This window comes from Gobio gobio (genome assembly GCF_949357685.1).
Source record: "Gobio gobio genome assembly, chromosome: 6".
Taxonomy (NCBI): Eukaryota; Metazoa; Chordata; class Actinopteri; order Cypriniformes; family Gobionidae; genus Gobio; species Gobio gobio.
The window spans coordinates 41,445,556-41,708,055 of NC_137102.1; the positions used below are offsets into that span (position 1 = coordinate 41,445,556).

The window sequence follows — 262,500 nt, forward strand, 5'->3', positions numbered from 1 at the left end:
GAGGATGGATAGAGGATGGATGGATGGATAGATAGTGTGAATCACTGCACTGGATTCCACTGGATGCTCATCAAGCCGAGTCCATTAGCCAGACTCTGCTCTAATCTGAGCGAGAAGCTTTGCAGCATAATATACTGTCTAAAGAGCTGCTTTCTCTTTATCAGTCAAACCAGGCTTTCACTCTGCCATAAATGGCATTTTCCATTGTCATATCCGCATGGATTCCAATATTCGAGTGAAGAAAAAAGGATTTTTGGTTCAGAATGGATTCTCATTCTGCAGGAATCAGATATGCCTCGCTTTACTGCACACTAAAGATACTAACAGAATATGGAGAGGCATATGCATACACACATTAGTGTTCACATGTTCAGTGAGCTGAGAAGAGAACCACGGCTGTGCGCACAGCACACTTGTGTCTGAGACCTATTGCTCTCTCAGTGCTCTGGGAAATCAAACTTGGGTAAAGTGTTTGGTACTGCACGCATAGACTGAAACATTTCTAAATAATGACCAAGTCAATAAAGGAGGAAAAACTGAGTTGAAAAAAATTATGAGTGTTTCTTTTGGTTGTTGTTCAGATATAATATTCAGCAGGCAGACGTCTAATAGCCATCCAAACACAGCCCTGACATCTAGGCTAAAACAAGGCAAAATTTGGGCTGTCAGTGAAAATTTAATAGGCGTCTAACCATTGCCCAAGAATAGACAAGTCATCAATTTCAAAGAAATGAAACCAAACACCTTGTACTCACTGCTGACTTTGTTTACGTGATGAAATATCATCCAGTTATTTTGGCAAATATTTGACAAAATTCAAGGTTGTTTTGGCTAGAAGTGGCTTAGTCATAGCCGGACTATATCGGGTCTATAGTTAACCAAGATGGTGAAATGATGGCGATTGCTTGCTGGGAACATGGTGAATAGATTTTCCCTTTTGGGTGATCTACCCCTTTAAGATCTTCCATTTAAATGCCAAATGCCTAACGCTCTACACAGTTATTATTGTTCTAGAAATCATTGATGGGTCTTTATACCACAGATGTGTGTTTGTGTACACAGCGTTTACAGTATAGCAGCTAAAAAATCGGACTCTTAGGGGAAGCAGGGCTACGGCCTAAAAATACCCCATATGCCATCTGCCATCTCTCTGCGCCAAATGTTGCTGGATTAGCCCAGACTCAATCATTCAACTGTGCAGGGGCATGAAAAAAGGCTGTCTTAATCTAAAACAGTGTCGTAAATAAATACTGGTCAGGCTAAAACACTCGCCTTGCAGCAATCAGATTATATTCAGCAAACTATCTTGAGAATATTCAATGCAAAACATTCCCAAATATATCTAAATCATTGATGCATATCCTGACTTCAAAAAACATATTTTAATGACATGCTACATTTATCTTAAAGGGACAGTGCACTTAAAAATTACAATTCTGTCATCATTTTTAAAATACGTATCAACTGTTTTTGTTCATACAATGAAAGACAATGGAGTTTAAGATAACGGATTAAAAAAAATTGTTCCACAGAAGAAAAAAGTCATTTTGGAATGACATGAGGATGAGTAAATGAAATGATGACAGATGTAATTTTTGGGTGAACTCTCCCTTTAAATACATCCTTACAATAACACCAAAGGACAATGCAAAAAAAAACAGTTAGGCACAAGACAGCAAGAAAGTAATCATTAAAAAAAAATGTAAGTAACAATATATAAAGTCAATGCATGCCTGACACCATATTGTGACACTCTAGCCTCATGAACTCAGAACAAATGGCTATAGCCTACATGACGGCTTCAGCTGACTGGCTAATCACTTTGTTGCATTTTACCTTACCATGAGTGTTCGGTAGTTTTACTGTGTCCCTGCCAGCATTACGAGAAACATCTCTCTTGCTCTTGTCGATCAGTCCGTCAAACAGATTGCTCCTCTGTGGACTGGGCTTAGAGGCTAATCATTGCGCTTTACCTCGTCTGTCCTGCTGGATGTGCTTCCAGTGACCCAATTCAAAGGATTTAAAACTGCCAGCATGCATCCACGCCACAAAGCAAAGCTCCTGTGATACGAGGCCGTAGCTGAGGGACAGAGTGCATGAAGGTCTGATATATTAACTATGAGATCATGCGAGATCTTTGAAATGGATATGGATCACTGCAAAGTGCAAACTGCAGTTTATAATGAGATAATAAGATGTGTGTTTTTTTTTTAAAGAAGCTTTGCGTTTCATCTCATGGCCTACGGACTGCCAAACAACTTAAAACCTTAATACTGAGACTTACATTTAAACATATGCTCAACTATTACAAGACCTCAGCGCTAAATCAACTGTATGGATTGTCCTCCACAAATAAACTTGATTGATTTACTAGCTGCCCGAGAACTTGAACATGCATTTGGCCTAAGACGCTTAGTACCTTTTTCTATATTAGCTGCTATACCTGGAATTAATTGTTAGTGGCATTGCATCTCTCTAGGCAGGAATTTTATTGGCTTAACTGGTGGGGTTATGTGGGTGGTAAACTGTGTGAGTTTAGATACTTAATCAGTTAATCTCAAATGAGCATGCTTATTAAACTCATCAGTGAGCATTTTATCATTTTCAAGGATAATCACAGCCTTTACGTGTGTGAAACAGTCGCATGGCTTGTTCTTTGAGCTACATCTGTCAGGTAAACTTTTAATATATTTAAAGAAAAAACAAAGTTAACACATATTTAGATTCGATTTCTAATAGGGGTGTAAATCAGGCTTTTCGTCACTATATGATTTGACATCGATTCTCTTAGCTAGAGATACAATAGTCGCAGATACCTCAAAACAAACTATTAGATTCAGGAGCCGCTGATCTATATATCGATATCTGTCGCTATAGATTTGATTTCTGAGAGAGAAGAACAGGCCTAATCTAAAGTGAACCCACCAGAATAACGCCTGACCCCCTCGATTTAGCAATACTGTCTTAAAGGGGCACTCAGTAAGGCTGTGTCTGAAATCTCCCCCTATACTCTAATATAGTAGTTGATATTGAGAGGACAGCCATAGGGGACAGGACATTATTGAGTGCGCTCTTTTAATCCCAAAATGCACCTCAGTAACGAGTGTACAGCCAACGTACACTCAACAGCTGGCAATAACCGAGCACTATGAGCATTGCGGCAAATTAATTCCTGCTTTTCGCAGCATCCATTGCACTCAGTGTCTGAATTCACTCACTCATTTTCATTCAGTGTACAATATTAGTGGAGTAATCATGAATGTGATTTCCTACAATCATGGGGGGTTCCTATACAGCGGCTGCGTTTAAGGGGGACTCTGACTTTTTCCATGTTTAAGTGCTATAATCGTGTCCCCGGTGAATCTACTAACCGAGAAAACAGTAACTTTAGCCGCGTTTCCACCGCAGGAACTTTCCCCAGGAACTAGGGACTTTGTTTGCTATTCGAATCAACAACAGGGTTTTAAAAATGTGACCGATGGACCGACGACGAGGTTCAGGCTTTATTAAAGGGTTACTTCAGCGATTTAGCATTAAGCTTTGTATCAGTAGAAATCCGGTAGTATATTCAAATGATGGTACTTTCCCCCCTCATATCCCACTGAGACGAGAGAATTATGCATTTTATTTCAGGAAAAAATCCTCTGATGACGCAAATATCGTCATTTTGCGTCATCTGAGGATTTTTTGGCCAGAGGCTAGAGACTACAGCCAGTAAATGGAGCCAGTTCTGCATGTTTTCAACCTGCCCATAGGGGTGGGATCTCACTCACAGAATGTGAATGCGCACTGCCGCTCGGATCGGGCATTAATAACGGAGCGATGCGGAGCAAAGTGAGTGTTTCAACTTTTCAATGAATTCCTATGAGAGTTAAGCCTCTATATGGGATCTGAAGACGCGCCAGACTGGACACGTGCCGAGAATGACTGCCGCGCTTACCTCAGCTCTTCTCGTGATGAATGAAATCTGACTCCTGCTGCGTCTGTGCCGTGACTTTCTTTTGGCTCACTCACACGTTATTGAAAAGACACGTTCAGTTTTTATTTGTAGTGTTTATTCTCTAACTGAACGAAATGATTGTATTATTATGAAGATCAAAACGACGGTGGGGGCGGTGTAATGGTGGGCAAGTAGCCGTGGCTTTGCGAATGGCCTCGTAGGGCAGGAAAGCAAGTGCATTCTGGGAGTTGTTGTCTTTCATCCACATGAGACAAAAATATATTTTCTGTCTTTTCTCAGTCTAGAAGGCACCAAATTCAAAAATAATTTCAAATTTCTACTACATAAATGACCCAGTTTAAATACACATTCATCTTCCTAGCGCTGAAGTACCACTTTAAGTTTATTTGCGGAAGACAAAATAAGACAAAAAAAAGTTGCGCGCAGTCCTACGTCACAGGACTTATCTTCGCAGTACTTTAGACCGCGATGGAAATGCAGACAGCAGCAGGTCTGGGGGGAAAAAAGAGTTCCTGGGAAGAAAGTTCCTGGGACAAATTGTTCCGGGTAATTTTGGTGGAAACGGGGCTTTTGTTTTAGTAAGCCTTTCTTTGAAAGCACGTGAAAAGACGAGCCACTCAGATTTATCTCCCCTTCTGATGTAGGAAGGGGATCTCATTATAATATTACCGCCCCTTAATCTGCACGTTTCCACCCAAGGCGCCACTATTTTGTTTTGGCAAGCGATAACGGTGAGCAGGGGCGTAGCTAAGGGGGGGAAAGTTAGGACGATTCTAAGGGCCCACACACTTTTGGGGCCCCCAGAGATCGGTTTTATTAGTAGTTACAGTAATAGTAGTAATGTATAATAAATGTATAATCTACCAAAGAGTTACAAATATAAAAAAATGATGGCGCATTTCCAGCAAAATCCAGCAAAACGCTCCACTCATGAACCGCTCACGCTCACCGGTAAAAACTACGTTCACTCATATCCCACTCCGACATGAAAATTCTCTGTGCTATAATTGTTGCAGCCATTAAGGTATTTATTTTTATATTTATGTTTAAATATTTATGGGGTTTTTTATTTCTATGTTGTCAATCTATGTCGATTATGAAAAGTGAACAGCATGAGATAGGACACATCATAAGATGAATGGAGTTGATCAGACATGATTGTGACCACTTCATTAAGTTTTGTTTTCTATAAATTGTATCTTAATTTTAATCAATGTTTCATCAGCCAATTGGGGCATTCTGGGTTGAGCGAGCGGAGCTTAATTGGTCAGTATTTTTAAATTGCAGACAAAGATTTTGGATAGCTAGGTTGGTGTGGTAGAGGGCCCAACATCAAATTCTTTCATAGGGCCCAAAATTGCTGACGGTGAGCAAGAACCTTGTGTGTATTTGACAGTTTAAACACAACAAGAAATGTGAAAGAGAAGTTACTCACAAGACTTGACGTCTGACAGCCAGTTGTCTGTGTGCGAGTGCTTCAGTGTGCTCAGAAAACGATCCATTAGAAGTTTAAACTAATATAGCTTTGAAACGCATGGAAGTAATACACTTTAATGATGAAAGAAGAACTAAGCTATCCGTGAGAGTGATCGCGATATAGATGATAATCAAAACCAAGCAGATGTCTTGTAAGTATTTGGCAGAGAATCCGATTGAGGCAGTAATTGTGTGGAGAGGGGGCGGCGCGCAGCAGGCAGCAGCTCATTTGCATTTAAAGGCACGCGGCAACGCATGAAAACGTGTGTTAGAAATGGGTATTTACAGCATGGATGATCTGTGAGGTATTTTAAGCTGAAACTTCACAGACACATTCTGGGGACACCTGATACTTAAATTACATCTTGTAAAAATGATAGACATGCACTCGCAAACTTCCCTAAACACTTCCCCTCAAGGGAATCCACACCGCCATTTTGAAGTGCTGGACATTTGGACAGACCCTTGACTCCTTGATTTTGAACGAGGGAACGAATCTACTCAAAATTTACATTTTTACAACACTACCATAGACCAAAATGCACCACAATTGTGACCTAACAGCATGTCATGCTTAATTTATCCCCACTCCACATAACTTGTTGTAGCTACCTTAAGATTAATGTTTTTTTAACACAGTTATAGTTCATTTTATTGTTATCTTTTTGTTTATTTTAATATTTAATATTTGTTTGTATTTAATTTAACAACCCAGGCATACATACAGGCCTATAGAATGGTGCATAAAACAAATTCATGAGGAAAAAAACTGTAAATAATAAGTCAGCTCCAAAGCAGCGTTCCATTTAAACACATTTCAAGGGTTCCGCCAAGGCACTCGTGCAACATAAGCAATGACATATCTGAGTGAACGAGACGGAGGGAAGTTAGTGAGGGAAGGGCATAAAAAATTGGCATAAAAAAGCTTTATGCAGCCTCTTATTCGTCCCAAAAGCGTGATTTTCCCCCAAACCAGTTCAGGGGAAACTTGTATTAGTCATGTCAATCAATGATTGGCTATAGGCCTATACCAAACACTGATCCCTAAACCTAACACTACCCTTAAAGGAACACACCGACTTTTAGGGGCTTTAACTTATTCACCGTATCCCGCAGAGTTAGATAAGTCCACACATACCATGTGCCATAACTCTGTCTGACGCACCCACTGCTAGCCTAGCTTAGCACAAAGACTGGAGGTAAACGGCTCCAGCTAGCCTACTGTGACACAATAACGCCAACATTTTCCTATTTACATATTGTGTAGACATTTTCCATTTGCACCTTTAGTTTATTTCTTTTTTTCTTCATATTTTTGTATCACACTACACACATTGATTCTCTGACTATGATCATAAAGTAAATGCAGGCCTTTTATTTATTTAGCCTAGTTAATAATAATTTTGTAAATTGAATGCATCATGTGATGTCAACATGGTGGGCATCCACAAGGGAGGACCCCCTCTGTGTGAAACATAACAGGTTTTTTTTTTTTTTTTTTTTTTTTTTTAGAAATCAGATGTGGCTGATGTCATCTCATGTGATTGTACATCATTTCTCAAATGTAGCCTACAGCTCATTTAAGTGTGCAAAACTTTAAACCTTTAAATCCCATTAAACCATGGGCCAGAGGAGGTCTCAAAAGGATTTAAACATGACTACTATTAGGCTACTACTTCTGTTACTTTAAAAAGCATAGAAAAGTGTTTCGACTTTCTCATTAAGCACGTTCAAGCATCCTATTATTGTCTCTGGTGCAATACTAAAAACTGATGCACGTCTGCGAATTAGTCTCCATATAAATTGCTGCATTAGATTCCATTATGAGTCCAGCCTGCATCATCTTCCGCAACAAGACTGCCATAAGAGTCATGCATTGGCTCTATACGATGATATATTATTATACTAATGCATTATGCACCCAATACGACGTCAGCAGCGCGCGGGTCCTCTTTCTCAATGTTCACGTTGCACAACCTAATCTTTAGCCCGTTTTGTCAACAAATTCTACAAATAATTCCATAAAAGGGTTTTTAATGATCCAGAGAGACATGAATATACATAGCCTATATTTCCCACTAAATGGGTGACTGGTCCTGTGCATGTGCTGGTTTACTCTTTGTCGCACACACACCTACATTTATCTAACGTTGAAAATGTATATGCTGCTACATATGCACAAGCTCAAGCGGGTGTAAATGGAAATCTTCACGGTATAGTATGTATCTTATTTATATCCTCACGGGGCCGGTTGTTGGACACAGGAGTAAACTATGAGTGCAGCATCACGGTATCATACGCAGCCCGTTTCATTCATAAAGAAGAGACACCATAGCACTGGTGGTGCGGCGATTCACATGCTTTCTTTGACGGATATATGTAGGCAAACCGCGTTTTGTTTAAAAGCATATTTCCTTCTCAACATTTTTCGTTTTCATTACTATTTGTTGTCAAAAGAAAAAAAAAATGCCATCATGACAGTTATGGTCCTGATGTCCACACAAAACAGAAAATGCTGCAAGTATTCAGCAGTTAAAGTCTAAGTGAAATGTGTGTAGGCTACTGCTTGTCCGGGTTGCTTATGCTGTGCAATAAAGAAAAGAAGAAAAAAAAAAGACACAATATACCAGGCGCTAAAAAAATGAATTGATTTCATAGCCTACATCGGCGCGCGATTCGACTCACCTACCTGAACTTAACGTATCCCGCGAGACTGATCTTTGACTGACAGCACAGATGAATGGCAGACTGCACTAATAAGATACTAAAGCATTTTAGACTAATAATGAAGACGTGATAGAGTCCAATCTCAACGGCAGTCCTCTCTCTCCCTCTCTCTGCATCGCACTCACTCGTACACACACACACATACATACACACACACACACACACACACCCTCCTCAGAATCACAACTGGCTTCAGATAGAAGGTGGGAGATTTTTAACATATTGCCTACAGGGGGTGGACAAATTTGCTCCTAACAAAACAGTGCAGTCTCTCATTTTACCGACTTATAATGAATCTATTCAGTAAAATATATGAAATTACTGAAACTTAAAATTTCATATAAATGTGAGTTTCATACTACTAAAAAACAATGAAAAAAAAAAGACATTTTTGTTACACAAATAAAATATTTTAAAAAATTGTATAATAAAATGTAAATAAATGTAACAAAAGAAAAAATCAGAGGCGGACATGCAGTGAAGTATTTTTACTTTTCAAGTAATTTTATTTTTTCAAGTATATGCACTTTATCAGTGATTTTCTTTGGAAAACTTTTACTTCACAACATTCCAAAACATAATATTGTATTTTTTACTGCACTACGTTTCATATTGAATATCATTTTAATACTTACTTACATTAAAAATGTAGTACTGTATACTTTTACTCAAGTAAAAGTAATTCAAAGTTTTACTTGAGTACCAGTAAGAAAGTACATTTTTAAAGTCACTCTAAAAAAAAGGTTCTATATGGCACTAAAAGTTGTTCTTCGTCGTAATCATAGAGGAACCACTTTGGTGCTATATAGCACCATATCTTAACATGTTCTGTATATGGTAGCGGTGCTATATAGCACCTTAGTCAGGGATGTTATAGCACCTTAGTCAGAGAATCGCTGAAGCACCAAAATTGGTGCTATACAGCACTTAAAAAGGTTCCCCTATGATTACGAGCCAAAACCACTTTTAGTTCCATATAGAGCCTTTTTTTTTTTAGAGTGTATTAAAGGGGGAAAAAATATCATATTTCATTTATGAAACGTAGTGCAGTAAAAATTACGATATTATGCTTTGGAATCTTGTGAAGAAAAAATTTTCCAAAGAAAAAAAGTGATAAAGTGCATACACTTGAAAAATGTACTTAAAAAAGTAAAAAATACTTCACTGTCCACCTCTGGAAAAAATACATTACAAAGCTAAATGTTTTTTTTTTTAAATAAACACTTAAAATGCATGTATTAAAATGTATTTTTAAATAAAAAATAAATAAATGGGTAAATACAGGGAGGGTGCACAATATCACCAAAATATTAAAAACATGTAGGGTTCTTTTGAATGCAACTATATGGCAGAACCGTTTTAAAGTGGCCTCTAATATTTCAAATACATTTCAAGTGCCTTTAAAAGCATGCCTATAGGTTCTCCATGAGGGTTCAGCCAGCATGGCAATCTGAGGACACACCAAATGGTGCCTCAAGTACTTCTTCATTGTTACAGTGTTTTGCACACCGTCTCGCTGAGCCTGGAGGGGCTTTGGCTGTGCCTACGTGGCTAACAAGGCAGACAGAAAAGTGTAGAAGCGTCCCTGTCACAGCATCTGTATCTTCGTGTTGTGGAGGGTAATGGTGCAGAGCTCCTTGAGGGAATTCAGTTTTCTCCGTCTGGGAAGGGTTGTCCATCTTAATCTCAGATTTATATAATAATCCTTCTCGAGGCACAATTCTCATAACAGTAATTTACAGAATATTGTGTAAAGGTCTTTATAATACTTCACCGGTATCGGTATCAAACAGCACAAGTATCAAACAAAAGCAAGGTATAAGTCAAGAACATGAACTTAAATGCGTATAAACGTACACTGGGAGTTCATTAAACATGCAGAATCTTTTTTGTGTGGAGAGATGGAGGCGGTAGACAACCCAATATAATCACAATAGACAGGCTGGGCTGTGCAGTTTGATAATAGCTTGCAGGAAGCCAGGCCGCAAACAGCGCGTGGATATTAGTCACCTCATAATAATGTCTGTATATTCAATACTCTCTGCTCGTTGTATTTCTTTCCCTTGCAAATGAAAAGAAATTAAATAGTAAAAACCCATGTCAGATACTAAGAAACAGAAAATTAGGTTAGGCTTTAGAGTGGATGATTAAAGTGATCTGTTCGTTTCTGAGACATTTACATTTATTTTCAATGAGGTTTTCAATAATTGTATGTATTTGTATTTCTCTCTGCAAATGCATTACATTGTTATTGAAGTGTCTGATTAATTGTTGGTGTTTTGTCAGATTACATCAGACATCACATTAAATCGGTGGTGCTGTTTGTCTCCATCTTCCTGTAAGAATCAGTACTGCAGTCAAAGAAAACGCTCGCTATTATATTCAGAAAGAGAGTAAATGCAAAAGTAGGTAAACATTATTGTCAACGCTAATAAATATGTTCGCTTTTACATTTATTTCAGAACAAATGCATACACATTTTTGTGAATTTATTTACCAAGCACATAGAAGTGTGCATTCAATGCCCTATGCTCAGATGCAGTATTCATAGACATGCCATTACAAGAAGTGTCATTAAACTTTTTGGGGTCCCTATCAATTATCCCTTGCTCAGGCTATTTTATCCACCTGGTTAAAGACAACAACTACTGAAATAAAAAAAAGAAGACAATTATGTTTACATGGAAAGTCAGTATAAGTGCTTCAACAGAATGAACATGGCTCAGATAGAGAACCAGATCTCAGGTGAAAATACAGTTTGCTTAGTGTACTAACAGGTGCACTGAGAACGCCATTCACATAGTCCTTACAAAGGTAACCTGAGAATGCTGTTCCGCTATAGCTGGGCTTTTACATGATTAAACAATCAGACAGGGCTTCACACCCTTGTTTACTTCTTGCGCGGAGTCCCTGTGATATACTCGAACTCCCACTTGCACTACAACTTGCCTTCCTTGAACAAATATTGCACATACTCAGTGTCATTGTCCATTTAAACAACATTTCACACACTCTGTTATATGTGTGCACATTTTTTCATTACACTGTATATATTAAATATTACGTGTATATAAATATATATTAAATGTTTGTACATGTAGTTCTATTATTTTCATTAAGGTCACCAAGGAAGCAAAGGGATAGTTCACCCAAAAATTTAAATTACCCCATGATTTACTCACCCTTAAGGCATCACTTTTATATGACATTCTTCTTTCAGACGAATCCGAGTTATATAAAAAAAAATGTCCTGGCTCTTCCAAGCATTATAATGGCAGTGAATGGCAGCCCATGGCAGCATGGCTTGAGGGTGAGTAAATAATGGGATAATTTTCATTTTTGGGTGAACTATACCTTTAAGATCTTAATGCTTTTGCATTTGATTTCTTAAATACTAGTGTAATGGCCTATAAAAAAGTAAAGTTTTCTTTAGAAAAAAAATAAAGCTTTGAAAACATACACATTGTACCGCAAGATATAATATCCCAGCTAGTTATCTCAAGCTAAATATTGAATCTATGTCATTTGGTTATCACATACAGTATATACTTTATGCAGCATGAAAGTACAGTATTTCAAGCACTACAAATGTTACGATGTTGCTTTTAAAGGGAAGGGTGCACAGACTCGTTTCATCAATCTTTCAACATAGCCATCAACATTCATTTAATCAGATCCTTAATAAGTTACTTAAATTATTTCAAGATTGTAGACATCAAGGCTTCACAAATGATAAAAATTGATTCTTGATACGAATCATTGACAGCTCTGACGATGCGAGTCATGCGACAGGTGGAGGAAAAAGAGCAAAAGTACGCAAATTATCTTTTTGATTACTGCCTCCAACATCTCCTGTTATAAAGAATGACTCATGAAGCCATGGCCTTTTTTCTTTCACTGATACGTGCAGCTTGAGGAGGTATAATTAGTCTTCTCAAGTTCAGCATACTGAAAGGGTGTAAAATGGCTTCATATTTCTCGGTCCACTATGGAAAAACAAACTGATTAATACAGCTTTGTTACATAACAGCTTATTAACCAAAAGGAAATATTATACTGTGTTTCCTAATACCCATGTATAATGCATTGACACCCTAACCCTTTAATATTACACTGCTAATAGTTTTTCAGCAAGGGTAAACCTGGAGATGTACTGTATAAAAAACAAAACAAGGACCATGTGAAGATAAGGTGTTTATCTAAAAAAAAAAAAAGAAAAAAAAAAAAAAGATGCTCTTAAAACTCACTCACTCAAATTCTTACTGTAACTGTCCATGACTAGACGGGCACTGGACAACGGTTTCAAAACAACAACACCATCCACTGAATCTCCAAGTTTGTTCATGGAGTTCATTTTTTGGGTCTCATTTTCTGACCTCAAACCCACAATACAACAAGTGCCCAACTACTCTAACAGCAATCTACAACATCAACCATTGACCCCTCTAGTCTGACAACATCTTGGATTCGTCACCCTCAATCTGCATGAAGAACCAGACCGGGGCTGCATCCGAAATCACATACTTCCCAATTAGGCGAAAAACAGCAGGTCACAAAAGTAGTATGCCCCATTAAGAGTAGGCAAAAATTACCCGGATGGCCTGTGAGATTTTGAAGTGTGCATAGAATGGACATTTTACTGTCCCATGAGGCCACTGGAAAGGACTTGTGAATGACAATGAAACGACAACTGTAGCTGGTAGGATACATGATAAGGGCAACATGGCGAATGTCCAGATCACATTCATAAAACACACATTCACACTACATAGAACACTTTTTAGCAGTCAAAAAGTAATTACTTATTCAAAATAAGTACCTACTCCGAGTATGCTATTTCGGACGCAGCCAAGGTGAGCCGTCAAGCCCAGACAGTTCAGCAGGTGGGGGACCCTGGGTGAGATGTACACTCAATTACTTGCATCACTGAAGCCATAAGTGGGCCACCTAGACTCCTAAATAAAACTGACCCTACAGGACACAACTTCAAAAGTCTGAAGTTCAAGGTCACAATTTAAAATACATGCACCTCAGCATCAACCTAAATACACTGACCTTGATCTTACAGAAAGGGGGATATGATGCATTGAGCACAACTTTAGTTATCATCCAGAGCTAGATAACAGCAAATGCCATCCTATATCAAAACATATGTTGGTCATGCTTGAAACTAATACACTGAAAAAGACAAAATTATGAAAACAAGCCTATTTAACTTTAGCCAAAACAGAAGCAACTTAAAGTTCAACTTTAGGTCATATTTGGTGAGAATAAATGAAGACTACTAATATAAATGTGTAGAAGGTTTATATTTAGGCATAGCTCTTTCCAGTTTTATTTATTAAAATACAGTGACTTAAACATTTATTTCATTGGTCAAAGTGCTAAAATAATGTATAGGATGCACACACAACAGAAATGTGAAGTTGAAATAAATAGTATCCCAAGAACAGTTGTGGACCATTTGAGAAATGTAAGAACTTTTAAGGGCCATTTAGGCTGCCTGGCTCAGATGCAGTAGAGATGAATCCTTTTTAGTTGGTTTTAGTGGCTAAATAAATGAAAGAAATGTAAACACATGGCTCCTGGTAAAATGAATCTTCACATCCCCACCTTCAAATCATTTATTCTTATCACTGTTCAGCAATGTCAAGCCTGTTGGAAAAAGGCAGAGGAAAATTGGACCATACAGATTGCTGACAATGCCCAAATATTGATTAGTTTACACCAATACAAAACTGAACGAATTATATAAGACATAAGCACGAATTTAACAACAGACAGAAACTAAACAGATGATTTCTGAGGATTGAGAGCTATTGTTTACCTTCCTTTGCCACACTCTCTGCCGCACTCTTGGCCTTGCCACTCAAATCGCTGACAACGTTGTCAAATGCTGCTTCATGCTTGAGGAAGAAAGGTCTAACCACACGTGTGTATATGATCTGAGAGCCATTCCATGAGACCGGAGCCATGCACCACAGCAGAAACAAGCACTGAAAAATATGAAAAATGCAATAATTTTATTTTTCTTCATAAAGAAATCAATAGTTTATTCAGCAAGGCTGCAATCAATTCATCAGCTGTGACAGCAAAAACATTTATACAGTTTCAACGATTTCTATTTCAAATAAATGCTGTTCTTTTGAACAGTTATAACAAGAAATGTTACTTGAGCACAAAAATCAGTATATTAGAATGATTTATGAAGGATCATGTGACACTGAAGACTGGGGAATGAAAACTCTCCAGAGATTGAAAATACAGCATTGCCAACACATTAATAAATTACATTTTAAAATATATTAATGAATTCGAAGTTGCAACCGACTTTACTTCAGTGTTATGTTGTGTCCAAGAGAAAGGGTTTTATTTTAGCGCACCTCCTCTCCATCCCTCGCCCAAGCCATCAAATCCATCATCAGACAAGGAACACCATTCCAGAGTGGAAACAAATTTTCAGATTTTGATTAAAGATTACCACAGATTAAATGTTCTACAAAAGACTAATAATTAGTCTAATTAGTTAAAGAAACCAGTATTCAAATTTCAGTTTTAAAGGGGTCCTATAATGCCCCTTTTTAAAAGATGTAAAATAAGTCTCTGTTGTCCCCAGAGTGTGTATGTGAAGTTTTAGATCAATATTCCCCACAGATCATTTTTATAGCATGTAAAAATTGTCACTTTTTGAGGGTGAGCAAAAACACACCGTTTTTGTGTCCCTTTAAATGCAAATGAGCTGCTGCTCCCAGCCCCCTTTGAAGAAGAGGCAGAGCTTCAAGAGCTTGAGTTAGCAGCTCCGATGCAGACTCAATGAAAATGTCCGAAACTGTTCCTTTTATGTTCAAACCGGAGTCGTACAATGATGGAGAGACTCAAGAAGAAGTGACAACATGTAGAATGTAACAGGATGTTTCTGAATAACTAACCATTGAGAAACATCCTGTTGCATTCTAGTCTGCACAGTAGCGATCTCGGGACCGGAGTTGCGCAGTAGAGAGCAGGAAGTAGAGGCGCGATTATCAAAAGCCCGCCCACACTCTCGCAGATGAAGAACAATTCATTATGTTGGTGTCAAATAAACAGTTATAGAAATTAAAGCTAAAGATCCAACCTCCTCCTGAAAATCCCGAAAAAAGTCTGTTAGTGCCTCAGTGACAACTTCACTCAGAGAAGCCGTCAAACTCAGTTGTCAATCATGACGTCACACCACCCCCTTTTTATAGCATCAAATAACTAACTAAAACTAAGCTTAATTAAAAAACGAACACTTGAAATTAAATCATCATAATAAAAACTTCCTAAAAATGACAGAAACCATCTTTATGAAACAATTATTTAAAGTGTAAGTGAATTGTTTAGTTTGTCTCGCGTCCATTCTAATACATGGAGAGGTGGGGTTTAGGAGCTATACTGGGACCGGCCACCGGGGGGGCGATCGAGGCGCGGAGGCTTCAGTTTCTGACAAGAGTGCTACAGGCATGGGTCTAACAGCGATCGTCAATGTCAAAATGACTGAGATGGCCAATCAAATCAAAGTAGGCGGGGTTTACGTTCTCTTTTGGCTCGTACCGGTCTATGGCTCGTGCACACTGCACAGTCTTCACACACAGACGAGTGCGTCAATCTATTGCTTAATGCCATTGCTGAGAGAGACTATTCTTTCCGGTCAAATCACAAAACAAAATGCACACAAACGTGTCCATGCTCTTAATATACAATCATTGATGAACATTTTTGCTTTTAATGAAGAAAAACTATATGAGAGCGGATTAGAACCCGGAACCTTTGACACTGTTGACAAAAATTCTACCACCAGACCACTAGGAAATTCGAAAAATTAATTGTGAATCTATATGTTTATTCACTCACTCATGCGAAGAATATCGGGACTAATAATATATTTGACGCAAATTAATGCAAATATTGTTTACAAATAGTCCCAAAAAGATTATTTCCCAACTAGAATTAGACCTAGAATTTCGTTCACTGTTCTGTTTGACCTGGTTACGGCCTTGCTGTGAATTAGTCTATTATTTAAAATAAAATTTAAATAATTCATTATTTCATATTACATTTCATATTACATTTCTATAGGCTATAGTGAGGTCACTAACCCGTGAATAATCCTGTCTCTACCAGCTGTTTGTTGTATCCTTAAAAAGCGATTTCTTTAAAGTGGGGGTGAAATGCCACACGTTTCGGAAAGCTTTTTTTTATGGGTCTGCGTGACATCAACAAGGGCGGAACGTCCTTGTACGGGCTCTTCTCCCGGAAGAGCGTGTGTGCAACTAGAGCGAGAGAGCAAATGCACGCTTATTAACGCGCTGTGCTCGGCTTTAGGGAAGCCGGCTGCGCTACAGTCACAGGGCTTCACAAAATCAACCAAAGAAGTGTGTTTTTGGTTGTCAGGGCAAGACAACCCTGTACAGCTTCCCAAAGAAACCAGCGTTAATGGGACAGTGGATGGAGTTTGTCTTTCCGGAGCAGCAACAGAGTTGTGCAAGTGTTTTGTTTGTTCCCTGCATTTCGGTGACGATGGTTATAAACAAGGCCCAGTTCGACCTGGTGGTTATAAACAAGCCCCCACCCCCCTAAAAGAAAATTTTTTGTTGCTTTGAACTTTGAGCGTATAAATATGCAGATGTTGTTTATGTTCAAACAGCAACATTACACACTAACATAAATAACAAAAATTAAATCATAATCAACACCCCATGAATAACTGAACATTCCTTGTGGTTTACATCAACACAGCTGGTTATTGACAATTCAGTGCTCGAACAGTCCCTTGGCTTTGACATAAAATCTCAGCTACCTCTAGTCAAACTAAATAATCAATACAACCTGTAACACTTTACACTAAGGTCTCATTTGTGAACGTTGCTTGATGCATTAACGAAAACAAACTAAAAAAATTTTTAATTTATTTTATAATACTTATTAACCTTTGTTAAAGGTTCAGTGTGTAGTATTTATGAGGATCTATTGACAGAAATGAAATAATATACATAACTATGTTTTCAGTGGAGTATTCTATTACCTTAGAATGAGCCATTTCCATCTTCTGTTGGTGTGAAATAAACAGTTATGGAAATGTAGAAATGAAAGCTAAAGCTCCAATCTCCTCCCAAAAATCCAGAAAAAAATTCTGTTAGTGCCTCAGTGACAACTTCACTCAGAGAAGCTGTCAATCATGACGTTACACCCCCCGTTTTTATAGCATCAAATAACTAACTAAAACTAAACTTATTTTAAAAAACGAACACTTGAAATTAAATCATCGTGATAAAAACTGACTACAATGACAGAAACCAACTTTTGGAAAAAATTATTTGAAGTGTAATTTGACTGTTTAGTTTGTCTCATGTCCTCCACGAAAAGGAGGGGGTGAGCACTGGGGGGTGCAATTCACAACCTCACCACTAGATGCCACTTAAAATCACACACACACACACACTGCAAGTGTGTTTGTTTGTTCCCGGTCATGAGTCGAAACCAGAGCGTGTGAAATTGCCATGATGTAGTGTGTGTGTACGCTCGTGACTCTTTAGCTCCGCCCACTGCACATCGCCACAAGTTCAGCTGTTTTCGGAAAGAGTCTGTCTAGCGTATCTCCCTTTTATAAATATGATAAAACTAAAGACTCTTCCGAGATATGAAGGATGCAGTACTTATTTATAGGTACTCAAGATTAACATGAGGTTGGCAAAAACTGTGTGTTATGTACCCTTTAAAATATATTGCATGATGGAGAAAGTGCTCTCTGATTATGCTATGTTAGCTACAAAATTTGCCTGAGGCATGGTAAAAACATTACTCGCGGTGAATCAAGAAAACAAGCAATTCAAACATTAAGACTAACCGTGTTGTGCTGTTTAACAATGACTAGTTCTGTTGAAAAATGTATATCCAAACAGTTGCTCTCCTGTCTAAAAAATCAAATTAACAGGCGACGCAAGGATGTCCATAACACTGGTTAAAATAGCTGATTTCTCTGGATAAAACATTGTTGGAAATTTTTGGGATAATGCAAGTACACAGGTAAAAAAAATATATATAACATTGTTAGTGGTTTTTGGATTATTTTAATCTAAAAACCTCACATATTGCGCCTTTAACAAATTAAACCTTACTAGTACTCTTATAAAAAGTGTTACCATCTAACCACATCCACACCAAACTATCCAAATTAATTAGACATCTCATTAAAAAGTATATTTTAATTAGGAATTAAAATTGAAAAATGCATATAATGCAGGACCTCAGCTCAACTTAGTCAGCTGCTATTTCATTTGTATAAATTGGCTATAAAACACTCAGTCAAATTTAGAACAAGGATCAAAATTGAAATGAGGCGGTTGGTCAAGTTGGCAGTTAGTCAGGCATACTAAATATACACTATGCAAAACCTTTCAGCATGACCTACATACAAATACATTTACAGTCGTCCTCCTACAGCAACCTACAACAAGGTGGATGGTTTCTAAAACAGATCTCCAACATACAAATCTGAAAATACAACCAATGAAATATATTTTGATACTGAAACACCATACCTTCCCAGCATAGTAAAAGGGAAACCAGAAGAGGAAGATATCAGAGAAAAATTCAGCCACACTAAAGAGTCCATAAACCACCCAGTATGTTAGCCATTTGGTGTCATCTTCCTTATTGTTACTCTCGATGGCTTTGATGCTGCAAGAGGAACAGAATAAAAACAGGCAGATTCAGTGTGGGTTGTTCTCATTATTGTGCTGTGGTTTCATACAAACACATATATTTGTTTGTGTGTGTGTGTGTGTGTGTGTGTGTGTGTGTGTGTGTGTGTGTGTGTGTGTGTGTGTGTGTGTGTGTGTCCAGGTCAAGAATCTTCACCAATAAGCAACTACATTTGTGAAATTTGACATGTCACGTATACTTACGAGACATACGCTGGGTATATGAATCCAATCAAGTTGCAGAGGAGAGAGGCACCATATCCAAATATCAAATAGAGTGCCACAATAGACACAGCACCTGCAGAACAAACAGAGAGACATGATAATGCCATTATTCAAATTAAGAACGGCATTTAGGAGCACAAGCACTGATGACTTTGCATTTGGTGTCATTGTTGACACCTAACAGGATAGAACAAGAACAAACAAAGGCTGCTCAGATAAATATTGTTTACATCATGATAAATGAGTCCTAGTGTCCTCTACAGAGGACATAGCATAAAATATATTCTTTCCAACAACAACAAACACCACAATTTGTTTCTTATGCACCAAATAATGCAATGTAACATAAAAAGGTTCTTAGGGGGATATGTGAATGTAAGAGAGATTGTCATATTTTGTCCCCAGTCAGGCTATCCACTGCAATTCTGAAGAGACACTTGAAGACATACTAGATGTTTAAAAATAACCCTTGGGAGTGCCAATTGGAAGAAGAAATTAGACCCAGAGAGGTCTTACAGGGAACAACCACATCACGATTAGAAGGACATTTCCGGTAACCAGTCAATGCAGTTGAACCACAACCCATTAACGCACCTGATAATGGCACTTGATAGATGTTTGATGATTCTTAAACCAGCATGCGGATAAAGAGCAATAACAGATAAACAGATGTAAGTGCACCAGGGAAATGATAGATAACCCTCGGGGAAAACTGTGCGTGCAGCATCTGTTCTTGACACACACACACACACACACACACACACACACACACACACACACACACACACACACACACACACACACACACACACACACACACACACACACACACACACACACACACACACACACACACACACACACACACACACACACACACACACACACACACACACACACACACACACACACACACACACACACACACACACACACACACACACTTGATTCGTGAATGAATCAATTAATCATAACGAATTGGTTCAACCGATTCTCAGATCCGAATCGGTTCAAACGAGTCAACAACCGCCTGTTAAACACTTCAATCTAAAACCGTAATTAACAACAGCATGTGCTACAAATTACTTTAATTGAACTGAGAATGCAATAGGCTACCATGCCGTGATGTGGGAAACCGCGTAAAGAAAGTTACGTCAAAAGAACCTCTGAATCGGTTTAAGAACAGGCACTTTAAAGGAACCGAAACAAATGACTCGGACTTCCCTTTTCAACTATCAGTATGACTCTCAAAGCCCTTTGCACTCTTTTGCAACATTCAACAACGGCTTTACATATGGGTCAGTGTAACTTCGCTTGTTATGAACTCAAAGAAAAGAAAATCAATATTCGACGGTAATTTAAACTCACGGAAGCCCAGCAAACAGCTGACAGATGATAGCAAACAAAGCTTGAATAGGCTACATAATGTACGGTTTACTATTCCTGACTAAATAATTAAAGCTGCTTCCAAACGAAGGATTAAAAAAGGTCACGTACCTGTTGCAATGTACTGTTTCTGAACTCCAGTTTTTTTCTCTAAAACCGATAGAAAATCCGTTACCACGTTCTTCTGCTTAAAAAACGCTTCGTAACGTTCTGTTACAGTGTTTAACATTTTGTCTCCTTAATTACAGTACGGCAGACCGTAGTGACCAGAATTGTAAATAGTTTAACAAGCCAAGCAAACTAACAGTATACTTGGGGAAAGTTTGTCCCCTCTCAGAAGCAGCACTGGACTGGCTCGACACAAGCGGGCGCTGCGCACAAACTCTATGACAACCAATCGAATCTAATAAAAAATATATGATTCCACCTCCCTCACAGGTGATTACGATTCTGCTGAAATGCTGACCAGGGAGCTGCTGCGCCTTTGAGAGAGCATTGAAAGAAGGAGGCGTGTTGGAGAGTAATGAAAGTATGGCTTTGTTTCTTTTTCAGGAGAATAAAATGTGCTCTCCTACTATTTCCTCCTACTATTCATTTTACCCCCTAACTGCAGCCTGCAGCCCTATAAGATGAATGCCATGCCAATAATGCAAATTTTCCCATGATAAATTTCAATTTGTTTAGTCATGAGTTTTTAGGCCAACTCAAGTCAAAGCTAATTCGCAGGCAAATGTAAAGACAAGTCATATCAGTTAGACCTAGTTAAAAAAAAAAAAAACACGCACAGCTTCTTCACAATTGACGTTTGAGTTTTGTTATGTTATATGATATATTGATTTTAATCATTCATTCAAAAAACTCTCAGGAAATTCAAAGGGAACCCATGGCTCTGATATGCTGAACAGCTTGGCTATAGATTAAATCTTCTTTCATAATGTCAATATCAAAACTAGTCTTTATTAATCTTTAATTTTAAATACCATACAATTTTTTTTTTTAATAAAATGGCCTAGTAAGCACTGGTCTTTAGCTGTTTATTTCAAACACATCTGACTGACATTTTTAAAATGTGCCAGGGGAGGGCACTCTTCTCTTCTGTGATAGTTTCGCCATTCAGTTCAGTTACAACAGCTGTGTACTGATCTCATTTTATGTTGCAGGCTGTTTTGAAATGTTTGCTCTTTTAACTGTTACATTACTACTTTGACTGAACTTGCACTAAATTAGTAGGGTGAGTTCAGCAAAGATACATGGGACAAAGATGAAGTTTCATTGATTGCCCTTTAAACATCAGAAGGCAATACATCTTTCCAGCCATTAATAATTGCCACAAGACTGTTTCATTCTGGAAATGTTTTTTTAGTAGATCAGACGTCAGTAGATATCTGATCACCCATCTTTGTAATATAAGTCTTTATTAAGAATATGAAAAAAAAATGTTTTAATGATTGGATGCTAAATTACAAAGTAATCTATAGCCTATTACAACATTTATTTTATTAAGGGTTTCAATTTTGCTTTTCATTTACAAAATATATTTTTTGGCCCATATGCTAATATGGAAACACATTTGACAATTTATCACTCATATTAATCTTAGTTGCTTCTATCATAACTCATATGGAATTCCAAACCTGCCATTATTAAAAATAAATAAATACATAAATAAATATACAAAGAAATGTAAAAAAAAATATATATATATATATATATAAATACATATACATAGAAAAGCAAAAAAACGAAAATAAAAAATTATTTATACATTTCTTTCCTTATTTATGTATATTTATTTTTTTCCATATTTATTTATTCTTTTATTTATTTCCACATTTATTCATTTCTACATTTATTTATTTTTACAATTATTTATTTCTACATTTATGTATTTCTACATTTATTTATTTATTCCTACATTTATTTGTGCGTAGGGTAATGAGGAGGGCGTGATTTACCTCAGACATAGCAATCGAGCTCAGAGTAGGTGAGGGCGAAGGGTTGAGGCCACAGTGACACCCTGTGGTCGACATACAACAAGTATAGCTCACTGACGTTCATACTGTCTGTGACTTCGATAGGTATATGGTCAAAATCTTAAATTTTACTGTATGACATGGATAGGCTACTCTTTATTCCGGACATGGCCGTAGAACATCGTCTGGTCTGGATTTGTAAAATGTCCTGGGCTAACAAACATGATCAGCAACATCTTCAACAGACAGGGACTCTGAAATGGAAGCGCTTTTATTTTCCATAGCGGTCAGAACACACAGAAAGGAAGCTGCACATATATATAGGCTACAAATGACACAAGCTTATTGATCCGCATTCCATGGAAAAGTGTTGAATGTTGAAAGTGAAACTCAAGATGCGTACGTGACGTCATGACAAAGCGTACCTGGTCGCGTTAGTCTTTTGATCGGCAGGGGAACTTTCAACAATTTCTCCATAAATTGATAATGTTTTAAATATGGATATTTTTCTTACACAAACGCATCAATTCGCTTCAGAAGGCCTTTATTAACACCCCAGAGCCGCGTGGAGCAGTTATTTGATGGGCAGATGCACTTTTTATGGACTTCAAAAACAGAGCAACTATGAATCCAATTCTAATGCTTGGATTAGCCTGGACTTTTGTAATATAACTCAGATTTTATTCGTCTGAAAGAAGAATGTCATATACACCTAGGATGACTTGAGGGTGAGTAAATTATGGGCTAATTTTCATTTTTGGGTGAACTATCCCTTTAAGCCGCCTTTCCACTGCACACGACATTCGGACACGACTGTCGGAATTTGCCCCCTAGTGGCAGTCGCACGGAAATTTCATTATGATCGTACATGGCAACATGGGAGAGAAGCTTATCTTCGCGGTAAATACCATAAAGCCATTCTAGATATATTTGCCATGTGTGCACTGCAAAAAATGCTCTTATTTAGTCATTTTGTCTTGTTTCTAGTCTAAATACATCTAAAAAAAAAATCTTAAATCAAGATGCATTTACTAGATAAGTTAAATGACATAAGATATTTTTTCTGGAAAATAAAATGAAATTGAAGTGAGTATTTGCTTAAAACAAGCAAAACTATCTGCCAATTGGGTTAGAAAAATAATCTTGTTTCTGTCCCAAACAGAAATAAGATTATTTTTCTGACCCCATTGGCAGATTGTTTTGCTTGTTTTAAGCAAAAACTCACTTCAATTTCATTTTAACATCGAATCTGGCCCCCTTTTAAAAAAAGTTTGGACACCCCTGTTTTATATACATTACATTTACTTAAAATGAGTTGAATCTTGTATAATGATTCAACTCATTTAAAGTATGCAGATTCAACTCATTTAAAGTATGCAGATGACACCACTGTGGTCGGCCAGATTGACAACAATGACGAATCGGCCTACAGGGAAGAGATCCATAATCTGGCAGCGTGGTGTGCCACCAACAACCTGACTCTCAATGCCACAAAGACCAAAGAGCTCATTGTGGACTTTCGGAAATCCAACAGCAGGAGACATCTACCTGTCAACATCGATGGAACTGAGGTAGAACGAGTCTCCAGCTTTAAGTTCCTGGGAGTTCACATCTCTGAGGATCTGACATGGCAGCAGAATACTTCAGCCCTGGTTAAAAAAGCACAACAGTGCCTGTACTTCTTGAGAAGTCTCAAGAAATCTCATTTGTCCCCAGGGATTTTAACAAGCTTCTAACGCTGCATCATTGAGAGCATCCTGACCAACTCCATAACTGTATGGTACGGAGGCTCGACTGTGAGGGAACGAAAAGCCCTGCAAAGGGTGGTCAAAACCGCCCAACGCATCACTGGCACCCAACTACCTGCCATTGAACACCTTCACCACAGCAGATGTCTGCGCAGAGCTCACAACATTATCAAAGACTCTTCACATCCCAGTCAAACTGTTTAACCTCCTTCCATCACGAAGGAGATACAGGAACTTGCGCACCAGAACCAGCAGGTTCAGGGACAGCTTTTTTCCATCCACCATCACACTACTGAACTCTACACTACACCGCTAATCACTACAAAACAAAACACAAAAACACTGTATATAACCTCTGTACATGTACATATTACATTTTTTATTTTTATTCACTTTACATATGTTTAAATTTTTATCTTGCTGTAAATATGTCATATATTTATCTGAACTTTTGCACGACTGCTACATTTTGCACTTCTGGTAGATGCCAAACTGCATTTCGTTGATATCTCTATCTATCTATCTATCTATCTATCTATCTATCTATCTATCTATCTATCTATCTATCTATCTATCTATCTATCTATCTATCTATAACTTATAAAAAAAGTAACTTATTTTGTTGAGTTAATGGGTTAGTTCACCCAAAAATTAAAATGACCCCATGATTTACTCACCCTCAAGCCATCCTAGGTGTATATGACTTTCTTCTTTCAGACGAACACAACTGGAGCTATATTAGAAAATGTTCTGGCTCTTCCAAGCTTTATAATTTGTTACATTTATATAGTGTTTTTCTGGGTACTCAAGGCGCTTTACATATAGAAGGGGGGAATCTCTTCAACCACCACCAATGTGCAGCACCACCTGGATGAAGCGACGGCAGCCATATTGCGCCAGAACGTCTACCACACACCAGCTGATTGGTGGAGAGGAGACAATCATACCAATGGGCAAATTTGGCAAGGATGCCGGGGTTACACTCCTACTTTCTTTATAATGGCAGTCAAGATTTGAGATGGGGCGGTTCTAGACCCTTTTTAGGGGAGGCTTCGGCTTCGTCCCGTCTTTTAGTCAGTGTGTAGGCTACAGTTCTTCAATCCGCAGCGGCGTCGTCGAGAAGAGCGCACGTCAGAAGCAGAGGTGTGTGTGTTGATCTGAGCCTCATTGGTCTGTCACCGCTCGTCAATGTCAAAATATTTGAGAAAACCAATCAAATCAGAGTAGGCGGGCTTTATGTTCACAGAATCTGCTGAGGCTGAGCGCCAAGCCGCCAATTTTAGCTGCACAACTCGACGTCAAGTGAGAAATGTAAGCTAGCTAAGACAGCTGCTTCTTTAAGTCAGAAATTTTAAACAAAGACAAAAATATTCAGGTAAATGAATAAACTTTTGTCTAATTTCTCCATTTTGAATTGAAAATAGGCCAATGTGATTCATAATGTAATTAACATACAAGAAATATTAACAAAGCCGTTTTCTTCAGATTAGGCATAAGATTAATAATGAATGTGTACATATTGTAAATTAATATTATTCCATTTTAGAATAAGATTAGTAGTGAATGTGTTAATATTGTGAATTAATTTAATAAACTTAAAACTTTAACCCTTTAAAACCGCACGTATCATATTTGATACACGAGTTTCTAAGACATATATTGAATCAGTGAGAGCAATACTTTCTTTGAAAACCTATTGTATCTATTTTGGTACGTGTATTCTGCCATCTTGTGGAATTTCACTGTACCGCAGGCAGTAGAGGGGTGATTTTTTAGCTTTTCAAAATGGCGACTGCGATTGGATCAAGACAGACGCTTTCGGCAGGAAAATAAAGGCTAATTTCAAGTTGTTAAGGTAAAAAATTATATTGGATTGCGCCTGATATAATTAATTTAACACTTTCTGAATTGAAATAATGCATAATTACTTAATAATTGAATCGTTAAATTACAAGTAAATCATGTTGGAAATTGTGTATCAAATTTGATACTGCAGGTATTAATGGTGCTACCACAATGCAAACACACACAATATTGGGATGATTCAATTAATGGTAATAATGACTGAAATGCCATATTAAAATATATATTGTGTTAAAAATGCACATATTAAATTTAAAACTGCAGGAATAAGGTTCTTTATCCCTGAATAGTAATAGATTTTTTTGTATATAAGGTCTACACTGTTGTAAGCAAAACGTTCCCCAAAAGCCTGATGTATCAAATGTGATACAAAAAAATATATCATAAACAATTTTTTTTTTTTTTTTTGATTCAAGGCTTAATAAACATCTAATTTCCAAAAATATATAATTTTCTGCCATTTTTTTAATGTGTCAGGCTTTAAAGGGTTAATAAACAGTAAATTAACGTGTCTAAGACTATAAAACATATAAATATCAGTATGTTAATATGTATACCATTACTTCACTGACGAAAATGTAAAAACTATATCAGTCAAAGCTCAGCGTTAGGAGGGGAAGAGACTGGGCAAGATAATAACAGAGAAAAAGAGAGATGTGGAGATAAGAAAGACAAATAATCTACTGCCCAGTGACATGGTTTTCAAACTATTGTTATCTCATTTTTTTTGGCCTCAATCAACATTATAAAACTGTCAAAATGAAGAGACATACCCATAACATGTATTGTGTGGTAACGTTAAACAGGCTGACTTTGAGCACGTGACAGCTAAAACATTAAGATGAATTTAACTTACTTAAAATGAAGAAAAAAACAACAACGAGTAACTAACAAGCTTTCACAACGAACGTAATACAGTTGTCTTGTGCTGTCACTAAGCCAACACAAGCTTTCATGCAAGTTTAGTTATGTGCTAACCATTAATTTACGGAACTATTAAACGAATGTGCAAACAATTCATTTACAGCACTATCGACTATTTAGCACATCACGATCACTTCGGCTACGTTAACTTTCCAATGAAATGCATCACGATTGTTTTTAATGTTAAAATAAAAACTGATTCACATGTGATACTCACACACTGATCACCCATCTTTGCTGGTCCTCTAATTCACTAGGTGGCGTTGTCAATAAAAACCTAGGGTCCTAGAAATGCGGTCCTATGAGTGCGGTCCTGAAAATGCAGCAGCCTCCGGTTGTGCAGGCAGATGCTACTCTGACTTTAAGGCTTTATATAATGTAAACGAATGAATTATAAAACAAAATTCACAGTTGTCATGAAGGGCAAAATTATATAGACCAAAACCTCAAATTGTACCATGCTGTAAACATGTTTTTTTTTTTCTTTTTTTCTTTCTGCTGTAAAGATGGCCATTTTAACAATGGGCTCAATGAGATTCTGCTCCCTTTTGGAGCCTGTCCCTAGCGGCCAGTTGAGGAATTGCAGTCTAGGTCACTTCCGTATTGGCTTCAAGAGAAACTACGGGGTGTTATGAGATTTTCGGGGTGCGTTCCATTCGACAGGGTCCCTACGCATTGTTCACTGCTCCCTACTCCCTGAGCACGGTATATCAATTGAAGTGGACTTTGCTGACAATAATCACTCATTTGGAACGCCCTGCAACGTCATCAAAGAAAGGTAAAGACGGGGTCACGCAGATTATGATATAACAAATTAATATTGTAATTTACTTTACTTTCAAATTTAAAACCATATAATAAGCATATACATTTAAAAAACACACAGTATAAAAAATATAATCAAAACATTGTCCATTAGTTTACATATAAGTTACCTGTATTGACTATGAACAGATATGAAGCTGCACCTGTCATTAAATATGAAAATACATTTTGATATGGTTAACTATGTGTAAATGTAGGCTTATCTTAATCAATTGTCTTTGTAGCGGTCTCATCCCTTGCGCTTTTTTTCCCAAGCATAGTAAACATTCCTGAAGTAAATAAAGTAAAGTATAAAAAAAAAAGATAGCCCTCAGCTGCTTCTCAAACTTTTAGTTTGTTTACATAAAATATAATATGCAAATGTAACAGTTATTGCTATAACCATTCATAAATAGGCCTACTCTATAGTTTGTATAATAATTATGCCTTTGGTCCTTCTGCCCCTGCCCCTGAGGTCTGTGCACACCACTGAGGGTGAGTAATAAATTACATTATTTAAAATTTCAGGTGAACTAACCCTTTAACTGACAAAAGTGCAAAGAAAAGATTTTCCAGGGTTTCACTGACCAGTTTTTTTTAATCTTTTCACTTTTATTTAGTCTCTGTCCCAACTTTTTTGGAGTGTGTTGATACCATAAAAATAATTAATTAATTTGGCCGCAGTGAAAACATTGGTATTTTTTTCTTTGTACTTTTGCCAGTCAAATAAAGTTTAAAGAGAATTAACAAATCACAACCCCCAAAAAATTGGGGTTGTTTACCTAACTCACTAATTTATGATTGATTGTGAATTAATGTAAACAATTTAGTCATAATAACACATTAACAATAACACACAATTTTCTGTCCTCCGGTTATCCTTTTTTTTTATTTTATTTTTTTATTTGCAATTAGGTGATCCGTAGTTGGGTGCCTTAGTTAAATGACAGCACCATCTGCACATCTCCTGACTGCTCGCAATGCAAGGTCACTAAATGGGACAGGAATGTGTACCCTAACTCTCAAAAAGTCATCAAACCAAATTATAATGGATAACCACGCCATGCTGTGCCTTCAGAGGATGTGCTAATTGTCCAGAGGACTTAATCCTCTTTTCACAGAATTACGGAAGACTTTATACCTGATCATTAGCACAGCCATGCATTGGACATGTGTGAGAAACTGTCATGCCATGTCATTCTGTATCTCTTTATATACTAAAAATATTTAGAGCATATGTGTACATCATGGTCTGGACAGCATTTAATTTGACTGAGTACCATACCATGTGTGCTATAGTATATTTTATTAGAAATGTTGGATATATTTGCAGAATATATGAACAGCCTCTGTGGTTTCAGGCCTCTGTGATTTACAACATTTGTCTCCCTTTAGCTGAACTTCCCATGAACCTGCACCTGCATAATGATAGTAAGCTCTTCTTTTTTTGGCCTACAAGATATGAGTAACAGCCTGCACAATGACACTGTATTTGTACCTGCATAATAGTATTCACTTCTTTGGCCTTCAACATAAGATAAACAGGCCATGCCACTATTAGGGAGAAACTAAAAGGTTTGATAAAACTAGATGTGCTAATTAAAAGAGTAGGAAAGTACCTAACCGTATGTTTTTAGGCAGACTGTTTGAGGATGAAAAGAAGTGGCAAACACCTGTATATAAGATAATTGGTCAAAAACAGTATAAAAATTAGAGTTACGAGTGTAATTGACAGATTGACAGCTGTTGTCTCGCTTTTTGGCATCTGGAACTTCTTGACTCTGAGGAATTTTTCTCTGACTAATGATTATTTGGCGTCTTCCTATACATCAACATCACACAGGGTGAAATGTTGTGACGTCAAAGCAGTCGCAGTGGTTATTTAGGTTGACGATGTAGTCAGTGAATATATCCGCTCCCAGTAAATGGATTAGCATTTGATAGCACCTAAGACACCGCTGTTGTTACCTGTGATGGTCTTCGTTACATTTAGAGAAATTCCAGCCTCTCAAATCTGATTTCACATGTGGTGGGTGGGTCAGCTTCCAATCAAGAAGTCACATGTTTAATGATTTTTGCATGTACACCATAAGTAATCTATACACTGTAAAATAAAAACTGAAATGTATTTAAATACAAAGATTTAGGCATACTTATTGTAGTATTTTGGGTCATTTACTATTTATTTACCTTCAGGAACATATACTAATGCATCACAGCTTTTGTAAATCAGACTTTGTGCAGTCGTTTTAAGTAACTGTAATGGTTTTGGGTGTTGTTTCTTGTTCACGCTTCGTGTCTTTTATTTGCAAATTTGTTTCGGTCATGTTTTTGGTTTTATTCATGTTTCCTGGTTTTGTCATGTGTTCCTGTTTGTCATGTAATTCCCATGCCCACATGTGAACTTGTGTCATGTTCTGTCATTGGTTCATTGTTTGATCATTGTTCACAGGTGTGTCTTGTCTAGTCAGTAGTCCTTGTGTATTTAAACCCTCATGTTTGCTATGTGTCCTTGTCTGATATTGATTGTTGTAACCAGGGCCCGGTTTTTCAAAAGGTTTAATCCGGATAAAATTTATCCGGATTTAGTAATGCTTTTTTTGCGATCCGTGATCACGTAATCCAGCTTACTTTTGGAGCCAGTTTTTTAAAGCAACATCGGATTAGATCAATCTGATCCGGATAGGAACTTTTTAGGATCACCAAATCTGGATAACCAGTGCTGGATAACCAGTGCTCAAACAGGATAGGAAATCACAATGTAGAACTATAGATATGTAAAGAGCAACAAGTAGATAGCAGTGTGGGGTCAATATAAGTTTATTTTTATTTGAAATGAAAACACACACATTTAAAAAAAACTAAAAACAAAAAAAACCCTTGCCTGTATTGTCCTGCACAACATCGCTACTAAGCGCAATGTCCCTCTCTGTGCTGACAATGATGCACCTGAGCCCCTTGGAGACCCTAACCAACCTCCTGCATTCTGCCAGAACGAGCAAACAGGACGTGCAACAAGGGACGCAATAGTTAGACACTATTTCTGATTTGGATTTGTTTTGGATTTCAAAAATCAGTGATTGCCATTCTTTGCATTTTTTGGGTTATTCTGTAATCATTGCATGCATCACTAATAAATATTCTAAAAACAAAAATATTTTTGATTGTAGTGAATATATATATATATATATCAATTAGTGACAGAATAAAATGTATTGTTTTTGCTCAATTTTAACAGCTGTTTGGGGGATTATTTTATAAGGCCAAACTCTTTCTACTTTGCTGTAGGCCTATACTGAAAGGCTGAATACGTTAAAGCCTACATAATCACTGTAGCCTTACGGATGAACAGATAAAATTAAAACCTTTTGAATAAAAGGATATCTTGTAAGATACTGCATGATCCAAATATAGTATTATTTGATACATTTTTTAAGTTTTCATTACATTTTGGGCATGAAATCCACGCTGAATCCACCCTTCTGATGGGATCAGTTTAATCCAGATTTTTTGGATCAAAGTGATCCAAATCCTACAAGAAAGTTTTGAAAAACCCAAACTAAAGGTTTGATCCGGATCAAAACCAAGATTGGATTACGTGATCTAATCCGATTATGTAATCCGTTTTTTCTTTTGAAAAACACATTTTCAAGATTTGATCCAATCCGTTATCCAAAATCCTAGTGGATTACTTTTGAAAAACCGGGCCCTGCTGTTGGTGAGTTTTGTTTAGCCATGCCATGCCATGCCTTTGTTTTATGTTTTGCCAAGTTAAGCCAAGTCTTTGTTTTAAGTTTTGTTTATTGTAAATAAACTTGCATCCAGTGCAGTGTTTCCCACAGATTAGAAACCAATTTGTGGTGGCGGTGGCAGGGGCGGGGTTAGTGGGGGTGGAATTTGGGGGTTGGTGATTGGCACAAATATCGATTTCGATCTTGATTCGGTATCAATTCATATAGCTTACTGTACATTATAGGGAAAAATAAGTTTGCCTTTTCAGCACTATTTTAAACTTTTCTTGAGTCAAATTATATTTGCTTGCATTCATTAATATTCGTGTGTGTGTGTGTGTGTGTGTGTGTGTGTGTGTGTGTGTGTGTGTGTGTGTGTGTGTGTGTGTGTGTGTGTGTGTGTGTGTGTGTGTGTGTGTGTGTGTGTGTGTGTGTGTGTGTGTGTGTGTGTGTGTGTGTGTGTGTGTGTGTGTGTGTGTGTGTGTGTGTGTGTGTGTGTGCTTATATAAGTATCATTAAAAAATATTAGGATGTAAGTTATTAACGTTTTAAAATTTCACATTTAAATAAATCTAGTGTTTGATCATGACTAAATATGTATTCAAATGCAAAACCTAAAAATAAATAAGCAGTTATGATCTGCAATACTTTTTTGAACAATTGGATACATGTAGGCTATATTTATTAAAGAGCCATATAGGCACCTATAGTGGGTAAACCATGGCATTAAAAATTTTTCCAGCCACAAAATGACTCTAATTTGCCTCTTTGCATTGGAATTCTCTATTTTAATCTTAATTACATTAATTGTAATATAAATAAGAAATATTTTAATTCATTAAATGGTCATTAATGGACCATAATTATTGCACAAATAGTAGGCCTATTTAGTACCAAAAGATCTCAAAATATTCAATAACTATTATTAAACTAAAATATAGAACATTTATTTAATTGAAAAAGAGTTAAGGTGTATGATCACATTTGATCACCTATGAGTGTGACCAATTAGTAAGGAATACCTGAGGGCTAAATACAAGAAAAACATTAACATTAATGTGAACAATGTTGCATCTCTGTCACTCTCCATAATAAAATGATACTGTAAATGGTTGACGTAATAATGCACACTAAGCTGTAGCCTACTGTTTACCAGAAAATGCTGCAAATACCTGTATAGTGAAACTATCGTCTAGCTCTGGCTTTTACTGCCTCATTAGCGGCAAAACGCTATTTCTTGTTTGAATTTCGTATTAAAACGTTAAACATTTTAAAAGCTTAGACTTTGTTTAATATCAAAAGCAGGTTTGGCCATTTGAGAGCGAGAGACGCGCGTGAGTGACAGAGAGAGAGCAGGGAAAGGAAATGCGGCTGAACGAATATGCTGCATGTTTTAAACATGGTTTTAAATAGCATAAAAAGAAAGAAAATAATAACGACGCGCAATATGTGGCGGCCGGTGTTGATTCTGTGGCGCACAGCCACGAATTAGTAGGCCTATGTATGGGAAACGCTGCAGTGGAATACGTTACAGAATACTCAACACCCAACATGTACCCATCAGTTTCCTGTCTCCTGCGCCTCCGTCAAGGCAATCGATCCATAGAGAATTATGTTAAGGATTTTTTATGTTTTATGGATAATTTGCCCAGGGACGAGGTACAACTTAAAGGGTGTTTTCTTTCTGGATTGGATCATGATCTTCTCATGCCCTCAGCGGAACACCATTGCACCTTCAGCCCACGACCAGCGAGGGATCCAGCCACTGACCTGCGCCTCTGTGGCCTCCTGGAATATGTTACAGTAACCAACATGTAGGTGAGTTTTGGGCTTTAAAATATATATAGTGAGGAAAATAAGTATTTGAACACCCTGCTATTTTGCAAGTTCTCCCACTTAGAAATCATGGAGGGATCTGAAATTGTCATATTAGATGCATGTCCACTGTGAGAGACATAATCTAAAAAAATACAATGTATGATTTTTTTTTACTATTTATTTGTATGATACAGCTGCAAATAATTATTTGAACACCTGTCTATCAGCTAGAATTCTGACCCTCAAAGACCCGTTAGTCTGCCTTTAAAATGTCCACCTCCACTCCATTTATTATCCTAAATTAGATACACCTGTTTGAGGTCGTTAGCTGCATAAAGACACCTGTCCACCCCATACAATCAGTAAGAATCCAACTACTAACATGGCCAAGACCAAAGAACTGTCCAAAGACACTAGAGACAAAATTGTACACCTCCACAAGGCTGGAAAGGGCTACGGGGAAATTGCCAAGCAGCTTGGTGAAAAAAGGTCCTCTGTTGGAGCAATCATTAGAAAATGGAAGAAGCTAAACATGACTGTCAATCTCCCTCGGACTGGGGCTCCATGCAAGATCTCACCTCGTGGGGTCTCAATGATCCTAAGAAAGGTGAGAAATCAGCCCAGAACTACACGGGAGGAGCTGGTCAATGACCTGAAAAGAGCTGGGACCACCGATTCCAAGGTTACTGTTGGTAATACACTAAGATGTCATGGTTTGAAATCATGCATGGCACGGAAGGTTCCCCTGCTTAAACCAGCACATGTCCAGGTCCGTTTTAAGTTTGACAATGACCATTTGGATGATCCAGAGGAGTCATGGGAGAAAGTCATGTGGTCAGATGAGACCAAAATAGAACTTTTTGGTCATAATTCCACAAAACGTGTTTGGAGGAAGAAGAATGATGAGTACCATCCCAAGAACACTGTGAATGGGGGTGGTAGCATCATGCTTTGGGGGTGTTTTTCTGCACATGGGACAGGGCAACTGCACTGTATTAAAGGGATAGTTCACCCAAAAACGAAAATTTGATGTTTTTCTGCTTACCCCTAAGGCATCCAAGATGTAGGTGTCTTCGTTTCTTCAGTAGAACACAAATGAAGATTTTTAACTCCAACCGTTGCTGTGTGTCACTCATATAATGCTTGTCAATGAGTCTAATTCTATTAGAGAAAAAAAACCATGGACAGACAACTTCAAATTAAATCCCGCGGCTCGTGACGACACATTGATGTCTTAAGACACGAAACCGAGAGAGAAACCGAACGGTATTTATGCAATTAATTTCACCTCATATCAGATGAACGCTTTAGCTCTCCAGGCTGCCATCACTTCCCGTAGGTGAGGTCAAAATTCCGGCCGGGTCATAGATATGTATACGTAGATTCCTCATTCGAGCATTCTACGCCATGATCCACGCAGGCACTAATGAGGTATCTATGTATATATCTGACCCGGCCGAAATTTTTAATCGCAAATTGAAAATTGCAAACAAAGGCTACTGTACCAAATATTAACATTGATTTTCTCAGGTGTTCAAATACTTATTATAAAAAAATCATACATTGTGATTTCTGGATTTTTTTTTTTTGATTATGTCTCACAGCGGACATGCACCTACGATGACAATTTCAGACCCCTCCATGATTTCTAAGTGGGAGAACTTGCAAAATAGCAGGGTGTTCAAATACTTATTTTCCTCACTGTATATATATATATATATATATATATATATATATATGTATGTGTGTGTTATAAAATATAAGGCATGACAGTCCCAGAATAGTTTAAATAACAAACAAAAATCTGTAAAAAAAAAAAAAGTCTAGTAAACTATAAAGTACACTATAATTTCAATAAAATAAAAACAATATTTTAAATAATCATAAAAATATTCAAAACAAGGGACCCAGCATGCACTGGTGCATGAATAACTAATATAGATTCAACTCTGCCATTTCTATTTACACGATTTTTTATGGTTGTGCTGTCACTTTTAGCTATTTGTTTTCTTCCGTCTTATGTTGTCTTGCAGGAATCATGTATTCCTCTGCTCAATATGATCAGATCACTCACGTACCCATGTCTGTCTGATGATGAGGTCCGCATATGGCAAATTGTAAGGCAAGGTATGATTTAGTAACGTCTTTATTTAGAACATTTGCATCTTGTCTTTTTAAAGGGATACAACTAAAGAAATCACTTAGAATTACAGTTTACTTTGTTCTACTGTTTACTTTGGTCGGAGTCTACATTTCAGATCTTGTTTTCCATTGATATAAAGGCTCTTTTACCTTTCAGAACCAAAACACACCTTCATTTCCGAACACATGGAGTCCTTCCAATGCTCTCTGGTCATTAAATCAATACCTGCTGTACACGCTAGTGTCGGAAATGCCTGCAAAGTGCACCGGCAGAAATCCTATTAAGGCATGACGTTCAAACTAATAAGGGGCATGTCCTTCATCTCCGAATAGCCTCCACCGCATGTGTTCTTAAAAGCAGTGCAGCCATAAAAAGCTGTCAAACTGAGAGAACATCCTTTTTCCATGTGAGCTAGGAATGCTGTAGAAAAAGGATAACTTATTATTTTAATACATTTTAATTCATTCTTCTGAACTGCTCCTCTGACTGCAAATGGTTTACTTGTTTATTTGTTTTATCTTGATGAGTAGGCCTATCTTCTATATTCTGAATTCTGAGGAGATGCTAGCTTTCACTCAGACGATCAATATTCTTTAGAATATGACATGGAGTAAATGGGTTTTATTGTTAACTTCTCTATTAAACTTAAACCCGGTTTTACAGACAAAAAAATGCTTAAGCTAGTTCCAGACTAAAATGCATGTTTGAACTGTTTTAACTGAAAGCAACTTACACTGAAATATCTTAAAATATGTCAGCGCCATTGTTTTGTCTCGAGATGCACACCAGGAATGTTTTTGCCAAAGCACGTTTATAAAAGCTACTTAAATGCCCTAATTGAACTAAGGCCTAATCCTGGCTTAATCAAAGCCCTGTCTGTGAAACCAGGCCTTAGACTTCATGCAATAATACACTTTTAATGATTCTGTATTTTATCTAGATCAGGGGTGTTCCAACCCTGGTCCTGGAGAGCTACCAACCTGCAGATTTTAGCTCCAACCTCAATCAAACACACCTGAACCAGCTAATCATGGTGTTCAGGGTGCTAGATAATTACAGACAGGTGTGTTGGAGCAGGGTTTGAACTGAAATCTACAGGACGGTAGCTCTCCAGGACCAGGGTTGGACACCCCTGATCTAGATAGACATTCCCCGAACGTTCCGAGACGTTCACAATGTGGAGTTCTTTTAAAGCTTAGGGGACTTTATTTAGTGGACCTTCAGGGAACAATCAGGATGTTCTGGGAAAATAAAACTAATGACATAGCTCTGTTCTCCTTGAAATCAGTCAAGGACATTCACAAAATATAACGTGCGGTACTTATATAATTCTGAATATGAAGTTGGACAAACAGTTGTTATTGATCCATCTTTGAGAAGCAACTTTTGTGCAAAGCTTGTGTTTTAGCAGCCCAGTGTACATTGATTCACACAATCTTGTTCTGAAAACATTCAGTAAACGTGATGGAAGGAACTAAATAGGACTGAAAAATAACATTCTAGGTTGATCCCCTAAAGATCCTGCAAATGTTATAGGAATGTAGTGTAGAGACCACTGTACTGAACAAGATATGTTGCAGTGCAGTCCCGAATGAAACACCCCGATCTGACTTACAGGGAAACGTATGGGAATGTTCTGTTAATGTCCCAAATGTCCTCTTCGTAACGTTGCTGTGTGACCATAGAATAACCAATATGGAACGTCCCCCTAAAGTCATATCAGGAACGTTATTATATGACCAACAGAGGACCATGTGGGAACATTCTGTCAATGTCCCAAATGTCCTCTTTGTAACGTTTTCAAAGAGGACATATCGGAACGTTATTATATAACCAACAGAGGACCATGTGGGAACGTTCTGTTAACGTCCCAACAGCCGTGGCTTGTATGGAAATATTCATCCAAACATAGACCTCTATATACACTGAATTAATAATAAATTGTAAATATATTTAGAATTCTGCAACAAATATTACAAAGTCGTGAAGTGAGCAGGATATAATAAAATGAAGCGCATGGATTCGACTGGCATGTATTCGTGATACTACGTGGGGCAGCCGGTCTCTGCACTCTCTATAGCTCTACAGCGCCCCACAAATTTCCAATGTAAATCTGTGGTATAAAAAAAATGGAACTGCAGTGCGCTCCCATAGAGAGCCATTGGGGCAGATTTCTGGCTGCCCCACCTGTTTTCACGTGACCTCACGTAGACCTCGCTCCAGACCAAGACGATATCAGTCCACGTCAGCTAAGTGTCTTTATCAGGTCTGTAACTAGTTGGCATGTCTGTTCTTCCTATGTGGAGTAGGCCTAGCATATCAAATTAATGACAGTATAAATCCTTTATTTTAAACATGCTCATGTGAATAGCCTTTATATACAGTAGTTCTGTTATGTTTGACATGACTTTTCTCACTGGAATTCCTACTCACCTTGCAATATTCTAGAACAACATCTGAGGCAATAAATACTACATTAAGGCAATTCTAAGATGGCATTATATGCGTTAGTTGTGTGTACTAAGTCTGTCAATCATCATTAGAGCACCGCACGCCATCCCCAAGAGAATATAAAGCTTACAAAATGTTAATCATAAACCAGAATCTGCCCTACCTAAATTTAAGACCAGGAGCCTCTACTGCTTCCCAAATGTCCTCTGTGTAACGTTGCCATGTGACCATAGAATAACCAAAATGGAACGTTCACCTAAAGTCATTGAACTGCAGCATTTTCATAACTAAAAGAGGACGTTTTAGGAATGTCCCTAATGTTATATAAAGGTCACCTTTAGAGAACTTTTAGGGAACGGCAAGGTCGCGTACCCAATGTCACGAGTGCAAGGTCACGAGAACGTCCCCTCCTACATGGGGTCATACTTTCATTGTGTTTCCAAAAATAATTCTGAAAATGTAACTTTAAAAAAAAAAAAAATCTTCACTTTTTAAACTTAAATTGTTTTTAAATTGACCCCACACTGACCTTGGCCTCTTATTCTAGGATTAGTGCTTCATCACTTTATCTTTCCACAGTCAATGGCCTCCACACTCTTGTTTTAATACCCTTGTAATCGCCTCCGACTTTGCTGTTGTGAAGGCAGTGGTTTGGATCTATACTTGATTGCTTAATCTGTTGTTAGAAAAGATTTTCACCGAAAGGCTCTCGCAACACTCCCTGCCCACACAGGTCTAAGCATGGAGGAGAACCAGAGGCGAACTAGCTCAAGGCCGGCATCTTCACAGTGCCATTCCCCTCCCGCGAGTCCCTGGAGAAACATGGTGGAATTTTTCAAGAAACTTATCAAGAACTCAATATCTACAAAGTTTCGGCATTGGGTAAAGGACTACTGCAAAAGGAACGGCTTGCTCACCTTATCAGTGTTAGCAGTAGTGTCAGGCTGTGTGGTGGGATTCGGATTGAGAAGTTTGAACTTGTCAACACAGGTAACTTGGCTTTTATGTTATTGCCTTTATGAAGAAAAAACTGTTTAGAATTATAACATTAGCAGTGGCTTAATGTTATTTTGAATATTCCAGACTTTAAATGAGATTTTCTGTGCCAAGTACAGCAAAAATAACTGCCTAAAGGAAAATTCTTGGTTCAAAATAAGTGAAGCTACACTGGCATGTTAATTTATAGAACATAATTTAGTTTTTAAATAAAATATAGTTCTAAAATAATGAAAACGTTAAGTTATACATTATTAAGTTATAAAAAAAAATCACCATGTAAAACATTTGCATGATACACACAAAAAGTCTACATTTTAGTTGTCTATGAAAGTGATATATGTGCTATCAATAGAGCTTAGCGTATTTAGAAGCTGGAACATTCCTTTAACCTTTGTTGATGACTTTTCCTCTTAAAGAAGTCACATACACATATTTCCCAGCCTTAAAGGGATAGTTCACACAAAAATGAAAATGCTGTCATCATTTACTGACCCTCAAGTTGCTCCAAACCTGTACACATTTCTTTGTTCTGTTGTATACAAAGGAGGATATTTGGAAGAAGATCTCTTCCCCCATTGAACACCAAAAATATACTATGGTAGTCAATGGGGGCCGAGATCTATCATTTACTCACCCTCAAGTTGTTCCAAACCTGTATAAATCTGTATGACAATTTTCATTTTTGAGTGAACTATTCTTTTGAGAATTATATAAGGTACTTAAAACCTTGTCCTAAAGATGTGAGCATCTGGCTTTTGTTATCTATAAATAAACTCCAAACAACTTAACAGGTTAACTAAGGAGAAACACGCATTACTAAGAAAAGACAACTGATGTAATTCTCCAGGGCTTTTAGTGAAATAGTATATAATAGGTCGTTCTATTAGGGTTTAAATGTTGGAAATGAAATCTTTCAATAGCAAAGTCACTCAAAGTCATGTTTTCCCTTTTACCTCAGGCAAAAATCTACTTTTCTTTTCCTGGAGAACTTCTAATGAGAATGCTGAAAATGTTGATTCTTCCTCTCATCACATCCAGGTAACTCATCATGTCAGTTCTGTTTAGTTGCACTTTCATTCAAGATGTCAGCAGAGGCTAAACATAAAGGCCCGGTTTCACAGACAGGGCTTAGACTAAGCCAGGATTAGGCCTTAGTTCAATTAGGACATTTAAGTAACTTTTATAAACGTGCCTAAGAAAAAAACATTACTGGTGTGCATCTTGAGACAAAACAATGCCACTGACATATTTTAAGATTTGTCAGTGCAAGATTCTTTCAGTTAAAATAGCTCAAAGATGCATTTTAGTCTAGGATTACCTTAAGCATTGTCTGTGAAACCGGGGGACAGACTGTACTTTTTGAGAAACCAACAAAAAAATCCAAGTAAAATGCTTTACTTCTTAAGTTCGACTGTTTTTTAAACCCTCTCAATAAATAGTGGCATAACTGATTGTTGTAGAGGGTAGGCCTAAACACTAGACAATTCTACAAATATATTATAGAGAAAATTATCTGCCTACAGGAGTGAAACTGTAATACTAATAGTTATGTTCGTCTTGAAGCAGCGCTGCACAGACCGATCGGTGTATGACATCAAAGTTCAGCGAGAACGATTCGAAAGCACACGGAACCATTTTGCCATTTTTCTAGATACACCTGCTGCTTCAAGTCGATCACACCTATTGATTAAAATCCCTACACTTTCCTTACAGTTTAATGTCTGGCTTGTCTGCTATGGACACCAAGGCCAGTGGACGCCTGGGCCTTCTCACTATCACATATTACCTGTGGACTACCTTCATTGCTGTTATTGTGGGGATTATTCTGGTGCTGATCATTCATCCCGGAACTGGTACTGAGAAAGAGGCTCATAGAGCTGCAGGAGGGCCAGTGATGACGTCTGCCGATGCCCTGCTTGATTTGATCAGGTAACTTTACAGTTATATCAGAAATTAGACACTTTAATTGGCGGCTGTAGGAAAGGAATTCCCGCCCTTCAATTAAAAGAGCCAATCAACTTATTGGTAAAAGCTGCACTTTGTTTTATTGCTATGCGAATACACATTCGGTAGAGGAACCTGAAAACTAAAATTTCAGCATTTTCTCAGATCTGATTGGTTATTTCAAATGTGTTATTGATGTTAAGTTCTCCATTCAAGCTGAAAAAAACTGTGTGTGCTTAGTTCCTAGACAGAAAATACATGCCCAAGATCATTGCCAAGATGGCCATCGAGTGGACTGACTTGGCTTGAAAGGGACTTGGTTGAAAAATGTAGACAAACAAGCTCTTTATTTCTTTGTCATCATCAAATGGCTTTCAAGTCAATATGAAATCAAAATGGGCCCTATTTATGTTCTTAATTCCTTAATATTTCTTTCTTGGTCTTATTGTGATTCATCAATGTTTGTATCCATAATGTTAAATCGAAATTGTAACAACTTGTTCATTGTCTACCTTTTCCACCTTACTAATAGTGAATAGCCGATAGTGTTAACCAGTAGCCAAATAGCTATGTAGACATTGTTTTAGCAAACTAGCATTCTGGTATAATGCACCAAAATCCAATCAATTCCACATGGATAAAGTCAAGTTCTGCCCTGCATGATGTCTCATTGATTATCATGTTTCACTCTGAAGTTCACACTGACATCTCTTTTTTACATTATTTATATGTGGGGAAACGAATCCACTTGTTTCATTTGATAAAAAAGGCAAACAATTCTTAGTATAACATTTGAACTACAAACTGTACGTTTTATTGATCAATCTAAGAAACACATTGAACTTACATAACCACTTTCGAGCTGCAATCAAGTCTGAAAGGCTTAAGCTTCACCTTTTGCACTATACCGTCACTGGACAGAAAGATTAGAATTAGGTATATTTAGAGAGCCTCTCAAGAGGATGTGAATGACACGGCTTTTCTCAAGTGCGAAAGATGCTCCTGAGCTCTGGACCAGATTTAATTGGGTTTTAGTCAGGGACACTGCAGTAGAATTTGTACTTTATAAATAAAGCATTAGCCAGTAGCCTCTGCCCTCCAAGTCTTTAGGTTGAGCTAAAGCATATCTGCTTTTTTTTTTACTTAGCAGGCTGTGCCACAGCCTTGTACAGTACTCAAATCCAGTGATTCTGATAACAAACAATGTGTCATTTTTGCCATGCCGTTGGCCTCAGAAAACAGGCTAATAGCATATACTTTGGAAAATGTGCCCTTTTACTGAAAGGTCTATGATTGTGAATAGTCTTAAATATATGGCCTCGCGTATGATGGAATTTGTTTTCCCAACAGGAACATGATTCCTTCCAATCTGATTGAAGCCACATTTCAGCAGGTGAGAGAAACGCATGAAGAACAGAGGCTAATCCTCTACAGGTTTTGTACCTAATCCTTGTCCATCTGTGCTCTTCTGTTTCAGTATAAGACAGAACTTGTGCGTAATTTGAAGACCAGTGAAAAATCATCGCAAGCCAACTTTGTGTACATCATGCCAGACTATGAAAACCCCAAGATGGGTCACCCAGTGTTTCTGGAACTCACTCCTCCTCCTGAAATCCACTACAAGATTGTACCAGGGAGAAGCAATGGGATGAATGTGCTAGGAATCGTCATTTTCTCCGCCACTATGGGTGTGTATGGATTAGAACTGTTATATATCACCCGCAATCCTGCTGAAAAGATCAGCTTAGACCAGATTATGCTCGTTAGTGTTGCTTTGGTGATGGTCAAAAGGTTCACCAGTAAACCTAGCTAGTTAACCTAATTAAAAAGCCTGTTGGAAACACCAGCATCCCATGTTAAGGACTCCAAAATATAACATATAATGGTGAACATCAATGTTGATCTTTTCAGCAGGGAAGCAAAGATTATTGTACAATTTGAAGCATTTAAGTCAACATGAAAGTCAAAGAGCAGCCCATTTACTAAAGTAAGACATTTAATGAGAAAACGTGTAGAGCGGGACTTATTGCATTAGGAATTGACTGGATTTTGAAATATTGTCTCAATATGAAAGGCTGGTGAAAACGAAAGAGCGTTGTGATGTCTATGTATAAATTAAGACTTTTTAAAAGGAGTTTCTCATGCTCACCAAAGCTGCGATAAAAATAAAAAAAAACTGTAAAAACTGTAATATTATGAAATATTATTACAATTTAAAATAACTTTTTTATTTGAATGTTTTCAGTTGTTATTTGTTTTTCGTGATGGCAAAGCTACATTTTCAGCAGCTATTACTTAAGTCTTCACATGATCCTTAAGAAATCATTCTAATATGCTGATTTGATGTTCAAGAAACACTTATGCTTAACAGTGTTGAAAAAAAGTTGCATTAATGACTAGAATATTCAAAAGAACAACATAGTCACTTTTGATCAATTTCCTTTTTTTTTTGCTCCCCAGGTCTTCTGCTTGGTAGAATGGGATCCAGAGGTACACCCCTGGTGAATGTGTGTCTTTGTATCAATGAATGTGTCATGAAGATCATCAATGCTGCTATGTGGTGAGTAGATGTGGATCAGATTGCCCAAAATGACCTAACTGGGACTAGAGATTTGTCATTTCAAATATAGGACAGAAATGCTGACTTTAAGATACAGTGGTGGCCAAAATTATTAGAACACCTTACAGATCTGAAAATATTGACCTTTTTTGACCCATTTCATAATGATCATGAAACATGCAGATGGTTGCTCTGACCGTCAAATATCAGATGAAGCGAGTCGTACTGTTTGTATCCACTTTTAAAGGGTTAGTTCACCCAAAAATGTAAACTAGCCCATTTACTCACCCTCAAGTCATCCTAGGTGTATATGACATTCTTCTTTCAGACGAATAAAATTGGAGTTCTATTCAAAAAGTCCTGGCTCTTCTAAGCTTTGTAATGGCAGTGAATTTATGTCTCATTTTTTAAGTCCATAAAAGTGCATCTATCCATCATATAACTGCTCCACATGGCTCCGGGGGGTTAATAAAGGCCTTCTGAAGCGAAGCAATGCGTTTGTGTAAGAAAAATATCCATAATTAAAACTTTATAGAGTAAAATATCTAGCTTCCGCCAGATTGGAAAAAACGTATAACTGGTGTGCAATGTCGTCAGACGTAGCATAAGCATTTTGAACTGCAAGAGGTACTAACACTTTTTCCATAAGTTGAATACGGAAGGTGATCTAGTGGAAGCTAGATCATTTACTTTATAAAGTTTTAAATATGGATATTTTCTTGCACAAATGCATCACTTCACTTCAGAAGGCCTTTATTAACCGCCCGGAGCCGAGTGGAGCAGTTATATGATGGATGGATGCACTTTTGTGGACTTGAAAAACAAAACAACAATTCACTGCCGTTATATAGCTTGGAAGAGCCAGGACATTTTTTAATATAACTCCGATTTTATTTGTCTGAAAGAAGAATGTCATATACACCTAGGATGACTTGAGGGTGAGTAAATCATGGGCTAATTTTCATTTTTGGGTGAACTATCCCCTTAACTTTAATATTTGGTATGTCCACCTTTCGCAGCAGTTACAGCAGCACATCTCTCTGGCATAGTGTTAATATATTTCCTCTATTTCCTCTGAGAACTTCAACACTTATGTTATCCCATGCTTTCTGCAACTGAAGCCAAAGGCTTTCCTTTGAATGTACAAAAGATCTGTCCAGTTTATAAAATAAATCCAGGCCCAATAAGACGACTCCCAGATGCCAAGTGTTCTAATTTTGGCCACCACTGTATTACATCACTTCTAGGACAGTCGTCACGTTTTGTCAACCTGTGAAAGAAGCATGTGACTGGCAAAAATAAAGCAGCATCCCAGAGCAAAACAAATGGAAAGCCAAGCAATCTCTTTAATACACTCTACAATACGCCAGTGTAATAGTTTAAAAGCAGCTCTAAGCTTCCTATTAAACGTTGGCAGTGGAAATGTGCTTTGCTTTAAGAGTTGGGTGAAATGAAAAGCTGATTTAGTCTGTCAGTAATGCATTTAAAACTCAGTGAAGTGCATGCACCTTCAATAAGCAAACTACTGCTAATATAAATATATATATATATACATACATACACACACATTATATAGTTTTAATACTCCAGTCTCTTTGTACAGGTACTTCCCATTTGGAATCGTATTTCTGGTTGCTGGGAAAATCCTGGACATGCACGATCCTGCTGTCCTTGCAGAGAAGCTGGGAATGTACTTCATCACTGTTCTGGCGGGGCTGTTCGTGCATGGTGTGATTTTGCTGCCAATGTTCTTCTTCCTGTTCACCAGGAAGAACCCCTTTAGCTATATTCGTGGCCTCCTCCAGGCACTTGTTATCGCATTGGCAACTTCATCCAGGTAAGGAAGCCTTTTAGCTCACTGCAAAATAAACAAGGGTTAATCCACAATCTATTTCAGGGAATAGTTCAGTTGAATCAAATTAAATTGAATAATTTAAGAGTTTAGTCTACCAAGGGATTCCATGTGAAAATTCACAAAATTAATCTTAACCAGAATCTTTACATTTGAAATTATAACATTTGAAATACGCAACTAATGGTTCTATTCATCTTTCTCCAGTTCTGCTACCCTGCCCATTACAATGAAATGCTTACTGGAAAACTGCCGTGTGGATCGTAAAATTGCTCGATTTGTACTTCCTGTGGGTGCTACTATCAATATGGATGGCACAGCCCTATATGAGGCAGTGGCAGCCATCTTCATTGCACAAGTCAATGACTACGAGCTTGACTTTGGACAACTTGTTACTATTAGGTAAAGTATTTCGGTTACATTTAGAAACATGTACACCAGTTGTCAAAGGTTTGGAATAATTATGATTTTTAATGCTTTTAAAGAAGTCTCTTATGCTCACCAAGGCTGCATTTATTTAAAGGTGCTGTATGTAAGTTTTGGACTGTATTAAAGCATACAAATATCATACGTTTGCAGATATTTAGGAAACATTCCTACTTCACATACTCGTTTCTCTGAAAAAGTTATTTTACTTTGAAATGTGCGTTCCATGTCGGAACGTCTGTTTTTGTTTTGGCGAAACCGCACGTTGCCAATTTACCCAATGGTATTTCAACATCCCGGGTTGCCATTTGGCGGAAAACAATCAATCTTACATACTGCACCTTTAAAAAGAACTGTTTTCTAATTGAATATATGGTAACACTTTACAATAAGGTTCATTAGTTAACATTAGTTAACTACATTGGTTAACATGAACTAATAATGAACTGCACTTTTAAAGCATTTATTCATCTTTGTTTATGTTAATTTCAACATTTACTAATGCATTATTAAAATCTTGTTAACATTAGTTAATGCACTGTGAACGAACATGAATAAACCATGAACAGCTGTATTTTTATTAACTAACATTAACTAATGCTGAACAGAGGTGTTGTTCATGGTTATTTCATGTTAACTAATACAACCTTATTGTAACGTGTTACCGAATATATTTTAAAATGTAATTTATTCCTGTTACAGCAAAGCTGAATTTTCAGCATTAATTACTCCAGTCTTCAGTGTCATATGATCCTTCAGAAATCACTCTAATATGCTGATTTGACAAATAAGAACAATGAATATACAGGCATACCTGATCGTAACAGTGCTCAAGAAACATTTCTTATTATATATGTTAACGTTGCTGCTTAATATTTGTGGAAATCAAAAAATTTAGAAGTTCAAGGTTTTTTTTTTTTTTTTTAAATGAAAGAAATTAATACTTTTCTTCTGCACAGATACATTTGATCATAATTGATCAAAAGTGACAGCAAAGACATTTGTTACAAAATATTTATATTTTAAATAAATGTCGTTCTTTTGAACTTTCTATTCATTAAAGAACCCTGATTTTTTTTTTAAATTTAAAATATTTAAGAGCAAAAACTTTTCAACATTGATAGTAATGAGAACCATTATTAATTGAGCACCAACATTCTGAAAGGATTGTGTGACACTGAAAACTAGAGTAATGACTGCGGAAAATTACATCACAGGAATTAATTACATCTTAACAGTCCTGAATTGAAATATTTCATATTAATGTCTTACTGCATTTTTGTTCAAATAAATGCAGCATTGATGAGCATCTTTCCAAAATTCTGACCGATAGTGTACAGCGACATATGTGCCAATGAGCGCCTCATGTGACTCGACTTTTTCTCAGTATCACAGCTACGGCAGCAAGCATCGGCGCAGCTGGAATCCCTCAGGCTGGTCTTGTTACCATGGTTATCGTCCTTACCTCAGTTGGTTTGCCTCCAGATGACATCTCACTCATTGTAGCTATCGACTGGATCCTGTAAGTACAACACAATTAATGCACTTACATACTGCAAAAGTACTACATACCACAACAGAAATATTCAATCTCATGCATCTTTTTTTATTAGGGACCGATTTCGAACAATGATCAACGTGCTTGGAGACGCCCTAGCCGCAGGAATCATGGCACATGTGTGCAGGAAGGACTTTCAGAAAGACATCCCATCCACAAACAACTCAGAGAGAGTAAGACATATCCACTCTGTGCTCATTTACATATTTTGTATCATGCAGTAGTGGTCTATTGCTTACCAGTAACAATAAGAGTCAAAACTGTCATATTTGACAACTGCGTAATGGCTGTATTTTGTGTCTTGCAGAGAGATACCATGATATCTTTTGGAAACCAAAGCGTGCAAAGTTTTCCCACATCTGAAATTCCACTATTGGCCAATAGGGACTACATCTTAGAGGTTATCGGCGATCAGGTGATCGAGAGGCCGACTACATGTTACAACCTCTGCCAAGTCTAACTCTTGACAGATGAAACCAAACAGGAACAGAATCTGCCTTGATTTCACAAAAACCTTCCCCCTTTTGCTCCCCTTTGTTATATATTTGTGCCATTCTGTCTTTTTACATCACAGATGTTACTGTTACCTCAACAGTCGCCTTTGGTGAACTTGAAAATTGAGGAAATTTCAGTGCTTTTGACACCTTACTTTGGGGCTTTTGTAAATTACAAAAACATTGTAGAATTGAACATAGAATTGCCTTAATGCAATAGTTAATAACAGTACAACTAAACACTAGACCAAAATAATAAAACCATGTTCAAACTGGAAACATTATGCAACTATTAAGTCGACTGGGCCTAGTCAACTATGGATCAGCAGTTGCCTTGTCATACAGTGTACTATGACAAAATTATTTTTTAATGACTAAGAACAGCGATCGTGTATCTCTTCATTATGTTCAGAGCATACAATCGCTGTTCATTTAAAGTGGGATGGAATATGGATTATCATGCTTGGATATCATGTTTGTTTATTTTCTTAAATACATTTTTAAAAATGTACCTTGTGTTATTGGTCTTCATTATTCATTAGTGTATATGGTCTTCATCTTCATAAATTACAATATGGTTAGTTTATATCTTCTAAAAGTTCCACCTCCTGTAATCCATTACCAAAAAATGTGCAGAAAATACTGGCTCAAATTCACTAATACCAAGACACAAATTTCGAGATTTTGCAATGATGCCCGATGTTTTATTTCACAACTACATGTTAGACAGTAGCTCATAACAGATGTTCACTGTAGAATCAAAAAGTATTAAAAAATTAAGACACTCATCAATATCAACACATAAAACCATACACAAGCTATATAAATAATTCCACCATTCAATAATCTTCCAGTATATTCTACATAAATTAAGGCTTAAAACGAGCAACCATCCAGTAAATTCTATTTGAGATTTCTTACAACTGGCATCTCAGATGACTCAAACATAGGGCGATTTCTTTTCTTCTTTTTTTTAAACATCAGAATGTCAAAAAAGATGGACAGGGAAACGGTTGCTATAATAATTACTACTATTCATTACGAATCACTTTTCAATATTGCACATATGCCAAAACGTGCACAGGAAGAGAATGCCAAGTGTTTCATATAAATGACATGTAACCAACAGTGGCTGTAAAACTGCTAAGAGGTTCACATGAACCATAAAGTAACAGATGAGGCAAGTATAGTAAACTGCTGCTTATTACAAACCTGACGAATACGGTGAGTCACTGTACAAAAACATTTAGGATTAATGTCAGTCACTGATAATATAAATATATGCACACGCACACACAATACCAACCTTAAGTCTTGTAGCAGAGGGAGCCTAAGAACTGTCTGTGCTGACAATGATACATTTACACAAGAGGAATCTAGGGAAATTCATGGGTTTGTCTAACTACAGAAGAACCTATGTGGGGTTTTACAAACTAATATTTGGAAGACCTCAAGAGGCATAGAAGCTGAAGAACATGACTGTACAATTGTGAGATTGAGTTTCTATCTTCCCTACAAGCTACAGCTGAAAACCTCTGGAAAAAGGTGAACATGAACCACTGAGAAAGGCAAAGTAAATGGCACTCCATTGGCCAAATCAAATAAGTTAATGGTTGTCAGACTGTATATTTAGGTTTTGGTCCGATGCCTGAAAAACATAGATCTCATACTTAAAATTAAAACAATGAAATGTGGTATTTAGTATTTCTCATGAGGTCTTTGTAGACCCATTTGCACAAAGGACGATAACTATAACGATATAAATATAGTTCTAAAAATAAAATAGAAGGGTCCACACCACAACTATAACGATAAAGGCACAGAGAAACAATATCGTTGGAATCACTTTCAGAATGATTTTTTCCAGCTGATAAATGATAAAAACATCGACAGCCAATCAGAATCCACCTGCCGACAAACACTGCAGCACACGCTTATAGTAAACACAATATTATTGTCCGCTAGTGTGGATGCTAATATAGTTATCGTTCATGGCGTAAATGAGTCTTAACTCAGCTGTCCGCATCTGTATAAATATGGAAATAGTCTTAAGTTGACTATTAACCGATAAAATTAAATAACTAATTAAAAGATAAAATAAAGAAACAAAAACAAAAAGTTGAGCAAAACAAAATAAAATTTAATGATTGTAAATGCCATGTGAAACAAAATGAAAGGTTTCAAAAGGAAACACAAAAAGCAAAAAAGAAAAAAACACAAATAAATCACAAGGCAGTCTTAAAAAGCATATGCATTAGTATTGGATATCCATTTTCAAATAAACAAACTGTACTTGATGTATTAGCCTAGAGAAACAAAAACAAAAGAAAAACGCAAACCATAAACAGAAGATGCTGATGCTCAAATGTGATTACATTTTACATAAATACTCAGTACCTAGTATTCAGATGTCCAAATATTTTTGGAATATTCTTAGGGATGTGCAACCTGCACCTCTGCCGGGGGAAACTAAACCTTCCATTCATGTCTTTGGTCCTTCTTAGTTATCAGTCTTTTCAGAGGGTCCCTTACAAAAGATTAACAAGTTAGTTAAAGACTTTTCCCCTCACTAAAACGGGCATTTCCTTTGCCATTACCTCTTCTTTTCTATAAAACACTCGGCATGCTGGATTTAAAACTCAGATTTTAACAAACAAATTAACTGTTGCGAGATGGGTAATGAGATTCCAGCCAAACCAAAAAGTGCTACATTATTGAGGGCAAAGTGGAAGAATGACATCAAATTAAGGCATCGTAAATACTGAAGAGCTATGTAGGATGTAGATACTGACAAAAGAAAGATAAAATCGGAGTTTAAAATCCAGCATCTGGTGAATGAGGTGTCCGACCACATATGGCACATAGCAACAATACCAGGCTAACAGAGACAAATTTATATTAAACTCAAAATTGGTCATATATTGGGATAAACCAGAACGCCTAAAACACTTGCATTTGAAGCATCCAACAGCTTGAATCTTAAAAGAAACTGTCTAAACGAAACTGCGTAACGTGAACATTTGCAAAGACTTGATTACACTAAAAATAATAGTTTTCTTTTTCAAAACTGCGCCAATTTCTCTGGCTTCGCAGAACACAGCCCTCTCCTTCATTTTCCTGCCTTCTACTTGTGCGACTTGCTTGTTTTGAACGACACTTGTAAAATCTTGTCCCCAAGCCGGTAGCCGTTGAGGCTGGCGATAGCCATGGCTGCCTCTTCATAGTTTGTCATGGTAACAAACCCAAATCCTTTGCACTTGTTGGTGTTGAAATCACGGATCACTTTGACATTTGTGACTGCACCAAAGGGCCCGAACATCTGCCACAAAATGCCCTCATCTGCATCCTGGCCCAGGTTGTAAATAAAAATACACCAGCCTGACGAGGAGTTTCCAGGCATGTTGACGCCAGACATGCCGCTCATGTGGTCTACACTCATAGGAGAGAACCTGAAGACAGGAAATGGCATCATTTAGTTAATCAGATATGTACACATTTTTGGAACTGAAAGAATTTACATTTTTGGGTGAGCTATCCCTTTAAAGTCACCATGAAATCAAATTAATTCTTGTTTTTTTTTTTATGAAATACTGTGGTATTCAATATAAAGGATTCATTTGTGCACTTCATTTAATCTAAATAACTCCCCCTCCCACTTGCAGTGACATTTCTCTAATGACGTTTTTTTCGGCAGGACAACCTGTCACTCACGAGATCACAGCAATTGCAAAGTCCTGCCCTGTATTTTTTCTAGTTTGAGAAGCCGTTTCTCTCGGATATGCAACCCAATAGGGAAGAAAAGACTATTGCAACGTTTCACGCCGACTTTATTCATTTCACTGTGACTATAAAGGGATAAATCTGAACAGAAAATATGATATTTTGAAGAATATTCTACTTCTTCCATAGTATTTCCCAACTTTGGAAGTCAATGGGGTCAATCAACTGTTTGGTTATCCATATTCTTCAAAATATCTTCTTTTGTGTGTAACAGAAGAAAGAAGGGAACAACTTGAGGGTGAGTAGATGACAGAATTTTAATTTTTGGGTGAACTACCCCTTTAAGAGCAATATACTAACCAGGCAAATAGAGAAATACAATCTCAGACAATCACCTGAATCTCTGGGCCTGGTGGTGGACGGGCCCCCCAAAGCGGCGAGGCTGTGTGTGGTAAATCTGGGAAATAATCTGTGAGTTTTTCACTTGGTTGGGACTGGCAGCAAACTTGACAGTGATAGGCTCTGCAGCGCCTGGCGGTTTCTGGCCATTCAAGTCCTTAATTGCGTCCTCTGCCTCTGCCCTCTTGTCAAATCGAATGAAAGCCACACCACGAGAGAGTCCTGCAGGGAGGATAAAAAGGTGAGCGTTTAAATACACACTAGCTTACAGGACATTCCAGGTGTCACAAACAACTTCATATCTACCAACCTGACGCTTGATCGACGAGGACACGTGAGTTGATTATTCTGCCATAACGTGTAAACATTTCTTCTACGTCCTTCTGCAACATTGTTTTAGGCAGCCCACTGATGTAAAGGTTGGCATCCTTTATGGTGTCAGAGCTTGGCCTGGCAAATGACACCTGTCAGAAAGAGCAAAGTTAAAAGATCAGATCCTGAAAAAATACCTCCCCTGGGGGTCTCTTAATAAACTATGGCTAAATTAAAAAAAACTAAGTAAATACTAACTTAGATTTTTCAAATTTTTTTTTTAAATTGTAAATTCTTTTCAAATAGGGAACACCCAGCAAAAAATATTTACCATGGGTAATTTCCTTTCAAATATTTAATTTGATAAAAATAGAAAATTAATTGTAAAACTATATTATAGAATTCAAACAGCATTAAAGCAACATGTTTGCAACCTGTAAACCATAGATCATAAAATAAATCTTTAAATAGATGAATCTAAATCTTGAAAAGCCTGATAAAAAGGCCACAACCAAGATTCCATCAGGTCTGAGGATTTCTACTCCAACAACTTTACTTTGTTCTCGCTGCCTTGTTCTCACAACCGGTGGTCTGAAGCAATGACACAATTTAACTTTACACAGGAGCACCTTTTGTCACATTACCTTGATAGTTTTAGACTGTAGTCTCAGTCCATTGAGAGTACTGATTGCTCTTTCTGCATCATTAGGGTTAAGATAGTTAACAAATCCGTACCCTAAACTGTGGCCTAGAGAAAAAAAAGGAAAACAATAAAACAAACAAAACAAAAAAAAGTTGAAACGTTCCAAATACAAAGGAAAAAAACATCCTAGTATCAAATGTTAAACTTCTGGGCAAAAAATTTGATGCCAACAAACAAATCAATCCACGCTGACTTGGGACAGGCCTGAGAAGGGAAACTAAAAATATGTAGGTTTTTTTTTTTCTGTCAACACTGAAATGAGGGCTACACAATTGTGAACAAACACGTCCAGTGCTTCAGAGTTGTCTAAAAGCGCAAATCTTTTTAATAAATTCATTTTGTTTTTAAAAATGACATCATGGCTACATGCAAACCCTGCAAAATAAAGACACTATATCCCTAAACCAACAAAGACAAACAATATTTTCCTCACATCTTTCTCTCAACATTAATTCATGTGTCTGATTTGAAACCAGTGTTCCAAGTGCTGATAAATACTTGCCTGCTACTTTGTCACGAATCAGTTTAGCAGACTCCACCTCCCCAATGCTGCTGAAGAGACTCCGCAGCTCATCTTGGCTCATATTCTGAGGCAAGTAGTTGACGATGAGGTTTGTTTTGGCATCTTTAGGCTCATCGGCCATGTGATCTTCGTAACCGTTCGACATGTCATAGACCTCCTAGAAATAATAAAAACAAGTTTCTGTGAGGGTTATACATTTTTTTTTGCCAATAAAAGTTGAATTGGACAATGTTGAATATTTAACGCAAAGTCATTATGCTCTTTTAGTGTTAATAGTTATGTGGTTTTGATACCCGGCTGCACATGCATGTGTAGAGAGCCTAAAAATGTGGCCTAGATCTTGCTGAAAAATTCAATTAAAATTTTTTTATCCAAAGCGACTTACAAATGAGAGCGAGATCATTTGTGGGAGATTACATTAAAATGTAAGGGAATTTAGCCATTTACAGTAAGAATAAAGTCAGAAATGCATCAAATTTGTGAATTAAGGGTTTTAAATTCTTGCCTAGGGAAGAAATAATGCAACTACAAGCATCTGCAAGACAGTTCTTCTAATGACTTCAAAATGCCTCAATTACAAACCCCCACTGAAACATTTTTATTACTACGCCACAGTTTGGCTGCATTTCCTTTTTGTACATGACACAAATGAACAAAATCGCACTACCAAAAAAATAAAAAAAAACCTTAAATCTTGTTGACCAGGAACTGGAACAATAGAACAAAGCAATACAACATTCACTTTCAGAGCATATTTTACCTTTGTCTTAATATGTAAATCTACAAAATGTAGATGTAATGTAAATCTGCCCTAAACCACAGTGTTTGTTAATCACCAAATATGAAAGTTCAATATACCACAAAAATGAACTATGAGTGATAAAAATATGTACCAAGCTAAAGCAGTATGCTGTTCTTTTACATTCGATGATCAACACTGCCTCCAATGGAGTTTAGATGAAAATGCACATGATCACAATTTATTCAACACAAAACCAATAAAATATGCTAGTGCACATTAAAAAGGTGATGTCGGATGTCTAACCCCATAAAGACATTTTAGGTGAAGGAAATGATCACTGTGGTCTCCATGATTATTCTGATATCGGACAGTGCGTTCCATTCATGTTAGAAGAGAGGTCTTATTGTGTATTCCACGCGAGTAGCCAGTCAACCTTCAAGGCTGAAACAAACAGGCATTATTACGGTCCCTCCCACACAACCCATCATTGGAGGTTTTGATAAAGTGGTCTGAATCACTCATTGACAATTCCAGTCCCTCTCTATCCGACTACTTCAATCGCGAACTGGTCCCTATAAACATTGTTTAAACTTTGCAGCATTTGCAGGCCAGATACCCTCAGTTGACATTATGTAACACCTAATCATATGTCTAGTGCATTTAGTGAAAAGTCTACCTCGATGACAGAATTAAACCTTAAGTATTACTCGCTTCACACAGGCTACAGAACTACATGGACAAAAACAGCCTACAAGCACTAAACACTACTAACTCCAGCTTACAGGTTCAGTTCATTTAGTAAAATCCACATTCAGTCCCTGATGGACGCAAATTCTACTCACTTTTAAGTATCTAACGTGTCCCCTTCTGACTGCCATGAAGAGCCGTCACAGATCCCAACTCTGAAGATACCAAAAACAAAATAAGGTAATAAAAATACACGCTGACGAAAAGGGGTGGTAGGGAAGGCAAAGGCGGGTTTGGGGGTTCAGAGTAAAATAAATAAACTAAAATAAAAGAAGGGCAAAAAGATAAGATGAGCCACCTTCTGATATAACCTGTGGAAAAAGAATAACAACCATTGGCCATTAATTTCAGCGTGTATTTTTAGCACCTCACTTTGAGTCTGTACTGCCTTTCCAACATCTCAATGTTGATATTAAATAAATGGGAGTGCTTGTTACATTTATTTACACTGTAAATTTATACATATCTGTATTTGTAGTTATTAAAAATAGAAAGAAAACACCAAGACATAAAACACTACAGTGTAAATACATATTTTAAATCACTTTGTTAAATCTACATGCCATAAAACCTAATTGTGTGAATCTATTTTGGGCTGCATGATTTAAAGAAACAACAATATTAATAATAGGTTAAATAAATCTTTTTTAAACACAAAATGGCTGGTTAACCCCAACCTTAAACTATGACATACTACGTCTGACTTATAAAAAAAATATTCTATGTAACAGCCTTGTAACATCTATGTAACATGACAGAGGTCGAACTACAACCGTTCCGGGGACAGTTCGGTTTCATCTGGAGCATTTCATAATGTTCATTCAATCACTACCAAATATTTGCATGTATACGACACTTATACAGGCGGTCTTATTAAACTTATCAGAACAAAAATTTACTACTATCATAAAGACTGCCTACACTGTTCAGGATTTAGTAGGCTGTTGAGAAAATGGGATAAACGGCATAATTCTGCCTAGTCGTGGGGGCGTGAAATTTACAACTAACGTTACCCCGCAGCAGGACATCACTCATGCTTGTCTAGATTACCTCGCCATTGTTACGGTTTGGTATCGTAGCTACAGGACAACAACCTTGCGGCATTACACAGCATGTTTGTGCAGAACCACTGATTCAAAATACGTGTAACGTTAAAAATACCTCACAACACGAGGCCTCGTTCCCCACACACCGACCCCTTATTTTCGCGATGACTCGCTCGGTAAATCCCATGGAACTCTCGAGTTCAAACTCGAGCAGGCTGCGCTAAGGGGCCTAACCCAAATAAAGCCAGGCCTCAAACACCGAACATATTTATAACCGTTACTACATCTTAATAACCCCATTTGAATGCAACATAATGAAAAAAATAATACGTTGAATTTTATAGGTGGCTCCTTACCAACTTCAACGTCTCTCCGATTCTGCAGTAGAATGGATGCACGCGGAGCTTTAGCAGAACGTGGCTTTTTGGCGCTGCGCTCTCGTGACACAAAAAACACGCCACAATGGAACTATGCCGAGGAAGCGGAAGTCTTAACCCCTCCCACCCACTTTCATAACCCATTCAAATTCAGATCAACAGTCACTAATAATAAAAATCAGACCTTTAATTCGATATTAACATATTTATTGTGCAAAATAAAGTGACCTTGCTGTGAATGCATGTAAAATATTCTTAGAACAGGTATTTTTTAGATATACTCATTTGGGAAAACGTAAACAGGATGATATATCAGAATGATTCATAACAGTGACAAATATACATAAAATAATTGTGTACACATTCATGAGAAACGTCACAAGACATACAGTAAATTCCATCAGTGGCTTTTATTCTTTGTCCAGAATTCGATACTCTTGTGGGGGTTGATGTCTCATTAGCTGTGCCACTGTAATCCAAGAAATTACCTGATATGGGAAGGGTCAGAGATGACATTATAAATCTTATAAAAGATCAGGGCGCACATTAATTATAATTCAAGTCACAGAGCTCACCAGTACAAAGAGAACCACTAAAGATGTTATTGTGATGATGTCCACCACAAGTAGTAACTTCTCCTCAAGTTTAATTTGACAGCCCTAGAACAGAAAAAAAAACAATGTTGAATTTGGCTGATAATGCTCACATGCAAATCTAATTTACATGGATTAATAAATAAAGCCTACAAATAAAATATAGCTCAACTTGCATTTAATCCATAATACTCCTTTTAAAGGTCACAATGAAAAGGACAGATTTTTTTGTCCATATTGTGACGTACATCTGAGTGTAAAGGCCCATTCACACCAAGGATGATAACTATAACGATAAAGACATAGTTCTAAAAATCGTTCTATATATAAAAGAATAGCAAGGTCCACACCACAACTGTAAGGATAATGGCACAGAGGAAACGATATTATTGGAATCACTTTCAGAACGATCTTTCCAGCTGAAGAATGGTAAAAACATTGAGAGACATTCAGACTCCATCCTGCTTTAAAGAGCTTGAGCATTTAAAGCGGCAGACGACAAAACTGCAGCGCATGCTTAGAATAAACAGAACAATATTGTGCGTTGATTATTTCATATTTATCGTTCTTGGTGTGAATGGGCCTAACAGATTATCAAAAAGGATAAATGTGATTGGACTGGAAGGTCCAAAAAAATGAAGAAACAAACACACATGGATGAATCATTCAAACAAGATATTTAACATGCATTTAAAAAATGATTTTGAATTTTCATTTAATGGCGACTTTAACGTAATGGTATATGCTTAGCTGTAAAATATTTAAAATTTAAAAAATCTCATACATAGGGTAACTCAAATGCAATTAGTGTTTGTACCTCATTATTGATAAACAGGGGAAAGTCTAAAGTCCCATTGCAGAAGTGAAAGGTTTTGTTGCAGCAGCTCAGAGGAACTTCGTTTTTACTACTGTGATTAAACCAGGGTGTTTCCAACCAGTCCGTATAGTTGTTTACACCACAACACTGCAACTGTAACAAAAAATTGTTACATTCTAATTTTGCCAAACACATAGAAATCTTAGAGATTTCTTCGAAATACCTCAAGCTGAAGGGCATTCACGTCCTTGGTATCAGGATCTTGACTATTACCACTGTAGTTCTGAAACACATCTTTAAGGGGAGCCAAGTCCACATCGAGCTGAAAAAAAAGATATTTAATGTTAAAACCATTTAAATGAAATACATTGTTGTTTAGCCAAGTATAAAATTCCAACTTAAATTCCAATTTCAACTTAAAATTCCAGTTACCTTCTTTTTGTGAATGTATGCCAATGCAGCAGTAGTAACCACAACGCAAAAAACCATAATGAGAAAATACACAAACTGAAAGACAAAAAATATACACATATATTATTAAACCACACCTCATTCTTATGATGAGTAAATTATTATTGTTCAGTCCTGATTTCACAATAAAAAGACAGTTTTGTAGCTTGGAAAGAAATACAACAAATGTTTAAGCTAACAGGCGATTTCTCTATTTTGAGTTCAATTACTTATATTCAAGATTTTCTTCCATTGAGACTTGATATAGGATTCAAAAACTGGAAACTTTTGAACCTTCATTATGTACACCAATTATTTAGTAATAACTTCAAATCATTTGAACACCTGAGAATAGAGTTTAAACTACCAAGAACAGACTTTTTCAGGTACCTACAATTAAGGGGTTTCATACTGAAACACCCAAACTGGAACAGATTAATAGAGCCCTCCCTTTAAGAACGGTATTTATTAAAAAGAGAACATATGAGGAAACCAATAACCAATGTTTATAAAATCATTGCTTCAATGACGAGATAATTCATTCTATGTGAAAGACAAGTGGACTAGGGAGCTACGGCTCGAAATAAGTGAAGAAGTTTGGTTGGAGGTATGTACTCAGGCTCATAAAGTCACGAACGCCAATTTGTGGAAGGAATTTCAATGGAAAATAAATAACAGATTTTTCAGAACACCACAAGTTGAGGCTAAAATGAATCCGAATCAATTCAGTCAGTGTTTGAGGGGGTGTGGAGAGACAATGGCTACCCCATTGGAAATCCATTTTTACATATATTAATAAAGTATTGAATGTTGATCTGATAAGAGACCCTCTGATAGCAATCCTAGGGATTAAACCTAGGGGTTGTGATACACAGTAGGGAAAAGATGTATTTATTACAGATATTACTGATAGCAGCAAAGAAAGCAATTACAATAAAGTGGCTTAAGAATGAGCCACCAAACCAAGCTGAATGGCTAACAATTTTGAGAAATATTTACACTATGGAAAAAATTACATATTAGTTGAGATTACAGAGGGAATTTTTTATTGAATGATGGGCACCATTAATGACAGTGATGGAGGACCATTCAAATTAACTGGTTATATTTGCCAGGGGAACTTGAATACAACCCAAGTTTTATTTTAAGTTGATTTCAAATTGTTTACTTTAAATGTTGTTAATCATTTCTTATTTCTTCTTTTCCTTGCACCTTTGGACATATTTTTCTGCGGAATTTATCATACATGTAAGGATGCGTGAATGTTATTATCCCCTGTAAAGGATATTGTTTCTGTGTGCAAGTAATTGTTGTAAAAGGAGATTTGAAGAACATTCAAAATAAAAAAATAAGTAACAAAAAAAAGACAGTTTTTTTCGATCTCACCAATCCGTGTAGACATGAAGGTTTTTTGTTGGACATCAGACAGCCAATGCTTCCACTGATAAGGAGGATGGCTCCTCCGACAACAGCCAGCAATGCAGGGAGAATTATATAAAAGCTGCTAAAGAACGGACTGTAAACTCTGTATTTATGCAGCAAGAATGAACCAGTCAGACCTGTAATGCCAGCCAGCTGGATGCAAGTAAAGAACGGTGAATTAAAAACAGGAGGAAACAAAACAGCAGATGTATTTCCTAAAAGCAATTTCTTGTCATGTGCTGTGCATGTGAGCAGTCATGTCACCATCTTGAAAAACACTTTTTTAAACTGTAGTAACAAATAAACCTATACTTTGTTGCTTATACATATTACATAAGGTGTAGGCCTATATAATAGGCTATATCCACCAGTGCTAGTTGTCACACTTTAATTTTTCTCAGGGCCATTTATGAAGAACACATTTAAAAAATCATGTTAAATCTACTTCCATCATAGACCTATGTCTGTATTGTGTTCACTTGTTTATCCTACAGCTATTACAAAAATATGATGGTATTGAAATTTAATTTGGATTAAAGAATTCTCAAAAGGCAATTCAGCATTTTTGAAAACGTATAGGCCTATGTTTTAAACCAACATACAAAACTACATCTAGAGAAAGCATGCTATTATATATAAGTAGCTGTGCCAAATGCATTAGTATTATATTGACAAACGAAATATACAAGTGCATGATGCTGCCTAAACTCACCGATAAAAGAAGAGACGCAATTTTAAGAAAACATCCGAAAGCTCTTCTTCTCGTTAAAGCCATGGCTCTGCTTTAATCGATTCGCGTGTACGCGTAGGCCCAATCTATACACACATATTTGAATCGCGGCTCTATAAGATCTCTCGGTCCAGGTCAACTTCAACAGTGACAAACACTGATATGATATGAAAGCGGACTTGATAAAAATCGAAACCAGATAAAATTGCGGAAGTGACTGAATTAACGTGTAAACAAGTAGGTGGCACTGTACCAGAGAAATAAAGAAGGCCTCCCAATTCGGTAACCATTTAACAATCCTCAGATTTTCTTCAGTCTGATATGAATTGGTGATGTTTTAAAACTTATAGACAAATAGCCAACATTTTTTAAAGTCTAATTTAAAACAGCTTAGTATAATTTAAACATGTTTTATTTATTTATTTTTAAGTAGAACATAACAATTAAGAATAATACATCTTCAAAACGCATAACAGTAACTGTAAAAAGTCATAACCATAAAGATATGATATGCTCATAATTATTATTGAACGCGAACATAATTTTTATATATATTTAAATGTTGTTATATTATAAATTACACATTTAAAAAAAACGTTTAAAAAAAAAACCTTTCAAATATGTTTTTATTGGACGTCATTATTTTGCGACAGATTTGATGGTCTTGTCATTGAGAAGCAAGATGGCGTCAGCATCAGACCATCAGGGTGCTCCAGACAGCGAACTGGACGAATTATTAGACAGTAAGGTTTGAGGATGACTTAAATATAAAAACATCGACAGTTAAAATGTGCGAATGTTTGAGCTCTTTTATAATGTTACTCTTTAGTGAGCTGGTGTTTAGAAGGCGGTTGTCACAGATAGTGCAGTTGCTGCTCCGCAGCTAGTCTAGTGCTCATGCTTGTTTTTAGGCATGTGAAAACATTAACAGTTCATCGGTTAATTAATTTGACATTTATCTCTTTTATGGTCCCATAAAAAAAACTCGTAAGTTTTGTACAAACTGGGTTTTGAATATAAACGGAACTTATAGTAGCTGCCTGCATGTTTATAATGGATTACTAGCCAATTTTGCTATTCATGCCGTGTGATGAAATCGGTCACCTGATAATATATCATCAAAACAGATGCACATATCCCTCTGATACACCAATTTTTGTGTTTCCTCAACCTCAATTACAGATGCTCTTGATGATTTTGACAAGACCAATGTACCTCCTACGGCCCCTGATGCCTCCACTGCCACTGATGCAGGAACGAGTGACGAGAAGGTATAACATATTAAAATTTTTATAACAATTCAAGTAATAATGACAATAACAATTGTTATAACAATTATAATTGTATCGCCATTTTTGCAGTTCTACAGTAAGTTTGTTTCATGATCGTTGCTGGATAGTTCTCCCAAAAATTAAAAATTGTAATTTACTCACCCTCAAGTTGTTCCAAACCTGTATCAAGTTGTTCCAAACCTGTATAAATTTGTTCTGCTGAACACAAAGGAAGATATTTTGAAGAATGTTGGTAACCAAGCAGTTGTGGGGCATCATTGTCTTCCATAGTAGGAAACAAAATTATATAGAAGTCAATGGGGTCCCAGAACTGTTCCTCAATATCTTCCTTTGTGTTTGGAACAACTTGAGGGTGAGAAAATGATGAGAGAATTTTCATTTTTGGGTGAACAATCCCTTTAATGTTTTGTTTTCTGTGCATTTCATCCGCAGCCCCCTCTGCTGGAGGACAGTAAGTTCTTTGAGTCTCTCTTTGATGGTGAGATGGCCAATCAAGCACGTGATGAGTGGGAGAAAGCCATGGCTGAGCTAGCGCAAGAAGAACCTGAGCTTCTACAACATTTTCATAAGTTGTCAGAGGCAGCAGGTAAAGTAGGTGAGTAATCTGAAATGGAGCACTATTGCAGTGTTTCCCATACATTGATTTATTTGTGGCGGCCCGCCACAATATCAACATTGACCACCACAAATAGATTTCAGTGCTTCCCATTCATTAACTATACTTTGGTGGCCCTAAAATATATTTAAACATCTCATAATAACACAAGTTCTTTAATGATGTTTTTTGCGCAATTGCTATCAAACAAACTAAAATCGAAAGCTCGGTTTGTAGAGTGAAATTCAAGCACTTTTCAAGGGTTTTCAAGTTTTTCACACTTTTTCCAGCACTTCAAAGCTCTAAATATTAGCCAATTATTTTAATGTTATTTTTAATGTGATGATTTGTCAAATTAAAGTTTAAAGGTATAGGCCACTTTGTGGCAAAAAATAACTTTTATTTTAAAAAGACATGAATTTACCACTATAACCAGTAGATGGCGACAGAGGAGCACTTATTGACTTTTTAGCCATTTCCACTCCCTAATATATGGACAAAAGTAGGAAGTCACACAGTCTTAAGAAAAACAAAAACTTTTCTTCAAATTGTGACTAAATTACCCAGAAAAAAAGTAAAGAGTGCTCCTTTTATAATCACTGAAGCTGTCGGTCAGTTCTGTGTGATACTATAAAAGAACAATAGTAGCAATTGTAACAATAGTAATTTAATAAAAGCAGCATATTTAAATTTTCCCTAAAAAAAATATTTTTTGCGCATTACTGTTGTTAATAAAAGTAAAATTTATCTGCATATCAATTTCATAAACCTTTGTTTGGCTAGATTATTCTGAACCCGCTCATCAAACTCTGCGCCGAGCCACTCCGCCCTGCCCACCGCCACAAGTAAATTCTCAACCTATGGGAAACACTGTATTGGATGAATATACACAAGTTTAGCTATTATCCAATATTCCAATTTTTTTTGACAATTTTTTTTTTTTTACATTTAGGCACAGATGTAGCTTCACAGCAAGAGTTCACCTCCTGTCTTAAAGATACCCTTAGTGGTTTGGCAAAAAATGCCGACAACCTGCAGGTAAACCCATTTTGAGTTTCTCTCTTTGGAACGTTATTAGAACAGATTTTATCTGAGAGAGAAATATTTTGTAACATTATAAAGTATTTGCTGTCACTTTTGATCAATTGAATACATTTTTGCTGAGTAAAAGTATTAATTTTAATTTTAAAAAAATTATATTAATTAAAAAATATCTTACTGATCCTAAACTCTAATGTCAGAAAAAGTGTAAAGAACTGCAGAGAAAATGCTCACTGCAGAGCCATGGGTGGAGCGTGAAGTCCAGCTCCCCCTCTCTAGAGCCCCTTTCACACAGAGCGTTGATCCCAGAAAATTCCCATTGAATTGCTAGAGTGCCTTCTGTGCACGCAAACACGTCCCAGGTCCATCCCAGGATAGGGACCTACTGACATTGCTGGATCAGTCTCGGAACGCATCCTGTACAAAAGGCAGGACCAATGCCATAAGGGGTGTGTCTGTCGTCGCAATGACATAGTTATCGTGCAAGTCTTTAACCAGGGGTTTTAAATGCAGATCAACGTTCACATTGCACATTAAAAAAGAAAAAAGTTTGTTTTAGTCTAGGAGCAAAGAAATGATGGCATTCTGATGTCACGTGTCTTTACAGGATGTGTGAATGCACGCACAAATTCCAGAAAATCACTGGCAGTGTGAATGACCCAAAATCAAACGATCCCTGGACAATTTTATGTTTTTTGTATGTTCTGGAATCTCTGTGTGAAAGGGGCTTAGATGTAATTTGGGCAAAATGGGTGGAGCTAGATGGTCCAACCCCACCCCAATCCTACCCATAACCCTATGCCTCCACCCATTAGTTCCACAGACGTGGAGCTGGACTAGGTCAAGCTCTACCCATGACGTCCAGCGATGGGCTCTCGATGCCATTTGACTCTGAAGTGAGCACCACTTGCTTTTAACTCTAAATGCAGAGTGCAGGACTGGCTGGAGATGATCTGGTAAAGACTTTGGAGAACCTGGGATTAAATGAAAATGGGGAGGGAGCAGGAGAAGATGGCAATATTCTTCCAATTATGCAGTCCATCATGCAGAACCTTTTGTCTAAAGAAGTTCTCTACCCTTCTCTTAAAGAGATAACAGAGAAGGTGAGTTGTTTTCTTCTTGCTGATTGTTCAACCTTTTTCTGGTGCCAAATATTTATTTTCAGAAAATCTTGCAACACATTCCATTTAATACTTGGTCAAAATGTAATTTTTTTTATAACAATTTGCGCACAGTACCCTGAATGGTTGGAGGGCAACAGGCAGTCCATCCCCCCAGACCAATTCATGCGGTATGAGCAACAGTACAAGATAATGGGAGAGATATGCAGCCACTTTGAGAAAGATGGAGACCAAGACAGCACATTTGAAAAAATTCTAGAACTCATGCAAAAGGTAAAAAACATATCATTTTAAAATTTAGTAATCCGTTTTTTTTTTTTTTTCAAGTTTGCATAATATTCATGAATTACTTAATAATTTCTTGTACCTTTTTACTTAAAACGTAATATAACTTAATATAACCTTTCAGTATCAGCACTGTTTTATTTATGTTAATAATGTCTTTATCCCTTAGCTGCAAGACTTGGGTCAACCTCCAAAAGAGCTTGCTGGAGAGGCAGTGAGTATTTCCCTTTCTTTTTTTTCTTTTCTTTTTTTTAAATAAACGTTATGTCATATTTACCTAAAATGTTTTTTCTCTTATGTTTTCAGCCTCCTGGCTTGAATTTTGACCCAGAAGCTCTGAACCTTCCTGGAGCACAAGGGCTTCCTGGAGCAGAGCAGTGCTCCATCATGTGATCTCAATGAGGTCAAATTTATGTATGTTTAAAAACGATACAATTTGGAGCTAATTATCTGAACCTGAAATGGACACAGTTGATCATTCTCCGCTTTTAAAGGAGTTTGCTTTTGTGTCTGCACTGAAACTGTGAACTTCACTACGTTAATTTTACCTTGTAGTTCTTGTCCACAGAGGTTCTTTTCATATTCATCCCTAATCCGTTTACTGTAGAGCAGCTCCCAATGTTTTGAGTGAAGCTTGATATCTCAGTGTGCTGACAGCTTGGTAAGAATCAAGGTCTTCTGAATTTACTTCAAGCACATTTGACAGGTGGTGCGGTGAATTGTGTTTTGAATAAGTAGAGACAAATGCATGGAGCTCAAAGTGACAGGAAAAAATATTTCCCGTTTAGTTTTACTTTTTAAATCTCAGAAGAATGGTCAGGGTCTACCAAAAGTTTTCATCAGATTGATGAAATCATTTTAATATAAAGTGTAATATCTATCTATTTTCACACTATATCACCACAGTTTCATTTGTGCGATTTGATTACTAATCAGTGACAAATGGATCTCTCCGATTAAGCATTTAAAAGAAACTAAATGCAGACACTTCAGAACCAGGTTTATAATTTATCCATAATATAATTGTCACACATAGGCTGCATTTGTGTTTGAGTAGAATAATTATCTCTACTTGTGTCTTCTAATGTTTACTGTATCTGTCTGCATATAGAGCAGTTTGGAGTAGTGAATTGCCATGTAGATCTAAATTCTTCCCATCATTCCTGTGGTGGTGCCTCTATGTGATGTGCGATTGTCATGCTAGTCCTAAATTGCCTTGATTAAAAGAATACTGTTTCATAGTTCAAAATTAATACTCTGTATTAACACTCAAAGAACATCACCTTAAATCCCAGGATTCCTCAAAAAGGTAAAGTTTGCAGTCATTTGCTTTTGAGGGGATGTATATATATGGTTCTTTTGCGAACAGGTATGAATGCTTGGAAATGGAATCTTTTCACAGGATTGTGTGGAACTGATCATCAACTTTCTTGACTCATGTCATTGGTTATATGTTGTATGGTATTATGTGGCCAATATGAAAAATATGAGAAGGATAGAATTGGTATAGATTAACAGTACACAAATATTCAACCGTTACAACACTCAGGGGTTGCTCAAACACCCAAGCACTTAATTCAGATCATCAATATTTATCATGTTAAATGTTCCCTTAGATGTACGGTATTGGTCTTTTCAACACATGAAAGTACTACGATTTGCAAAAATCTAAATAAATGTTACAAACTTATATTCTTTGTCCACTCGATTTTATTCCAGTTACATATCTAATTAAACTAACGCAATTGTCTATTTATATATTTTAACCATTTTACAATTTCTGTGGCTTTAACACTTTAAAAAGTTTAAATAACCAGCAATATTTTGTGATGTGTGTATGGATTGTGTCTACTATGAATGATTATTATTACGTTGTTCTGCACCAACCAATTTATCATTAAAAAATAATTTGACTTTTATAGCATTTAAATTGTATTTATTTTAACATAAATCGTTATTTAATCTTTTAATATCTTGATTCAATTAAACAAATAGTGGGAAAATATTCAGATGTTGGATTTTTTCCAATGATCCTGATGAATTTGTAAATGCTGCGACAATAGCGGCTGGAATTGTAACATATATTGTTTTATATTTAACTCAAAATTAAAATATTTATTTGGGGAGCTAGTGACTGATTAAAATGCGGATGACGAGGGCTCAATGACGTGGACTTTGCGATGTTGGCGTTTGAAACATCAAACTTTATTTGTTTGCGCACGGGAACACGCCACGGTCCGGGCTGAGGATTCAGTAGACGTGTCAGCTACGGAAGTGGATCCGCAGAATCATACACGCAAAATCCCTTCCAAACGGGGGATGATTTTAGGATTTAAATTAACCTAAACTGATCTACATCTTCATACATAACGCATTCCTGTTCGGTTATTATTGTCAGTGGAAATGTTGACCAAATTCGAGACAAAGTCGGCCCGAGTGAAAGGTAAGAGGATATCTGCTCTGGCTAACTTCACTTTGACTGCTGTTTAACGTAACGTTAATAATAAGTTTCTCTTCGTGTACGTTTGTCTGATTTGAATATCTGCTTAGTATCTGTAGAATACCGTCTTTTTTTGCAAGCATTCACATCAAATCGTGCTAAATACTGTATGTCGTTCGGCGTTAGCACAACGCTAGCATTTGTTAGCCGTTCAGACGTTGCAGTATATTATCTTCTCGGATGTTTCAGTATTTTTGTTTCTTTGAGAATGCGCTGATGACATTATCTTGACCAGATTATTATAATTTATCAATTCATGGGTCAGTGACATGACGTGCATATTTTTGTGTCCACAAGTGCATTTTTTTCCTTTGACAATAATTTAAAAACAATTCATGACATAGATCACTATACACTATTCTATAAAGCTTGATTTTATAGTTTGAATTAATTTGTTGTACATTTAAGTAATACATATTATATGTTTTGTTACTAAACCCCCAAAACGTCAGGTGGTGCAGCTGTCAGAACAAATTAACAAAGAAAAGAGACTAAGAAAACTATTTAAAATTGTGTCTTAATAAATAAAAAAACATTTTAAACTATACACTTTGGCATCATTTTAGGTTTGAAACCCTTCATATAAACAAATTAGATAAATATCAGTAGTTTTAAAGCTGTTGAAATCATTGAAAAACGTTATGTGTATTCTCAAATGTCAGGGTGGCACAAGTGCAAACATGGCTCTATTATTATGAATTTACAAGGTAATAACAGTAAGTATTACAATGCAACTGATCCTTGTGGCAGAGTGAAAAGGTATCTCTCTCAAACTGGTAAAAACTGCTAATTTCAAATATGAAATTTGGTTGGTTCACTTTCCATTTCAGGTGGTACAACTATTTGGTTGTACCGCTTGACATTATAAGTTAAAAAAAAACTTGTTTAATTGTTCATGCCTCAAAAAATATGCATTACATCAGTTTTGAAAAGATTTAAAAAAAAAAAAAACTTTTTAAAGCTTTATTTGTCAATGACCATAATAATTAATATGGTACAAATTAATGTCAATATGATTGTTCTCGATCTATAACACCATCTCGTTGACACTTTTTTTTTAATATTAATCAATATTGAATTGGATTGTTTTGTCTTTTTCTGTAGGGCTGAGTTTCCATCCGAAACGGCCCTGGATTCTCGCTAGTCTGCACAATGGTGTCATCCAGCTGTGGGACTATCGCATGTGCACTCTTATCGACAAATTTGACGAGCATGATGGTATGAAACAGCTGATCAACTATTCCATTGCTCCATGTCATTTATTCTGCGGTCTCATGATGGTGTGAACTCATTTAGGTCCAGTCAGAGGTATTGATTTCCATAAGCAGCAGCCGTTGTTTGTGTCAGGAGGAGATGACTACAAGATCAAGGTTTGCTTGCCTCATTCTTAAGAAATTTCTCACCTGACTACTGCTATTTTTTCGTTTTAGTTATAGGTTAGAGTTTCCATTTGTTATTAAAGCATTTTTTGCATTTTGGCGTGTTTTAACATCAGTTAAATGTGCACTATGTGACTTTTCAGTCCGCTAGAGGTCGCCTATTCAAAAGAAAGGCGTAGTTTGATGACGCAACGTTTGAGCGCAGAATCTTGGGACATGTGGTCTTCACCTCACAGCCGGTGGAAAAGAATCAGGATAGGACTCGGGCAGAAGTTCATGGATGCGATTATTAACGTTACTGTAGTATGAAGCAGAGCAGGGCCGAGTGTTGTGGAGCTGAGCAAGGCCGCTGGAGCGATTGTTAATGAGATGAACGCAACACCCGTCTCGCGAGCATCGGGACTTTTTTTTTATGAAACACAGTCGCCAGCGCCACTTCCGCTTTTCCGGTCATGAGTATGAGGTAACGCAGCTCCGTTTATCATATTAAATACATTTGAGTGTGTTGAAAATGAAGTTATGACGTTACTCTGTGCGTTTGCTCGGCGGCTGCTATGACACTTGTTGCACACTGCAGTAAGAGTAAAGCGTTTCTGCAAAATAAAACCGGAAACCGAGGGTAACGCAGATATGACGCAATCGACAGGCGACTCCCTCACACGTCCCGGTTCCTTGGTTAAAATAGCAATTTCTCGCTATTTACAAATAGTTGGAAACATTTGCGATATTGTAAGTACTCAACTGATATATAACTCAAAATATATAACACTGGCCTAGTGGTTTTTGGATATTTTACTGAAAAATGTTTACATAGTGCACCTTTAATGGACCTGAGCAAACGTGAATAAACAAAGATTAGTAAACTGTAACAAATGCTCATTGTTAGGTAATGTTATTTAATGCATTAACTAATGGGAGTTTTTGTCACACGTTTTGATTTACTGACAGTTTATTTGACTCTGATTATTAGGTGTGGAACTACAAGCTGCGTCGGTGTCTTTTCACTCTTCTTGGACATCTTGACTACATTCGTACCACATTCTTCCATCATGTGAGCCCTATCAACTTTATGATGCTCTTTAATAATTATTTTAATAATATTCTTTTAACAAATGCAGCTCTAGACTAATAGCCTGTCTTTTTCAGGAGTATCCCTGGATCCTGAGTGCTTCAGATGATCAGACCATTCGCATTTGGAACTGGCAGTCCAGAACATGTGTCTGGTGAGTTTGTATGTAGGTCATGAACTAGTGGATGTACACGATAAGTCCGATAATACACTATAGACATTCTACTAATTATAAGTAACATTACAACTACATGTCATCTAACTTTGATTAGACTATTAGGTTAGAGTCAGGTGTTTGGGTAGGTAGAATAAGCTGACATGCACCTGCAAAGTAAATTATACTTTTTAAAATGTACCATTGAAATAGTGTTAACAATTTTTTAAATTAATTTAATTATTAGGATATTGAAGTTATTTTGGAACCATTATTAATGATGTAACTTTTGCAAATAAAACCAAAAAATAAATGTCAGGCACCAAAGTGACCTGAAAGTACTCACCCCTTTTAAAAACAAATTGTTTGTCAAAGTATTTTTTCTGACCTGAGCACGACTGTTATTATCTTTAGCTATGTGAAACTGACCTGTACATATTCTCTGTGCTGTCTCTTCTCTGTAGTGTGCTGACAGGGCACAATCACTATGTGATGTGTGCTCAGTTCCATCCCTCTGAGGACCTGGTGGTGTCGGCCAGCCTGGATCAGACTGTGCGCGTGTGGGATATTTCCGGTGAGGAGGCTTGGGACAGGATTGAGTGTTTTGGGAAGGCTGGGGAGGTGGGAATGGAGAGAGAGGATGGAGGAAGATAGAGGCCGCCTAATGGCATTCTCTTCCTCATGTCCTCTCTCTACAGTGTGTGCAGAACAAAACTCTGTGGGCTCGAAGCAAAAACACCTCTCACACTCATGCTTCTGTCTAGTGATTTAATACTCATTTTTGTAATTTTTTGGGAAGATTTAATACCAATGTTGAGACGACCAAATCACTGAGAGAGGTGATAATTTACACAGAACAAACAATTAATGAAACGCTTAAAATATAGGTAAAAAAAAAGTCATATTTAAGAAAAGGTGAATGTGAGAGGTATTTTTTTGAGATTCTGCATGTTTTAATGATGTTGTCAATGTCTGTGTCCTTTGCTTTCATTGCTGAACCTCTTTCTTGCTCATTAACCTTTAAAACCACTGTTGTCTCCACTGACTGAGAACATATACTCATTTCTTTTCTAAACACTATAGATAATATACAATCAAAGTTCTTGCTCTCTGCCCTTTTCCCTTCACATAAAATATGGAATGAATATGTTGCTGCATGGATAATATAAAAACATGCAATGCAATTGTATGAGAGGTCGAAAACTAATAATTCTTCTTGAATTCTCTTTAATTTAACACCGTGGTCTCAGCTTTTTTTTAAATGGTTGTTTTGTCTTGTATTTATGTAAATCATCTTTCTTCCCCCTTGGAAGTTTGCTGAGGCCCCCTAGTGCATCCCGGCCCACTTGCTCAGAACCATGTTTTTAACATCTTTTACATCGATTTAACATCTTTTGGTTAAAGTCTCATCAAAACTATAAACCTTTTACATTTACAGGACCCTAGTTCATATCTTGCCTAATGGCATTTGTCATCCATAGATAATGTTAATATTAAATAGGGCTGTTTAACGATTAATCGCGACTAATCGCATCCAAAATAAAAGTTTGTGTTTACATAATATATATATATATATATATATATATATATATATATATATATATATATATATATATATATATATATATATATATATATATATATATATATATATATATATATATATATATATATATATATATATATATATATATATATATATATCTGTGTGCACGGTTTATAATTATTATGTATATATAAATACACACACATGCATGTTTATATGTAAGATTTTTTTTTTTTTTTGATTTATATATATATAAAAAAATATATATATTTGAAATATATATAATACAAATTATATAAATATATATACAGAACATGCAACTATTTCTTAAGTATATACATGCATGCGTGTGTATTCAAATATACATAATAATTATACACAGCACACAGATATATTATGTAAATACAAACTTTTATTTCGGATGCGATTAGTCGCGATTAATCATTAAACAGCCCTAATATTAAAGACCTCCAAGTTGATGCATCTACGTCAATGCAACTTTTTAGATCATGAAAATGTAATCATTAAATTGTCTCTTAACACAACATGAATGCATGATTGAAACCATCCTCACTGCATTACAATATGCAATAACAAATGCATGACTTAACTGGAGTCTTCCTCACTCCTCTAACATCCAGCGCCCCTCCAGAGAACATTTTGACACGCTCCACCCCCATCGATCCACCAGTCAGTGCCATCCCTGCTCACTTCCTATACAGCTCCTATGCCCCCCTGGAAACATCCACATCTGTACATTGGTTTCTAGTGCCGCTTTTGTTGGACTTTTATTCATTTAGCAGACTTTTGGAGTGCTAAGATTTCAGACACACATTCTGCTCTCCTTTCCTTTTCTCTGCGTCCTGACCTGAGTTAAGCCATTCATCTCCCTGTTGTTGATTTACATGCATCCCACCCAATCTCTAGTGATTTTAAGCTCTCTGTGATCACATTTAACCTTTTTTTGATTGATTGCTGTCTTTGCTGTCTGGTGGTGAAGTTTACTATACTTCCTTAACTCAGGTTTAGACCTAATGGAGGACATATGTTGTGTTTGTGTTCTCAAGCACCAGCGAATGTTTAGCAGCCCAACAAAATGTTTGTGTGTTTGCTGTCACATATCACGTGTCTTTTTGAGTTTTTGAGCTGTTTTAATGTTGTTCCTCTGTTTTCCCTCCCCGGTATGTGGGTGTTCCTGTGTAATTTTCAAACGGGTCTCGTGTGTGTCGGACTGTAAATGTTGCTTCCAGGTCTGAGAAAGAAGAACTTGTCTCCGGGTGCTGTAGACACAGAGGTGCGCGGAATCTCTGGTGTCGACTTGTTTGGGGCCTCTGATGCTGTAGTGAAACATGTTCTGGAGGTAAGAATATGGTTGTAGTGCTGTAAAGTGGGATTGACTTTGAATGAACTTTGTTGTTTGCTTGAATGAACGTTTGTGTTCTCTTGCTTTGGTCTCAGGGTCACGATCGAGGCGTAAACTGGGCAGCCTTCCATCCCAGCATGCCTCTCATTGTGTCAGGAGCAGATGACCGCCAGGTCAAGATCTGGAGGATGAACGGTATGTGTTCTTGTACGGAAAAATGTGTCATTTGTTCTGACATTGTAAAATGTAAGATATTTTATCCTGTTCCAAAACTTAGTGAACTACCTTGCTGTCTACTGCATGCATAGACAGTTGCAAGGCAGCATCCTAACTTTCCTGGTCCCTCATGCCAGGTTTCCAGCCTATCCTTAAAAGTCTCCAATGTCTTAAATGGTATAACAAAAGTCTTAACTATTATTTTAAGAGGTATTTTATTCAATGAATACCACACACTTATGCCAAGCAGTTTTTTATGTAGTAAAGCAATAGACATTTTAAAATAATCTCCAGTGTATTTCAGACTTGTTTATAATTAAAAGTCCTGCATTATGGATAAAATCTTTTTTTTGTCTGGATATTATTGGTGTTTTGGTTACACAAACTAGAATTTACTAGTTTCAGCCCAATAGTCTTTTTTATTGCATTTGTTTAAACATTATTATTGTATCAGCAAAACCCAATATCGATCAACCACTGATTTTTCTGTGTTGCTATATTAGTACAAAAAGTTCAATACATATGTATAATGTATACAATTTGAAAAATTTGCTTTTTATTTACATTATTTTATTTTGTGAATTATCCCTTCTTCTAGAGTCTAAAGCGTGGGAGTTGGACACCTGTCGGGGGCACTACAACAATGTGTCCTGTGCAGTGTTTCACCCTCGTCAGGAGCTTATCCTGTCCAATTCTGAGGACAAGAGCATCCGTGTGTGGGACATGTCCAAGAGGACAGGCGTCCAGACCTTTCGCAGAGATCATGACCGTTTCTGGGTGCTGGGGGCTCACCCCAACCTCAACCTGTTTGCTGCAGGTAGGTTACTATTAATAATAGACAAGTGGTTTTGGTGATGACATGACATGATATGCATTGACGTGTTATTCTGTAATTTCTCAGGCCATGACAGTGGGATGCTGGTGTTTAAACTGGAAAGAGAACGTCCAGCTTACGCCGTGTATGGTAACATGCTGTACTATGTGAAAGATCGCTTCCTGCGCCAGCTCGACTTCAACAGCAGTAAGGATACAGCAGTCATGCAGCTACGCAGGTTTGTAAATTTTAGTGTCTTTTGTATGGATGCTCCGATTGATCGGCCGGAGATCGGTATCGGCCGATAATCATATTTCATGATTCGATCGGTACTCACTAACTTGGCCGATCTCACGAACCGATCGCATTTTGATGACGTCATTGCGTGAGGACGTACATGACACATGGGGTAGGTAGTAGCAAATATTCAAACGAGAGCTTTGAAGGCAGAAGTGGAGAAGGGTTCCTTGTGAACAGCAGTTGAACACGGGTCAGTCGGTCCTAAGGGATGGGGGAACGCCGTTCGGAAGTATCGATATACAGTCGATTGATACGAACGCATATGAAAAATAGCGGAGTATGCAGAGTGAGCTGATGCAGGGAAAGTGCATGATACAATTTTTCCTAAACATGACACATGCTTTATATTAAGGGCTTTAAAATAAAGGGTAATAAACACGTACAGTTTGAAGCAGCTTGCCCTGTCAGATGCTCTGAGAGATAGGCTACTTGTGCTGACTAACCGATAAATACCTGCGGTGTTTAATGCGTTTGAAATGTGGTGCTTTCCTCAGTGCATAACTTAAATTTCACAGAGATATTCTCCATCTGTAAATGTTAGAAAGTCATGCAAATATGTCAATTTTGCTGTCAGGAGACGACGAGCCTTCTGCATGTGAATCTCCGCTAAAATTCAGACTTCCGCGAGCGCCGCCGCGCGCATCCGCGCCAAACAGACGGAGCGCAATAGAACGCAATAATTCTGACTAAAGTATACATATTTCTAAAATATTTGTTGTTGGACAATAAATGTGCCATATGTAGAATTTTAAACCTACAAGTATGTATATTTTTATGAAAGTGACCATTATAATTGGGTAATCAAATATAGGCTAATATGCTTTTGTTTTTATTTTCATTTTTAGTTCAGTGAATTAAAAAACTAAATTATTGATACATGCCTTCATTACATTCACTGTATTTGTTTATAGCCTTCAATATCAACATTGTTTTTAGGACATCTTTGGGCAGGATGTAAAATAAATTAAAACATTTAAATAAATTAATATTAAAATAAATACAGGTTTTTTTTTAATCCAAATAGAAAAACGTTTTTCTATTTGGATAAAAAAATAATCTATTTACTTAAAGTATCCTGATATGCATAGTGTTATGCAGAAACCCCATTTAAAAGGCATATTAAAATGTTCACTGTATAATGAATATTTTTTGTGATTTAGTACACTGTTAAAACAATAGTTACATTACATTACATAATTACCATAAAAATATAATAAAGGCAACATCTATAGTTTTTTTTTTTTTTTTTTATCTGAAAAAAAGGTTAACAGTGATCAGAGAGTTTACAAATCAGTGAAGCATTGGAATCGGGATCGGTATCGGCCGATCACCATGACAAGAAATCGGTACTCTGTATCGGCAGCAAAAATCCTGATCGGAGCATCCCTAGTCTTTTGTAGCTTTTTGGGTTCGATGACCCTAAATGGGCATCTACAACCGGTTTAGTGAAATTTAACTTTTCAGTTGAACTGTTTATTTTATATTCGCAGTGGATCCAAGTTCCCAGTGTTCAGCATGTCCTACAACCCTGCAGAAAATGCTGTGCTGTTGTGCACTGTGAGTATTGTTGACCTTTATCAGTCTGCTCAATTAAATCAAGGTACTTTATTTTATTTGTGCATTTCTTCCTCTTTCCCCTCCAGAGAGCTACTAACCTGGAAAACAGCACATATGATCTATACTCCATTCCCAGGGAGAGCGACTCTCAGAATCCTGATGGTAACATTTTATCTTTTCTCTTTAGAAGTCCTTAATCTAATGTGCAAAATGTAAACGTTCAATTCCTCTGCATTTTTACAGCTCCTGAGGGAAAGCGTTCCTCTGGTCTGACTGCAGTTTGGGTGGCCAGGAACCGCTTTGCTGTCCTTGACCGCATGCACTCAGTAAGTGAATCAAGCTACATTTATCTGAAGAGAAACGTGTACTGCACTATTGACGTATTTTTGCAGGCCATCCCTGAAGTTAGCAACACTCTAGATCCCTCGATGAAACCCAATAGGGCTTTTGGATTATTGCTGAAAATAAACTCTGTGAAAAGTTTGATTGCACATTTTCATCATGATAATATTCACAAATGAACACAACTTTTATGAATTTTGAAGCCTAAATACAAATGCCAGAAGTAAAAAGCTAAACTTAGGCTATAAACAAACTATGGTTACTCTTTCAGACTTTAATTAAAAACATTTTGCATTTGAGTTAGAATAGTCTCATTGCAAGCATAAAGTCAACGAGGCTGTAAAAGCGGACTAGTGAGTTGATTCGTTTTTCTGTTCATCGTGATGTTTAATGTTCCCGACAACCTTTGTAGTCCTGTTTAGCAACAGTTTTTTTTCAAGACAAAAGCTTTAAAAATCACATCACAAGGGGGTATTACTGATGTATTTCATATTGTAGAATAAAATCTGACACTATCTTGAGCTTGTGTAAACCTCAGAGCTTAATTAAGTCATTTAACCAAAAACTCATTCAAAAAACCCATTGACTTCAGGAAGATGGAATTGAAAGTGCTGAAAGGCTAAGTCTTTTCTGGGGTTTGCCCTGCACAAATGTCATCCCTGCAGCACTCTATAGTATTGAATAAAGGAGTTATGACCATGTACTCATGTCCTCAAACCTCAAGTATCATCCTCACTCTTATCCCACTACAGCTCCTGATTAAGAACCTGAAGAACGAGATTGTGAAGAAGGTCCAGGTACCAAGCTGTGAGGAGATCTTTTATGCTGGAACTGGGTCACTGCTGCTGCGTGATGCTGATGGAGTCACGCTTTTTGACGTGCAGCAGAAGCGCTCCCTTGCCACGGTCAAAATTGCTAAAGTCAAATATGTGGTGTGGAGCTCGGATGCCAACCACGTGGCCCTGCTGGCCAAACACGGTACTGCAAACTCACTTGGATGTATAGGCTTCCGTTTTTTTGCAATAAAAAATCTTCATGCTCAAGGGTTGGACAGGCATTTTTGCCTTGTATCAAACAAAATAATCCCACATCATATTATCACACACATCTGACCCTACGCTCTTGCTTTTTCAGCCATCATGATCTGCAACAAGAAGTTAGAGAGCTTGTGTAACATCCATGAGAACATCAGAGTGAAGAGCGGCGCCTGGGCCGAAAACGAAGTCTTCATCTACACCACCTCCAATCACATCAAATATGCTCTCACCTCCGGGTAAAGCTCCAGTAGTCTGACACGCAACTATTTCAATACTAGCAAAGCCATAATGTTTTGCCTAACCTGATAATGGCATGTTATTCAAATTTTTTTCTCACAGTGATCATGGTATAATCCGAACATTGGATCTACCCATCTACGTGACAAGAGTCAGAGGCAACAGTGTGTACTGCCTAGATCGTGAGTGCAGACCACGAGTGCTAAATATTGACCCCACTGAGTACCGTTTTAAACTTGCTCTGGTCAATCGCAAATATGAGGAGGTTAGTGTGTATTTTCAGCAATGAGACTTGCGTTTTGTGTATTTCAAACAAAAGTATTACTTCTAAATTTTCCATTTTTAATTTTATTTAAATTGTATATAACTTTTTTTAAATGCCACACATAAAATGTGCCTATTACCTGACCTTTTTATTTTTTTTATTTAGTCAAGAACTTTGGCTGTCATTCATTTTGCACATTCGGATTTGCCTTTAATGACTTTTCTCTACCCAACACCCTCAGGTTCTTCATATGGTGCGTAATGCTAAACTGGTCGGCCAGTCCATCATTGCCTACCTACAGAAGAAAGGCTACCCAGAGGTTGCGTTGCACTTTGTCAAAGATGAGAAGACTCGTTTCAGCTTGGCACTGGAGTGTGGAAACATTGAGGTATACAGTTGTGACATTTTATTGAGGTTAAAGGCTTGCAACACTTTTACCTGAACAGATGTTAATTCTTGATTTGCTTGTTCCTGCAGGTGGCGCTGGAGGCTGCAAAAGCCCTGGATGAACGAAGCTGCTGGGAGCGTCTTGGCGAGGCTGCGCTTCTACAGGGCCATCACCAGGTGGTGGAGATGTGCTACCAGAGAACCAAGAACTTCGACAAGCTCACCTTCCTGTACCTCATCACTGGCAACCTGGCCAAGCTCAGGAAGATGATGAAGATAGGTGAGTGACGATGAAGATGGCAGTAAACTACCAGTCAAAAGTTTGGGGTTGTTACGATTAAAAAGACGTTTTTAAAGAAGTCTTGTATTTTTAATAAGAATAACAAAAATACAGCAAAAACTGTAAACATTGTGAAATATAAAAATTTTTATGAGCTGTTTTAAATTATTTGAAATTAATTTATTCCTGTGATGTCAAAACTGAATTTTCAGCAGCAATCAATCCAGTCTTCTGCGTCACATGATCCTCCAGAAATCATTCTCATTATTATTAATGTTGAAAACAGTTGTGCTGCTTAGTATTTTTGTGGAAACTGTGAAGACCCCGATATACTCACAGTGAAGTTCTTTTTCGTTCTTTTTTTTTTAGGGGTAAAAAGAAGTTCGAAATACCTTTGCAGCAGTATACTCTTAGCGAACATCCCGATGCCTTGAAAGTGGCGTGTAGATGAATATGTTAATATGTGCTGCGCGCTTTTCTCTCAATAACACAATAAACATGCAACTAAAATGTCAGCAGTGAGAAAACCGCAGTTAAGAAAGCATCTGATCATAGTGATGTGGATGGTTGCACAAGCTTCGACACTCCAGTCAAGTAACATCACATTTATTTATTTAGCACTATATAGCAAAACATTACTTTAAACCAAACAGCTTTACAGTAAGCATGAAAAACTAGAAATTGAATTTCTACTATAAAGCAGCTCTCCAGTGTTTTTCACTCATGGACGTCTGACCTCAAAACACTCAACAGAGGAAATGAACCGAAGAAAATTTTCACATCAATGGGCGGAGCCCTAGAATGCACCTCTATATCTATAACATAATCGTTATGGACCGATGATAGTTTGAAGGTGTTTGCCAGCCAGAGCAAACTTTTCCTGGAAAGTTCTCTTTGGCAAGCGACTTCGAACTCCCGGAACAAACTCCAAATTAATTTTATTTTGGCCTGATTTCGTTCTTTGATTATGCTTGAAGTATATCAGGGCCTTAATTTTTTTTTTTTTTTAAGGATTCTTTGTTGAAAAGAAAGTTCAAAGAACAGCATTTATTTGAAATAAAATATTTTGTAACATTATAAATGTCTTTTTAACTTTTAATCTTTTTAGCATCCTTGCTCTAGGTATTAACTAAAATGACCCCAGCCTTTTGAATAAGTGTGTTTCTTTTAGAATTGATTCCTGTGGATTGTTTGAATGATGTTAATGATTTGTTACAGCTGAGATAAGAAAGGATATGAGTGGACACTATCAAGGTGCTCTTTACCTGGGTGACGTCAGCGAGCGTGTGCGGATCCTGAAGAACTGTGGGCAGAGTGAGTGCTGTCACATTTTCATTCACATGATTGTTTTAATGCGATTTTATTGAATGAAATTGACATGTCCATCTCATTAATTCTAAGAGTCTCTGGCTTACCTGACTGCTGCCACTCATGGGATGGATGAGGAAGCTGAAGCCCTGAAGGAGACCTTTGATCTGGAAAAAGAAATGGTATGATCTGTTCTCATTATTAACGCATGCACGTATTCGTGCAACTACAGATGAATAATTGAGTGGTGGGTTCACGTGCAGGTGCCAGAGGTAGACCCCAATGCTCAACTGTTGCAGCCGCCACCTCCCATCAACCCCTTAGATACCAACTGGCCTCTGCTAACTGTCTCCAAGGGCTTCTTCGAGGGAGCCATTGCTGCCAAAGGTGACCGACTGTTTGCCATGCTTGTACTGGTTCACAGTGTGTTACCTGGATTTATGAAGTTGAATGAACCTAATTTTTTTTAGAATAACAACATTAATTTTATGTATGTATGAACAGGACGAGCAGGTCAGATGGTTGCTGACATGGACATGGATGCTCCAGTAGAAGGCTGGGGAGAAGATGCAGAGCTTCATCTGGATGATGGTATTTACTGTAGTATTTTATAGTAGAACACTTATGCAATAAGACAATATTTTTAAAGGAAGAAACCAAACCAAACTTAAGGGATGTTCACACCAAGGACGACAATTATAAACATTTTAATAATCCTTTCTAATTCTATGAGAATAGTGAAGTTCATTCCACAGCTTTAACGATAATGACACAAAGTATCAATATTGTTGGAATCACTTTCAGCAAGATTTTTTCCAGCTACTGAACGATTAAAACATTGACAGCCAATTAGAATCCACCTGACATTAAAGCTTTTAAAGTGGCCAATGACAGCTGCTGCTGTGCAATAAACAGACCGTTATTGTCTGTTAGGGTCATTGTAGTTATCGTTCTTAGTGAGAGCAGGCCTTTAGGGACCAGAATAGTGTAGAGATTTGGGCTTCCTATAGCAATCACCCAGAACACTTTAGCAACCTCATAGTAACACCCTGGCAACCACCTACACCCACTGACTTACGATCGAAACACTCATCTATCATGCTCTCCTCAGATGGATTCATGGATGCTCAAGAGGGACTGGGCGATGAGGGAGCTATTGGGAAAGAGGATGGAGGAGGATGGGAGGTTGAAGAAGATCTGGACCTCCCACCAGAACTGGTTGGTTTTGTGTAAAACAAATAAGATCCAGTTTCATTTACAGACAAGTGATTTTTAAGTAACCTCATCTTGTTGTCTTTCCGTTAACCAATAGGATGTACCATCTGTTGGTGGAAGTGGCGCAGAGGGTGAAGGTTTCTTTGTGCCACCTACCAAGGGCACAAGCCCCACCCAGATGTGGTGCAACAACTCTCAGCTGGCTGTGGATCACATGTTGGCTGGCTCTTTTGAGACCGCTATGAGGGTAAAGGGATCTCGCAAAACATTTGAGCTGCTTGATTTTTTAGGGGGAATCTTTTTTTAAATATTTTTTTAATAAATAAAATTATTAAACAAAATATATTCGTAATATTTCACTGACAAAATTATTTAAGAAACTTTAATACAGTAATAGTACAACTGTAAAATTACTATACTAATATTTATGCAATAATATATCTTAATATAATACTTAATTACTTCTTTTTCAAACATTAAACCATCAAGCTTCTATTCTGCCCAAAAATCACAGGGACATCGGCCAGTTTATAAGCTCTTCTCGTTACAATTTTGGGAAGATGGTTGAGGCATGTTGCATTCTCAAATACATGATAAAAGCAGCCCAAACTCCCAGCACTTAGAGGTGGAGCAGTATTTACTGCAACTAAGCCACTCCAAAACGCTGAAAACATTGGATCATTTGTAAAAGAACATAGCATCACTCTGAAACATGCTGTGCATGTATTTGTTAGTAAATTCCAGCCTTTGCGCTTCAGCATGCGATTTTGGTTTATTTCAATTAAACCCAGAACAATTTGTCCCAGGAACTTTTTTCCCCCAGACCTGTTGCTGTCTGCGTTTCAATCACGGTCTAAAGAACCGGGAAGATTAGGCAAATTAGTCCTGTGACGTAGGACTGCACGCGACTTTCCAGTTCCTGCTGGATTTCATCCTCCGCATACAAGCTTAATAAAGCCTGACACTTGTCTTCGGTCCATTGGTCGTATTTTTTAAACTTCATTTTTCATTCGAATAGCAAGCAACTCCTATTGCACGCACCGCAACGACTTTTAAAAATGGGGATTGAAATAAAATGCTGCGTGAACTCAACCAATCAGCATGTTCAGTGCCCAAGTCCCACCCCCGAAAGTTCCTGAACTTTGAAAAAATACTACTTCGCGAGCAGGGGAGTTTTTACCCGTTTTTTCATTTAGACACTGGTTCTTGTGGTCAAAACACACAGAGTACCACCCCAAATTCCCAGTTCCTGGGGAAAGTTCAGTGCAGTGGAAATGCAGCTTTAGTCATCCATCCCTACTACAAATGGCTTTGAAATTTGTCTGATTTCCTGATATATTTTTGAAATTAGAGGATTTTGAGGCAGGAAGGAATATACAGTTATGCGCCTAAACTACAAAACTGAAATGTACCAGATGTTGTTTTGCTGTCTCTAATGTGTTTTATACTCCTTTTCAACAGTTACTACATGACCAAGTTGGTGTGGTCCAGTTTGGATCCTATAAGCAGCTGTTTATGCAAACCCTGTCTCGTGGCCACACCTGTTACTTGGGCCTGCCATCTCTGCCCTGCTTGCACAGTTACCCCCAGAGGAACTGGAAGGACAGTGGGGCTAAAGGGGGTCTGCCAGCGGTGGGCCTGCGTCTCGCTGATCTCATTTCACGCTTGCAGCAGTGCTATCAGCTGACCACAGCAGGGCGCTTTGAAGATGCAGTCGATCGTTTCAGAGTCATTCTCCTCTCCGTACCTCTGCTTGTGGTGGACAACAAACAAGAGATCGCAGAGGTGTGTTTTGAATCAACTTTGAATCAAGTTGTTTTATCATGTTTTTTCTAGGGTTTGAGTACGAAACATTCTCTTTAATTTCACTTAGGCACAGCAGCTGATCACTATCTGTAGGGAGTATATTGTTGGCCTCACCATGGAAACAGAGAGGAAGAAACTTCCTAAAGACACTCTTGAACAACAAAAGAGACTTTGTGAGGTAGGTGCATTTCTTTTTAAACATTAAAATGTATAAATTTAAGATTTTATTAATGTACATTAAAATTTCTCCTTTTTGTGTTCCAGATGGCAGCATATTTCACGCACTGCAGTCTGCAGCCTGTCCACATGGTGTTGGTATTGAGAACAGCTCTCAATCTTTTCTTCAAACTGCGTAACTTCAAAACAGCAGCCGGCTTTGCTCGCCGTTTGCTTGAGCTGGGCCCCAAACCAGAAGTGGCACAACAGGTAAACAAATAATTGTTGCTAATATTTATTTATTTATAATTATTATTAATATATATATATATATATTAGAGCTGCAACTAACGATTATTTTTTCTGTCGACTAATCTAACGATTATTTTTTCGATTAGTCGACTAATCTTACGATTATTTTTCCGGATTAATCTTATAATTCTTTTTTACTGATTATTATATTTCAAAGAGGGTAGTGAATTTTTATATTATTTTAACATGAAATCAATGAATGATGACAATATTAATTGTATTTCAGGAAGGGTAGTGTACATAGTATGCCATTTTATAATGAAATATATGAACACAAGAAGCTTTTTAAACATAATATATAATGATACTATTCATCATAAAATGTATATAGAGTAGGCCTAATTAGGAAAAGTTGTTTACTATAGTAGTTGAGTATGATTTACTTATTGATTTGTGTCAATAGTAAACGAAAATGCACTTGTATTTATCTGCAAAAGGTTCACATACTGGAGCTTTCAGCATAGTTTTAATATAGTATTACTAGTCGTCTATTTTGAAGATACATGTGCATAAACAACGACTAAAGCTGCCAGAAGTTTTTGCCCAAACTTCAAAGACACATTTAAATGATTAAAGCTAGAGGCATATCTTAACTTTAATGTTACTTTAATCATGCAAACTACCTAATATACAGCATGTTATTATGCATATGTGTTTGGGACAGAGGGGAACCAGGTCGCATTAACAGGAGATATATGCAGCCCATAATAAATAAAAGCACGAGACGTACTGGGGTCGGAGAAGAACCCCGGAAAATGTGACCGTCTGTTGCAATACACTCGCCACGGTTCAGCTGCGCGAGAGAACACTGGCAGCAGGGTTGCCAGGTTTACACAACAAAACTCACCCATTCGTTACTCAAAACTAGCCCAAAACAAGCCCAATCGCGTTTCGGGGAGGTTCTCTGGTAAACATCGCGTTCGGGGACTTAAATATGTGTGTTTTTTTTGCAGGGCTGCCTGCTAAAGTTCTCATTCCCGGGGATAAATATCACATAGTTGGGATCGCTTCAACCCGCGGACATGAGACACAGCCCGCGGCAACAGTGTAGAAGTAGCCCAATTCCGTGGAAAAAACCGGGACTTGGCAACACTGACTGGCAGTGTGAAAGCTCCCGCTCTCCACGCGCGCAGCTCCTGCTCTGCCACCGCGCGCAGTGTGAAACCGGCGTTACAGAGCGAACAAAGGACAGTTTTATTCGGCTTCTGTTTAAAGTACTCCCACACTTTTGAATGTCGCAGTCTGGCTTTATATGATAAATTATCATTTTCACTATGCCTGGGAGCAGAAGCTGCCATTATTCTAGATCTTCTGTTCCATTCTAGAACGTAAATAATGTGCCGCCGACGCGTCGACGCATTTCACGCACGCGTCGTTGCAGCCCTAATATATATATATTTTTATAGCAGTAGTTTACTCAAGTATCCCATTACCCATAAGTTTTGATTGGTTATTATTTTGTTATATCCGTCTCATTTTAAATGATTTTTGAAAAATGTAATTTAAAAAAAACAAATTAAAATGAATGCGCTTTTTTTTTTTTTTTTTTTTCATTTTAAATTATTACAAAATATTACTTGTTAATATATTTAAACCATCTTGTGGCCCCCTTGGAAGTGTGTTGAGGCCCACTAGTGATTAAATAAATAAATAAAACTAAAAACTAAAAATATCAAAATGGAAATTATTGATAGATAGGAATGTTTTTAAGCCCTTGACATCAGTTCCAAAATGAATGCTAAAATGTGATTGGATGGTATGATCCACGAAAATTATATTACTAGGCTAATTAAGGTAAATAACATCATTAAACAAAATTCAATCTTGTCATGTTTTTTCCCTCATGTAGTGTTGTCACGATACTGGAATTTCAAACTTCGATAAAATACCTTGAAAATGACCAATTTTCGATAACACGGAGAAATCTGCCATATATACCACCATACAGATCATTTATCATCTCATAATTTTATGAAAATTTGGGTAATTTTGTTGTAATAGCTTACACAGCACAAGGAGGCTTTATTTCAATTGTATAAACAGTCAGTAATAAAATAAGAGCAAATTGCAAATTATAGCACAAATAAATACAATAGAATAAAGAGCCAAATTAAATAAGCACAGGTTTTTCAGGTGGGTCTAGCAGTATTCAGGTAAGAAATATTACAGAAATTAAAGTAATCAAATGTAAAAAAAAAAAAAAAAAAAAAAAAAATTATTATATATGGATTAATGCTTACAATTAAATTTACAAAAGATGTATTTTTTTCTTTTTTTTCTCTTTGTCTTTTGTTCTTTGATTAACATGACAGACAGCAGCTAGTTTATTAGTCTGCTGTCACTTTAAGAGCTTATGCACGGATCCAATATACTGTTACACATGCGTTTTGCTAGCTATTTACATTTACGTCCCAAAACTGACTGCATTTACCTGAATACTTGGCAATACAGGCATTTTGACATGATGTTGTATGTATTTGACCGTTTAAGCACAATAAGCAACGAAAAAGAAGTCTGGTACCGGTGTATAGATACTGCAGAAAAGCAGTATTGTAACCATTTCAGATATTTTAGTATCGATACATATCGAAATACATATCGAAACAGTATTTCTGACAACACTATCCCCATGTGTATATAATCTGTAATTCATAACCTGTTGTTCCCCGTCTTTACTTACTCAGACACGAAAGATTCTTGCAGCATGTGAGAAGAGCCTGACAGATGCTCACCAACTGAACTACGACCCCCACAATCCCTTTGACATCTGTGCCGCCTCCTACACTCCCCTGTACCGTGGGCGGCCAGTGGAGAAATGTCCCCTGTCTGGAGCCTGCTACTGTCCCAAATACAAAGGCGAGGTCTGCAGGGTCACACAGGTTAGTTCTATGCCGTTGTAATGTCAGCTTTTAATTAGTTTTAAAGTCTAATATTGTCAGTATGTGAGAGCAGCCCTACTTTTCTTCTTGTTCAATGGTTTTTCTCATCATGCAGTGCTCTAAAGTGAAGGATCTATTTCATTGGTTGTCTCTCTCTTGTTTTTTAGGTAACCGAGATTGGTAAAGATGTGATTGGATTGCGTGTCAGCCCACTGCAGTTCCGCTGAACATGCATTGCATAAGCACGGATGAAAATAGATATGCTTTTCTCTTACATGTACTTTTCATTTATAAGATGAAGTAACAAACTTTGAGATCAGAAAATTCTAGAAAATACCTTGTTACGTGACTAATCTCTCTGTGACTGTCCTTTCTATTATATATCCAAGGTCTCTATGGTCTGTATACTTGCGTTTCATTTAATCTAAATAACTAATTGTACATCTTTGACCCTGTCAATCAGTGAAAAACAAGTTTAATTTCCTGTGAAACTCTTTAAATGTTGAAATAAAATTCTGGTGAACAAATGTTTGACCACTTAGTTTTTTTTCTCCATCATGTAGGGTTATAATTGTTTACTAAAACCATTAAAAAAATTTCTTGAATTAAATAAAATGAACTGAAATAAAATAATAAAAATATATTTTGGGGGAAAAAACTTAGTAATTTCTCATTTTTGTTTAAGTTGTACTAAAATAACTAAAACTGTTTATGCATATTTAAATCATAATAAAAATGGCAACAAAATTACTAAAACTTTAAGATAAAAACTAAGTCTAATTCAAAATATTAACAGAAACTATAATATATCAATGATTCTAAAATAACACACAATGGCATATATATTTTTCATGTTTCTAAACAGTACTAAGGAGTAAATGTGAATGGAAGGAACTTATTATTTCATAGTCATAGATATGTTTTTCTTCTTCTTTATGACCACAAGGAGGAGCTAAATGTACAACAATCAAGGCAAGCCAAGTTCACATTGTTTTGGTTAGTGCTCTAATTTATTTTGATCAATTGGAAACTTGTGTTTTCAATTCTGTACAAAACAGATGGATTACATTTTTGGTTCGCGGGAGCTTGGGAAAAAGTTATAAATCCAAGACTTAAATTAAACGTTTTCATAATCCAAGCAGTGTTTAAAATTAATAGTATACTACTTTTGTAGTCTGCAGGTGGTTCAACACAAAACACCTTAATATTGAAAACCAGATTTTCCAGTATGACAGTCACTCAAAGGTCTTTGTCACAGCCCTGCTGTCTGCTTAAGATCATCCGGCTCACATCGATGTTGTTGTTGGTAAAAACCTCTTTTCCATGGTCGACGGTGGCAGCAGGCAGGGATCGGGTGCGGCCCAGAATCCAAGCAAAGTCTACGTGGAACAGTCTCAAGACATCAGTGCATGAATATACCAGTGCTGAATTCTCATAGTCAGTGGACAAAATCCAGTATGGAGTGTAGGGCAAAACTGTCAATTCAAGCAGAGATGCAAAACATGAGATATGATTTGAAAAGCATCTGATGGCAATTTGATCTACCAAATGCTCAAAAAAGACAATCAGCTTCGTACCGTAAGAGAAACTGATTCCAAGCTTTGCTGGATTTTTTTTGTCTTCCACCACAGCTGTCCCTTCAATAGTTCTTAGCTCTCCTTTTCTAATGAAAATAAAGTTTGTGTATGGTTTAATGGTGTATTTATCATTTAGTGTGTAATATAATTGTGTAATACAATAAAGCAAATTATAACAAAGTGATTCTTCAAATAACCCTCGACTTGTTGGTACTCACAGAGTTTCAGAGCTCTTTACATGAGCCGTTCCATCCAGCTTGAGAGTAAAGTTGGTCTCAATGCACCTCCCTCGCTCAAACTGTGCTGGAAGTTTAGCAATCTCAAACCACCTACCCATAAACTACATTAGGATGCAGACAAGCAAACTATAAGAAAGATGAATAGCAGAATAGAAGACCTGATCATTACATGTGTTGAGGTGTAATACGCTACCTTCTTTAGGTTAAAGGCAGGTTGAGTAGAAGGTTCTGGGCACGGCCCCCAGTGAGGCACCTGGGCATTTATGATGGGCAGAAAAAGGGCCACAACTACCAGAAGGGCCTGCATTTAAAAAAGGATAGAACAGAATATTCAAATGTTAAATGTTGATAACTAAATATTTGCATGCATTCTCAACAGCTGACACAAAGGAAAACATTTTCTAAACTGTCATAATTTAAAACAAAATTAATTTATTAAATCAAATTATACAGCAAGAAAGATGCTATATATGCACTGTATATACACTACCGTTCAAAAATTTTTGCTCACCAAGGTTGAATTTATTTGATCAAAAATACAATAAAAATGGTAATATTGTGAAATATTATTTGTCAAAAATAGTTTTCTATTTTAATATGTAATTTATTCCTGTGATGGCAAAGCTGAATTTATCAGCATCATTTCTCTTCAGTGTAACATGATCATCCAGAAATCACTCTTAATATGCTGTTTTGAAAATATTAATTATCAATGTGGAAAACAGTTGTGCTGCTTTATATTTTTGTGTAAACCTTGATACGATTCTTAGATGAATAAAAAGCTAGAAAGAACAGAATATATTTGAAATTGAAATCTTTTTTAAACTACAACTTACAACTGGCTGTACCATAGTTCCCTTTCGTTCAGTCACTACGACGTACGTTAGTGACTAACGAATGGGGGTTTCGCCTAGAAGCCAATTTCCTTCGAGGTGTTTAACAGCGCCCAATGGCGTGCCAATGCCATGGGCATGCGGAATTTGCATACGTAACTCCGCCCCACCGCGTGGGTATATAAGGAAGTACGCTGGCAACATCGCATTATGTTTCTGCTTTGGAGCCAAGAGAACCTCTTCACTCCTTCAAGCCTACAACTGAGTCTTTGTCAAGCCTTCGAGACGAGCAGCTTTCCAGAGGCGTTGGATCTACGGCGCGTTCCAGTGATCGCATACTGCCTGCCTGCTGATCTGCGCAGTGGTCCGTCTGACAGCTGGTGTGTGGTCCCTGGGCGCTTCGGCGTCTCTGCGAAGCTTCCTCTCATAAAAGAGCTTACACGTGGCACGTCCTTTTCAGGATGTCTCGCCAGTGTACTTCTGGGTGTGGCCGGTCGCTGAATTCTTTTGATGGGCACGATCTCTGCTTGGTATGCTTGGGCGTTCAGCATGCTCAAGCAGCGTTCGTGGATGAGTCATGTTCCCACTGCGGGACAGTCGCCTCAGCCTGCTCGCCGCCGAGGACGCCCTCCTAAGGCTCCCGCCCCTCCCACCCAGTCCAAGCAGCAGCCTTCACCCGGGCCGGGTCGCGGAGGAAGCCGTAGGAAGGCGTCCAAGTCCCCTCAGGCCGCCCCGCGCCCTGCTAAATGCCAGGCCAAGCGCCGCTCCTGAGACGGACGGCTCAGGGATGGGAAATTCTTTCGAGGAGATGGTAGCAGGACCACTCCTTCCCCCGGTGGAGGGCCGGGGGAGAATCCTTTGTTCAGTTGCTGGCCCCCGGGTCAGCAGCACCCTAATTTGGTCAAAGAAAGAATTAACACTCCCATCCCTGAGCCCCCAGAGATCGGTGATGTCAGTGCGCGCCACCCACGGGTCCCGCCACTCGCATCCCACTCTGTCGCCAGCCTCCTGGCAGAGCAGACCCCAGTGGAACGTGCGTCCTTCCCTGGTCTCCTCTGTCAGGACGCAGCAGTTAACCGCACCCCCACACCGGGACGCCCAACAGCCTCCCTTGTCCGGGTCGGTAACGCTGCATCGCTGCCCCACACCGGGTACACCTGTAGTCCGAATGACCCCGCTGGTGCAGTTCCTGGGAGCCTGGCTTCAGATTCCAGGGCTGTCCCGCTGGGTCGCGAAGACAGTCAGGTGCGGCTACGCGATTCAGTTCGCGCAGGTTCCTCCCTGTTTCCGGGGAGTCTGCTTACTATGGTCGGGGCCAACGCCCCTGTCATGCGAGCGGAGGTTGCCACCCTACTGGCGAAGGGTGCGATCGAACCTGTCCCTCCAGCCGAGATGAAGTCGGGGTTTTACAGCCCCTACTTCATTGTACCCAAAAAGACCGGTGGGTTGAGACCAATCCTGGACCTGCGCATCTTGAACCGTTACCTTCACAAGTTTCCGTTCAAGATGTTGACAGCGAAACGCCTTTTCGAATGCGTTCGTCCCGACGATTGGTTTGCAGCGATCGACCTGAAGGACGCCTACTTTCATGTCTCCATCCTACCTCGACACAGACCATTCCTACGGTTTGCATTCGAGGGGCGGGCATACCAGTACGCGGTCCTCCCATTCGGGCTATCTCTGTCCCCTCGCGTCTTTACGAAGATTGCCGAGGCAGCCCTTGCGCCCCTACGGCAGCACGGGGTTCGCATCCTGAACTACCTCGACGACTGGCTCATACTGAGTCACTCTCGAGAGCAGGTTTGCGAACACAGAGATCTGGTTCTCCACCACTTAGCCTGTCTGGGCCTTCGGGTCAACTGGGAGAAGAGCAAACTTTGCCCCGTGCAGAGGATCTCTTTTCTCGGTATGGAGATCGACTCGGTCGCCATGTGCGCGCAGCTTACGAGCGAGCGCGCGCAGTCTCTGCTGACTTGCCTCCGTCAAATCGAGAGCAAGAGTGCGGTTCCAATGAAACATTTTCAGAGGCTCCTGGGGCATATGGCATCTGCAGCCGCGGTAACGCCGCTCGGATTGCTACATATGAGACCGCTTCAGCACTGGCTTCGCGATCAAGTCCCGAGATGGGCATGGCGGTCTGGCACGCTCCGGGTCCAAATAACCCGGGCCTGCTTACAGACACTCACTCCGTGGTCGAACCTCAGTTTTCTACGGGCCGGCGTGTTCTTAGAACGAGTTTCCAGGCATGTTGTTGTATCAACGGATGCCTCCTCCACGGGCTGGGGTGCCATGTGCAATGGACAAGCAGCCGCGGGCTCCTGGACAGGACCCCAGCGCCTTCTGCATGTCAATTGCCTCGAGTTGCTGGCAGTACGGTTCGCCCTGCACCGCTTCCGAGCGTTGCTGAGGGGTCAACACGTACTTGTCCGGACAGACAACACGGCCACAGTAGCGTACATCAACCACCAGGGCGGTCTACGCTCCCGCCGTATGTCTCAACTCGCCCGCCATCTCGTTTTATGGAGTCAGAAGCACCTGAGGTCCCTTCGTGCTATCCACATCCCGGGAGACCTGAACCGTGCAGCCGACGAGCTCTCACGGCTTCAGCCACTTCCTGGAGAATGGAGACTCCATCCCCAGACGGTCCAGCTGATTTGGGAACAGTTCGGCGACGCGCAGGTAGATCTGTTTGCCTCCCAAGACTCTTCCCACTGCAGCCTGTACTATTCCCTGTCCGAGGGCACGCTCGGCACGGATGCACTGGCGCACAGCTGGCCCCAGGGCCTACGCTTATATGCGTTTCCCCCAGTGAGCCTTCTCGCACGAGTACTGTGCAAGATCAGGGAGGACAAGGAGCAGGTCATGTTGGTCGCCCCGTATTGGCACAGCCAGACCTGGTTCTCAGAACTGCTACTCCTTGCGACAGTCCCTCCCTGGCCTATCCCTCTGAGACCGGACCTCCTCTCTCAGAGACGGGGCACCCTATGGCACCCGCGTCCAGCGCTCTGGAAGCTCCACGTGTGGCTTCTGGACGGGACGCGGCAGGTTTGAGTGACCTGCCACCTACGGTGGCCGCCACCATCACTTCCACTAGGGCAGAGTCTACACGACACCTCTATGCGTTGAAGTGGAACCTCTTCGTCACCTGGTGCTCTTCCCGCCAAGAAGACCCTTGGAATTGCCCGATCAGGTCTGTGCTTGAGTTTCTCCAAGAGGGGCTGGAGCGAAGGCTGTCTCCCTCCACCCTCAAAGTGTACGTGGCTGCAATATCTGCCCATCACGATCTCTTGGGAGACAAAAAGGTAAGTCAGCACGACTTGATCATCAGGTTTCTGAGGGGAGCGAGGAGACTGAATCCTCCTTGCTCTCCTCTCGTTCCCTCTTGGGACCTCTCAGTAGTCCTAAGTGCTCTGCAGAGGCCTCCCTTTGAGCCTTTGCGGTCGGTCGACATTAAGTTCCTGTCGATGAAGACAGCTCTGCTGACCGCATTGGCCTCTCTTAAGAGGGTCGGGGACCTGCAGGCTTTTTCAGTTGACGAAGCGTGCCTAGTATTCGGGCCGGCTAACTCTCACGTGACCTTGAGACCCCGGCCTGGATATGTGCCCAAGGTTCCTACCACTCCCTTCAGAGATCAGGTAGTGAACCTGCAAGCGCTGCCTTTGGAGAGAGGCAGACCCAGCCTTGGCATTGCTCTGTCCAGTACGCGCTCTCCGCGCTTACGTAGACATGACGCAGTGTTTCAGGACCTCAGACCAGCTCTTTGTTTGTTATGGTGGAGAGCGGAAGGGAAGAGCTCTCTCAAAGCAGAGGTTGTCTCACTGGATAGTGGACACCATTGTTTTGGCTTAGCAGCAGCAAGGTCGACCATGTCCCCTAGGTGTGAGGGCACACTCCACCCGGAGTGTGGCCTCCTCTTGGGCGCTAGCGCATGGCGCCTCGCTAACAGACATCTGCAGAGCTGCAGGCTGGGCGACACCCAACACATTCGCCAAATTCTACAATCTCCGAGTGGAGCCAGTGTCCGACTATGTACTCGCCCCCCCGAGGGGCCGGTAATGGACCAGGTTCTAGGTGTCTTCGCTTGCTCGCCACTCCACTCAACGGACTGGATACGTGCGATATTCTCCTCAGGTGAGCTCCCCGAGAGCCCTGAGCTCCTCCAGCACTGTCGACGCCGACATCAGTTCAGTCTGCCCTTTCGAGCCCAGACCCTCATGTCCGGCCAGGTGCCCCGTGTGCATGGTTCCCTCCGGCGACCCCCACACGAGTATTTCCACCGTAAGCCTCCTCAGTGAGCAGGTGTCTTTCCCTTGGCAAGCCCCTGCCACCCCTAGGGTTAAAAATCCACCTTCGGCTGGTACCCTAGAGTTTCCCATATGCAGCCCACAGCGGGTCATATGTGTACTCTTTAAGTCCTCCCTACGGGTAGGCATCTTTGGCATTCCCTCACTGGGATATGCTTCCCAGTGTACCTTGGTAATCCTGTGATAAGTGGGAGTCCTACGGCCTTAAGTGGCGGGATCTCACACTTACGCAGGGCACTGGATGACAGCTGAGTGGCGCGGTTATACTGGAACCCCCATTCGTTAGTCACTAACGTACGTCGTAGTGACTGAACGAAAGGGAACGTCTCGGTTACGTATGTAACCCTCGTTCCCTGAGGAGGGAACGGAGACGTACGTTCCTCAGCCACATCAGCTGTGCTGCTGGAACGCGGAGTTCAGATCTTGGCTCCGCAGCAGATACATAATGCGATGTTGCCAGCGTACTTCCTTATATACCCACGCGGTGGGGCGGAGTTACGTATGCAAATTCCGCATGCCCATGGCATTGGCACGCCATTGGGCGCTGTTAAACACCTCGAAGGTAATTGGCTTCTAGGCGAAACCCCCATCCGTTAGTCACTAACGTACGTCTCCGTTCCCTCCTCAGGGAACGAGGGTTACATACGTAACCGAGACGTTTTTGATCAATGATCAAACATCCTTGCTGAATGAAAGTTTTTTTTTTTTTAAAAGAAAAAAAATTATTGACCCCAAACCCTTGAACTGTAGTGTGTACATATTCGATTTCTTTGTAAATAACCATTATAAAGAAGACAGTTTGACAAACACAAATTAAACAAATCCTTACCTCTTAAAGTTGTGCTGAATACGAGATGGACTGTGGACTGCTCAGGGTAGTTATTTGAATTATTCTCTCTCTGGGATCATATGACTGCAGAAAAGACGTGTCATGAAGGGGTCTTTGTGAGGCCACAGTTTATTCCCAACATGAAGTAAGTTATTAAGCAAATTGAAGTCATGAGAGGATGTTCCATTAATGAATATATAAACTACACCCTTATCTTTTTTTGTTTATAAATATACCATTTGTGTTTTTTGAAGTTCAACAACAACAAAAAATTAACCCAAGTTTATGGCATTACTGTCTGGGGAAAGTTGTGATGATCTGTGACAATGAACGTGTTTCCGCTTCAGCAGTAGGCTGAATTAATGTAATGGTCGTGCTGACAGATAGAGGGCGCTATATATGTTTCTTGTTTCTTGATTTCTTTATGAGGATGCTCATCTGAATGATCACAGGCTTTGCTGTCGAAAACAATCTGTGACACTTCATCGTGCCTTTTATTTCTATTTCTGGATAATTTCTTAATTAACCTTTTTAAAACTAATATTTAGTTGTTATGTCGTGTGGGACCGAAGCATTGATTAAACTGAGGAATTTTCTCTTGTCCCTCTTCTCAAGGTCCTGTATGTTACTATATTATTGCCAATCAATTTTCCATATAAAGAGCGAGGGTGGGGCACACCTCATAAACTCTCTTTCTTAAATGATATAAAAATGCCATGTGTAGGCCTATTTTCATTCCAAAAATGTATGCAGCAGATCATGATACTATGCCTTTACATAAGGACCGTATCCTCACGTGTTGTGTGTTTTACATGTTCCAGGTGTTTGTGATAAGTCAAACAACACTAGAGTGATAAGAACATGAAGGATTCACGTGTGGCTCGACCACCAGTTCAGGACGCAACTTTCGTAACAAAAGGATGAATGGAAAAACATTGTATAACCACTTAGTTGTTATGAACTCCAAAACTAAAAAAAAAAAAAAAAAAATGCAATGTAGGCTATGTTTATTTTTTTATTTATGTTTATCATGGCTAACAAACTAAACTGCTATTTTCAGTTTCGAACCTTCGTGGGGGACTCAAAAGGTCCAAATGTCCTAAACATTTAGGCTGTAATTTAAATCTAGAAAAGGAAAAACAATATTCACCCTAAAGGTTGCAAGATGCAACGTGACTGTCATGGTTCTGTTTAGTTAGTTTCATTTTCATGAAATTTTAGTTTGTTATTTTCAGTTGTCTAGTTTCCTGCCACTTATAAGTTGTCATGGTTACTGACATGATTAGTTCTCTTAGTTCAGCTGTTTCTCTTTATTAACCTTGTTTGTACCACTATACTTAAGTTCCTCAGTTCAAGGTCGGTTGTTGTTTGTGCACAGCTCACAGTTTCGTATTGTTGGAGTTTCTTGTTAAATAAGCCCTGTTATTCTTGTAACCTGTCTTCATCTTTGTCATATCTGGATCGGCGTTCCTACATCAGTGACGAAACATTAAATCCAAATTTATGGAGTAATGAGAATGAAAGCACTCTCAGACTTGAAAGCAAAATGCTTTGTCATAAACCAACATAATCTCTCTCTCTCTCTCTCTCTCTCTCTCTATTGAATTGTAGAACAACAAAGCTTGATGGATTCAGGCAGTTTCTTGAGAAAAACATAAATCAGTCAGTCATAGTCATAGATGTGCACAATGATTTAGAGATGGTGTTGGAAAATTATGTTGTAAATGGGAAATTGCTACCTTTTATATCAGTGTTTTGATTGTCCATAGCTTAAAATGCATTCCTCAGGCTAAAATGTTGCTAACGTGACAGATATGGGACTTAGATTAACACAGTCACACAAATTAAAGCTTGTTATCTGTCACAAAATCAATTATTTATTTTTTTCTTATAGAAAATATGCCAAATAATTGGTAATTAAAATACTGATGGCACATGGATTCTCTGTGAAACCTTTTGTAGATTTTAGTTTTCCGTTTCAAAGATGTGGAAAGCTACCCATGACTCGTTCATCACTACTCAATGTGTTAATGTTCAACATCTGTTTGAGCAGATGCCCAGGTTCCCCAAACCTGTTCTAATGAGGTTATTTTAGTTGAGGGGGGTGGAGTTAGTGATATAACAAATAGATGTAGCGGTCTATATATACCAAACTTTGTCACTGTTCTTTACCTTAGACATAAGTTCCACTCTTGAGACCAAACAGGTAAGATGATGCTTTACTAGCAAACTATCCAACCTTTAATTCACATTTGTATGTTATTTTCATTAAGTATGACTTTTTGTTTTTTCAGGTTCAAACTGAAAGAATGCAGGCTCTTCAGGTTCTGTCTCTGACTTTGCTGTCTGTGCTGGCGGTCAGCGCTCAAACCATCAGCCCTGGAAAATGTCCACAGCCTCCTGTTCAGCAAAACTTTGATCCTACTAGGGTAAACTTTTGCTTAAACACTGTAAAACCTACACCTATTTTGCTGCCTATATAATCAACTTGGTTGTACAAGTCATTTAAACTCAAATAACATTAAACACACTTTTAAAAAAATTTTGTTGAATCTCACAGAACTTATAAAAAAAAATTTGAACTTACTAAATTATTTTGATGAGTTAAAGTAATGTAAATACATAAGTTGCTATGATCATATAATTTTGTTTTACAATGTAAATGTTTCTTAATCTTTATATTTAATTTTTTTGTATCAGGAACATGCAATCATTATGAACCACTTTATCATTATAAATCCAAGAGGAACATACATAAGTCCCATATTGCTAACAAAAATTTGAGCAAAAATAGTCTAATTTTAGTATTTGTTCATATGAAACTTCATTTTCAGCTACAAAATGACCTGTATTATCACAGGAAAATATCCTGGTGCATAACTTCTTATCATTTTGTTATTTTACAGTACATGGGCAGATGGTACGAGATCTTGAAGATTCCAGCCCCGTTCCAGTTGGGCGAGTGCTGCCAGGCCACTTACACTCTGAGTGACGGCATTGTCCTGGTTAAAAATGAACAGCTTCTGTAAGTACCAATGATAAAATATCATACATTTGTTAATATTCAGAAGATGGTAATATATTTAAAAAATAAAATACAATTCTGATATTCAGAATTTTCAAAATAGTTTTGCACTTTCTTCTGAAATGGCTCAAATGAACCTAATATCTTTTCTCTGAACATCCTCACAGTGCTGATGGCACTAACAGCTTCAGTGAGGGAACTGCCAAGATTGTAGATGCATCAGAGCCTGCCAAACTTGAAGTCAGCTTCTCTGAAGGTAAGTCTAAACAAATCATTCTTTTCACCTGGTTTATTTGATTTTATGTTTGAATCTTTGATTTGAGTTATTCATGATGTTCTCTTTCAGATGCTCCTCCTGGCCCATACTGGGTGCTGGCTACTGATTATGAAAACTACACCCTGGTTTACTCATGCTCTGATTTGGCCGGTCTCTTTCACTCTGAGTTTTCCTGGATCATAAGCAGGACCCGCACACTTCCCAAGGAGACCGTCTCTGAGCTGTTAGACATCCTCAAATCCCATGACATTAACACTGATGTTTTTACAGAGACTGACCAGAGACCGGAACTGTGCAGCGGCATGCCTTAATACAACTGCCTTATAAAATGTGCTACTGTGAGATGTGTTGTGGTCTTTCTTCAAACTGTTGAACGTTGTCTACATATATAATGTGTGATAAATAAAAGACAAAATCTCAATGCTGCCTTGTCATTTGTTTCTTTAGGTCATGTCGGATATAGGGTTGTGAAGAGTCTTGGCATTTGCTTTGTATAATCACCACCTCTTATTTTGTAGTAAAGTTTGCTTCTTGATCAAAACAATAAGTTAACTTCCAATGCCTCTTAAATTACTTTTCAGCTGACATTATAAAGTTAACCAATATTCAACTAGGTATTGAGGATTATTTGTGGGCTACTCTTTTAAGAAATGCATGGCATTACAGTTTTTCTCCATTGGTTTGGCTCATTTCTTGAAACAGAAATTACATTCTCAAAATTGTAAGATCATTTGGCAAAACTGTCTTACAGTTCAGCACAACACTATAGCTCACTTGCAAAAGCTAATATCTCTCCCAAAACTGTTCACTCATGCTTCAGAACTAAATTCCTTTCCCATATAAATAGTCAGTGCCACCAAAATGGCAAAGATCCTTCTCATTGCTTTGGCTCATTTCTTGAAACCGACCGGACGTTCTCAACACTCTTGGTGCTTTTGCCAAAATAACGTGGATGGTTCGGCACAACACCATGGTTCACCTGCAAAAGCTCATACCTCTCCCAAAACAGTTCACTCATGTGTCAAAACTAAATTTCCTTCTCATTTAAACAGTCAGTGCCCCCAAAATGCTTCGTCCCTTTGGCATTGTGTAAGCACTGCAAGTCAAAATATTTAGATGTTTTGTCACTATGGCAGAGGACCATTGAAATATCCCTCATGTCCACCTTTCAGTCTTAGCCCAGTCCTTCATTTTTGTCTAGCTAACAGAATACAATTGTGTATAAAACTGAAAAAAAAAAAAAAGAAATAGGATTTTAGGGTAAGAGTAGCCTCCAAGGTTTGACATCACACATTGCTCTCATACTGCCAAGGAAATTGTAACCATTATCATTCACAAACATAAAGTAACTTCCATACATCAGAGTATGTAAAAAAACAAATCAGAGTACAAAAAAACAATGAAAATTACCGTCCTCACCCTCCTGGCCATCCACACGCTGCTGTTCTCAATCTTACTGTAAACACTTGTAATGTTGTAAAATTTCTACTTTTCTAATGATATAATCTGGGTTTGATTTTTTTCAGAGATATTGTTAGAGTAAAGTATATGAATATATTGACCAAACAGTACACACAAGACCAGTACTGCATATTGATGAAAATATGCAGTACTGAAAATATTTGTAAAATCATTCGATTCATTCATGCATTTTCAAAGGTTTGTTTTTTTTATATCTGCTGAGGTTGGGCTGAATTCTCTGTCCAGCCTCTCTCAATGTCAACCCATGGGTCCTCAGTAGAATCGCATCTGATAAATTTGGTACCCGTCTTCTTTGGCCACATCCTACTCTCGGTCTACCTCTTCCTACCCCTCTCTTTCCCTCTCTTCCCCTTCCCCTCTCTTCCCCTCTCTTCCCCTTCCCCTCTCTTCCCCTTCCCCTCTCTTCCCCTCTCTTCCCCTTCCCCTCTCTTCCCCTTCCCCTCTCTTCCCCTCTCTTCCCCTCTCTTCCCCTCTCTTCCCCTCTCTTCCCCTTCCCCTCTCTTCCCCTTCCCCTCTCTTCCCCTTCCCCTCTCTTCCCCTCTCTTCCCCTCTCTTCCCCTTCCCCTCTCTTCCCCTTCCCCTCTCTTCCCCTCTCTTCCCCTTCCCCTCTCTTCCCCTTCCCCTCTCTTCCCCTTCCCCTCTCTTCCCCTCTCTTCCCCTTCCCCTCTCTTCCCCTTCCCCTCTCTTCCCCTCTCTTCCCCTCTCTTCCCCTTCCCCTCTCTTCCCCTCTCTTCCCCTTCCCCTCTCTTCCCCTTCCCCTCTCTTCCCCTTCCCCTCTCTTCCCCTCTCTTCCCCTCTCTTCCCCTCTCTTCCCCTTCCCCTCTCTTCCCCTTCCCCTCTCTTCCCCTTCCCCTCTCTTCCCCTCTCTTCCCCTCTCTTCCCCTCTCTTCCCCTCTCTTCCCCTCTCTTCCCCTTCCCCTCTCTTCCCCTTCCCCTCTTTTCCCCTCTCTTCCCCTCTCTACCCCTCTTCCTCCACATGAGACACAGCCCGCGGCAACAGTGTAGAAGTAGCCCAATTCCGCGGAAAAAAACGGGACTTGGCAACACTGACTGGCAGTGTGAAAGCTCCCGCTCTCCACGCGCACAGCTCCTGCTCTGCCACCGCGCGCAGTGTGAAACCGGCGTTACAGAGCGAACAAAGGACAGTTTTATTCGGCTTCTGTTTAAAGTACTCCCACACTTTTGAATGTCGCAGTCTGGCTTTATATGATAAAATATCATTTTCACTATGCCTGGGAGCAGAAGCTGCCATTATTCTAGATCTTCTGTTCCATTCTAGAACGTAAATAATGTGCCGCCGACGCGTCGACGCATTTCACGCACGCGTCGTTGCAGCCCTAATATATATATATTTTATAGCAGTAGTTTACTCAAGTATCCCATTACCCATAAGTTTTGATTGGTTATTATTTTGTTATATCCGTCTCATTTTAAATGATTTTGAAAAATGTAATTTAAAAAAAAACTAATTAAAATGAATGTTTTTTTTGTTTTTTTTTCATTTTAAATTATTACAAAATATTACTTGTTAATATATTTAAACCATCTTGTGGCCCCCTTGGAAGTGTGTTGAGGCCCACTAGTGATTAAATAAATAAATAAAACAAAAAACTAAAAATATCAAAATGGAAATTATTGAGGAATGTTTTTAAGCCCTTGACATCAGTTCTAAAATGAATGCTAAAATGTGATTGGATGGTATGATCCACGAAAATTATATTACTAGGCTAATTAAGGTAAATAACATTAAACAAAATTCAATCTTGTCATGTTTTTTCCCTCATGTAGTGTTGTCACGATACTGGAATTTCAAACTTCGATAAAATACCTTGAAAATGACCAATTTTCGATAACACGGAGAAATCTGCCATATATACCGCCATACAGATCATTTATCATCTCATAATTTTATGAAAATTTGGGTAATTTTGTTGTAATAGCTTACACAGCACAAGGAGGCTTTATTTCAATTGTATAAACAGTCAGTAATAAAATAAGAGCAAATTGCAAATGATAGCACAAATAAATACAATAGAATAAAGAGCCAAATTAAATAAGCACAGGTTTTTCAGGTGGGTCTAGCAGTATTCAGGTAAGAAATATTACAGAAATTAAAGTAATCAAATGTTAAAAAAAAAAAAAAAAAAAAAAATTATATTATATATGGATTAATGCTTACAATTAAATTTACAAAAGATGTATTTTTTTCTTTTTTTTCTCTTTGTCTTTTGTTCTTTGATTAACATGACAGACAGCAGCTAGTTTATTAGTTTGCTGTCACTTTAAGAGCTTATGCACGGATCCAATATACTGTTACACATGCGTTTTGCTAGCTATTTACATTTACGTCCCAAAACTGACTGCATTTACCTGAATACTTGGCAATACAGGCATTTTGACATGATGTTGTATGTATTTGACCGTTTAAGCACAATAAGCAACGAAAAAGAAGTCTGGTACCGGTGTATAGATACTGCAGAAAAGCAGTATTGTAACCATTTCAGATATTTTAGTATCGATACATATCGAAATACATATCGAAACAGTATTTCTGACAACACTATCCCCATGTGTATATAATCTGTAATTCATAACCTGTTGTTCCCCGTCTTTACTTACTCAGACACGAAAGATTCTTGCAGCATGTGAGAAGAGCCTAACAGATGCTCACCAACTGAACTACGACCCCCACAATCCCTTTGACATCTGTGCCGCCTCCTACACTCCCCTGTACCGTGGGCGGCCAGTGGAGAAATGTCCCCTGTCTGGAGCCTGCTACTGTCCCAAATACAAAGGCGAGGTCTGCAGGGTCACACAGGTTAGTTCTATGCCGTTGTAATGTCAGCTTTTAATTAGTTTTAAAGTCTAATATTGTCAGTATGTGAGAGCAGCCCTACTTTTCTTCTTGTTCAATGGTTTTTCTCATCATGCAGTGCTCTAAAGTGAAGGATCTATTTCATTGGTTGTCTCTCTCTTGTTTTTTAGGTAACCGAGATTGGTAAAGATGTGATTGGATTGCGTGTCAGCCCACTGCAGTTCCGCTGAACATGCATTGCATAAGCACGGATGAAAATAGATATGCTTTTCTCTTACATGTACTTTTCATTTATAAGATGAAGTAACAAACTTTGAGATCAGAAAATTCTAGAAAATACCTTGTTACGTGACTAATCTCTCTGTGACTGTCCTTTCTATTATATACCAAGGTCTCTATGGTCTGTATACTTGCGTTTCATTTAATCTAAATAACTAATTGTACATCTTTGACCCTGTCAATCAGTGAAAAACAAGTTTAATTTCCTGTGAAACTCTTTAAATGTTGAAATAAAATTCTGGTGAACAAATGTTTGACCACTTAGTTTTTTTTCTCCATCATGTAGGGTTATAATTGTTTACTAAAACCATTAAAAAAAATTCTTGAATTAAATAAAATGAACTGAAATAAAATAATAAAAATATATTTTGGGGGAAAAAACTTAGTAATTTCTCATTTTTGTTTAAGTTGTACTAAAATAACTAAAACTGTTTATGCATATTTAAATCATAATAAAAATGGCAACAAAATTACTAAAACTTTAAGATAAAAACTAAGTCTAATTCAAAATATTAACAGAAACTATAATATATCAATGATTCTAAAATAACACACAATGGCATATATATTTTTCATGTTTCTAAACAGTACTAAGGAGTAAATGTGAATGGAAGGAACTTATTATTTCATAGTCATAGATATGTTTTTCTTCTTCTTTATGACCACAAGGAGGAGCTAAATGTACAACAATCAAGGCAAGCCAAGTTCACATTGTTTTGGTTAGTGCTCTAATTTATTTTGATCAATTGGAAACTTGTGTTTTCAATTCTGTACAAAACAGATGGATTACATTTTTGGTTCGCGGGAGCTTGGGAAAAAGTTATAAATCCAAGACTTAAATTAAACGTTTTCATAATCCAAGCAGTGTTTAAAATTAATAGTATACTACTTTTGTAGTCTGCAGGTGGTTCAACACAAAACACCTTAATATTGAAAACCAGATTTTCCAGTATGACAGTCACTCAAAGGTCTTTGTCACAGCCCTGCTGTCTGCTTAAGATCATCCGGCTCACATCGATGTTGTTGTTGGTAAAAACCTCTTTTCCATGGTCGACGGTGGCTGCAGGCAGGGATCGGGTGCGGCCCAGAATCCAAGCAAAGTCTACGTGGAACAGTCTCAAGACATCAGTGCATGAATATACCAGTGCTGAATTCTCATAGTCAGTGGACAAAATCCAGTATGGAGTGTAGGGCAAAACTGTCAATTCAAGCAGAGATGCAAAACATGAGATATGATTTGAAAAGCATCTGATGGCAATTTGATCTACCAAATGCTCAAAAAAGACAATCAGCTTCGTACCGTAAGAGAAACTGATTCCAAGCTTTGCTGGATTTTTTTTGTCTTCCACCACAGCTGTCCCGTCAATAGTTCTTAGCTCTCCTTTTCTAATGAAAATAAAGTTTGTGTATGGTTTAATGGTGTATTTATCATTTAGTGTGTAATATAATTGTGTAATACAATAAAGCAAATTATAACAAAGTGATTCTTCAAATAACCCTCGACTTGTTGGTACTCACAGAGTTTCAGAGCTCTTTACATGAGCCGTTCCATCCAGCTTGAGAGTAAAGTTGGTCTCAATGCACCTCCCTCGCTCAAACTGTGCTGGAAGTTTAGCAATCTCAAACCACCTACCCATAAACTACATTAGGCTGCAGACAAGCAAACTATAAGAAAGATGAATAGCAGAATAGAAGACCTGATCATTACATGTGTTGAGGTGTAATACGCTACCTTCTTTAGGTTAAAGGCAGGTTGAGTAGAAGGTTCTGGGCACGGCCCCCAGTGAGGCACCTGGGCATTTATGATGGGCAGAAAAAGGGCCACAACTACCAGAAGGGCCTGCATTTTACTTGTTATACCCATTGCAAAAAAGAAAAAAGGATAGAACAGAATATTCAAATATTAAATGTTGATAACTAAATATTTGCATGCATTCTCAACAGCTGACACGAAGGAAAACATTTTCTAAACTGTCATATAATTTAAAACAAAATTAATTTATTAAATCAAATTATACAGCAAGATGCTATATATGCACTGTATATACACTACCGTTCAAAATGTTTTTCTCACCAAGGTTGAATTTATTTGATCAAAAATACAATAAAAATGGTAATATTGTGAAATATTATTTGTTTAAAATAGTTTTCTATTTTAATATGTAATTTATTCCTGTGATGGCAAAGCTGAATTTATCAGCATCATTTCTCTTCAGTGTAACATGATCATCCAGAAATCACTCTTAATATGCTGTTTTGAAAATATTAATTATCAATGTGGAAAACAGTTGTGCTGCTTTATATTTTTGTGTAAACCTTGATACGATTCTTAGATTAATAAAAAGTTAGAAAGAACAGAATATATTTGAAATTGAATTTTTTTTAAACTACAACTTACAACTGGCTGTACCATAGTTTTTGATCAATGATCAAACATCCTTGCTGAATGAAAGTTTTTTTTTTTTTTTAAAGAAAAAAAAATTATTGACCCCAAACCCTTGAACTGTAGTGTGTACATATTCGATTTCTTTGTAAATAACCATTATAAAGAAGACAGTTTGACAAACACAAATTAAACAAATCCTTACCTCTTAAAGTTGTGCTGAATACGAGATGGACTGTGGACTGCTCAGGGTAGTTATTTGAATTATTCTCTCTCTGGGATCATATGACTGCAGAAAAGACGTGTCATGAAGGGGTCTTTGTGAGGCCACAGTTTATTCCCAACATGAAGTAAGTTATTAAGCAAATTGAAGTCATGAGAGGATGTTCCATTAATGAATATATAAACTACACCCTTATCTTTTTTTGTTTATAAATATACCAACAACAAAAACAAACAAAACAACAACAACAAATAAAATACAACAACAACAAAAAATTAACCCAAGTTTATGGCATTACTGTCTGGGGAAAGTTGTGATGATCTGTGACAATGAACGTGTTTCCGCTTCAGCAGTAGGCTGAATTAATGTAATGGTCGTGCTGACAGATAGAGGGCGCTATATATGTTTCTTTTATGAGGATGCTCATCTGAATGATCACAGGCTTTGCTGTCGAAAACAATCTGTGACACTTCTTCGTGCCTTTTATTTCTATTTCTGGATAATTTCTTAATTAACCTTTTTAAAACTAATATTTAGTTGTTATGTCGTGTGGGACCGGAGCATTGATTAAACTGAGGAATTTTCTCTTGTCCCTCATCTCAAGGTCCTGTATGTTACTATATTATTGCCAATCAATTTTCCATATAAAGAGCGAGGGTGGGGCACACCTCATAAACTCTCTTTCTTAAATGATATAAAAATGCCATGTGTAGGTCTATTTTCATTCCAAAAATGTATGCAGCAGATGTCATGATACTATGCCTTTATATAAGGATCGTATCCTCACGTGTTGTGTGTTTTACATGTTCCAGGTGTTTGTGATAAGTCAAACAACACTAGTGTGATAAGAACATGAAGGATTCACGTGTGGCTCGACCTCCAGTTCAGGACGCAACTTTCGTAACAAAAGGATGAATGGAAAAACATTGTATAACCTCTTAGTTGTTATGAACTTCAAAACTAAAAAAAAAAAAAAAAAAAAAATGCATTGTAGGCTATGTTTATTTTTTTATTTATGTTAATCATGGCTAACAAACTAAACTGCTATTTTCAGTTTCGAACCTTCGTGGGGGACTCAAAAGGTCCAAATGTCCTAAACATTTAGGCTGTAATTTAAATCTAGAAAAGGAAAAACAATATTCACCCTAAAGGTTGCAAGATGCAACGTGACTGTCATGGTTCTGTTTAGTTAGTTTCATTTTCATGAAATTTGAGTTTGTTATTTTCAGTTGTCTAGTTTCCTGCCACTTATAAGTTGTCATGGTTACTGACATGATTAGTTCTCTTAGTTCAGCTGTTTCTCTTTATTAACCTTGTTTGTACCACTATACTTAAGTTCCTCAGTTCAAGGTCGGTTGTTGTTTGTGCACAGCTCACAGTTTCGTATTGTTGGAGTTTCTTGTTAAATAAGCCCTGTTATTCTTGTAACCTGTCTTCATCTTTGTCATATCTGGATCGGCGTTCCTACATCAGTGACGAAACATTAAATCCAAATTTATGGAGTAATGAGAATGAAAGCACTCTCAGACTTGAAAGCAAAGTGCTTTGTCATAAACCAACATAATCTCTCTCTCTCTCTCTATTGAATTGTAGAACAACAAAGCTTGATGGATTCAGGCAGTTTCTTGAGAAAAACATAAATCAGTCAGTCATAGTCATAGATGTGCACAATGATTTAGAGATGGTGTTGGAAAATTCTGTTGTAAATGGGAAATTGCTACCTTTTATATCAGTGTTTTGATTGTCCATAGCTTAAAATGCATTCCTCAGGCTAAAATGATGCTAACGTGACAGATATGGGACTTAGATTAACACAGTCACACAAATTAAAGCTTTTTATCTGTCACAAAATCAATTATTTAATTTTTTCTTATAGAAAATATGCCAAATAATTGGTAATTAAAATACTGATGGCACATGGATTCTCTGTGAAACCTTTTGTAGATTTTAGTTTTCCGTTTCAAAGATGTGGAAAGCTACCCATGACTCGTTCATCACTACTCAATGTGTTAATGTTCAACATCTGTTTGAGCAGATGCCCAGGTTCCCCAAACCTGTTCTAATGAGGTTATTTTAGTTGAGGGGGGTGGAGTTAGTGATATAACAAATAGATGTAGCGGTCTATATATACCAAACTTTGTCACTGTTCTTTACCTTAGACATAAGTTCCACTCTTGAGACCAAACAGGTAAGGTGATGCTTTACTAGCAAACTATCCAACCTTTAATTCACATTTGTATGTTATTTTCACTAAGTATGACTTTATGTTTTTCAGGTTCAAACTGAAAGAATGCAGGCTCTTCAGGTTCTGTCTCTGACTTTGCTGTCTGTGCTGGCGGTCAGCGCTCAAACCATCAGCCCTGGAAAATGTCCACAGCCTCCTGTTCAGCAAAACTTTGATCCTACTAGGGTAAACTTTTGCTTAAACACTGTAAAACCTACACCTATTTTGCTGCCTATATAATCAACTTGGTTGTACAAGTCATTTAAACTCAAATAACATTAAACACACTTTTAAAATTTTGTTGAATCTCACAGAACTTATAAAAAAAAATTTGAACTTACTAAATTATTTTGATGAGTTAAAGTAATGTAAATACATAAGTTGCTATGATCATATAATTTTGTTTTACAATGTAAATGTTTCTTAATCTTTATATTTAATTTTTTTGTATCAGGAACATGCAATCATTATGAACCACTTTATCATTATAAATCCAAGAGGAACATACATAAGTCCCATATTGCTAACAAAAATTAGAGCAAAAATAGTCGAATTTTAGTATTTGTTCATATGAAACTTCATTTTCAGCTACAAAATGACCTGTATTATCACAGGAAAATATCCTGGTGCATAACTTCTTATCATTTTGTTCTTTTACAGTACATGGGCAGATGGTACGAGATCTTGAAGATTCCAGCCCCGTTCCAGTTGGGCGAGTGCTGCCAGGCCACTTACACTCTGAGTGACGGCATTGTCCTGGTTAAAAATGAACAGCTTCTGTAAGTACCAATGATAAAATATCATACATTTGTTAATATTCAGAAGATGGTAATATATTTAAAAAATAAAATACAATTCTGATATTCAGAATTTTCAAAATAGTTTTGCACTTTCTTCTGAAATGGCTCAAATGAACCTAATATCTTTTCTCTGAACATCCTCACAGTGCTGATGGCACTAACAGCTTCAGTGAGGGAACTGCCAAGATTGTAGATGCATCAGAGCCTGCCAAACTTGAAGTCAGCTTCTCTGAAGGTAAGTCTAAACAAATCATTCTTTTCACCTGGTTTATTTGATTTTATGTTTGAATCTTTGATTTGAGTTATTCATGATGTTCTCTTTCAGATGCTCCTCCTGGCCCATACTGGGTGCTGGCTACTGATTATGAAAACTACACCCTGGTTTACTCATGCTCTGATTTGGCCGGTCTCTTTCACTCTGAGTTTTCCTGGATCATAAGCAGGACCCGCACACTTCCCAAGGAGACCGTCTCTGAGCTGTTAGACATCCTCAAATCCCATGACATTAACACTGATGTTTTTACAGAGACTGACCAGAGACCGGAACTGTGCAGCGGCATGCCTTAATACAACTGCCTTATAAAATGTGCTACTGTGAGATGTGTTGTGGTCTTTCTTCAAACTGTTGAACGTTGTCTACATATATAATGTGTGATAAATAAAAGACAAAATCTCAATGCTGCCTTGTCATTTGTTTCTTTAGGTCATGTCGGATATAGGGTTGTGAAGAGAGTCTTGGCATTTGCTTTGTATAATCACCACCTCTTATTTTGTAGTAAAGTTTGCTTCTTGATCAAAACAATAAGTTAACTTCCAATGCCTCTTAAATTACTTTTCAGCTGAAATTATAAAGTTAACCAATATTCAACTAGGTATTGAGGATTATTTGTGGGCTACTCTTTTAAGAAATGCGTGGCATTACAGTTTTTCTCCATTGGTTTGGCTCATTTCTTGAAACAGAAATTACATTCTCAAAATTGTAAGATCATTTGGCAAAACTGTCTTACAGTTCAGCACAACACTATAGCTCACTTGCAAAAGCTAATATCTCTCCCAAAACTGTTCACTCATGCTTCAGAACTAAATTCCTTTCCCATATAAATAGTCAGTGCCACCAAAATGGCAAAGATCCTTCTCATTGCTTTGGCTCATTTCTTGAAACCGACCGGACGTTCTCAACACTCTTGGTGCTTTTGCCAAAATAACGTGGATGGTTCGGCACAACACCATGGTTCACCTGCAAAAGCTCATACCTCTCCCAAAACAGTTCACTCATGTGTCAAAACTAAATTTCCTTCTCATTTAAACAGTCAGTGCCCCCAAAATGCTTCGTCCCTTTGGCATTGTGTAAGCACTGCAAGTCAAAATGTTTAGATGTTTTGTCACTATGGCAGAGGACCATTGAAATATCCCTCATGTCCACCTTTCAGTCTTAGCCCAGTCCTTCATTTTTGTCTAGCTAACAGAATACAATTGTGTATAAAACTGAAAAAAAAACAAAATAGGATTTTAGGGTAAGAGTAGCCTCCAAGGTTTGACATCACACATTGCTCTCATACTGCCAAGGAAATTGTAACCATTATCATTCACACACATAAAGTAACTTCCATACATCAGAGTATGTAAAAAACAAATCAGAGTACAAAAAAACAATGACAATTACCGTCCTCACCCTCCTGGCCATCCACACGCTGCTGTTCTCAATCTTACTGTAAACACTTGTAATATTGTAAAATTTCTACTTTTCTAATGATATAATCTGGGTTTGATTTTTTTCAGAGATATTGTTAGAGTAAAGTATATGAATATATTGACCAAACAGTACACACAAGACCAGTACTGCATATTGATGAAAATATTTATTTCTCTCCACATTTGTAAAATCATTCGATTCATTCATGCATTTTCAAAGGTTTGTTTTTTTTATATCTGCTGAGGTTGGGCTGAATTCTCTGTCCAGCCTCTCTCAATGTCAACCCATGGGTCCTCAGTAGAATCACATCTGATAAATTTGGTACCCGTCTTCTTTGGCCACATCCTATTCCCGGTCTACCTCTTCCTACCCCTCTCTTCCCCTTCCCCTCTCTTCCCCTCTCTTCCCCTTCCCCTCTCTTCCCCTCTCTTCCCCTTCCCCTCTCTACCCCCTTCCCATTTCTACCCCTCTCTACCCCCTTCCCCTTTCTACCCCTCTCTACCCCCTTCCCACCCCTCTCTTCCCCTCTCTACCCCTCTTCCTCCACATGAGACACAGCCCGCAGCAACAGTGTAGAAGTAGCCCAATTCCGCGGAAAAAACCGGGACTTGGCAACACTGACTGGCAGTGTGAAAGCTCCCGCTCTCCACGCGCACAGCTCCTGCTCTGCCACCGCGCGCAGTGTGAAACCGGCGTTACAGAGCGAACAAAGGACAGTTTTATTCAGCTTCTGTTTAAAGTACTCCCACACTTTTGAATGTCGCAGTCCTTCACTTGAACACTGATAGTACGTACGCGTCCATCTGCTCCTGGATGAGTCTGGGTAATCCGTCCTACGGGCCATGACGCTCGGGGAAGTTGGGGATCCACGATTAAAACAACGTCGCCTATGGAGAGTGCCTTACCGTCTTTCCTCCACTTACTGCGCTCTTGCAACCCTGGTAGGTAGTGACTGATGAAGGATGACCAGAAACGATCGGCGATGGCTTGGCTATGCCTCCAACGTCTTCTCCCGAGGTCACTGGGGTCGTAAACTGCTTGAGGAAGCGACGAGTCGTGACGGCCCATGAGGAGGAGGTTAGGCGTGACCGGATCTGGATCAGAGGCATCTGATGACAAGTAGCCTAAAGGTTTCGCATTCATTATGCCCTCGACCTCCACTAAAATTGTCATCAGGACAGGTTCAGGAACAGTCTGGTCTTTAAGGACAACGCGAAGTGCAGTCTTGATAGACTTCACTTCCCTCTCCCATGTGCCACCAAAGTGCGGCGCACTTGGAGGATTGAATCGGAAGGATATCTGCTGTTCAGCAAGTTGCTCTCTCCACTGAGGTGCCATGGCAGCAACGGCTTCACGCAACTCTCTCTCTCCACCGACAAAGTTGGTACCATTGTCCATGAGGAGTTCGAACAGTCTACCACGTCGAGAGATGAATCTTCTCAGTGACAGCAGGAAAGCATCTGTATCAAGGCTTTCTAATAGATCCAGATGCACCGAGCGAGTTGTCATGCATTTGTAGACAATGCCCCACCTTTTTTCGGTGCGGCGACCGATCCTCACTTGGAAAGGTCCAAAGCAATCAACTCTGGTTGAATAGAACGGTGGCTTATGGAGTCGTAGCCGAGCTGGTGGGTAATCTGCCATCTTCGGTACGTCGGGTTTTGCTCTCCATCGTCGGCACTCCAGACATGAATGCTGATGCTTTCGAATGGCCTCTCTACCACGGATAATCCAGAACCTACGTCTGATCTCGGCAAGAACTCGTTCTGGCCCAGGGTGCAGTAGTGACTCATCGAAATCCTTGATGATAAGCTTCGTCACGGGATGGCTTGGATCCAGGATAACTGGGTGGATAGTATCCAGGTCTAGTCCTTCAGCATGCCTTAACCTGCCACCGACTTTGAGTAGCTCTGTGGATCTTTCATATTCTGGTGACAGAGATGCGAGACGACTGTCTGAAGGAAGAGTACGTCCAGCTTTGAGAGCTCTCAATTCTTCAGCAAAGCCGTCCTCTTGAGCCTTTTGTAACATCAGCTTCTCTGCTTGCAGAAAATCGGCAGCGGGAAAGTGCACTGTAGTATTAGCATCAGCCGCCCCGTGAAAGGAGCTAGCAGTTTCCTTAAGAAGCTCTTTCCAGTTGGAGACCTTATTGGGGTTCGGAAGTTGTGTGGGCAAGCTGCTGGACACAGTTCCCACGAAGGCAGACTTCCTTAACTCTGTGGTGTCTGGTTCTGCCTCAGATGAGGGCATGTTGGGCCACTCCCTCTCAGACAAATAAAGGAAAGGTGGACCTTTGTTCCAGCGATGATCCTGTACCATCTCTTGCAGAGTGAGTCCGCGGGTTATATCATCAGCCGGATTGCTTAGAGTGTCAACATACCGCCATTGAACAGGGTTGGTCAGGTTCTGGATTGCAACGCGTGTTCCCACGAACACTTTATAACGGCATGATTCTGATTTGATCCAGTGCAGCACAGTTGTGGAGTCTGACCAAAGAGTGATGTGCTCAGGTGGTACTACAAGCTCTGTCTCGATCACTCTAGCCAGCTGTGCGCCTGTAAGCGCGGCACTAAGCTCGAGACGCGGAATAGACAGCTGCTTACGGGGCGCGACTCTCGATCGGGCAAACACAAAGGAGACATAGACTTGTTGACTGTCATCTGTCGCCTGCATGTAGGCTACTGCTCCATAGGCGCGCTCCGATGCATCACAGAAAATGTGGATGTGACGGGTTGCGTTGGCAGTATCGGCAGTGGCTGGTGCATAGGGACGAGGCAGCTTGAGATGTTGCAAAGTGGGAATTTCTTGCACCCAACTCGACCATTTCTCCAGAAGTTCAGCGGTTTGGATCTTGTCGTCCCAGCCAATGTTGGCCTTCCACATGTCCTGAACCAGCACTTTACATCTTGTCGTGAATGGCACAATGTAGCCCAATGGGTCGTAAAGCTTGGCAAGGACACTGTAGACGTTACGAAGAGTAGCATCTGAAGATTCAGTATGGCAACGTTTGTAATTCAGGGTGTCGTTCAAACAATCCCAGCAGAGTCCAAGCGTGGGCTCTTGGAGGTTGTCACTGGCCTTGGATAGCCATAGCTCACTGCTAGCCGACTGAGCTTCAGGAGGTAGATGTGCTACAACTTCAGGCATGTTACTAGCCCATTGCCGGATCTCGAAACCTCCCTTATTCAGAAGTGCTCGCAGATCATCGACTAGAACCTTGGCATACTCAGCTTTACTCACACTGTGGAGGCAATTGTTGACATAGAATGAGTGCTCGATCACATGCATGAGAGGAGAGTCTGGTGGTTCGTGGTCTCTGACATGCTGTTGCAGGGCAAAGACCGCACAACAGGGGCTGCACGTTGTTCCGAATGGTAACACCTCCCATTGGAATATGCGTGGTTCAGATGTCCTCTGCATGTCACGCCACAGGAATCGTAGGAGTGGTTTATCACTGGGCAACAAGCGGATCTGGTGGAACATTGATTTAATATCTCCGCTGATGGCCACAGCATGACATCGAAACCGCATCAGGACTCCAATCATAGTCGGACCGAGCGTTGGTCCCGGCAGGAGTTGGTCATTCAGGGACAGGCCGTTAAAAGAGAAGGAACAGTTAAAGACTACTCTATCCTTTCCATTGTGGTGCACCATATGATGAGGTACATACCATGACTCTGTGGACTTTGCTGCCTCTTCTGTAGAGATTTATGCGACATAACCAGACTGAACAAGTTTATCCATCTCCTTGCAATATGAGGCTGCTCGAACGGTGTCCTTGGCCAACCGGCACTCAGAGCTGCGTAGGTTAGGCATCGCGGCATCTTGCTGAGCACAGAGTTGGATGACTGGCTGACGACGCAACAGTGGAGTAGCGTAACGCTGGGTACCGTCGACAGATACACGTTCGGAGGCTGTCTGTAAGAGGATGAGTGCCTGCTGGTCTTGCTTGGAACGCGTTGCAGTCTTCTCACTGACATAGGGGACTGTGTCAATGTGCCAAAGGCGTTCCACATTCCTGAGGAGTTCAGTATATGAAGACTCAGTGGCGATGTGCAGACAAGAAGACTGGTGCAATGAAACTGGCATAATGTCAGAAGGACCTTGCAAAGACCAGCCTAGCCTTGTGCAGATGGCTATAGGACCGCCAGATGGACCTGCTCTGACTGGCTGTGTAGGAGTGAGAAGCTGAGGCATATCAGAGCCGATGAGGAGCAGAGGTTGGGCTCTGTGGATAGGCATTAAAGGAAGTCCTTTGAGATGCTCATAGCGCTTCTGGAGAGCTGCTACTGGGTACGTGTGCTCAGATAAACTCAGACTACTTGCAGTGAACGCATGTTGAATCCAAAACTTCTTGTTTGGCTTGAAGATGGGGGATACATGAAAACTAACTGAGGAACCTTTCAGTTCCTTCACCTCTTGCTGGACTGTCCTCAGATGAAGTGTCTCTGGATGCTGAGAGAGTTGTAGTTGCTCTACAGCTTGTGGGAGGATAATCGTTCTCTCCAAACCATCATCAAGCACTGCAAATGTCTCAAGAATGCGATCTCCATGATGCAAAAGCACTTTGACAACCTTCAGCAACACTCTCTGAGGGCTTCTGGGCTGCTCAATGTAGACAATGGGCTTCGGATTAGTGACCATCAGCACTTGCTGGGATGACTCTTGGATGGCGTCATGCAGGACTGTAAGGTGTTTCTCTTTGCAAATCTTACATGGGCGCTTAAGCATGCAGGCTGTAGCTTTGTGGCCGCGGCCGCATTTCCAACATCTGTCGCCTTCCTGGATCCACTTCTTAATCTCAGCAGTAGACAGTGTCTTGAAGTCGTGGCAAGAGTTAAGGTAGTGCTCCTTATTGTTGCAGAATGGGCAATAAGGACTGAGTTTAAAAGCTTGGAACTTCGACTGAATGGTCTCCTTGTCGGCTGTCTCCCCAGAGCAGAGGAAGACTGATGCTGTCTTATCTTTGGGCTTTGAACTACGTAGATCTCTCTTTGGAAGGGTAGGCCCTGTAGAGTTGTAGTGAAGAGTAGCTTGACTGGCGAGACGCTTGGCTTGAGCCTTCATCTGGAGCCACGCAGCGAGGTCGGGCAAAGAGTAGGTGAGCTCTGAACCTGGCTGCAGGATGCCGCGAACGAGACAATATTCCACAAATCCATCTCTGTGGGAAGGAGACATTTTGCTTAAGAGACGGTCAACATGGGAACCACACCTGAGCTCGTATCCAACAGGTTTAGGAATACCATAAGACGTAGCAATCAGGGTCTCCATACCCGGGTAGGTCCAGGGTGGTGCCGTCTGAACTGATGTTGCAGCTGGTATACTGCAGTGAGCATACTGCACTGCGGGAGGTGTTGGTGCCACTGTAACTGCTCGTGGTGGCATTGTGAAGCTTGTACTGGTAGCTGGAGCCCCTAGGTACTGAGATGGTAGACTTGTTGTGACAGAAGACCTTGCCATTGGTGACGCTCCACCTGCCTGTACCGTGGACAGGACGGGAACGAATGAGACAGGTACAGATGGAAGTACAGAGACTGGTACTGCAATCGGTGCAGCGCTGACAGGAACACTGATCTGGGCACTCGTGACGGGATTAGCAGGTGGTGCTAATATCTGAGTAGGAACAGTGGAGAAAGGTGCTGCCTGAACTGGCGCTGGATTTGGCTGTTGCACAAGTGGATGCTGCACAGGAACCGATGGCACCAGAGGTGGCTGTTGAGCCAATTGTGACGTCAGAGGTAGCTTGGAAAACGTAGCGGGAGCTGACGACGTAGACAAGGAATCGTCGTTCGTCCCTGTCAGGTAGGTCTTTACAACACTGGCAATTTGTACCTCCTTCTCGAGCTTCTTCAAGCGCCTGCGTCTTCCCATCTCTCTAGCCATTCTCTCTTTAGCCAGATGTGCTTCCTCTTGTAGCCGCTGTCCTTCTCTGGCTTGTGCATCTAATACTGCAGCTTCTAAGTCAGCTTTCCTTTCCTCTTCTATTTCCTGCTGTAGGTCAGCTAGCTCCAATCCTTTGATCTCCTCCTCTAATGCAGCTGCTTGCATATCAGACGTACTTCGGAACAGATGGAGTCCATAAGATGACTGAGAAGACCGCTGTGAATATGCAGCTGACCGGTAACTTGTCAAACTCCTAGCTCTGGTTAACTGAGCCTGGTCTGGTTGTCCTACAGGAATAGAGGAGGCTTGGGCCACAGGCTGTTGAGAGGGCAGAAGAGTGACTTTGTACTGGGCTAAATGTGCAGGTGGACGAGGGTCTCTCTTGGGTCGGTCCGATGACTCCTGCTGCTGAACATCAGTTGCTGACTCCATAGTGTCGGGTGAACCCTAATCCGGCTCGAAGGACCAATGTAAAGTATGGAATAGGGGTTCGTTTTAGGATGGGAGCACTACAGAAAGATTCCGGCCAGAGAATCCTTTATCAGCTTTATTTCAAGATCAGGATGCCAATATACAAGTTCAAGTGTATGTGGTTTGCTTTTCATAGAACGCACACTAATTAAAGAAAAGGGTCTCTGAATCTTCTCTCATCATCCCTGAACACAAACCGTCTGAGCAGCGCGCTGTATTTTCTGTCCAGGCGCAGTTCACGTGATGGAGCGTTCAAACGCACTTAGAAAACCTCAGCGCTGAACAAATAGGCTTTCAGACATTCACTATGCCTGGGAGCAGAAGCTGCCATTATTCTAGATCTTCTGTTCCATTCTAGAACGTAAATAATGTGCCGCTGACGCGTCGACGCATTTCACGCACGCGTCGTTGCAGCCCTAATATATATATATTTTTATAGCAGTAGTTTACTCAAGTATCCCATTACCCATAAGTTTTGATTGGTTATTATTTTGTTATATCCGTCTCATTTTAAATGATTTTGACAAAATGTAATTTAAAAAAAACTAATTAAAATGAATGCTTTTTTTTTTTTTTTTTCAATTTTAAATTATTACAAAATATTACTTGTTAATATATTTAAACCATCTTGTGGCCCCCTTGGAAGTGTGTTGAGGCCCACTAGTGATTAAATAAATAAATAAAACTAAAAACTAAAAATATCAAAATGGAAATTATTGATAGATAGGAATGTTTTTAAGCCCTTGACATCAGTTCTAAAATGAATGCTAAAATGTGATTGGATGGTATGATCCACGAAAATTATATTACTAGGCTAATTAAGGTAAATAACATTAAACAAAATTCAATCTTGTCATGTTTTTTCCCTCATGTAGTGTTGTCACGATACTGGAATTTCAAACTTCGATAAAATACCTTGAAAATGACCAATTTTCGATAACACGGAGAAATCTGCCATATATACCGCCATACAGATCATTTATCATCTCATAATTTTATGAAAATTTGGGTAATTTTGTTGTAATAGCTTACACAGCACAAGGAGGCTTTATTTGAATTGTATAAACAGTGTCACGGGATGACTGAGGAAACTGAGGTGAGGACTCAATTGCAGGAAAAACGGATGAATTTATTATAAAAGTAAACATAAATACAAACAAAGACCCACGAGGGGGAAAACATACAACTAAGAAATAACTAAATCAACTAACATACTCAAACCGGGAACACAGGGAACAGGAGACGCTAGACATCACAATGAACCGACCAGGACTGCAAACACAAAGGAACTTATAAAGGGGACAAATAAAGCAGGTAACGAGGGAACACAGGTGGGGCAAATTAAACCAATAAGATGATAACAAGGAGGGTGGGAACTAGACAAGGACGGAAAATAACAAACCACCACATGTGCTACACAAGACAGGACAGGCATGTGACAAACAGTCAGTAATAAAATAAGAGCAAATTGCAAATGATAGCACAAATAAATACAATAGAATAAAGAGCCAAATTAAATAAACACAGGTTTTTCAGGTGGGTCTAGCAGTATTCAGGTAAGAAATATTACAGAAATTAAAGTAATCAAATGTAAAAAAAAAAAAATTATACTAAAAAAAATTATATTATATATGGATTAATGCTTACAATTAAATTTACAAAAGATGTATTTTTTTCTTTTTTTTCTCTTTGTCTTTTGTTCTTTGATTAACATGACAGACAGCAGCTAGTTTATTAGTCTGCTGTCACTTTAAGAGCTTATGCACGGATCCAATATACTGTTACACATGCGTTTTGCTAGCTATTTACATTTACATCCCAAAACTGACTGCATTTACCTGAATACTTGGCAATACAGGCATTTTGACATGATGTTGTATGTATTTAACCGTTTAAGCACAATAAGCAACGAAAAATAAGTCTGGTACCGGTGTATAGATACTGCAGAAAAGCAGTATTGTAACCATTTCGGATATTTTAGTATCGATACATATCGAAATACATATCGAAACAGTATTTCTGACAACACTATCCCCATGTGTACATAATCTGTAATTCATAACCTGTTGTTCCCCGTCTTTACTTACTCAGACACGAAAGATTCTTGCAGCATGTGAGAAGAGCCTGACAGATGCTCACCAACTGAACTACGACCCCCACAATCCCTTTGACATCTGTGCCGCCTCCTACACTCCCCTGTACCGTGGGCGGCCAGTGGAGAAATGTCCCCTGTCTGGAGCCTGCTACTGTCCCAAATACAAAGGCGAGGTCTGCAGGGTCACACAGGTTAGTTCTATGCCGTTGTAATGTCAGCTTTTAATTAGTTTTAAAGTCTAATATTGTCAGTATGTGAGAGCAGCCCTACTTTTCTTCTTGTTCAATGGTTTTTCTCATCATGCAGTGCTCTAAAGTGAAGGATCTATTTCATTGGTTGTCTCTCTCTTGTTTTTTAGGTAACCGAGATTGGTAAAGATGTGATTGGATTGCGTGTCAGCCCACTGCAGTTCCGCTGAACATGCATTGCATAAGCACGGATGAAAATAGATATGCATTTCTCTTACATGTACTTTTCATTTATAAGATGAAGTAACAAACTTTGAGATCAGAAAATTCTAGAAAATACCTTGTTACGTGACTAATCTCTCTGTGACTGTCCTTTCTATTATATATCCAAGGTCTCTATGGTCTGTATACTTGCGTTTCATTTAATCTAAATAACTAATTGTACATCTTTGACCCTGTCAATCAGTGAAAAACAAGTTTAATTTCCTGTGAAACTCTTTAAATGTTGAAATAAAATTCTGGTGAACAAATGTTTGACCACTTAGTTTTTTTTCTCCATCATGTAGGGTTATAATTGTTTACTAAAACCATTAAAAAAAATTCTTGAATTAAATAAAATGAACTGAAATAAAATAATAAAAATATATTTTGGGGGAAAAAACTTAGTAATTTCTCATTTTTGTTTAAGTTGTACTAAAATAACTAAAACTGTTTATGCATATTTAAATCATAATAAAAATGGCAACAAAATTACTAAAACTTTAAGATAAAAACTAAGTCTAATTCAAAATATTAACAGAAACTATAATATATCAATGATTCTAAAATAACACACAATGGCATATATATTTTTCATGTTTCTAAACAGTACTAAGGAGTAAATGTGAATGGAAGGAACTTATTATTTCATAGTCATATGTTTTTCTTCTTCTTTATGACCACAAGGAGGAGCTAAATGTACAACAATCAAGGCAAGCCAAGTTCACATTGTTTTGGTTAGTGCTCTAATTTATTTTGATCAATTGGAAACTTGTGTTTTCAATTCTGTACAAAACAGATGGATTACATTTTTGGTTCGCGGGAGCTTGGGAAAAAGTTATAAATCCAAGACTTAAATTAAACGTTTTCATAATCCAAGCAGTGTTTAAAATTAATAGTATACTACTTTTGTAGTCTGCAGGTGGTTCAACACAAAACACCTTAATATTGAAAACCAGATTTTCCAGTATGACAGTCACTCAAAGGTCTTTGTCACAGCCCTGCTGTCTGCTTAAGATCATCCGGCTCACATCGATGTTGTTGTTGGTAAAAACCTCTTTTCCATGGTCGACGGTGGCTGCAGGCAGGGATCGGGTGCGGCCCAGAATCCAAGCAAAGTCTACGTGGAACAGTCTCAAGACATCAGTGCATGAATATACCAGTGCTGAATTCTCATAGTCAGTGGACAAAATCCAGTATGGAGTGTAGGGCAAAACTGTCAATTCAAGCAGAGATGCAAAACATGAGATATGATTTGAAAAGCATCTGATGGCAATTTGATCTACCAAATGCTCAAAAAAGACAATCAGCTTCGTACCGTAAGAGAAACTGATTCCAAGCTTTGCTGGATTTTTTTTGTCTTCCACCACAGCTGTCCCGTCAATAGTTCTTAGCTCTCCTTTTCTAATGAAAATAAAGTTTGTGTATGGTTTAATGGTGTATTTATCATTTAGTGTGTAATATAATTGTGTAATACAATAAAGCAAATTATAACAAAGTGATTCTTCAAATAACCCTCGACTTGTTGGTACTCACAGAATTTCAGAGCTCTTTACATGAGCCGTTCCATCCAGCTTGAGAGTAAAGTTGGTCTCAATGCACCTCCCTCGCTCAAACTGTGCTGGAAGTTTAGCAATCTCAAACCACCTACCCATAAACTACATTAGGATGCAGACAAGCAAACTATAAGAAAGATGAATAGCAGAATAGAAGACCTGATCATTACATGTGTTGAGGTGTAATACGCTACCTTCTTTAGGTTAAAGGCAGGTTGAGTAGAAGGTTCTGGGCACGGCCCCCAGTGAGGCACCTGGGCATTTATGATGGGCAGAAAAAGGGCCACAACTACCAGAAGGGCCTGCATTTTACTTGTTATACCCATTGCAAAAAAGAAAAAAGGATAGAACAGAATATTCAAATATTAAATGTTGATAACTAAATATTTGCATGCATTCTCAACAGCTGACACGAAGGAAAACATTTTCTAAACTGTCATATAATTTAAAACAAAATTAATTTATTAAATCAAATTATACAGCAAGATGCTATATATGCACTGTATATACACTACCGTTCAAAATGTTTTGCTCACCAAGGTTGAATTTATTTGATCAAAAATACAATAAAAATGGTAATATTGTGAAATATTATTTGTTTAAAATAGTTTTCTATTTTAATATGTAATTTATTCCTGTGATGGCAAAGCTGAATTTATCAGCATCATTTCTCTTCAGTGTAACATGATCATCCAGAAATCACTCTTAATATGCTGTTTTGAAAATATTAATTATCAATGTGGAAAACAGTTGTGCTGCTTTATATTTTTGTGTAAACCTTGATACGATTCTTAGATTAATAAAAAGTTAGAAAGAACAGAATATATTTGAAATTGAAATTTTTTTAAACTACAACTTACAACTGGCTGTACCATAGTTTTTGATCAATGATCAAACATCCTTGCTGAATGAAAGTTTTTTTTTTTTTTTTAAGAAAAAAAATTATTGACCCCAAACCCTTGAACTGTAGTGTGTACATATTCGATTTCTTTGTAAATAACCATTATAAAGAAGACAGTTTGACAAACACAAATTAAACAAATCCTTACCTCTTAAAGTTGTGCTGAATACGAGATGGACTGTGGACTGCTCAGGGTAGTTATTTGAATTATTCTCTCTCTGGGATCATATGACTGCAGAAAAGACGTGTCATGAAGGGGTCTTTGTGAGGCCACAGTTTATTCCCAACATGAAGTAAGTTATTAAGCAAATTGAAGTCATGAGAGGATGTTCCATTAATGAATATATAAACTACACCCTTATCTTTTTTTGTTTATAAATATACCATTTGTGTTTTTGAAGTTCAACAACAACAAAAAATTAACCCAAGTTTATGGCATTACTGTCTGGGGAAAGTTGTGATGATCTGTGACAATGAACGTGTTTCCGCTTCAGCAGTAGGCTGAATTAATGTAATGGTCGTGCTGACAGATAGAGGGCGCTATATATGTTTCTTTTATGAGGATGCTCATCTGAATGATCACAGGCTTTGCTGTCGAAAACAATCTGTGACACTTCTTCGTGCCTTTTATTTCTATTTCTGGATAATTTCTTAATTAACCTTTTTAAAACTAATATTTAGTTGTTATGTCGTGTGGGACCGGAGCATTGATTAAACTGAGGAATTTTCTCTTGTCCCTCTTCTCAAGGTCCTGTATGTTACTATATTATTGCCAATCAATTTTCCATATAAAGAGCGAGGGTGGGGCACACCTCATAAACTCTCTTTCTTAAATGATATAAAAATGCCATGTGTAGGCCTATTTTCATTCCAAAAATGTATGCAGCAGATCATGATACTATGCCTTTACATAAGGACCGTATCCTCACGTGTTGTGTGTTTTACATGTTCCAGGTGTTTGTGATAAGTCAAACAACACTAGTGTGATAAGAACATGAAGGATTCACGTGTGGCTCGACCTCCAGTTCAGGACGCAACTTTCGTAACAAAAGGATGAATGGAAAAACATTGTATAACCTCTTAGTTGTTATGAACTTCAAAACTTAAAAAAAAAAAAAATGCACTGTAGGCTATGTTTATTTTTTTTTATTTATGTTTATCATGGCTAACAAACTAAACTGCTATTTTCAGTTTCGAACCTTCGTGGGGGACTCAAAAGGTCCAAATGTCCTAAACATTTAGGCTGTAATTTAAATCTAGAAAAGGAAAAACAATATTCACCCTAAAGGTTGCAAGATGCAACGTGACTGTCATGGTTCTGTTTAATTAGTTTCATTTTCATGAAATTTGAGTTTGTTATTTTCAGTTGTCTAGTTTCCTGCCACTTATAAGTTGTCATGGTTACTGACATGATTAGTTCTCTTAGTTCAGCTGTTTCTCTTTATTAACCTTGTTTGTACCACTATACTTAAGTTCCTCAGTTCAAGGTCGGTTGTTGTTTGTGCACAGCTCACAGTTTCGTATTGTTGGAGTTTCTTGTTAAATAAGCCCTGTTATTCTTGTAACCTGTCTTCATCTTTGTCATATCTGGATCGTCGTTCCTACATCAGTGACGAAACATTAAATCCAAATTTATGGAGTAATGAGAATGAAAGCACTCTCAGACTTGAAAGCAAAGTGCTTTGTCATAAACCAACATAATCTCTCTCTCTCTCTCTATTGAATTGTAGAACAACAAAGCTTGATGGATTCAGGCAGTTTCTTGAGAAAAACATAAATCAGTCAGTCATAGTCATAGATGTGCACAATGATTTAGAGATGGTGTTGGAAAATTCTGTTGTAAATGGGAAATTGCTACCTTTTATATCAGTGTTTTGATTGTCCATAGCTTAAAATGCATTCCTCAGGCTAAAATGTTGCTAACGTGACAGATATGGGACTTAGATTAACATAGTCACACAAATTAAAGCTTTTTATCTGTCACAAAATCAATTATTTAATTTGTTCTTATAGAAAATATGCCAAATAATTGGTAATTAAAATACTGATGGCACATGGATTCTCTGTGAAACCTTTTGTAGATTTTAGTTTTCCGTTTCAAAGATGTGGAAAGCTACCCATGACTCGTTCATCACTACTCAATGTGTTAATGTTCAACATCTGTTTGAGCAGATGCCCAGGTTCCCCAAACCTGTTCTAATGAGGTTATTTTAGTTGAGGGGGGTGGAGTTAGTGATATAACAAATAGATGTAGCGGTCTATATATACCAAACTTTGTCACTGTTCTTTACCTTAGACATAAGTTCCACTCTTGAGACCAAACAGGTAAGATGATGCTTTACTAGCAAACTATCCAACCTTTAATTCACATTTGTATGTTATTTTCATTAAGTATGACTTTTTGTTTTTTCAGGTTCAAACTGAAAGAATGCAGGCTCTTCAGGTTCTGTCTCTGACTTTGCTGTCTGTGCTGGCGGTCAGCGCTCAAACCATCAGCCCTGGAAAATGTCCACAGCCTCCTGTTCAGCAAAACTTTGATCCTACTAGGGTAAACTTTTGCTTAAACACTGTAAAACCTACACCTATTTTGCTGCCTATATAATCAACTTGGTTGTACAAGTCATTTAAACTCAAATAACATTAAACACACTTTTTAAAAAATTTAGTTGAATCTCACAGAACTTATAAAAAATGTTTTGAACTTACTAAATTATTTTGATGAGTTAAATTAATGTAAATACATAAGTTGCTATGATCATATAATTTTGTTTTACAATGTAAATGTTTCTTAATCTTTATATTAATTTTTTTTGTATCAGGAACATGCAATCATTATGAACCACTTTATCATTATAAATCCAAGAGGAACATACATAAATCCCATATTGCTAACAAAAATTAGAGCAAAAATAGTCGAATTTTAGTATTTGTTCATATGAAACTTCATTTTCAGCTACAAAATGACCTGTATTATCACAGGAAAATATCCTGGTGCATAACTTCTTATCATTTTGTTATTTTACAGTACATGGGCAGATGGCACGAGATCTTGAAGATTCCAGCCCCGTTCCAGTTGGGCGAGTGCTGCCAGGCCACTTACACTCTGAGTGACGGCATTGTCCTGGTTAAAAATGATGAGCTTCTGTAAGTACCAATGATAAAATATCATACATTTGTTAATATTCAGAAGATGGTAATATATTTAAAAAATAAAATACAATTCTGATATTCAGAATTTTCAAAATAGTTTTGCACTTTCTTCTGAAATGGCTCAAATGAACCTAATATCTTTTCTCTGAACATCCTCACAGTGCTGATGGCACTATCAGCTTCATTGAGGGAACTGCCAAGATTGTAGATGCATCAGAGCCTGCCAAACTTGAAGTCAGCTTCTTTGAAAGTAAGTCTAAACAAATCATTCTTTTCACCTGGTTTATTTGATTTTATGTTTGAATCTTTGATTTGAGTTATTCATGATGTTCTCTTTCAGATGCTCCTCCTGGCCCATACTGGGTGCTGGCTACTGATTATGAAAACTACACCCTGGTTTACTCATGCTCTGATTTCGCCGGTCTCTTTCACTCTGAGTTTTCCTGGATCATGAGCAGGACCCGCACACTTCCCAAGGAGACCGTCTCTGAGCTGTTAGACATCCTCAAATCCCATGACATTAACACTGATGTTTTTACAGAGACTGACCAGAGACCGGAACTGTGCAGCGGCATGCCTTAATACAACTGCCTTATAAAATGTGCTACTGTGAGATGTGTTGTGCTCTTTCTTCAAACTGTTGAACGTTGTCTACATATATAATGTGTGATAAATAAAAGACAAAATCTCAATGCTGCCTTGTCATTTGTTTCTTTAGGTCATGTCGGATATAGGGTTGTGAAGAGAGTCTTGGCATTTGCTTTGTATAATCACCACCTCTTATTTTGTAGTAAAGTTTGCTTCTTGATCAAAACAATAAGTTAACTTCCAATGCCTCTTAAATTACTTTTCAGCTGACATTATAAAGTTAACCAATATTCAACTAGGTATTGAGGATTTTTTGTGGGCTACTCTTTTAAGAAATGCATGGCATTAATACATAATTTGAAAAATAAGTTTTACAGATGAGATACAATGAAATGCTTTAAAAGGTGAACTTAACCTTCAGCTTTCAACCACATTTGCAAATCAATCCATAAATGAGATGTTTGTAGTTTAATCCTTTCATTTTCACTCAGAGAAAGTTTCCAACATAGAAAGACACTTTGTGAATGGAACTTTTCTTACAGTGGCCTGTGGTATCATCTGCTAAATTCCATGGTCTGCATTCCACTAACACTCAATTTAGCTCAATCACTGCTCTGGTGTCACAAGTGCACCGATCCTCCTTCGCTGCTACACTCCCTCACTCACACTCTGGACTACACTTCCCAGCATCCCTCCTGGTTCTCACCTGCATCACCTCATCAAGACACACACATAAGCACACACCTCGCCTACCCTCATTGTCTGGTCTTGTTGTATATACCAGTGACTCACCTGACTACTTACTGTATTCCTGGTTCTCGCTGTCGCAGAATCCTTGGAATCTTTCTCAGTCCTGGCATCTGCATCAGAAAGGGACATATTATCAAGCTAAGTTGACTGTTTGGGTACTTAACAATTGTATTCCTTTGAAGTATCCTCATTTAAAGCTGTATGATTCATCTGTGTGTCTCTTTGTGCCATCTGTTCAGATGATTTATATCTCTTCATGATATGTCTGAGTTATGCAGCTGTGAAATTGATAAGTTAGTGCTGGATAGTGCTTTGCAGTCATTTGTCTGGGCTGATGATGAAGACAGTACTGGATGTTGTGGGATGCAGTGATTGGGGTCAGGAGGAGAAGCCCTCTCCAGAGAGAAGAGTTCAGGAGCAGAGGAGCTTTAAAAGGCTGATCCGCCGTCCTGCCATATATAATTTCACAAGTTTGCACTTACATATAATTTATAGAGAGTAATTCACTGCTTATTTGGCGTGCTGTCCGTGGGGAGAGCTTCAAGCTCGAAATTAGGCCCGAACTCAGCGTACCCCCCGTATATGTAAGTGGTTTTAGAGTTAAAAGGTGTGGCGAAGGGGTGGTGGAAGGGTTGCTGAGAACTGTCAACAAATGGAGGTAGGACTGCTGCGTGTGTATATACCTCTATTGTTGATTAGCTGAGTGCTCTCCACCTGTGTCAATTATCTGAACGTGCTTCTCTCGAACCTTGTTAATAAAACATAATTTCACGAGTTCGCACTTACATATAATTTATAGAGAGTAATTCAATGCGTATTTGGCGTGCTGTCCGGGGGGAGGGCTTCGAGCTCGGAATTAGGCCCGAACCCAGAGTACCCCCCCTAAAGCTAAAGAGCATAGGACAGCCGCCTGCTAAATACCCCCCCAAGAAGTGCCGAGCTTGGCGGCTGGCATTAGAGAGGGGGCCTGGTTGTTTGAACGGGAGGGCCCGTGAGCGGCTTGTGTCGCCAGTGGGCGGCCCCTGTTAGTTCACGAATAGCACGGTTCTTGATGGGAGCAGGGTGTGGTCTTGTAAGTGGGAGACCGCCTGGAAGAAAATATGGGAAAAGGAAATTTGAGATCTTGATTTAGAGATTTTGTGGGACTTACCCCTTCCTTGCTGCATGGAAACTTTCCACTTTCTTGCTGCAATGAATCGATCCACTTCCTTACTAAGTGGAAACTTTCCACTAGTGGAACCTATCAATCTAGAGGGTTTTATCAGCTTCCTTATTGTGTGGAAAACTGTCCACTTCTTGCTGCGTACGTTTTTTAAACCGCTTTCTTGCTGTGGGAAAAAACTATCCGTTTCCTTGCTGTGTTTAACAACTTCTATTTCTTGCTGTGTGAAAACAATCTACTTCCTTGCAGGAATCTTCAACTTTCTTGCTGTGTCGAAACTTATTCACTAGGAGACTATCCAGTATCTTACTGCGTGGACAACTATCCACCATCTTACTGCGTGGGCAACTATCCGCCATCTTACTGCGTGGACAAGACTATCCACTATCTTACTGCGAGGGCAACTATCCGCCATCATACTGCGTGGAAAAAACTATCCACTATCTCACTGCGTGGGCAACTATCCACTATATAACTGTGTGGGCAACTATCCAGTATCTTACTGCATGGACAACTATCCACTATCTTGCTGCGTGGGCACCTATCCATTATCTTGCTGTGTGGGCAACTATCCACCATCTTACTGCGTGGACCGCTATCCGCCCTCTTACTGCGTGGACCACTATCCACTATCTTGCGGTGGGGACGACTATCCGCCATCTTACTGCGTGGACAAGACTATCCACTATCTTACTGCGAGGGCAACTATCTGCCATCTTACTGCGTGGACAAAACTATCCACTATCTCACTGTGTGGGCAACTATCCACTATATAACTGTGTGGGCAACTATCCAGTATCTTACTGCATGGACAACTATCCACTATCTTGCTGCGTGGGCACCTATCCATTATCTTGCTGTGTGGGCACCTATCCACCATCTTACTGCGTGGACCACTATCCGCCCTCTTACTGCGTGGACCACTATCCACTATCTTGAGGTGGGGACGACTATCCACTGTCTTACTGCGTGGACCACTATCCACTATCTTGCGGTGTGGACGACTATCCACTGTCTTACTGCGTGGGCGACTATGCACTGTCTTACTGCGTGGACCACTATCCGCCCTCTTACTGCGTGGACCACTATCCACTATCTTGCGGTGGGGACGACTATCCACTGTCTTACTGCGTGGACCACTATCCGCCCTCTTACTGCGTGGACCACTATCCCCTATCTTGCGGTGGGGAGGACTATCCACTGTCTTACTGCGTGGGCGACTATGCACTGTCTTACTGCATGGGCGACTATCCACTGTCTTACTGCGTGGACCACTATCCACTGTCTTACTGCGTGGGCGACTATGCACTGTCTTACTGCGTGGGCGACTATCCACTGATTTACTGCTTGGAACTATATGCTCTTCTTGTTGCTCGGAACTTTCCGCTTCCTCGCTGCGTGGAAACTTTCCACTTCCTCGCTGCGTGGAAACTTTCCACTTCCCCGCTGCGTGGAAACTTTCCACTTCCTCGCTGCGTGGAAACTTACCGCTTTCTCTTTGTGTGGAAATGTACTGTGTTCCCACTGCATTGACACTATTTACTTCCTCGCTGCGTGGAAACTTACCGCTTTCTCGTTGCGTGGAAATTTACCTCTTTCTCGCTTCGTGGAAACTTAAAACTTAAAAGGACCATCTCCCGAGAGCTCGGATCTGCTGTTGGGAGAGGCCTTTTTGAGCTGCTGAAGTTGCCTCCCCGATGCGGAAAGGGTAGCTTGAGAAGTCTTTGCTGAGACGCCTGACTGTTGGAGAACGGATTTCAGGTGTTTTTTCATGTATTTCACGAGACATGAATGAATTTGGGTGATGTAAATCCGACATATCCGATTCTCTGAGGTGCAAACTAACATTGCGCCGCCCATATCGCAGTATAGATCAATTAACACACATTCACTCACACATATTTGAAAATCAGAATATCAGATAGTTCATGAAATAGTTAGCAATTTTGTGAATATTTTGAATAAAAAATAAAAAACGAAATTAACCCGATACAGCTGAGCTGTCATACAGCGCTATTGTGGCAGCTTTGTTTCATGTGAGAAGCACGACGCGTCGCCATGGAACAATAAGGCGATGCGTTCTAAATATTTTGAGGCCTGACAGCAGATAATTAGTAAATTCGGCTTCCGGGAGATGAGCTAGTTCAAAGTCAATGAGTGAAATATTTAAATAAACTGGACATTAAATGCGGGCATGGGTGTAGCCACGGAAAATACAACTGTGCATAAACTGGCATCGCTGTTTGGTACATTTACCAGAATTAAAATGTTTGCAGGGCTGCCTTCTTTCTTCGAAGGAGGAGACTCTCCTTTTGAATCCCTGATTTGCGCTGGCAGTTGCTGCACTTAGCACGTAATTGGTAGATGTAGCTGTGTTTGTTTCCAGGTAGGGAGGAGGGGTTAACCTGCGGGCACGATGTTGTTGAGTAAGTCACTGACCTGCAGACCACAGGTCTGGGGGCGAACATTACTGCATTGGCTGTGGAGAAAAATAGCCAGAGAAACTTAGCTCCTGTGGGAGCAGAAGGAACAGTACTGCTGTGGCAGAGGAGAAATTAGCCAGAGAAACTGAGCTCCTGCGGGAACAAAAGGAACAGCACTGCTGTGTGGAAAAAATTAGCCAGAGAAACTGAGCTTCTGTGGGAACAGAAGGAACAGCACTGCTGTGGCAGTGGAGAAATTAGCCAGAGAAACTGAGCTCCTGCAGGAGCAGAGGGAACAGCACTGCTGTGGCAGTGGAGAAAAAATTTAGCCAGAGAAACTGAGATCCTGTGGGAACAGAGGGAACAGCACTGCTGTTGCAGTGGAGAAAATTAGCTAGATAAACTGAGCTCCTGTGGGAGCAGAAGGAACGGCACTGCTGTGGAGGTGGAGAAAATTAGCCAGAGAACCTGAGCTCCTGTGGGAGCAGAGGGAACAGCACTGCTGTGGCAGTGGAGAAATTAGCCAGAGAAACTGAGCTCCTGTGGGAGCAGAGGGAACAGCACTGCTGTGGCAGTGGAGAAATTAGCCAGAAAACTGAGCTCCTGTGGAAGCAGAAGGAAAAGCACTGCTGTGGCAGTGGAGAAAATTAGCCAGAGAAACTGATCTCATGTGGGAGCAGAGGGAACATCACTGCTGTGGTGGAGAAAAGGTTAGACGGACAAATAAAAAATAAATAAATAAATAAAAAGAAACACATTGAGCAACCAAATAGGACTTATTTCATGATGCTCATTCAATTCATATGAGGGAGATCAAATATACAGCCTTACAACTGTATACAACATATAACGATATATTCACCGTAAAGAAAACGTTATGTTCATAATAATTTGCTTGGCATGAATGTGCACTATTCATTGACTTCGAATCTGCTCTGAACTGAAGCATTTTGAAGCATTGTTTGCAAGCCCATAGAATGCACATCAGCACCACTTTCAGATTTTGAAGCAGTAGGTCACATTTATTTAATGAAATCATAGCCTTTGAAGTTTTGCAGTCTCATGATATGTTTTTTTCTTTTTTCATCCCCAAAATATAAGATTGCTTACAATGATCATTGATATACTTGTTATACAATATAGCCTTATATACTGTAAGGTATTGAGGTTACATTCAAGAAAACGGGTGCTCCAAAATAGGTTGTACGGTTCGCACATCTATTTATAGTCGCAAAAGCGAGTATGGTCGCACTGTGTCGAGCCATGTGATCGAGCTTATGTGAACGTCAAGTTGAGAAGTATTGAATCAAAGGCAGTGATTATCAGCTGGTTCCAACTAGGGGCTGATTGTTTGGCGTAATATGGGCTGTTGCAGTGCCATCATTTTAGTGATTTGTTCTCACGATGCGTTCACTCGCTTTACCAGCAAGTGTATTTATCGTTCATCATCACGGCAACCGTGTGCGTCCATAATGAAACACTTCTCGTGTGTGCACCTGTCTGTAGTAGTAGACTATGTAGACACGTAGAGACAGCACCGATCGCAAGAAAAGCTTGATGTCTGCCGGTAACAATACATTATCTTAAGACAGGAACTGTTGTAGTTCGCCCTGTTGCAACTTGCAAGTCTGTGCGGTGTGCACTCTTTACACTGTCCGAGCGCTGCTCTCGCCACTGAGTCTGTCGTCATGGTTTCGAAACAGCACGTTATTAATATTCCTTTAGAACATCGATTATTGAAGTTTGTGAATCGATTAGAATTGCTAGAAGACAGAATCGATTGTGTATCGTGGCAAAGACATTAATTATTTTACCATGAATGCTGATGGAAGCGGTCGAAAGGGGTTTTTAAGGTAGCTTATACATTTGTAAGTAAAGACTCTGTACTGTACAATTGCCTCGAGCGGCGCGTGCAGCCATTCAGACAGCGTGAGTGGGCGGCCGGGATGAGCTGCCGGAAATGCCGTCCATGCTGAGAACTGTCAACAAACAGAGGTAGGACTGCTGCGTGTATATATACCTCTATTGTTGATTAGCTGAGTGCTCTCCACCTGTGTCAATGATCTGAACGTGCTTCTCCCGAACCTTGTTAATAAAACATCATATATGGTATCTAGGAACAAACTGAAGAATCAGAAGAATAAATCCATATGAAAGCTTTAATTACGATACTGCACAGGCAGACAGGCAAGAAAACAAGCTAACATAACAGTGACCGGACAAAGACTGAAGGTAAGGGTGCAACTTAGGGGGACCGGAGATGTCACAAGACTCTGGACAAGGGACCGGAGACGTCACAGGACTCTGGACAAGGGACCGGAGACGTCACAGGACTCTGGACAGTGGACCGGAGACGTCACAGGACTCTGGACAGGGGACCGGAGACGTCACAGGACTCTGGACAGGGGACCGGAGACGTCACAAGACTCTGGACAGGGGACCGGAGACGTCACAGGACTCTGGACAGGGGACCGTAGATGTCACAGGACTCTGGACGGGAAGTGGTTCGCACCAAAAGTCTATTTGCCAGTGTTTAGCACATTCCTGGAATGGGCCAGGATTAACCAGTCATGCAGATACGCATTCCACTCGATTTCAGAGGGGACAGTGCAGCATCCATGCATTTTGTGAACATGCGAGGTGCCAATGACAGGCCGAAGGGCAGAACCATGAACTGATAGGCCACGCCCTTGAAGGCGAATCTCAGAAAGTGCCTGTGCTAAGGGGCTATCTGAATGTGAAAGTAGGCATGTCTACCGAAATGAACCAATCCCCGGGCCGAATGTGCGTGAGGATGTGTTTCACAGTGATTATTTTGAATAAGCAGCATGACGGTTTAATGGTCTTAGATCCAAAATCGGTCGAAGGCCACCGTCCTTTTTTGGAACCAGAAAATAGCTTTCTCAATGCTTGGGAGGTACCACCTCTATTGTACGCTTCTCTAATATCTCTGTGCGCAAAAGTTTGTGGTGGAACAGTAGACATCACACCACTGAAGCATAAAACTGCAGAGTGTAGCCACTTAACACAGTTCTCATTACCCATTCTGAAATGCCTGGAATCGCTCGTTAAGCGGGTGCATAGTTTGACAGAGGTTGAATAATTCTGCGCTGTATTCAGGGTAGTCCACCATTTTGTGACAGGGGCTTTTCTGAGCGGTCTGGCACATTGCGCTTTGTATGAAACTGCTCACCGATCTGTAACGAGGGGCAGCTCATTTCGCACAAGCATAACAATAGGTTACTGTCATAATCCCGGTTCTCTGAAACATCGGGTGGAGAGATCCACCTATGGGAAGGACATCCGTACCTGACCTCTACAGAAGCATCCAATTGCACCAAGTCTGACAAGACAGGCAGAAGCGCGCAGCCAATGCCCAGTAAGGCCCCACCCCTTACCCGCGGGCATATATAGCCTGTATGCACTACTGTACATCAGTAAGTATATTCGCTTCTCGTGCGGCAAGCGGGGCAAAGCTGGTGGATCTCTCCACTCAATGTTTCAGAGAACCGGGGTTACAACAGTAATCTATTGTTCTCTTTCATCATCCCGTGTTCGAGATCCACCTATGGAAGAGACATGGACAGCTCCCCGGTTGCCCAATACACTCACAGTGAGGTCCTGTTTAGCCAGAAAAAGACGGTCACCCCAAGGCGCGGTGCTTGACACGTCTCATAATCATGTACCCCCCACTCTGGCACACACACGTAACTGCGGTGTACAAGCAGGGCATGAAACGTGTGTGGCTCACACAAAAGAAGGCAGGGTTAGAAGGACACCACCCCCAAAACCGAATGTGCTACCGAGGTTCTGGTGACATCCAGCCTATAGTAACGCACAAATGTATGGGGAGAAGCCCAACTGGCAGCAGAGCAGATATCCTGCAGTGATACTTCCCTGAACAGAGCCCAAGAGGCGGCTAAGCCCCTTGTGGAATGAGCTCTGATGTCCCCTGGGGGTTGCAATCCCTTTGATTCGTAAGCCAAAACTATAGCATTCACAAGCCAATGTGAAAGGCGTTGCTTAGACGGGGGATCCCCTATGTGGGGAGGAGCCCATGAAACAAAGAGTTGATCACTCTTCCGCAACGCACTGGTCCTAGCCAAATACATCTGTAACGCAAGGACCGGACACAGGGCATTCAACCTTTGATCCTCCGCGGAGGAAAAGGGCGGAGGGTGAAAAGCAGACAGCTCTAACACCTCTGATGTGAACGCAGGGAAACATTTCGGCATGAAGGCTGGATTAGGCTTAAGGAAAACCTTATCTCCACCCAGAGAGAATTTAATGCACGAGGGGTGAACCGAGGATGGATTGAGGCAAGGCCGCGGGGGCGCCAGCCTGGGGAATACCAGAGGACGGGATGGTCTCCTCGTCCTCTAAGACCCAGAGAAGGCCCGCGTCGTCACCGGACCCAGACGGATCGTCGGCGAGCGGGGGGTTGCCCGCGAAGATGTCCTCTTCGGGGAACTCAGGATTGAGCTGGTCAGCCCAGACAAGAGCATTCGCACCCCGGGAGGTCCCTGGTAGCGCGCTGTCACCACCGTGTCCCACATCTGAGTCCGAAAAGTCGAGCTCGCCGTACTGGGTCGCAGCAACTTTAAGACTGCGTCACAGGAGTTTCTTAGGCAGCACTAGACAGTGACTGCAGTTCTCCGGATTCTCTATGGCTTCTTGCACGTGCTTGAGGCCCAAGCAAACCACGCAGAAAGGGTGAAGATCCTTAGCGGCGATAAGAGCACCACACACGGCCAGGCAGCCCCGTGATGAGCTATTGCCGGAAGAAGCAGCTTGGGTAGAGAGCGACATACCAGCGGAAAACTCAGAGAAATCCGTGGCAGCAGCGGTGGAACAGGAAAGACGAGTGAGAGCGCAGGCGGCTCCGAGAGCAGACACAGAATAGAACTGTCACGCCTGGCGGAGGCTGATCTGAAGATATTTCCTCCTGCAGACAATAAGTGAGCAACGCAAATTCGACAGAATTGTGTCAGTGCAGAGATCGCGAGAAGCGAATGTCAACTGATGTATAATAGCGCATGCAGGCTATATATGCCCGCAGGTAAGGGGTGGGGCCTTACTGGGCATTGGCTGCGCGCTTCTGCCTGTCCTGTCAGACTTGGTGCAATTGGATGTTTCTGCAGAGGTCAGGTATGGATGCCCTTCCCATAGGTGGATCTCGAACACGAGATGATGAAAGAAAACAGATCATTAACCTGTTTCAAGTGAACCAGTCCGCTGCCCTGAGGCGGGGTGCTGTGTGAGTTGTTCACTGCTCGCTTTGCTTGGGGCTGACGGTTGAGCATGAAATGACGGTTAAACACCACCAAACTTCCCCTACTGCAGCCGATGGTTTGGGCAGTCATTTTGTAGCTCGAAGAGCCAGGTTGGAAGCGTTTTGGAGCTCTTTAAACGCTTCTGGATCTGGGCTATTCTCATCCAATGATTTAAGCAGCATTGATTAGAACACCTGAAGCACGGCCATGGTGTGGAGAGCGGAAGCTGCCTACCTCTCCGAGGCTAGGAGAGTCTTCGGCATGAGTAACGGGCTTAGGTGAGCACAAGGCACATGGGAGCTGGGCCAGCGGGAGCTCGTCTTTCTCCGTGGCTTGACTGCAGTGGTTTGTGAATGTTGATGCTTTAAGTAATTTATAGGGAGTGTTTATGCAGGGATGTGTAGGTTGTGGCTAGGCACATGTAACTTAAAACTGTTTCATGGACATTTTATGGATGTACTGAAAAAAATCAGTAGTGGGGTGGGAAGCACAGCTCATAAACTCCCTTTCTTAAATATTATTAGAACTGCCACATGTATTCTCTCCCCCAAAACTCATGCAGTAGACGTGACTTTACATAAGGACTGTATCCTCACGTGTGTTCTACATGTTGCAGGTGAGAACATAGGGAAGGATTCACGTGTGACTCGACCTCCAGTTGAGGACTCAACAAAAGGATGAATGGAAAAACGTTGTATAACTTCTTGGATGTTATGAGAAGAACTCAAAAACTTTAAAATATTAATAATAATAATAATTCCAATGTAGGGTTTATCTATTTATTTGTTTATTTATTGGCCAATTAATTTTTTTATTTATATCATGACAACCTAAAGAGTTAGAGTTATAACCAAGTCCAAATGTCTAGAGTACATTTAGGGTGTAATTTAATTCTAGATAGCAAGGAGTCGAGTCGACTGTGTGTGTGCACTTGGATGGGTGAAATGCAAAGCACAAATTCCGAGTACGGGACACCATACTTGGCTACACGTTATGTCATTGACTGTCACTAAAGCATGATGGATTCAGGTAGTTTCTTAAAATGAGGAATTGCCCTTTATATCAGCATTTTGATTATTTTGATTCTTCAGGTTAAAATGATGCCAAAGTGACATATGGGACTTAGATTATCATATTCTCATTATTGATTTTTTTTCAGCATAGAAGGTCAATGGAAGGTCAACTCAAAGTGTGTTTACTTAATGTTCAACATCTGTTTGAGCAGATGCCCAGGTTCCCCAAACCTGTTCTAATGAGGTTATTTTAGTTGAGGGGGGTGGAGTTAGTGATATAACAAATAGATGTAGCGGTCTATATATACCAAACTTTGTCACTGTTCTTTACCTTAGACATAAGTTCCACTCTTGAGACCAAACAGGTAAGGTGATGCTTTACTAGCAAACTATACAACCTTTAATTCACATTTTTATGTTATGCTCATTAAGTATGACTTTATGTTTTTTCAGGTTCAAACTGAAAGAATGCAGGCTCTTCAGGTTCTGTCTCTAACTTTGCTGTCTGTGCTGGCGGTTAGCGCTCAAACCATCAGCCCTGGAAAATGTCCACAGCCTCCTGTTCAGCAAAACTTTGATCCTACTAGGGTAAACTTTTGCTTAAACACTGTAAAAAAAAAAAAATCCACATATTTTGCTGCCTATATAATCAACTTGGTTGTACAAGTCATTTAAACTCAAATAACATCAAACACTTTAAAAATGTAGTTGGATCTCACAGAACTTACAACATTTTTTCGAATTTGCCTAAATTATTTCTATTTCAAATAAGTTGCTATGACTTACTGATCATATAATTGTGTTTCACAATTTAAATGTTTCTTAACCTTTATATTATAATTTTTTTGTATCAGGAACATACAATCATTATGTCATTATTACTTTATCATTATAAATCCAAGAAAAAACATAAATAAATCACATATTGCTAACAACAATTATATAAAAAATAGTAGAATTTTAGTATTTGTTCATATGAAACTTCATTTTCAGCTACAAAATGACCTGTATTATCACAGGAAAATATGCTGGTGCATAACTTCTTATCATTTTGTTATTTTACAGTACATGGGCAGATGGCACGAGATCTTGAAGATTCCAGCCCCGTTCCAGTTGGGCGAGTGCTGCCAGGCCACTTACACTCTGAGTGACGGCATTGTCCTGGTTAAAAATGATGAGCTTCTGTAAGTACCAATGATAAAATATCATACATTTGTTAACATTCTGAAAATAGTAATATATTTAAAAAATAAAATACAATACTGATATTCAGAATGGTCAAAATAGTGTTGCACTTTCTTCTGAAATGGCTTAAATTAACCTAATATCTTTTCTCTGAACATCCTCACAGTGCTAATGGCACTATTAACTTCATTGAGGGAACTGCCAAGATTGTAGATGCATCAGAGCCTGCCAAACTTGAAGTCAGCTTCTTTGAAGGTAAGTCTAAACAAATCATTCTTTTCACCTGGTTTATTTGATTTTATGTACGAATCTTTGATTTGAGTTATTCATGATGTGTTCTCTTTCAGATTATTCTCCTTCCCCCTACTGGGTGCTGGCTACTGATTATGAAAACTACACCCTGGTTTACTCATGCTCTGATTTTGCCGGTCTCTTTCACGCAGAGTTTTCCTGGATCATGAGCAGGACCCGCACACTTCCCAAGGAGACCATCTCTGAGCTGTTAGACATCCTCAAATCCCATGACATTAACACTGATGTTTTTACAGAGACCGACCAGAGACCGGAACTGTGTAGCGGCATGCCTTAATACAACTGCCTTATAAAATGTTATAATGTATATATATATCTTTTTATGTAATATTCCCACAACATATTCTTAATCAGTGGTCTATGTAAAATCTGTTCTAAATCGGTTGCAATGTAACCTAAAGCTTTTAGTTTAATCCTGTTTATGCATTGTCACTTTTCTTTCTTCAAACAGTTGAATGTTGTCTAATATATTGTGTGATAAATCAAAGACTTTAAATAAAGGACAAAATATCAAAATGCTGCCCTTTGTCATTTGCTGTTTAGGTCATGGTGGATAGGGTTGTGAAGAGAGTCCTGGCAGTTGCTTTGTATAATCACTGCCTGTTATTTCTTAGTAAAAAAATTAGCTTTTTGATCAAAACAATACAGTAATATGGTAATAGCTATGCCTCTTAAATGACTTTTCAGCTGACATTATAAAGTTAACCAATATTCAACTATTGAGGAATTTGTGTAGGCTACTCTTGCAAGAAATGCACTCTACTATTTTTTTCAATAGTTAACTAAGTAATTTAATGATGACATGCAGATGACATTATTACATAATTTGAAAGTGAATTTTGAAGTGTAACTGATGAGATGCAAAGGATTGCTCTCAAAGGTGAACTTGGCCTTCAGCAAAAATTTTACTGTTTTAACTTCCATTAACATAATTGCAAATCAACCCATAAATTAGATGATTGTAACGTAATCCATAGCGTAATTCATTTTTAATTAATTCATGTAATTCTGTGTTGCTATGTCTCAAGAGAGTAAGCAATTAAGCAGAATCGCCCGGATGAAGACAATGATGGCGTTAATGGGAAGACTAATTAAAAAGTAAATAACCAACTCAGACACTTATATCCCTGCTTTATTTCACACCAAAATCAAACTTGAAATGGGCTGAAAACATGACTGTGGGGGTTTTTAGAGAGCAATCAGCTTGGGGAAATTAAAGGTACATCTTTGTGCCTGAGACCAGTGTACAAGCTTGATGACCGATGAAAATCATTTGACTGGGAACAATTTGGGGATGGCCGCTTCCTGTTCCAACATGACTGCGCACCAGTGCACAAGAACTCCACTAGACCCCTGAAGATGTGCTGTGGTATCTGGCACCAAAATGTTAGCAGCAGATCCTTTAAGTCCTGTAAGTTGCGAGGTGAGGCCTCCATGGATCGGACTTGTTTGTTCAGCACATCCCACAGATGCTCGATTGGATTTAGTTCCGGGCAATCTGGAGGCCAAGTCAACACCTCAAACTCATTGTTGTGCTCCTCAAACCATTCCTGGACCACTTATGCTTTGTGGCAGGGCACGTTATCCTGCTGAAAGAGGCCACAGCCACCAGGGAATACCGTTTCCATGAAAGGGTGTACATGGTCTGCAACAATGCTTAGGTAGGTGGTACGTGTCAATGTAACATCCACATGGATGGCAGGACCCAAGGTTTCCCAGCGGAACATTTCCCAAAGTATCACACTGCCTCCGTTGGCTTGCCTTCTCCATGTGTTCCCCAGGTAAGCGACACACACGCACCTAGCCATCCACGTGCATCTAAAAGAAAATGTGATTCATCAGACCAGGCCCCCTTCTTCCATTGCTCCGTGGTCCAGTTCTGATGCTCACGTGCCCACTGTTGCCGCTTTCGATGGTGGACAAGGGTCAGCATGCACTCTGACGGGTCTGCGGCTATGCAGCCCCATACGCAACAGTAGCTTGCCTGTTTGATCAGACCACACAGGCCAGCCTTCGCTCCCCACGTGCATCAATGAGCCTTGGCTGTTCATGACCCGGTCACCGGTTCACCACTGTTCCTTCCTTGAACCACTTTTGATAGAAACTGACCACTGCAGACCAGGAACACCGCACAAGAGCTATAGTTTTGGAGATGCTCTGACCCAGTCGTTTAGCCATCACAATTTGGCCCTTGTCAAACTCGCTCAAATCTTTGTGCTTGCCCCTTTTTCCTGCTTCTAACACATCAACTTTGAGGACAAAAAGTTCACCTGCTGACTAATATATCCCACCCAGTAACAGGTGCTGTGATGAAGAGATAATCAGTGTTATTCACTTAGCCTGTCAGTGGTCATAATGTTATGCCTGACCGGTGTGTGTATATATATATATATATATATATATATATATATATATATATATATATATATATATATATATATATATATATATATATATACATATATCTTTTATGAGGATGCTCATCTGTCTGATCACAAACTCTTCGCTGTCAAAAACAAGCTGTGACACTTCATCGCGGCTTTTATTTATTTCTGAATAAATTCTCAAATAACTGTTTTAAAACTAATATTTAGTTTCTACTGTTATGTCGTGTGGGACCTGAGCATTGATTAAACTGAGGAATTTTCTATTGTCCCTCTTCTCAATGTCCTGTGTGTTACTATATTATTGCCTACTCATTGGGCCCATCAAGAGCGGGGGGAAGGGGCATGCAAGCACACCTCATAAACTGCCTTTTTTAAATGATATAAAAACTGCCACGTGTACCCCCCCCCAACCCCCCACCCCCAAAAAAACATTTATGCAGCAGACATCTTTACATATGGACCGTATCCTCACGTGTTGTGTGTTTTGCATGTTGCAGGTGTTTGTGATAAGTCAAACAACACTAGTGTGATAAGAACATGAAGGATTCACGTGCGGCTCGACCTCCAGTTGAGGACACAACTTTCGTAACAAAAGGATGAATGGAACAACATTGTATAACTTCTTGGCTGCTATGAGAAGAACACAAAAACAAAAACAAAAAAATGCAATGTAGGGTTTATTTATTTATTTAATGGGTAACAAAACCAAAACCAAACTAAACCATTTTTTGGTTTCGAACTTTCATGGACGACTAAAAGTTATCAGACTTGAAACGTTGTGGCCTAATGGTTAGCGAGTCTGTCTTGGAACCCAAAGGTTGCGGATTCAAATCTCAGTACCATCGGGAAATGTAAGTGGGGGGTGTGAATGACCAGTTCTCTCTTCCAATCTCATAATCACAAAATAAATTATTTTATTTTTTATAATAGAAAATATACACGTGAACATGGATTCTTGGCACATGGAGGGCACATGTTTTTTTATTGTTGTTTCAAAGATGTGGAAAGCTACCTGTGACTCGTGCGTCACCTTCTTCCAAGAAGGTCAACTCAAGGTGTGTTTACCTAATGTTCAACATCTGTTTGAGCAGATGCCCAGGTTCCCCAAACCTGTTCTAATGAGGTTATTTTAGTTGAGGGGGGTGGAGTTAGTGATATAACAAATAGATGTAGCGGTCTATATATACCAAACTTTGTCACTGTTCTTTACCTTAGACATAAGTTCCACTCTTGAGACCAAACAGGTAAGGTGATGCTTTACTAGCAAACTATCCAACCTGTAATTCACATTTGTATGTTATTTTCATTAAGTATGACTTTATGTTTTTTCAGGTTCAAACTGAAAGAATGCAGGCTCTTCAGGTTCTGTCTCTGACTTTGCTGTCTGTGCTGGCGGTCAGCGCTCAAACCATCAGCCCTGGAAAATGTCCACAGCCTCCTGTTCAGCAAAACTTTGATCCTACTAGGGTAAACTTTTGCTTAAACACTGTAAAAAATCCACCTATTTAAAAGCTTAAGTTCAGTTGCTATGTAATAGACTTTGTTGTACAAAGTGTTTTCAGCTCAAATAACATTAAATGGACTTAATTCTCATTTAACTTATATTATCTCATATACATTATTTTGATGAGTTAAAGTAATATAAAAAACATAAGTTGCCATGACTTACACGTTTTTTACAGTGTACATGTTTCTTAATCTTTATATTATTATTTTTGTATCAGGAACATATTACAATCATTATGAACCGCTTTATCATTATAAATCCAAGAGGAGCATAAATAAATCCCATATTGCTAACAAAAAATATAGCAAAAAGAATAGAATATTAGTATTTGTTTATATGAAACTTGATTTTCAGCTACAAAATGACCTGTATTATCACAGGAAAATATGCTGGTGCATAACTTCTTATCATTTTGTTATTTTACAGTACATGGGCAGATGGCTGGAGATCTTGAAGATTCCAGCCCCGTTCCAGTTGGGCGAGTGCTGCCAGGCCACTTACACTCTGAGTGACGGCATTGTCCTGGTTAAAAATGATGAGCTTCTGTAAGTACCAATGATAAAATATCACACATTTGTTATATTCAGAAGTTAGTAATATATTTAAAAAAAATTAAATACCAAATAAAATACAATACAGAAGAGTCAAAATAGTTTTGCACTTTCTTCTGAAATGGCTTAAATGAACCTAATATCTTTTCTCTGAACATCCTCACAGTGCTGATGGCACTATCAACTTCATTGAGGGAACTGCCAAGATTGTAGATGCATCAGAGCCTGCCAAACTTGAAGTCAGCTTCTTTGAAAGTAAGTCTAAACAAATCATTCTTTTCACCTGGTTTATTTGATTTTATGTTTGAATCTTTGTTTGAGTTATTCATGATGTGTTCTCTTTCAGATTCTCCTCCTTCCCCCTACTGGGTGCTGGCTACTGATTATGACAACTACACCCTGGTTTACGCGTGCTCTGATTTCGCCGGTCTCTTTCACGCAGAGTTTTCCTGGATCATGAGCAGGACCCGCACACTTCCCAAGGATACCGTCTCTGAGCTGTTAGACATCCTCAAATCCCATGACATTAACACTGATGTTTTTACAGAGACTGACCAGAGACCGGAACTGTGCAGCGGCATGCCTTAATACAACTGCCTTATAAAATGTGCTACTGTGAGATGTGTTGTGGTCTAATAACGTTTTTTTAAAGACCTTACATTTATTTTGTTTGTTTTTTAACATAATATTCCCACAACATATTCTTAATCAGTGGTCTATGGCATGAGAATGTGAATAAATCTGTTCTGAATCGTAGGTCACAATGTAAACTAAAGCTTTTCGTTTAATCTTATTTATGCATTGCTGATGTACTTTACTTTCTTCAAATAGTTGAATGTTGTCTATATAGATAATATCTATTGTGTGATAAATCAAGGACTTTGGATCAGACTATGAATAAAGCACAAAATATCAAAATGCTGCCTTTTTTCATTTGTTTGTTTAGGTCATATAGACGGACATTATATGACATTATAAAGTTAACCAATATTTTACTAGCTATTCAGGAATCTTTGTAGGCTACTCTTGCAAAAAAAAACGCACTCTACAATTTTGCCAATAGTTAACTAAATAATTTGATGACATGCAGATGACATTAATCATTTGAAAAAATAAGTGTTACCGATGAGATACAATGAAATGCTCTCAAAGATTAACTTAAAGGAACTGTATGTAAGAAATGTATTTCAGTTAATCATAAAATGGCCCTGATATGTCACTAGACATTAAGAAATCATGTTAATTTCAAATACTTATATCACTGACAACGGTTGTCCGGCCAAGATATTGTCATTTTAAAAGTGAAGTTGCAGCCCTCAACTGATGTTGATGTTGACATGTTGTGTTTTGGCCTGAAGCGCCACCCTCCACCTATCTACCAATCACGAAGTCAGTAGTGTTTCTGCATTCGGGTTGCCAGCTCTGCTCTAGTTACCACAGCTGCGGCAACAAACTTTTTGGATAAACAATGTCTAACTTTACGAAACCTATACGACCTCGTTATGAATCAGAAAAACGTCGTGACAGTAACTAGTGTCCGAAATAAAACAAGGATTTGTATAAGAGATGCCTTTGAAAGATGGAGAAGGCTGAAAACGGAGAATAATTTGAAGACTGATGCCAACGTTGCTAATTTTCTCCTGGACAGGTAAGGTTCATCTATGTTTGGCTAACTTGTACTTAATGTAAATGGACATTTCAAATATTCATGACAGTCGAACAAAGTTATGCATGTTCGTGCAAAGTAACGTTAGGTTAGCGCAGATGGAGGAGGTGGGTCATTGAATTGAAAAGGTAATGTTAAGGAATTGTTTGGTAAATAAAAACGGCGAGTCGTCATTGCTAACATTAGTAATGCATTATCAGAGCCTGTTTCACTGTCATTATGCTGGGACGCTGAGAAAAAAACATTAGCACGCCTATTATGGCAATGTGAAAACGTATTTGAGACTGTAGCCTAACGTTACCTCTGTAAAAAAATGTCCTCATTCGTTCTTCGCATATATAGTGGACAAAACATGCTGCAAGTTGACCTGTATGACCATTGCTAATGTTATTTAGCTTTGCTGTAATTTTACTATAGTATTTTTTTCATGTGGGAATGTACTGTCACATACGAGCGTTCATATTTACGATTATATTTGGCTAATCGCCATTAGTAAATTTTTGCGATTCATAATTACTTCACAAAACATTGCTCTTGAAGCATAAACATAATTAACAGAAAGAAAAAAAACCTTACTGTGTACGACTCGTCACTTGCCATTGAAAGCTCCGTGTAGCAGCCTAAGTTCCTGCTGGATCCTGCAGCCTATCTGGCAACCTCGAGTCAGGGGGAGGGGGAGAGGGGATACACCGCTCTACAGTCATTTGAAAGTGATTGCAGTACCAGTTTTGGCCACAGTCCTACATACAGCTCCTTTAACTTTCAGCCTTAAGGCAAAATTATACAGTTTTAACTTCTGTTAACATAATTGCAAATCAAGCCATAAACTTGACGTTTGTGGCAGAATCCTTTCATTTTTACTCAGAGAGAAAGTTTCCAACATAGAAAAACATTTCTTGTACACTCAAAAAAATTTACTTTCACTGTTCTTAGTTGCACTCAAATCATCCTTGTTCACATTACTTAAAAAACTCATGTAACTAAATTTACTTAGATTTACTGAGTTGTTTCTGCTAAAAATGAGTATTGTCAGCTTTACTTAATAAGTGTTTGTTCGGTCAACTTAACATTGCTGAGTGAAACGAACAAACTGGACAGTGGATCTACACTCACCTAAAGGATTATTAGGAACACCTGTTCAATTTCTCCATCCATCCATCCATCTTCTTCCGCTTATCCGGGGCCGGGTCGCGGGGGCAGCAGTCTAAGCAGAGATGCCCAGACTTCCCTCTCCCTAGACACTTCCTCTAGCTCTTCCGGGGGGACACCGAGGCGTTCCAAGGCCAGCCGGGAGACATAGTCCCTCCAGCGTGTCCTTGGTCTTCCCCGGGGCCTCCTCCCGGTTGGACATGCCCGAAACACCTTCCCAGGAAGGCGTTCAGGAGGCATCCGGAACAGATGCCCGAGCCACCTCAGCTGTCCCCTCTCGATGTGGAGGAGCAGCGGCTCTACTCCGAGTTCCTCCCGAGTGACTGAGCTTCTCACCCTATCTCTAAGGGAGCGCCCAGCCACCCTGCGGAGAAAGCTCATTTCGGCCGCCTGTATCCGGGATCTTGTCCTTTCGGTCATGACCCAAAGCTCATGACCATAGGTGAGAGTAGGAACGTAGATTGACCGGAAAATCAAGAGCTTCGCCTTACGGCTTAGCTCTTTCTTCACCACGACAGACCGGTACATCGACCGCATTACTGCAGAAGCTGCACCGATCCGTCTGTCAATCTCCCGTTCCATCCTCCCCTCACTCGTGAACAAGACCCCTAGATACTTAAACTCCTCCACTTGGGGCAGGAACTCTCCACCAACCTGGAGTGGGCAAGCCACCCTTTTCCGACTGAGGACCATGGCCTCGGATTTGGAGGTGCTGATCCCCATCCCAGCCGCTTCACACTCGGCTGCAAACCGTCCCAATGCATGCTGAAGGTCCTGGTTAGAAGGGGCCAACACGACAACGTCATCCGCAAAGAGCAGAGACGAAACCGTGTGGTCCCCAAACCTGACACCCTCCGGCCCTTGGCTGCGCCTAGAAATTCTGTCCATAAAAATTATGAACAGAACCGGCGACAAAGGGCAGCCCTGCCGGAGTCCAACATGCACCGGGAACAAGTCTGACTTACTGCCGGCAATGCGGACCAAACTCCTGCTTCGGTCATACAGGGACCGGACAGCCCTCAGTAAAGGACCCCGGACCCCATATTCCCCCAGCACCCTCCACAGGACGCCGCGAGGGACACAGTCGAATGCCTTCTCCAAATCCACAAAACAAATGTGGACTGGTTGGGCAAACTCCCATGAACCCTCCAGCACCCTGTAGAGGGTATAGAGCTGGTCCAGTGTTCCGCGACCAGGACGAAAACCACACTGTTCCTCCTGAATCCGAGGTTCCACTATCGGCCGGATTCTCCTCTCCAGTACCCTGGCATAGACTTTCCCGGGGAGGCTGAGAAGTGTGATCCCCCTATAGTTGGAACACACCCTCCGGTCCCCCTTCTTAAAAAGAGGGACCACCACCCCGGTCTGCCATCCCAGAGGCGCTGTCCCCGACCGCCACGCGATGCTGCAGAGGCGTGTCAGCCAAGACAGCCCCACAACATCCAGAGACTTGAGGTACTCAGGGCGGATCTCATCCACCCCCGGTGCCTTGCCACCGAGGAGTTTCTTGACCACCTCGGTGACTTCAGCCCGGGTGATGGACGAGTCCTCCTCTGAGCCCCCAGACTCTGCTTCCACAATGGAAGACGTGACGGCGGGATTGAGGAGATCCTCGAAGTATTCCTTCCACCGTCCGACAACATCCCCAGTCGAGGTCAACAGCCGCCCATCGCCACTGTAAACAGCGTTGGTAGGGCACTGCTTCCCCCTCCTGAGGCGCCGGACGGTTTGCCAGAATCTCTTCGAGGCCAGCCGATAGTCTTTTTCCATGGCCTCACCGAACTCCTCCCAGGCCCGAGTTTTTGCCTCCACGACCACCCGGGCTGCAGTCCGTTTAGCCTGTCGGTACCTGTCAGCTGCCTCAGGAGTCCCACAAGCCAGCCAGGCCCGATAGGACTCCTTCTTCAGCTTGACAGCATTCCTTACTTCCGGTGTACACCACCGGGTTCGGGGATTGCCGCCTCGACAGGCACCGGAGACCTTGCGTCCACAGCTCCGAGCAGCCGCTTTGACAATGGAGGTGGAGAACATGGTCCACTCGGACTCAATATCTCCAGCCTCCCTCGGGATCCGGTCGAAGCTCTGCCGGAGGCAGGAGTTGAAGATCTCTCTGACAGGAGACTCGGCCAAACGTTCCCAGCAGACCCTCACAGTACGTTTGGGTCTACCGAGTCTATCCAGCTTCCTCCCCCGCCATCGGATCCAACTCACCACCAGGTGGTGATCAGTTGACAGCTCCGCCCCTCTCTTCACCTGAGTGTCCAAGACATACGGCCGCAGATCAGATGAAACGACCACAAAGTCGATCATTGACCTACGACCTAGGGTGTCCTGGTGCCATGTGCACTGATGGACACCCTTATGCTTGAACATGGTGTTCGTTATGGACAAACTGTAACTAACACAGAAGTCCAATAACTGAACACCACTCGGGTTCAGATCAGGGGGGCCGTTCCTCCCAATCACGCCCCTCCAGGTTTCACTGTCATTGCCCACGTGGGTGTTGAAGTCCCCCAGTAGAACGACGGAGTCCCCAGTCGGAGCACTCTCCAGCACCCCTCCCAGAGACCCCAAGAAGGTCGGATACTCTGCACTGCCGTTCGGCCCGTAGGCACACACAACAGTGAGAGACCTATCCCCGAGCCGAAGCCGCAGGGAAACGACCCTCTCGTTCACCGGGGTAAACTCCAACACATGGCAGCAGAGCTGGGGGGCTATAAGCAAACCCACACCAGCCCGCCGCCTCTCACCATGGGCAACTCCAGAGTGGTAAAGAGTCCATCCCCTCTCGAGGAGTGTGGTTCCAGAGCCCAAGCCATGCGTGGAGGTGATTCCGACTATCTCTAGTCGGAACCTCTCAACCTCACGCACAAACTCAGGCTCTTTCCCCGCCAGCGAGGTGACATTCCATGTCCCAAGAGCCAGTTTCCGTGTCCAGGGATCGGGTCGTCTAGGCCCCCGCCTTCGACTGCTGCCCGATTCGCTTTGCACCGGCCAGTTTGTTCAATTTCTCATTAATGAAATTATCTAATCAACCCATCACATGGCAGTTGCTTCAATGCATTTAGGGGTGTGGTCCTGGTCAAGACAATCTCCTGAACTCCAAACTGAATGTCAGAATGGGAAAGAAAGGTGATTTAAGCAATTTTGAGCGTGGCATGGTTGTTGGTGCCAGACGGGCCGGTCTGAGTATTTCAAAATCTGCTCAGTTACTGGGATTTTCACGCACAACCATTTCTAGGGTTTACAAAGAATGGTGTGAAAAGGGAAAAACATCCAGTATGAGGCAGTCCTGTGGGCGAAAATGCCTTGTTGATGCTAGAGGTCAGAGGAGAATGGGCAGACTGATTCAAGCTGATAGAAGAGCAACTTTGACTGAAATAACCACTCGTTACAACCAAGGTATGCAGCAAAGCATTTGTGAAGCCACAACACGCATAGCCTTGAGGCGGATGGGCTACAACAGCAGAAGACCCCACCGGGTACAACTCATCTCCACTACAAATAGGAAAAAGAGGCTACAATTTGCACAAGCTCACCAAAATTGGACAGTTGAAGGCTGGAAAAATGTTGCCTGGTCTGATGAGTCTCGATTTCTGTTGAAACATTCAGATGGTAGAGTCAGAATTTGGCGTAAACAGAATGAGAACATGGATCCATCATGCCTTGTTACCCCTGTACAGGCTGGTGGTGGTGGTGGTGTAATGGTGTGGGGGATGTTTTCTTGTCACACTTTCGGCCCCTTAGTGCCAATTGGGCATCGTTTAAATGCCACGGCCTACCTGAGCATTGTTTCTGACCATGTCTATCCCTTTATGACCACCATGTACCCATCCTCTGATGGCTACTTCCAGCAGGATAATGCACCATGTCACAAAGCTTGAATCATTTCAAATTGGTTTCTTGAACATGACAATGAGTTCACTGTACTAAAATGGCCCCCACAGTCACTAGATCTCAACCCAATAGAGCATCTTTGGGATGTGGTGGAACGGGAGCTTCATGCCCTGGATGTGCATCCCACAAATCTCCATCAACTGCAATATGCTATCCTATCAATACGGGCAAACATTTCTAAAGAATGCTTTCAGCACCTTGTTGAATCAATGCCACGTAGAATTAAGTCAGTTCAGAAGGCGAAAGGGGGTCAAACACAGTATTGGTATGGTGTTCCTAATAATCCTTTAGGTAAGTGTATAGTTCCCAGCATGCTTTGCAAGGGACTGCATCAGGAGAGTAAATTTAGGGATTAAAGTGTTATTTTATGTTTTTCAGTAAAGGGAAAGATGTTGTTAGTTTATGTTAGTGTAATGTTCAGTTATGTTGGACATTTAGAGGAGTTTCTATAATTTTGGGGTTACCATTATGCAGAAGAGTGGTGCCTGTGTTTAGGCTGTGGCCACTCATATGCTTCTTTATTGGATGGACTTTCAGTTCTCAATTAAAGGGGTGGTAAACCATGATTTCACTATTCTAACTTAAGCTAGCGTGTAATGTTGCTGCTTTAGCATAAACAACATCTGCAAAGTAACAAAGTTTAAAGCAAAGGGAGATATTTGCTTTTAAAGAAATCCATTTCTAAGAACTACAGCAAACGGCCAGTAGGCGACTACACACATTCCTCCAGGGTTGGTGACATCACCAGGCTCAATATTTACATAAACCCCTCCTCCGAGAATATTAAATAAGGGGGGGTGAGGCCATTTTGTATCGCGGCGCTGTTGTGGTATAGTTAGGCTGGAGTGTTGTTGCCGCGATGCCGCGTCTGGGGTACTTGCTTTGTTCAGCCTTCATAGGGACAGGGGTGCGTTGCAGAGCGTTTAACATACAGCATGTTATATGCACGTGTGTATGAGACAGAAGGAAACAGGCACGTGCGGGGCTCCCGCAGCACATCTCACGGAGGGAAACTTTCACAATGTTCGCGAGTTCAACACCGGATTTGCACGTCAGCTGCATAAGACAAACACTGCCAGTGTGTGAATGCACGACGCGCGTGGGGCTCCCTCCCGCAGCAGTTTTTCACGGAGGAAAACTTTCACAATGTTCGCGAGTTCAATGCAGGATATGCACAACGGCTTGACCTGAAAGCTGGATTTACAAACAGAAGCTGTTTACGGGCCACAACCTGTAAGTCTGATTTATATTTCATCGATGTGTTTTCCTGTAATAGGTTGTAGCAAGGAAGTAAACAGATGACAACACTGTTCTGCAAACCAGTCTGTTAAATGCTCATTCATACTTAACGTTATCCGACGAACACCTATCCTTACAAACACTAACGTTAAAATCTCAACAGCGAACTTGGCATTAGTGTAAATGATTCTTTGATTAGAGCTTTTATGTATTATTTATCTACAGGCATGCTAAACATGGTTCTGTGTGTGATTTGGCTACTATAGTAAAGCCAGTGTTTAGTGTTTTGGGTTAATAGTTCTTGCGACAGATATTTGGCTATAATCGTTCTAAAAATAGAAAAGTAACAGTGCCATTCAGTAGCGATCACTATAGATCCGCAGTCTTTACTCATTAGGACTGAACAGGTTCTGCTCGATCATCTTCACTAAAATGTTCTGGGTCTGATTCGGGCTCAGATTGGTGTGGTTTTATTGACGCCATCGTTTCTAATACTGACCACAGTCTACCGGTAAGGTAAGGGGCGTGACGTTTCCGACAAACGTACACTGCGGTTAGCGAATCACAACACACTGGGCCAGCTAACCAATCTGAGCCCATTGCGTATTTTTGAGGGACTGGCTTCATACAACCCGGAAAGCATCAGACCGTTTTACAAGGAGGGACAGAACAGTGTAGAATAAAGGTCAAATATATGAAGAATAATGATTTTTTTTTTTAAACGAAGCATTAACACATGTTACAGTGCACCCCACAAACACAATAAAGCCTTCAAAACAATGTGTTTTACCACCCCTTTAAGTTAGTTTTGAATTATGTTTCTAAATATATGTTTCTTGTTATATTTAATAGATTTCCACTTACACTTGTAGAGCAAGTAGTTAATTTAATAAGGTAAATTAAATAAATTAAATGTGTTCACCTAACATAATATACTTTTATTTACTTAAAGAAATTTTGTCAGCTTTACTTGACTTCCTTTTGTTCATATAACTAAATTGTTATTTGTAAAAATGACTCAATATAGTTGTGTGGAACCACTTGACGCTGCTTTTTTAAGTAAATTCAACAAATAATTTTTTTGAGCCTGTGGCATCATCTACTAAATTCCTCTAAATTGAGCTCAATCACTGTTCTGGTCAGATGATTTATATTTATTCATGATATGTCTGAGTTGTATAGCTGTGAAATTGATAAGCTTGCGTGGGATAGTGCTTTGCAGTCCTTTGTCTCATGGGCTGATGATGACTATAATAGATGTCATGGAACAAGTGGGAAGAAGTGATAGACTGGGGTCAGGAGGAGAAGCCTGCTCCAGAGAGAAGAGTTCAGGAGCAGAGGAGCTTTAAAAGACTGATCCGCCATCCTGCCATGCGCTCTGTGAATGGACAAGCGCTGTGGGTGCCATCAATTGCAAAAAGGATTTAGTCTTTTCGCTTTAGCAGTGATTATTCCATGCCTGATGAAAGCTCTTCCCAATCTACTGCTGTTTGGGTAGAGTGGGGGAAAACATCCCCTTACTGTTTTTCCCAAAATAACCACTAGATAAAATCAAGATACGTTTTTGTTGTTTTACTTGTTATTTAAGGAAAATATAATTATATTTTCAGAATGACAATTTTTTTTTTCAAACATAGTCTGTGGGGTAAAACACCCCCAGCCACTTGGGGTAAAACGCCCCCAGGGGTCATTGCTTCCCACTATCATAATTACTGTAGTTAATGTTAAGACTAAACATTTTTTTGTGAAGTCTCAATTTTTTTGGAGAATGGAGAATTCCACAACGTCACCCTTACCCTTCCAAATGGGTACCGTCGTGCTGGTCATCCACATCGGAGACGTGCCTTCTTCAATCATTCGGTAGAAAATTATGGCGAGGATCTCGCCGCCTCTGCTTCCAAGGAGTTTCCAGGCCTCGGCGGGGATGTCGTCAGCGGTTACTTTCCTGTTTTCCATCAGCCTGATGGATGCCTCTACTTCCGTTGTCGTGATCGGCATGATGGGGCCAGGGACAGGGTGGGCACTTTGGATTGGTGGATGGAGAAATTCATTGTTGCTGATCTTCGAGAAGTAATCGTTCCACCGCTGGAGGATAGCAGGTGCGTCTCACAAGGTGTTGCCATTGTTGTCTTTGACATGCTTGACTTGGCCAATATCCTGTGTTGCGCGATGGCAAGCATTGGTAGATCTGTATTGCTGGTGGTCAGGTTGCCTGCTGGATTGGTGCCACACTTTGAACGCTGCCTTCTTCTCCTTAACCACCTTTTGTACTTCATCATTCCACCACCAAATTTGCTTGTCAATCATCCGTTCCCCGGCTTGGTCTTTCCAAGGGTGCCACTCCTGGCGACATGGATTTGCCCAACCAGGTAATTACAGATGGAATCCGCTGGCTGGTCAAGATCCACTGTGTCGAGTCTGAGGGCGCCTGTCAGTTTGTCCTTATTCTCGGGACGCTTCTACCACTTGATCCGTTCAGTCCTGGTCGTCCACGCTCAACGATGTCCAAGGTCCAATTTGATGTCCATAACAGGATCACTTTGATGTCAGTCACCAGTTTCAGGTCGCGTCATCTAAGCATCCAATAATCATTCTGGGTCGATTGTCCAACGCTGTTGTTGGTGACGAGATGCGCCGGTCTCTTCTTAAAGAAGGCGTTGGCACCGGTGCACCAGGCGCACGTCTGGGTCGATTGATCGAAGATGGGATGCCAGACTCTCCCAAAACATGTACTTGATGTCGCCGGTTTGCGGGGTGTAGCACGAAACCACTCGAATCGACGTCAATCCTGAGGCGATCTTGATAGACATGATCCAGTCATACACCCAGCTGACTTTGACGACACTATCCCGCAGCTTTTCGCAGACCATGATTCCGATGCCATTCTGGGTCGATCATTTGTCTTTGTAGTAAAGTGTGAACGCTGATGTCCCTGGCCTTTGTCGATGCGCCGGGTCTTGAGAACACTGGCCAATTTGTGGCTTCTTCTGGTCATTGTACCAATGTTTGGCTGCCTCGTCCACAGGCGGGTAGCCCTCACGTCGCCTAATACGGGGAACAGCCTAGCTTGATCATGTCCAAAATTTTGAGCTGACATTGCAATTGATGCGGCTGATTATATTCCCGACCGATGCGCCGCTCCATCTGGTGTTGGGTGCCAGGGTCGCCGTTAGCCGAGTTTAACTCCGGTGCCATGGAGAGGAGGCTATTGGACTTGACCGATCAGACATAGAAAATGGCTCCATTAATGTTTCTGGTCTGGTCACATTCAGTTATGAATCAGACTACATGTCTCCACATCTCCACTTCAAACATGTGAAATCTGACAAAAAGTAGTTTGCATTATTACTGCCGGTCGTTTAACATTTCTTTTGTAAAACAGTTGTCAAATAGGCTATGACACAGCGGGCCTATGTATCTATGTGCCTACTAAGAGAAATGGGGGGGGGCCTTATGCAATTGATTTACATAATGGATTTAAATAATGAACGTATCCTGTCCTCATGTGTTGCTGTTTGTTTTGCATGTTACAGGTTATAATAAGCCAAACACACTTGCTCATGGACAGTGAGGGACACATGTGACTCAACCTCCTGCTCAAAACACAAAGCCTGAATTAGAAAGAAGAACGTGTTTTCAAATAATACTAATAACAATAAAACAAATGATTTTTACTGCCTTTTTTAATTTAAAACAATAATGAACCGCAAAATAATTAATAAAACAAAGAAGGTAACATAGACTACAGAACAAGCTTCTGAATAACAAGAGTTGATGAAGGAAACAATCATTATAATGTTGTTATACATGCCAGACTTGCTAAAGACTATGAAAGAGTAAGACATTCACCATGTTTGATTATAGATCATGCGAATTAGGAGTAGCTAATGTCAACTAATGCGTTTTGCCTTTTACATTACCACACAAAAACTACTAATTAAAAACATGTCATTTTTAATTTGATATTTCTTTTATTTGTCTACTATATCTAATTATGATCGATATTAGCCTACCTATACATAATTAATGTTCCAATGGTACCCATGTCAGGTAAGAGTACCATAGTACAGTTGAAACACAGTTTCATACAGTTGTTCATACCAAATGTCTAGGCCTAAACAGCATCTGAGACAATATGATTGTGTCGAAAGTGCATGATAAATAAAGTTATTGTCTCCCAAATCGACTATGAAACGCCTAAACATGTCGTCTGTAATTCGAATCCCACTGCGTTACGGTTCTACGTCACTAGAAAATACATTTGCGTAATGCCCGCCTATGTTGTACGTTGTCTGCCAGCGAGCAACTCCAGCCTTTAAACACGTCATTTTACTGACGACTGCTTCTCAAATCTCGGAGTTCAACGCGAGATTTGCAAAGCGCTTACTTTTGAAAGATGCAGTACCCAGTTTATTTGGACCAGCTTGCCCCTCAGAATCACAACCTGTAAGTATAAATAATTATTGATATATATACTTTCTACCGGGTGTTCAAAATACATAGTTTTGTGTTTTATATTGTTAAGTTTCCGGCTAACCGACTAACTCACGTTATTACCGTTTTACTGAAATACTTCTGCTAAGTAGCTGTGGGCCACTATTGTCTAAAACTATTAACGTCTGTTAATGCAGATTTTCTGTCGTTCTTGAGTAAAGATAAAGGATGGAGCAAGGTTTGTTTTACAAACTTTTGTTACATCAGTCATTCACGTTAGTGCTGGGCTAACATAATGTGCTGTTGATACAGTTCCCGCATATGCACCGCAATAAATTAGAAATATACACATGGGTTTGTTGATGGACATATGCACTTGTTAATGCTGATGGTGAGGAATTACAGTTGCAACATCGCAATTCGCAAGTCGTCTTTACAGTGGAGGTTTGGGTTGAATAGCTCTTTCAATGTTTCATCATTGGACTGGCGCTCGGATTGATATGGTAAAATCGATGTCATTGTTACTGTCTTTACAGTGTGTAATCGCTGAGGACTGAGGAAGCCTCAGCTGAAGTTCAGTTATGGCAATGGGGCGTTAGCTTCCGAGACACAAGCTGTATGCGGTAGACCAATCACAACAGACTGGGCCATCTGGCCAACAGGAGCAGAGTAGGCTCGTGGAAAGGAGGGATTTAGAGAGACTGATATTCATGTTGAGTAGTCAACCTTCAAAATGTGGTGAAGTGCAATGTATATTATGGGAAAATGAAAGTGTTTTTGACCTTTGATGCATGTAAACATGTTGTAGGAAACTGTAATGATATCCACTGGAGGCGAGTTGCAGAACCCAAGTGCAGTTTATTTACAAAACAGAAAGTGAAGAAGACTTGAATTGAACAGACTTGAACCTCACCAACAGTGTTTTACAGGAAACAATTACTCAACCAGAGAACAAGGCAAACATGAGGGCTTAAATACACAAAGACTAATGACACATCTGTGAACAATAATCAAACAATGAACCAATGACAGAACGTGACAACAGAACACATGACAAAAACAACCAATGACAACATAACACATGTGGACAAGGGGATCACATGACAATGAACATGACAACCAGGAACCATGAATTTGATGAACTTCAAAATAAAAGACATAGACATGAACATGAACAAAACCCAAACACACCGTGACAGAAACCTCTGAAACAAAATTAGGAGCCTTTAAATAACATAGGGCCACTTTAAAGGAAGGTGGTGAAGTGAAAATTGTACACCTGGAAATACATTTTGTTCGATATCGTCAGATTAGAGAACGATGCGTCTTTTCAATTTTCCGCAGTTGAAGAGGATACTACATGTGTGTGATATATATGCATAAAAGCCTATTGGCTAACGGAAATACCCATGTGCAATTTTTTTATGAAAAAAGATCTAGTGATTAAATAGAAACATTGCAACAGTCTTGTTTTTATTGGTCTGGGTGTGTGTGGGCCCACAGTCTGACATTTGTTTAAATCGGCTTAAAATCTACTTCACATTTAATAGCAAAACTAACATCAAACATTATTCAGTCTTTGCAATCAAAACATTTGCACAGATCAAATCAATTTATGAACTGTTCTTATTTTAAATTAAATAAATACAGACTATCCTTTCTAGCCACATTATAAACCTTGATATAAATATGTTGCCTATATAATCTTAATTCCTCTTTGTAATATTTAGTTGGACTCAAAGGAAGGGATAGGGGCATGGCATGAGAACTTTCTGGATACATGCCAAAAAAAAAATTTGTTATACAACATGCAAAAATAACTTTTTATGTAACATCCGATTACATAAATGTTAAGAGTAATGTTTTGACACTCATTGAGAACTATAACATTTATTTATTCATTTATTAATATCAGTTGGATGTGATAAAATTCATATAGCCAATTCTTCTTGAGAACTGCAATTGTGTTCCCCTTATGAAAGGATCAAGGTTTGTTTGAATGACCTTTGTGTGACACAAGCCCCCTGTATGAACAGATGTGAAGAGCCCCAAACTTCCCCAAGAAAGTGATCATGTAACTAGTAGTCCAGAGGGCATGGTTTACAGCCATAATTCAGTAAAAATAGATATCATGGATATGATATCCTTCTAGAATCAAGATCACACCCAAGATCACAGATGAGGTTTGAATGCCCCCCTTCTCTATTGCTTTTGATAAGCTTTTGACCGTTTAATCATTCATGTGATAACGTAACAAATGATGTTGACTAAAACTGCTGCTCTTTTGGTGTTTTCATCCATTAGGTGAAACTGAGAGAATGGGCTCTACTGGTTCTGTCAATTCTGTCTGTGCTGGTGGTCAATCTATGCGTGTCGGTGTCACGCTTGGCCTCCTCTAGGCGTGAAAATGGCATGCATTTATGAAGATGGAGCTACCAGCAAAGGGCGATCATTCCTCAATGGCAACACGGACCAAAGACAAGCGATATATTGCATTAAAAGTTATTTTAGATGACTTCAAGATACAGGTAGGGTTTCCATCCGTCTCTTAAAATAGTCGAGTCGATTTATGACTGAAAATAGGAGCAGGAGTAGGAAATTATCGCCCCCTGCTGGTACTCAACTGTGAGTGTGTATTACACGCTTTGACGTGAAACTGATAGATAGATAGATAGATAGATAGATAGATAGATAGATAGATAGATAGATAGATAGATAGATAGATAGATAGATAGATAGATAGATAGATAGATAGATAGATAGATAGATAGATAGATAGATAGATAGATAGATAGATAGATAGATAGATAGATAGATAGATAGATAGATAGATAGATAGATAGATAGAGTCACAGGTCTTCTGTATGGCATGTATTAGTGATCTGTGGTAAACTGACTTTGTGTTTATTTATCATATGTCTGTTTATTTACCTGTTTAATTTCTGTGGAGAGTTCCTTTATCCTTTGGCATAGCTAATTCAGACTTTCCAAACAGAGTCTTTACCGAGTGGTTTTGGGGTTAAACCCCACATTATCCCTTTGCCTCACCGTGACTCCATAATACATCGCACAAACAGGCCGGGCAGAAATCCCTCTTAAAAAGCTTACTCCACATAGATTCTTAAATTAGTGGTTTACATGTCTTAATACTCTGTTCTCTCAAAGTCTAAGCACTTTATTTGTGATTCTCGCTTTTTGCCTGATATGAGTCCACAACATTTTCATCTAATTGTGCATCTCAGCAAACACTCATCTGGTAACCAACAAGAACAGCTGATGTCTGAATTATGTTGTGTGAAGTGTTATGTTATTCAATCGCACCACACATGATTCATATAGCAGTCCACACTGCAAATCATCTGACTGAGTTTTGAGTAGATTCAAAAAGGGGGACATTAAAAACGCTTATTTTTTTAGAGTTCAGTTTAGAAAAAAGTAGGGCTGTCAAAAGATTAATCGCGATTAATCACATCCAAAATAAAAGTTTGTGTTTACATAATATATTTGTGTGTACTCTGTATAATTATTATGTATATATAAGACAAACACATTCATGTATGTATTTAAGAAATATTTGCATGTATATACTGTATATACATTTATATAATTTATATTATATATAAATATAAATATTTTATATATAAATATAATAAATTTTTCTTAAATATATAAATGCTTGTGTGTGTTTTTATATATAAATAATAATTATACACAGTACACACACATATATTATGTAAACACAAACTTTTATTTTGGATGAGATTAATCGCGATTAATCTTTTGACAGCCCTAGAAAAAAGTAAATCGATTACTTGTAACCAGGTTTTTTTTTTATTATTATTTTTTTACTTTGATCCAATGAGAGTCGAGACAGTGTAAAAATTATACTATTAGATCTATAGTTCGTTCAGAATTTTCTTTGTAGACATTGTATGTAAAATTATGTGTGTAGTCAAACCTGTGTGAACGACTTTTAACATTAAGATGAATGTTTAAATTTGTCTCTTTTTTATTTATCTGATTTTTGTTTTGAATTCAAACGGTCAAAATATATTTTATAAATATATTACACAGAACTGCATATATGGTGAATAAAACTTCTCATGTTTTTCATAGACTTCTGTTCAAAAGCTTGGGGTCGGTAAGATGTTGTAATGTCTCTTACTCTCACCAAGGCTGAATTAATAAATAAAAAAATTCTGTAAAATATAATATAATTACAATTTAAAATAACTGTTTACTTTTTAAAAATATTTAAAAAATTTAATTTCTTCTGATGGCAAAGTTGAATTTTCAGCATCATTACTCCAATCTTCAGTGTCACATGATCCTTCAGAAATCATTCTATTATGCTGATCTGCTGCTCGAAAACATTTCTTATTATCAGTGCTGAAAACAGTTGTGCTGCTTAATATTTTTGTGGACACTGTCATGTGGTTTTCAGGAATCTTTAATGAACAGTAAGTTCAAAAGAACAGCATTTATTTGAAACAGAAATCTTTGTAACATTATAAATGTCTTCACTTCAATGAATGACCCCTAACCTTTATATAGTCTATATTGTAATTTACAAGGCCTCAAGTTCTAATGCTATTTGATGAAATACTATACTAATGTCATCAATAAGCACTTGAGATTCCTGCAGCTTCACGAGCATTTGTTTAATCATTTCTTTCGAAGCTCTGCATAGCACAGGAGGTGGTGTGTGGGGCCATTTATAATAACCAGCAAAACAGCTTTATCAACCCTCTGTCAGCTTATCCCCGCGGGAGGCGAACACTTGCCGCCAATCTCTGCATCTCCCCAAGAATCTGTTTTCCTGCAAAACGCTCATATGCCGCCCAATTGTGCGCACACCTATCCCTGTACTAATTCTCCCTGATCCTCTCAGTGTTAAAAAATATAAGTCTGGGAACTGCAGACGATGCTGTAAGCGGGTGGTGAGCACAAACTGTCAGATTAACAAGTCTGAGCACATGATCGTCCACAGCATAGCCAGGAGGGCAGGGGCCCAAATAACGCCACCCGATATAGTCTGATTAACACTGTGAGAATGATTAATATGAGTTGCACTTGAAAAGCACAGGCACATGCTTGATTTCAATTGACTGTCTTTTCCATGGAAAAGGAAGCTGGGCATTTAGGTATCTTACCCTCTGTCTTAAAGTGCTAACAGGGGATTACTGAGGTAAATGTTGAAAGAGGTTTAGCCACTGTGCTTAGGCAGTGCTCTTAATTACATTTCAGCAGAGTGTCCCGCATGCAGTTGGACGAGAGATCATAGTGATGTCAGGTAAGGGGGGGCTTAAGCAGGCAGATAAAGCCAAGCTAATAGAGATAACTTGAATCTGTAATTAAAGGTCTTTTTTAGTTAAGACAAGGAGCTGGCACTTGTTGGCCAAGGCATCTGCGGCAGGACCGGAGTCTTGACAGTGCTAAAAGTTGTGGACTTGTTGTAGCTTCAGGTCTCGTGCTCATTTTGGAATCATTTTTCTTGTTTGGAATGTATTGATACTTACTTCCTGACTGAGATCCTGGACAGATTCCCTTTTTTCTGGCAGACATTCAGAGGTGAGTCTAATGTCCAGTCTGTCTTTATAACTTCACCTTTCCTTCCACTATACTTGCTGTTTTTATACAGTTTATACTGTATATTTTTAACCTGTAATGTAAGGTTCATGATTTAGACTGTGTTTTAAACATGTTCATTTCACTGTAGATCCATTGCAACGGTGCACCACATTTTCATAGCACAGTATATTTTAACATATAGAATAGAACATCATTAGTATATGATAACATCACTTTTTTTCTACATAGATTTGATTTATAGCTCAATTGATCTCATTCCATTATTGATGAACTTTAAATCTTGAAATGACAGTTGACTTTTAAGAGTTGCTTCACTGTAAAACTGCTTTGAAACAATCTGTAATGTATAAAGCGCTATATGGTGACTTGACTTGACTAGAACATGCAATTAATTTGAACCTTAACCTCTATTCCTTTACATCAGGGGTCCCCTGGAGGGCCGCTGTCCTGCAGAGTTTAGCTCCAACCCCAATTAAACACACCTGAACCAGCTAATCAGTGTCTTACTAGGACCGTGTAAGACCTTGATTAGCTGGTTCATGTGTGTTCATTTGCAGTTGGAGATAAACTCTGCAGGACGGCGGCCCTCCAGGACCGAGTTTGGAGACCCCTGCTTTACATGTTAACATCACATTTATCTCTTTAGTTAGTGTTTATATCCTTGTCGCTTCTGTTCACCATTGTAATTACTGTGTGCCCTGATCGTACAAAGGAAGTACATTAGAGCAGATGATTATCATCTATGACCTACCCAAATACAAGGCTTGATTTAAGTCGTCAGCAGTTTTCCCTTAATTTATTCCTTTAATGAGATTAGTCACAAGCAAATCCATCTAGTTCAAATCTGTGACTTGGATATGGCATCACTTGTCGCATGTGTGACAAGTGATGGAATAATATATTTATTGTTCCAAAAGGGGGTCATATTTAAATTAAAAAGATTGTCCAAAATTAGCAATCGATACAGTTTATCAACATGCACCTATGTCTATGTATTTTCAAACTATACAAATTAATATTTCGGGGGTAATATTTAAAAGTAAGGTGCATTTTGATAAAAGTTCTCAAATGAATTCTACATAAATATGCACGTAAATAATAAATATAGATAATAAATATCATCATCATAATTCTATAATACACATACGCTTCTGTGCATCAGGCAGGGTTTTAACACTGTTGACGTTGTGTCTGCCTGCACCACATTTAACACATAAACCGATTGTATCCCAGATTTATCTCCAAGGTGTTTTTAGGACATCTCTGGGGCTAATGGAGGCTAATAGGCTTAGCACTTAGGGTGTATTGTCCAGTATGCTTACAGGCAAGGTTTGCTGAGGGTAAAACTCTAAACTCTGGGATTACCTCCAACACATCCCTTTAAAATGCTGTATAGTCAGTACTTAGCTAATAGGATCTGAGGGGGGAATAGGGGCCCTGAAGGTAGTTTGGGGGTTGGCTGACAGCAGGACTGCGTGCATGCAGGTCAGCAGATGTAGCAGGCAGACTGCTGGACTAACAGGAGGATTACTGGACTCAGATTAGAACGGCTCCTCATAACGGGTAATACGCACAGAGGCAGTCCCATGCAGAATATAGGAGAATTATCCAAGAATTAAGATCTGAATAGAATTATCTAGACCGTGTTATTATTCCAGTAAAGAAATTCTTGCAGATTGAGAAATAGACACTTCACTTTAATAAGCCTATGACAATCAACAATTTAATATAATATAATATAATTAATATAATTAGTCCTGGGCAATCAATTTATCACGATTAATCGCATCCAAAATAAAAGTTCATGATTACATAATATATGTGTGTACTGTGTATAATTATTATGTATAAATACACACTCATTCATATATTTAAGAAAAATATGGTATATTTATATATAAAAAAATATATTTATGTATATATATGTGATCAGCTTTAGTTAAAAGTGTTTCATAGGCAGTGCCACTTCCTTGACAGACTCTCACCTCCAGCAGACATTCCATATATACATTATATACATGCAAATATTTATACATGAAGGAATGTGTATTTACAATAATTATACACAGTACACACACATATTATGTAAACATTAAATTTTATTTTGGATGCAATTAATCGATTGTCCAGGACTAAATATAATATAACATAATATAATATAATATAATATAATATAATATAATATAATATAATATAATATAATATAATAATATAATATAATATAATATAATATAATATAATATAATATAATATAATATAATATAATATAATATAATATAATATTAATGTTATAGCCCTGGATGTTTGGCTGTACTACATAGAAAATAACAGGAGGAAATCCCAACTACTGGTTACACTACACTCTAAAAAATGCTGGGTTAAAAATAACCCAAATTGGGTTGAAAATGGACTAACCCAGCAATTAGGTTGTTTTAACTCAGCAATTGGGTTGTTTTAACCCAGCGGTTGGGTTAAATGTTTGCTTAAAACAACCCAATCGCTGGGTTTAAACAACCCAATCGCTGGGTTAAAACAACCCAATTGCTGGGTTAGTCCATTTTCAACCCAAATTGGGTTATTTTTAAACCAGCATTTTTTAGAGTGTACTAAACAAGCTAATCATTTTAACTGGAAATCTCAAACTGAGGAACAAAGGTGTTGACAAATGTGTTACAGCCTATCATTTTCACTTTTGTTTCTCAATATCAGCCTAAAAGGAGCGACGTTACAGAAATATCTTACACCTGAGTGAGTGAAGAAAAAGCACAGGAGAAGTGAACAGGTAGGCTACTTTTTACATCACATTTATATTCTTTATAACATTGATGTTTGAGTTCTTGGAATGTTTTTATTGAATCTTAAATGTGTGTTGTTCACTGTCCTGTCTAAAAAAAGAAAATCATTAGTAGGTCTGTTAGATAGCTTAATATAAAAGTTTTGCTTTATGAGCCTTCAAGAGATGGGATCAGTTGTGTGTGAATACTATGACTCGGTGCTATTTCAGTGACTGTGAATAGACCATACATCGTGCCAAGTACATAATGTTCCATACGTTCCAGACAGTCTGTACATCAATGGTGGGGATTTTTCTGCAGCTTACATTGTTGAGTCAGTAGGTGGCGACAAGTGACAGTCTTTATGAATGATTCGTTCAAAACACTGATTCATTCAACAAGGGTCTATGAGTAGTCCTAAGGGGCAATTCACACAGAACACATTTTAGTGGTTAAGAACTCACGACGCAGATCAGTGGAAATCCCCATAAGCTCTTGTTTTTTTAAAGTTCAACTTTTAATTTGAGCAGCGTTTTTAAAACCGCCTAGCGCATGTTTACATACTGTAGAAAAGAATGGAAAAGCAGCACAATATAATGCAAAAACACTTTCTAATAATGGCCTCTACACTCTAAAAAAAAAAGGCTCGTAATCATAGGGGAACCTTTTTTAGTGCTATATAGCACCAATTTTGGTGCTTCAGTGGTTCTTCAGCGGTTCTTCAGAGGTGCTATATAGCACCTTAGTCAAAGAACCGGTGAAGAACCTCTGAAGAACCGCTGAAGAACCACTGAAGCACCAAAATTGGTGCTATATAGCACTAAAAAAGGTTCCCCTATTTTTTTAGAGTGTAAGTGAATTGTTTATTCAATCAATTCATTCAAAATCACTGAATCGTTTGACCCCCACTACTGTGTGTTGCAAGTTACTTAAAGGGATAGGCCATCCAAAAATTTAAATTCTGTCCTTTACTCACCCTCATGTAGTTTCAAACATGTAGCCTATGCATTTCTTTCTTCTGTTGAACACGAAAGAATATATTTTGAAGAATGTTGATAACCAAAATGCAGTGTTTTTATTTTTTTATTTTTTTATGTATGTGTACTATTTAGAGAATGTGTATGTTTGTTACAGTCAAGGAGGAGGCAGTGTCATGACCCCACGTGAACAGCTAAGGAAGATAACAGCGCTGGGAGAGCAAGGCGCCCTAGATGAGAAACACTGGTACCGACTGGTCAATGGAATGTCTGCTGGAGGTGAGAGTCTGTCAAGGAAGTGGCACTGCCTATGAAACACTTTTAACTAAAGCTGATCACAATCTTGAAGAAATGTTTGCTAAGAAAGAGCTAATACTATATTGACACCTTCATCTGTTACCCTGCGTGTGAAACAGAGTTGCGGCAAAGGCAGGAGCTCATGATGAGGAACCAGATGGCCATGGCTCCACAGATCTTGGCTCAGGGTCAGCAGAGACTGCAGGGTGTTCCCTCACAGTTTGATCCCCGCTTCATGGAGAGGTTTGTTCGAATGAACTCCAAAAACTAGCAAGACAGTAAAATATAATCTCTTATACTAAGATTTAGACCATTTCAGCTATTATTGTACTCAGTTCAAGCAGAGTGCAATAATCATGAGTGCAAATTTAAAGTACATTAAAAGTAGGCTACTGCATAAAAAGAGCATAAACAAGAAACATAAGCAATATACAAAAAATGGGAATAGGAATAAAATTGAACAGTAATAGAATTACAACACAATGAAGAAAATATAAATAAATTAGACAACAGAATAAAGTCAAACAATATGTAAGCTGGACTTTAATGATGAATTAATCCTCTTTATCTGCAGAGAACTGGTGCCTCCCACTGAGATGGTATCAGCTGATGGTAGACAAATCCATATGGGTGCCCACCTCGGCCCACCTCTGCCCCCAAACTCCAATGTTATTCAAGGCAGGGGATTCCCTGGCACAGGTTGGAATGGGATTACATACAGTTTAATATTAGAGAATCAGGGACGCTCATTGAGCAATCTAATTTTATACATTTTTTAATTTCCAGGTTACGGCTTCCTTCCTACTGAAACTATGGAGACGGTTGCCAGACGACAAGAGTTAATTCACAAACAGAACATAGCCAGGTAAGTTTCTGTGTATTTGCCTGCCATGTAAAACAGTATTAAATTGGATTAAAAAGGATGAATACAATACAAATCTATTTTGTAGAGTACAATACAAAGCTATTAATAAATGTAATCAATAAATGTATTTTTTTTGTTTTTGTTTTTTAAATGAGGATGGAGATGAATGCTATTCTGCACCAAAAAGAGTTGGAGAACGCCCACCAAAAGGGTCTTATTGGTATGGAGAATCCCATGATGTACCAGGGCATCCAACCCAATCCAATGGCCTTCAGGGGCCGCCAGCGACTCCCGGATGGTCATGATGTATTCGTCCACCGCACCACACTTGAAGACCTGCACGCTAACAGTCTCCTCATGTCAAGCCCTTACCCACCAATCAGCACACTGCAAAGGGAGCGAGGACGCAGGACAGGCAGGAGGACCACCAATCATAAGAGCTCAGACAGCAACATCACACTCCCCAAAGGCCAATCAGAAGAGAAGAACATCGAGCAAAGTCCAGGAGGTGCATCGGGGGAGGAGAAGGAAATTGAAGGGAAAGGTGAAATGAGCAGTGAGGCCACCACCAGCAAACCACACCAAACCAAAGTAGAAACAGAGCTGTCTTCAGCCAGCGGTAGGAAAAGTTTTAAGGAAGGAGAGCCAGGCATTCGCAAGGCATGTATTAGTGGACAGGAGGGTTGTGCAGAAGTCACCAACTGCAATGCTACCAGTGATAAAGACATTTCCAACGCTTGCTCGGCTTTCCAGGACAAGTTTCTGTACCCATCTGCCACTGGCCAACTCACAGGGATGCCCTACATGCTCCCCGTGCCAGGAAATGGACTTCTACCACTTGGTGTGTTTGTTAGTTCCCCCCTTTTTTTAAATGCATTTCTTGTGTTTAGCAGTGTTATTTTAGTATTATTTAGGCTATATACTATTATAATATTTATTCATATTTTAAATGAGCTTATATTTTAATATTTTCAGTTTAATTTTACATAAAGTTTTAGTAATTTTGTTATGTGCTTTTATCTTTGTTTTTCATATTTCTTTAGTTTTAGAATTTAGTACTTCAACTTAAACTATTTAACTAATGTAGTTGAAATACTACATTTTAAAACTAAAGAAATATTTTTTTTTAAATCTATGTTGTTTAGTTAGTTTTTTCATCTAATATTTTGTATTTATTACATTTTTAGCTTTTATTTAAATTAAAGAAAACATTTTAATCGTTTTAGTTAACAATAATAACACTGGTGTTTATCTGTTTGTTAGGCATGTTTTGTGAGCCAATATACATTTCACTTATGACATACAGAGCATCCGGAAAGTATTCACAGTGCTTCACTTTTTCCGCATTTTGTTATGTTACAGCCTTAATCCAAAATGGATTAAATTCATTATTTTCCTCAGAATTCTACAAACAATACCCCATAATGGCAATGTGAAAGACGTTTGTTTGAAATCTTTGAAAATGTATTAAAAATAAAAAGCGAAAAAAACACATGTACATAAGTATTCACAGCCTTTGCCATGACACTCAAAATTGAGCTCAGGTGCATCCTGTTTCCACCGATCATCCTTGAGATGTTTCTACAACTTGATTGGAGTCCACATGTGGTAAATTCAGTTGATTGGACATGATTTGGAAAGGCACACACCTGTCTATATAAGGTCCCACAGTTATCAGTGCATGTCAGAGCACAAACAAAGCCATGAAGTCCAAGGAATTGTCTGTAGACCTCCGAGACAGGATTGTATCAAGGCACAGATCTGGGGAAGGGAATAAATTCTGCAGCATTGAAGGTCCCAATGAGCACAGTGGAAATGGAAGAAGTTTGGAACCACCAGGACTTTTCCTAGAGCTGGCCATCCGGCCAAACTGAGCGATCGGGGGAGAAGGGCCTTAGTCAGGGAGATGACCAACCCTCTCTGACAGAGCTCCAGCGTTTCTCTGTTGAGAGAGGAGAACCTTCCAGAAGAACAACCATCTCTGCAGCACTCCACCAATCAGGCATGAATGGTAGAGTGGCCAGACGGAAGTCATTCCTCAGTAAAAGGCCATCTGGAGTTTGCCAAAAGGCACCTGAAGGACTCTCAGACCATGAGAAAAAAAATCTCTGGTCTGATGAAACAAAGAAGAATGGGAGAAACTGCCCAAAAATAGGTGTGGCAAGCTTGCAGCATCATACTCAAAAAGATTTGAGACCGTAATTGGCGCCAAAGGTGCTTTAACAAAGTATTGAGCAAAGGCTGTGAATATGTACGTGATTTTATTTTTTTATTTTTTTATAAATTTGCAAAGATTTCAAACAAACTTCTTTCACGTTGTCATTATGGGGTATTGATTGTAGAACAATTGTTTTAAAAATGTAATCCATTTTTGTAATAAGGCTGTAACATAACAAAATGTGTAAAAAGTGAAGCGCTGAGAATACTTTCCAGATGCACTGTATTAAGATGATGATGACGCATTATAGATAATGTTACCTATTCATTTGTTTTCAACTAGGACCTCCTAATATGTTTCTTAATGGAGAAGAGATGTCTTCATTACCAGATATTCGCAAATGGACAGTTGATGACGTCTTCAACTTCATCAGTGAAATGCCGAGCTGCGCTGAATATGCACAGGTAGCCTAATAGAAATGTAAAATGACAAAATGCAATTAATATTTTTAAAGTGGTTTTTCAATCTCATTCTTTTGTGTGTCATCCGCTGCAGACATTCAAAGACCACATGATTGATGGAGAGACGTTACCTCTTCTTACAGAGGAGCACCTCCTGGATACACTTGGGCTAAAGCTTGGGCCGGCGCTCAAGATACGATCCCAGGTATTTACAATGTTTCAAAAGGACAATTCTCTATAAAATCCCAATAAGCAGGTTAATTATTAAGAGTATTGAGAAAATTCAAGTGAAATAAACTGTAAACATATATGACTGATTATTTTAAAGTTGGCATGAAACAGAAGATGCAATAGTCTTTTCTTCCCTGTTCTGATGTATATCCGAGCAAAACTGCTTCCCAAACAAGAACAAATGTAGGGCGGGGCTTGTCCATGGGGAATTAATTGCAGGGTTGTGGTTTGCTATTGGTGGTCACACCAGTAAATGCGTCATCAGAGAAGAGAAGAGCTGTTGCTCAAAGAGAGAGGGGTTATTTGATTAAAGATTATGATTTTTATTTTTTTTTTACGTGCACAGAAAATCATTTATAATAAAAACTGCAATATTCCATTGATTTCATGGTGAAATTAAGGGTTCTTTCTATCCTCCAATGGATCATTGTTAAAGATTATTAAAGAATTAGTTCTATCTCTTCTTATTCAGGTTATTGTGCTCTCTTTTTAGTTGTCCCGAAGGATGGGTAACATGTTCTACAACATGATGAACTTGCCCCTGCCTGTCTCTGGCCTGCAGCCTCCACCTGAGAAAAGTGGGGACAGATCATCAGACATCAGCTCCCCCCTCAACTGCAACAGCGTGGAGCTGCTCAGCAGCCCCAGAGACACAGAGGCTCTTAAATCTACGGAGCCTGTAAGTGAAGCTGATAATCCCTCACCGACCCAGATGAGCGAGACCACCTGAAAGAGCTCAACTATATTGGACTTCTTTTTTCTTTTCTTTTTTTTACCTCCAAGTCCTTTACTGTTTTGACACCTAATGCGTAAGGTAAACAGAAACTGAAATTTCTATGAATACAGAAATCATATATTTTTAAATATTCATCATGCATAAATTATGATTTGTGTAATGCAATAGGTCTCCAACAGAGTTAATAGACTGAATGCTGGATTTTTCTACATATATTATATTTTGTAATATAATAATTTAGTAAATCAATTACAAACCATTTTGCTCATTTTTTTATTATTATTGTAAAATTCTATTTTGGTTTTTACTTCAAACTTGAGTCATTCTCTATTGTCATGTGTTGTTTGCTATGAACTAAATAAAACATAATTATTCCTTTGGTATTTGTTTGGTTAAATTGGTATGTTACAGCATTTTTCACAAATGCACAATCTATACTCTTCTTTTTCAACAAATGAAAATACATTATGTCTGAGTCTAAATTTTTGTGATTATAAATAAACATCAAATCCATTGTAGCCTACTTAAGCTGTTACTCTAAGGGGCGAGCTAGTTTTGTAGTTATTAATCATATATATATATATCTATATATATATATATATATATATATATATATATATATATATATATATTAGTATTTGTTTAATAACAGAGCTGAATGGTTGATAGATTTATTAATGCAGTCAACTCAAGAATATTTGCAAAAACCGAAGGAAAAAATTTACTTATAAAACGTTATTTATTGTCTTTCCCTTAGTGTTGTGGGTTCACATTTTAGTGTTACTTTAGTAGGCCTATCTTTGATATACTATATAGTTTTGGTAATATTTTGAGTTTTAGTTTTTTAAATCTTTTTTAATTATAGTAATTGTTATGTTTATTTTGTTTGTTTTTTTATGTCTATATAGTTTTATTTTAGTTTTAAATATCAAGTTAAACTAAATAAAATGAGAAACGTTTTATTTAAGCTAGCTGCAAAGGCAACAAGTTTATTTATTTTCAAAACATATTTTAGGATTTTATTTCAGATAACAAGAGTCATTTTTATTAAAAGTTTAATTAACTTTAATAACCCTCAAATGTTTCTTCTTAGGTGTCAAACATTTAAGAAACATTAAAGGATGTGTTCATTTTATTATAGATAATACTTTATCATCTAGTTCTCACAACAAAATTGTGGCTTTTTGTCAACTTTTTGACAGACTCAACTCAATTCTCCCGTTTCAGTGTTAAAGCTGCAGTCCGTAACTTTTTGCGCTCTAGTGGTTAATAAACAGAACTGCATGCGTCTTGCGGAAGAACATTGCAGCCGGAGCTACTTCTCTGTTTATGTCTATGGCGAGTCACGCAGGGACTGAGCTCCTCCGCAGCGGTTCCTACCAGACGGGTCTGAAATAGTCCCAATATAAACACTTATTATAAGTGTCCCATAATGATTCAGGGTAAGACAAAAACACGGTTTGGAAAATGGATTCATGTTGTACATTCTCATTATTTATTTGTTGTAAATCTGGAACAGCAGCTTTAAGTTATGGATATTTTCTAGCCTGGATCAAGTACGCCTGGATGCCAGCTGAACTTAGCCCCGCCCACAACATTTGAGGTCGGGAAGTTCGGTTTGGACTTGATTCTTGTGGTAGCTTGACAAGCCAGACCCAACATCTTGATGGAACACACCTTTGGCAAGGCTCAATTCGAGGCACGGGATGAACAGCTGTCTTTCAAATTCCCTCTGCACGCAATAGGATAGCGCTACAACCAAACAGAGCAACGAAGAAGCGGAGCTAGTTGATAGATTCAACTTTTGCCATATACGGTCGGCAAAACTCAGATCACATCTTCCTTTTTTGCCATACTTTGATCTTTTCTCAAAGAAAAGCTTGACTCCAAGTCTTCCAGAGTCGCGGCCAAAGACGATTTGAAAGACCGCTGTTCGCCAGCTTCTTTGTTTTCAAGTAGCAAACAGAACCGCCGCAACTCTGCTGTCATTATATTAAGCCCGCCCACTGACTCTATACACGATGTGATTGGCCTGACTAGAGTTTGGTTTTTCATGCTCGTAAGCCAACGGAGAGTTGCTAGACGCCCTGGCAAATTATATTTGCTGCCGCTAGGGTGCGTCTAGATTTCTAGGCTACCTTAGTGGAGCAACTATGCTGGAACCAGAGCTGTTCGGACCAATCAAATTGTCAGGATGGGCTTTATACGATGATTGACAGATGATCAACAGTAACATCACCAAAGAGCGCTTGGGTTGAATTTGTTCTAATCCTAAACGGAGAACTTCTTCATATATGCACTCACCTTTACTATTTCTCTCAAAAATTATGATCGTGTTGGTAAGTACTGCGTGTATCCTTAAATTCTTTTTTACAACACCGGCAAAGATCGTTTACACTCATCTTCTTCTTCTACTTCTTTTAGCGTGCGTGCACTGCAGTTGAGTTCTGTCAACAACTATGTGTCGCCGTTGATCTGATTGTAGGTCTATCCAATTGAGTGCAGATGCATTCTCTTTCCTGATTCGATCATTTAAACCGATTGAAACACACCTCGCCTCATAATCACAGCCCAATGGAGGAGTATGAGGTGTCTGCGGAACAAAAGTGGGCGTTTCTAAATTTGTAGGTGTTTTCAAACTCATGGGTGTTTATAAACCATGCAATGAAAATTATCCCCTTCACCCGACCCCACCCCTAAACCCTACCCACAGTGACGTGGGCAAATCAGGTAACGCAGTGAAAAACGCCCTCTGTTTATAGCCTCGTCCACTGATCTAGTAACTCCTATTACTATCCTGCAGAGACCTGCAATGGAACAGTGTCACACAATATTCTGACTAGAGTATGACAACATCAGGCTAGATATTTTCAGCAAGCAGTATGCTTCGTGCTAAAAGTTGAACAGCATTAAAGAGGGAAAATGATAACATTCAACTGAACTGTGTATAGCCTAGCTATGCATTTTAAACTGTGACCATATTTTGATTATCGAAAACAAGGACACTCAGCCCGGCAAGCCTGGGCAAGGAGATACTCAAATGATATTCAAAGTTTACTCAAAGATTCCTTATTCATTTCAATAAATTTAAAGTATGCCCCCTCTGTATGGAAAGAACATTTTTATATTAGGGCCAGGACAGGACTTGAAAACAGGACATGTCCTGGTAAAACAGGACGTTTGGTCACCCTATTTTAAACATTTCTTCGTCCATCCATGCACTAATTAAATGCACGTCCCTGAATGAGCATGCGCAGTTGCGCAGGTAATGTTAATGGTATGGCCCATTTCAGGGGTGGTCAAAATTATGATGTAAAATCAATCAGAGCTAGATATGTAGAACTGTATTTTCATATTTACTGTTAAAGTTTCATATCACGGATACACTACTTTCTTTGAAGCCTTTACTCGGGGGATCAGATCCCCCTAAACGCCCCCGCCCCGTAATACTTTGTGTAACACTTCATGTGCCTCACCTGCACTTCAGATGGCAGTATTCATTCATTCAGATTTTAATCTGCCAAACGAAGAAGTGACTGATCACGGGCTTTTCGAAATATCGCGAGATCTCCCTCCCCACTCTGTTCGTGACCACGTCAAGGGAACCCAGAAGTTAGAAATCATGGCGGAGCGCAGGAGACACAAGAAGCGAATTCAGGTACCAAATTCACGTAACATTAGCTATCAGATGCTCAATCTTAGATCTCTGTTTGACATTGTATCGTTTCTCGAGTTAGTGTTTTGTTCGACATAACGTACAGCTGTACATTGAACCGTTATTTTTGCAGCGCTCTCATTTATGGGAGGTGGATTATTTATCAGTGTTGGCGCAATTTTTGCCCCTCGCTTCGGTAATGTAATGTATCGCTTGGCAGGTATCTAAACATCTATACACTTAATCGATGGATTTGATATGAGCGTAACCTGATTTTAATGTCTCTCCCCTGTGAAGAGTGTGTGTCTGGTGGCACAGCTGATGGAGTTGGCCATCTTAGCTCGGCACAGACTGCTCGGTTTGCAGGCTGTTCTTATTAACCAGCTGCTGTCTCATATGCTTCACGAATTTGACCAAACATCGTCCATAATATGCATAACTTCTCAACGATTGCATCATCGCCACATTTATACTTCCTTGTAGTCAATTAAAGAGTAATCCCCCCCCCCCCCCAAAAAAAAGACAAATTCTGTCAACATTTAAGTTACTCACCAACATGTTTTTTCAGACTCATTTGACTTTATTTCTGCGTTGAATACCGTAAACACGGACTTAGGCAGGATGCCTCATTCACCATTTACTGCATTAAAAGTGAACCGTGACTGTCATTCCATAACATTTTACCTAATATTTCATTTTCCAAGAGAAAATGCATATTTTTTGGGTGAATTATCCCTCTGAAGCCATCCTCCATCATTAAAATGTGTGTAGCATCCTCAATATGCCAATCAAATGCAAGAGCTGCATTATGTGGATCTGCCACTGACTTAAAACCAAGGCCTGGTTTCACAGACAGGGCTTAGATCAAGTCAGGATTAGGCCTTAGTTAAATTAGGACATTTAAGTAGCTTTTATCAATGTGCCTTGGAGTAAAACATTACTAATTTCTTTAAATAAAACAATGTTGCTTCAAGTTAAAACAGCTCAAACATGCATTTAATTCTAGGACTAGGCTTAAGGCTTGTCTGTGAAACTCTGTGGGCTAGTGTGCTACTAACTTAGACAACATTTTTGGTCATAGTCAGAATCCTATGGTCAGAATGTGTTTATCATCACAACAAAAAAAAAAACATTATCTAGGTTGTTAGCTCATTTGGCTTCAAAACACAGTGTGTGCTCCTGTAATAAATGTGAGGTTATGGAAAAGAACAGTGGCGTTTTCGAGTAATGACGTGTTGTCTTGATAAGAGAGTCACTCTTCGTGATCCTCCCTGTGTGTTGGTGTTTGCTCTTATGCAACAGGTTGAAATCCACTGTCATTGCTGGTCAGTTTTCTTTCAGTGCATAAACATGTAATGTATTCGTGTGATGGTGAAGCTGAATTTTCATCATCATTACTCCAGTCTTCAGTCAGTGTCACATGATCCTTCAGAAATCATTTAATATGCTGATTTAAGGCTCAGGAAACAGTTATTTTTATCAGTTGAAAACTGTTGTGCTGTTTAATATTTTCGTTGAAACAACAGCATTTTGTTTAAAAAAAACAGCATTTATTTTAAACAGAAATCTTTTGTAATATAACTAATATTATAAATGTCTTCACAGTAATTTTTGATCAATTTAATGTGTCCTTGCTGATTAAAAGTACCACCGTAAAGGCCCAGTAAATTAAAATGGCATTCCCACTCTGAGTGATAGAGGAGAAATCCTGCATTACTTTTACTTATTAACAATCAATAAGAAACGCTAAATCAAATCTTTAGACTTGAAAGGTTTCCAAGCTAAAACAAAGTACCCCTGAATGTTTTTCACTGTCAAGATGCCAATTAGACTGTTACAGAGAAGTTCACCCAAAAAAAAGTCTGTCATCATTTACTCACCCTCATGTATGCATAACTTCTCAACGATTGCATCATCGCCACATTTATACTTCCTTGTAGTCAATTAAAGAGTAATTTCCCCCCCCCAAAAAAGACAAATTCTGTCAACATTTAAGTTACTCATGAGTCACCGACGCCCGTGAGATATTTGGAAAATTATAAAATTATTTATATACCTCAAACTCTCTTTGCAGAACACGATCCTTGCTCCCTTTGTGTCCCCAACCATTTCCTCCACCATAATCTTTTTTATTTTTCTCCTTTTTCCTGCAAATCAGCGCACAGACAATTTGGATAGCAAGTTTCTGAACTGCAGTCTATATTTTTTATTAACAATTCCAGTCTCCCGCGAGAACTCCGGTCTAACGGACGTGTGATCTTGCGTTGTTTCCTTCTCACTTCTTGCGTGTGTTTGCTTGTGAAACGTAGTTTGCGGACGGGACAGAGCTGTCGGCGATTTTTCCGCTTGTACAGTCATTCAGTGTGAAACCCCCTGTTGCCGATCCTTCTTGCAGTGTGAACACAGCAGTGACTGAATGCCAGCAAAGGTAGTCATGCAGTGTGAAAAGAACTGTGATCCGACGAGTTTGAAAATCGTGCAGTCTAAACTAGGCTTAAGGAGTTCTACTTCCGCCACTTTGAGTGTTCGGTCGACCATTTCCGGTTCGCGGCATTGCTATAGCAGCGAGACTATAGCAGCAGGTTTTGATACACAACAATGGAGTGTGGTCTTTTTCACGTGTTGATACGCCAACCGCCTCTCTTTTAACCCGAAATCCGCTCATATTGAAACTTTGTCTATGTCTACTCAAAACTATCGACTCCGGAAAAATCTCCACTACAACAACACGACCTACAGGAAGTAGTCGACCGCACACTCAACACACGGAAGTTAACCGGAAGTTTCCGTATTTACATACAAACATGCCCAGAGACGACAGAAAACATGGGGAGCATCAGCTTTGGTTTCTTCTTTGACAGCCGCAAGATTACGCCAAAGCACGTGTTAGAAATCAGGAATGGTGAGAACATTGTGCTTGGTACTTTTTTCATCTTCAAACCGACAGTTTAAATTCTGTCTGGCTAGTGCACTTCCCATAATGTTTACGCATTAGGCAGGGAGTACGTAGTCTTTTGTGGCTGTTCGAACACATTCGACCACATGAGAAGGCAATCAGGTGAAATGCGTTTTCGACCACCTCTGGAAGTGGTCAAAAGTGGACAAGCTCAAAACGCTTTAGACCCCTTTTACTCCTGTATTTAGCTTCGTCCACACATGTAATCCGATCGACCAAAGTGCATCAGTAAACATTTGGCTAGGGAATATTTGTGGGGTATTCCAGAAAGCAAGGTTAAAGGGTTAGTTCACCCAAAAATGAAAATAATGTCATTTATTACTCACCCTCATGCCGTTCCTGACCCGTAAGACCTCCGTTCATCTTCGGAACAGAAATTAAGATATTTTTGTTGAAATCTGATGGCTCAGTGAGGCCTGCATAGCCAGCAATGACATTTCCTCTCTCAAGATCCATTAATGTACTAAAAACATATTTAAATCAGTTCATGTGAGTACAGCTCCGGAGCAGGTTATGTTCTGAGAGGGAGTTGCTATGGCTGCTTACCCTGAAAGTGACCTCCGTTTTTGGAACCGAAAGTTTAGGTTATCTGCTTACTTAGTCTTAAACATACACAGGTATGTAACACAACCTGCTTTCTGGAATACCCCCCAGGCAAGATACCAGTAACTCCCAGACAAAAGTACAATGTTTATATGGTTTTCATTGAGTCATGTAGGAGACATTCTGACCAAATAGAGTATGAATGACCGAAGGATTGTGGAGCCCTAAACACACTCTCATACTAAGACCTCAGGCTTAAGAGTATAGTTATGCCTGGTAATCATTCATTACTTATATGAATGATGTCTCTATAGCCTGGATTTGTAAGGGTTTTTTTGTATAGTGTGGTCACACAAGTAATGATCTTTAGTTTAATAAAGCAGGTCAGTGAGGACTCTGTCTGAATGGAGATGGTAATTTCAGTGTATGGATTACAGAGCACAGCACATCAGTGTGTGTTGTGCTGAGGCTTTTAATTAGTTCACATTCATTGAGTCCATGACCGACGAGGGTCCTGCTGCCAGTGCGGGAGGTTAATTTCAAAGCTTTTTCAGGAGGGTTAGCTGGATTCCTGCACTGCTGTTATCCTAAATTCTCCTGAATGTCATTTTTCACTGGAATTAAGGGCTGTAGCCAAAGGAACAAACCAGCTTTTTGTCGTTTCTGGTACTATGGATCTTGGTTTAGTATCTAAGTCCTCTCCCATGGTGTCTCAAGTGTCATTGGTCCAGAATTATGCTCTACATAATAGGGCTGTCAACGAATATTCTAAATTCGAATATATATTCGAATAGTTTTTAAAAAACGAATTTCGAAGGTGAAAATTAATATTCGAATAAATAAAAAAAATGTGGGGGAAAAAACGCCCGCGGTAGTAGAGGTGTGGATGTCTACTTTGCGAGTGGGCGAGCTAGCGTGCCTGAAGCCTTGTATACTTTGGCCTGTCTCCGCAGCGCGAGCCTCCGCTGACTGCGCGCGCTCCTCCCCAAACGGACGACATGTTTGTTTATACTTGACGCGCTCGCCGTTGTGCTTTTCTTTGAAACGACAGATGGCGACTCGGAGTAATTGTTCTATAAACTATCAGGAAAAAGCGTCAAGAAGAAGTGGGCTAACAACACAGGTGACGATATTTATTTACACTTCACCGAAAACCACACTACAAAAGAATCATGTAAAACAGATCAAAATAAACCTTGATATTACTTGTGACATGAGAACAAAATGTATGTAGAAATGTAACGTTAACTTATACAACTCAATTTATGATATCTAAATGTTTCCTAATTTCACTAAACACTTTAGTGAGTTTTCACTTAGTTTCGTGAACTTTTCTTTATTAAACGGGCTTTTTTATGCTTTTGTAGGCTCGTTTTGTAAATATAAGCAACTAATTTGTATGTGCAAACTGGACCACCCTTACTTTGCATCGCCCGCCACAAGCTCTTTGTCTGCAACACGACAAGAGGCCATAACGGAGAAATTAATTTTGTTCATTTGTAAGGACGTGAGAGCGATCAGTGTCGTGGATGGGGCTTCATGGAGTTCTGTCAAGCAATGGAACCGGGGAACTGACTGAATAGATATTGCATGAATGAAGGATAAATGCACTGCTTCCACTGGTTTGATTATTTACCGTTTCATGTCAAGGAAAAGTTCCATGTTTACCACAGCACAGCTCGCTCGGAGCGTTCAATAATATGCTGTAAAACTTATATTAATATTTGTTTCAGTCACTGAATAAAGCCTGCTATATTTGGGACAAGAGTCGCGACTTTAGATTGCTTGCACAAAACTCTTGATCAGCTCTCAAAATGTGTGTGTGTTCATTTAAACCGTTATGCGCAGAGAGGGTGAGGGCGAGAGAGAGTGATGTCTGCGGTCTTAGCCATTAGTTGATTTACTTGTTTGTGTGAAGGTAATACGTTGTCAAATATGTTTAAACTTAAATAGAACACCTATATAAGTAGTTATGTCTCTTTGTATTCATTTGTCCTGTTATTGACGTAATGCGCGTCATTGATAAAATGTGCAACCAGATGTTCGAATAGTTCGAATATTCGTGCTTTTTTTAGAGGGAATATTCGAACGTCATTTTTGAGCAATTTTGACAGCCCTACTACATAATAGGGACATATTACATTACATTTACATTTAGTCATTTAGCAGACGCTTTTATCCAAAGCGACTTACAAATGAGAGCAATAGAAGCAACTACAACAGTCAGAGGCTACAGTATGCAAGTGCTGTAACAAGTCTCAGTTAATCTAACACAACACACAGGAATTTTTTTTTTTTTTTTTTTATAAATAAATTAGACAGACAGAAAAATGAATAGAATGTTAAGTGCTATTCTTGATTCTTGATATTACAACTTTGATTATTAAAAAATATATATTTTCAAGTTTTGGCCGATTGTCTGAAGTAATGAAAATTAAAACAAAACAAATAGTTTCAGAGGCGAATGTCGGCATTACATCAATTAGCTAAAGGTAACATTTAACAGTGTTATTAAATTACTAGTGTAAAATATGCATGCTACTACCGTTGAATAGTTTGGGGTAGGTAAGATTTCTAATAATGTTTTGAAAGAAGTCTATGCTTCCCAAGGCTGCATTTATTTGATCAAAATAAAGTAAAAACCGTAATATAATTTAAATTTATATTATTAATTTTCTATTTTAATATTTTAAAATATAATTTATTCCTGTGGTCATTACTCCAGTCATCAGTGTCTTATGATCAATATTGTTAATGGTTTGATATTTTTTGTTGAAACGTAGATACATTTATTTCAGGATTATTTGATGAATAGAACGTTTTAAAAAGTAGCATTTATTTGTAAAATAAATGTGTACAATTTTAAATATCTTAAATGTTGAATATATTTTTAAGATAAGTATTAATATCTTTTCAAATCATATTGACCATAAACTTTTGAATAATAGTTTATCAAGATTGACTGACTGATGGTATTAAATTAAAAAATAAAAAATTTCAGCTGATAACCAATATGGTACTGAATCTATATATTGTACCTTCGACTGCATAGCAGTATATTTAATGTGATCTGATTGCAACTTCAGCAGACCAGTTTTATCAAGTCTTTACAATCTTTGATCTCACTTTTTTCAGGAGGTCAGTGAACCTACCAAGGAGGAGAAGGCGGTGGCCAAGTACCTGCGCTTTAACTGCCCCTCCAAATCCACCAACATGATGGGACATCGAGTGGATTACTTTGTCGGTCAGTGCACTCATTCCTGTCTTCTGTTCCCTCTGCATAGGGTTTATATCAAGGTTTCTTTTAATACATTTTTTTTTTTGCCTTTTATTAAACCAAGTGTTTGTTTTTTGCTCATCAGCCTCTAAAGCAGTCGACTGTCTGCTGGATTCAAAGTGGGCCAAAGCAAAGAAGGGTGAGGAAGCTTTGTTCACAACCAGAGAGTCGGTGGTGGACTACTGCAACAGGTAAACCTAGTCTTTTTCTCACATTTTATGATGCAGAGTGGGATTTTATTGGTTTTTGATTTTACAACGCTGTTTAACTAAATAACTAGTTGAGATATCTAAGCTAAAGATCATGTAGTCTCTTATGTTCACTCAGGTTGCATTTATTTGATCACAAATACAGTAATATTGTGAAATATTATCACAGAATGCCGAGTTGGCATATTAGAAACATTTTTGATTATCAATATTGAAAACATTTGTGTGGAATGACATTTTCTTTTTTGTAGCAAATATCTTTACTTTTGATTAACTACTTTTTTTCCCCTGAATATTTTAAGTCACAAATGTCTTGTTCAACACTTCAGTTCCATAATTTTGTGTACATCTCATTTGACTTCACTATATTTTATTATGATACATCGCCATTAGTATGCTCCCTTGGTATCTGTATTTGAAAACGTGAAAAGAAATCTGAATCAGTCAACCATTAATTTGCCATTAATAACTATTCTTATTATTCACAGGCTCCTAAAGAAGCAGTTTTTCCACCGAGCCCTGAAAGTGATGAAGAAGAAGCCAGAGAAAGATGTAAAGAAAGAGAAGGAAAAAGAGAAAGAAAAAGAAAAGGAGAAGGCTAAAAGTGACAGCGGCAAGGAAGAGGAGAAAAAGAGCAAAAAAGACAAAGACAAAAAGAAGGATTCTGAGGCTGCGGACACAAAGAAGGAAAAAAATGTATGACTAGGACATCTGAGAGGATGAATTCTGTTACATGTGCATATCATGAATCTCATTTTGAAGGCTTATTTCTGTATGTTCAGGATGACAGTCCAGGATCTCCAAAGAAGAAGAAGGATGTGAAAAAGAAGTTCAAGCTGGAACCTCATGAGGACCAACTGTTCTTGGATGGCAGTGAGGTCAGGATGAGTAGCATTCAGAAAATCGTATCTAACAGATGCTTGTAAATATTGTACATTTTGCTTGACGATGAATTGTCATTTGCAGTTAACAATTGAATTGTCTGCTATGCTCGTCATGCCTAACAACGCCCTTCAGCCTTGATTTATTCACCATATAGCACAGCATTTCGCACATCGTCATTATTGTTTAAATGAGATTTCCTCACAAATACTACTTATACTTTTATAATTGTTCATTTAAATATTGTTCAATACATGTGGTATTTGGTATTGAGAAAGGGTCCGTTATTGATTTCAGCACTGGAGCTTGACTGTTAATTTTTTTCAGATGTCTCCAAATTGTTCCTCAAACAACTCATCTACTGTCATGCCGCCTAGTTTTGAGTATTGTAGTATTAAGTATTAACTTTGTTGGGGCGGTTGGGGACAGGTGGGGCTCAGAACCCTTCACTACCTCCAAAGTGGGGAATGGCAGAAAAATTTTGAGAAACACTGCTGTAGATGAATGCAGCGTGCGATCAGTGATCGAGAGCGCGCACACATAGTTTGTTGTTTGTGCATCAGACACTCGCACGCTTACTGTACGACTCCTGTGCGTCAATAAAATTGCGCTCTTCAGAACAAAATTGCAGAGTACGACAGAGCTCGTGCTTTAAAGCAAAGCACACACTGAAATGAATAATTCACTAGAAACGCAATGCGAGTCTCTATTCTCTCTGATATGTATACACTAGCGCTGTTTTGGACCATCAGAATGAATTCAATTACTGGATCACTTTCCCGGAGTTTAACGGCTTTAAATGGCCTGATCACAAACAGAAGCAGAATTGGGTTAAAGAGTTGGAATGGAAATGTCCTCTTCCCAGGGTACAGGTGCTGTAGATGCTCGGTGTGATTGTGATAAACTCCTGACTTCTAACATCATCTGACTGCATGACCAAAATGATGTTAATGACGCAGCTTCACGCACTTCTGTAATTTATTTGCATTAATTGCGTTAAATTATTTTGACGCATTAAGGACTTTAAATGAATCGCATGCGTTAACGCTGACAGCCCTAATTATATGCTTGTATAACATATGTTTTGATTATTAAAATATTATACCAAAAAATTCTAATATACTGTTATAGATTCTTCATGTTTACTTCTGTGTTTTGTTGTTGTTCTAATTAAGAAGTTAAAACATTTGTCTTCCCTACAGGTTTATTTTTGGGTTTACGATCCAGTCCACTTTAAAACCTTTGCCATGGGATTGATTCTAGGTAGGATCTCTTCTTCTACAGTGTCTGTCGTTTGACTGGCTCCAGCACTGATTCAGAGCGTTGTGTGTGTTTGCAGTCATTGCCGTCATCGCAGCCACTCTGTTCCCTCTGTGGCCTGCTGAGATGAGAGTCGGCGTGTATTACCTGAGCGTGGCGGCAGGATGCTTCGTCGCCAGCATTCTACTACTGGCTGTTGGTACGACTTCACGACTTAGTTGCAATTTGATATCGTCCACCGATTTCAAGTGACGTCTTTTCTCATCCTTTTATTCCTTCTTTTCCCTTTCGTTCAGCTCGGTGCATCTTGTTCCTGATCATCTGGCTGGTGACCGGTGGCCGTCATCACTTCTGGTTTCTACCAAACTTGACAGCCGACGTGGGCTTTATCGACTCTTTCCGGCCCCTCTATACGCACGAGTACAAGGGTCCCCGCTCCAGCTCCAAGAAATCCAACAGCGAGAAATCTGACAAGGGCACGGATTCGAGCAAAGCGCAGAAATCAGACAGCGAGGATAAATCGGACAGCGAGAAGAAAGACGGCGAGGAGGAAGAAGATGAAGAGGAGAATAAAGAAATGGAGGGGAGCGAAGAAGCTGGAGCAGAGCGTCAGTCGGACACAGACAGTGACAGACGAGAGGACGAAGGTTCGCAGCACAGCAACGGCAACGACTTTGAAATGATCACCAGAGAAGAGCTGGAGCAGCATACAGAGGAGGAGGAGGAGGAAGAAGACGAAGAAGAGGAAAGCGAGACAAAGCCCTTGACTGTTCAGACATAAACGTTTTCCTCACACCGCACACATACTCCCATGCTCCATGTGGACCTGCTGACGTACTTCTGTCATGTTCAGAAGATGTTTCCCATTTCTGTTCAGGTTGAGATCTTCCTCTGTGAAAACAGACAGGCTTAAAGATTAAACGAGAGCAGGAAACGGCTACGATGATGACAATGGTATTTTTGTGCACTTGACACACGGTCTGCTTCATACATTTCTGCAATCACGTTTTGTGACCCTAATGAGAAATAGTCCTTGTTAACGGAAACGGAGAAGTTAAAAAATGGGAGCAGTATCCTTGACTGTGGTAGGCAGTCATTTAAAACCAAACTCCATTTGAGTCTTGTGAGGTCGACTGCGTTCAGAAGGGGAAACTACATCCACATTTGTGCCAAATGATGTGGGATATTAATGCTTTTTTTTCATGTACGTTAAAATTATGACCAACTTGCAGATAAGTAGAGTTCAAACACGTCACGCCGTAGCTCGTACAGTATGTCCTCTAGAGCCAATCACATCCGTTCTGCGTAGCCACTGTTTCTCCCATCTGGTGTTCAAAGTCCGAGGTTGACAAATCGTACTTCCCCGAGCGGCTGTGGTCCAAAACAGTTTGTTAGTTTGCATTTTAACAGGGCCAAGGTCCATTACTATCTTTCCGTAGAATTGCATACTATTGGCTAGAGTATTATTTTACATTAGCTGTTTCTTTGACTCATACTGAGGATGATATTTAAGAGAGAAAATACAAATGTATCATTTATATATGGATTCTATAAATCTACCAGAGATGTTCATGCCAGCAGTTCAGGTTCAGCAGGAACTGTACTCTATTTTATAATGTCAGACACACAGGTTGTTCATTTCACTGCATTTTGTACTAATACTAAACCCACCAATTATGTTTTCACTGCTGAGGACTTCAGAAAGATTGTTTCTGGACCATTTATTGAAATTAGAATGGAGAAAACATCCGACTTCTACTGGTTCTCAAATGCACACAAGACAAGAGGCTGCAAAGGTGTTTTTCCTACAGTATATTGTTCAACTGAAAACCCTTGTTAAAAGCATTCCTCAAAATTCATGGTCCTCGAGTTCACGAGGAGCAGGGAAAGCCCTCATGCCCGAGTGAACGTCTCTTCAAATGTGTGAATCTTTAACCACGTCTGTAAGTAGATGATCTTGTCAGTCAAAACCCAGAGGGGTCACACTTAGTGTTCCTGTAGTGTTTTCAATATTCTGTCATTGATTTTGACGACCTGGATAGACTGGGCATGACACAACGTGCAACTAAAGACATTTGTTTTTACTTTCTATGGAACCGTTATCTTTGAGAGAGAGAATGATGCTGATATCCCCAGATGAATTTTTTTTTTTTTTAATTATTGGCAGGAAGTTTCATTTGACATTGTGTCTGTCATGTAAAAAATTTATCATTTATAAAAAAAATAAAATATCTTTTTTTTTTTTATGTGGTCAGCATCAACAAACTAATTTGTCTGTATTTGGATCAATGTCGAGGATTGTCTTTTTGCAATATCTGGAGAATAATTTAAGTATCTGTCAAACTGTATCTGTATCCTTTCATTGCAATAAAAAATTATAGAACACAAGCTATTTGCATTTTGTTGAAAATTGTCTCGTGGAGCTTTTCGGTTTATACATTTCACACAAGCTATTATTTTTTTAATATATATTTAATATGATTTATATTCCATTGCTCTGCAAACATTAGATTCTGTTTAAAAAAATAAATCACTAAATACAAATGAGCATGTTTGTAATTCATGTTTAATTGGGACAAAATCAAATGTATTCTATTATGAATAAGATAAGACTACCACTGCAAGATTGAATGGTACATTTACATCCTGAGGATTAAGTCAATTTAATCATAAAATAAGGATATTCATACAAAAAATAACATCCAAGATAAAAAGAAATTACGTTTTTATTGAAATATTACAAACAAGACAAATACGCATCATAGCATCTCTTATTTACATCAAAATAAACAGCTTGCATTCATTCAGCTATACTAGTTCTTATGCAACAAAGTGATAACCACGCAGGGTCACTAATACTTCGTGAGAAAGGCAAAAAACACAGTGATTTGTAAAATGAATAAATCACAGCTTAGGTAGAGTAAATATAGTGTAAATATTAAACTAAAATGATAGTGGCTTAAGAAACGCAGCTCTGAAAATGCAGTATGTGCAACATCCTGTGTCACCACAGGGAGGCTACAATGTTCTTTCTCAAGATCTATTTGTGTTTGACACAGACGCCCAACCTGACAAAGTCTGCTCTGCACAGGTTATTTAATCTAACAATTTAAGAGAAACAGGAAAAGCCTGCTAAACCACATTCATTAGTAGTTGAACGTACAATGGTGTCTTACGTAATGCACAAAACCCTAACACATAAAAACTTACAAATGGCTTCCTTTGGAATTTATTGCCACAAAAGAGGAACTATTGCCGTAACAAACCACATAGAAAGACAAGCTCATATTTGTGGTAAATTTAGTTAACGGTGTGTTATGCACTGAAAAAAACACCTTAAACCCAAAGTTATGATCAGTGGACGAATTACAATTATTTAAACACAGATGAGTCTACAGGAAAAAAACTAACTGTAATCATTTTGTCAACAATATATGTTAACAACTGGTATTTAAGAAGGGGGAAAAGGACCGGTTTCTCTTCATGTTAATTGTGAGAAGCACAATGTAGAAAACACTGTCTGCATTAAGGCGTTTAGCAATCATACATAATGGCATTTTAGATGCTCTCAACCAAACAAACTTTTAGTTGCCGATACATTACGAGTAATCCCGGCTAACCTCTTAACTAGTTAATGTGTTATTTTTCAGGTAGATAAATATAAAGGAACCCCTCTTTACAGTGAGCCAGGATGGAAATATGAATTGATTTGGAATGTGAACATAGTCTGAGAGCGCTTGTTTTTTATGGTGGTTTCAGTTCTCCGTTTCTGAAGAGTCGCTGGCATCTGTTAAACGTGTTTGCTTCTTGCGGACGTTCCAGTGAAGACACTGAGCCAGACTGTCAAACCAGTCGTACACCAGATCATGACAACAGATGGAAGGAACCGGGAAGCAAGATGTCGTGATCTTAATGCTATAAGGGGGGGGAAACAAAACTCATGATTAACAGATACGATTATCGTGAGAGTTCAAGTGATGATTTAACCTGAACTATCTGTTATCGGTAATTATGCATAACCAAAGAATTCTTAAAGTCCCTGTAAAGGCAATTCCGAGATTTGTTTCTGAACACGTTATAAATGTATTGCTGAAACACGTTACAAAGACTGTGAACTGTGTTGTACTGAATTGTGGGGTTAGACCGTTAAACAGTTTTTCACCATTGCTGTGTTCAGGATTTTTTGGGCGGGGCTAAAACAGTGGCTCGATGACGCACTGGAGCCACTGTGCATTTGGCTCCTCCCCCATCACTATCATAATGGTGCGTTCACACCAGATGCGAATGAAGCGAGTAAATCGCGTTAGACGCTTGAACATTTTGAGTTCACCCGCTTCATTCGCGCATGAAATTAGCAACATTCACTACACAACAGACGCAAATTTGAGTCATGGGAGGGGCTTCTGCCAGCTGGCTCGTCTCGTTGCGAAATGGCTGACATGATTGTTTTAAAATACGGCGAATAAGCTCAATTTGCTGGCTTTAACTAGCTTGTAGTCCCAATAGGGTGAATTCGGGGTAATTGGGACACTTTTTCCAAGTCATCTCAATGGCAAAAAGTGTCCCAATCACCGTGAAATCACCCTATGTATAGCTCAAACTGAGTAAAGAGAGTTTTTTACAACTTACCAGATTGTCCAACCTCCTCACTCACTTTCTTCCAAGCAAGAGCCTTTTTATTCCTGTTTCTATAAAGTACGTACAGCTGCGGGTATCCATGCTCGTCCTCGTTGTTGTCACTACTAGAGCAAGCTCCTGACGCGGCGCGAATATCCGCCAAAGTTCAGATTTTTCAACTCGCGTTCGAATCGTGTCATTCGCACCGCCTCATTTGCGCTAATCACGCCGCAGAATGTCAATTTGCATCTTTGCATTGACTTAACATGTAAATCACTCGCACGAAATGCTTCATTCGCGTCTGGTGTGAACGCACCATAACTGTCGATGACGCACTGGAGCCACCGAGCCTGGCCCCTCCCCTAACACTATCATAACTAGAGCACATGATTCGCATCAGTTTGATCTCGAGTTACTGTCAGTAATGTTAGTTCCTACAGCAGCAGCTTACAACTTACAAAACAGCTTACAAAACCAAAACGATGATATCAAGAAGAGGTGGATTCATTTTGTGAACCGCTGCCTTGATGGAGAGCTGAGGATCACCACCAACACCCGCCTCTGCAGTGACTTTACACCGGATAGTTTTACAAACGTTCATCGGAGACAACTGGGATACACTGATAGTCCGTGCAGAATGGGGCCGAACCGACTATCTCCCGCCCCGGCCTGCCGACAGCTGGGGCCTATACCATGAAGCCGGTTTAGCTGGCTAGCCAGATATGTTTAAGCTTAGTGTGTGCCAATCCTGGGTTTAAGGTACCATTAAAGTGGTTTAGCTTTTAGCAGTGTTCATCTCCATAGTAACTTACGCTCCACGGCTAACCTGCTCCAGGGCAGGTTATGTTCTGGATAAGAGATCTCAAACTGAAATTAGACCAATCAGCTGTGAGCAAAGTGACACACCTCTGATGCAATAAAGTCATTTCCCCTGTTTCTACTCCAAATTAAAGGTCACTACATAGCAAATGGCTTTTAAAGACTTAAGCCTCTGGCTTTTAACAATGGTTATTTATAATAAATAAATTATTTTTAAATAACTTATGTAATTATTATACCCTTAAATCAATTACACATGTATAATTTTAGTAAATCAATCATTAATATGCATTTTGTTAATATTAAAATAAATAGCCTATATAAAGGTAATAAAAATAAGCTTTAAATTCAATAACTAAATCTATAAAAAATTACAAGTGAGCATAAATGTTAAATTCTCTCTATATATCAACTAAACTAACTTCATAACTTTTACTTGCATTGACGTATAAGATTTTTCTTAAAGCTACACAGTGTAACTTTTTTTGTCTATTCTTAGATAAAAACACTTAGTTCTTTCAAAAATATATGTGCTCATTAATGTATATTTACTTCTTTCAAGTAATAAAGTATTCTCGTAAGTTTATAATATGCCATTGAAAATACATAAGGTAATGGGATCTAACGGTGGTCGCCATGTTGCCCCTCCATCTTGAAAGTACATTAGCCAAAGAGGGACATACCCGTAAATTCAAGCTTCGCCTTTCGCGTTTTAACCGGTTTTAATACTCGATGGCACTGTACAAAATTCCTTGCCTCGTGCATGTGCGCGTAAACTTCTTCAGACTTGTACTTGTTCAGACTTGTTCAGTCTGGTGCATGTGCAGAGAGTTTTCATCTCAGCAGCGTCCAGTAACAGAGTTATACGGAGTTTTCCTGGCTTGTTTATTCCTCAAGTCTGTTTTTCCTTGTGTGGTATTTCTGTGCGTTAATAACTCCGCAAGTAATAATAGTTATTGTCATTGTAGATGTGTTTCAGAGTGTGTCATCGCGTAATTCAGTTGATTTCACCTCAGAAGTATTTTTGTGTCAACATACAATAGCGTAATGCTCACCTATTTGAATAATCATTCAGTTATTTTGTTATCAACAATGTTTATTCGTTTATAGAAAATATTTCCTTGTAATGTATGTTGATGGAAATATGTATCAGGTCTAATCGGTATATTAACAAGTGTACAGTTATACAGAGCGCACTGCAGTGCTAACGTTAAAGCGGCGCACACACTTTTGTAACCGGACACCGCTTGTTAGCAGCAGCAGCGGCAGCTCCGTTCCTTTTAATGCAGCTGCATTTAGCGCCTATATATGGTACAATAAGCTCTGGTTTACGGTTACATTATACAAATGTAACTTATAAGTATAGTTATACAGTTATTAACTGTGTATGTATATTTACCATCCTTATTTGTTCTCTCACAGAAACCACATTTATGTACATATCCACGCAAACCTGTTTATGCCTTGCAATTGGATGACTGAATAAACATTACTGTCATCAAAGTTCACTCTGGATTAGCTGCAGTTCTTTCTAGCCGAATAATTAGGCCAGTTGAGTTCCAACCATCCCACTGCACACAGAATATCCCACAGGCACCGTGTCGAATGTGGACGAGGTCGAACTGGAAGCCATGTTAATCTTGGACTAAATCGGCCACCGTAGGAGTTGAAACGAAATCGGAATTGAGAGGAACAGAAACTAAAATTCACTGGATGGTCATATACCTTTTCACCACTAGATGGGGGAAAATATCACACAGTGTAGCTTTAAAGTTGTCCTCGACAGCTCTTTTCTTCTGTGTAAATTTGTTTAAATTCTTAATATTTTTCAATCATGTAATATTCTGCAGAAGAGAGAAATGAATCTCGCTGCTTCTCTCGTGAGAAGTGAATCTCAGTTTTACTGATCCACACCATGTGATTGGCTGTTCACTGCTGATGTCACAGCTAAACTCCTAAACTCAGGATCAAAGCCTGAGTTGACAGAGAAAGTTGATGATCAGCATCATGGGACCAACAAAGCCTGAATAGATTGGTTTGGTTTTGTCAACTCGAAACTAATCCTGTAACCCTGAGTTTGTTAAACTACCATCATGGTACAGGCCCCTGGTGCCGTCGTGAGTAGACTGTTGTCTACTCTTGTGTGCTTATGGCAGTGTTCCCACGAGTGGGTGTGGTTGCGGCGCTGAGAGCTGACACGCCCCCAGTGTTTGAGAGCAGAGAATGCTGCTTATTTTTTCAAGATTTTGAGAAGCGATTTCCTTTACTTGGCAGATTTATGATTCAAATTTGGCTGGGTGGTTAATAACACATTTGTCTGTGGTGTGACACTCAGAACACATGTTTAATTTTGACTTTACAGGGACTTTAATGTAAAAAAGCTGCATTTGAACTGTACAAAGGCAGAGTGCTGATCTCTACTGACACTGCTGATGCTCATTTCCATAACTGTTACACAGCTGTTGTTGTATCACTGGATTATGTGGGAGGTAAAAGTTGTTTGCTTATGGGATTGTGTAAACGAGTGTCACCTGTCCCCATGCTGAATTTCCTGCCTCTTTCTGCCATCAAATGAGACCCAGGCTGTGTTGCGAGCATCCGGCGATAGCGTTATCTGCAGAGTAAATACAGTTAGTCGTAAAATTACACTGTTTTTCTGAAGCTCTCATGTGAGATGAATAAACAAAAATGACAAGTTTGCTTGGTAAATGTAGTTGTCATTCAAATGTTAAAATCACATTCTCACCATGAGCTCCACGCCAGCGGGCACCACGATGGGTCTGAAAGAGAGGGAGTGAGGGCAGATGGGGGTCACCATAATGGCAGGGACATTGGGATGGATCATGGAGGCTCCCGCTGCGGCAGCGTATGCAGTGCTGCCCGTGGGGGTGGAAACTATTACACCTGCATAGAAACAAGCCACATATTTGCATCCATTTCCATGGCAGAATATTTGTCTGGGCCAACAACCAGATGTTTATTAAACACAGCGGCTTATTTGTACATAATGTAAATGGAACCAACTCCAGTAAAAAGATTCTGGGGGAGGACTCCCCCACATTTTTTTTGCTTCCGACGCCCATGCACATGACCCTTAAAAATCATTGTAATACATGCTGATTTGCTGCTCAAGAAACATTTCTTATAATCAATGTTGAAAACAATTGTGCTGCCTAATATTTTTGTGGAAACCGTAATACATTTTTTCATGATTCTTTGATGGACAGAACGTTAAGCATTATTTGTACATTACAAGATGTCTTTACTGTCACTTTTGATCAATTCAACACAACTTTGTTGTGTAAAAATATTATTTTTTTAAGGCCAGTCAATCCTAGCTCACCGTCTCCCTGTACAGATGTGATGAGACGTCCATCCAGGTAAAGGTCAACATTGGACAGGTAGGATGAGGGCCCTCTGTCCACCACCACCTCATTAAGCACCTTCATACACACACACACACACACACAATATCCATATCACGGTTGGTGAATGGACACAAAAGCATTTAACACGCAGGGGTATTTCAGCAAAAATCACATGCCACTCTGGTCAAAAACATCCATCTCAGACGTAAAAGCGCAGGTTGTCAATGACATCATGTTATTGCTATGGCAACTGGACATAAAAACCTATCACAGCTGTTATTTTCAAACAACTCCTATTATGTCTGTCACCATGGAAAAATTTCTAAACCGTCTTGAAGGACAGAAAAAAAGATATATTTATATAAATAATATGCCACTCATTTTACCTTCAAGTGTAGAATTAGACTGGCCTAAACAGTTGTTTAAGCTTCTTTGGCCTAAAAGCTCCTTTATTTTCTAACTATACAACAAAAATAACTTCAAATAAATTAAGTTTCCCTAAGATTATATTGGAATTAAATTATATTAGATTAAAATACATTCATGTATTTTTCATGTGCAATGGATTTCAAGATCTGCTTTGAAGACATTGTACTGGTCTTCTTTATGTCTCCTCAACCTTTATAACAATTTATAGTTAACTATAATGTATATAAGTGCTGCATTCTAAAAACATTTGTATATTATTTTAAGACTAGCCAATAAATTGTATTCTCATTGTAAACAATATGTACAGGTACAGGCATATACATGTATACGTTTATAAATATGCATGAATATGTACTCCATCGTCCAAAAGTTTGGGGTCTGGAAGATTTTTACCAATTGCTTTTGAAAGTCTTTAATGCTCAACAAGGCTGCATATAACTGATCAAAATACAGTAAAAATAGTAATATTGTGATTAAAATGTAATATTACAATTTAAAATTACATTTTCAAATATATTAAATTGGAAACAGTTATGTATTCCTTTGATGGCGAAGCTGAATTTTCAGCATCATTAGGCCCCGATCAGACAGACAGAACGCGCTTACTCCAGTCTTCTGTCACATACATATATATATATATTAGTGCTGTCAAACGATTAAAATATTTAATCGCGATTAATCGCATTAATGTCATAGTTAACTCACAATTAATCACACATTTTTATTTATTCTAAATGTCCCTTGATTTCTTTTTGTCCCATTATTTTTTCTTATTTTAATGCATGGGCGTCGGAACCATTGTATGTAGGTGGGACAAGACCCACCCACTTTTTACGATCAATGATATTGGACCCACTCACTTTTATCGTCTCTAACATTCAGCACATGTCTGTTTACCTAACCCTAATCGATAAACACTTATTATTAAACACATATTAGACGCTTTATTTCCACTTTTCTAATATTTTCTTAATTTGTATTGAAAATAAATGCCTTTCCGATTTGATATGTGATGGGAAAACGGAGAAGATTGATTTCGGCGAAAGCCGGACTCGAACCGCGGGTCGATTTGTGTCAAAACTAGATGCCGTGCGTCTTACCCCTACACTACTGTCGCTCTCAATGAAATAGCGATTGATTTCTGTAATTTTGTCTTTCCGACCTATACGTTTACCAAGTAAAGCGGTATATTTGTACTTAATGTAATTGGCATCTACTCCAGTAAAAAAATTCTGAGGACCCACCCACATTTTTTTTGCTTCCGACGCCCATGTTTTAATGCTCTTATCAACATAGAAAAGTGGATCGGCTTGCTTTGTTCAAATGTTTGTTTTATTGAAAACAACATTGGCATACTTTAGTGTTCGATTTCACACCAACATTCTCACTTGGAGCAAATAATCGCTCACACAATGTAACACTGCCCATCAATAAAAGGGTGAAACAAATACTTTGTTGCACAAACAGCCCCTTCAACAGCCCTTTCTAAGGGATCAAAACAGGGTGATACAAAATAAAATTACAAAGTGCACATGCAAGGTAAACTAGGACTCCGCCTATAGTGCAGTTAAACCAGGGGTCGCCAACTAGCGGACTCCGGTCCGAATCCGGACCGCGAAGCCTTTTGACGTAATGAAACAGTTAACGTTGCAATGCTCAGTTACTACGTTCAGACCCAGACGCGCGGTCAAGCATGCAGTGAAGAAGAGACTGATGGTGCCTTCACACCGGACGCGAATGACGCGACATGCACGCCGCTTAATCCGCGCCGCAGAATGTCTATTTGCGTCTTTGCATTGACTTAAATCACTCGCGCAAAACGCTTCATTCGCGTCTGGTGTGAACGCACCATCAGAGCAGAAAGCAGCGCTCAAGACAAGCACTTTTAGTTGAAGACCCCTGAGTTAAACCATGGCTTAATACGTTTCTCATTTCGGCGTCTCACGCTTGCCATCCACGTCTACTCTTTTAATGGCCCAAACGAGTGCGGGCAACCGCAGCGTGCCTGATGTTTTGTTTCTGGTCTAGCTACATCCGGAGTGGTGTTGTAGTTTTTCTAACGTTACTAGTTGTTGCAACAGCATGTGAAAAAACTACAAAGTTTGTTAGAACAAAAAGAACGTTAATCTCGCGATAAAAAAATTGACGCCGTTAAAATAGGTTTGCGTTAACGTCGTTAATAACGCGTTTAACTGACAGCACTAATATATATATATATTATTATATTTAGTGGTGGGCCGTTATCGGCGTTAACGTGAGACTCTTATCGGGCGATACAAAAAATATCGCCGTTAATCTATTCTCAAAGTTGGTTTGGGAGCTGGGTCTATACTACGCAAGCTATGATGACTTTCACCTTGATATTTTAGCGCGGATGTATACCTAGCCGAATTGCACTGTAGGGGGCGAGAGAACGAGTCTTCGATCCTGTGTGTATGCCTACTAGTGTTGTCAAAAAATATGATATGTATCGATACTGAAATATCTGAAACGATACGATACTCATGTTCTACAGTATCGATATCAGCTGCACTCTCCTTTCCGACCGACAACGAGTTGACACGCACCCACCTCCTCTCATTCAATCCGGTTAACCCTCTGAACATGGCGAACGGGTGTTCTGTTGAATTTTTCCTCATGACAGCGTGTTAGTATTGGTGTGACCAGTCTGAATTTCGCGCGGGGTTGCACATAACGTTAATTCTACTAATTCCCGCAGATTTCACGCTCGCATCTGAAGCGCACACACACATACCGTAATAAAGCCGCCTCTGACATACAAGTGCAAAAATTAGCTCCTTTTTCCAGTTTATTAATGTCCGAATACACTCAAAAATTTCTTTTTGGTGAGTTTTAACGTAAACACAGTCGTAACCAACTCACAGGAACAGTGTTTGGGATCCATGCGTGCGTCAGGTCTTAAAGGGACAGAAGTTATTTATTATTCAAACTACAAAAAGACAAACGATCACTTACGAGCACATATTCAGAATGCCTTCGGCAGAATTTAAATGAGCCATTTTAATCTAGATTAATTCCAAGATTACAGTGAGATTAATCTAGATTAAAAAAAGTTATCTATGCCCACCACTAATTATATTATATTATGTGGTACAAAACACTAGGTAAAATGGCGTGACATAAAGGCCCTTAGCTTGTTTTATGGCTTCTCCCTTAGTGTCATGTGACTGGTAGACGCCATATCATCAGATTTGTTCCCAACAACCTTATTGGTGTATTGTAAATAAAGTTTGTATTCAAATAACCTTTTGTCATTTGTACTCTGATAAAGGCCTGTGTGTCAAAATGTGTTGGCAAATAAAAGACAGACTTTGTCTCAAGCCCAATATTTTGATTGAGTGCTGCGTTACCTGTAACTGCAGTGTGATTTTGCCTGCCTCATTATTTATGTGATTATGAGGCACTACTCCGTTCTCCTGAGCGCTGAAGAGCTGCTCGTTCCTCTGGAACATGCCTTTCACCACCTTAACCTTCAGACGACTGCGCAGGATGATGGCAGCATTACCTAAAAGAGAAGACACAAACACTTCAGAAAACAAACTTCACGCGTTACAAACTACAGTTTGTCTAGTTTCAAAGATTTAAAATATAAGAAACTTTCAATCACTCTACCTTCAAAAACTTTATCCACTTCAGTTTTAAAGGACTCAAACTTAAATGGTGTGAGAAATCCTAAGGAACCCAGATGGAACGCCATGACCGGGGGAACACTGCCCTTAAACAAATGAGACAATACACCTGGGATGATTAAACCACATTCTTAAATTTCCAACTAACTTTTGCATATCCAAATTCTCTCAGCTTCTATGGAGCACACAGAGACCTTCCACTGGAAGGCAGCGGAGCTGAGAATGACCTAGCAGGAGACTCTTGTGCACAAACAAATGAGTTGAGATGAAAGAATACCTGGAAAAGAGATGATGCGTAGAGAAGAGTCCCATCTCCACCCAAACAAATAATCAGATCAATGCAATCCGAGATGTCATCAAACCCTGTACGAACAAACACAATGATGAATCACTCATTTTCCTAATTCACCTAATCCATTATTGGTTAATGGTGTGTCAGGGTTTTGTAAATCCGGTTACTGGTGAACCTGCCGACAATTCACTCCTATCCAATCCACAACAATGAGGTTTCAGTACCTTCCCTGAATGTGCACAGCTGATTGCGGATAGCTGAAAATGACTCATCACTCATGAGAGAGCCATCGTCCACAACTTTCTTCTCCACATAAACCATCAGATGTTTCTCCTGATGGTAGAAATAATTTAGATAAAATTTGTATAACCAAATTTAAACATAATTCTTATGTAATACAATGAAAAGCAATTCCAAGAGGGTCCTCGTCCTCTGCTAAAAAAAAAAACACCTGTAGCTTTATAGCCTGTAAATCAACAACTAACCTGGCTTGGTTTGTGTAACCTACCTCCACGAGGAACCTGCAAAGCTCTTTGAACGGCTCCAGGAGGGTCTCGTCTCTGATCTTTCTGATGACCAGGACGTTGAGCGGTGGTTTGCTCCAGGTGAGCCGCTGGCTGGCTGGATCCTGAATGTGCCTGCGGGGAAAGTCGACAGAGTAGGCAAACATTCTGAGAGTCTGCACTGCACTTCAGGCAGAGAAACACTGCATGTACTTTGTACGCTCGTTGCACAACTTACAGTCATGGACAAACATTGTAAGCACTGTAAATGTGGACTTCTGCTTTTGGTTTCTGACAGTTCTGGGATCAGATCATTTTCGGTATTGACAAATGAAAATAAATCAAATAATAGGTGTCATTTATTTGTCAAATATTTAAATAAAACAGCTAAGTTTTATTTAAAGGCTAACAGCTAAGTTTCCATAACTCCAATATGTCACGAATAGATCCTTTTTAGATTCACTCTAATCATCTTTCTTGATTTGAAATGTCCTGGAACACATTCAGCTAACATTCATAAAACCTAAGCAACATGTTCAAAACAACATCAAACCACAAAACCCCACATCACCCTCTGCAGTCCTGGAGGACGTTCCAGCATGAACGCTCCTGTGACGAAAACAGCAGTATCTAACCCCATCCAAACCGCCCTCTGAATCAGAACTCAGCACACATGGCCCTATCAATTGTTTGTCCAAGACTTTGCTTGATTTAATGTTTAAACAGTAACAGGGATGTGACCTCACCCCTTACCTGAAGTAGGCCTGACTGCGCTTACTTACATGACTGAGGTCGGGTTGGGAAGAATGCAAGCTTTGGGTCCAAAGTGAGTAGCAGGATATGGTCCATGTAGAAAGTGCCCTCGTCTGCAACAAACAGACACTTAATTTAAGTCACTTCACATTTTTATCTTTAGAGTTTAACTGATCTAAATCAAATGACGTGTTATAAACCTGCATCTATCCCATCTTTTCGGGCAACTCTCGGCAGTGTCCTCTGCTGATGCGGAGGCTTCTGATTCATGCTGCTCAGGCAACCGATGTACGCTTCCCCCCGGCAGGTGTTCTGGACAGTCCGGCCTCCTAAGAGACCTCTTCACCTCTTTCCGTCTCCTAGGAAGTTTCCCCTGCCGCTCTTGCTGTCTCTGTGACCGCTTAGATAAACCACCCTCCTCCACCACCTTTCTGGAGGGCAGCCCGTCTTCCATGCTTTCAATTCTTATGGGAAAAAACAATTCAACATTATTACAAGAAACAAATTAAAAATGAGGTGAGAAGACTTAATTCGGCCCACATCACAGGGACAATGTTCCCAAGTTGATCTCACCCCTGCGTTATATAGGATCTTGTTAAACAAAATAGACTTTTGACATGCATTACAAAACAATGGCTTATATGAACAGAAGAATCAAACATATTCAGCTGGTGTCATTTACATATACATATGTCTTGCACTGACACGCAACAATACATTTAACTAGTGTGTCAATTATTATTTAACACCATTTTATTATTATACATGCAACTTTGTTTAATTTAGAGATTACATGAAATATTTGTATATTTGAAAATAATTCGCCATATTACAATACAATTCAGCACAAACTGGGTGTAAAGGAGTGAAAACATAAAAATCTGTAAACTGCCAATGCATTTATTTACTATGAATAGCCAGCAAACACATCTGAGTTGCACAATAAGCAAAGGCAGCTTTATTCGTAGTAAACATGCAAACTATCAAGCTAACAAGGAGTTTGCGGTCACAAGGTGACAAGGAGCAATAATCTTGAACAAGTTAAGCCACACGAGACATTGCACTGAAAACACACATCAGTAGGATCATATCCATCGACCGACACTTACGTTAAGTTAGCCACACAGAGCTAGCTAAACACACTTCCCCAGCGCTTACCACAACAGGAAACGCCGCGAAACTTCCCTTTGGACTTTGCAGTCTTTCACAACCTAAGAGGTAAATGTAATACACTAGACCGCGTTATCTTGACAGGACATTATTTATACTGAACCATGTTTAACGGCTTAGCTTGATATTATGGGATGTCCACAATGACATCACGAGGCTGATCGTGACACTCGCGGCGCGGCTGCGCAGAATCTGTGAGAAGCAAATGAAAACTTCTTGCCATCTAGAAGATTCTATCTATATTGTATTTTATGGCTTGATTTCTTTATTGATTTTTCCCTTTTGTGTTGTTTTAATTCATTTATTCACTTTAAAAAAATTATTGTCCTTTATTAATTTTTTTTGTGTCTTTTATGGACAACCTGAACTGAACAAATCAAGAATCAATCACGGATAGCGTAATATTTTAGGTTGGCCTATACATGGTCGTGATTCACATACGCCTGTGAACTATGTGTACACGTGTGGCATGGTTTCTTGAGCAAATAAACATTACAAACATTAAATACACGAGTTTATTCAAATCTTATGCCACGTGATGAATTACATTTACACAGGTGTGCACCTGGGGTTGATTAGGCCAACACAAATAGACAACACTTTTTTTCAGGATAAATAACACATGGAATAAACTGGGGGATATTTCAGAAAGCAGTGGCCTGTTGCACAAAGCTGGTTTCAGTTGCTACCCATGTAAGTTCGAGATTAGTTTGAGCAAACTCTGTTTTTTCAGGCTCAAGAAGCTGGATTGGTTTTTAGCAGTGTTCATCACCATGGAAACTTACACTACATGGCTAACCTGCTCTGGACAGTGTTGCCAACTCTCGCGAGACAAATAAGCAACCGCAGCTTCAAAAACAAGCCCAAAACAAGCCCAATATTATTATATAATTTATTATCATCAATATTATTTATAATAAATAATTTTTTTATCAATAAATGAGCCTGCAACATATTAAACTGAAACCTCTCAGAGTTTGAAAAGCAAAAACAGATGTGATTTTCCCTAGATAGTACTGAAAATTACTAATGTCACACTATTTAGGATGGATAGTGTGCACATTGGGACACAAGCACTACAGCGCTGCAATATAGCCACATATTTAAAATAAAATAAATTCGAACCATACCTACTGTTATTATTAGTAGACTTGTTTTTTTATAATAGCCTGTAATTTTAAATACATTACAAAAATATTTTTTTTATTAAATTAGGTGCCTCTCCTCCCTCTTTCCTCTCCATCTCTGCTTGTGCTATTGTTTGTAAAAATGTCTATTTAAGTCTACTAACTTTCATTACGTGCATTTATAACGTCACATGCCTGCACGTTGAACGCGATTTTTCTTCAATGAAGGGGAGAAGGAGGCGGGATATAAAAGGACCGATTACTACAGCACTTGTATCGTTGCACTGAATGCCTGTTGTGAGAAGACAGTGTCAGTCAATGTATTGGACAAAAAAGCGACCATAAATGTAAAGAAACGAAGTTGCTTATTATATTTTCCTAACAAGCAACCACATTTTTTAAAATAAGCCCAAAAAACCGCAACCCGCGACTCGTGATTTTTTAACGCGACTTGCCAAAAAAAGAAGCCCAAAGTCGCGTGTTATACGCGGACTTGGCAACTATGGCTCTGGAACAGGTTTTATTCTGGTTTAGAGATCACAAACCCAAACTGGACCAATCAGCTGCAAGTAAAGATGCAATAAAGCCACACAACCTGTAGCCTATCTCTCGTTCCAAATTAAAGCAGTTTATAGTGAAAAAACTTTAGAGACAAAATTGCTCATCTTTTGGTGCTAATTATTTATTATAATTATATTAGGCTATATGATTATAATTACTTTTAATTCATACAATATATTAATATAATTATTATATTAATTGACAAGTAGCCAAATATTATTATATAAATATAATATATGCATTCATAATTATTTTAAACAACAAAAGTATTCATTTGTATTCATTTGAGCTCTTTGTGAACCTATGATGCATATTTCTTAGATTCACATCATGCATTGATATAGTCAGATATTCTTTCAGCTGCAGCAGCAGTGTTTATTCCTGCTTTGTAGACACATTTAATTTCATGATAATTTTCAAAACGATCTCTCAGTCTTCAGAAGAGAAGTGAATCGCGCCGTCTCTCTTGCAAGAAGTGAATCAAACAGACCCTGTGATTGGCTTTTTGCAGCACGTGTCAAACTATCAGGTGCATGCGCTTCAGAGTTAATCGCAAACTGGATTAAACTCGAGTTGACAGAGAACCTTTATATCAAGCTTTGAGAGACCGTTGAGCTTGATCTAAACCAGGTTTGTCAACTCTAAACCTACTCTGAAACTCAAGAGTTTGTTCAGCTAGCTTCATGCAACAGGCCTCAGGTTATGTGACATACCTGGGTATGTTTAAGGGTAAGCGGATAACCTCAACTTTCGGTTCCAAAAACGTAGGTAACTTTCAGGGTAAGTTGCCATAGCAACTCCCTCTCTGAACATAACCTGCTTTAAAGGTATTCAGAATGAGATGCATGTTATAGGCATATAATTAATATAATTATATTAATATAACCAAATTAGTTATAGTTATATAATATTACATTTTATATTAGCTGCTAATTCTAATGCACTATTATAATAAGGTTATGTTTAAATAATTCAATTCAAATATATTTATTATTTATTTTATTGTCATTTCACAGATGGATCTGCATTAAATTAATTAGCATCAAACAATATAATCCTTATTTTCAGAATCTCAGCGAATAAAGATTACTTATTAAACGAAAAGATTGAAAAAATGATTGCACAACTACCAAATAGGTGGCGATGTGCACTGAGTAGGTTATGTAAATCGCCATTAAACTTTCTGTTTCCATGGTGACTCATTAGCCTGACAAGCCAGACCCACATCAAGATGTTGTGTCTGGGAACTCACCATTGGCAGGGCTTAATCCGAGGGGTATAACGATTGTCTTTCAAATTCCCTCTGCTCGCAATAGGATAGCGCTACAACCAACCAGAGCAACAAAGAAGGTGAAGCGGAGCTAGTTGATGGATTAAACTTTTGCCATATCCGGTCGGCAAACCCTGAACACATCTTCCTTTTATGACTTCAGTGCCGTTCTTTGTTCTTTTCTCAAAGAAAAGCTTAACTCCAAGTCTTCCAGAGTCGCGGCCAAAGCCGATTTGAAAGACCTCCGTTCGCCAGCTTCTTTGTTTACAAGCAGCACATGGAACTAGGGATGTTAACCGATGACCGTTTGACCGATGGTTGACCGCATCAACGTTAACCGATCAAAGTTGTCGGTTAAAAAAAAAAAAGTGATCTCTAAATTAGGCTATTATAGACAGTGGACTAAAGGCTACTACAGTTAGCCATCTCATTCCAAAATCTTTTTGTGTGAAGTGAACAAATCCCTCACACTCAATTTTTCATAACTCGCCTGTTTGTACTTAATAAACCAATAAAAACATTTGGCGCGAGGTCACAGCGGTTGGGTTTGCGCGCTCACAAGGTTTGCAAAAAGTAAACAGGCTAAAACACTCGAGGTTAGAGCCAGGGCAGGCGACAGTATGAAGCGTGCAAAGAAAAGTAGTGTGTGGGACCATTTCCCCAAAAAGAAGGACACAGATGTAAGTTGCAACGTGTGTGATACAGTGCTTAATTAGAAGGCACACGGTGAGTTAGACCTGCCTTGGCCGGTGCGTCTTTTACGCATTCTGAAGGTGCCTGTTTTATCCATTGGTTTTATCGTGTTGCAGTCTATTAGACAACATTCCGCATAAGATGGCTTACATTTGGAAATATATTACATCTACATTTCAGTGGTAACACATAAGGTGTTGATCATCATCTTTCTTTATTATTGTTAGCACTACCTCGAACTAAAGCGGCGTCTCTTCGGAGCTCTCATTTTCTTAAATGAGCCGCGGCAATGTTTCAAATGAGCTTCTAACGCTAGACAAATGCCTTTATTTTCAACGCGATCACCTTGTACCCAAACCATTTCGAAACTGAGGAGCCATTTGTCCTCCGACTACAAACAAACTCCTCGGCGCCACGTTTGCGGGACTCATGTTTCGCGCTGTATGGGATTTTAAAAAAGTGACGTGAGTGGAAGGCAGGCGGCGCCGCCGGGACAGTGTGTGTGTGAGAGCGGGAGGCAGAGCGGCAGAGAGATGCGAAAGACTTGCGAAATTGCAGCCGCGGCTCGCGGCTGTTATTTCAAATAGCGCAGCTTATTTTAAACTAATCGGTTAACCGGTTTCAACCGGCTAATGAGGCTCGGTGGTCGGTCAAGAAAATGTTTAGTTTTCGCCATCCCTACATGGAACCGCGTCAACTCTATCGTCATTATGTTAAGCCTGCCCACCGACTCTATACACGATGTGATTGGCCTGACCAGAGTTTGATTCTTTCCAGCTCGCAAGCCAACGGAGAGTTGCTGGACTACCCTGGCTGCAAATTAGATTTCTAGGCTAGTGACTCATGGTTGCTCTGTTGAGAGTGTCTTGTGTGTTAACCGGGAACATACTCTGAGTTGACTGAACTTACTCCCAGACTTGTTTTTGGAACCAGCATACCTCGAGTAAGCAAGGTTTGGGTTAATCAACCCAATTAATTTGGGTTAATTCTCTGGATATAAACATTCTTGGAAACATTTGGGATAATGTAAGTACACAAGTCAACAAAATATAGTTTTTTTTTAAATTGGGACAGGATTTGAAAAGTCTAAGTGGTCGTAAAAAAAATAGTCACACTCAGGGTCTTCGGGTCAAAAATAACCCCTAAAGGAAATTAATGGGAAATTGGCTAAAATATGAAAAGGTTTTTTTTGTGCGTACAATCTACAAATCAGCCACGATGCAGAAAAAAGCACACAACAGTGAAGGGATGAATCTCTAAAACATCAAGAGTGCAAAACACACTTATACACACAAAAATACACGCACACACAAATGAACGTGTGTCATTGCAAAAAGCTAATTTTGTGAAAAGTGTGAAATAAAAGCAATTATTCATCAATGTAAGAAATAAAGCGCACAGCAATGAAAGCATGTGACTGTCAGCCATCAAGGTCTCAAAATAGACACACTCACACAAACACACACACACACATAGGGAAATATGAGACTGGTGAAACTGTAACATATATATAAATGTTCTATTATATTCAATGGGAAAAAATGTACCATAATTATTGCATAAATATTATTTATTATCATAAAATTCTCTCAAAACCCCCAAAAAAGAAAGACAAAATATTATTGAACAAAAATACATTTAATTGATTTTACTGAAAATAAATAAATAATTGATTTCAGGGGTCGGGTCACTTTTGACCCAAAGATCCTGAGTGTGACTGGAAAACGAAGAAGCTCAGAGGGTTAAATGTGCTTGCACTAAAAATTGTAAACGTTTTTCTGGATCCATAAATATGTCCTTAAAAGATTGTCTTGATAAAAAAAAGCGCTGTCTCATAACACTAAAGATTGGGCAGTCCAAAAGTACATGTTTTATAGAGAAGTCTAAGTCTAGTATGACCTATTCGACACCTTGTATATAAAAAATTGGTCGTGTCTTGATTTAAAAGGGCAGACACATATTTTCCCAACCACAGGATTTATTTCAAATAATTTGTTATTTTCACTTTCTACCCATTCTGTCTGCCATTTCTCTAACATATATTGGTTGATTAAGGGATTTATGTCTGAGGTTGGGATTTACCAAAGATGTTGATCCTAAAACATGTTATTGGTGAAATCACATTCACCGTCATGTGTTCGAATGTTTCAGCAGCTTGTTTCCAAGAAAGGCCTTTTTTAAAACCTGTTTGAGATCTGAAAGTTGAAAGGTTTGTTATCTGTTCACGTTAAACCCACCTCCCACAGGTTCTCTTGAAGTAGTGTTAATTTCGTCAGACGAGACAATGACGAGACATGGACTGACGAAGAACTGCAATTCATCAACCGGCCAGGCTCCAGAAGGAAGCAGAATCTCATTGAGCCCCATGTTAAAATGCCCAACTTTACAGCCTGGTACAAATTGTGGTTTTGGACTATACAGCTAATTTTGCCCTTCATGACTACTGTGAGGGGGGTGAATTTTTTTATAACTAATTCGTTTACATTATATAAAGAACTTAAAGTTCTGCATAATTAAGGGCGTGGCCACTTTGAGTGACAGGTTGCTAGCCATTTATCTGCTGTCTGTCTGTAAATTTTGATTTAGATCATCTTTGTTTAGATCATCATAGTTGTAATATATATAATAATTACTAATTGTATAATAAATTGTCAAAGCTATAAGACTAAAAATTTGGGGCAACAGTAAAACAATAAAATCTAAATAACGGAAAATTGTAGCAAAATTACATGACAGACATAATAAAAGCTTCATAAATGGGTAACACTTTAGAATAAAGGTCCGTTATTAATAAGAAATTATGCAGGATGTAATACGGGACTAATGAATAGTACTACATTAACACTTCAGCTACTACTATTAACTAATATAGAAACAAGCTTACCTAATCGGTAAGTAATATCAAGTTTAGGAGATAGTTCCTTATTAGGTCATCAGTAATTACTGACTGAGATTAGCCTCATTAATAACTGACAAATTATAATGACCATTATCGTGTCTGAGACGTAATCAGTCATAATTTTTACTCTGAATAAAGTCATAAAATGCATCACTAACCTAGTCACTAACTATGCAGGAACTACTAATGATCTGGACCATTATTTTAGAAAGAGTGGTTTTCCACTTTAAAATAATGGTCCAGATCACTAGTAGTCCTATGAAGAGAGACTAGGTAACACTTGAGAAATTAGTGATGCGTTTTATGAATCTAGTCAAAGAAGGACAATATTCAAGAACCACTAGTGATCTGGACCATTATTTTAAAGTGAAAAACATATTTTTCACTTTAAAATAATGCTCCAAGTCCCTAGTAGTTCCTGCAGTGAGGTAACACTGATGCATTTTATGACCACATTGAGAGTAAAAAAAAAAAACTATTTCTCACATATCAGACACGTGTGTTGTGATGTTGTGATGAGTAATTATTTATAATTTGTCATTGTTACCTATTAGTTCTTAGTGATGCCAATCCCATTCAGTAATTATTGATTTCCTAATAAGGAACTATCTTTGTCTAGCCTGGTTAAAACCAGACCATTCTCAGTAGTAACTGAGTTATGGTCTGGCAAAGCTTCATAGACAAATCATTTCCAAAGGGGCGTCACCAACGGGCGTCGCTCAAATGCCTCTCGGCGCAATTGGATAGACCTAAAACCAATCAGAGCGATGAGGGAGATGACGTATGCAGAGCGACGGAGAAACATCTCAGGCCGTTTCTCAATATGCGTACTTGTCTGTACTTGTGTTCTCAAATAGGAAATGTCCCCGGTTTCCATTTCAGAAATCTGGTCACCTTACCTAAACCACATATTAATGTTTAATTATTTTTAAAATGTAAACGAAAAGAGGCAGGGTGTTTTATACTTCGTTTTATTATAAATATATAAGATAATGAATGTAGGCCTAACTACACGTTGCCTGAACCCCATGTGTGTGGCTAATATGTTTAAGTTTTTTTTTTTTTTTAATGAAATGAGGCAGTGGTGTTTTATGACATTTTTTGTACGCGAACTTCTAACTTGCGTCTGTGACTTACCAAGTTTGACTCCGGAGAATGAACTCCCGATGACGGTAATAGTTAATATTAAACATATTATAGCCACACAAATGTAGTGAAGGCAATGCATATTATCTTCAATGCATGTATATAACAAAACGAAATATTTAAAAAACCCGGCCTCTTTTCGTTTACATTAAAAAGTAAAAACATGTAATATCATGTGTGCATAATATAGCCTATGATTATCACTGTAATACAATGAGATATGACATAAAACAAAATCCAGTCTCTTTTTGTTAAATGTTAGTTTAATGCGTGATCAATATCCATTTTAAAAGTATAAGTAAAAGGTATAAGAAGCTATACAATACATAAAGCAATTCAGTCAAAGAAAGTCAGCGCTAGGAGACTACAACGGTAAAGTTTAATAGCTTACAAATATAAAGTTATGAAACTTCACTTTGCCCTCAGACAAAACGATCTGTCAGGGAACAAATTATAGATTAATGAGAGCAAAGATCAGCCGTTAGATCTACACAAGACGAATCATATCTTCACATCAGAGCCAGCGGCAGACGGCAGAAGGACTGGCCGAGGAAAGGCGCCTCTCGGTGGGGTTGAGCAATTGAGCGCCGCTGGTCCACTGGAGCTCACAACTCCAAAAACGGCAGATCAAATTTTCAAAAAGGCGCTCTCTTAATAAATAAACCACAGATTTTGGCTTTAAAAACAACTACATTCTCGCCTGAAAAGGACTTAAAACTATATTTTGTGAAACATTAACACTACCAGAGGGCTCTCGCTAAGACAAGCAAGCTGGTATATCAGAGTTTTTCCGAATCCAGTCGGTAAGACAGCGATAACATCTTTATTAGATATGAAGGCTTCTTGTGTTGTTCTTTGCTCTGGTTTTAACGGAATGGAAAAGTTTAAATCGCTTAAAACAGCCGTGATAGCTGATAGTGATGTTCCACTGCTGCATCCATCTTTGTAGTCAGTGTAACTTACAGAATCTGCTTCACTGTCGCTGCGCTGTCGTCATCGTGTAAAGCCCGCCTCAACGTTTCTGATTGGTGCCTCGATTTCTGGGGCTTAGAAAAGGGTTTGAATGGGCTCTTGGCAGACTACTTGCAGAGCAAATCTAAATTTGCCGGTAGTTGTCTGGGTTTTCCCAGGCTAATCTTTGTCCTAAATTTTGTATTACTTATGAAGTACTACTCATTAGTCCTGCATTACTTCCTGCTGTTACTTATTAATGACAGATCTAAAGTGTTACCCGTGTGTGTGTGTGTGTGTGTGTGTGTGTGTGTGTGTGTGTGTGTGTGTGTGTGTGTGTGTGTGTGTGTGTGTGTGTGTGTGTGTGTGTGTGTGTGTGTGTGTGTGTGTGTGTGTGTGTGTGTGTGTGTGTGTGTGTGTGTGTGTGTGTGTGTGTGTGTGTGTGTGTGTGTGTGTGTGTGTGTGTGTGTGTGTGTGTGTGTGTGTGTGTGTGTGTGTGTGTGTGTGTGTGTGTGTGTGTGTGTGTGTGTGTGTGTGTGTGTGTGTGTGTGTGTGTGTGTGTGTGTGTGTGTGTGTGTGTGTGTGTGTGTGTGTGTGTGTGTGTGTGTGTGTGTGTGTGTGTGTGTGTGTGTGTGTGTGTGTGTGTGTGTGTGTGTGTGTGTGTGTGTGTGTGTGTGTGTGTGTGTGTGTGTGTGTGTGTGTGTGTGTGTGTGTGTGTGTGTGTGTGTGTGTGTGTGTGTGTGTGTGTGTGTGTGTGTGTGTGTGTGTGTGTGTGTGTGTGTGTGTGTGTGTGTGTGTGTGTGTGTGTGTGTGTGTGTGTGTGTGTGTGTGTGTGTGTGTGTGTGTGTGTGTGTGTGTGTGTGTGTGTGTGTGTGTGTGTGTGTGTGTGTGTGTGTGTGTGTGTGTGTGTGTGTGTGTGTGTGTGTGTGTGTGTGTGTGTGTGTGTGTGTGTGTGTGTGTGTGTGTGTGTGTGTGTGTGTGTGTGTGTGTGTGTGTGTGTGTGTGTGTGTGTGTGTGTGTGTGTGTGTGTGTGTGTGTGTGTGTGTGTGTGTGTGTGTGTGTGTGTGTGTGTGTGTGTGTGTGTGTGTGTGTGTGTGTGTGTGTGTGTGTGTGTGTGTGTGTGTGTGTGTGTGTGTGTGTGTGTGTGTGTGTGTGTGTGTGTGTGTGTGTGTGTGTGTGTGTGTGTGTGTGTGTGTGTGTGTGTGTGTGTGTGTGTGTGTGTGTGTGTGTGTGTGTGTGTGTGTGTGTGTGTGTGTGTGTGGCAAAATAAACATACATGCTAATAATAAACTTACAGTGAAAGTGGGCTATTCATTTAATGTGTAGGGCTGGCCTTCACCTCAGTAGGGTGTGTCTACTGACAAGTGGTGTAAAGTGAGGAACTGCTTGCCAGTTACATGACTATGTGGCTGTTCTGATATCTGCCTTGGACTATGCCTTACCATGGACACTTCAGTCATTTCTCTTCTGCTGGTTCTGTGGCTCAAGAGTTTGCTGAACTGGCTGGTGGTCGTGGTACAGCGACACTACATGATCCGGACTTTCTCAGGATTCTTCTGCATTTCTTTGGCACTGATTGACAGTCTCTTGAGTTTTGTCCTCTCTGCCATTTTCTATCTGGAAGACGTCAACATCTCAGGCTGGCGCTTCACCAGGTATAACATATGCCTACTGACTCAGATTGCTTGTTTTATGTACACCATGCTCCACTGGCCAGTGTTCCTCCTTATAGGACTAGATAACTTCTGGACCCTATCATCAAGCTCAACAAAGACATCCTGGACACAAAAGCTGACTTACATTTCAGGAGTGTGTCTCCTTTGGATTCTAGCAGCTTTGTATGTTTTCTGGGCTCCTGACGTTGCTCTACTGTTAGGATATGACGAGAAGCAGCAATGCACGCTGTTCAGCAGCCCTCAGAGTTCTCAGGTTCTCGGTGCGTTGCTACTGACGGTTACCTGTGTGATTATTTACTCATACGCTCCGTTTGAGAAATGGAGGGTGCCGGTTTCTCTGCATTCCACTCAACAATGCTGTTTGGTTTGTTTAAAGCGTGTTATGCATACGTTCCTCAGCACATGGGCCTCGTTTCTCGTTCTGATGATCATCTCACCGCTGCTAAGGATAGAGATGAACGCGCACCTTCAGTTCAACGTCGTCTGGTTGAGTTTCCTCAACAGTTTTTCTGTCGCTTTGGCACTGTGTGGCCGCTCTTTTGCACCGAATTCCAAGAAAAGCGCCACTATTACAGATGGTTTTTGTTCCTGGTACGTTTGCTTTACATATGGAGCTGACGAGTGGAATTATGGACAACAAACTGACCGCATTGAAGTTAAAACACTAAATGCCTGACCGTTTATTCTGGAGTATGCTTATTTGCTTTTGTTTGCATTACAAAAAGAAAAATTAAACGTGCGTTTGTAAATTACAAAAGACTTTTGCTAAACTGATTCCTTAGTAGAATAAATGTGAAATGTGGACCAGCCCTTTATAATGCTGTATGCACGTGCTATCGGAATGATCGTTTCCTTGTTGAAAAAGAAAATGGACATAAACGACCCCTCAAGTGAAAATTTGAATGTGATGAGTTCGTAAGCACAACTTTAGACGTGGGAAGTCGGACATTTTCTGTAGCACGTGAAGGCAGCAAACCAATGAGGTAAAATTACTTCAAATTTAAAGCAGCCACACACAACAACCAGTGGTGCAGTCTAGTTTTTTGTAGTGAGTAGGCTATACTGTGAATTTTTTTTAGTTTTTTTTTTTCAGCCTCATACGCACCCATCCAACATTCCAATTTATTATAAGCGATAAAAGACAGTCAGCTGATAAAACCTGTGCTCCAGGTACCATATTCATATAGTATAATCATTCTTAAAGATAGTTCACCCAAAAATTAAAATTGTGTTGTAATTTCCTCACCCTCAAGTTGTTCCAAAACTGAGTTTCTTTCTTCTGTTTAAAGCTACACTATGTAACTTTTCCGTCCACTAGAGGTCGCCTGTTCAAAACAAAGGCGTAGTTTGATGACGGCACGTTTGAGCGCAGAATCTCGGGACATGTGGTCTTCACCTCACAGCCGGTGGAAAACAGTCAGGATAGGACTCAGGCAGAAATCATGTTCATGGATGCGATTATTAACATTACTGTAGTCTGAAGTAGAGCAGGAGCGAGTGTTGTGGAGCTGAGCAAGGCCGCAGGAGCGATTGAAGAGCGGGACTGTTATTATGGCATAGTCGCTGGCGGGACTTTTATTATGACACGGTTGCCGGCGCTACTTCCTCTTTTCCAGTCATGAGTCTGAGGTAACCCAACTCTGTTTATCGTATTAGATATATCTGAGTGTGTTGAAAAGGAAGTTATGACGTTCGCTCGGCGGCTGCTATGACACTTGTTCACACTGCAGTGAGAGTAAAGTGTTTCACTGAATAAAACCGGAGACCGAGTGTGACGCAGATATGACGCAATCGACAGGCGACTCCCTCACACGCATAGCTCACACGTCCCGGCTCCTTGGTTAAAATAGCAATTTTCTCACGATTTACAAATAGTTTAAAACATTTGGGATATTCTAAGTACTCAACTGAACAAAATATATAACACTGGCCTAGTGGTTTCTGGATATTTTACTGCAAAAATCCTACATAGTTCACCTTTAACACAAAAGATGATATTTTGAAAAATGTTGGTAATCAGACAGTTGACTTCCACAGTAGGAAAAAATATACACTCACCTAAAGGATTATTAGGAACACCATGCTAATACTGTGTTTGACCCCCTTTCGCCTTCAGAACTGCCTTAATTCTACGTGGCATTGATTCAACAAGTTGCTGAAAGCATTCTTTAGAAATGTTGGCCCATATTGATAGGATAGCATCTACAGTTGATGGAGATTTGTGGGATACACATCCAGGGCACGAAGCTCCCGTTCCACCACATCCCAAAGAAGCTCTATTGGGTTGAGATCTGGTGACTGTGGGGGCCATTTTAGTACAGTGAACTCATTGTCATGTTCAAGAAACCAATTTGAAATGATTCGAGCTTTGTGACATGGTGCATTATCCTGCTGGAAGTAGCCATCAGAGGATTGGTACATGGTGGTCATAAAGGGATGGCCATGGTCAGAAACAATGCTCAGGTAGGCCATGGCATTTAAACGATGCCCAATTGGCACTAAGGGGCCTAAAGTGTGCCACGAAAACATCCCCCACACCATTACACCACCACCACCAGCCTGAACAGTGGTAACAAGGCATGATGGATCCATGTTCTCATTCTGTTTACGCCGCTGCAGCCATGGTACGGCCGCAAAGATCCGCGACTATTACGCAGGAATGAGAAAGTAGTTCCTAGCCATATAGGTGTATAAAATCGCAACTTTTCATTTTCAGTTTATCTTAGCACACGATGTAACTGTAGAAGAGTCAAGTTTTAAATAGGAAAAATATTGAAAGTGTCTTTGGTCATTTTTTGAATGAGATGCTAATGGACTGATCAGAATCAATGATGTATGCTAAGCTATACTAAAAGTGCTACCGCCAGATACAAAGATCGGCTGAATGGATTCAAAAACGATAAAACTCAACTTTTTAACTCTAGGGGACTTGTAAAATGAGCCTATTTTCAAAAAAAGTGGAGTGTTCCTTTAAGAGTGAGCGAATGTGTGGAAGAACGTCGGGCCGCACTGAAATCGTAAATATCCAACATTTTGAATATGTACGATCAAATCCTCCTGTTGTGTGAGTGAACCCCGAGGAGGACACGCAAACATCCCAACATCCGTTTCTTCTTGTCCGTCGTCCGCCATGTTTGTTGTTTACTTTAAAGTCATGTTTGACGTGAAAGATTTTCCGTGTTTACATGCGGGACTCTGGTTGTTTGTGAATTTGTTAGTGTGTGCTGTGCTGTCTTGGCCACATCATGGCACTGCACACATTGATTAGAGAAACAAAACCGTTAAATCTGTTTTTTGATCTGATAAGAGTTTAACCCCCTGTAAAGTGTGTACATTTTAGTCTGAGACAACAGAGAGTAGCTAGCGCAGTTTGTTTGGTTAGGGCTACTGTAGAAATGGCAGCGCAAAGAAACGACTTCACTGTAAGGGGACCCGCAGTTTATAAATGGCTCATTCTAAGATAATAAAAACGTAACGGTTCATTATGTATATGTTAGGTCTTTATACAGCACTGAAAAGACCTGTTGCATGAAGCTAGCTGAACAAACTCTGAGTTTCGGAGTAGGTTTAGAGTTGATAAATCTAACCTGGGGCCTGTACCATGATGGTAGTTTAACAAACTCAGGGTTACAGGATTAGTTTAGAGTTGACAAAACCAAACCAATCTATTCAGGCTTTGTTGGTCCCATGATGCTGATCATCAACTTTCTCTGTCAACTCAGGCTTTGATCCTGAGTTTAGGAGTTTAGCTGTGACATCAGTAGTGAACAGCCAATCACATGGTGTGGATCAGTGAAACTGAGATTCACTTCTCGCGAGAGAAGCAGTGAGATTTATTTAGCCTATCTCTTCTGCAGAAGGTTACATGATTGAAGAATATTAAGAATTTAAACAAATTTACACAGCAAGAAGAAGAGTTTTCTATGAAAGAGGACAACTTAAAGAGAAATCTTATATGTCAATGCAAGTAAAAGTTATAGTTTAGTTGATATATAGAGAGAATTTAACATTCAAGCTCACATGTAGTATTTTTTATAGCTTTATTGATTGATTTTAAAGCTTATTTGTATGACCTTTATTTAGGCTATTTATATTAATTTTAACAAAGTGATGGAAAATGATACATGTGTAATTGATTAAGGGTATACTAATTACATAAATTATATCTAAATCATTCAAAATTATTATTATTATAAATAAGTATTGTTAAAATCCAGATGCTTTAGTCTTTAAAAACCATTTGCTATGTAGTGACCTTTAATTTGGAGTAGAAACAGGGGGAATGACTTTATTGCATCAGAGGTGTGTCACTTTGCTCACAGCTGATTGGTCTAATTTCAGTTTGAGATCTCTTATCCAGAACATAACCTGCCCTGGAGCAGGTTAGCCATGGAGCGTAAGTTACTATGGAGATGAACACTGCTAAAAGCCAAACCACTTTAATAGTACCTAAAACCCAGAATTGGCATAAACTAAGCTTAAAAATATCTGGCTAGCCAGCTAAACCGGCTTCATGGTATAGGCCCCTGGTTTAGGTCAAGTTCAACTCTCTCAAAGCTTGGTATAAACATTCTCTGTCAACTCGGGTTTAATCCAGAGTTTGCTCAAACTATTCTTATCTGGGTAGCAACTGAAACCAGCTTTGTGCAACAGGCCACTGAAGTGTTGTTTCTGTCTATGCAAATAAACTGAACCAATGAAGATAAGCTTACATGGAAAATATACAGGTAAGCTATGTAATTAGAGGCTAGTTCTAATGAAACTAGAAATTTGACCGGTTTATTGAACTTCCTGATACTGTTGCCATATTTACATAAGGCCACATCAAAGATTTCATCTATGAATGAAAATGATGTCAATAATTCGGCTACTCGCCCTCATGTCATTTCAAATGTGTATGCCTTATTTCTGCAGAACACAAAATAAGATGTTTAACCCTGTAAAGTCTGACCTATGATATAATAGAAAAATAGAATTCTTTCTAAATGCAACAGGCCGTGTGTGTGTGTGTGTGTGTGTGTGTGTGTGTGTGTGTGTGTGTGTGTGTGTGTGTGTGTGTGTGTGTGTGTGTGTGTGTGTGTGTGTGTGTGTGTGTGTGTGTGTGTGTGTGTGTGTGTGTGTGTGTGTGTGTGTGTGTGTGTGTGTGTGTGTGTGTGTGTGTGTGTGTGTGTGTGTGTGTGTGTGTGTGTGTGTGTGTGTGTGTGTGTGTGTGTGTGTGTTGACTACTGTATCTTCACTCCTTTACTCACTGAAATGACAAAATTGATTAAACATATCTCTGTCTGAATCTGTCTTTTTCTGTGCCAAAGCAGTCGGGAGATTAATGTTGGATGACTTCTCACAACATGCATTACCTTTCCATTGAAGGCTAGCTGTAGCCTCCTGTGGCATAGTCTTCTTCATGGCCACTGTTTGCATATTTTATTCTGTAACCTACTTGTTCTACAGATTAGTGATGGGAGAAACGGAGCTTTTCATCAATTGAACCGATTGTTTCTCAAAATGATTCACTGTGTCGAAGCGTTCGAAACGCCACCCGCTGGCGACCCCTGCTGGTCAAATTGTGTAAATGCAACAAAACTCATGCCAAATATGCATAAATTAGCTTTTACAAACCCATTGTTTTATTGAAAGTATAATCTATCAAATGAAACCTTTTATGGTACGGAGTTGTCATTGGCAACAATTAATTTCTACTAATTTGATGTGACGTTAATGATGTGCTGTTTTTAATTCAAATGACTTTTGAATGTTCCTCCAAAACTCACCCTCACACAGAAGACACCTATTGAAGTGCTCCAGAAATTGCTCTTTTTTTGCAGCATCTTTGGAAAGTAAATTAGATATTTTTATTCACAAATCAACTTTGTCTAACAGTTTTACTGTAAATTGAGAAAATATCAATGTTTCCACATGGCAACGCTGTCCCACAGTGAAATTGCAGTAATGTATTTCCCATTGAATTTTTTTTTTATACATAGTAGCACTAGCATCAATGATATAACTGCAGTTATTTGAAGTGTTTATTGTAGTATGGTTGTATTTTTGTGAAATTAATACAGCAATATTTTATGGAAAGGTCCATATGAAGAGTGCAGTTAGCTCTTCCATGTGATGAGAGGGAGGATGAGTTTTTAAGATGAGTTAGCCATTTTGAAGGCTAGGCTACTTATTTTGGTTAGCATGCATGAGATCCAAGTATATAACTCTAATCAATTTCTAAAAGAAATGTGCATTTAAAAAGAACAGAAAATAATAGTTTTAAAGAAAAAAATACTTTTTTGACCATTGTCCATTGTGGTATAGCGTTGCCATATAGCAACGTTTCCCTAAGTATTGTTTTGATTTGTATGATTGAAGCTATTTCATGTAATAAAAACTATTTCATGGTTAGTACATAATGCATACTATAGAGGGTTAAATATTAAGTGTCTGCATAATAGGTGTCCTTTTATAAATTTTCAGGGCTTGTTTTGTTTGTTCTATGGATGCTCATCAAAACATCTACACACTAAAAAAAAAAAGGTTCTATATATGGCACCAAAAATGGTTCTTCAGAGGTGCTATATAGCACCTTAGTCTAAGAACCTCTGAAGAATTGCTGAAGAACCACTGAAGCACCAAAATTGGTGTTATATGGCACTAAAAAAGGTTCCCCTATGATTACAAGCCAAGAACCATTTTTGGTGCCATATAGTTCTTTTTTTTTTTTTAAGAGTGTACATAGGCGCTGATTTAGGTTTCTTCCGGTGGGTGCCAACACTCCATTCTAAACAAAAGATTCATAAAGGTTTCAAAACTTCATGAAGCAGTGTTTCGAAAGTGCCCATGCACCACTACTCCCCAGATCTGTGTACTCGTGTTGTTATGCTGTGTTATATGCGTTTGTTTTACCCAATGTGGTGTCCTGTCTGTCAGCAATAACCTGCCTGCACGGTCTATGGACCTTTTTTGATTACTGTCAGTTTAAGTGCAGTGTGGCCAGATACAGTGGTGTAGTCTACGTGATACGCAGGTATACGCCGTATACACACTAGGAAAGGCCAAGGATTTCCGTATACCCACTTAAAAAAGCGTGTGGATACGTAACAACATCGTGCAGACATCCCAAGTCTCCCGGAAGTTCCGTGAGTCTCCCGCATATTTATAGCGGCTCCCTGATGCCCGCAAATTAGTTAAATTCTCCCGCAATCTAGAGCGAGCGAGCAAGAGCGCGCATGTGAGACACAGACTGTGCACGCGCGCACGGCAGAGAGCGAGCGAGAGCGAGAGACCTTACGTGTGTGTGCTGGTGTGCACCTAATGAAGCGCATGTAAGACGGAGAGCATCCTGATTGGCTTGTTTCGCTAAGTCAACCAATCAATTGTCAGTGTGGGTGGGCTTTTATCTCTTCTCCCGAACCGAATCAGCTCAGTGTAAAACTGGAGCGCCATGGCAGAGGGAGAGTGCCCCAAAAAACAAAAGTATAAAGTATAAACATAATGACAATATTGCACGCTGTACAGTTTGTATCTGACATGTTATGGTTGAGTTAAACAAGTTTCATTTCATGTGCATATTTTTCAGGTCGGCTAGTTGCCAAGGCTACATGAAAACAACAAACTCCTTAGACCTGTTTAAAGTTGCAATGAAATATAAATAAAAGCAGTTTACATAAATAGTATAAGCAGCTTATGTAAATAGTAAAAGTGATCTACATAATTTTACATATTTTTTTTTTTACAAATAATTGCATAGGCCTATAGAAATTATATATTAATGATATATTATATTATACTACTGTATACAAGTAAAGTCATGTTCTGTGGGGGGGTTTTTTTGGGGGGGGGGTCTGCTTTTGTGACAGAACTTTCATTCATAAACTAACCCCGTCTGTGTTGCGAACATAGACTGTGGTTGCGATTGCGAATCACTAACGTTTTTGGACAATTGGGGACCATTTGGACACCAGCCAATCAAATAAAAAATATAGCTACCGAACAGCCAATCAGAAAATAGCATTGCTGTATCTGGGTAAGATTTAGATATTCCCACAACAACAACGTTTACATTATGCCACCTACTGGTGGGTTAGTTTAATGTTTTATTTCCAACATTTCTTAATTGTATATTCAAAAATATTTAAAACAATCTCTCAACATTTTCAGTGTAAATGATTTAATTTAATTGGCAACAGCCCTACAGTGTCTTATTCTAATTTAATTTGTAGATCAAATTTAAGAATATAAAATGAAAGCTGAAGCATAGCCTATATTTAATAAGATTATGGGTATATTGCATTACAGATACTGGCACACGTCTAATTGAAAACATTTACACCATTAAATTACTATATGGTGATATTAGTTATCAATACACTGTAAAAAATTGAATTTCTGTTAATTAAATTGCATCAATTCACAGAAATTCAATTTGGCCAACTGAAAAATTTAGATGTGATCAGTCACTAGAACATTTTCAATTGGAGACCTGCATTTTTTTTTACAGTGTAGTTATTGTAATTAGCTATTGCAAAGAGATTCATTTTTCAATAGATAGCTTCAATAGCCTTTTTCAAGATGATATTTTGAAAAATGTTGGTAATCAGACTGTTCAGACAGTTGGCAGCACCCATTGACTTTCATAGTCTATATTTTTTCCTACTGTGGAAGTCAACTGTCTGATTACCAACATTTTTCAAAATATCATCTTTTGTGTTAAACAGAAGAGAGAAACAACTTGAGGGTGAGGAAATTACAACACAATTTTAATTTTTGGGTGAACTATACCTTTAAGAATGATTATACTATATGAATATGGTACCTGGAGCACAGGTTTTATCAGCTGACATGTCTTTTGTCGCTTATAATAAATTGGAATGTTGGATGGGTGCGTATGAGGCTGGGAGGGGAAAAAAAAAAATCACAGTATACTCACTACAAAAAACTAGACTACACCACTGGCCAGATATTGCTACGAAAAACTAAAAATAAGATAGAAATAAGATAAAAAATATCATAACCTGTGACTTTAAATGTATTATTCATTATTCATTATAAAATGCATTATTGAGCTGTTTTAACTGAATGCAACTAGCACTGACATACACTATATTCAGGGGCGTAAATTTCATCTAACAGAGGGGGGGACGATAAACATGAAATTTCTCAAGAGCAATTTTTGAAGGGGACAAATAATACAGCCAAAATCGTACTTGTAAGGATATGTGTAGGCTACCACAAAAAAAATAAAAATATATAAAAAACAATTTGGCGACTTATCATATTGAGCAAAACCCAACACAGATCTGACAGAGCGCCGTGCGCATATACTTTAGGTTTAGAATTAGCGCCAATTCGAGGGTGGGTTGCTTGAATTATGGGTTCATTAGTCTATTATTCTTAATGAAAAACACAGCAAGAAAACATTACAATGACACACTCCCTTAAATAGGCACTTTTACATTTCGCTTTGAAACCAAATCTTCCGCGATCATCTTGTCTGTCAGCTGTTTGCTCTAGTGATGAATGAAATCTGACTCTCGTTCGGCTCGTGCTGTATTGAGCAGACACGTTCAGTTTTTAATTGTTGTCTGTTCTCTAACTAAACAAAATTATTTTATTACTTTAAAAATGAAAACGACGGTGGCCCGGGGCGGTGCCGCGGTGGGCAAGTGATATTAACAGTAGGCTTGTTTGAGATGCGCCTCGCCTCGCCTCGCCTGCAGTTCAGCCGAGACTAGGCGGCTGCAGTGAGGGGAGGAGTGAAAAAAGTGCAGGCAAGCCGGACAGTTCTCTCTTCTCGTAGTGGATCCGACACCTGCGAGATCAAAGGCGGATATCGCGGGATTCACACTCGTGCGCTTTGTTGCTGATAAACTGGATGTAATTTAAGTTCTGTTACTTTTATATGAAAATAAATATTATGAACAAGACACCCAAAGTTTTTGTTATTTATTTCCATTCGAAAGACGTGTTTATCAATCATTTTTACTTTAATTAGGCCTACATACATGTTTGTATATATATATATATTTATAAATATGACAACAATCACATAACCCACAGAGAGATCGCCTTTTTTAGAGAGTTTGGGAATATTCACACCTAAAAACATGATATCAGAGTTTTAAAATCAAACATTTTTAAAAAGAACCATACATCACGGCTGTTTAATGCTGCCTTCACGTGCTATCGGAAATTTCCTAATTCCCACTTTAGAAGTCGTGATTACGAGCTTGTTGCATTCAAGTGCTTTGTTGTCGGACTGAACAGGAATCATGGTTATTCTTGCTTATTTATTGGGAAAATCTTATTAAAACCAACATCATATGTAGTCTCCCATGCACCGACAACCATATAAACATTCCAGATAGTCCGCTTTCTGCTGATTCTGTAATTTCAGTCAAATGCAGGCTATTTTCGCTGAGTACCAAACATACAACACGCTTCATATGATTATTCTTACATGTAAATATGTACTACATTAATGTCAAGACAAGACGACCTAAAAAAAAACAATAAAACCACACCTGCCACAGCAGTAGTTCTCCCCGCCACCATGTTTAAAGCTTATGACACGCCCATCTCGGGAATTGGGGTATCAAAATTATTTCCGAACTTCCCAGTGGTAAACACGACATCAGAGGGCGTTCATGTGCAATTTTTACCTAGGAAACTCGTATTTACGATAACTCCGATAGCACGTGAAGGCAGCATAAATCAATAAACATTAAGCTGTGTCGTCAGCAAGTCGTTTCCCATCATGCTTTTGCTCAGCGCAGTCAGTTGAGAGCAGCTGCGCTCGACTGCAGAATCCATCCGCCTTTTTGACATACGTCGGCATGACATCAGAGCAAGGCGGACCGCCCTCGGACACTTTTCTAACCGGAATGCATCTCGCGCTGATCGCCGGTGATCGGTTCTGCGCAGATTTCGCTCATCTCAAACCAGCCTATTGTTTTGCCTAATCTGTATTAAAGAGAAAAGAGTCAATTCATCTGATGTTAAAAAGTGAATAAAATAGCATTGACAGCTTACTGGAGTTTCACAACTGCTGTCTGAAGAGCTTTGTTCTCTCCCCAAACTTGTGTGGTAGTTTTTTTATGTTCTATGGGTAACGTTAGGTGCGCGGTGGATCAAACCACTGTGGGGCAAGGGGGGAGGGGGGACTCAAAATGTTTCTAAACTTAAACGCATTTTTTGTCCCGTTTGCTTTTGTATTGTTTTACTACTTACACATTTATTTTAAGTATATATCATTATATTATTGACAATACTCAGCATGGTTTTTAGGGGGGGGGGGGGGGGGGGGGGGCAGCCCTCAGATTGGGGGGATCCTGTCCCCCCCCCCCCGTGATTTACGCCCCTGACTATATTGCCAAAAGTATTGGGACACCCCTCCAAATCTTGAATTCAGGTGTTCCAATCACTTCCATGGCCAAAGGTGAATAAAATCAAGCACCTAGGCATGCAGACGCTTCTACAAACATTTGTGAAAGAATGGGTTGCTCTCAGGAGCTCAGTGAACTCAAGCGTGGTATCGTGATAGGTTGTCATCTGTGCAATAAGTCCATTCCTGAAATTTCCTCACTACTAAATATTCCACGGTCAACTGTTAGTGGTATTATAACAAAGTGGAAGCAATTGGGAACAACAGCAACTCAGCCGCGAAGTGGTAGGCCATGAAAAATCACAGAGCGGGGTCAGCGCATGCTGAGGCGCACAGTGCACATAAGTCTGGTCAATAGCTCAAGCAGACCTCCAAACTTCGTTTGGCCTTCAGATTCACTCAAGAACAATGCGTAGAGAGCTTCATGGAATGGGTTTCCATGGCCGAGCAGTTGTATCCAAGCCTTACATCACCAAGTCGGATGTAGCTGTGTAAAGCACGCCACCACTGGACTCTAGAGCAGTGGAGACGTGTTCTCTGACGAATCAGAAGGCAATGTGTACAACATGTTAATTGAATGGGGGAAATCCACAGAAGAAAATCATACATGTTTGGAATGGCATGAGTACACTCTAAAAAATGCTGGGTTAAAAACAACCCAAGTTGGGTTGAAAATGGACAAACCCAGCAATTGGGTTGTTTTAACCCAGCAATTAGGTTGTTTTAAGCAAACATTTAACCCAACCGCTGGTTTAAAACAACCCAATTGCTGGGTTTGTCCATTTTCAACCCAACTTGGGTTGCTTTTAACCCTGCATTTTTTAGAGTGTACTACAAAGATGACATTTTAAGTGTATTCCAATCTGATATTTTCTATTTTCATAGCTTGGGTGTTAAATCTTCCAGAGCATATGTGCTTAAATACAAAAAGTACAATGACACAACCAGTTTGACACTACAGAACTTTACTTGAATTGAATCCAAGTTCATTGTCTATACAAGATATATTTACAATGTCTGAAAGAGGGGAAATAAACAATAAAATACTAGATACAACTGAGGTATTAGCTAAAAGCATGTACATGTATTTAACTCGTAAATATCAATCATGATAAACAGTTTGAGATGTGTCATCTGCTTTAGAAAACATCTTATATCACAACATGAGGTAGGAGAGCAACGTCTCATTTTCATGCAAGAGCAAAAAAAAAAAAAAGAAAAACCCTCTCATCACACTTTAGGATTGGCAACATATGCAATGATACACACAAACACTGCATTTCATATCTCAGAATTACAACTTAAATATCTTTGTTGTTTAAAAAAAAGTTGTAAACGATATCATTTCTATTACAGCGTTGAGTGCGTTCTCCAAAAAAGGGGAGGGAGGGGGGGGATCACATGGTTTTTTTTTAGTATTAATGTCTCAGTTTAACATTAGAAAAAGTGTGATCAAGATAATAGGGACACATGCTGTGCTGGCAGGTAGTTATTTGTAATGTATACTATGTGTATTTTTACCAATATAAAAAATGTTCAGTTTATATAATTGTAGTTTTCTTTTGTCTCTTTTTGCCATTATTCAGCAAGGGAGCCACAGTATTAATTATCCCCAGTAAAATGGGATACTTTCCTTTAGAATGCAAAATACATGGTAGCTTTGCTGGAAAACTCTTAAGTATTAGATCGCTTTAAAGTACAATTTTACTAATTATGTTATTCCAGGCCTGTACACATCAGACATTCAACATATTTCACACCTCTCAAATATGTACAATGTTCTCTGTATTCATTTGCTTAATACTGCAGAAGCCAAAAACAGTTTTGTTGTTTCTAGAGTCTAAAGAGTACTGTATTCCTATGCCCATAGTTCAAATTTAACATGGCATTCTACATAGAAGATATACAGCGCCCCCCTGTGTACAAAATGCAATTTATACGTTTCATAGAATCGTTACAAATGAAAAGGTATACTCTAAAAAGCTTCAGAAATACACTTTAATACCCCAAAACTATCAAAAACAGCATTGAAACTGGCTGCTACAGAGGTAACTGTGGTGAAAATAAAAGAAACCTAATACTGATTGTACAGAAATGGTAGTCGACACACTTGTGTAATGTATTACAGAGACAAAACAATGCTACAATCTCTCAAATGATATAGAAGCATGTCTCATTTGCCACTGACACACACACACACACAGTCTCTCATATCAAAAGTGTCTGGCATCTATATTAGGCTCTTGAGCACATTGTGTCCATTTACATAAAGACTACTTTTTTCAGACAATATGAAGGAATATTTGTTGGAAAGCTTGAATATGTGAGAATACAAAAGAAAGAAAAAGAAATTCACTGCATTTTTAGCAATAATGAACCTTTGTTTTAGCATAACAATATAGTATATAACAATACATGCATTATTTCACTCCCTTCTTTGTAATAATTTTAAATTATATATATGGGGAAAAGGAAAAGCTGAAAAGCGAACACCATCAAAATAACAACAGGTTGTCAGACTCAGTGGGCTCCAATGAAATGGACGAGACTATAGGGAGACACTGAGGTACCGGACGGTGTACGCCGCCGTCCCATTCCCCGTTTGATGGAGCGTAGGGGTTCTTCTGAACATCATGCATTCCCACCCCATACACCACAACACACACTTTTATCAACCACCACTCTTCAGTCCAAAAACAATATTAAACAATAGAGCTTGGGCTACACCCAGATTTTGCAAATGTGATCAGAAACCTTGAACGATTATTTATAAGAATTTAGTTAATATATTAATGACTACCGTATGTACAAAGTGTATATAAATCTTTATTAGTTATTACATTAAATAATTTCTGAATAATTTCAAGAAAACTTCAAAAATGGCAAAGCACTCATTTACAATATAGTCTTGTTTTTTGATTCTTCATTGCTGGATATATTCACATAAGTCAGGGTGTTTCTTTACGTTGTCCTCTTTTACGTCTAAGAGGTTTTGCACTGTACACATTATCAGGTTTAGAAAAACGCTGCGGCTTGGCTGATTTTGAAATCGATGAGTTGTGCACAGTGGAATGTTCTATACGAGATGTACATCATGAAAGAAGCCTGTATTTCTGACTAATATGGTTTATAAACTCACTTGGCTGCACTACTGGCAAAAACACTTCACTTCCTGTATCCGTCTAACAGTTGATGTATGGGTGGGCATCAAAGGCAGCTGCCCCATTCTTTGGAGAAAAAGCACACCTCCTCAACCCCCATTGACTGTGAGCTATCGTGACAGCATTAATTCCTTAATGTCCCTCCCTTGGCCCCCTGTCTGTTTTTCTTTTCTCTGTCAGACCTGTTTGTTCAGTCATCCGGAATAATGACACAGAGGAATGAAGAGGCGGGAAAACGAAAAACAAAAAAAAAGTTCAGAAAAGAAATCAGCCCTGGTTTAAGAGAGATTGTGACATACTTCAATGCAATCTCTTAACTGCATTTCTAATGGATCCTTGAGGAACCTTCTCAAGAAAATGACCGATTTAAGGTCAACTGTGTGCTTTGTTTGAAGATAGCATGTTGATCTAATCGGTCTTGTAATTTCCAATCAACTAAACCAACAAGTTCCTTGACACTACAGGAACTCTTTCAATGCTGAACATGCATATACCCTGAAAGCTCCTTTTCACAACTGCAGATATTGTAGTTAAATGGGGGCCGAGTTTCATAGTGTTCTCCAGCAGAGGGCGAATGAGAGTCTTTGCTTACTGCATCACGCAGGAATGAACAGAGTTGTTTGTCATATACCAGCCTGCAAAGGGTCAGCAGTGCAGACAGGAAACATATAATCAACACCAGACCGAAAAGAGGGGAGGGAAAGAAAATGGATGGGAGAAGGAAAGGAAGAGGGGGAGAATTATGATCTTAAACCAGGGGGGCCTCGGTAAGGGGTGCCTTTTTTCTGAATCACTTGTATAAAATATAACTTAAAGTTACTTAAAGTTCTATTTAATATTTGACTGATATTTGTGTGATATTAACAAAAACATCTCCCATTTTTGTCTGTAAGAAATAATGATACACATTGTGAAAATAAAAAGTAAACATCCACATGGTTTCTGGCTGCTGCAGGGCATTGGCGTCTTGCTGTTTGGCATCCTGGGGCTCTGTGTGACAGGTAGTATTTTACTGAGTGTCAGTTTTGTTTCCTGTGTCCAAAGGGCTGAGACAGGAAAAGCACTCAAGCGCTGTCCCGACGCCACAGGAGTCAAAAAGTACTGAAAAGGAACACCTCGTCTGTCCCATCAGCCTCTCAGCACGACTATAAATTAAAACAAACATGTACATCCAAAAAAACTGCTTAACGACTGGTCGAGGGCAGGGGGACTGAGGAATAAAAAGGAGACACGAAAAGTCTTTTTAAATTAAACAAACATTAAGGGAACACAAAGGGAAACGTTTATGGGAGAGCTGCTCTTTTCTGCAGAGGTTGTCTTGTGTTTGTCTGTCTCTCTGCAGGGAGTGGGCAAGCATGTTCCTGGGCTACAGGCGTGGAAGTGTGCGAGAGAGGGGGTGAGCAGGGGTTTATCCGGAGGTTACCTCTGGGGCCGGAGAAATGGGGGAATGCTGGGATTGGGGGCTTGCGGAGGGGGTCGGAGGCTGGGCAGGGCTACTGCTGCGGCTTCCCTTGGAGCCAGACTGGGCCATCTGCAGCTGAAGCTGTGAGATCATGAGCTCCAGCTTCTCTCTGGCCTCCCGTTCTCTGCACAGCTCCTCCTGCAGTTCCTGCCGCTCCGCCTCGGCACGCTCGAGACGGCAGCGCAGCTCGCACAGCTGCAGACAGAACGAGAGGAGTTAGAAACAGGAATGCACACAATATCTCATAAAACACTAAATTGAACACCAGTGATTTCTGCACTGCATTTCAGCAGAGCAAATCTATAGCGCCACGGCAAAAAAAAAACTGAATGTGATAGTAAAACGTCTGTCTAAATTAAAATAATACAATTGTCTTTCCTTTACTACAAAACTATAGCCTGGATGCCAGCCGAACATAGCCCCGCCCACAACATTTTTACTCGGGCAGTTCGGTCTGGACTTGATCCATAGAGAAGTAATTATGCCCGAACAGAAACTGTTCGGACCAATGAAATTGTCAGGGCGGGCTTTAGACGATGATGGACAGATGATCAACAGAAACGTAATCATCCACGTCATCAAAGGCGCTTGGGTTGAGTTTGTTCTAATCCTTAACGGAGAACTTGTTCGTATATGCATTCACCTTTACTATTTCTCTCAGAAATGATGATCGTGTTGGTAAGTACTCTGTGTATCCTTAAATTCTTTTTTTTACAACACCGGCAAAGATATTTTACACTCATCTTTTCCTTCTAACGTTAGGCTACTTATTCCAGCGTGCGTGCAGGTACAGGGTTGCCAAGTTTTTACAACAAAACCCGCCCAATTGCTAACTTTCCTCAAAACTAGCCAAAAACAAGCACAATAGCTTTCCGGGGGGGGGGTTCTCCGGGAAAAAAAGGCATTTGAGGGATAAAATATGTGTTATGTTGGCAGGGATGGCAGCTAAAATTCGCATTCCTGGGTCTGTATATCACATAATTGGGGTCGCTTCAACCCGCGGACATGGCAACACAGTGCAGTTGAGTTCTGTTGACATTTGATAACTAACGTTATGCGTCGCTCCGTTGCTCTGATTGGTTGTAGGTCTATCCAATTGAGGTCTTTCCTGGTTCGGTTGAAACACGCCCCATAATCACAGCCCAACGGAGCAGTTTCAGACTCATATTCTGACTAGAATTGAGTATGACGATGTCAGGCTAACAAAACTATGCTATAAGCTATAAAAGCCTCAGAAAATGTTTTGAGCAATTTCATATATAATGCAGTGTTATTTTAGTATCATGTGCATACTATTATAATATGTATTAATATTTTTAATAAGCTTTGATTTTTAGTTTTTTATTTTAGTTTAAGTTTTAGTCATTTTGTTAAGTGCTTTTTAAATATTTCTAATACAATATTTCTAATATTTTTTATTTCAGTTTTACTTAAAGGTCCCCTTCTTCACGATTCCATTGTTCAAACTTTAGTTAGTGTGTAATGTTGCTGTTAGAGCATAAATAATACCTGTAAAATTATAAAGCTCAAAGTTCAATGCCAAGCGAGATATTTTATTTAACAGAAGTTCCCTTTCAGAGCCTACAGCGAACGGCTGGCTTGGACTACATCCTGGTACTTCCTTCTTTAATTACGTCAGTAGAGCAGTAGAACAGACTAACCTCCGCCCACAAAGAAACGCGAAAAAGGGGGCGCGGTCTTGTTGCTGTCCCACGTGGAGAAGCGGACGGTCGCGTGGAGAAAAGGAACTGTTGCGTTGAGTGTGTTTATCGCCATGTCATCGAGACGCTGTTATTTTCATCCAGGAGTCAAATCACCTTTGTTTGGCTTTCCCAGGGACGCTGTAGAGATTATTGAACGCATACATCTCCCCGTTAAGAGGCGTGACCTTTCCAATGTGCGCTAAGCTGCTGTCAAATTACAACACAGGAACCGCTTTCACGTGCGCTAAGCTGTGGTCGAATCACAGCACAGGAACCGCTTGCACAATCAGAACTCGTTACGTGTTTCTGAAGGAGGGACTTTATAGCACAAGGAAATCACCAGCCGTTTTTAGGACAGTGGAAACAGCGGTATACAGATAAGTAAATAGTGTGAAAAATACTGTGTTTTTTTACACGCGAAACATGAACACATGTTATATTGCACACTGTAAACACAATCAAAGCTTCAAAAAAACACGAAGAACGGGACCTTTAAACTTATTTTAGTTTGTTGCCAAGGCAATATTTATTTCCCCCCATTATTATAATTTTTTACTTTATTTCAGATGAATTTAAATGAATTTTTAATAGTTTTGGTTAAAAAAAATAACACTGATCTCATGACAGATTCCACTCAAAAAAAAAAAAACACAAAATCAATGGTCTCAAAATGTGATACTGTATAAGTAGAAATGGACATGGTGTCCAATTCTGGAAATAATTAATACAATACACAAATGTTACTTAATTTGATTATTTAAATTTTGTTTCCAATCGGTAATTTTAAAATTTTAATAGATTTATGCATGTAATCAAAACTAATATCAGCAGTACAAATAGGCTACTTGTGTGTTAGGAGGTACTTCGATGGTCTGATTTGATCTAAAAAGTTTGAGAACCACTGCCCTAATTAATCGCTGAAATCAGTGCAAGTCAACCAGGCACTGGCTCTCCATCTCAGTGTGCGTGTGCGTGTGCGTATCTCTCTCCCCGTTACTGATTCACTCCCACACACAGATGAGCTGTGCTGATACATGCAGCATATTGGATTGGGCACAGGAATAATTCACACTGGGTATAGTTTATCATTGCGTCACAAAGTAATTCGGGCACTCAGATAGGCTCTGCCCTCTTTTGGTGGTCCCCATATTTACCTGCGCATTGTACTGCGCCTCCTGTTCTTTGGGTTGGCATGCACAGCTCTGCTGCCTGAGCTGCTCCAGTCGGTGTTCCAGCTGTCTCTGCTCCTGCCGCACCTCCCCCAGTCTCTGAGCATGCTCAGTGTGCACCGCCTCCAGCTCGTTCTGCAGCTCCAGCTGCTCCGCAGACAACTCCCTCAGCCTGGCTGCCTCGCCCCCGCGGACTGCCTCCAGCTCCTACACACACACACGCACATCAAGACATGCATCAAACAATGTGTGGCAAAGGTCAGGGGTTTGTAGTGGACGAGTCGAGGGTGATAAAGCTCAACTGGAACATACTCCATTCTGCTCTGGCCTTCACATTTACACTCACTATAACAAGGTCATTCTCCTTTCACAGGACCACAAAAGAGCTTCTCAGATACACATCTAGTCCATCTCCCTGGCTCTGATCAAACCTCTAGCGAGCTGCCTATTTAGAGGAGCATTTTTAACCATCATAGGTGTGCACCTGATACGAAAGCTGCTTCAAACCGAAGGCAGCAAAATCATGCTGTGTTTTAAGATACCCGTTTAGGCCAAAATCTAGGGCAGAAGCGCACAAATCATTTTGCGGATGAAGCAATCCCAGATGAAATACGACAAGTTTAAAGATTTTCATCCAAAATGGCAGCAGGAAATGATTATGAATATGCAGTGTATATGCACATATTTATGAATCAGTGTGGGTGATATACATATTGTATTAAGGATACAACTAATCTAAAAGTGAATAGGTTAATAAGGAATAATGAAAGTAGTAATATCAAAATGTGTTTTGTATTAATTTTATAAAGTATTCTAAGTATTAAGTATTCTATTGTTAGCCCCAGTTTTTAACAAGAAATAATTTTTTATAAGGTTCGATCTTATTTTCTTTAATAGTGAATTAATTAAAATCATGCTCAATATTTTTCCCTACAAAATATAAATGGGTCTTTACACATTAAATATATATTGTCACCCTTAATTTATATTGAGTTAAACACCTTGTTAGACTACTGCGCTGTTAGCACGTTAACATCAGTCCCTATTGTAATTAAATGTGAGAATTAGTCAAGAGTAGGCATGTGACGGTATCAAATTTTCATGTTGCGATTAATTGCTAAAGCTTTTAAATCACGGTATTATCACGATTTTGAAATAAGTTGCAAAAAAAGTGTTGTCATACTATAACAGGTTTAATAACTTTCTTATGACGAAAATAACAACATTTAAATACAATAAAGCAATACACAAAAACGTATAAAGTAAACAAATGTTTCATACAGATTAAAAGAGCAAAAGAATTATAAAAGAACAATAGGTAGGCTATCACTTTACAATAAGGTCTCACTAGTAGATAATGTTAATTAATGCATTAACTAACATCAAAAAAGAGCTAATAGTTACATTTGTTACAAAGTATTTATTCTTTGATAACGTCAGTTAAATACAGTAATACAACTTTTGATTTTAATAATGTGTTATTAAATGTTTAAAATGTACATTTAACTAAAATTAATAAATGCTTTAGAAGTATTTTTCATTGTCAGTTTGTTAACTAATGAATTAACTAATGTTAAATAATGGAGCCTTATTGTAAAGTGTGTGAATGAACAATAAAGAATCAAAACATTCAAACAATATCTAGGGCATGTAGTCCAGATTAAAATATTAAATGTTTAAGTTTGAAAATAATACTTAAAGACTTAAGGCTATTTAAGTATTTGGTGATGTGATGAGCACCATAGCGAATACAGAAAACTGAATGGCTGTTTGAAACTCTCTAGTAGCGAGTCTGCTTTGTTTACGAGGTTTTCGGCAAAACGGTTGCATTTCTGCTGTTCCATCAGCGCCATCTGCTGTCAAAGAGTGAATGTGCATTTTCATTCAGCGTGTCTCCTTCACTTGTTCTGCCATGAGCTGCTCATGCACGAAACAGCGGTGTTGTTCGTTTTAAACAGTAGATGGGTAAAGTATTCTTAAAATGCATTCTAAAAATCGGAATAATTCGTAATAAATAATTATTCACGGTATTTTGAAGTGACCACGATAACAATATTGTGCAAGTTCATTATCGTGATATATCGTATCACCGTATACCGGCACATGTCTATTCAAGAGTACAAAGCCAACATCTAACTTATGAGTTATGACGCATCCTTAGAAGATCGCTGCCTATGTAGAGAGGTAGGGATGATGGGTCTAATTTGACTGTCTCACCATCTCCAGCTGCAGCTGTTTCTGAAGGGTGGAATTGAGCTTCTCTTGCTGCCGCCGGTACATCTGCACAATCTCCAGCATGATCCTGTCCTTGTCGTCCTCTGTTCCGCTGTCTTTTCCCGCCGTGGGAATGGGGGCGTGCTGCTTGCCGCCTGAGCTAGTCTCCATGGCGACTGGCGGAGGAGGATGGCGGCGCTCGTGCACTTCACCCGCGTGGTGGGATTTGGCCTCCTCTGCGACAGAGGAAGGAGATGCGGGAAGATCTGAGGGAAAGGGAAGAAAGAGTTAACCACACTCACAAAAACCACACACACCTTTATCTGTCATGCGCTGAAAGTCTGTGTGACTAATTCTCTGTGGGTGTCTCTCTTTGAAGGTCAGCATAGAGGAGAACCCTGGAAGTATCACAGAAATGTGATGCATATGGAGAGTGGAGATTTTCGCAATTTAAAATATTTTCTGCCGCTAAGGTGCTACACATGCGCTACATACAAATCACCTGCACCAGGCAAACGGCAACTGTCTAGCATGTATGTTTAGTTGAGCAATAGGGGAGTCCAGAGGGACTGAGAGAGAAAGAGTGTGTGTGCAAGAGATGCAGCTCATTTAAATGTAGGACAGGCAGGCTGCAGGTCTGGCACTGCAGAGCCAAATAACAGCCTTGCTCTGCTGCTAGCCTCTACTGTGACTAAGGCATGTCTGTCACACTCAGAAGAATGAGTCAGAGATGGAGAACAAGAGACGGAAGGGACATGGGGGAGCCAGGATGGAGACCAGATATATGGAAGAAAGCGAGACAGATTGAGGAACAAGGGGGGGGCTAAGATGGAGAACAGGTGCATATAAAAAAGAGGAACAGGGAAAGAAAGACAGACAGAGAGAGATGAAGGAAGAGAGAAAGGGGGAGCCTGGATAGATAGAAGAGGAAACAAGAGAGACAAATTGAGGAAGAGAGACAGATGAAGAAGGCAAGACATGGGATAGCCTGGATAGAGAACAGATACAACAAAAAGAAATGAGACACAGAGGAGGCAGGATGGCAAATGAGTGGATATAATAAAAACCAACTGAGGAAGAGAGACAGGGGAAGAAAGAAAAACATATGAAATAGACAGGGGAGAAAGTGAAAGAGATGAAAGAAGAGAGCCGGGGCTAGATGGAGAACGGGTACATGGAAGAATAAGAGACAGGACGAGAACAAGAGATGGAGGAAGAGAGATGAAGAGAGACTGGGAGCCTGAATGGAGAACGGGTACATGGAAGAAAGAGAAATAATTGAGGATGAAAGACGGGGAAGAGAGAGAAAAGGGGAAGAAAGGATGGAGAACGGATACATAGAAGAAGGGGAGACGGGAGACAATGATAGGGAGAAGAGAAAAAGAGAGAGAGAGCAGAGAGAGGTGAGTTGTGGGCAAGAAGGGGGTTGAAGAGGATCAAAAAGTGTACAAAAGGAAAAGTGAGGCACAGAGAAAAAGGAAGAGAGAGAGAGGCAGAAGGAGGACGGGAGGAAATATGGTGTGCTGCGGTGGAGACTGGAAACCCCTCCCCCAGCACTCTACTCTAGAATGATCTGACACTCGCAGGGACAGCGGCCTCTTTTCATTCTCTCCCTCTCCCTCTTCACTGGCAACTATAAAATGTGAGTTGTACAAATCATTAGCAAGAGCCTTTCAGCAGCTCCTCACCAGGTCCCGAGTGAGTCAACCGCATACATGTCCATAAACATCTCACCTCATCATTCTTGTACATTTTGCGTGTGTATGTAGATTAATTTACTAGGATAACTAAATAATGTGCGTGTACTGACCTGTGGTGGGCTGGCTGTCGTGGGAGTGCGCTCTCCTGCTGTAGTGTTGTTTAAGCAGGGCCCCCAGAACCTCATGGCTCACCTCTGCCTCCTTCCGCAGGGACACGTTAGGGGCCACCATCTTATCGTATGTGTACAGGTAGTAACTGCAAACATAAGCCCTCAGATTAGTGCACATGCAACACTGACACTGAAAACTCCAGCAATAACAGGAGTTGCTCTCAAAAAGCCTAGTTGTTCTAGCTGAAGTGTGGCAATGCAATTCAATTGCTTTTTTTCATGTCGACAGACACCAAGTCTTCAGGTCAAGTGCTCTTATTCTACTATGAGGTTTGCAAATGAAGACTTCAGATGCAAAAGCCTCCAAGTCCGTCTGACGTTTTTCTTTAAAATAAGCATTTTTGTCAGGCTTCTATGTATAGGTTTCTACCCAAGCACGGTACTTCTGAATGGGCTGATGCTGATATTTAGTGAAAGTAAGAAAGTATTTTATGAATGTATACTATATGCGGAGAGCATTCACTCAGTATCGTCATCTCATTTTTGACCGAAGTGGCTTTTAGAGGCTTTTGAATCTTAACTCTTCAAATAAACATTTAAAAAAGTTAAAAGATGGGTGGTGAAAATGGCATCACAATGCTAGGGCTTTGTTGTTGGTTGCCAGTGCATTGCTATGAGGTTACTCGGGCGTCCTGAATGGTTGCTAGGCATGTTTCTTACAGGCCAAAATCAAAAGACGGTTTCTATAACATTCTCATCCCTAGATTAAGTGTATATAACGTCTATGAAAACTCTTTCCCATTTTATCATATGCAGTTGCTTCTTCCTATTGAAATCCTGGAACAAGGCTGTACCTCGGGTGGATGATGGGGCTGTGTCCTGGTTCCTCTTTGATATCGGGAAAGAGTCGACTGAAAACCAGCGAAGACTGCGAGTTGCCCTGTACACACAAAACAAGCTGATATCAATATTAATGAAGCACTTTAAGGCCGTTTGAATATGAAATGGACTGTTTGAGCTGCATTAAAATACATGTCTACACATATTTGTGCATGAATAATACAGAAGTTCTTTAAGGTCTCATTACACACAGATTATCAAGCGCATTTGCACAGGAGCAGCCGAACAGCAATAATTACACAGAAATTTACAAACACACAGAGGGAAACTTGCTAAGGGGAGTGAGGCAGCCTGAAGCAGAGTAAACAAAAAGAGCAGTACAAACATCTTGCTGTAATATCATTCATGCATGATAGGAGCTCATCCATCAGTGGCCATAGGTTGACAGATACACAGCGTTTGGTGAAACAGCCCGGGCGGGTATCTGGTTGTTTGACAACGTAAATGCTAGCTGAACTATACCGGGTAAGAGTGAGGCTTTGTTTACACTTCATTTTAAAATGCGTCTCAGATAGGTCTCATGTTAAGGGATTTTGAAAGGACGGCCTCTGATTGCGTGACTAGTAAATCAATATTTACACAACCCGCAAGAAGTCCAAAAGATTTTCCACTTTTGACAGCTTTATGTACACCTGTATTTACTATTATCAGGTTTCAAACTTAATAAATAATAATAAAAAAAAATACTTTTATTCAGCAAAGAGGCATTCAATTGATTAAAAGTGACAGTAAAAAGACATTTACCTTTTTATACAAAATGTAAAGAAAATCAAATAAATGCTGTTTTAAACATTTCATTCATCAAAGATTCGTTAAAAAAAATAGTTTACACAAATATTAAGCAGCCAAACTTATTATATTAGAATGATTTCTGAAGGATAATGTGGCCCTGAAGACTGGAGTAATGATGCTGAATATTTAGCTTTGCCATTAAAGGAATAAATTACATTTGAAAATATATTAAAATTAGAAAGCAGATATTTTAAATTGTAATAATTTTAAATTTGCTTTTACTGTATTTTCACTCAAATAAATGCAGCCTCAAATAAATCTAACCAACCTTAAACTTTCGAAAGTTATTGTATGTTAATAATGAACAAGGGCCTCCTCTAAAAATGGTTTGCATGAAACCGTTTGGACCCCGTTTACGCCCAGCGCTGCCCACTTGTGATTAGAACACCCGAAATGAAGAGGAAAGACGCAGGGTGACACCCAGATGACTGTTGGGTCTCTGGTGTTTAAGTGCAATTCGATATTTCTGAATGAAATGAATGACTGAGTGAGTCAAAGACAGAACGAGAGGAAGGGGTGTGAATGAGGGAGTTGTCTGAGGGTGGGTAGGAAGGGTGAGGTCGGTTTTGAGGCCTGTGATGAGTATGAGTGAGCAAGATAGTGAGAGAATGTGACTATGAAGAAGAGGGTGTGTGTGGATGAATGGGGAGGCCGTTCTGTGCCTGTGTGTAAACAGAGGCAAGGAGGAGACGGACCACTTGAAGCAGAATTAGTTTGGAGATAAATGGAGGCTGTTCAGTAGTGTTCACAAATTCAATTTATTTCAGCTAAAGCTAAATTTACTAAATAATTTTTGTCAGATTATTAGTGATTTAAAGGGATAGTTCACCCCAAAATGAAAATGCTGTCATCATTTACTCACCCTCAAGTTGTTCCAAACCTGTAGGAGTTTCTTTGTTCTGCTGAACACAAAAGAAGATATTTATAAGAATGTTTGTAACAAAGCAGATAGAGCAACCATTGACTACCATAGTCTGTACCATCTGCTTTGTTACAAACATTCTTTTAAATATCTTCTTTTGTGTTCAGCAGAACAAAGAAACTCGTACAGGTTTGGAACAACTTGAGGGTGAGTAAATGATGACAGAATTGTCATTTTTGGGTGAACTATCCCTTTAACTGTTCTTTCATACTAAGCAATGTTGGATATTTTAGACAGTCCCTATTCAAGCAGACATGACCTGTATTTGCAGGTCTATTGCTTAGATAGAAAATAGCTGCCCATGAGTTTTGCCAAGATGCCGGTGAATAGCCTTGCATTAGAGGGACTTTGGTGTAAAGCGATGCAGTACCTTAGACAGTACCTTTTTCTCCAGGACGTTATCAGACAGCTTGCTGTTAGGTGGGCAGGGTGCAGGACTGGACTTCCTCCCGTGACTGTCGTCAGCCACCACCTTCTGCGAGAAAACACAAACACATGCTTTATGAGAACAACCTTATTCACATAAGTGTTTACACTTAGCTGCAAGCGTTCAGACATGTAACACGTCTGATATCAGAGAGCGGTGCACAAATCACCACACTCAATCTGTCCATCACCTCCTCTGCTCAACGTATTTAACAAACACACTGCGGGGCTTGTACATATGTGTGTGTGTGCGTGCGAGTCACACAGCATGAATCCAGGGCAAGCTCACTGCTGATGGTTATCAGACACAGACAGAGCCTAATATAGCTGACAAAAAAGGGAAGAGACCTCACACTCATCTGACATAACCGGTCTCTTCAGAAGATTCATGTGCGTTTCTAATGTTTATAATCCATGACATCCTCTATTTGGCTGAGCAAACCAGAACGTGGAACGCACATCCTTGTCCCTCCATCACAGAGACACTAACAGTAGTGGTTGGGTTGGTGCCAGAGGAGGAAGAAACATGTTTTATCTGGAGTAAATTACAACTTCCTGCAGACTATGGGATCTCCTGTTTCCTGTAGGCTGAAGAATGAATGGCGATGTCGTCGCACAACATAAAGCAGCTGTACGGTGGTGGGGTGACATGGCAACCCCACACTTTGGCGCTAAACGCAAGAAAATGTGCGTGTAGGAGATAGGGCTGCTTTTCTTGAGGGAAGAGGAGGACTGCAGCATGAGGGAGGGGTGGGCAGCTGCCGAGGGGGGCAGAAACAATGAGCACACTGCAGTGGTGAGCCTGTCTAACCTTGACAAGCGCACACACTATGTCTAGCAGCCCATCTCTCCACACTTCAAGGCCCAGCCAACATTTCCTCCTCACCCGTGACGCATGCAATCACACAGTCTCTCATCTGTCCCCTTCACGTTTACGGTTTGCGTTGTGCGTTCTCATCTCTCAAGAGCTAAGTATACCATTCTAATGTTTAAATATGCTATGTTAGGAATATAGTACTAGCATACTGTATGAAAATAGTACATACAATGCTTTTTTATTGCATCAACATAACAGATATTACATACAACAGGCATTAAAGAAAGTAAAAATATACATTTAACAGAAAAAAAGATTAGATAGATAGATGGTTGGACAGACAGATAACCTTAATCCTGTTTAATTCATCAAGTGGAGTGCCTTTTTTAACCCTATTTATCTCAGGAAATAAATATAGACATTTTGCATTTGTAATCCACAATTGTGCAAAAATGTCTCGGCAGTCAAATAATAAATAATGAGTCATAAAAAAGATATTAGGATATTACTTTCAATTCATTCATCATACTGAAAATAGAAGGTCAGATCAAGTGCATTGCATTGGGGGATACAGTTGGACACAGCACATTTTATATTAGGTCATGCAGGGATTCTGTACATCCTGAAAATTAGCATATTATGCAGAGTATATATATATATAAAAACACAGACTTTCTACACTGCAGAACCAGCAAAAGTAGCATGCTACTTTGAACAGCCGTAGAGACACCACACACACTGCTTTATATTTCCCATCCGCTGTACTACAAGATGCAGTGCAGCCTTGACGCAAGACCTTAGAGCAAAACAAACACAAAAACGAGGATTTATCTAACTGGCCTGCAGCACATGGTGCGAGTAGTGATTGTGATAGTTGTGCGAAAGCTGTGGGCGCTGTTTACTGAGAGAGTTATTGCGCTGTTCTCCTCAAGGACATGAGAAAATTACACTGGAACAGGTGTCTCATGCTCTCAAACCGCACAAACGTGAGATACATGATATAAATCCACTATATATAAATGACGTGAAATATAAACAAAGTGGTAAGAAAGCGTCTGCTGCGAAGGCCATTGTAATGTACACAGTTTGTAAATGACAGTTGTTTTCTCGAACGGTTATTCCTCGTCCAAGTCACACAAAATCCCAAATCCTGGGGATCAGGTTGTTATGAGTTTCTCTCAGTGCTCTCTTCCAGGGACACAACACCTCAGCCATCTCTAATCTCTTTTTAATTAGTGTGCTAAAGTCTCACACACAATCATATTCTGTAACACTATTTACTTGTACACCGTTGACAAATGTAGCGAACACAAATCCCTCACGTCTCGACATGCAATCACAAAAACAATACACAAACACCCAGAGGATGCAAAGACTGTTTGTCACAAGCATATGTGATATGTAAAACTCTGTAAAAGTGTGTGTGAGAGAGGAAGAAGGCCCACAACGGTGGGAGTTAGCATTCCTGCAGCTCATTCATTTGAAACGTACCACCGCTCCTCCTAACCCATCAGCGCATGCATGTTTGCACGCACACAACCCTTCATTTTTAAGTACCAGGGTACACGTTGTTTCCTTTTTGCCCTGGATCTCCCGTACGCCCACGTCAAAACAACATCCTAGATCTAACTAAGAACACTTTAACCCTCGTCAAATTCACGTGCATTCCCTCGAAATGGGCATAATGAGGTCACTGACACGCAAACACAAATTCCACTTTGACTCTGACAATGAACACTGCTTTATTACCAACTATGGAGATCCCCTAACGAAAACGGCTACGAAAAAATAACAACATATGGACAGAGGTTGATGAGAAAAAGTAAAAAAAAAAACACGCAAGGCTTTTGCATTTCCCGCACAAGCATGTTTTATGAGCTACGCTGTAAGTGGGGAATTACAAGCCGCACGGGCCGATGATGAATCTTATCTAGGCCAACCTCACACAGTCATACTACTCGATGACATTTCAGAGAGTGTGCGTGTAGGCTACCCTAGGACTGCATATCTGTGTGTTTTGAATGATGTGTACAGGTGTGTAAGCATTTAATTTGTGAAACTGTGAGTGATGCTGAGCGTGTGTGGACTCGTGAGTAGCTTTTTCATTATAAGCACCTCACACACACACACACACACACACAGTTTAGCACAATTCGTGTGAAAGGCGGCACATGAGGGTGATTGTGTGTCCATCTGTTGCAGCTCTGGCAGAGGGTATAAAGCGAAAAAAGCAGCGCAAACGTGCAGTTTTCAGTCACAAACACACAGAGCTGCTGGGGCCCCTCACTGTACCCCCTACATGGGTCTCCTATTCACACATCATTAGCACTGCAGAGGGAAAAAAGAAGAGTGAGGACATTTGTGAGCCGGGTGAACGGTGACCAAATATAGGCCAAGTTGATTTAAGAAAAGTACGCCAATCATTTACAATCTGGAAACAACAGCTGTGTTCAGAATGAAAGACTAGCATGTTGTTTGTTGCATACTATCAAAGTCCCTTTCAAGGAAAGTCTGTTCACTAAGCGGCCAATTTTGCAACACCTCCAGGCAGCTATTTTGGGCATCCAAGAACAAGTCCTATCTATTTGAATGAGGAAATCCTGAAATCTTAAACTGCTTGCCATACTTGGATTTAAATAAATTTCAATCAGCAACAAAATCTGACATGAGGGTGAGTAAATGATAACACCCGAATATTTTTGGGCGAGTTATCCTTTTACGTCCGCAAGTGGAGTCCAGCTGTCGTCTCAGAAATAAATGTTTGTTTAGCATTTGTAATCCAAGTGAGTGTAAAAATGTCACATCAAATAATGAGTCACGAAAATCACTGCAGATATTACTTCCATTTCATTCATCACACTGGAATAGTGTCGTGCATTGCATTGTGGGACTCAGCTCAGTGCGCTCTGTGCTATACTGATGAGGCATCTTTTCCATGTGGGCTGGACGGTGGACAAATGTAGGCCAACTTGATGCGGGCTATAAGGAGATAAAAAAGGAGGAAGAGAGGGAACTAAAGAGAGATTTAAAACACTGACAATTTCTCTGTTTTTCTTTAACAAGAAATGTAAAATGTTGCATAGCATCAATCATCAACAAAACGTGTGAATATTAGATTGTTGGACACTTAAATGTGATAAAAATCCACAAAATGACCGTTCCATGTGTCTTTTTCCTGAAACACTTTTTCCTGTATTTCCTGTAAATCCATTCATATGTGAATTGTCCTACTGAAATCAAGGTAACAATTAATACAATTTACACTAATTTATTCTCTTTATTAAGGCCCCATGTGTGTTGGAACAGACAGAATCACTACAGAGTAAATACAGCAACATTTTGGTATATTGCGACTGTGAATTGTTGATTTAATCATGTGGATTTAATGTAAATTCGGTTGATTTAGTCAGTCCTAAATCTTTTAGGAGTGAATTTGGTTGTGAAAGCTAACCTGGAAGTGCTCATGGCAGGTATGGATTTGCATAAAAGTAAACAGGCATTCCTGACATTACTTATGACGCCTATACACACACTGGAGTACTAAAATCCACGTCCTACAAAAACACAAAAACAACCCAAACATTCATAATCAAACTAAAACACTTGCGCAAAAACCAGAGCAAACAACATGCCTCTAAATATCAAAACGCACACACTCATGGGGATCAAACACACAGGCTCAGACGTGCTCATTCCTGAGAGGATTTGGCTGGCAGCCTAGAGCAAATTTTTTAAGGGAAGAGGGAGGGAGACGAACATTCCGTCTAGACGTGGTCATCAATAGAGCACAGTCTGCCTGTCTGTCTGCCCTTTCCGACAGCCGTCTACACACATCCACTGCCTAATCTACAACATACGCCCTGATAAGAGCCACACACACACACACACACACACGGGTGAGTTATCCACTCGCATACTAGTGCACGCAAAACTAACATACTGTGCCGGTGATCACGGATTGGCTTGGAGGGCTGAGAGCCGTAAACACACAGAGGAATGGTCTCCCCTCTCCTGCTCTCAGATTTCACAGAGTCAAACAGAGCTCTGCCTGTTCCCTTTCCTACACATGGGCGGCTTTAAATAGGCCTATGAATGGGAGATCTGTATGTACGCGTGTTAGAACCGAGTACTCTCAAGTGTGTGCCGGTGAAAAGCAGTAACCGCATAAGCCTCCCATGGCGCGGCTACGCTAGGCTAACACGCATCCACATGTACTCACACATGCACAAAGACATCGGCAGATGCCGTCTCGATGGAAATGAGTCTCTGAGGAGTGTGTTCTTTGGGCTGTGGCACCCTACGGCTCATTTCAGAAGCCGCTGTCAGGGCTCAACCAGAGTCATCACACGCTCTGACGTTGAAAACGGCCCATGCTGCTCTCTGTAGGACGCAAGAGGGGCAGAATGTGACCTTCCTCTCTCGGCAGGACACACTGTGTCTGTGAGAGCTGTGGTCAAAAAGGCAAAAACAAAAGAGGACAAAACAAACATCTGGATGTTCGCGTGGCAGATGTGAACCTCCGCGCTATGTTATGAAGGGGGTTACGGCCACCGTGGATCCATTTTGACCAACTAGGCGAGTTTCTGACTTGTTCTGCCATTTTTGTACTGACACCAATGAAAAATGTACTGAAGTGCATGATTGATACTACTGGCGAAGATGGCTGACTAGTCAGTCAATATTTTTTTGTGACAGCTTTAAAAATCAATTTATTAATTTAGAAACCCAAGTTTTATCAGGCTGTTATAGAGTGTTAAACCACTAGCAGGCTAAACACCCTTTCAGAGAAACTGTGCAAGAATTCATTATATAGATTACTGTTCAAAAGTTTGGGGTCAGCAAGTTTAAAAAAAAAATGAAATTAATACTTTTAGTCGGCGATAGTGCATCAAATTGATCAAAGGTGAGAGTAAAGACAGTAAAAACAAAATGAATGATAAGAAACATGTATCTAATATGCAAAGTAGACTATTAGAACGATTTATTTGCCATCACAGGAAAAATGACATTAAAATTGTATTTACAAATTACAATTTTATTTTCAAATGCAAGATTTTCACATTACAGTTTTTTTTTTACAGTTTTATTTTGAATCAGCTTCTAAAAATCTTACCCTAAACATTTGAATGGTAGTGTAGATTTGTGGCTTTTAGCCCATGTATATTAGCTTTAAAAATAATCTAATCTATACGCTAATATAGTCCTAAACATTGACGAAATTCCCTTCAGAGTTTATAAATAAGCATACTTTCTCTTCTCGGAAAACAGACAAACATATTGATGACTCATTCTGCACTACATAGATCTTTGTCCCTCCCCTAATATCACATAACTCTGACAAGCAATAAGTAGCAAATCTTGATATTTTTCAGTTAGACAGACTAGTTGGTTACGGAAAAATATGAAAGATGTCTGATATATATTTCAAAGCATAGCAGCCTACACAAATATTATGAGTGAGAGGTAGAGAGGGAGCCGGTCTCTATAGGTGCATGTCATTAAACTGTGTGCATGGCACAGGAGAAATCACCAACATGGCAGCTTGACACACAAAACTGGCAGTGCATTTCACTTCTGCCATCTTCAACAGCCCCAGAGAGAGAGAGAGAGAGAGAGAGAGAGAGAGAGAGAGCGAGCAAGAGAGAGAGAGAGAGAGAGAGAGAGAAAAAGACAGACCGACAGTGAAAGAGAGAGACAGAGCGAGCAACTGCCCACCCACAGAGAGCTGAGTCTCATACGTAGAATTTAAGCTGCAGACAGTGCACACGCACACACAATTTCACTCTACACAAGGCGGCTCATGCATTTTGCATGGCATAGCCTGTTAGGGGCCACAGTGACTGGCTTTGCATAGAGAAAGGGAGTTGGGGGAAAAAAAAAAAAGAGAGAAAGAAAGAGAGAGACCTACCCATCCCCTACAAGAGGAAGCTGTCAGCACACATCCACACCGTTACCAGAGTACATAAACCCTCACGCACTATCAATCAAACTCAATACATATCAGAAGATAAAGGAGAGGAGTACAGGACAATGTCACACGCAGGGTTTCAGGCGTAATTTTTAGACCAAATAAATAAACAAAACAAACGCACTGTATATTTGTTTATTTTGTCTAAATATACGCCTGACACCCTGCGTAACAGACAAAATGCCACAGCTAACACCCCCAAAAACTCTTTGCAATGCAAAATATTTTTTCATCATTCATTTCCTTTATAGATTAACCTCAAGGCACATCCGTGGGTTAAAAACTACACCATTCAAAGTTGGGTCGAGGATCTTTTAATGTTTTTGAAAGAATTCTCTTATGCTCAACAAGGCTGCTTTATATGAACAAAAATATAGTAAAAACATCATGAAATATTTCAAATTCATAAATTTACAAATGTATAATTTAACACGGTTATCTATTATTACTGTGATGGCAAAGCTGAATTTTCAGCAGCCAAACTTCAATGTCACATGATCCTTCAGAAATTTGCAGCTCAAGAAACATATCTTATAATCACCGGTGTTGAAAACAGTTGTGCTGCTTAATATTTATATATATAGTATATATATATATACATTCTTACTGGCCCAAAACATTTGAATAGTAGTGTATACTTTACTTGGAATTATACTCTATTTAAGCACTCTTAACCTAACTTCTTTGCCATGACAATGTAACACCTAAAACCCTAAAATTACCGTAAAATGTATTTAAACACCTTTACAGCTCAAATAACACACAAGTTGTAGTGGAAGAATTAATGTAAGCACATTAAAAAATTGTTAACCTTCATATTGCTTTTTTAAATCCTCCTCCATCCTTCCTTCCACTCTTCAAACTGATGCTTCATGACCGTAGCCTGAAATAGAAAACTTACAGAAATGCATAGTTTCTCAAATGTTTTTTTTTTTAAATAATGACTATTCATTAAATTACCAAGTCTGTCATCACATTAAAGAGCTAAAACATGCTGAGACAAGACATAAATGGGGACTGATGTATGTCAGACATGTGGGACTGCTTTCTGGGATAGATCAATAGAGAGGATGTCTTGTATTAGAGATCAATAATTACTGGATAGATGGACAGTCGATCAAAGCAATGACATCTCATACCACTGTACATTGTTTTGCCTGTAACAGAGAGTCAAATGTGTGCTGCTCTCTCCAGTGAGACATGAACGTGCAGGCTGGTGCTGTTGTTCAGGTTGAGGAATCCCCCAGCTTGATGCAAGCTTGGAACAGACTGTCCTCATACAGCCAGGAGAGAAGAGCGAGTCTACATTTAGAGCCTCCGCAGAGAGAGGAGGGAAGAGACGAGAGGGTGGGGGAATGTTCTCCTATGGCAGCCAGCCCCTCACTCACGTTTTCTGATGGTTTGGGAAATACAGTCTCAAGTGGGAGGAGAAAGAGAGATTTACAGAACAGGTAGCTGTATGCCGTGTACCGGTGCATTAATCACATCCCGGTGGCGTTGTGAGTGCGTGCGTCTTTGGATCTTTGGAGCTGTCTGCAGAATGACACATCTTCCTTTGGGATGAGCTTGGCATTAGGAAACAAGAGCGCTGCAGTAATGGGAGGAAAATATGCAGTCTAATGAGATTGTGGTGAACCGGGGGTCGAAAACAGCAGTTTCACACTCAAAAGTGCCTCACAAGCACAGATGAGGATAACTGCAGGAAGCATCTTCGTGACCCATTTTTGGCAACTTTCCTGATGAAGCAAGACAACCGTGGCCTCTGCATTGCATTCCATCAAAAGGGTGTCCGACCACAGTGTGAGCACATAATCGAAGCACTCTCAATGTTTTGCAAGAGGACATTAAGATGAATCACTAGCCAGCACAGTCAGACGGGTATATCTGGAGCAGAGGGACACGGACTCCGCTTGTGTCCCCGTTAGGGCGGACAAACTCCTATTATGTCCCTGTTAGATGAAGAATAACACTGCTGATTTTGCAAAGAGGGGGGAGAAGTATATCATCAGATAAAGCTATAGTAGATTTATGGCAGTCAGACAGGAAGCAGAAAAGACAGGGAGAAAATATTATATTACACATTATATCTATAAATGTCTTTGGCGGTCGGTAGGAATGAAAGGGAACAAATTATTTAAATCAATAGTCTTTTAAAGAACACGCAGATGTCAAGAGATGTTAAAAGGCTGGTTTATGAAGGCAACTTCCTTTTCAAGGGGACAATGACTATATGCAATGCTCTACATAGGCAGGAATTCTAGGCATCACATAAATAGCACACAGATCCTCACACAACGGGGGCCAATAACGGCGACTTTGAGGAATAGTGCAATACTCTGCTAAACAAAAATACATCCTACCTACACACAAGTAAAGGGGTCAAATAGTCCGTTTTCAATAATTTAAACTATTGTGTCAGCTACAGATATGCATTTGCTACTACAAAGTAGAGGAAAAAAATAGAGCATGGTGCTAGCAATACCAATGCATGATGAAAAGTATACCTTGAAATCAATGCAAGTCATTTTGGATAAAAATGTCTGCCAAAAGAAAAAAGTATAATCAACCATCTTAGCACTGAGCTCATGCCAATGCCCTAGCCGTGAAAAAAAAAAACACGCAATGCCGCCAAAATTAAGTGCTAATATGATACAAAATACTATCATATTAACAGCAGGCATTGCTCTTGTCTTTTGCACACATGAGCCTTCTCTAACTAATTCTCACCATGGCAGTTGAACCACCTGGCGGAATAGTCAAGCATGTCTTGACAAATTTGGGTTAGCCGCGGTCTGCAGTCCGTCCTAGGGCTGTTCTGGCTGCTGGCTCAACTCCAGGGACTTGGCGAAAGACCGGTACAACAATATTCCCAGCTTGAGCACAAAGAGCAGGGCCCCCAATCTGCCCACAGCATCTGAATGTTGAGCCAACAGGGAGGAGTATGTTGTCTTAACGGCCAACAGGAACTCTGGGCTTTATATAAATAGGACAGATTGCCAAATCACAGAGTGTGTGCTTTTTTGGGGGGCTTTAGGGTTAGTTAGTGATTTGTTTGTGCATGAGGACAAACAGTTGGAAATAAATGAACGGAGCTTGGAGTGTGTGACCGCCTGAGCACATGGACTGCGTCGAAGCACTGTGGTGATACGGAGACATGAATGCTTCACCATGAGTAGAGCAAAAGGAAAACGTAAAAGTTACTGAAGCCCAGCCACTGCAGCATGTCCTGAGCTGAACCTGATCTTTCTCTTGTTTATTTTAGTTGTTTTTTTTCATATCCCACACTATTATTCCTTCCTTTATCTACCCATCATTCATCAGGTATAAAGCTGCTTGGGGCCAACTGGTGTGCACACCTGTCCATTCTTTATGTTCATCCATTCAAGTCAATATGCATTTGTCAGCAACTCTCGTCATATTAATTACACACATTTGTATGCATTAGCGTTTTGACATTTATTCGTGTACGTGGGCGTGCGAACAGACTACTCTTTACATAACTAGTCTGACATTGTGTCCTGACCAGACTATTACATTTCTGCTGCCTCATGCTGGCAAGCCCCCCCTATAGTGAAATCTCATTGGTCCAAAATCCTGCTTCACATAGCCTTGTGTTATTTAAACATCAAATCATTTCTGATTAGCAGTGATTTTGTAGTTTTGCATTTTTATTGAAAACTAGACCTGGTTAGGACACTTTGTAAATCAGTCTCACTGTTCTTTAGCTTGTCTCTGTCTCTCTCCTACACACACACACATTTAGCGTCTACCGAATTCATCCACTTCAGCCAGATCAATAGTTCTCCTCAATCACTCTCTCTCGCTCCCATAAACACACACTCACTGCCCTCCGCTCCCCTTATGTAAACAGAGACTGATTAGGTCATTCGGCTGCTTATTTTGAGGGGCTGAGTTGCATCCACTGGAGTCTCTGATATTTACACTGGAGCAAACCCTGAGCTCAACACTCTCGATCAAACAGACAAAACCCTGAGCCTCTCCCACCTCTGACCTTTCATTACCCTTCAATCTCTCACCAAACACAGGCCACATGAAGATAAAGTTCCCGAGACACAATGTTGTGTTCTGCAGATTGCAGAAAATGCCAGGCAGAAAATAGGCTATAAGACAGAAGAATCCAGAGTGTAGCCCTACATAACATAAAGGTGCGATCACATTTACCATTTCTTGGCAAAATTTCATGAGCAAAATCCAGTCATTATAATAGGAATGTGTGATCAGGGTGAAAATTTTCCTCCAAAATTAGCCACATTTTCAATCAAAGCAGGATCAACAGTTGTTGATACACACAAATTGACAGCCCGAGTTATTCAAATAGTAAAACATTTTTTAAAAACAATATCAAATCAAATTAGGGGACCGGAACTAACTAACTGTTGTATAATAAATTATAGACACGTGACTAAATGGAAACAGCAAAGCAAAAAGGACTGCGGCTGTCAGAGAAGAAGAAAAAATGAGAGGGGGAAAAAAAAAAAAGAGAGAGAGAGGTCTGTCAAGGAAGGTACGTCACAAACAAGGTTTGTGGTCGAGGTGAAAGATGAGAGAACAAAACATATTCAGACAGGAAAATGACAGCTTTTCTCTCATAGATTTTAAAAGGAAGGAAAGAAAAACAGAAAGTGGAAATAGGAGAGCGCGATGGTGGAGAATTGGCCTCCATGCCTGCGGTGCATTAAGTCACTGATTTCACAATTACAAAAGGGAAGACAGAAAGACACTAAAAAAGAGAGAACGAGAGAGAAAATGAAAGAGAGAGAGGCGCAGCTGTCTGGTGTCTGCACCGCAGCCGCTGTCTCAGCCTCTGTGGGAGATCGACAGGACTCCATCTGTCTGCCAGACACGTCTACACAGTACACACCAAGCCTCAAACCATCACAGCTGCCTGTCTATCACTGACATACATTCATACAAACAAACACACTAGCTATCTATACGAGACCCAAGTGGCATGATTAGGAAAACACAATGAAATGGGAAATGATGGGGAGAAACAGATCAGGTAATAGTCAGTGTCCTGAATGACTCAAACTTGTGTCGCCAACATGAGCCGCAACAGCGTGTTGGTGACGCATACATGCAAATCATTAGGCCACTACACTGACATACTCCTTCAACTTTAGAGAGAAAATATTACATCAGATCAATCTAAGCCGGGGTGGAGTCTAAAAAAAAAAAGTTTATGTTTGGTTTAAAAAAAAAAAAAAACAGCAGGGGAGAGGGACAACAAGTGTGCCAATGGTGTTGTAAAAACAGTTCTGACAGTCTCTGGTCAGGTGGTGCCCATCTAGCCATAAGCTTTAACCACTTTAGACACTGCTAGGCAACAGACATAAATCCAGACATATACAAACACAAGCGCCATCCAAGAAGGTTCTCTCCTCTGTAGAATTCTCTAGAACACCTGGAACAGAAACTGTGTGGCAAAACCTAGCAGGCTTACTCCCGGAGCTGAAACATTTAACACAGTTAAAGATCTTAAATTATACCAGTTATAGCCGGTTTCACAGACAAGGCTTAAGCCTATAGTCCCAGACTAAAATGCATGTTTGAGCAGCCCTAACTGAAAGCAAATTGCATTGACATATCTTATAAAAAAATGTTGTCTCAAGATGTAGACCAGTAATGTTTTTTTCTCTACGGCACGTTTATAAAAGCTACTTAAATGTCCTAATTTAGCTAAGGCCTTCTGGCTTAAAGGGTTAGTTCACCTAAAAATGAAAATAATGTAATGTATTACTCACCCTCATGCCGTCCCACACCTGTAAGACCTCCGTTCATCTTCAGAACACAAATTAAGATATTTTTGTTGAAATCGGATGGCTCAGTGAGGCCTGCATAACCAGCAATGACATTTCCTCTCTCAAGATCCATTAATGTACTAAAAACATTTAAATCAATTCATGTGAGTAGAGTGGTTCAATATTAATATTTTAAAGTGACAAGAATATTTTTGGTGTGCAAAAAAAAACTAAATAATGACTTATATAGTGATGGCCGATTCAAAACACTGCTTCAGGAAGCTTCTGAGCGTATCGAATCAGCGGTTCGGAGCACGTGTCAAACCGCCAAACTGCTGAAATCATGTGACTTTGGTGCTCCGAGCCGCTGATTCGATACGCTCCGAAGCTTCATGAAGCAGTGTTTTGAAATCGGCCATCACTATAAGTAGTTATTTTGGGGGTTTCTGGGTGCACCAAAAATATTCTCGTTGCTTTATAATATTAGTATTGAACCACTGTACTCACATGAACTGATTTAAATGTTTTTAGTACATTAAAGGATCTTGAGAGAGGAAATGTCATTTCTGGCTATGCAGGCCTCACTGAGCCATTGGATTTCAACAAAAATATCTTAATGTGTGTTCTGAAGATGAACGGAGGTCTTACAAGTGTGGGACGGCATGAGGGTGAGTAATAAATGACATTAATTTTCATTTTTGGGTGAACTAACCCTTTATTCTAAGCTCTGTCTATGAAACCAGGCCTCAGTATATTACTTTGACACCACTAAAGCATTCAAACTAAAAACTAAATTTAATAAATTTGAAAAACTAACAATGATAGAGTGAAAACTAAATCGAAAATAAAATAGAATGAAACTATTTTTTAAAAACTGTTCATTTGTAAATGTGTATAAACAGCTCTGGAAAAAATTAAGAGACCACTTAACATTGAGAATTGAGAAATCAATTGTCTCTTAATTTTTTTCCAGAGCTGTAATGTGTTATATATTATATTATATTTTACTTGTTAAATGTCATTTATTATAAATTATTTATTATATTTATTTATTTTTTGAACATTTTATTATTAATAATATTTTAGGTGTATTTTAATTATTTATTTTGGCTAAGAAAAATATGATTATTTTAATGCTTTGGAAAAGATTTTATTAAATTAATTAATTCAATTTAAAACTATAATAACCTTGACTAGACTTGACTGTTCAAAACCCAGTGTGCTGCCTACCATTAGACACCCAGTATATGCTGTCTAGGCAGACAGGTCACTAGGTTTTGAAACACAGCCAGCGTCTCCATAACCACACAGACGGGGGGAGACACTGTCCTTGATGAAGGGGAAGAGGGCTGGTTCTGAGCAAGCTAAAGTGCCATGCACAGAGGTCTGGCGGTGAGGGTCTGATTGTCACATTACATCCACACAGCCACCTGTGGAAACTCTGAGTCACTTGTTCTGGCACTCCAGCATCACAGATGTTTAGAGTGAACATTTCACCCAGTAAACTGATGAGCCTGTCTGCCCTGCTTCCCGTACACACACACACACACACACACACACACACTTAACACTGATTTTCTTGATATGGACACAAGCAGATGAGTGCGCATGTGTTGTTTCTCTTTACCGTCACAACCCATGTAAGCTTAGCGTCTGAGTAATGACCTTTCTCGCACACACATATGTCTGTTTACAGTACCTTCAAAAGCCGTTTGACAAAACCGTAAGCACCTGTTTTCTTGACACTCTTTTGATCAGTGTTGTTAATGTTAACCAAATCTATTTAAAAAAAATTAGGTAAAGCTTCAATCAAATATGAATATTAGATGAAAATCCTAAAATTTAAAAACAAACTAAAATGTATAAATGAATAAGTTATGTTGAAGTTCTAAAACTAATTTAAAATAAATAAACATAAATATTTGGGGGGACAACAAAATCTCACAAAATTGCTAAAATAACACTGTTGCTGCAAAGGCTGCAAAGGGGTCAATGGAAAACAAGAGGAAAAATGTGCCAATTATTTAATTTTGTAAGAGTTTCTAAAAACAATATAAATAAACACCATCATATATAGAGGATATATGACATCAAACCCTGGAAGGATCCTTACAGCTTAAAATAAAACTAATTGAGAAACAGGAAATCCGTTCAAAAAAAATTCACAGAAGAAGAAAGGAACAAGAAAAAGCGTCAGGACATGTGCAAGACGTTGCCAGACAGCGACGTGTCGGGAGCTCGGCAGTTAACGGCTCGCCATGAAAAGAGAAGGTGTCACTGACTCGCTCACATTTCTGGGAGTTTGATATCTCACCCTCAGCCGAGCGGAGCAGAGACGATGCCTGGGGGAGTTTAGCGTGTGCGTGAGAATCAATTTCATTAGTGTGTGTTAAGCATAAGCGAGTTGAGAGTTACAGTGTAACTGGCTGTATGTGTGTCAGGGTGAGGTCAGTCTGTGTAGCAGATGTGATTGTATGACTGACAGACTCAAGGTCTGTTTCGGTACATGAAGTGTGTGGAGGGGGAGGGCGGAAGGAGGAATGCGGTTTGGGTGCTAGACGAGACACCAGACGGTATTTCCGGCACACTTGCATAAGCACACAGGAGAGACCGGGGCTGTTCTTCCTCTCTTAGAAAGAACAATCATTTGCTCACATCGGTACTAAACTAAAAATAATTGTGTCTACTGGAACATTACCGCACTGTTAAACCATTAACCGCTGCCACTTGCATTTGAAACAAACTCTGACAGCACCCAGGGGGTCAATCTTTGTCTAACATGAGCACAAACAACAAAAAAAGCTCTGGCTTGCTGCCTTGGTCAAGGGGGTCATGAGACATGGCTGGTCAATGGGAGTGAAAACAATCCAGACCTTTTTTCCCCAGCTGACTTTTCTATAGATTCTAGTGCACTAGTACACTTTGTTGAGTTTTGTTTCAAAGGTTGCATCATGAAAGTGGAAGAATCTCTAGTGTTCTGGCTTTAAATTTTGCAATCATGCAATGCGGGCATTTCCCAATACAACGACATCACTAGATTTTTTCCCCATTAAAAAGGGAAACTGTTTCAGATGTCACAAACACAAATGAATCCACCTTGTTTTTTACATGGAAGTAAGCCATTTTCTGCAATTCATTCGCCGAAATGACTAAATAATTAGAAGAATAACAAAGTGCATTAAATGGTAAGACTACTTGACAAACAAAACAATTGTTTTAAGTTACGATATTAATAAATTAAAATAATATGATAAATACCAGTTTGCAGTGTCAGTAGAATAAAATGTTACACTGTACAGCTAAAATAACTGGAAGCAGATCACACCAGAAGCTTTGTATATTCAAGTTAAAAATGCCTGTGCGTGAAATAAAATTAAAACTAACATGACTAGAAAAAAATAAAACCTTTTATTAAACACAATGCCACTAGACAGCAATAAGAGAAATTAACATATAGCACTACTTCGACAGCACTAAAATACTAAAACTAAACTAACTTGAAAACAAAAAAATATGTAAAAACTAAAAAAAAGTTATGTAAACTAAACTAAATTGAAAAAACAAACAGAAAATAAAATGGAATTAAAAACCAAATTAGCATTCGTTAATGTTGCATTTTAATTGTACATTTATGTTCAATTTTACATTGTTAATATTATAAATTGTATGTATATTTTAATTATATGAAAATTATATATTTATAATTATAAAAAAAAAAAAAACTGAGACAGGAAGCCTTGCACATTCAAGGTAAACTTTAAGGTTGTGCTATCCCCATCCACCCCCCCCCCCCCCCCCCCCCCGATGACCCTCTTTTGACCTGGGAGGTAGATAATGTACTTCCCTTTCAGCCTGACCAACTGGAATTCCTTCCCTCCTGTCATACATCCCCACCGAGCGTCACCTGTCCCGTGCAACCCCATAAAATTAGGTCAACACTAGATTATCAAAACAACTACAGCCTTGCCCAGACAATAGCAAACAGTCTCCTCAGCAGACTATCACACATTACCATCTGGTCACACACGTGCAAGTCCATTTGTGAACATGAAGCAAAACTTGACCTTAGTGAATCAGCAAACATGGAAGAAAAGACAAAAGACACTTACTTTATCTAGAGGCCTCTTTAGTTGGTAGTGAAACTTCTCCTTCATCTCATCCAGCAGCTGTTTGAGTTGGGGCTCTTCCGGCGTGCCCTCATGCTTGCGGCCCAGCTGTAGGTAGCAAGGCCACTTGGCCGAATCGAAGCCCCAATGGCAGGTCCTCTTGTCGGGGGACTTGTGCGAGTGCATTACAAAGTTCTGTGGGGAAAACAGCAGCTGGCATTCCATGCACTGAATGCAAGGAGCGTCCGGCTGGACGTAGAACTGGGGCACAAACAGGCCTTGGCACTTGCCCAGACACTGGTGTTCCACATGGAAACTGGCCTCGCTCTCCTTCAGCAGGCCTTGGCCTGGCAGTTTGCTGTTGGGGTCGGCCGAGAGGGCGGCACCCGGGCGGAGCAGGGCGTTACAGAGCCGTTGGGCATCAGTTAGGGTGATCAGGCCACAGGAAGGTGCATTGAAAGGCAGGATGCCCAGCACCTTGAGGATGTGGAGTTGCTCGGCATCGCATCGGGAACAGTAAACATAAAGTTCGTCGCAGACAGCGTTGATCTGTTGCAGAGAGAAGTCTCGCAGCACTGAATTGAGTACCTGGGGCAGACAAAGACGCTTTTCGCCGCCTACAACAAAGCAGGAGATGGACTCTCCTTCGAGGAGAGAATGAGTGAGCTCAGTGGAGCTGTCAGAGGGAACCAAGAGCGGGCCGCCTCCAAGGACTGGGGGAGACGGTAGGGGAGCCATGCCAGCAGGAGAGGCGCACTCCTGAGCCGATTTTGCTGAGAAGGCAGCAGGACCTCCCAGGGAGCTCTGGCTGCTCAGCGTGAACTGTGCCAGAGTGTGCTTGAGGCCAGCGCTGAGATCTAAAGCTTTGGAAGCCCCGACGATGTGGAATTCTCTTTCCTCAATGTCCATTTCCGAGCTGGCATGTTCCTCACGCTCCTTCTTGACCTTCGGGGGTTTGGAGACGCTCTCCAGGCTGCGCCGTTTCAAGTACATCTCTGCCATTACCCGCTTTTTAATGGGTGCATCCTCCAGTCGCTCCCTGTACAGCCGCTTCATGTTGCCTTTGAATGACGTCAGGTCTTTGAATGGGGTTTTCAGACTCATCTGAGGGCTGGCCATGTCCGTACACAGATTATTGGTCTTGCTTGGGAGGAAAATGTTCGGCAAAACTGACACCTTTGGGTTGGGTCTTCTTTTCTCACTGTGTTAAAGGTTGCAAATCCTTTTACGTCCAGCTACATGCATGATTGTGACAGAATTAATAGTTTGACGAGCTTCCTGTGAATGAAACAAAAAGAATGAAGACTTGTGAATATCTAATTATAGCACCAAATAGCATAGCATACAGCACCAAATGGCTTTAAAATTTCTAAGCAATTATGAATCAGACTGAAGCCTCACAAATGCGCATGGAAGGAATATGCCATTAGGGCAAAAAACAAAAATCAACCAGAACAGTTTTAGTTTTTAGCACATTGCTAGAGAGAAACATTTTCACCTCATCAGGATAATTTAATTTGAGACTGATCGATCTAGGGCTAGTTTCTCAGTGTTTTAGTGTGTTGTTTTTCTCTACTGACAACATGCCGAATCCGTCAATAATCACTAATAACGTCGGTTTAACACAGAGATAACTAACAGCAACCGTAACTAACAGTGAGCAGCCATTTAGTCCAGTCCAACCACAGCAGGCTTGAAATAAGATGTAATAACTGTACACCACCACATCTGTGAAAAGATCAAATCACACACGCCATCTAAATAGAGGAAAAACTGACTAGAATATTTTGATCGCAGAAGCAAAAGCCTGACTGACATTGACGGAAACGGAATTTCCGAGCATGAATATCATGAAGGCAAAATGAGAGATCACAACCAAATGCAGCGCATGTCAGCGAGGTTTCAGTTAAAACCAGCACGAAAAACGAGTTCAATTCCTTATTCACAACATGCGTCTGTTTCACGAACGGTGAATGCGTAGCGGCCAAATTTAACACGTCGCCGAAGCGCAAAAAAAAATCCAGTTCCTTAAAATCAAACGTAATTTTCGTCTGGCTGTGCTTTACCAGATTTGTGTGAAAGCTCGCACACTGACCCTGACCGCAGACGTCGTTTCGTTTCCTCGTAAAATAACCATTTTTCAGAAACGCTGATAAAATGCTGTCTATTTTTAACCCTGAACGAAAGTGTGACTCCCCGCAAGGACACCGCGGTTCTGTCCCCGACTCTATCCGTCTCTCGCCTCTCCTTCTCCGGGCACAGCTGCGCTGAACGCCCGCGGTGTGACATTCACCTACCCTGCGACCCTCAATGTAACTACAGAAAAACTGGCCACATATGCCAAATCGAAAGCTCGGATTTTAAACTCATTATATGGCTATAGGGCTGTGAATCATTTGCCAAGCCATTGAGACTGACACCTGACCTCCCCGAAAGCGTTAAATTGCTGTCGCCCCGAATTTGTTCCAGATTTTTTTTTGTTTAAATAATAAACATATTATAGATAATGTTGAACCGGTTAAGAATTTAAGTCAAAGACATTTTCAGCACGACGACGCGTCTTTTAAATGTGAATATGAGCATGTTGAGAACTGAAAACGTCCCTTTTAAACGGCACATCAAAAAACATAACCTCACAAATCCACACGCTACATATAACCAAATTACCACCGCTCAGCAACAGCACCTAAACCGGTTTTACATCTGAAAAAAAAACTGGCTCGTTCGTACAGACAGCGTTAGCAGTGCGGCTAGAACATTTAAACCCTTTAGCACGCGCTAACAGAGCTAACGCTACAAATCCCGTTGCGAGCCCGAAATAAACACCACTTAAGCATAGAAAACCATCAACAACGATTCAGAAACATGTAGAGAATCTGCTGGACTATTAAAAAAATGAACACAGTGTATAGGTGAGCCTGTTGTCGTTTTTTAAAGGGACTTGCCTCAGGATGATCGCTCCAGGTCCGCTGTCTCGCTCTCTCTCTCCCTCTAGTCTGTCTGACCGTCAACAACACGCGCACAGACTGAAACCCTTCAGACAGCTCGAGCGTCACAGCGAGAGCGCGCACTAGCAGAGCGGATGTCGCGCAGGCGTGTCTGTCTGTCTGCCGCCCTCCCCCAGTGTCTTGTGAAGTTCAGACCTGCAAGATTTAAGTTTTTAGTGTTGGATAGTAACTTATTAAATGTAATCTGGATTACGTTATCAGATTCCAAAAAATGTAATTAGATTATATATGATATTTTAAAATACTACAGTAGCCTACTTTTCTATTGATTACATGTTATTCTCACAAGCAGTAAACTATTCATGATTAATTGATTCTACTTGTTTGTTATACATTTTAAATGATCCTTTCTATAAAGGTCTACTGCTTATATTATGTTTAGAAGGTCTTCCAGGTGTGTGGAATTATTGCACAGACCAGCCACTAGTCATGAGCCTGTGACTGAAAACTGAGCCACGCATTAGATCACTGGATTTACACAACAAATCATTTTTGTTTTCTCAACATTGCATATGTAATCAACTCCTGACGAACACATTAATTATTATTTGAACTATCTCTCAGTGAGACATTGCAAGGATTATTGTCTCTAAAAGGCTTTTGTCTTTCAAACACATTAAAATGTAGCAACACATTCAAATTATTTCATATATGCAATGCAGGGATTCCCCAACTTTTTGTCAGCTAAACCTCTTTGTATATGTAGGCAGGCTACTTGAAGTAACTCCTTAGATTTTAAGTTAATATAGGTTAATAGTAAATAATAAAATTAAGTCAATAATAAATAATAATAAAATTAAGTTCACAGTTCTCTGATGTTGGTTAATGGTCACATGACATGCAAACAAATTTTTTAAATTCTTTTTTTAATACAAAAATTATTACAATTATTAATTTTAGTGACATTTTTATGATTTAATTACTTAATAGCTTTTTTTTTAAACTCACACAAACCTCAGGGGTTCCATCACAAACCCCAGTCGGGAAACCCTGACGTAATGTAACAAATGGTCATTTGTAGTTTGTGTTATATGACAAATTAATGGAAGTTTTTTTTTAAACCAGGTTTCGAAATAAGGGAGTTTTATTGTCATCTGGATGTAGGGACATTCTAGCTATATATATATATATATATATATGGGGTAACTGCTGAATTTGAATCAGTTTGGTGACAGAAAGAAAATGGGAATTAAAAGGTAATCACAGCCACTTCCCTATGATTTAGCATGATTTATGACGAACAGTGAAGGAGCAGATGTCTGTAAATGTTTCACAAATAATGACTCGTCTGAAATGTTTCCTTCGAGTGAAATTCTTTCGATCACACTTTTTGGTATACGCCTGAGCAATGAATCGACAAAGACATAAAACATGTAGTGTATAGCTCTGTAGTCATTTAATTATTAGTTATATATAATTATCTTTATTATTAATATAAATAGTTTTCACTTTAATTTTAGTTTATTTTTCTGTATTTTATCTGCTTGTCATTTTTTATAATTTTCTTGTAATATTACTATTTATGTTTTATTTATTAATTTAGTTTCAAGTTCAGTTTTAGTTTTTATTTATTTCCCGTAAATCCTTTTTAGTCAAAATTATTTTATTTAGTCGCCAAGAAGGTGAAGTTTTTCATCTAATATTTATATTTGATTTGATTTGATTTCAGCCTTTTTCAATGAACATAAATGTTTTACTTTAGTTTTTAGTTTTAGTTTTAGTTTTAGTTAACGGTAATAACCCTGGGCTGGGGCATTTAAAATGAAAATATATCATGGAGGGAAGGTTTTACGTCAAGAGATTTTTCCATCTTGTGCTGTAACAGCTTAAAAAGAACATTATCGGATATGATATTTGAATTGACCTAATTATAAACCACCCAGACATGTTTATGGACATTAGTTTGAGTAACTGTTATATGCTAGTACAAATGTTGTGGAGGCTTTTGCCAAGGACATTAAGTAATAGCACTAGAACATTCTCTGTAGCTGAGTAATGGCCTGGAGCCAATCCAGCAGTTTGCTTGGTCCACGGGGCTTCCACTATCCAGTGTGCTTCTTTTTTTTTTTAATGAACCCATGATGGGGTGCTGGGATCACCTTTGCTTTGGTATCCATCTCTGTGTGAGCCATTTGTTAGGTGTCATTTAAATGTTAAATGAGAGAGGCAGAGCTATGAGGGCCTGAATTCAGCAGCCCATTCACAAACACCAACTGCATTAACACTTTTAAAGGCTTCTCCACCACACTGACCCAGGTCATGTTCAGGCAAGATTTGAATAGTTTTGATGTGCTTCGAGGTGTTGTGTTTTTGTTTAGACTGAATACTCAACACAAAAGAGCAAGGGTTTACATTGACACCTGCATTAGAAAATCGAACCTTTTTGCATTTGCCAGAACATGCAAAATGGCAAACGTTTAGTAGTATTTTTAGTGTAACCTTTTATGATAATTATATTAATTTGGGGAAATTGACATGGCATTTAAGCAATGACAACAATAACTCATCAATAGTTAAATGATTTTATAGTTATTATATGTATATAATGCTCTTTAAAAACACTGGTGTTTAAATAATTACATTTAATGTAGTACTTAAAATGTTGACAAACAAAAAAAAAAGCAGCATGTTACTTGTCAACAGCCCACTTTTATCCCTTCTAACTGTGATTTGAACATGACTGACATCATTTGCTGGTTGGGTATAAAATACAATTTTATGAGCTCAATGTCACCAGCCCGTGTAAGGTTTGATGCACCAGTGATCAAGGCCCATTTCAGTGGCGTTTTCACCATTCGCTGCAGATAGCAAGGTCAGCAGATGCATTATGAAAGCAGGTGCGCCCACACACACAGTGTGCTGTGCCTGAACTCCAAACACTAGCGCATTGATTTTTTTTCCAGAGGGTAATAACATCATCCCGGTATTGTGAGGAGTAATTTAAACTTAATATGGGTAATTACTCACCAATAGCTGATAGTTCATTTAAAGCTTGACATAATGCTGTTTGCGTGCAGGAGAATGAAGGATAAAGAATGCCAGGAAAACGGATTAAGCGCTGACGGGCCACACAGTTAGTCAGGCAGCTGTCTTCATTACAGACTATGGGACTAAGCCCTAAGCACCCCCCTGAGGACGAAGCTTCAGAGAAAATCTATATAGAAATGCATCATCAGACAGCAAGACAAACAAACGCTTATCGCCAGCAGTACTGTTACAAGTGAGGCACACTTGTGCTACCTGCTCTGAAAAGGAGTTCCGGCTTGTTGTTTAAACAGACCATCTAAAGGAAGCGCACCTGGCTCCCTCCCTCAAGACCGATACAGAACGGCAGATGTATTTTGTGTAAATACAAAGAATTTTAAGGAGCAGAGGGGGTGCTTCTATTCTATGCAATACAATGCAAATCATGCCATAAAAGCTACAAATGTCATTATTTTAAAACAAAACAGAACCTCTACACTAAAAGAGATTGTGTCTTTAACTATGTACTAACATTATATTAATCATCTGATAGACCCATTTTGGACCCACTTTATATTAGGTGGCCTTAACTACTATGTACTAATATTTAAATTAATAATTTGATACAATGCACTTATTGTGTACTTAGATTTAAAAAAAAATTGCCAGCATGTAATTACATTCTGTAGTTACTTTTATAATTACACTATTGACACTTTCCGGTTACACTTTATTTTAAGGGTTTTGTTTGTATAACAAGGACACTGTAAATTAAAGTGTTACCCACTTCCCTTACACCCTTAACCTTACCCACCACACCAGCCCCTAACTTTACCCGTATCCCACCTCAAGACCAGCAAAAGTGTTTCGCAATGTGAACACAATAAGTACATTGTACTTCTGTTTTGATGCAAGTACATAGTAGTTAAGGCCACCTAATATTAAGTAGGACCTACATTTTTTTTACATTGCAATTATATTTAAAAAAATACCTCCATGTAGCTACAGCTGTGTAATTACACTATAATTACACTGTTAACCCACCGATACCACCAAACCTGTCCATAACCTTTTCCACAAAAGTAATTGCAGCAAGTGTTTTAAACACAATAAGTACATTGTACCCAACAATTATTATTTTCTGATGTATGTACATAATAGTAAAATATATATATTTTTTATTCAGTCCATCACCACTAATCAAACAAGGTCACACATACTTTAGAGGGCAACTCGGCTCTTTCTTCCACAGGGAATTGTGTGCCCTGCTCTCCCGAGAAAGAGGACACTAAGACAATGTCACAGAGCACAGTCTGATGCAAAACATTCATCGGTCCTCAAGGATTTACAGTAATGGCCAAAGTCATACAAGGTGAGTGGTTCCACCGGCGTTGTCAAAGCCAGACGCGTGAGGCGAGGTCCTCAGCCATCTGGCAAACAAGGTGCAGCTCCGCACACAGGCATGTGGCACGCATCACAGGAAGAGGATTGCAGGATTTTTTTTAAAAGTCAGATTACGCATGCAAAGAGGCCACCAGTTCATATTGCTGCACTCAATTTTCACATGTTTACATATCAGAAAGAAAGATTATTATTTGATCCAGGCAGCTTAAGCCCAAAGGAAATTACAGCAATGAAATTGTTTGATTGATGTAGGAACTTGACATTTTTTGAGCTTCATTTGTTTAGTCTACAAATATGTGACTTGCGAGATTGGTACTGACATTAGCTATGGAACAATGACAAATGTTCACTTTCTTTACTGCTAGCAGGTCTGATGACTGTTCACAATGCTGAGGAAGAGATGTTCTACCAAATAATAAAATATGCATAATGTAGAACAATTATTTGTTTTATGCAATCCTTTTGGACAGGAAATTCATTACAATTAACAAGAGTCAAAGTCAGGTGTGAATTCTGTCCAATCACAACAAAACAAATTGCTTTCACACTTGAGAGAGAATGAGTTTCCTTAAATACTTTAATTATGTGTTAACAAAAAGTGGTACAGTTTATTCCAGTCAATAGATAGTGTTTTTCAATGTGCATATTTATACACAAAACATACACACACACACACAAAAAAAAAACAGGTCCACTTCAGCCCCCTGGTGCTTCTTTAAAGCATATAAGCACATAGTTTACTTTTTTCTAGGAATGCATAGAGGGCTTTAAGCAATTCAATCATTTCTAACACCGGGTTGCTAATGAGCTCGACGCAGCTCGAAACCAGTGTGAACATCTGTGAAAATATAAGCAAGTTGATACATGCATGGCGAGGAATGAGAGGGAAATGCTGTTTATGAGTAGCCTGTGTTTAATGTCATCATTTGGTCATAATAGTCAAAGGTCCTTTCAATGTGACACACAAACAAAAATGAGTCCAGACATGATATGTTTTCAAAACGCACCACTTGAAGAGCTGGGCGCCATTGATGGGGCTGTGAAGGGTAAACACAATCCAGGACCCCTTAGTACATCATGCATCTGATCTGACTAGAAATCACCCAAAGGGACAAAATCAACCCAAAAAAGAAGAAGAAGCAGCTTCTTAGTGACTGTGCTGAGAAACAATGAACACTCGTCCATTGACACTCAATTTGTTCAATATATAAAAAAATACATAAACGGAATATCATAACCAGAAAGGCAATCACATTTAACAAAAGAGCAAGAAAAAAAAAGACGAAGAAAAAATGAGAAATACTTTATACATGCAGCAGTTGAAGAGTAATAACATACTTTTACCTTGTCCGTATGGAAACCACTGACAGGAACATATTAGTTTTAGTGTCTTATTTTGGTCCTGTGTTGAAGAAAGCTGTTGTATTTCATGTCTAATTTCTCCCTCCTTCCCTCTCTATACAGAAAACTTCTCCATTCACAGTTTGTCAGTATTTACAACAGTGTTCATTAGAGTTCCTTGCTCCGTTCAAACAAGCTCAATACCACTTCAATCAAAAGCGAGGCCACATGCCCAATCATCTTAAAACTTATGGAAAACTCTGATTCAATACATTGTGCACATTCTATATAGATGACAGTTTTCTTAAATAATAATAATAATAATAAAAAAAAAACAATAAAAAGTATTTTTCTTCCTCACTCTACAATTTGTTTTCTGAGAGGCAGAACAGATAATCAGAAACAAATGTTTTCAAGAACATCCCATGTGGTATAGAGTTTAAAAATGGCTTACTATATATGCTCAATGGATTCTCTTTAATATATACAAATAAAAGGTGTATCGGACATCATTAGCATTAGGAGGTCCTGCGTACCATCACAGTCATTTTTTTTCTTTAGTTCGCAGAGTGTAACTTAAAACTGACATTCCAACTACGTTGGTCATCGCGCAAAGGCACTGATAAGTTTCATTTCATCAGTGCTGATTTACATGATACAAAATAAATCAAGAAAAAAAAATTGACTTAAGGACTAGTGGTTATAAATGGCAGAAAGTGAAAGAGGTTTGGCAAAGTTAATGTTTCATCTGGTCCCAACAAAATGAAGTCAGGTTTCTGTTTCCTTTCTTCTGGCCATGCAAATAAAGGCAGCAATGATATGCACGTAACAGAAGCAGACAGGCAGTTCACACACACTCCTCCGCCGACATCAGCAGAGGGTTGATGTACTCAAAGCCTTCAAACTCAGACTGGTCGATCTTCTTTACAGCATCACTGGGAGGGAGACAAAGAGATAATCAATCAGTCTTAACTGCTAGAGCACATTTAACTCACTACGGCTTTCAAATAGAGAGCAGGCTGTAAAATATCTTCCTGGAAATCAGCGGTATATGTGCAAATGAGGGAATCCTGTTCACAGAACTATAATGTGTCATCAGACATCGTAAATTTGAGATTACTTCCTGATGAAATCTGCATTGCTGTGGTAAAGATCTGAAGCAGATTAATGGTGCCTGAGGTCTGAATCAGAAAGCTTGAGGCGTGACACAGACAGATACACATGGACAGACACTCACTCATCGTCAGGCGTGAGCTGAATAGGCTCATTGGTGAACTGGGCATCAAAGTTGTCCAGCCCAAACTCGCCAGAAATGTTGGGCTTGAAGGGTGGGACCACTTGCTTCTGCTCCATCTGAAATACAGTTAACATGAGTCAAATAACGACTTTGACCGTGTCATAAAGCAGTCTCACGCTTAAGAATGCAGTGCTCGTCTTACTAAATATTAACCATTAACTGCATATGGCTATATGAATAAATCCTATTCCTATTATCCCCTTTTTGTTAGGTCTCCAAGGAATAGCACACAAACAAAAGTATCCAAAACAAAGCAACTTAAAGGGGTGGTAAACCACGATTTCACTATTCTAACTTTAGCTAGCGTGTAATGTTGCTGCTTGAGCATAAACAACATCTGCAAAGTTACAACGTTCAAAGTTTAAAGCAAAGGGAGATATTTGCTTTTAAAGAAATCAGTTTCTAAGGACTACAGCAAACGGCCAGCAGGCGACTACAGACATTCCTCCAGGGTTGGTGACACCACCAGGCTCAATATTTACATAAACCCCTCCTCCGAGAATATTAAATAAGGGGGGGTGAGGCCATTTTGTATCGCGGCGCTGTTGTGGTATAGTTAGGCTGGAGTGGTGTTGCCGCGATGCCGAGGAAACGCTGTTATTTTCATCCGGATTGCAGGTCTGGGGTACTTGCTCTGTTCAGCCTTCCTTGGGACGGGGGTGCGTTGAAGAGTGTTTAACATACAACATGTTGCACGTGTGTATGAGACAGAAGGGAACAGGCGCGCGCGGGGCTCCCTGCAGCACATCTCACGGAGGAAAACATCCACCGTCTTCGCGATTTCAATGCCGGATTTGCACAACGTCAGCTGCGTGAAAAAAACACTGCCGGTGCGTGGATGCACGACGCGCGCGCTGCACATTTCACGGAGGACAACTTCCACAAACTTCGCGAGTTCAATACAGGATATGCACAACGGCTTGTCCTGAAAGCTGGATTTACAAACAGAAGCTGTTTACGGGCCACAACCTGTAAGTCTGATTTATATTTCATCGATGTGTTTTCCTGTAATAGGTTGTAGCAAGGAAGTAAACAGATGACAACGCTGTTCTGCAAACCAGTCTGTTAAATGCTCATTCATACTTAACGATATCCGACGAACACCTAACGTTACAAACACTAACGTTAAAATCTCAACAGCGAACCTGGCATTAGTGTAAATGATTCTTTGATTAGAGCTTTTATGTATTGTTTATCTACAGGCATGCTAAACATGGTTCTGTGTGTGATTTGGCTAACTTACTAGTTAAAGCCAGTGCTTAGTGTTCGTTTTGGGTTAGTTCTTGCGACAGATATTTGGCTATAATCGTTCTAAAAATACAAAAGTTAAAGTGCCATTCAGTAGCGATCATTATAGATCCGCAGTCTTTACTTTTGAGGACTGAACAGGTTCTGCTCGATCATCTTCACTAAAATGTTCTGGGTCTGATTCGGGCTCATATGGTTTTATTGACGCAGTTGTTTCTAATACTGACCAAAGCACAGTTTACTGGTAAAGGTAAGGGGCGTGACGTTTCCGACAAACGCGCACTAGGCGGTTAGCGAATCACAACACACTGGGCCAGCTAACCAATCAGAGCCCATCGCGTATTTTTGAGGGACTGGCTTCATACAACCCGGAAAGCATCAGACCGTTTTACAAGGAGGGACAGAGCAGTGTAGAATAAAGGTCAAATATATGAAAAATAAGGCAATTTTTTTTAAAACGAAGCATGAACACATGTTACAGTGCACCCCACAAACACAGTCAAGCCTTCAAAAGAATGTGTTTTACCACCCCTTTAATTTATACATACATTTTTCTGTAATTGATCATGATTAATCGCAATTAAAAAAACATTGGAGTTTTTAATATTTTGATATTGTAATAATTTCAGTTACTCTCCAAATTAATGAAGAAACAATTTAAAGATAGCATATTTTAAATATTTGTTGTAATGGCATCTTTTTATGAATGAAGGCCAGTATCACTGATACGAATATCTCTATGAAACATTAATGACGTTACATTACAGTATAATTGAAAGCTACCAATTTCAACATTTATTAGGCTTTAAAAAGATAACTTTTTATTTCATTGAGCTTAAAACAATCTTTACATAAACCCATTATAATAAATGTTATTTTTACCCATGGCCTTCCCTGTTAGACATAGTCTACACAGAAATTGAATAAAGTTATCAACACCTTTCTTAACTGCATAAATAATACATTAAATATAGATTAATCATCATTAAAGCTACAATACAAATGTTCTTAGATGAACATTAATGACAGACATCATCAGTGCTGCTGTCACTTTAAGATCGGCCTCTGCCGAATATGACGCGGATCTGACGCGCATCTAATTTTCTCACAAGTGACCCTCGAATAGCTCCCTAGCTTCCTAGGTGATGAATCAGTATATTGTGTACATGAATGCGGACAACTCCCTGATCAGTCCCCTGACTACTGAACTAGGGAGCGGATTGAGACGCACCCACACAGATTGACATACAGCGTGTTCTCTTTTGTCTTGTCGTGCTTAGATTGTTTAAAAGCATTTACATGAATAAAAGCGTGATCATAATGTAACACTAGGCAAAAATTGATATAAAAACGGATGCTGCGTTAATTGCGTTAAATATTTTTAATGCGTTAAACTGAAAAAAATTAATTGCCTGTGTTAATTTGCCCAGCACTAATACACACAGTGTCATCAATTGTTTTTGGAGAGAGAAAAATAAGTGTCAAAAATGGCAGAGAAATTAAGTTTTAATTTAGAAATGTTATTAATAATTATAATAATAATAATAATAATAATAATTAATTACATTTAAATAGTACTTTCCTCTGCATACAAAGTGCTTTACATGGAAGGGGGGAATCTACTTAACCACCACCGATGTGCAGCATCGACGGCGACGATGCGACAGCGGCCATATTGCGCCAGAACGCCCACCACTAGGGATGGGTATCGAGAACCAGTATCAAATTTCCCAGATCCGGTGATCCGATAAGAAACGTGCATTTCGGTTCCACTTATCGATTCCTGTGTGCGCATTTTTAATGTGATTTTAAACCATTCAAGCTCAAAAGACTTGTGCGCTGTTTTCTGTGCTCTGCACATATCCAAAACATACACACAGAAAAGGTCATTTTAATGTGATTTTAAACATTCGAGCGCAAAGAAGACTCGCACGCTGTTTTCTGTGCTGCAGACACGCACACGTGCACACAGAACGGCTTCTCATAGTAAATAATGCGCAGTCAGTTATGTCTTAAGACAGTTGAAAAGAAAAGATTAAACACATGTGTAACAGTATGGGATCCATGCAGCTCCTAAAGTGACGGCAGATTTTCCTGATGCCGTCTCAATGATAACGTTAATCAAACAAAAGACAACTTGCAGAGTTATTTTACATTTGATTACAGTTTGTAAATTTTGTACAGTCTGTATTTGAATACCTGAACATTTTTATTTAAATCGTATCTTTGTTCAATAGTATTTATTTGTGCAATTGCTAATTAGTTTATTTGTTCTTTTTTAATTACTGGGTGTTTACTTGTCTTTAATGATGCTTGAAATTTATATTAGTTAGGCTAGTTGTTTTTGATGTTTTTTTTAAACCACATGCATAAGTTCCTGGCCTGTTGATTTTTGTTCATGTTATTCAGCTACAATGAAACGTTTTGATGGAGACTTGACTGATGGGAATGATATCTCAGGTTTTTTACTTTATTGGAATCGAAATTAGGAATCGTTTCGATAAGCAGAATTGAAATCGTTAAAATTCAAACGATACCCAACCCTAGTATTGTGCATTTTTCCATACCATTATTTTTTTATTAGTTGTTTAATCATTTTAATGGAGCCGGAATCGGAACAGGAAACGTTAGGCGGAACCAGAAAATGTCTCACAATTCCCAACCCTACCCACCACACACCAACTTATAATTGTAATATTAATTAAAACATATAATAATAATAATAATCATCATCATTATAAAATATAGTATATAGTAAATACAGTGCAGTTTAGTAATACATTAGTCTTTTTTCTCTTTTCCCTCTTTCTTAAATCACTCTCAGCAAGGTTTTAACATTTTATTTAGGTAAACTGATCCTTTCCATGGCTTGTTCAGTACTGCTCTTAGTTTGCCCTTTCTTCATGCTATAAACCTAACAGTAGGCTCTGCTGCAAGGCAAAGATCTGCTCCCCCTGCAGACTGCCTCGGGCACTGCAGCCTGTCTGAGAAGAAAGTGTAATCTGATCCCTTCAAA

The 262,500-nt window shown here is 39.2% G+C and overlaps 21 protein-coding genes across 38 annotated transcripts in view; 11 read left to right on the forward strand and 10 right to left on the reverse strand.

The window, feature by feature from the left end:
• Positions 1–8,287, reverse strand: part of diras1b (DIRAS family, GTP-binding RAS-like 1b) — a 24,491-nt gene extending 16,204 nt beyond the window's left edge. The window contains exon 1 of one of the 2 annotated variants that reach the window (XM_079820564.1): positions 1,842–1,944. The gene's annotated coding sequence lies outside the window, so the exon portion shown is untranslated. Of the gene's footprint in view, positions 1–1,841; positions 1,945–8,126 lie in introns of those variants that run through there. The other variant, XM_079820565.1, reaches the window with a different exon arrangement.
• A 2,314-nt stretch (positions 8,288–10,601) lies between these two features.
• Positions 10,602–21,061, reverse strand: LOC307127490 (receptor expression-enhancing protein 6). Its single transcript, XM_079818739.1, has 5 exons — positions 20,608–21,061; positions 19,090–19,183; positions 18,724–18,862; positions 13,992–14,160; positions 10,602–13,819 (listed from the first exon to the last, which is right to left on the reverse strand). Exons 1-5 carry the CDS (start codon positions 20,723–20,725, stop codon positions 13,785–13,787), a joined length of 555 nt encoding a protein of 184 aa, XP_079674865.1. The 5' UTR covers positions 20,726–21,061; the 3' UTR covers positions 10,602–13,784.
• A 17,521-nt stretch (positions 21,062–38,582) lies between these two features.
• On the forward strand, positions 38,583–48,369 carry slc1a8b (solute carrier family 1 member 8b). Of its 3 annotated transcripts, none has more exons than XR_013816646.1 (11): positions 38,583–38,941; positions 39,909–39,988; positions 40,664–40,879; positions 42,245–42,287; positions 42,372–42,582; positions 43,355–43,454; positions 45,058–45,291; positions 45,514–45,708; positions 47,128–47,254; positions 47,346–47,463; positions 47,598–48,294. XR_013816646.1 is itself a non-coding variant. In XM_079818691.1 (11 exons), the coding sequence occupies exons 1-11, from the start codon at positions 38,693–38,695 to the stop codon at positions 47,748–47,750; spliced, it is 1,734 nt and encodes a 577-aa protein (XP_079674817.1). In that variant the 5' UTR covers positions 38,627–38,692; the 3' UTR covers positions 47,751–48,369. The 3 variants fall into 3 exon arrangements, 2 of the variants coding, with proteins under 2 accessions (XP_079674817.1, XP_079674818.1); XM_079818691.1 differs by having other exon boundaries at positions 38,627–38,941; positions 47,120–47,254; positions 47,598–48,369; XM_079818692.1 differs by lacking the exons at positions 38,583–38,941; positions 39,909–39,988 and adding an exon at positions 40,159–40,334 and having other exon boundaries at positions 47,120–47,254.
• A 91-nt stretch (positions 48,370–48,460) lies between these two features.
• On the reverse strand, positions 48,461–56,482 carry elavl1a (ELAV like RNA binding protein 1a). Of its 9 annotated transcripts, none has more exons than XM_079818712.1 (7): positions 56,333–56,482; positions 55,026–55,241; positions 53,421–53,598; positions 52,860–52,963; positions 52,214–52,367; positions 51,900–52,125; positions 48,461–51,233 (listed from the first exon to the last, which is right to left on the reverse strand). In XM_079818712.1, the coding sequence occupies exons 2-7, from the start codon at positions 55,059–55,061 to the stop codon at positions 50,909–50,911; spliced, it is 1,023 nt and encodes a 340-aa protein (XP_079674838.1). In that variant the 5' UTR covers positions 55,062–55,241; positions 56,333–56,482; the 3' UTR covers positions 48,461–50,908. The 9 variants fall into 9 exon arrangements, with proteins under 9 accessions (XP_079674838.1, XP_079674837.1, XP_079674839.1 ...); XM_079818711.1 differs by having other exon boundaries at positions 55,026–55,085; positions 56,333–56,437; XM_079818713.1 differs by having other exon boundaries at positions 55,026–55,085; positions 56,326–56,423.
• Positions 56,483–56,523: 41 nt separating this feature from the next.
• tspan37 (tetraspanin 37) lies at positions 56,524–60,683 on the reverse strand. Its single transcript, XM_079818730.1, has 7 exons — positions 60,348–60,683; positions 59,600–59,788; positions 58,196–58,270; positions 57,987–58,085; positions 57,764–57,916; positions 56,929–57,012; positions 56,524–56,841 (listed from the first exon to the last, which is right to left on the reverse strand). The coding sequence occupies exons 1-7, from the start codon at positions 60,408–60,410 to the stop codon at positions 56,764–56,766; spliced, it is 741 nt and encodes a 246-aa protein (XP_079674856.1). The 5' UTR covers positions 60,411–60,683; the 3' UTR covers positions 56,524–56,763.
• Positions 60,684–61,022: 339 nt separating this feature from the next.
• On the forward strand, positions 61,023–66,622 carry pex19 (peroxisomal biogenesis factor 19). 2 transcript variants are annotated; one of them, XM_079818724.1, is made up of 8 exons: positions 61,023–61,108; positions 61,548–61,636; positions 62,090–62,243; positions 63,205–63,290; positions 64,223–64,396; positions 64,529–64,687; positions 64,869–64,913; positions 65,006–66,622. In XM_079818724.1, the coding sequence occupies exons 1-8, from the start codon at positions 61,024–61,026 to the stop codon at positions 65,090–65,092; spliced, it is 879 nt and encodes a 292-aa protein (XP_079674850.1). In that variant the 5' UTR covers position 61,023; the 3' UTR covers positions 65,093–66,622. The 2 variants fall into 2 exon arrangements, with proteins under 2 accessions (XP_079674850.1, XP_079674851.1); XM_079818725.1 differs by having other exon boundaries at positions 61,032–61,108; positions 62,090–62,252.
• A 288-nt stretch (positions 66,623–66,910) lies between these two features.
• copa (COPI coat complex subunit alpha) lies at positions 66,911–86,472 on the forward strand. The gene is made up of 29 exons (XM_079818667.1): positions 66,911–67,142; positions 68,304–68,417; positions 68,496–68,569; positions 69,549–69,629; positions 69,725–69,801; positions 70,266–70,375; positions 72,598–72,707; positions 72,806–72,905; positions 73,525–73,743; positions 73,828–73,978; positions 75,531–75,597; positions 75,684–75,759; positions 75,841–75,923; positions 76,692–76,917; positions 77,074–77,212; positions 77,316–77,478; positions 77,720–77,866; positions 77,956–78,145; positions 79,364–79,459; positions 79,547–79,635; positions 79,717–79,840; positions 79,958–80,044; positions 80,565–80,671; positions 80,766–80,915; positions 82,130–82,453; positions 82,542–82,652; positions 82,739–82,900; positions 85,627–85,821; positions 85,989–86,472. The coding sequence occupies exons 1-29, from the start codon at positions 67,103–67,105 to the stop codon at positions 86,046–86,048; spliced, it is 3,672 nt and encodes a 1,223-aa protein (XP_079674793.1). The 5' UTR covers positions 66,911–67,102; the 3' UTR covers positions 86,049–86,472.
• A 588-nt stretch (positions 86,473–87,060) lies between these two features.
• On the reverse strand, positions 87,061–87,944 carry LOC307127494 (apolipoprotein D-like; the record flags this gene model as incomplete). The annotated part of the gene is made up of 4 exons (XM_079818743.1): positions 87,061–87,296; positions 87,399–87,484; positions 87,617–87,738; positions 87,831–87,944. The coding sequence occupies 4 exons, from the start codon at positions 87,942–87,944 to the stop codon at positions 87,061–87,063; spliced, it is 558 nt and encodes a 185-aa protein (XP_079674869.1).
• Positions 87,945–95,912: 7,968 nt separating this feature from the next.
• Positions 95,913–97,216, forward strand: LOC307127492 (apolipoprotein D-like; the record flags this gene model as incomplete). The annotated part of the gene is made up of 4 exons (XM_079818741.1): positions 95,913–96,032; positions 96,510–96,628; positions 96,796–96,884; positions 96,975–97,216. 4 exons carry the CDS (start codon positions 95,913–95,915, stop codon positions 97,214–97,216), a joined length of 570 nt encoding a protein of 189 aa, XP_079674867.1.
• A 5,227-nt stretch (positions 97,217–102,443) lies between these two features.
• LOC307127495 (apolipoprotein D-like) lies at positions 102,444–104,097 on the reverse strand (the record flags this gene model as incomplete). The annotated part of the gene is made up of 5 exons (XM_079818744.1): positions 104,070–104,097; positions 103,214–103,331; positions 103,000–103,121; positions 102,782–102,867; positions 102,444–102,679 (listed from the first exon to the last, which is right to left on the reverse strand). Exons 2-5 carry the CDS (start codon positions 103,325–103,327, stop codon positions 102,444–102,446), a joined length of 558 nt encoding a protein of 185 aa, XP_079674870.1. The 5' UTR covers positions 103,328–103,331; positions 104,070–104,097.
• A 2,280-nt stretch (positions 104,098–106,377) lies between these two features.
• LOC307127493 (apolipoprotein D-like) lies at positions 106,378–107,678 on the forward strand (the record flags this gene model as incomplete). The annotated part of the gene is made up of 4 exons (XM_079818742.1): positions 106,378–106,497; positions 106,972–107,090; positions 107,258–107,346; positions 107,437–107,678. The coding sequence occupies 4 exons, from the start codon at positions 106,378–106,380 to the stop codon at positions 107,676–107,678; spliced, it is 570 nt and encodes a 189-aa protein (XP_079674868.1).
• Positions 107,679–116,863: 9,185 nt separating this feature from the next.
• On the reverse strand, positions 116,864–120,392 carry LOC307127489 (apolipoprotein D-like). The gene is made up of 5 exons (XM_079818738.1): positions 120,305–120,392; positions 119,450–119,567; positions 119,236–119,357; positions 119,018–119,103; positions 116,864–118,915 (listed from the first exon to the last, which is right to left on the reverse strand). The coding sequence occupies exons 2-5, from the start codon at positions 119,561–119,563 to the stop codon at positions 118,680–118,682; spliced, it is 558 nt and encodes a 185-aa protein (XP_079674864.1). The 5' UTR covers positions 119,564–119,567; positions 120,305–120,392; the 3' UTR covers positions 116,864–118,679.
• Positions 120,393–122,584: 2,192 nt separating this feature from the next.
• LOC307127491 (apolipoprotein D-like) lies at positions 122,585–123,888 on the forward strand (the record flags this gene model as incomplete). The annotated part of the gene is made up of 4 exons (XM_079818740.1): positions 122,585–122,704; positions 123,182–123,300; positions 123,468–123,556; positions 123,647–123,888. 4 exons carry the CDS (start codon positions 122,585–122,587, stop codon positions 123,886–123,888), a joined length of 570 nt encoding a protein of 189 aa, XP_079674866.1.
• Positions 123,889–133,879: 9,991 nt separating this feature from the next.
• Positions 133,880–136,524, forward strand: LOC307127488 (apolipoprotein D-like). The gene is made up of 4 exons (XM_079818737.1): positions 133,880–135,103; positions 135,581–135,699; positions 135,867–135,955; positions 136,048–136,524. The coding sequence occupies exons 1-4, from the start codon at positions 134,936–134,938 to the stop codon at positions 136,287–136,289; spliced, it is 618 nt and encodes a 205-aa protein (XP_079674863.1). The 5' UTR covers positions 133,880–134,935; the 3' UTR covers positions 136,290–136,524.
• A 3,089-nt stretch (positions 136,525–139,613) lies between these two features.
• On the forward strand, positions 139,614–141,371 carry LOC307127487 (apolipoprotein D-like). Its single transcript, XM_079818736.1, has 5 exons — positions 139,614–139,643; positions 139,732–139,866; positions 140,333–140,451; positions 140,624–140,712; positions 140,804–141,371. Exons 2-5 carry the CDS (start codon positions 139,747–139,749, stop codon positions 141,043–141,045), a joined length of 570 nt encoding a protein of 189 aa, XP_079674862.1. The 5' UTR covers positions 139,614–139,643; positions 139,732–139,746; the 3' UTR covers positions 141,046–141,371.
• Positions 141,372–157,833: 16,462 nt separating this feature from the next.
• Positions 157,834–167,450, forward strand: samd7 (sterile alpha motif domain containing 7). 3 transcript variants are annotated; one of them, XM_079818694.1, is made up of 11 exons: positions 157,834–158,135; positions 158,214–158,413; positions 161,144–161,216; positions 162,343–162,464; positions 162,602–162,725; positions 163,057–163,181; positions 163,269–163,347; positions 163,503–164,188; positions 165,848–165,969; positions 166,061–166,171; positions 166,691–167,314. In XM_079818694.1, exons 4-11 carry the CDS (start codon positions 162,362–162,364, stop codon positions 166,925–166,927), a joined length of 1,587 nt encoding a protein of 528 aa, XP_079674820.1. In that variant the 5' UTR covers positions 157,834–158,135; positions 158,214–158,413; positions 161,144–161,216; positions 162,343–162,361; the 3' UTR covers positions 166,928–167,314. The 3 variants fall into 3 exon arrangements, with proteins under 3 accessions (XP_079674820.1, XP_079674822.1, XP_079674821.1); XM_079818696.1 differs by having other exon boundaries at positions 157,866–158,135; positions 158,374–158,413; XM_079818695.1 differs by having other exon boundaries at positions 157,898–158,135; positions 158,302–158,413; positions 166,691–167,450.
• A 3,067-nt stretch (positions 167,451–170,517) lies between these two features.
• Positions 170,518–182,081, forward strand: sec62 (SEC62 homolog, preprotein translocation factor). Its single transcript, XM_079818708.1, has 8 exons — positions 170,518–170,591; positions 177,223–177,331; positions 177,450–177,555; positions 178,062–178,269; positions 178,356–178,451; positions 179,658–179,718; positions 179,795–179,914; positions 180,012–182,081. The coding sequence occupies exons 1-8, from the start codon at positions 170,556–170,558 to the stop codon at positions 180,494–180,496; spliced, it is 1,221 nt and encodes a 406-aa protein (XP_079674834.1). The 5' UTR covers positions 170,518–170,555; the 3' UTR covers positions 180,497–182,081.
• Positions 182,082–182,092: 11 nt separating this feature from the next.
• On the reverse strand, positions 182,093–206,124 carry nadkb (NAD kinase b). 3 transcript variants are annotated; one of them, XM_079818706.1, is made up of 12 exons: positions 205,764–206,124; positions 194,347–194,610; positions 194,176–194,259; positions 193,399–193,528; positions 193,115–193,223; positions 192,876–192,961; positions 192,582–192,684; positions 192,320–192,474; positions 188,495–188,594; positions 187,898–188,055; positions 187,683–187,765; positions 182,093–183,630 (listed from the first exon to the last, which is right to left on the reverse strand). In XM_079818706.1, exons 2-12 carry the CDS (start codon positions 194,598–194,600, stop codon positions 183,471–183,473), a joined length of 1,422 nt encoding a protein of 473 aa, XP_079674832.1. In that variant the 5' UTR covers positions 194,601–194,610; positions 205,764–206,124; the 3' UTR covers positions 182,093–183,470. The 3 variants fall into 3 exon arrangements, with proteins under 3 accessions (XP_079674832.1, XP_079674830.1, XP_079674831.1); XM_079818704.1 differs by lacking the exon at positions 205,764–206,124 and adding an exon at positions 195,256–195,503; XM_079818705.1 differs by lacking the exon at positions 205,764–206,124 and adding an exon at positions 195,305–195,495.
• gpr160 (G protein-coupled receptor 160) lies at positions 205,407–206,847 on the forward strand (the record flags this gene model as incomplete). The annotated part of the gene is made up of 1 exon (XM_079818722.1): positions 205,407–206,847. The coding sequence occupies one exon, from the start codon at positions 205,407–205,409 to the stop codon at positions 206,313–206,315; it is 909 nt and encodes a 302-aa protein (XP_079674848.1). The 3' UTR covers positions 206,316–206,847.
• Positions 206,848–217,956: 11,109 nt separating this feature from the next.
• skila (SKI-like proto-oncogene a) lies at positions 217,957–251,273 on the reverse strand. Of its 2 annotated transcripts, none has more exons than XM_079818685.1 (8): positions 251,168–251,273; positions 248,226–249,500; positions 231,526–231,618; positions 229,384–229,469; positions 228,530–228,675; positions 226,723–226,985; positions 224,491–224,712; positions 217,957–221,828 (listed from the first exon to the last, which is right to left on the reverse strand). In XM_079818685.1, the coding sequence occupies exons 2-8, from the start codon at positions 249,339–249,341 to the stop codon at positions 221,580–221,582; spliced, it is 2,175 nt and encodes a 724-aa protein (XP_079674811.1). In that variant the 5' UTR covers positions 249,342–249,500; positions 251,168–251,273; the 3' UTR covers positions 217,957–221,579. The 2 variants fall into 2 exon arrangements, with proteins under 2 accessions (XP_079674811.1, XP_079674810.1); XM_079818684.1 differs by having other exon boundaries at positions 231,514–231,618; positions 251,168–251,250.
• Positions 251,274–256,148: 4,875 nt separating this feature from the next.
• Positions 256,149–262,500, reverse strand: part of prkci (protein kinase C, iota) — a 46,937-nt gene continuing 40,585 nt past the window's right edge. The window contains exons 17-18 of the mRNA XM_079818690.1: positions 258,177–258,292; positions 256,149–257,874 (exon numbers count right to left, since the gene is read on the reverse strand). Of these exons, the coding sequence (XP_079674816.1) occupies positions 257,787–257,874; positions 258,177–258,292 (204 nt within the window). The 3' untranslated portion in view covers positions 256,149–257,786. The remainder of the gene's footprint in view (positions 257,875–258,176; positions 258,293–262,500) is intronic.

Bases quoted from the DNA above. Each gene is read 5' to 3' on its own strand.
- LOC307127490 (XM_079818739.1), bottom strand. From the start codon at position 20,725: ATGTTAAACACTGTAACAGAACGTTACGAAGCGTTTTTTAAGCAGAAG. The intron at 18,863-19,089 runs GTAAGTATACGT...TTCCTCTTGCAG, and splicing joins ATATACCCAGCGTATGTCTC to CATCAAAGCCATCGAGAGTA. The intron at 13,820-13,991 runs GTAAACAATAGC...TTTTTCCAACAG, and splicing joins AGAGAGTGTGGCAAAGGAAG to GCTTGACATTGCTGAACAGT.
- slc1a8b (XM_079818691.1), top strand. From the start codon at position 38,693: ATGGAGGAGAACCAGAGGCGAACTAGCTCAAGGCCGGCATCTTCACAG. The intron at 42,583-43,354 runs GTGTGTATGGAT...TTTGCTCCCCAG, and splicing joins CATTTTCTCCGCCACTATGG to GTCTTCTGCTTGGTAGAATG. The intron at 45,709-47,119 runs GTAAAGTATTTC...ACTTTTTCTCAG, and splicing joins GGACAACTTGTTACTATTAG to TATCACAGCTACGGCAGCAA.
- elavl1a (XM_079818712.1), bottom strand. From the start codon at position 55,061: ATGGCAGTCAGAAGGGGACACGTTAGATACTTAAAA. The intron at 52,126-52,213 runs GTTGGTAGATAT...TCCTCCCTGCAG, and splicing joins CCTCGTCGATCAAGCGTCAG to GACTCTCTCGTGGTGTGGCT. The intron at 51,234-51,899 runs GTGATTGTCTGA...TCCTGTCTTCAG, and splicing joins CACCAGGCCCAGAGATTCAG to GTTCTCTCCTATGAGTGTAG.
- tspan37 (XM_079818730.1), bottom strand. From the start codon at position 60,410: ATGGCTTTAACGAGAAGAAGAGCTTTCGGATGTTTTCTTAAAATTGCG. The intron at 58,086-58,195 runs GTAACTGGAATT...CTTTTTTTTCAG, and splicing joins CATACATTCACAAAAAGAAG to CTCGATGTGGACTTGGCTCC. The intron at 57,013-57,763 runs GTACAAACACTA...TTTCTGTTCTAG, and splicing joins CCCTGTTTATCAATAATGAG to GGCTGTCAAATTAAACTTGA.
- pex19 (XM_079818724.1), top strand. From the start codon at position 61,024: ATGGTCTTGTCATTGAGAAGCAAGATGGCGTCAGCATCAGACCATCAG. The intron at 61,109-61,547 runs GTAAGGTTTGAG...CCTCAATTACAG, and splicing joins ACTGGACGAATTATTAGACA to ATGCTCTTGATGATTTTGAC. The intron at 62,244-63,204 runs GTAAAGTAGGTG...TTTTACATTTAG, and splicing joins TAAGTTGTCAGAGGCAGCAG to GCACAGATGTAGCTTCACAG.
- copa (XM_079818667.1), top strand. From the start codon at position 67,103: ATGTTGACCAAATTCGAGACAAAGTCGGCCCGAGTGAAAG. The intron at 80,045-80,564 runs GTATTTACTGTA...TGCTCTCCTCAG, and splicing joins AGAGCTTCATCTGGATGATG to ATGGATTCATGGATGCTCAA. The intron at 82,454-82,541 runs GTGTGTTTTGAA...AATTTCACTTAG, and splicing joins ACAAACAAGAGATCGCAGAG to GCACAGCAGCTGATCACTAT.
- LOC307127489 (XM_079818738.1), bottom strand. From the start codon at position 119,563: ATGCAGGCCCTTCTGGTAGTTGTGGCCCTTTTTCTGCCCATCATAAAT. The intron at 119,358-119,449 runs GTAGCGTATTAC...ATCCTAATGTAG, and splicing joins CTGCCTTTAACCTAAAGAAG to TTTATGGGTAGGTGGTTTGA. The intron at 118,916-119,017 runs GTACGAAGCTGA...TTGAATTGACAG, and splicing joins TGGAATCAGTTTCTCTTACG to TTTTGCCCTACACTCCATAC.
- LOC307127488 (XM_079818737.1), top strand. From the start codon at position 134,936: ATGCTCATTAAGTATGACTTTATGTTTTTTCAGGTTCAAACTGAAAGA. The intron at 135,104-135,580 runs GTAAACTTTTGC...GTTATTTTACAG, and splicing joins AAAACTTTGATCCTACTAGG to TACATGGGCAGATGGCACGA. The intron at 135,700-135,866 runs GTAAGTACCAAT...ACATCCTCACAG, and splicing joins GTTAAAAATGATGAGCTTCT to TGCTAATGGCACTATTAACT.
- LOC307127487 (XM_079818736.1), top strand. From the start codon at position 139,747: ATGCAGGCTCTTCAGGTTCTGTCTCTGACTTTGCTGTCTGTGCTGGCG. The intron at 139,867-140,332 runs GTAAACTTTTGC...GTTATTTTACAG, and splicing joins AAAACTTTGATCCTACTAGG to TACATGGGCAGATGGCTGGA. The intron at 140,452-140,623 runs GTAAGTACCAAT...ACATCCTCACAG, and splicing joins GTTAAAAATGATGAGCTTCT to TGCTGATGGCACTATCAACT.
- samd7 (XM_079818694.1), top strand. From the start codon at position 162,362: ATGACCCCACGTGAACAGCTAAGGAAGATAACAGCGCTGGGAGAGCAA. The intron at 162,726-163,056 runs GTTTGTTCGAAT...CTTTATCTGCAG, and splicing joins GATCCCCGCTTCATGGAGAG to AGAACTGGTGCCTCCCACTG. The intron at 163,182-163,268 runs GTTGGAATGGGA...TTTAATTTCCAG, and splicing joins CAGGGGATTCCCTGGCACAG to GTTACGGCTTCCTTCCTACT.
- sec62 (XM_079818708.1), top strand. From the start codon at position 170,556: ATGGCGGAGCGCAGGAGACACAAGAAGCGAATTCAG. The intron at 177,556-178,061 runs GTAAACCTAGTC...TATTATTCACAG, and splicing joins GTGGTGGACTACTGCAACAG to GCTCCTAAAGAAGCAGTTTT. The intron at 178,452-179,657 runs GTCAGGATGAGT...TCTTCCCTACAG, and splicing joins TGTTCTTGGATGGCAGTGAG to GTTTATTTTTGGGTTTACGA.
- nadkb (XM_079818706.1), bottom strand. From the start codon at position 194,600: ATGGAAGACGGGCTGCCCTCCAGAAAGGTGGTGGAGGAGGGTGGTTTA. The intron at 194,260-194,346 runs GTTTATAACACG...TGTTTGTTGCAG, and splicing joins AAAAGATGGGATAGATGCAG to ACGAGGGCACTTTCTACATG. The intron at 193,224-193,398 runs GTAGGTTACACA...TTCTACCATCAG, and splicing joins TTTGCAGGTTCCTCGTGGAG to GAGAAACATCTGATGGTTTA.
- skila (XM_079818684.1), bottom strand. From the start codon at position 249,341: ATGGCCAGCCCTCAGATGAGTCTGAAAACCCCATTCAAAGACCTGACG. The intron at 229,470-231,513 runs GTACTGCATCGC...TTGTGTGTACAG, and splicing joins AGAAAAAGGTACTGTCTAAG to GGCAACTCGCAGTCTTCGCT. The intron at 221,829-224,490 runs GTAAATATGGGG...TTCTGTCTGCAG, and splicing joins AGGCGCAGTACAATGCGCAG to CTGTGCGAGCTGCGCTGCCG.